Source organism: Gymnodraco acuticeps, unplaced genomic scaffold (assembly GCF_902827175.1).
Source record: "Gymnodraco acuticeps unplaced genomic scaffold, fGymAcu1.1, whole genome shotgun sequence".
NCBI classification, from domain to species: domain Eukaryota; kingdom Metazoa; phylum Chordata; class Actinopteri; order Perciformes; family Bathydraconidae; genus Gymnodraco; species Gymnodraco acuticeps.
In genome coordinates, this window is record NW_022990772.1 from 184,169 (window position 1) to 472,526 (window position 288,358).

The window sequence follows — 288,358 nt, forward strand, 5'->3', positions numbered from 1 at the left end:
TCACATGACATCACTCCTGAGCTTCAGCAGCAGCAGAGGTCAAAAGTGTTCTTATTGTATGACCTGTTTTACAAGATACAAATGTGTATTCTTGTGAATAACTGATTCATCTTCAAGCAACAAAATGACTGCCCTGAGATTATGAGTTAATTGCTAGCTGTAATTGTGGTTGCAAAGTCAGTGTCAAATGTTGATTAATTTTCAAATCTAAGCGACCATCAATCGTGGTCTGACTGTTCCACCTTAATCTGTCTACAGGGAGGCTGTCTACTGCAATTGCCCTTTATGAAGGTAATGGCAATTAGACTGCAGTTCTGACCTTGAATTTTCTATCTTGAGATAACAAGATAATTAAGTCAGGATTCTTGCGATTAGAGGAGTTGAAAAGAATGTGGAACAATGGCTGCTCTGAGGACTGCAGATTTGTTTAACTTTCAGTTTACAGCATTACTAAATTGACCAAATTCGTAAATGTTTTGATCTCACCAAAAATTATTAACATAATACTGTGGTGTGAGAAAACCAATGTATTATCTACTCATATCAAGATACAGTACATACATATTGAAATAGAAATATATAGACCAAGACTAAAAGCGGTAGGCCTATAGGAAATATATAAAAATATATATTAGAAGATGTTGCACATCATCAACACGTTGGGATCAACACATCCTCACTCCCAGGTCGGCCTATGTTGACGTTATGTCAAGTCCCTGTCGGCTTTTTCCAACGCAAGGGGGGGGGCCTTAGCGGCCATTTTCAACGCAAGGGGGGGGGGGCCCTTAGCGTCCATTTTCAGCTTTCCGGGATGTCCATATGCTTCTATAGACGCTCATGGAAGCACGGCATTCATTTGTGTCGGCTGCCCTTAAAGGCAATGTGAGCGTCCATTCTCATTGGATAACGGAGAATTGTACACCCGGAAGTAAGTATTCCCCTTACTGTCGATTGATTTTACAGTGATATCTGCACTACTCATCGACTAAAAAACACCAGATTATCCTTGTTAATTACACAACATTGATTGGTTTAAATTGTGTACAATGCTTTTGTATTTTTCCCCTTCGATTCGGAGAAACAAATATGTTTTCGGAGTAAAGGATGGCAGAAGACACTACACTACCCAGAATCCCCAGCTATCGTTTGGACTACACCATGTGCTCTGTTTGACGTCACGTGATCTTCACATTTCTCCCTGCAGAAAAAAAAAAACATGGCCGAACTTCGTTTTATTCTCGATGGAAAATGCCTATTTTAAAGTTAGTTTGGCCATTAAAATGCGTTTTGATGTCATTTGATGCGAGAAATATGAGTTGTTATTTCAGATTATGTGTGCAGTGGATGTACATGATCTTTAGTTTGCTAATTATTACGAAGATTACTTCAGGAAATCGCGACGTTTTCATTGTTACCAAGGTGGTTGCTAGGGACGCTGCTATCGATATTATTTCTGTTATGTTGTGTAACTGTTTAATGGTGTTATCTTTATTGCTACCCCCTTCCCCGTCAATGTAGCCTATAGTGTTGGTCCACAGCGCAAACATATTAGTTTAACAAAATCCGCATCTAAAGATAGCCTACGTTATTTTCCCCTGTGCAATTCCAGTCTCACATCTCACAGCACATCGTCATTAACAAATAACGGAAACAGACCGAAAACATTTAAAAAAAATACAATAATACTTTATTCCGAGTGTGCTTGCTTTTCTCTTTGGAAGTCATCACATAACGGCATTGTAATACACGGTTCGGCTGCATTACATATTACATATCTGCCGTAGTTCTGTATTTATAGAGCCCTGATGAGAAGACTTCTAGACAAACATGAGGAACTGAAAACGTGACGTGGATCATAAATATATCAGCCATTAAACAACATCTTACATTTCTTTTCACACAATACGTCTCCTTGCAGTATCAACACTAATTCGGCTGACTTTTATATTTGATCCAATTGGTAGATAGGCTGTATTTACACCATAAAGGTGCACAGCTGATATAAAGGGACACCTAGTGGTTAAAGCATGTTATTGAATTTCATTATTTTTATTATTAGATATTAATAGGATCCCTATAAAGTATATTAATTACTCGTTATTCTCTACTAATAGTTCATTAAAGACTGTAGCCTATATAATGACTATTTTGCACATCCCTTTCAAGATTTCAAGATTTTCTAAGGTTTATTGACATATCATATAGGCCTACACAACTATGGTGTAGTTATGCATTGAATGAAAAACTTGGGTCGCAGGTTCCTCAATAGTGCATTACAAGACATCTATCAATATTTGTGCATACCTCCAGCAATGTTAACTATGTTGAAGCACTTATTTTAACTGATATTATACATAATGTATTATACTCTTATAAGATGTATGTAGATATTTCATCTCCGACCTTGTCAGGTATTGAACAATCAATAAAGAACACAGAATTGTTGAATATAAAAGACAGAATTTGTGTGATTATACTAAATGATTTACAAATAAACACCACTGCATATTTAACTGTTACACATGCTGATGTAACGCAAATGTTTCAACTTGAGATCAATAAAGTATATCTTATCTTAAGCTGATCGATGGCTACTGCCATATTTGCAAAATGTGCCTCTGAACCTTGACAAGTGCATGTTTCAGGCTTATCAATTAATGTAATGTAATCAATTAACAACAGGGGTCACAAACATAAGACCAGCTGTTAAATAAAGCTCTTATGACCTTAGCTGGCATGTGTATATATATATATATTAATGCTGCCCATTATGGGCACAAGCCATTTTCACCCATTTATTAATTATATGTTTTAAATGTGAGTGTTTCCTATCCCCTAAACCTCCAGGGATGTACACAGTTTAATACTGGCAACTTCTTATTATGGGAAATACGAAAACGTCTTTTAAAACTACAACTCCCAGTAGAGACGTGCCATAGATACAGAACATGTTGCGAAACAGAATAGCCAGCATTTGTAGTTCTGGGGACAGGGTGGGGGAGGGGGGGACGCGGTGGACCCGTTCAAATCCAGTTTTGGACAGTCTGCCGTGATTCCATCCCATTTCAAGTGCTGTTCGAGGCTCGGCGTAACCCTCGGAGCACACTCTCCAATCACAGAGCTTGAGGACTATCACGGGGTTTGTCAAACAGAGCACATGGTGTAGTCCAAACGATAGCTGGGGATTCTGGGTAGTGTAGTGTCTTCTGCCATCCTTTACTCCGAAAAAACATTTGTTTCTCCGAATCGAAGGGGAAAAATACAAAAGCATTGCACACAATTTAAACCAATCAATGTTGTGTAATTAACAAGGATAATCTGGTGTTTTTTAGTCGATGAGTAGTGCCGATATCACTATAAAATCAATCGACAGTAAGGGGAATACTTACTTCCGGGTGTACAATTCTCCGTTATCCAATGAGAATGGACGCTCACATTGCCTTTAAGGGCAGCCGACACAAACGAATGCCGTGCTTCCATGAGCGTCCATAGAAGCATATGGACATCCCGGAAAGCTGAAAATGGACGCTAAGGGCCCCCCCCTTGCGTTGAAAATGGCCGCTAAGGCCCCCCCCCTTGCGTTGGAAAAAGCCGACAGGGGACTTGACATAACGTCAACATAGGCCGACCTGGGAGTGAGGATGTGTTGTTGGGATACACACACTGTATACACGCCTCTGTACGTGTTTGTTAGACTCCTAAAAGTGATTTATCTTCTGACGGAAAATGTAGCCAGCATGAGTGTGAACTCAGCTCTGCAAGACTGCCAATTGTAATCAGTAATAACCAGACCTCCTGTTGTTTCTACAAAGGGAAAGGGGGGCAGGATTGTTTTGTGTAGGTTCATAAATATTGATCCAGGGAACAGGATCCCAGGGTTCTGTAATAACAAGCCTGCTTTGTGTCTGTCTGTTTAGTGTGCTGGTCTCTGACTGTTTGGACTTCTGAAGGCTATCTTTAGATTCCCAAGATAAGGATAGCCGAGTCTTTGGTGTGTGTGTTGTGGACAACGACTTACAGTAAGGGAAGAGAAATCTGGTATTGTCTCATAGCGTGGACATCAAGGATTAACTCAAAGGACACAGCTTTTATTGCTATAGTGCAGCACAATTGGATTAACCTAGAGCACACACCCACACACACAATCGTTTTTTCTTTGTAGACTCTTTTTGCACTACCAAAAACAACAGAGGTGGTCAGGAGCCTGGTGGAGAAACCCTGTGAGATTGCAGTAGCTGTGGAACAGTTGAAAAGGCCAATGACATTGACAGCCTTTCAACTTGTCCTCCCTAGTTGTTGAATGTTACTGCCCACACAACATGAGTCCGTATGGCAGGCTGTGTGTTGGGGTCGAGTTTAGTTAGGCATCAAATGTGAACTATTGGCAAATAAATAGAAAAATAGAAAAACATGACAATGATCAACGTGAGGAGAAGGGATTTGAACTAGATGTCAATGCATATCTGTTTCAAGAGAGATCAATTCATCAAAAATGTTTATGTTGCATCAAATGTGCCAACATCAAACATATCATATTAACCCTTGTGGGTTTTGACTTGTACTATCCCACTCTGAGGTCCACACATTAACAACATCAAACAAGACTTGGAATAGCAGAGCTTCAGTTTGCCTTTTAATAATGTAAACTTGTGCAACATTTCTTTCTGAAATGAGAGGGAAAAATAAATTGGCTTTTTGAACCGTGGAATTACATTATATGAAAAGAGCTGAAAATCAGCGGGTCCTTCATATTTAGTATTTCTTTTGCAGATGCCTTCCTTTACATCTAAAGTAGAAGAATATAGAAATGTGTTGGTTTTTCTTTGTCTTTTTTGGTTTTACTTCGGGGTTTGTCTTCACATTATCGGTCAGTCAGTCAATATGTCATTATGCAGTGCAGTGCAGCTGCGTGTCCAGTCAGTTCAGCCAATGGTCAGTGTGGATATTTACCGTCTTATTTCTTAATTATGTTTTCATTGCACAGCCACTCATGAAATCCAATATTCAATGAACTGCAGACGACAGGCTGTGAAACACCTGACCCCTGAAAATAATATGAAGGATGAGGCGATCGACAAGTGGGTACATCATTCTGCAGCACGAATTTGAACAATGCAGGAGATGAAGCCGTTATCTTTCAGTGTACTGTAAATATGGCGCGATACAGCATTATAAATCGCTGGGATCAAAGAGATCAAAGGGTTAATTGACTGGTAAGCCTTCATGCTGCACAGATCAAAGACTTGCAAGTCTTACGATCACAATCAGCACCTTCTCCATGCAAGCTGCAGCAAGATCCTCTCAGCAAGGTCAGCGCTGATGAAGCTTTGAGGATTTCTGCTGTGTGTCTGTGAAGACCTCTGTCTCACATCAGAGTCAGTGTTTGAATTAAAACAGAAACATTTGTCGATTATAATGCAATCCTTTTTTTAAATCCTCAGTTTTCATGGTAAATGTTAATTCATTGGATGCAAATTAAACATCCAAAGGCTTTTGTATGCTTGCTTACGAGCTGCTGTTGCTGCTCACAGACAAGGCAATGCTTTACATAAAAACTCACAGACAGCAGTGTGAATATGTTGCACATATGGAGAAAGAATCAAATAATATTGCTATTTGATAACCTGGCAAATACAATTGAAGGAATCAGTAAATAAGGAGTTAACATGTTTACGAATGACTTTACTTGAAATACTGCCTTGCACCTTTAAGCCTTAGCAAGCCTGTCAAGTTGGAGTTTCAATATCATCACTCTCTCTTTTGATCCTATTAGAGATTTGTGTGAATTTCCATAACTAACATATGAATACTTGGCAAAAAGTGTGATTTGAGTGACACAGTCGAATCAGTCCATCCTTGAGTCCCAGCGGACCATTTTGTGCAAGTTCCTGAGAACATTTCTGGAGGAAATCGGCATTGTGAAGAGATGTAATGCTTTATTCTGAAGCTCTATAATGGCTTGGGACTCATCTAGCATATAGGTCCCCTGCAGAAATAACAATGTACACTATATCAACATGTAATACTACTCCATAACTCTAAACGTTTAGCACTTCCTAAAGTCATTTTCATGTAATCATTTTGCAATAAATGATACCATGCTTTTGCAATATCAGTTCTGTTTCATATTTGTCCCAGTTTCCTGTCTCATTACCTAGTCAAATATGACAGTACCCTATGACTTTTGAAAAGCCTTTTTGTGCCTATTTAACAAGTTGCAATCCCCTTTTTCTTAACTTCTTGACTTCCTGCATTGTACCTGGATTTTGTTCAAAGCTTTTCGTTTTAAAGCCATACAGTATATACATTTAAATGATGTTGCAGATTGCAGTCTGCTCCAGACCCTTTGTGTTATCCTTCTCCTTTATGTCTGAAACGTATTTCCATCAGGTTTGCTTTGTGATTCTAGTCTGATTCAGCAAACGCTCCTTAAATGCACAAACTTGTTTCAACTTGACAAATACCACCGGTGCAATTACAAATGTGTGTTTGTGAGATTCAATAATTAGCACGATCAAAAACCTTCACAGTGGGGGCCTTGACCTGCTTTTAGAAATCAGCAGATGAAAACAAAACACATATAGCACTGTCAGTAGTGGTTTTACTCGACCTGGAATTATTACTACAGCTGTCACACCGTGTCATCGCAGAGATGTACTGTGACAGAAATAAAGAAGGACAGGTTTGACAAGAACTGATAAAAAAGCAACAGTCTCACCGAAGTAGAGTGATACCAGTCAAATCAATCTGGAGGGATGGACAACATAACGCCTTTCATTAAAGGGGATCCAAAAAGCCCTTATCTACTGTAGATTCCTATTACTTTCCTAATACCAATACACTATACTTTAAGGTGACTTAAATGTTACAATTATCTTATTATTATTATTATAAACTGAAAAAACACTGTGAAATGGTTTAAGTTTGTGAGACTGCAGAGGATCTCTGAGGCTCTCTGATCTCTGGCCTCACATACTCTTTAATGCCAAGTTTAAAGGTGGTTCCTTCTTTGATATATTTTTGTGTGGACTGTCCCATGTATGTTTCTCCCTCACCCCGCTCTCCGGAGAATCTGTACAGAAGCTGTGGCTACATGTCATGAGGGCAGGACATTTAAAGGCTTCACAGCACAGCAGATATTCTTCTTTGACAAAGGAGCCATTTTACTCTCTGTGTGACACTGCAGACAAAACTACAGTCAGTCATTTCACTGAGATATACTTTCACATTGAATCTGTTTTTATTTAACTCACGCTCAGTGTGTGGTATGTCAGCAGTGTTTTCTCTCCTGTAGCTGTACTCACTTTGACGATTTTGTACATTTGGTTTGAAAGTTAAACTTATTTTTGTATACGTTTCTCTCTTTATTGGGAGAAAATAACTAGCTCCTGGTTTGGCTCATTTAAAGGAGGTGAGGGGTGGAGCTTTGTCATTAAAAAGTATTTATCTATTATAGCTCTGGGGAAATTTGGTAAAATATAATACTGCCAAAATAACAAATACAATTTCAGTTGACAAACTTACTTGCGACTTAATACTAATGAGAAAGCCTTGAGCTTTCATTAATGGCATTTATAGGTGCAGTAAATTATACCTTGTCAGACACTTCGATTTAAATGACTGATACAGTACTCTTAATTATTGTTGGGGCTTTTAGAAAGTACGAATCCAAGGGGGGTTGCTCACAACAATATGAATTGCCATTTGTTATTTTTAAAACATTAATAAATGGTTATCAGAATCAGAAACAGGTTTATTACCAGGTACGTTTACACTTATGAGGAATTTGACTAGGTGTCATGGTGCATACATAAAAGTAAAAGTAAAACAACAATTAAAACACAGATAGAGAACTAGAACAAAATATTAAAAAGAATAACAAATATAGTAAAATATAGATATAACAGTATAACAGTATTTACATTGCAATGGAATGGAATAAAAATATGGAATACAAATAAAAATCGGCAGTAATAAGAAAAGAAAACAGATATTGTTGTAATTTATTAGTTATTAGTTAGTTAGTAATATATGTTGTTGGATTTTCCAGTTTCTCATTCAGTTGGAACAACAGTGTAGCATCGGTGCAAAATGCTCATTAAAAGTGGACTTGTGTAACTGCAGCACGCCTGTACTGTATGTATGAGAGCAGATGATAGGTGCCCGTGACTGAGTGTAGGCACAATTGTAATCCAGTGGTCTGCCAGGAGTGCAGGAGCGGGGGGGAATTACCATCTGTTAGTCCTCTGCCAACATCTATCGCAGTACTAACCGCCTTCCTCACGCATAATTACCCACACACACTCCACGAGGCTGATTCTTCTCCACCAGATTGCCTCAGTCGCTGCCTCAGCTCACTCATAAAGCCCGATTAAGCAGCAGATTACAGAGTTAGATTAACACAGCCGAGGGTCAGGAAGCACTTTGGGAAGCAGACCCCAGGTCAGCGCAGAACGGTTCCCCCCGAGGGGTCAGGTCTGGATTCAGTCGGGCTACACTAAGCTCTGCTGTAGGATGAATTACAACAGGTCCTGAATATTAAACTGTTGTTCCTTCACATCCTTGACTTCCTTTTTTTATGGTTTCAATACTTTCCATTATTTTGTATTGATATATAGGGAGGCGCGTAGTGCAGTGGTCTAGTGCGTTGGTGTTCGGATCAGGGGAGCACAGGTTCAAACCCCACTGCAGTCAGCATGTCGTTGTGTCCCTGGGCAAGACACTTTACCCCAAATTGCGCCTATGGGGATTGCCCACAGTATTGAGTATGTGAGTCGCTTTGGATAAAAGCGTCTAACAAGTAACATGTAATGTATTGTAAAGTAATATAGCAACAAAGACATCTACTATTTTTGGTTTGCATTTGTCATGCACTCAAATCTGGAGAAGACATTGTTTCTTTAAAGGTCCCCTATTATACTGTTTTTCATCAATATATTATAGGTCTCAGATATATACAAACATGTCTCTGAAGTGTTTGGCTCCAAATACTAAACATATCATATATTGTAGCATCCCATAATCCCCTCTGTTTCAGCCCTGTTTCCAAAGTGCTGATTCTCTGTCTGTTACTTTAGATGAAAATCAGGAGCCCCTCCCCACGCCCCTGTGAGAGAGATTTGGTTAAAAAGAACACAATGGTGCTCTAGGAGGAGATTCAGGTGATAAGGTGGTGGGGGGGGTTACCTTGGTTGCTGATTGGCTAATGGTTACACACAAGCCAACAAATTGTTATGACATCATAAAGTGGCCCAAATCTGATCAGCTCATTTTCAGACAGGTTTTTATATAAATGGATCAGGACAAAAAGAGAGAGAATCTTTTCTCCTGAAACTTTCAGAATCTCTTTCACAGAGGGGACACATGTTGATGTATAAAAGACATGAACAAGTGGATTTTGCATAATAGATCCCCTTTAACACAGAGGGCTGTTGATTTTAAGGAAGTCCGAAAGCTGGTGTGGAGTGGAGTTCTTTGTAGGAAAGTTAAATTCTTCAGACATTCATTTCAGTCCTGTCACATACAACTGCAACCATGGCTGTCTTGTCGGCCTGAAGATCCTGCAAGGAGAGAGTCTTTCCACTGCTTAGAAACATTCTGTCTGGCTTCACATTCTCAGTTTGCAGGGATACTGGGAGATTGTCTTTTCTGTCAGGTTGACAGGGGTAACCACTGTGTTTCTCAGCTGTTTCAACATGAATCCTGGTTTCAAGCAGAACAGAGGAATTTCTTCATTCGAAGCCAGACACATGAAGAGGAGTTAAGAGATTCTGATGAAGACACAAAGGGGATGCACTGATAAGGAAATACTTATCAAAGACAACAATGAAGTATACAAAAAAGATGAAAAGGTTGTTTTGTATAATCCTCCACTGCTTTGTAAATGTCCCTGCTTTTCCCCCTTCCTTTTATCAGATGTGAACATGTCTTGGTGCTTTCAATCCTCTCCCTCTATTTCTTCCTCTGTCAATTTCAAAAGCCTTTCTTCCTATCTCCAGATCTTAATTCTTCTCCATTCTGTCCCTTCTGCCTCTCTCTTTGATTCTTGAGGCGGTCTAAGCAGAACCGACAGCGTGCTCAGATAACAAAACAGAGCGCACTGTCGGTGAAACTGATCCTCCACATTTCACCTGCTGTCCTTCTCATTTTATTTCCTTCCCCATCCGGTTCTCTAATCAAATTGCTTGTTTTTGTTTTGGAGAAGGATCTCACCACAGGGGCTTTTAAATGTATTCTTCCTTTCCTCTCCTCTCCTCTCCTCTCCTCTCCTCTCCTCTCCTCTCCTCTCCTCTCCTCTCCTCTCCTCTCCTCTCCTCTCCTCTCCTCTCCTCTCCTCTCCTCTCCTCTCCTCTCCTCTCCTCTCAAGTGTCAAGGTGTGATATATCATTCCCCTGGGCATTCAGGGAGCCAGGTATCGTGTTAAGGCTGGAGGGTCTCAGGGTTGAAATACTAATAGCCTGAGGAGATCTGAGGTGCTCCTTTCCTCCGTGTGTGTTTGGCTGAGCCCATCAAAGCCGTGCATGTGTACATTGCAGGCTATACAGGCAGGCTCAGATGTCACTCTAACACGTGCTCATTAGCATTCAAACGACTGAAGATTTACATACATCTCTGTTTTTTGCGTGTCACACACACACACACACACACACACACACACACACACACACACACACACACACACACACACACACACACACACACACACACAGATAAGCGTATGGGTATGGATGACTCATTAACTCAGCGATGGCCAAGCATCCCTGATTAAATTGATACCGATAGATGGAGCAGAAGGGAAAACAACCTTTCCTATACGCTCCCTTTCCATTCTGCCTCCCCCGCTCCAACACACACACACACCTCTCCCTTCTCTATCTCTCCCTCTCTGCCTCAGCATCTCAGAGCCACCGGCAGCAGGGAAAGAGACTCATTTCTCACACTGCACGCAGAGTGGAGTCAGCACTGACTCGCAAACACACAGAAACGCACACACCATCACACGCATGCACAGGGAGAAAACGGGAGGTGGACCGAGGCTCCCGCTGTAGCATGTCCACTGGCTGCAGTCAGACATGTAGGAGGAGGAGGAGGTGCTCTGTTCGCCGCTCCATGTCCGCCTCAGTCCTCTAAGCACCTACCCCCCGCCCCCCCTGAACGCTCGGGCTCTGCGGCTGCTGAGGGGCTGGCTGGAATGACCCGGGAGAGCGGGAGACACAAGGAGATGCGCTAGAAGGGGCTGCCGGCCGGGAGGACTCTCTGCTCCTTGATCCCTCCTCTTCTTCTCCATGCTGACAGACACAAGGCAGACCTCTGATCTGCCCCGCAGAAGCTTGCCCATATAGGAGGGCATGGCTGTGTAGACCGAGGGTCTTCTTCAGGCACAGTCACAGAGCGGAGGACCAACACAGAGACACACAGGTAAGACAGAGCACAGCTGGGGCTTTTTTTTTGGCAGGATTTTCATTCATATTGATCTGTGCAGATGTGAGGGGATCAGCTATGTGTCGTCTGAGATATAGATGACTTCGCTCCTTTGATTCTCATCCGTGGTCATCCATTAGTTTGATTATTTACGAAGGCTTTGCTGTGTGTTTGTTGGTGCCTGCTGTGCTGCATGGCCATTGATTAGAAGGGAGATGGGTCTGAGGATGTGGCAGCATGATAATGAAATATGTCTCCTGGAGGACATGGTCCGACATCCATCAGGCGTCTGGGGGGTGTCAGCGGGAATGAAGAGTGTAAAATAGGGGGGTAGCATGAGAGAGAGAAAAAAGTAAAGACGCAGACAGGGTAAAAGTCCATGGCATTTCAAATTATGTGAGTGACATATCCTCTGGGCTTCTGCTGTTTTTTTGGGGGGGGCTTTGCTTTGCCTCAGTCCTTCATTTGTGATTCATATATTCATCTCACACTTTATATTGTAAAAAGTCTAAAAGCTGTATTCCACTGTGTGCCAGGGTAGCTGAGGGTGCTCATGTTGAAGAAATGTTGAAAATAAATTGTGATTTGCTGCGTAATAAGATATCTGTACACGGAGAAAACATGTCGTGGACATACAGTAGTTGACGGACATGACAATTAACATTAACAATCATATTACTGAAGCTGTAATGTTGCTGCTACAGCCTTGATTTCCCTTGGCTGCCTGTGCAGAAAAAAGAAAAGGTCAGAATACAACTGCTGCCAACAGGAAATGTCACCCCTCAATTCTCCACTAATACTCTCAAGCCTCATTACAGGACTCTAAAATGTTTATAGTACTTTTTTTTGCTCGAATGTCAGTGACAGGGGAAGCAAAAGCCCCAAAGTACATTTCAGAGATTGGCCTAGGGTGGATATGCTTATTCAGAATTGCCTGTGGCTGAAAGAGATGAGCTGTCCAGTGCCGTTGCGTGGAGCATACATCACTGGGCTGTGGACCCAGGAGGAATCAACAGAAGGAGAGCCATTACTTAGATGACCAGGCGTTTTCCAAACTCATCATGTGGATGTCCAAGTTATAGAAACGCAGCACAGGGGCAAATGGAGGGAATGAGACAGGTAGAGCGTTGCGGGCCAGCAGGCAGACAAGGAGAAAGCTATCTCTTCAATGCCATGATTAATTCCAGAGGTGGTACATTAAGCATATGCCAAAAAATGTCTATATTTCCCATTATATAGTCAGTGGATGCTTGCTGATTTCAAAAGCCATTCTGAAATATCTATCTTGACACTGGTTAGGCCGGCGTTTGATGGAGTATAAGCCCAAGGTTGATTTTAGGAGTTGTTATGGCAGTAAATATACAGACAGGCATCATTGGAAATGTTATTGGACAACTTTTGCAGAAGCGACACTTATTGATGATCGAGTTTACATCATGTATAAAAACATGATCAAACGCACATTCCAGCCCGGAAATGATTTCCTTGGTACATTGTACTTTCCGCTGCTATTTTATCTTCTCTGTCAACTTTCTGCTTAGTCATGATAGGAAGCAGAACAGGCCAAGGGTGTGGGGTAGAACAAATTAATTGAACTTGTGATGCAACTTTTGCACACACACCAAACCCTCTAGTCCTGAATTACATGACTGTCATTGAGGACTACCAAGCCTAGACATGCTTACAGAACCCATCAGTATCAAAGGCCTGATGCACATGTTAGGCAGCTGGTGACTGTGGACGCACATGAAAGCACATTATGAAGACAGACTAGTTGGCACTGGGTAAACCTTCAGATCAAAAACAATTACAGTGGTGGGCATTTAAATGAGGGGGAAAAAACACACATTATTTCAGTCTAGCAAACACTTTATGCTGAAGTTAAGAGTGAATAGCTCTGTAGCCGGGCACGTGAACAGAGATATGCATGGAGGCACTCACTCACACCAAATGCTTTCCCCTGCTGGAGGTGACTTTAAATCTAAGCACAGATCTTCATTTTTTCTTCATTTTCACTCTTGCTAAATGATTTCTGCCCAGCGTATAAAGCTCAACAGGAAGTAAAACATGTGGAGTCTAAGTGGGGAACGTTTTTTCCATATTTTATCAACAAATCTCATTCAAAGACCAAACAATTAATTGATTCTATAAATTAGTACAGTCTGGTGTAGCTACTGTGCTGATGATCTCTTCTTTGCATTTTGGCGACAATGAAGTGTTGTTTATTCCTTTCAGCAGTGTAACATGGGAACACATTATTATGTATGATAAATGACGTCTGCCAAGTAGAGAGCTGTGCTTCAGTCTTTTCTTTTTTTTAATGCAGCCGTGGAGTCATGTCTGGATAAACAACAGTGGCTCATCATAATGAAGGAAAATGTCAGGACTGCAACATTATCGTCTGTGTCTCTGATGGAGCTCAGTACATTCAGCTACAGGCTGTTGCTATGCAGAAAGTACTTGTTGGAATAATTTACTTTTTAGTTAATGTATTGGCTTTGGTCTTAGATGATTTTGATGGTGTCTTTCTACAATACATTCAATAATATATATGTCAAATACTTTAATCATGAGAGTTTGCGTACACTCTTTAATCCTTGCAATCTCTTTAAAGGGCCCTATTATGCTCTTTCTGGGTGTTCCATTTCCTGTAGTGTGTTATTTAGGTTTTTGTGCATGTAAATGGTCTGCAAAGGCTACAATCCCAAAGTTCCCTCCAGACGGAGTTTCTCTCCCACACACCCCTGCCTGAAAGGCCTACAATGTAGTCCTTTGCTCACATCTGTAACATAGTCAAATCAATATGGGACATTAAAACTTGTATTGGCTAGCGCTCCAACACATTGTACGTGATAAGCTAAGAGGCGGGACATCTGTAAGCGGTTGACAAATCACAGCAGAGTCGGCCAGCTAACCAATCAGAGCAGACTGGGCTCTGGTTTCAGACAGAGGGTGAAAAGAGGTGCTGCAGCACAGGCAGAATGAGAAAAATAAAGAGTTTTTTAACATTAAAACGTGGAGACATGTCACAGTAGAGGCACGAAATACAAATATGAACGTGAAAATGAGCATAACAGGGCCCCTTTAATATGTCTTCCTGACAGCCTTCTAGTGTAATTATTGTAATGCTTTACATTACATTACATGTTACTTGTTAGACGCTTTTATCCAAAGCGACTTACATACTCAATACTGTGGACAATCCCCACAGGAGCAATTTGGGGTGAAGTGTCTCAGGGACACAACGACATGCTGACTGCAGTGGGGTTTGAACCTGTGAACCCCTGATCCGAACACCAACACACAACCCACTGCGCCACACAATCCCATGCTTTACTGTTGAATGATCCCAAACCATGACTTTAGGATTCCAATACTCCTACATGACGTGTGAAACTATTTTTGTCTGTGATGCTGAAATCAGAGAGGATCACTTTTCGTCAACTATGACAACCAAACACTGATCCAACAATTCCATTTAGTTCCCATGGAAACCTTTTTGTATGTCTAAAGAATATACAGAAACTGCCATTAGATAGAGATTGATAGATGAGATGCCGGCATATTATAAGCAAAAGGAGGTGCCACTCATCAAAACTGTAGAGAAAATCTCTATTTCTCTCCAACTTGCTCCCTCGCTTGCTCTTGTGGTCACCCCTGACAACCAGCTGTTTCGGCTGCTGTATCCAAGGACCAATCTGGCCTGGCCTCAGACGCACATGAGAAACAAAAAAAACAACCACAGAATTAAACCGGCAGTGTTACTGGGGCGATAAATATCTGAGTAACAACATGCATATTAATTGGTCTTTTGTGCCAGCACATATCTGAAAATCACGCCAGTGCGCCGCAGAAGAGAAATGCAGTGTGAAGTCATTACTTAACTTGGCCAGGATCCCATCCTATCAGCTGGGGGAAATAAAACCACGCTCTGAAGTCTGAATAGTAAGATATGTGAGTGCTAGGACCAGCTAATGATAAATTGTAATCATACTTTTTAATACGTGAAGTAGTTATCGTGACGTCACCCATTAGCTTATAGACTACAGCTTTTCACCCTAAAGTTTGGCATTTTGGCCGTCCCTGTCTTCGTATTTGGCCGTCCATGCACAATTGAAATGCTTATGAGACGTTTTTAAACAAACAAATATTATAATTACCAGTTAAGAACGAAAAAACAAACTGTGAAAGGGTTAAAGTTCTAAGAGGAAAACATTGAACACACTGTACTGTACAACACTGTGGTTGCAAACTGACAATCCTAAGGCTACCACACATCCTCTATTTTCATCTAAATGGTAATACAATTTACGCAATGAACCTCATGCCTAGGCTACAAAAAACACGTTAAATTCTGTTCCTTACAATTTACCTTTCATTAATGGTTGAAGGGAATGGTTAAATGAATTGACATAAACAACAACAGATCCAAATGTCTGCTCTGAAGCCAAAAATCAAGCCTGCATGTCCATGGTCGAACAACAGCTGTAGTTCAAATTGCCCGGGGTCATGCAGCAGTTAGCAGATGGGTGCAGTTTTTGTGGAGGAAGAAAATATAAGTCTCTCCCTCAAATACACATCATTATAATTGTGCACATACATACATACATATGTATGATTCACACACAAACACACACTAGCTCAAAGTACAATCATTACTGCTGGGATCATGTTGATGATACACACAGAGCCAAAGGACATAAAGCTCATTTCAACATTAGATTACATAACCGTGGTTTCATGTTCCCTTTTCTGTCACCATGCCACTCTGTAGATACCCAGAGCATCCGAAGGCATTACAACACTCTCATCTAGTCTACCTGAGTGTGGAAGTCTTTCAGCAGCCAAGTAGAAAACAGATGACTGCAGTGCTACCTGCAGGTTCAGCAAGCAAATAAATATCTCTTTGGTCTTTCTTTCTTCTCCCATTAGGTTTGCTTTTAAGCACTTTTCATTTGTCAACAGGGAAAATACAAGGATTTTCACTGTGCTATAGGTTTGTGTGGCGTACAAAAACTCCATCTTGCCAGTGAGGACAGTTTAAGAAAAACAGCCAGAGGGGGGGAGCTGTTCACAGAGAGAGAAGTGGTGGGCAGAGACAGAGGAGATCAGTGAGGGAAACTAAACTGAAGAGCCATCAGGTGTCTCTCTTGTGTCCACACGTGTGGAAATCCAGAATGAACTCAATCTTTCAGCACAGTAGGTCTTTACCTAGGTTTTTTACAAGGAATAGGAAACAAATTTGAAAACAGATGGACGTGTACTTACTTAATATTTCAAGAAGAATGTAATGGATTTCTCTTACTCTCCTCCTTCACCTCCCATCAGACCTTTCTCCTATCTCTCCATCTCTGCTCCTGTGCTGTGGTTTATTCACTTTTGTCGTCCTATTCAAATCCAGTTCACATGAAATATTAATAGTGTTGAAATAGCTTGGCACACAAATATTTATATTAGCAACTTGAATGGTAACTACATGTTAGCTTTATGTGTATGTGTATCACTGTTGTGTTAACCCTCCTGTTGTCTTCGGGTCAAATCTGACCGATTTACTACTTTCAATCATAACTTTTTAGTTTTACACTCGATTGCATTAAGGCTTTGTCCTTCACATTAGACATTAGAACATATACAATTGCTGATCACCACTTTCATTGAATTTTGGATGATTTAGTCAACTTTGTAACACCCATGGTGTTCCCGGTCAAAAATGACCACCATAAAGAAAAATAATTAGTAACCACCCGGATCAGATAAAACACACACACAAACACCCCCACCCCCCCCCCCCCCACACACACACACACACACACACACACACACACACACACACACACACACACACACACACACACACACACACCATGTATACATCACTTCAGGGGACATTACATTGACTTACATGCATTTCCTGGAGACTTATCCTAACCTTAACCATAACCAACACATGCCTAACCCTAACCTTAACCTTAACCTTACCCTAACCGTAATCCTAAACCAAGTCTTCACCCTAAAATTAATGATTCCCCTCATGGGGACCTCCAATTTGTACTCATAAGGGAGGCGAGTCCCCACACGTGACTGTGTAAACAGATTTAGGTCCCCACAAGTATAGTAATGCTAGGCCACACACACACACACACACACTCTAGATGTATCCCCCCCTTATGTGCCCAATCCCCCCATGTGAATCACACCTGGCACTCACAAACACACGCACGCACACACACAGAACAATTTGACACATTTCCCGCTCTTATGTGCCCATCCCCCCACATGGATCACACCTGGCACAGGCAATACATGTTCAGTGTCTATTCTTTGTATAATACTGCAGTTTTTCATGTATACCAGTCGTCTGATACAATATGTACAGTTTGAACTGGTGTTAAATGAAATTTGGTGATGATGAATGGTTTTTGTGTTAATGTGATAGCAGTTAAAACAGGACCGATCAAATTTGACCACGAACACCAAAGTAAGGGGGGGGAACGAAGACAATAGGAGGGTTAAGGGAACAATCTAGTGATTTTTAGTTTTTAATTAGTTGTTTTTATTGAGAAAATAGTGTCTTAGGCATTGTCACAATTAACATGGATAAAAAAATCTGTGAATATTGGGACAAGCTTATTAAAAAATGCAAATTCTGCAAATTCAGTCGAAAACGCCTTTCTGAGGCGGAATGAATGCATGGATAGGACGGGCCAAATGTCAAGAGCTTTCTATTGAGTTTGTAGTCACTGAGTTTGCATCACTGTACCCTGTATACCAAGGCGGTTATGCCATCACTTACTGTACGGAGGCTCAGTCACTGGTACTTTTTCATTTACAAAGCCATGTTGGATAAACTACCATCTTATATCTGCTCCCTGATCTCTCTGCGAATTGAAAGTACTTATTGCCTGAGATCGCATGCTGTGGTTTTATTAAATGTGCCAAGTGCTAGGACTGTCTTAGGGAAGAAAGCTTTTAGATGTGCAGCTCCACTAACATGGAACAGTCGGCAAAAAGAATGGAAAATTACCAAGCTAGTGTCACTACATGTTTTTAAAGCTCGGTTGGATGCTACAAAATCAGATGCTGTTGGTACCTGTACATGTGGTTAAATATGTAAATTGTAATCCCTGTACATTTTGCTGTATGATGTCCTTTTGTTGTTCTGTTGTTTATGTCTTCTTGTGGAACCTACTGCTGCAGGTCTCCCTTGAAAAAGAGATCATTGATCTCAATGGGATTTTACCTGGATAAATAAAGGTTTTGAATTGAATTGAATTGAATTGTAGTACATTTCTGCATACATTTAGTTTGATTGCGAATAATGTCTTCACTCTTCAACCCTTGAAATCCAGTGACTTGATTGTTTATCTAAGGATTAGATTTTGGAGACACAATGTACCAACGTTTTACCCAAAAGGCACAGCGCCAGCCGAGATCTTATCGGAGCCTTAAGATTAACTTCAGAAGCTGCTATGTTTACCACTTTGGTCTTTGTTTCTCCCAACAGCTTCTCCATTATCGAGTACAATTTGGGTGGAGAGGTGAACCATCTGTCCTCAGATAAAGTGCACAAAAAGGAGCCTGATCAAGATTTTTTTTAAAAGGAAGCAATATATTCCCACGGTCTGATGCAAGTCTGAGAAACAGACAGGGGAAGGAAAAGAGTCGCCCATAAGAATTGTGGATTTGAAAATGATGGATGATGTTTATTTTGTCCCTCTGCAGAGGCGAAAACAATCTCCTCGAAGTTTAAAAGAGGAGATTGACAGCGTATTTCAAGTACTTTGAGATTGGGTTTAAAAAAGAATATGATAGCAGCATGAATAGCTTTTCCCTGTCGTGCATATTGAACATTGCTCCAGATCTAAGAAGCCTCTTTTGATAATATTTTAATTATCTCACAGGTGGAAGCTCTGAGGACAGAATCCCTAATAATAATCACCAGCGAATGTTGGGCGTTCGCTAACAAGCTGTCAGGAACTGAATAGCCTTGCTCTTAAACCAGATATAGCTCTGTGAAGTGGAACCACCACATCAGCAGAGAGTGCAGCTCTTTTAGATTTTTCTACATCACAGCCTCCAGCTGCTCAACTCTAAACACATTACTTTGAGTACAGTTTCATAAAGTCTTGAATAAAACAATATATTCCGTCTGGTCTTATTGATCAAAACTGTGAATCTTCATAAAATAGAGATATGTGCTCAAAAGATCAAACAGATAAAGCGTCTGTTATATAAACAAGCAGAGGAGTTTCATCAGATATTGTTTCTAAATGTATCGATACAGCCCTTTGTGTGTACACTCAACTGAACCACTTATCTTCAGGAGGACCTGATACAAGCAGGACTAAGGCTGGTTTTAATTTATCAACATCATTTTCACCTTGTGGTAACTTTATATTGATTTAAGTTTATAGTAAAATATCACGCATTGCTATTTTCAAAACGATAACCAGTTCAAAAATGATTACATGAACGACACTTGGAGAGTTCAACCCCCGCTAAGGCCAGCCGTGCATTCACATCCTTGTTCTTTAAAGTGGACCTATCATGCTATATTTGAAACATATATTGTAGGGCCATACTGTACCTATATAAAACATGTCTGTGAAGTTTTTTTTTCAAAATACCAAACAGATCCTGCATTTTAGCCATGCCTCATTTTGCTCTATTTGGTCTATTCTAGCCCTGTTTTTGCAAGGGCTGAGTCTGTGGCAAATGAGCTGCAGCTGACCACGCCCCCTGCAAAGGAGGGGGGCGAGGCACGAGCGTCATGTTACCATGCTGTTACCATGCTGTTACCATGCCACGCAACCTCTCATTCCCCTGATAGGTGGAGAGTTGCCCATATAGGCGGAGCTCCTTGTTTCTGACGTCAGAGAATTTTCAAATCTGTATCAGATCCGTTGCAGCCCCGTTTTTAGAGATTTGGGTATGGAGGAAAAGAGAGAGGGTTGTGTTTTCTGACACTTGGTGAGTTCCCTGACACACCGGGGACACATATTCAAAAAGACCTACAAAAGTGCATTTTGCATGATGGGTCCCCTTTAAGTCATTGTTTAGACTTTCAAAGTGTCCATGAGCTTTTAGTCTAAACGTGAATATGTCTTGGATTCCTTCTGCTCAAAGTAAGCATGCAAGTGTTGATGACTTAAGGGGGCTTACATGGGATTTTTCCCATTATTCCAAAACCGCTTTAATGCAGCACAAATCCCCTATCTCACATTGTTAAGGATATAGAAAGATAATTGATGTCCCGTGATTCGGATCTGCTCCAAAATCTAATTGGTTCTTCCTCAGCCCATATACCATCATTCCCCCAAGTTGCATTAGAATCTGGACAGTAGTTTTTCTAGAATCCTGCTGACAGACAAACCAAGGCAGAGGTAATAACTGTAGTGTCACAAAATGGAGGTAACTACATAGAGCAGAGGACCTATACGCTTAGCCTCTTCTGGCAGAGTCATTTATTCTGTAGAGATGCACATTTTCCACAATGATTACCCGTGGTGATCAATAAAGCCAAGAAGCAGGAAGAGAAGAAAGAGAAAGAAACAAAGCACACACCTCAGGCTTTCAGTATTCAGGCGAGATGCCCACAGGGGGAAATAATAAAAAAAGAAAGAAGCAAAATCAATATCCTAAATGGCTTAAAAAGAAGTTATGATCTTGCATTATATTGCAAAACTGCGCTTGATTAATGGGAGCTTAAGCTTACTGCATTGCTGCTCCAGGTATTACTCAATGACACTGCAAATAGATCTGCAGAGTAGGAGCTTTAAGATGAATGCTTTGTTTTTTACAGTAATCGTTTTACACCGAAAACCACAATGTTTTATCCCAACAGTGAACGTTAATCATATACAGAAACCAGACTGGCTCTCCGTGTTTGTTTCATTATGGGATGCATTATTAGATATGATATACAGTAAGTAAGGCTTGATTTAAAAAGGTGGGAGATGTAGAAGAAAAACATCAACATTGACATCTGTGTGTCAACACTTCGATATTACCAATAAAACAATTGCAACAGCATCTCCAATAATGAGCTTGCCTCTACTATCACTATGTGGCATACAATAAGACAAGCAAGACACATTTAAAAGTAAGATCTTAGCATTTTAAGTGCAATATCACAAAATACTCATTTCAAACTTAAATAAATAAAACATAAACCCAAGAATGATAACTGCAAAAGAACAGTCCTTTAAAATATGATGTTTTCAATGGCAGTGAACGTTTGTGCCTCAAAGGGAAGCAGCTACAGAGAGAGACAACTGAATTTGTTCTGTTACATATGAAAGAACCAGGAAGCTGTGGCGCAGTGGACTAGTGCGTTGGTGTTCGGATCAGGGGAGCGCAGGTTAAAACCCCACTGCAGTCAGCATGTCGTTGTGTCCCTGAGACACTTCACCCCAAATTGCTCCTGTGGGGATTGCCCACAGTATTGAGTATGTAAGTCGCTTTGGATAAAAGCGTCTAACAAGTAACATGTAATGTAATGTGATTTGTTAGAGCAAATAAATCTGGGGATTCATCTCAATCATCTACATTGTTGTCTTTCTGAGGAGTTGTAGGAAGAGATGTGATGATCTGATGTGTGTGCTGCTCCCTCCCTGAAGCGGTGAAAACCTGTCTTTATAAGGCAGAGTTTGACTTCAAAGGTGTAAGAAGAATGAAACACTTTGACATATTGTCAGTGTTTACAGAGACGTGCGTGTGTAACATCATTGCTAAAAATTGTGTAAATTGACTTTGGCTTCACGCAACTTAAATCGTTTTTAAATCGGGGAAGGCTTGCACCATGTCAGGTCTGAGGCTGGTCCTAACCACAGCACAAGAACATTGGAAAAATGATGTTCATAAAATAATATAGCAGCACTGAGGCAATAGGCAGTATCCTATAAGAAAGTAGTTTCTTTTCATTGGTGATTTCAACATGGGTCTAATCTTGTTATGTCGTCAATATGTCCCATGTACTAGCAATTTAATGTAATTGATGTAGAGCATGAACAGTCATTTAACATATTATAGTGTATCCCATGGGCCTATCAGTCTTAACCATATATTATGGATTGCTAAGGTTGCTATTTGACTACGGCAGGTGCTTAATTAATTAGTCTCTGCCAGCTGTTGAATGAAAGGAAAATGCAACAAGCTTTCAAATATCAACCGTATATGCATATACAGTATGTTACATTACAAGTGATGATTTAATATTCTGCTAACTTAGTCAAGACAGACGGTGGAATACCCCTGCAGATCAAGATGCTTTCTTTCATAAAGCCCTGCTAGATTCTGCTGTCAACACAACACAACACATCTATGTACAAACAGGAGCTAAGACTTCAACAATAAGCTCAGACTTTCAGCCAAACGCAAATACATTCTGTTTGAATCACAGGGAGGTCTGGTGTAGCCGAATTGTTTTTGAAAAACACCACGCAGACAGGGATATATTCATCTGCAGACTGTTTTGGGGGTTGTATCTTTCAGCCCACAGGTCTGTTAGCATGCACACTACATGCTGAGCGTGCGAGTGTGTGCACTCATGCATTAGTGCGCACAGCCAGAGCAGCCCACGAGGAGTTATCACTCTACGACTGTTACGCTGTGCAGGAAGCAGGACCCAACGTATCACTAGGCCACCAGGGTGGGTGGAGGGGGACTGGAGGAGGGACACAAAACTAGGGCCAACAGGGTGGGTGGAGGAGGTCTGGAGGATGGGCTTGGGCTGACAGCCCAGGGGCAAGGCAGAGCTTGAAAAGGGGGTTATGGAGGGGCGAAGGCAGTGGCAGGAAGTGTCAGGGGGCCGGGCCCGAGGGCGAGGACCGCGGCACTCAGGGGGCCGGGCTCGAGGGCGAAGACCGCGGCTCTCAGGGGGCCGGGCTCGAGGGCGAAGACCGCGGCTCTCAGGGGGCCGGGCTCGAGGGCGAAGACCGCGGCTCTCAGGGGGCCGGGCTCGAGGGCGAAGACCGCGGCTCTCAGGAGGCCGGGCAGAACCCGGTGTCGGCCGGACAGGAACCGGCGCTAGTGGGACAGGCCTCGGCAGGATCCCCCACGGAAGAGGACCAGGAGTTGGCAGGACCCCCACCAGGAGGGCAGTCGGCGGGACCCCCAACGGGACAGGACACAGGATTGGCAGGACCCCCGGCAGGAGAGCAGCCGGCGAAACCTCCAACAGGACAGGACACGGGGTTGACGGAACCCCCGGCAGAAGGGCAATCGGCGGGACCCCCAACGGGACAGCACACAGGGCTGGCAGGACCCCCGGCAGGAGAGTAGTTCGCGGGACCTCCAACGGGACTGGACATGGAGCCGGAAGGACCCCCAGCGGAACCTCCATCGGCATAGGACATGGGATTGGCAGGACCCCCGGCAGGAGAGTAGACGGCGGGACCTCCAACGAGACAGACATGGAGTTGGCAGGACCCCCAGCGGAACCTCCAACGGACCAGGACATTGGGTAGGGACTTGAGACGTGACTCAAGTAGGGACTCGAGAGGAGACTCGAGAGGGGAACCAACGGGGGAACTCGAGAGGGGAACCAAGGGGGAACTCGAGAGGGGACTCGAGAGGAGACTCGAGAGGGGAACTAGAGAGGGGACTCCAGAGGGGACTAGAGGAGAGACTAGAGGAGGAACTAGAGGAGGAACTAGAGAAGGAACTCGAGAGGGGACTTGAGAGGGGACTCGAGGAGGGACTAGAGGAGGGACTAGAGGAGGGAACTGGAGAGGGGACTCCAGAGGGGACTAGAGGAGAGAGGAGGGACTAGAGGAGAGACTAGAGGAGGGACTAGAGGAGGGACTAGAGGAGGGAACTCAAGAGGGGACTCGAGAGGGGAACTAGAGAGGGGACTCGAGGAGGGACTAGAGGAGGGACTAAAGGAGGGGACTCCAGAGGGGACTAGAGGAGAGAGGAGGGGCTAGAGGAGGGACTCGAGGGGGAACTGGAGAGGGGACTGTGGCAGCTGGGGCCGGGACCATGGCTGCTCGGGCCAGAACTGGGGCTGAAACCATGGCCGCTGGGGACTGTACTAGGTCTGGAACCATGGCCGGAAATATGGCTGTATGATCCAGTTCTGAAGCCGGAAACATGGCTGTATGGGCCGGCTCTGGAGCCGGAATTGAAGCCAGAATCATGGCTGTAAGGTCCGGTTCTGAAGCCGGAAACATGGCTGTAAGGTCCGGTTCTGAAGCCGGAAACATGGCTGTAAGGTCCGGTTCTGAAGCCGGAAACATGGCTGTATGGGCCGGCTCTGGAGCCGGAACCATGGCTGCTAGGACCGGTACCTGAGTACGAGCTGGCTTCCTGACCTTGCGTCTTTTAGAAGTCTTTTGGAGGCTCCGTGGACCTCCAAAAGCCAGGCGGGATCCCAAGAAAGGGTCAGAGAATGGAGACTGGCACTCAGGGCTGCGTGAGAAAACTCTGAGAAACTCAGGCAATGAGCCTCTCAACCATGGCATGTTGTCCACCTCCATTTGTGCCTTTTTGAGGACAGCCTCTTTGTCCCTTTTAGCCAAGGTTCTACTCCATTCAGCATAATGACACTGAAGAGTGTACTCTAGGGATAACAAGTCCAAATCAAAATTAAAATCCGCTGGGTCCATTGTTGGTCGGTTCGTAATGTTACGGTGTGCAGGAAGCAGGACCCAAATGCAGATTTAAGTGACAAAATAATTCCTTTATTTCAAGGCTACAATATTCAGAGACAGAACAGAACACTCACCGCAGTTTACTCACAACACAAGACGAACCGACACTGAACACAGGAAGAGACAAGACTAAATACAGGAAGGGGTAATAACAAGACAAGAAACAGCCGGGTAGGGGAGGAGAAACACAAGGGCCACAGGTGAAAGCAATCAGACAACTAGACACACCAGGGAAACTAACGACGGGAGGAAAAACACAGGAAGAAGGACCAGACAATATACAAGGATGAAAATACCCATAACCAGACATACAAAACTACAACACAGACAGATCCTAACAACGACACCTTCTTCCCAGACCCCCTCCTGTCAGAGTCCTGCACGGGTCTGATTTTCAAGACCCGCTCCCGCCCCGCACCCGCGACGTGCAATACCGAACCCGCCCCGCTACCCGCACATATTGCCAATTAGTTCCGCAACCCGACCCGACCCGTCGGCACAAGATCCGCAACCCGACCCGAACCCGCATATATGAGCAGTGAAAACGTGCAATTATTAACACACGCAGTTGCATATTTGTCTCAAAAAGCGTGGGATGTTGGTTATTTTCTCCATCTAGGAATCAAAAGCCTCCCAGACGTTGCATTTCGCTCTTGAGGAAGTGTTATTGTAAATGCTGTATTCTCCGCTAGAGAGCTTCACCTCAGCCATTTCGAATGTGGCGCGCACAGCAGCAAATTGATGCGCTGCAGAGGTTATGATTGTGCGCGGTCCCGCGGGGGAGAGGTCTGAGGATTTAAACATTAAACTAAATTATTATTATTTTAATATATTTATTATGCAATACCCACGACCCGACCCGCATCATCTTTGTTTTACCCAGAACCGAACCCGGAAAAAAGCGTTTGAAAAAATACCACCCGCGAATCACCTTTTTTGCGGGTCACCCGATGCAGGACTCTGCCTCCTGTACATACACACGCAGACTTCCACACAGATTGATTGAGTGGGGGTACATACATTCTCTTCAGAGAAGCCTAATTTACATGTTTAATGGATTCAGACTCTTTTAGGGAAATAGAGAAGCAGCTTCACTGAATGTGTATAACCCTCAACCCCTCCCACCACTACGTGTATACAACCCTTAGGGAAAGATGCAGCCCAATATGAACATGTTGTGTAATTGAACACGCTAAATGTAGTATTATGCCAAACATGTCTTCATGTAAATTGCACTCTGCATGAATGAATGATTTATTTTGAAACCCCCAGTGTTCTTTTCTTTTCATCTCTCAAAACTTTATCCAGGTTCATGCCAGAATTTCTAAGTTATCGTCATGTATATAAAAATATATTTCATAAAATATTAATATTAAGACTTTGACTTGTTTTGTGTACCGGGAAATTGTAATGGGATACGCCCAATTATTGATCAAAAGAGGTATGCTACTGTACTCAACAATTTGATGCAGTTATGTTAATGTCAACAGATTAGGCTCACTTACTCTACCTGTTTGTGGTAGAGATTATTAAATAGAAAGCTGTAGGAAGATCAATATGAACCATAATACAAAACAAATAGGAGCAGGTCTGTGTTTGAATGATAGCCTGGAAGGAAAGCATTATACCAAGAGAATCATACAAAGTCACAAGGATTTACTACGTATGGAACCACTCGATTAACATTGCAAATCTGAATTTGTGTTGAAATGTAATACTTTAGGACTAGAGTGTAAAATATCTCCAAATTATGAACATACATCCCCAAAATCTAATTTCACATGGTCCCAGTGTATTTTATTGAATCTCCTGGTAGCCCCGTTTCTTTCTTTTATATTTATGAGGACGGATAAATGTATTTAAAATTCAGTTTCCTCACATCCCTTTCGAGTAATTCGACACCTACATTGTTAAAGGATGAGGTCATCATTTGTCAAGTCTTACAGCAATGGCCAGGTGCCCGTATGACTGTTGAAGACGTTTTTGATTGAGGATATCATTACTTCAATTCATACTGGCATTCAGAGATCCCTTTCTTGGCCACTTCTAAAAATAAACAGTACATAGCTCTAAACCTTAAAATGGTTTTTTTCAGGAAAGAGAGGATTGTGGTTTTGTCTCCAAGCTACGGTGGCTGAGAGGTGCAATCGACAATTACAAAGTGTGAAACACTTGAACAAAGCTTGAGACAAATTTACATTTTATAAAACAAATTTACATTTAATAATTTTATAACGATTTAACAAGATGCAAAACACTTTTACAAAGCTAAAGACACATTTACAAGTGTCTAAACACTTTAACATTTCCCGAAACACTTTAACAAACTAGAGAATCAAACCGGAAAGGGAATGCCCATCATACCAGAAGTGACGTGCAAGTGATTGACACAAACTTAAGTTTGTTTTGGCTGATAGACCGCTGGTACCTATGGACGGTACGAGTGTGTTGTGTGTGTGTAGAGGTGTGTGTGGCTATAACGAAGCAGCCTGCAGTTGCTCTTTAGCTGTCTGTCTAATGAAGGTAAATACAGCTGTGTGTAAAAGGCACAGCTCCACTTCCTACTTGGCGAACCTGTAACTTTCTCGTGTGCACGAGAACGTATCTATTGTGCAAGAGAAAGTATATCGTGATGAGCAAAACCATGTCACTTGGCCCAGGTGGTTTCTACAGAACGGACAAAACAGGTTTAACGACCATGAACACACTCGTACCGTCCATAGGTACCGGCGGTCTATCAGCCAAAACAAACTTAAGTTTGTTTCAATCACTTGCACGTCACTTCTGGTATGATGGGCATTCCCTTTCCGGTTTGATTCTCTAGTTTGTTAAAGTGTTTCGGGAAATGTTAAAGTGTTTCAACACTTGTAAATGTATCTCTAGCTTTGTAAAAGTGTTTCGCATCTTGTTAATTTGTTTTTGTTAATGTTAAATCGTTTTTCTTTGGTAAAAGTGTTTTGCTAATGTAATTTTGTTTTATAAAATGTAAATTTGTTTTATAAAATGTAAACGTGTCTCAAGCTTTGTTAAAGTGTTTCACACTTTGTAATTGTCGATTGCACCTCTCAGGCACCGTACAAATCACTTACATTGAAAGCAAAGTTGTTTTTTAATGGATGTCTATTGTTTAAGCACAGTCTTGAAATCCTGAGCCAGGATTTCAAGAGGAGAGTCAGCCCATATTCTGGAGAAAGAGATTCTCTCTCTCCTAGAAAAGAGGGCTATATCTATTGTACCCGCCGAGCAGAGTCAGGGCGGCTTCTATTCCAAGTACTTCCTCGTTCCCAAACGGGGAGGGAACGGAATTCGGCCAATACTTGATTTGAGGGCTCTGAACAAATATCTAAGAAGATATAAGTTCAGAATGCTCACTCACACATCTCTGCTGCGGCTCGTGCGACAAGACGACTGGTTCACATCAGTCGACCTGAAAGATGCGTATTTTCACATCCCAGTATATTACCCACACAGGAAATATCTGAGATTCGCATTTCAGGGGATCTGTTATGATTACAGAGTACTCCCCTTCGGTCTGTCTCTCAGTCCAAGGGTGTTTGTACGATGTACGGAAGCCGCGATAGCCCCGTTAAGACAACAGGGTATTCGCCTGGCGACCTACCTGGACGACTGGCTGCTTCTCGCACAGTCGGAGCAGGAGGCTGTTACGCAGACAAATGTCCTCGTAAAGCACCTGCTCAACCTGGGTTTCATAATAAACACAGAGAAGAGCATGTTGTGCCCCGCGCAGACTATACTCTTCCTGGGTTTACACCTGAACTCGGTGCCCTTTTCAGCTCGCTTGTCAGCGGATAGAGTGAAAGCTTTCAGAGCTTGTCTCGCTCTTTTCCAGCTGCGCAAACATGTTCTCTTCAGATCATGCCTGCGATTGCTGGGGCTCATGGCGTCAGCCATCCTGGTCGTACGACTGGGACGCTTACACATGAGGGAGTTTCAGCGCTGGGTGGCCGCCCTAAAAACTAAACCCTGCGCGCCATGGCGCGCGGAGAGTGATGGTTACTGTGAAATGCGTAATGGCACTGCGCCACTGGCTGCACCCGACTTTTCTAGTACGAGGTGTGCCTATGGGTGCTGTCCTTTCACGGAAAGTGGTCACCACGGACGCATGTCTGACAGGTTGGGGAGGTATTTATGAAGGTCGCCCGGTGAGGGGTCTCTGGAGCAGAGACCTCCAGCGGGCGCACATAAATTACCTGGAGCTTTTAGCGGTGTTTCTCACCCTAAAACGCTTTCTGCCTTTCCTCAGGGGACATCACGTCCTCGTGAGGACAGACAATACGACCACAATATTGTATATTAACCGCCAAGGGGGTTTGCGTTCTCTCCAGTTACACACACTGGCGCGCAAACTTATCCTATGGAGCGGTAGGCGTCTCCTCTCTCTGAGAGCGACGCACGTACCGGGAGTGAGGAACCTCGGGGCAGATCTACTGTCCAGAGGTATACCACTTTATGCAGACTGGACTCTACATCCAAGGATTGTGAGCCAGCTGTGGGTGCGTTACGGCAGAGCCGCGGTGGATCTGTTCGCATCGAAAGACAACGCTCAGTGTCAGCTGTTCTTTTCGATGCACGATCTAAATGCACCGTTAGGCGTGGATGCACTCGCGCACAATTGGCTCCCGGGCCTTCTGTACGCGTTCCCACCCCTGGCTCTGATACCCCCAACTCTGGCCAGAGTGAGAGAGCAACGCCACACACTTATCCTGATAGCTCCGCACTGGCCAGCTATGTACTGGCTAGCGGAGATATATCAGCTGCTGTGCGGGCAGCCATGGCAGCTCCCACTACGCAGGGACATACTGTCCCAAGCGGGGGGGGCGATCTTTCACCCACACCCAGAGCGCTTGGCTCTATGGGCCTGGCCCGTGAGTGGTACAATCTGAATACAGTGTGACATGACGCTGACCCTGGCAGCTGCCAAGCGAGCCAGTGGCACTCATGCACTATCTGTACAGTTTTCATGCACTCAGTTTGCCCCAGGGCAAACAGAGTGTGGTTGAAGCCTGACCCTGCCTTTATCTTAAGGCGGTTGGTTCAGGTACCACATTTGACATTAAGGCATCCTCCCCGCCACTGTATTCCTCCGGGGAACAGCGGCCGGATTTGCCGTGTCCAGCCCGTGCTTTACGCACGTACAGGGACAGATCAAGGGTGCTTTGTCATAATGACCAACCCCTTGTGTCCTGGGCTAACCCTTATAAGGGCAAGCCTGTTACTAAGCAACGGCTCTCCCACTGGTCTGTGGAAGCAATTGCTTTGGGGCTCATACGAGTCAGAGTTCGCAGGCACCCTCGGGTCCGCGAGCTCTTTCGACTCAGAGTCTGGCTGCATTCTGGACTCTGTCCAGGATGTCTCCCATCAAAGACATTGGTGCAGCGGCGAGCTGGTCCTCGCCGCTCACTTTTGTCTGCCTCCTAACAGGCTGGACGTTCTGCTCCCAGTGTGACTCAAGCAGTGCTGGGCACCTGGTTGAGTCAGAGCTCTACCTGTTAAGTTCTGGTTGGTTTGGTGATTTTCGAGATAAGCTCGTCTGGCAATACGGGAGCTACAATTTCCCATAGTGAGACATCGAACGGAGTGTTATGAATGAGAACTATAGGTTACTTGCGTAACCCCAGTTCTCAGAGTAACATGAAGTGAGATGTCTCACCAGACGGCCCTCCTTGCTATGGTGAAGCGAGAAGAGGTGCTTATTTTGAATGGCGCATGCGTTGTGGCGCAAGCTACTTATAGGGGGTGATTTCCCTGACGCTGACGTCAAGATCTCCAGCCAATCAGGATTGGCGTAATGAGATTGATGCTTCTGTTTGCTCCGCGATGAGGCGCATCCCATAGTGAGACATCTCACTTCATGTTACTCTGAGAACTGGGGTTACGCAAGTAACCTATAGTTTTCCTTATCTCACAATTGTATAAAAGCTATTGGCCTCACATACTGTGCAGTGCATGGACCTGCAACACACACACACACACACACACACACACACACACACACACACACACACACACACACACACACACACACACACACACACACACACTGAGACACACAGTAAGTCATGCAGGAATTAGGGTCATTATCCTCTGAGATCTTCTACCTCCTGACATTAGCTGAAGATTACTGCCTAGCTGGATGTCTTTTATGTTGATATAACAAAACAGGACAACCATTGATGTTGTCCGGAAATGTAACGGCCTCTAACGGTTGGTGGGGTGCACAGGCGGGGGGGGGGGGGGGGGGGGGGGGGGGGGGGGGGGCACTGCTGAGACGAAGCTCTTGTCTTGTTAATTAATGGTCTGCAGGTAATGTGGGCGACCCTGTCTCCAGCAGCAGTGCAGTACATTCTCTGGAGAAGGATCGGCCTGTAATGGCGGGCACTTAGACCGCCTGCCAGGAGGCCGCGGCAATGATTAAAAGTCACCATGAGTTTCCTCTAAAACAGACTGCAGCACAGATATGTTACTGAAACATTGTGCGGATGTAAACCCGCAGCTCTAAATCTGTATTCAAAGGGATCGAGCAGAGGAAACAGCAAGAAAGCAGCAAAGGACGTGTTTGTTCATAATCTCCGTGTTGATAATGAAGTATCTTTTTGTGACGAGCAACCGTGATAAATTATGCTTTGGCCAGCAGATTCTCATTCGCCGACTGTCTTTAAGGTAAAAAGTCTGGATTCAGACAAATCCTCAGCGAATGGCCTGTCATTCCTCTTGGGAATCCAGAAAACACTGGCTCTTTAAATTATATTTTAGTGTGAACGTCTCCCAGACAAATATGCTGACAACACACAGCACAACAAATATAGAACATGAATAATGCACTTCCTAATGAAAGGAAAAACTCAAAACAAGACCATATTCGTGTAAAAGCCTGTTGGGATATGGGCATCTCAAGGTTGATTTGAATGAGTAAACTGTAATCAGTTTTCAGAGTGTGCAGCAACGACACACAGAGAGATACTCTGTCTAATTTTGGCTGAAGCAGTTTCCTCCAGCAGCAGCCGATCTGCAGGACTTTTTGTTTTTCAGGAAATACAATCGGATCAATTATTTATTTTGTCAGGGAGTAAAGCCCAAAAGAAAGTCTATGCGAGTGTCAGTAGCATACCATACTGTGCAGCTATAGAAGCCCTTCTTTTAAAGGATTACGAATGGAAATTATTTATGAATATGCCCTCAATCCAAACTACTGAAGGTGAAAAATGCCTTTGGCTGAGCATTTGTAACGTTAAGCTTCTTCAACATGCTGCAGCCTGATAAAAATAGTAAGGCTTCCTTACATTTAATGTTCCGCGTCAGCTTTAGTGTGTCATCTCTTTCACAGTCTGCGTTTCAGTCAACATCTCTGAATATATCGTTATTATGTGTTTATTGCATCCGTCAGCTAATTTGAAAAGAGAATATGTCAATTTGACCACCGTTTGTCAGTTAGTTAAACATTACTTAAAATGGGTGCATTCCTTTCTCGGCTACCTTCTCCAAAGGATGAGCTGATGATTCACTTTTTTCATTTATTTCTCGAAGTAGGATCTGTATCGAGATTATTCCAACTGTCTGGTGAATGTGCATTCAACTTTTGTGGAGCCTTTACAATAGAAAGATTATCACAGAGTCCTCACGTCTCCCATGCCATCAACATGGTAAATGCTCAAAATGAGTCAGCTGATAAGGTCTTACATAAAGTAAGAGGAGAGGTGGGTGATATCTGTGTAACTATTGATGACTGGGCTGGATGATGATGGCTTTGGAATATTTATTTTTAAGGTTTTGGTGTCATAAGTTGTTTTATGTGAGCATGGGAATGTTGATTATTTTAGCTACATGCCAAAAGTCTCCTTACAGGTGATCCCATGGTTGGCGAGTGGCACTAGGGGAGCTTTGGAATTGGAGCATCATTTCTCATTTCCTCTGTTCTCTCAACACTTGACTTAATGATGAAAAGGCAGCTTATCTACTGATGTGATAATGGGTATTATGTCAAATGGCAAACAGGCACATTTAATGTCTCAGTTCAGAAGTTGTAATGAACCAAGTGTATGTTTGTCTGCATTTCACATAAGTGGAAAAAAACAACTGTGGAGCGTGACAGAATATAATAAATTCATTACCTGGCATATCTCGTCATTGCATAATTTGGGCATTTTCTGTATGGAAAGTAATGTGTGCCGATATGCTTCATTATCATAATTGACTTCATGTATTCACATTATCCTTTCAGAGAACTGGGATGTAAACACACGCCTCTCTATCCGAGAGGGGTCTGCCTGCAGACCTCCACTCTCAGGACAGGAAGTGCACGCTAAGAATTCCAAAATAAAATCACCACTATCAGTACAGTGCCACTTTCCAAACAGGAAATGCACGCAAATACAAAATGGGGGCTGGACACAGGCCGTGGGCGGACACCCGAGACCGGGCAATGTCCCCGGTAGAAACCGGGTGAAATAGCCTTAAAAAATTAAAAATAATAAAACCCGGGGAAAAGTGAAAAGAAGTGTCCGAAAATAGGCACTCGTGAGGCGGGCAGAGTCCCCTGTCAACTCCCGTTACATTCCTCCATGGTGTCATTTGAGCAAAAAACTTTTACGAGAACCAGGCTGGGGGGGTCAAAAGGGCTTGACCAAGGCCGACCCAAAGTGCACGGTGGGCGGACTCATCACCTCCGTGATGAGTCTCCATTGTGATTTGAAAACTTCCATCAAACGAGTCCTTCGGTGGGCGGGAAAAAAAACGTGTCAGAATCGTCACTTCCTGTACTGACAGTGGAGGTGTCCTGAGAGTGGAGGTCTGCACCGGAACTGTCCTGAGAGTGGAGGTCTGCAGGCAGACTCCCATGCTTTATCCTAGCTGCTTGGCGGCTGTTGATGACTTCATATATCTTTATGGCACTTGAACATGTGGGCACTCTCTCTTTTGCCAAATGTCTCACTGGGCAGAGGTGCTGCTCCCAGCTAAAGGCTGTAATCTCTCTCTCACCTGGCTCGTGTGGCCGGGATAGCCTCTCAGGCTCATCAGTCAGGCTTACTGCTTACTGCTGTGTCGGAGATTTGCATGTTTTGTGCACATAAGTATGTGGAGAATAATTTAGGGATATTCCGAAAAAAAAGAAAAGCTTCCAAAAGGTCCCAAGCGTCATTTTGATCATTTATGATGAAGGTGGAGATAACAAGCACACCTTCCAACAGCAGGGGACACTGAGCTTTTCTGAAAAGGCAGCCTGAATACTTAGAATGCAGCTCGCTGTCATACGTCCCTGTGTTTCTGCTGCTGCTGGAATCTGATGGGTATTTGTTATTAGTGTATGCCAATGTGTGTATATGTCTGTATGTGCTTTCTGAGTTGGATGCAGGAGCCTGGTAAGATAAAAGTTACGGCTTCAGACAGACCGACAGATGTTCCTCTTCAGATATTGATCGCAGCCTAGAACATGGCTGAGAGAACAAAGGCGTCTCCTGTGATTTTGCTCCCCCTGCAGCCCGATACGGGAACACTTTGCGTGTGGTACACTTGAGACCCAGCTGATTGGAGTCACACAGAGATAAATTATTAATGCATGTCTGACAGTTTCTATTTTTACATCTCTCACCGTGGCTGTTTGATGTTGGTGAGAGAGAGAAAAAATCGTAGCTGACTAATCAAGTTATTTGCCTTGTTTTTGCTGTGAGTTTCAAAGCCCACTAAGATAAGAGAGCGGGGGATATGGCAGCTGGCAGAGTAAAGGCTGTTTTTGAAAAGCAAAAACATCAGAGGCATGTTTAATCTCCACCTTCCTACCTAAATCACCCAAAGCAGCTGGCACAGTAGGACCCGAGCAGGTGATTACCAAAAGCTAGGGACAAGCATGTGACTGCATCCCGAAAAGGGATCTAACCAAAGTGACACCCGTTTCAAAAATATAAAACACATTCTCACACTCTCACAAACACACACAGGGTTCGGCATTCATCATTTCCATGACTGACAGCTTCAGGGCTTCTGTGAGTGAGAGCTCTTTTTCTGATAACTTGAGGGGAAAAGGTGAGGGCTTCAACATTTTTCAGACTTCAGCTGGCTGCCATGCACACGGTGATGAATGGAGGAGGAAGAGGTAGCCCTAACGTGACAAAGCACCTCAGGATTTGGCTCTAGAAGGAGGACTAAGCTAAGCTGTGACGGAAATGCAATGAGAACAGAACATCTCATTGTAGGGGACACACACCGATGTATCCTCAGTGTTTCTCAAACTTTTTCATACCAAGGACCACCTAACCAATAAAAAAACACTCGCGGACCACCTAACTCCACAAATATCCAAAAACACATCGTTTTTTACAAATCGCCTGAAAATGGTACAAACAAGTGGCAAAATGTGTGATGAAGGTGTTTATCTGGGCTATTTCATGCAATCAAAAGTGAAACTTAAGCTCATTCCATTGCGGAGATATTCCCGCGAGAGTGCGAAAAACTTAAATAAATGTATTTCTTTTAAATGTGAAATTTTACCAATATACTCACGGACCACTAGGGGGCACTCACGGACCACCAGTGGTCCGCGGACCACACTTTGAGAAGCACTGAGTCCCTTAAACTAAGCCAATATCTAACTCTTCTCTAGAAACTACAGTACACAGTGTTCCTGGAGACTATAAGCAGTGCTTTAATGACAAACAGTAATGATTGTCAAAATATTTCAAATTTAAATCTGAAAACACATTGAAAGTGGAGATTAGTTTACAAGATAATACTTAATAGTAAATGTAATTTTAATGTATGAGTTTTACATCCAGTCTATTACTGTAAATCCTAATGGCATGTTGAGGTGGCCTGGGTCACGAGAACACATTTTCTAGGGCTATCTTACATTTCTAGTTATATATATTTTTGTTTTATTATAATAACAATATTGTTTTTTTATGGTTGGGTGCCCAGAAGTTCAGGTTGTCATTAGTAACGTTTACAGCACACGGTTTAACTACAAACCCTTATGACTTGTATTGTAAATGATTATTATGTACAGTATATGATGGAAGTCTAACATTCTTTTATTTAGCTTTTCTTTGTGGTATAGCAGCTTACTTAAAGTGGACCTATAATGCTATATTTGAAACATATATTGTAGGGCCATACCTATATAAAACATGTCTGTGAAGTTTTTTTTTCAAATACCAAACAGATCATGCATTTTAGCCATGCCTTATTTCGCTCTATTTCCTCTTTTCCAGCCCTGTTTTTGCAAGGGCTGAATCTGATTTTGTGGCAGACTACAGCGCCACTTACAGGCCTGGCATATGTACTACAGCGTCTCCAGCGCTTTTGAGCAGCAATGGCCGTGGCCGTGGCCCAACCCCCCATTCCCCTGATAGGTGGAGAGTTGCCCATATAGGCGGAGCACCCCTTTTCTGACGTCAGAACAATTCAAATCTGTATCAGATCCGTTGCAGCCCCGTTTTTAGAGATTTGTGTATGGAGGAAAAGAGAGAGGGTTGTGTTTTCTGACACTTGGTGAGTTCCCTGACACACCGGGGACACATATTCATGTATAAAAGATGTATAAAAGTGCATTTTGCATGATAGGTCCCCTTTAAATATACATTTGCAAGGCTATATACAATATATACGACATAAGAATACTTTCCATCAATACTATTCATCTATGAGCTATTTTTCCCTTATATGAAACAAAGGTAAATCAGGAAGCCTTGAAATGTAGATAGTGGCCAGTTTTTAACGTCACGCATTTCAAAGACATTTGTGGACACATCTGAGACTGTACGGAGGAAAAGGGCAACTGACGTATCGATGCAGAGTGGGGGCATGCCCTGTTGTGCTTTTGTTACAGCCGCTGCTTGTGAGTGGATATTGCGTAGAGCCAGGTGATTAGCACCTGTAGACCCGCACCAGCTGTGTGTTTCCACAGTCCCGTTTTGTTTATTGTTTGTTTCCACTTTAGTAGTGAGATTTGTTTTTCTTTGTGTAGCGGGGCAATTCTCTTTTGGAGACCCTTTGTGTTGTGTTATAGTGACAGATTGACCCGTGTTGTGGGGCCAATCTGTGTGACCATCATTTTACTTAGTTTCAGTAACAATAAAACCACCGGTAACGAATATACCAAATCCAATCCAATCTGGTCGTGTCGTTTCCCGTTTGTACCCTAGCCAAGTGGGAACGTAACACGTGGGGGCTCGTCCGGGATAAATTTAAAGCAATTCCTGGGGTTATAGGTGGGTTTATTGTGGCAGTAAACTTTGTAAACGTGTTGGCGGTACACCCAGGTATGGCGTCGTTTGACATAGAGGCGTTCTTAGTCTGGCCGTGTTACGAGCAGCTGGACCGATGTAAAAAAGATGAGTTAATAGAGATAGCGCGGCACTTCAGTCTGGTGGTGAATCGGCAAATGGTAAAGAAAGAGTTGAGGGCATTGGTAGTGGATGAGATGGTGAGAAAGGGCTTATTAGTACTGGCTGTATCTGCTGAGCTCCCAGTGTCCAAAGGTCTAGTTGAAGACCCGTTAAGTCAGGGGCAGGCGGCGGAGTTTATCGCTACGGAAGAAAAGAGTGGTGACAGCGAGGGGGGCGAGTCGTGTGAGGCACCGCTCACGCCGCCTCGCAGAGGTCCACCCTCTTCTGTGGGCAGCACAGATTCCCGGGTAGGGAATAAACTGAAAATCCGTCTCGCCCGGCTTCAGCTAGAGGCTAAGGACAGGGAGCAAGACAGGCAGTTTCAGTTGGAAATAAGGAAAATCGAGGTAGATAAAGAAGTCCGGATCCGGATACGGCAGATGGAGCTAGACTCCGAACTGCGCGCATCTGGTGTTGTTGGCAACCACGAAGGGACCCGAACCCTCAATCTTCTGATTGACCCTATCAACCCTATCCTTGTGATAAGCCTTCCTTCTGTGAATTCTGAGAGTATTTAGCCGTGTGTCTTTTGTATTAGCTCCACTGATTAGCAGTGTCTGTAGTAGGGTTCTAGGCGAGCACACTGAGTAGCAGTGTGTCGTCGGGTTCTGTGTTAGCATAGGGATTTTGTGTGTGGTTATACTGCTTAGATCCAGGTTGATTAGCACCTGTAGACCAGCGTTCCTGTGAGTGGATATTGCGTAGAGCCAGGTGATTAGCACCTGTAGACCCGCACCAGCTGTGTGTTTCCACAGTCCCGTTTTGTTTATTGTTTCTTTCCACTTTAGTAGTGAGATTTGTTTTTCTTTGTGTAGCGGGGCAACTCTCTTTTGGAGACCCTTTGTGTTGTGTTATAGTGACAGATTGACCCGTGTTGTGGGGCCAATCTGTGTGACCATCATTTTACTTAGTTTCAGTAACAATAAAACCACCGGTAACGAATATACCAAATCCAATCTGATCGTGTCGTTTCCCGTTTGTACCCTAGCCAAGTGGGAACGTAACAGCTTTCAATAATCAATGTTCACCTCAACCAGAAACGAATCCTGTGTGTCCCAAAGCAATCTGACTGCTTCCAGACTGTGTGCGTCGAGGTCTGAAATGTGTGGCTGTACTCCCTTCATTCAAACGAGGGGTGAGCTTGTCCAATGCAGGCTTTTTTAATGATCTTGTTTTTATGGTGCTACGTAAAGCATGACGTTAGAGATGCGTGACAAGACTGCTGAGGAGGCAAATGGATATGGTGCACACTGCACAGCCACCTCCTCCATGTAACACAACCATTGTGAGCTTATGTGTTTTGCTGACTGCAGCCATAGCTGTTTTGCATATTACCCATCAACCCCTGGGGACAGCGCTATAAATCATTGATTTGTTCATTGGTTTGCAACTGGATTACCTATACAGTTAAAAACAAGAAAACAGAGCTAATACAGGCTTTATTTAATGAAGAAACTAATGGAAAAGGGTAAATGGATTCAACAGTAACTTCACATATTATCCAGGATTACATTTTAGTTTTTGATAATACAAATCCTGAGCAAAGTACATCAATATGTTGTGTTCTGACTATGTTGTACCGATATGCAAGTGTTCCTTGTTCCTCATGTATGAACAGCTCTTAAACTTAATATTTTCTGTATTCAAGAGAGGATACATCCTCCAATTAAACTGCTGCTACTTCCTGTCACTTAACACCACGGCTACAGCTAAGCAAAGATTACAAGTTATCCAATAGCTTTATCGACAGGCTTCTTTCTTCACTTATCCTCGTTACTGGGCTCTCTCAGTACAAACCATGTCATTTCAGATGAAGATTAACACTCTTCGAGCCATTAAGTCCTCTCAGTGCGTCAGCATATGAAGATCTCTTCAGAGTTATCAGTGAGGATATATCATCTCGTTGAGTCGAGAACAGTTTCCTGAAATAGAAAGAAAAGGCTTTTCCTTCTCATTGCAGCGTTGTGACTGTCCTTCTATCATACCTCATTTACATAACTCTCTATAGATATCTCTCGAAGTGTTTTGCCTCCAAATAAAGGTGACCAGGGATTGGTTAATGTTATAAAGAGAGAGACAGTGTCTTTACCATTTTATAATTTTGTTGTAAATTTGTTTAATTCTAGCTCTGGCTTTTTACATTTCTTTGAATCATCCGCCTGAAAACAATATATATTTAAGCAAAATCTGCATCATTTTCAGAAGATAAGCCATAAAGAGATCTATTTTATAAATGACAATATATTTGTATTTGTATTTACTTTTAGTTAGAAGGGAAGAAGATCAAAAAGGTTAGCTGATTCTGGGGTAATAGGGACTGTAACAAGAGAATGCATCTTGTGCTTCATAAACTCACTGCATACAGTATGGCAATTTAAATAAATCAATTAAGTCCATTATAACAATGAATCTTTGTGGTGAGAACAAATAAAAGACCCTGCCTGCTAACTTTCACTCAGCAAAAATCAACATACAGATGCTTCCTAATTGTAGGGCCGTCCTCTCCCGTCTATGAAAATCATTTTCGTAAAGTATTTTATGACAATGACTGAGGACATCAAAAACAATGAACCCTTTCACAGTGCCTCAGTAAATGTCCATTATGTCAGACAAACATATGTTTGTGTAGAGACTTTGTTCTGCTGCAGGAGCACTATCCTTTTTGAAGCTTAGATCAAGATCCAGAAGATCAAAGGTACGGTAAGTGTTCGCTTCCTCCTGTGACGTAAAGAGCACGTTGTAAATGCTGCCCCTTGATATATAACATCATCAAATCTATTTAACCAGGATTTCTTCTTTTCTGTAGGTTTTCAGTGTGCTCAACATTTAAAAAGATCCTCAGTGATATTGTGACCCTCTCTGTGTAATAGCTTTCTCTGGATGACTAGTCGTGTAGATGGCCTCCAGCTCTTCAGTGGGCCAGATCTGCATGATGCAATGCTTTTACCACTTTCCCTTGAGACTTGACTTTTAAATAGTTCAAGGCAGTGCCCTTTGAAGTATAAAGTATTAATTCCAGTTTATGTGACAGGGCTACTCAAGTTTACACTGTGGTTCTCTACGGTGTGTCAGCTGACTCGTGTGCCACCCAATGGTTTCTGGATTTCAAATACATCATTTATGAATACAATGGAGTGCATTCGGGTACGATAGATGGCTAAACTTACATGGGTTGACTAGACATCATAGTAGGGTTCAGAAGGACAATTCACATGCTCCAGCTGATCCATTAGAGGAAGTAAACATGTTGTTGTTGCTTGTGTTCAACTAAAATTCAACGAGGTCCAGTTAGAGAAAATCTCCCCATGCAAAGGTCCGGAACATCAAAATGTTTAACTTGCTTTATGAATTAGTGTGATATATATTGTAGTAGCCTGTAGCTTTATCAACGTCTGCATGTAATCAACAACTGACTGCCAATCAAATAAATAAAGTACAATTAAAAAACAACAATATTTATTCGATTTTTAATCTATTGATTCGTGTTCACCAACACGATTTCCCCCTTTTTTTCGTGTTGCACAGCACGATTTTAAAAGCAATGTATTTCTACTGGTAATGTGTTTCGTGCCTGCAGCACGTATTTTTCTCCGGTTGGGTCGAGGAAGACCGGAAGCTGTGTGGTTCATAAAAACATCTTACTCAATATCAAGCCACAATTATTGCTTTTCTTTTAAATCGTATAATTTCTGACTTTTGTTGCCGTCTGTGAGGAAAATAAATGGGGCTCAGAGCATCAAGATACTGAAATCTGTATTTTTAAATCTTTTTTCCTTCTAATTTGTTATTCTTTTCAAAATAACACACTGTTGTTTACTCACCAATAACACACCTTAATAACATCCTTGCTTTTATTTATTGGTTTAATTCCATAATCTCGGGCTTTGTTGGCGTCCGTCAGGAACTGAATTTCAAAATAAAAATAACCGGAAACAGACGTAGGCATTTCGAGCAATTACCCAAGATCCTCAGCTATGGTTTAAGCTCGCTGATTGGATGTTTTAGCCGCAATGCATGCTGGGATTTGGTGTTTATATTATATGAAATCCGGAAAACATTTTAAAAGAATAAAATAATACTTAATTCCGAGTGCTCTTGCTTTTCTCTTTGAAAGTCATCACATAACGCCATTGTAATACATGGTTCGGCTGCATTACATATTACAGATCTGCCGTAGTTCTTTATTTATAGAGCCCTGATGAGAAGAGCTTTGGAAAAACTGAAGAAATGCCGCCGAAACTGAATACTTGATGTGGATCATAAATATATCAACAATTAAACAACATCTTCAATTTCTCTTCACACAATACGTCTCCTTGCAGTATCACACTAATTCGGCTGACTTTTACATTTGATCTAATTCACAGATAGGTTATATTTAAACCATAACGGTGCACAGCTGATATAAAAGGACTTGTAGTTTTTAAAGATATTACTGATTTTCTTTGAATATAAGAATGTAAATACTGAGTCTGAAATAGTATAGCAATATGCTGTAAAATTATGTGAAAACATGAATAAAACTACACATCTTCAGATGTTGTACATACATAAGTGTCCTACACTAATAATACAAAGTTATTATGGCTGTGTGTACCTTGTGTGCACCGCCTAGTGGTTAAAGCACGTTATTGAATTATTGTTTTTATGTGTTATATTTGATTAAAAAAATATTAAGAGTACATACTTTCATAAGGGGAAAGTAGAAGGTCTGTGATAGAAATATAGAATATAAAAAATCAAGAAGATACTATAAAGTGATCTCAACAATAAAACAGTTTAGTGCAGGATGTACAAAGGTATTAATAGGAGGAGGTGCAAAACAGAAAAACAAATTAACCTTTATTTAAACATTAAATAACAGATTAAGGTCTTCTTTTAAATAAGAAAAAAACTTTGGGGGTATCTATCTATAGATACATATTAAGCCTGACAAAGTACCTAACGTCTAATATATTGCTTTCCTGCAATGTTAACTATGTTGAAGCACTTATTTTAACTGATATTATACATATTAATTATACTCTTATGTATGTAGATAGAATAGGAAATGTGCAGAATATGACAGTTTAATGGTGGAGGTACACACATATTGATAGATGTCTTGTAATGCACTGTTGAGGAACCTGTGACCCAAGTTTTTCATTCATTGCATAACTACACCGTAGTTGTGTATATGATATGTCAATAAACCTTAGAAAATCTTGAAATCTTGAAAGGGATGTGCAAAATAGCCATAATATACAGTCTTTAATTAACTATTAGTAGAGAATAACGAGTAATGAATATACTTTATTACTCGTTTCCATTCATGTCAATTGCAGATACATGTTTAGTCTTCTCAAGCACTATCAAATATCTCTCCTGATTGTTGGCACTTGACAATCACCTTACCTGAATTTTACTCAGGTGTAACTAAAGTCTGATTTAAGGGTTGTTTATATTTCACATCATTAATCAGAATCTGCAAAGTAACTCAAATAAGTGTAGTGGAGTAAAAATACCAGGTTAACCTCTGAATTTTAGTGGAGTATAATTACAAAGTAACAATGAGCTGTCATGTGGGTATTAATGCTGCGCATTATGGACACAAGCGATTTTCACCCATTTATTAATTATATGTTTTACATTTGATAACACCAATGTGTTTAATACTGGCAACTTCTAATTGTGGGAAAAACGAAAACGTTCAGTAGAGACGTCCCATAGAACATTTTGCGCCACACAATAGCCAGCATGTGTAGTTCTGGGGGGGCGTTCGATTCCAGTTTTGGATAGTCTGGCGTGGTTTCATTCCATTTCAAACAGCTGTTTGATGCTCTGCGTAACCTTACGGGGACTGTAGTCCTAAACGATAGCTGGGGATTATGGGTAGTGTAGTGTCTTCGGCCATCCTAAACTCAGAAATGTTGACAATCGCAATGATGCTCGAAATGTCCCTTATAGGCCTACGTCTGTTTCCAGTTATTTTATTTTGAAATTCAGTTCCTGACGGACGCCAAAAAAGCCAGAGATTATGGAATTAAACCAATAAATAAAAGCAAGGATAATTGTGTGTTATTGGTGAGTAAATAACAGTGTGTTATTTTGAAAAGAATAAAGAATTAGAAGGAAAAAATATTTAAAAATACAGATTTCAGTATTCTGAGGCTCTGAGCCCCATTTATTTTCCTCACAGACGGCAACAAAAGTCCGAAATTATACGATTTAAAATAAAAGCAATAATTGTGGCTTGATATTGAGTAAGAACATGTTTTTATGAACCACACAGCTTTCGGTCATCCACGACCCGACCGGAGAAAAAGACGTGCTGCAGGCAGTAGAAATACATTGCTTTTAAAATCGTGCTGTGCAACACGAAAAAAAGGGGGAAATCGTGTTGGTGAACACGAATCAATAGATAAAAAATCGTGTTGGTGAACACAAAATGCCATGAGACTGGGTTGAATTATTTGTCTCTCCCTGTCTGCCGCTAACACGCCTGTTCACACTCCTCTCCCTGTATCGCTAATTATTCTCTTCACACTTTCCTCTCCGTTTCTCTCTGCCGCGCTCTCATCTCTTCTTCTATGTTTCTCTCCCTGTATCGCTCACTCGTCTCTTTCGCCTTTCGGCGGCGGTTAAAATATAATCGCCCCGTCAAAATCCCCTATTAATGTATTGATTATAGGTCCGGGTCCGTATAGGTCGGCGTCTGGGTCCGGATCCGGACCGCGGTCCGCTTGTTGCTGACCCCTGATACGATATTTGCCAATATCACAGTCTGCCAAAATCCCTTCTGATTCAATTGAGGGGCCTCCAATCAATATAAGACATTGTGTCTTTTCACAATTGGTTTCATTTATATAAACTCTCAAAAGACAGTAAACGATGATTTGACAATTTCAACACTTGACTCGGTAGTAAGGAGATAAGCTTGAATGGAATAAGTGGCATGGAGAAGTCATGGGGGTTTCAAAATAAGGTGTATCTTAAAGGGGACCTATCATGCAAAATGCACTTTGTGATGTCTTTTCTACATACATATGTGTCCCCGGTGCGTCGGGGAACTCACGCAGCGTCAGAAAATAAAACCCTCTCTCTTTTCCTCCGTACCCAAATCTTTTAAAAACGGGTGTACAACGAGCGGATACAGATTCCATCCGATTGACGTCAAATCGGCAGCGGACCCACAGAAAGTTGCTATCAGAAACAATGCATGACGTGTTTTGGACGTAATCTGGTCTTTGTTTACATTAGCAAGCCTCGCTAACACTCAGAGCTAACCTGTATGTGTTTAAAAAGCAGGAAATAAAAAAAGGAACTCACCTTGTGATAAACCTGCAAGAGAAAAAGCATTTGAGCTCCATACTATTTCAGAAATAATCCTTGACGTGGTTGGTTGGGAATGGCGTTTTATCACAGCAGAATTTAACTTTATCTCCGGTAGAATTCTGATCAGGCATTAATTCTGCCTCCTCTTCTTTCTTTTTTTCAAGCTAAGGACCCAAGATCCGCGTTTTTCTAACAGGGCTTCAAAAGAGGGGTTTGAGCAGTAAGAGGCATGGCTACAATGGGTTTGGTATTTTGAAAAGAAAACTTCACAGACATGTTTTGTATATAGGTATGGCCCTACATTATATTTTTCAAATATAGCATGATAGGTCCACTTTAAATAAATGTAGGTTTTGAAGTTGATGATATAAGTTAATGGGTCATAGAATCAATACATGAATCCAGTTATATGGATCTGTACACACCTAGTGAAAACGTGCTTAAGTCAAAGTCAAAAGTCAAAATCAACTTTATTGTCAATCTCAAAATATGTTTGTACACACAGAAAGATTGAAATACTGTTTCCCACAGTCCAGAGGTATACAATAAAAATAAAATCAAGGATATACAATATATATATAAAATATGTATTATACATACCTATACCCCAACTTATTTACATAACTATATATACATACACATTAAGGGTTCCTCATCAATGTTTTCTGACTGACTTTTAATTTTCTTTGAGCCCAACTGTCCTGCTCACCCCAAGACACATAAACGTTCTAGTTTACAAACACGTTGTCAAATTGGGATATTACTAACGCCATAAAAGTGAGTCTGGGACGCTATTGGCTACCAGACTGGTCATTATGACAAATGTCTGTTCAGCTGGGGTGCATTTAATTAAACTGGGTTTAGCTTGCACAGCGGAATGGCAAAAACGGAAATGGACCCAACTAATTTCCCCCAAATATAATTGCAAATCACCAGCAGCCAGATGTTGCCGTCTTCTATACTGCTGTGCTTTTTTGTAAGCCAGAGAAAGTATGGTATGAATAATAGTCATTTTCTCAGCACAGAGTATCTAAGTGGTGGAGGTGCGGGGTGTGTTTTGGGCACTGTTTGACATTATAAGAGAAAAGGCGAGAGTGCAGTGAAAGACATGATTAGTCACAGGTGTTCAGGCTGCTGCTGACGTTCACTCCTTATGCTGGTCACAGAGTGCGTTCATGTGATAAAGGACAGATTCCAGCAGATGAGGGGGCGAGAAAGATACTATTTTGTATGCACTTACAAAACATTACTGTTATGTTAAGATTGAATATTTCGTAGAAATTGCCATTGGCTTTGTCATTGATGTTCAATGATGACGCTCTCTCTCTTTTGTACTATTGACAAGTGTAATACAAGAATCATTACAGATAAATGTTAACAAAACCAATAGCTGTAAGATAAAGAAGACGAAAATAAAGCCAGAGACTTGTTTCTAAATCAATACCTTTACGATTGCTTTTATTGGACCATGATTGACTAAAAATAAACCCATCTGATAATGTTGGCTTTCCTAAGAGCACTAAACAATCAGCTAACAACCTCACTGTGAAGAAGTCATTGGAGACAACACAGCACACATTACAACAATAGTGGTTATTCATATTATTTCAGACATAATGTTTTAGGAATTAATTCATTTTGTTGCTAGTTTATTTGTGCTAAACAGGGCCAGCATTTAAAAATTAGTGGCCGTTCATTAGAGGTATACTTTAGCAATTTCTTTAACACAAGGGTGCTCTTATTATGTCGTTGAAAGCTTGGAGATTTCCATTTCCACAAGTATTTTCCCTGATTAGGGTGAAATGACCAAAAGCTTTGCTTTGTCATTAATAAATACGAGGACCTTAGTGTGCAAAGTCTCTTTTAAAGGGGTACTCAAGGAATTTAGCATATTACTTCAAAAAAGGAGGACATACATACATGCATTAAAAGAAAAGTGTTCAAACTGAGGCTCCAGATGCTGAGATATCCTGACTTTGAATGCCCATTAGGTCAAGCCAAAATGGATGTGAGATCGTATATTTTCCTCGGATCTACAATGTAAAAGCCAGAGCCTAACCTTTGTGCCGTGTTGTGTTTGGAAACAAAAAAGAAAAAGCTCTGAGACCGAAGGCCTGCAGGGGACAACGCTTAATCAAATATTAATGAATGTGACTCCCACCGAGCCTTGGTTGTATTTCTTAAAATCAAATAACCAAGAATTAACAAGTTGTTTGTCTTTTGATTTGATCAAAGAACATCTTGCTGATAAGCCTGTAAACAACAAGCAGATGTATAACAAGTCATTTGCTTCCCTGTGTGAAATACTTTATTTGAATTCCTAAAAACGGTATGCCTGAAAAAGATAGAATTAGATATACTGAAGGCTCAGCCGCAGCTTAAACATGAGGTGGGTAATTTGTTGGATTCTAAAGACAGGCAAATATCAGATGTACCAACACTGCATCCAATGTTACCTTATCTCTGAGATGTGCAAGGAATAGAAATAAGTAATCATCTCAGCACCATCACAAACTCTCTCAAAAACAAAAGACTGGATCATTATTCGGAGCAAAGACCACATTATTACTTGCCCACCTTCCTTTAGGCCCTATTTTTCCCCGTTTAATTATTGGGTGATGACGTACGATTGCCATGAGGTGTAAACATCAAGCAGTCAAGTAAATCATCCCAATGAGCTAATAAAGTGTTTCAAACCCTGAGGTTAAAATAATCCGTATAGCTTCTGTGACTGATAAGCAATATATAAGTTATTCCTGAGTACAAGGTATTTAAAAGGCTAATGGAGTGCATGGTATGAGGGGATTATACTTCAAGGGTCATTTTGCAGTGTGTAAAAGAGGCTGCTGTGAGCATCATCTTCATCAATACATGGGATATACAGTAGTTTGCTTATAATAAGGGGGGAAATTAAGGGTATATTTCAAGCTTGTTAGGTAAATAAGTTATTGGGCCTTTTCTCTCCAGTACAGGTTAGCTCTGAGTGTTAGCGATGCTAATGTAAACACCGACCATATTACGTCCAAAACAGTCGGGCATTGTTTCTGATAGCAACTTTCTGATAGTGCCGTGGGTCCACACATTTCCGATATTACGTCATATCGGACGCAAATCTGGATCAGCTCTGTTGTGCCCCTGTTTTTAGAGATTTGGGTACGGAGGAAATGAGAGAGGGTTTTATTTTCTGACGCTGCGTGAGTTCCCCGACACACCGGCGACACATATTCAAAAAGTGCATTTTGCATGATAGGTCCCCTTTAAGTGTTTACCGCTAGAACAGTGCCATTATATGTATTACACTGAACAAAAATATAAATGCAACACTTTTGTTTTTGCTCCCATTTGTCATGAGATGAACTCAAAGATCTAAAACATTTTCTATATACACAAAATAACCATTTCTCTCAAATATTGTTCACAAATCTGAAAAAATCTGTGATAGTGAGCACTTCTCCTTTGCCGAGATAATCCATCCCACCTCACAGGTGTGGCATATCAAGATGCTGATTAGACAGCATGATTATTGCACATGTGTGCCTTAGGCTGGCCACAATAAAAGGCCACTCTGAAACGTGCAGTTTTGCTTTATTGGGGGGGGTCTGGGGGGCTCCGAAAACCAGTCAGTATCTGGTGTGACCACCATTTGCCTCACGCAGTGCAACACATCTCTGGCTGTGCGAAGTTGCTGGATATTGGCAGGAACTGGAACACGCTGTCGTATACGCCGATCCAGAGCATCCCAAACATGCTCAATGGGTGACATGTCCGGTGAGTATGCTGGCCATGCAAGAACTGGGATGTTTTCAGCCTCCAGGAATTGTGTACAGATCCTTGCAACGTGGGGCCGTGCATTATCATGCTGCAACATGAGGTGATGGTCGTGGATGAATGACACAACAATGGGCCTGAGGATCTCGTCACGGTATCTCTGTGCATTCACAATGCCATCAATAAAATGCACCTGTGTTCGTCGTCCATAACATACGCCTGCCCATACCATAACCCCACCACCACCATGGGCCACTCGATTCACAACATTGACATCAGAAAACCGCTCACCCACACGACGCCACACACGCTGTCTGCCATCTGCCCTGCACAGTGAAAACCGGGATTCATCCGTGAAGAGAACACCTCTCCAACGTGCCAGACGCCATCGAATGTGAGCATTTGCCCACTCAAGTCGGTTACGACGACGAACCGGAGTCAGGTCGAGACCCCGATGAGGACGACGAGCATGCAGATGAGCTTCCCTGAGACGGTTTCTGACAGTTTGTGCAGAAATTCTTTGGTTAGGCAAAACGATTGTTGCAGCAGCTGTCCGAGTGGCTGGTCTCAGACGATCTTGGAGGTGAACATGCTGGATGTGGAGGTCCTGGGCTGGTGTGGTGTGGTTACACGTGGTCTGCGGTTGTGAGGCCGGTTGGATGTACTGCCAAATTCTCTGAAACGCCTTTGGAGACGGCTTATGGCAGAGAAATGAACATTCAATTCACGGGCAACAGCTCTGGTGGACATTCCTGCTGTCAGCATGCCAATTGCAGGCTCCCTCAAAACTTGCGACATCTGTGGCATTGTGCTGTGTGATAAAACTGAACATTTTAGAGTGGCCTTTTATTGTGGCCAGCCTAAGGCACACCTGTGCAATAATCATGCTGTCTAATCAGCATCTTGATATGCCACACCTGTGAGGTGGGATGGATTATCTCGGCAAAGGAGAAGTGCTCACTATCACAGATTTTTTCAGATTTGTGAACAATATTTGAGAGAAATGGTTATTTTGTGTATATAGAAAATGTTTTAGATCTTTGAGTTCATCTCATGAAAAATGGGAGCAAAAACAAAAGTGTTGCGTTTATATTTTTGTTCAGTGTATATATAACAACTTTACTCTACATGTAAGTGCCTCCTGCAGACATCCTGCTGAATACACAGACACACAGCTGCGAGAGGGGATTCAGCTAGACGACTGTATACGGAGACGATAGGTTGTCACGTCTGCCACATGTTGCCAATGACGTCATAGGAGCCAAATCCTCGATCTACTCGTTTGCACCCACGTTTTTTGTTTTTTTAGAGATGTGGGTAAGGAGGAAAAGAGAGAGGGTAGTATTTTCTGGAACTTTGTGAATCTCCTTACACACCTTGGACACATATTATGTATAAAAGACATCAAAAAGTGAATTTTGCATAATAGGTCCCCTTTAAAAAGTACAATATAAGACAAGCACAAGTTTTATTTGTGGGGCGTAATACATTATACTTTTAGAATTTGCTGAGGGCCGATTCAAAATTGTCCGCGGGCCGTAGTTTGGACACCCCTGGTATAGAGCATTGGTGGTCCCCCAGGTGTAACATGAGCACAGTATGGAGCCGTAGAGAAGGGTGTCAAGGACAACCTGTGTTTGACTTTATCTTGTTTTTTTGTTAATTAGCAAGATCTCTAAAAGTACATTTACAGATTTCAAAGAAGGAACATGAGCATGACCATAACTCATTTTTTTCAAGACAACTCTAGGAATATTAATTAAGATATTTTTGTGAATCACTTTTATGAACAATCTTCCAAAAATGATTTTCCAGGATCAGCATAATCATTTTCTGTGGGTTGATCACTTTACATTACACATAATAACAATTTAGCGATGGTCACACAACATGCCACTTACCATATGTATCACAGCGCTGAATAAGAAGGAAAACAAGATGCTTTGATTGTGTATAATAATACACTCTTTAAAGATAGCTGCAGATTGTATTGTTCCACCTCTCACTACTCTTATTAACCTCTCCCTCAGCACTAACACAATTCCAAAAATATGGAAGTCAGCTTATGTCTTGCCTTTGCTAAAAGGAGGGGAGGCAACTATTTTAAATAACTATAGGCCCATCTCTAAATTGTCAGTTCTGGCTAAGGTTCTTGAACGCTTAGTGAGTGAACAGGTAAAGGTGTTTTTATGTACAAATGATATCCTGTCTAAACATCAGTCAGGCTTCAGAAAGCAACACAGCACCATCACTGCCACAATGAAAGTGGTGAATGATGTGGCGAGTATTTTAGACAATAAGCAGAGTTGTGCAGCTCTATTTATTGACCTTTCCAAAGCATTTGATACCGTCGATCATCACATTTTAAAGCAGAGGCTAGTCAGTATAGGCATATCCAGCCATGCAGTGGGTTGGTTTGTGAACTACCTCTCTGAAAGGTCCCAATGTGTTCACTTTGATGGGCTGTCTTCTGAGTGGTTAAACATTGCTAATGGTGTTCCTCAAGGTTCTGTTTTAGGTCCACTTTTATTCTCCATCTACATCAACAGTTTAGGTGAAAATGTGAATGAAGCTACTTTACATTTTTATGCGGATGATACCGTGATGTATTGTGCAGGTCCCTCCATTAAGGAGGCTGGTGTTAAATTACAGGCTGTTTTTAACATTAGTCAGACTCAGCTCTCTGAACTAAAGCTTCTTTTAAATGTGAATAAAACCAAGGTAATGCTATTTTCAAAAGCTAAAAAGACACCAGAGACCGCTTTGGATATTGTTACTGCGCAAGGAATAATACTTGAAGTGGTTGCCTGTTATAAATACCTAGGTATCTGGCTTGATGATTGTTTCACTTTAAAACTTCCATGTCAATAACCTGCTTAAAAAGCTGAGGGTTAGACTAGGTTTCTTTTTCAGAAACAAGTCCTGTTTCTCATTTGAAGCCAGGAAAAGGCTAGTCACTGTGACCTTTTTACCTGTGCTGGACTATGGCGACTATGAACTATGGCCTGAACAAGTCAGATGCCGCCTATCACAGCGCACTGAGATTTCTCACTAATTGTAAAGCACTTAAACATCACTGTACACTGTATACTAAGGCAGGTTTGCCATCACGTACTGTACGGAGGCTCAGTCATTGGTACACCTTTATTTATAAAGCCATGTTGGGTAAACTCCCGTTTTACATCTGTTCACTGATAACACAGAGAGTTGCAGGTAGCTATTGTCTGAGATTGCATGATGTAGTCTTGTTAGATGTGCCAAGAGCAAGGACTGTCTTAGGTAAGACAGCTTTTATGTGCGCAGCTCCACTTGCTTGGAACAGTCTACAGCTAGAATTGAAACTGAGCAATTTCATTCCTCTGCATGTTTTTAAAGCTAGGCTAAATGAAATGCTCTTTGAAACTATGGCTACTTGTAAATGTCGATAAGTATGTAAATGTAGCTTGTAAATATGATGTATGATGTCCTTTATTTATTTATATATTTATTTGGCAGGGACAGTGCACATTGATTGACATTTCTGTAAATGTGCCAGAGTTAGCCAACAGGCTATTTTTCGTCTGTAGTCCCTGGACAGATGTTAAAAGTCATCCTAAAAACAAAAATTCACTTCAAATAACAGGTAAATACAATCAGTAAAACAACATTCAACAGAGATACTTATATTATATTTACTGTTTATGTTGTTTTATGTTTCATGTGGAACCTATTTGCTGCAGGTCTCCCTTGAAAAAGAGATGTATGATCTCAATGGGACCAATCTGGTTAAATAAAGGTTTGAAATTAAATGAATACATTTAGAAGGATTAAATATCAGGGCTCGACATTAACGACTGCCCGATGGCCCGAGGCAATCTAGTATTTAGCTCGGGCAATGAAGCCTCACCTGCTGGTTGCCCTGATCGGGCAATCTATTATGGCAATTGTGGAGACGTGCCAGTGCCTGACAGCGGTCCAATCGGTTGGAAAACGATGAAAAAGTTGCCAAAAGTCGGTCAACCCGTCTTTCTTCATGGACGTCGCCATTTTGTGTGCTTCGCGAATGCGCTCGGCTCCTCTCGACTGCTGCTCGGGTCTGCTCGGTCAGCGTCCGGATGAGGAGGCATTCGTTCGACCAACTTCGCGATGTTCGGGCTGGCCTGGTCAATACGATTTCTATACAATGAATACTACGCGGACAATGAATCGAATGCAACCACATTTTCGCGGGAATTTCAATTTCTTACGGATTCTGATGCTGATTACCTAACGATCAAATCATTTAAAGTCAGTATATTACAATGTTTCTTAGTCATAGATCTTATAATTCAGTCTAGAGAATGCACCAGACAGCATCTAAGATCTGCAAAAATCTAAATGTTCTAGGGGGAGGCCCCCCCAAACCCTTCGTGCGTAATTTCGTCCGCGCGCAATCTCTAATGGGCTCAGGGCCATCTGTAAATTAGCTTAGATGGCCCACAATCCTTAATGTCATGCACTGAATATGTACTCCGAGAGCGCTAAAATATGTTTGCCATGTTTGTATTCACGACTATGTCTTTGTTAAGATATGCTTCATGGTAATTAGCAAAGGTAATCAGCATTGTATGTGTTGCCAATATAAAAATGGGATATGCAAATAATTTGTCATGCATTGCCGTTAAAAATAGAACGGTTAGTTTTGTAAGGAGCAGTGTGGACACTGTCCCGTACAAATAAAATAAATGTCAGTGATATGAGCTTCTTTATGGTCTCCTCATTACACCTATTAGTTTACAGTATATTACAGACGCTCAACAGAGTAGTTTCCCACTCCTCATACAGCATGTATATTAACACTTGAGGACCACTCTCTTTGTGTCCTTCAATTTCCACAGACAATTGTGGCGCCTGCAGATCTGTCAACCTCTCTCACACCCACAGTGAGCACACACTGCCTGCAGAGAACAACCCCTGGGGACTAACTATCTTAATTAGCAAGTATTCCTTTTTCCAAAGTGAAGCATGGCACAGCAGAGGGCACAGTGAGAGAAGGCCGACCCGCAGCTTTCCATTAAAAGCTTAACCGAGTTGGGAGCAAGCAAGTACATCTAACAGCGGGGCGATCAAAGACATAACACACAGATCAATGTGTACTCTACTGTACATGTCTGAACCCACACATACTGTAAACGTGTGTGTGTTGGAGTGCACAGGCAAACACACATACAGTGCAAACTCAGGGTTTTATTCTATTTAAACCATTTTACGCTTAAAAAGCAGCTGGACCACTGAGATATCACCGAGTCTGGACGCTTCAGCAGGTTTTTTTATGGATATCTAAAAATTCAAATAGCTTTCATTCTCCCCCGTCCCCCACGTCCCTACATGCATCCAACTGTTTCTTTGGCCGAAGCCATGCGTTGGCAAAAGAAAATGAAAAACACCTTCTCTTATAACCACACAGCCTTTGAAGGCATTAGGATGAATATTGACAATACAGGACCCTGGGCAATTACAGGCCTTATCTTCCTACCTCACAAACAGTCCGCTTTATTACGGGCTTTTAGCTGACACCTCACCACGGCCTTCCCCATTGAATCATCACTGCTAATGCAGAATACAAAATGGCTAAGAGGTCCGTTGAATACATCAGAATTGTTTAACTCTAATTTCCCTCATTGCAAGTCCTTTTATAGCTTCCATTAGTGAGCAGTTGCATTGAGTGATAATTGAAGAAAGGACATAGGGGGAGTGAAAAGAGGAGGAATATGTACAGTAATGCACTCACGTCTGAAGTAAAGCAGGGACTATGGTGGTTTATAGTTATTTAAAGTACATTTAATTTCATTTAATTTCATACATGAAAGTAGCTACAGATAAAGTGAACTCAATTGAAAGCAGAACTGTGTGAAAAGATATCAGTAATAGACATTACAGTGTTGTTTATGTGTTGATTGACTGATATATCTCTTTGTGTCAGGACGTGCATACGGAGCACATTGTCGAACATTCCCGAGAGGGTAGTTTCAGCAGCAGGTCGTACTTGTTGACAACTAATGTATTATATGTTTTAATTGTAGAAACACTTAAATTGTATATTCGATTTTTGGCTCTAAATGTTAAGGTTAAATGGGCAATACTTTTACATCAGGGTGCTTGTTTTCATCCTCAGAGTTCCCCTTATTGCACTTACTTTCAAAGAAGGACCATTTGAGTGCAACTTAAAGGTGAAATTAAATGAAATCACGTTCTATAATCACATCCCAAGTCATATTGTGCACTAAAAAACAAACTATAAACCGAAAAGAAAGAAAAATACTCAATTTCATGGAGTCTCACCTGGAAGAACAGAGACTTGGGTAATAAGGCTAAGCCCATAATCCAAATATATTGTCAAAATCCTTCTGGTAACTTTACACTGCTGAAATATTCAGTTTCACAAGTAAATACGTCATGAATAAGTTCACTTACACTGGGACTTTATGGACTCATCCACACAAAGGAAAATATATTCATAAAGGTTTTGAAACTTAGATGAATTGCGCACAGAGCACATACATCTCTAAATGTAATTTATTTGTAAGAAAAAATTGCTCAGATTTGCTTTGCATGGTGCTGAAACATCTCCACCAGGCACTTTGCTGTCCATGGTGCTGAAACATCTCCACCAGGCGTCTGCTGTCCATGGTGCTGAAATATCTCCACCAGACAGTCTGCTGTCCATGGTGCTGAAACATCTCCACCAGACAGTCTGCTGTCCATGGTGCTGAAACATCTCCACCAGACAGTCTGCTGTCCATGGTGCTGAAACATCTCCTACAGGCAGTTTGCTGTCCATGGTGCTGAAACATCTCCACCAGGCAGTCTGCTGTCCATGGTGCTGAAACATCTCCACCAGACAGTCTGCTGTCCATGGTGCTGAAACATCTCCTACAGGCAGTTTGCTGTCCATGGTGCTGAAACATCTCCACCAGACAGTCTGCTGTCCATGGTGCTGAAACATCTCCACCAGGCAGTCTGCTGTCCATGGTGCTGAAACATCTCCACCAGACACTTTGCTGTCCATGGTGCTGAAACATCTCCACCAGACAGTCTGCTGTCCATGGTGCTGAAACATCTCCTACAGGCAGTTTGCTGTCCATGGTGCTGAAACATCTCCACCAGGCAGTTTGTGTGCTATCAATAGTGCTAAAACATTCTAGATTTAAAGGTTATTATTATCATATTCACAACAGTAACAGCATCGTTTTTGGCAATGAAAGTCTTAAACCCCTACGATAACATCCTGAAATTCTAAACCAGTATCTGCTGACCATAATAATATCAATTTATATATTTTGTTGATGCGGCTTCCATAAAGTCAATCTTCTAACAATGACATGCTAAGGTTGATTTTGTATGCGCCTATACTGTGTCTGTTTAATGATAAACAATGACAGTGACTTATCCAATGACAGCCTTGTCTTATCCTTCTAAGGACTCAAGAAAGAATTTTCATTTAGTAATTATTTTCCTTGTCTTGGGAAAAAAAGCCTTCGTTCAGCCAAACGGGCTAATGAGCTCTAATTACTGAAGGTGGCTAATTCTATTCGCCATGAGACACATGATGGTTGCCACGGTAACACATTGGGTGCCAGCATTGTGGTTGTAGTGCCGATATGAATGAATGTTGTGTAGAATATGCTACCAAGTGCAGAGACCAGGTGGTGTTTGCCAGGTGGTGTTTGCCCTGGCCACAAAAATAACCTCAGTGGAGATGTGTGAAGGAGAAGGCGATGGAGAAAATAAGGTGCAGACAGACACTGTTTGCACACAACAAATAAGAAGTGTTACAATGTGTCGAGGGAGAGGGGGGAGCTGACAGGGTAAATAAAGCAGAGAGGCTTCTGCAAGAGAATAGTCTGGATGAAACGGACAAAAGGTCAGGCTCTGTTTACCGAATGAACAGGTTGGGTGATGGATGAATGGCAGGAGGAAATGAGGTTTCAAGTCTGGGGACATGAATAGGTACAGAATATGTGATAAATAAACATCGTATTCTTGAATTGGGGTAAAAGATGATTGAGATGAAGAAGTCTTTTAAATGTAACAACACACAACAGGTAGCAAAGGCCTGACTTTCTTACACATTCAGAATGTAATATAGGCAAAGCACAAGCTAGCATGATAAGACATTTAACAATCTGTTGGAGTGTCAATCAAATCATTTTAACCTGCGTTTAGGAACTCCCAATCATCCAACCCATCCGCAGAACACCTTTTGAATATAAAAGCATTCGGGTAGAAAGGAAATTATAGTTTTGTTAGGATTGTGTATCATAGGGAACTCAAACCACATACTAATTATAATCTAATTATAGTAAGCAAAACAGTGGGTGCTCAAACTAGAGTTAGATACAGGAAAACAACCAAACCTCCAGAATGAAAATGATTATTGTAAATTAGAATGAATTGGTTCAAGTATCAGTTTTGGATCATCTGGATATATATCTAAAATAAGTATTCATTTGTCTTTCATGCTATCATCCAACAAGAAACGTCCAACCATCTGGGACAAAGTACTGCTTTGTAGCAAAGATAAAAGCAATACAAAAAGGGTTGAATGGCTGAACATCTGTGGGTCTGGAGATTGGGTGGAGTTTGCAATCATACTAATAAAACATAATGACTTGACTGCACTTTCTGTCATTCATTTCTTTAAGCTGAACTCTAACCAGGTCATACAGCCACTATAAAAGCTGTTGTCTGGCTCTGCATTTGCTTTCAAAAGTTGATTTCTTCCCAAAAAATATATAATTGGGTAAAAGTCAAGACGGTCTATGCAGGAGATACAGTTCCTAATCCTCACTGAGACCTAGATTATTTACTAAACGGATCGAATCTATGCACCGACTTCACACCCGTCAGCTAGAGGCGTGTTCTCATAGATGGCACCGTCAGAAGAGAGACATACCTTCCAGATCTTGACACTTAACTTAAATATATTTAGGTTACCAAAACAAGTCAAAAAACTATTTTTAATCTTATGATTCATCTTTTTGTTGACATGTATAAATGAATAAGTAGGCCTTAACCTACTGCAAAGTGATTCATTTGGTAATTAGCTGTCATAAGTGAGTGGCTGTATGCTTGAGCGATGGTGGTCTGATGTGTTCTATATAACTACACTGTACAGTATACTACACTGTGTACTCTACAACTGTACTACTCTGTATAACCTCAGCAATGTTTCACTTTCCAATGCAACACAAATGTCTCCTGAATGCAAAACAGAAGGCAAAAGTCATTATGACATTATTAAGGGCTGCAAACTCAGAAATACAAGTATCAGAATTTCTCTATACATTCAAATGTCAATATATATGGCCATACAAACTTTTAACCTAATTTTAAGACTTTAAAACTATTCTTAAACGGAAATCTTATTTTTAACTAATGTTCTTATATTATCACATTGTAATAAATACACTAACACAAGTTTTAGTAATTATCTTCTGCCTTATCAGTTGATGTCTGCAGGGTGAAACTGATTTGTCAATGTAAATGGCAAGAGGACAACAATGTCTTAACTTTCACAAATCTTTGAGCTGTTAACCAGAGTTAGGAAAAGGGACCACATTACTCCTGTTCTGGCTGCCTTACACTGGCTCCCTATAGAACACAGGATAGAATTTAAAATTCTTCTTCTCGCCTACAAAGCCCTTAATGGGAAGGCGCCATCTTACCTTAAAGAACTCATTATACCCTACTGTCCTACTAAGGCATTGCGTTCCAAGAATGCAGGGTTGTTGGTTGTTCCTAGAGTCTCTAAAAGTACAATGGGAGCCAGAGCCTTTTCTTATCAAGCTCCACATTTGTGGAATCAGCTTCCAGTTTGTGTTCGGGCGGCAGACACCCTATCCGTTTTTAAGAGTGCGCTTAAGACCTTCCTTTTTGATAAAGCTTATAGTTAGGGCTGATTAGATTCAGCCCCTAGTTTTGCTGATATAGGCTTAGTTTGTCGGGGGACATCTTACTTCTTCCTTCTCTCTGTCTATACCTGTGTACTCTCATGTTCCGATTAACCCAGCTTCCCCAAATGTCTTTCTTTTTGGTGTCTATATACGCCGGGATCCGGAGTCATGGGTGATCCTGCGCTCCTCTGTCCTGGATCGCGAGCCCTGGATCTTGAGTCGTGGCTGTGGTCCTGGATCATAGGTCCTGGATGGATATCCTCGTGGATTCATCTTCCTATTATACACACATGCATTTCCAAACATTTGGACTACCTATGTTGCAAATGTATTATCTTTTCAATTTACACACGGCATCTATTGCACGTCTGTCCGTCCTGGGAGAGGGATCCCTCCTCTCTTGCTCTCCCTGAGGTTTCTCCCATGTTTCCCTTTAAACTGTGGGTTTTCTCTGGAAGTTTCTCCTTGTACGATGTGAGGGTCTAAGGACAGAGGGTGTCGTATTGTCATACTGATATTCTGTACAAACTGTGAAGTCCACTGAGACAAATGTAACATTTGTGATATTGGGCTATATAAATAAACATTGATTGATTGATTGATTGATTAATGCTCTTGTGTCTATTGTGTCTGTCCAGCTTTGTGTTGTGCAAGTGCTCTTTTGACAGTTAAACACTTAAAAGACCCTTGGCCTCTTTAGTGCATGTTGCTGTTGGAGGGTATCATTTTGTACTGTGGCACAAGAAGCCGGTCATTGTGCAAGCTAATGAAACATCTACAGGAAGCACCACTGGGCCTGGTTGGTGTTAATTAATATTAAGTCAGATCTGAATCTTATCTGGGATTCTACATTGGACATGTGAAAACACACTGCGCGCAACAAGAGCAGAGGAATTCAGTCTGTCTCTATTAAAAAATGTGTGATAAAATAAAATGTCAGGGCATGTTTCAGTAGTAGGGATAGTTAGTTAATTATCATATCAAGGGACTTGACACTCTAGCAGTTCATATTGAGTTCACTTGTATGCCCAAAACGACACATGAATGAGAACAAAACATCATAATTACAATAATAAAAGGCATCATCGAAAGGGACTCGTGCAAAGAGTGCTGAGAATCAGTAGACACAAGTTACAGACATATACACAACAACATTGTCTGGATGAGGACGGATATTTAACATGTTTCAATTAGTCTCCATCATGTTCTATCTTTACTGTCATAGCAGAAATACGACCAGTGCAGAAGAAATAGTTTCAGTCGCTACGGAAACGAGCTATTGAGCCTGAGAGGACTGTTGTTGTTGTAGTTACTGTCCAGCTGTGTGAGATGTGACTCCTCCTACAAACAGACACGCAGCATCATGAAACCGGCTCACACTGACCTCAACAAACAGGATACAGAAAGTAGACCCTGGAGCTGAAAGGATGGTAACATAGATGATGATGCCTTTTATTATTGTAATTATGATGTTTTGTTCTCATTCATGTGTCGTTTTGGGCATACAAGTGAACTCAATATGATCTGCTAGAGTGTCAAGTCCCTTGATATGTTAATTTCACTCAAACACATAATTATAAATAGTCAATCCAGAGAAACTGATAATTCTGCAGTGGTCTCTGTTGTGGAATATTTTCCAAGGCCCATAACTTTGACCCAGTGTATCAGTTCAAACTGTCCTGACTGAGCACAGGCACCTGTAACCTTGGCTGCTGTGCTCTCAGTGTTTTGTCTCCCTGTTCCTGCCTGTTGGCGTCAGCTGATAGAGGTGTTATCATTCTATCTTGTTATGCAGCATGTTGATGATGCTCTCGGAACTAGCTAAATACACGGGTCTGGGGTAGAGTTCTTCAGAATTGACGTGGCAACTCTACCGTGAAGTCAGAACCTCTGACTCTTGGACTTGTGATGTGAATCCTCCGGCCGTTAACTCCAAATAAACCATCATGTGTTTGACATCAAAGCTACTGCTCTTCCCGTGTCTCCTTCCTGAGTCGGTGACTCCCACTGCATAGCTACACAGAAGTTTCCTCTACAGTCTCTTCACTTTTTCCAGAGCTATATATATATATAGATATATTGTTGTCCATGTCTATGGTCTGCAAAGGCTAAAATCCCAAAGGTCATTCCAGAGGGAGTTTCCCTCCCACACACTCCCCCCCATACCATTTTTAACATGGTATGCTTGATTAGAAGAAATGAACGAGTGAAGTTTCAGAAGATACTCTAACACAACAAATGAAACATTGAAAACGTGTTGCATTGATGTCTCTAACACCAGTCTGTGCCCCGGGTGTAAACATCATTATAAACATTTAAGGGGTTAAGCACATAGATTTATTTATTTCATTTTCTGGAATAATGTAGCAGAGGGTTTGAAAAATGACTTTGAACCATGGAAGTGCAAACAGCCTGATAAACATCAAGTGAGAGTCTATCTGAAAGCGTGCTTGTGATCTCATTTCTAATTAGAGCAATCTTATACGTTAAGAACAATACGTTGTTAGTAGAGAGGGGCCGTTACGGTCCATAGCAACATGAAGTGTGAAACCCTCAGTTTTGACTGCTCACGGTTAGAATGCTCATATATATTTTGTTGATGAGTTTATCACCCGCTGCAGAACAGACTTCATTTCTAGTCGTTCACACTCGAGTAATAAAAGGCAATGGAATTAAAAGAGCGTGAAACAAGGTGGTATTTCAACTGATGATACGACATTATCAAGTGTGCCGCAGTGTAAACAGACGCAGCAAAAACACCAACCTGTGAATCTGAATTTTAGAAAAGGAACTTCTGTCTTATGTAGATTAGCTGACTTGTACTAATATAATGTATTCTGTTCCATTTGTAAACCATCTCTGCAGGGCAACACATTACACCTGTGTTAAGCCTTACAGTACGTGTGTGCAGTGAACTAGAATACCACTGAAAACACTGAACTTCTGCAGCTGATGCATTTTAAAATGAGTCTTATGAATGAATGAATATGTAAGCCAAATAACGGCTGTGAGCTAGTGTTACTAACCCACACATTACTTTGATCAGTAGTGATTAAATGTGTTTTACCGTATTAACTAATGTATCTATGTAACACTTTCAAATTGTGCCAGTTTTTAATGTTTTATAACAGTTTCTTATATTTGCATATTGACTGGGTAATGTGCCGTTTCATTTGTGTTTTACGACAGCTGTATTCCTCTGCCTGTATTGTTTAGTGTTCATTTGTTGTACCATTGTTCATGCTGCCCTCTTGGACAGGTCGCTCTTGAAAAAAAGATTTTAATCTCAATGACACTTTTACTTGGTTAAATAAAATAAAGGATATCTATCATTCGAAGCACGTTCTACATATTATTTGACATTTGTGCTTACTTCCGTCTTCTACCAAACACTGTGGGTTATCCAGCATCGACATTTCAAGCCTTTTGTGCTTCTGTTCCTCTCAACAGGTACACACACCAGCGACCAGACGATTGTGTGTGTGTGTGTGTGTGTGTGTGAGTGAGTGTTTGTGACCCCTGCAGGACAGAAGCACCTCCTGTCCACGAGTCAGCATTCAGAGATCGTAAGTACACTTTTTGCCTTCCCTTTTCTGAGAGGTTTGTATGAGCCAAGGCTGTACACCACTCCTTCTGGATCCCTGTGGTAACATCACTCTGTGAGATCATTTACATAGCAGCAATAAAGCCAGAACCAAGCGAAGAGGGCTATTAGACAGAACATACATCATGGGATTCCTTCATACTCAGCTTGATTCAACAGAAGAATATAACACCTAATCTTATAAGGATTGTGTGCTAAGTCCTTTATCAATGTGAGCTATAGGCGAAAGCTACTGTATAGAGTTAAATTGTATAACCTCATTCTTGCTGACTGATCATTCTGCTGTAATGGACCATTTAAATGAAGTCACACCTAATTATTCCCAGTGTGTTACCCTATGACCTTCTCATTCTCTCCAAAACACTAGTTATATCCTGTTAGGGCTCAGGCACGCTCTCCTGGTGGGAAGCTTTTGTTGTCACGATTGCAGCGGGTTGTGTGTGTGTGTGTGTGTGTGTGTGTGTGTGTGTGTGTGTGTGTGTGTGTGTGTGTGTGTGTGTGTGTGTGTGTGTGTGTGTGTGTGTGTGTGTGTGTGTGTGTGTGTGTGTGTGTGTGTGTGTGTGTGCGTGTGTGTGTGTGTCCTCTGCAGCTTTTGCTCACATCTGCAATTCCGCATTGATTCCATGCCAGTGAGCTGATGCAGAGTGGTGGGTTCTCCGTTATAGCCAGGTACATCAGCCAATGGCTTTTCCCATCACAGGGTGTGTGTGAGGCAGGATGTGTGTGAGGCAGTTTAACGGTGCGGTAGAGTAAATGACTGCAGGCCATAGAGTGATCAAATTTGCCGCAGTCAAAATGATATGTATGGAAAATGTACTGTACACACCATTATAAGTATTACAGATAAATATAGAATGTCCAAGCATTGTCCCTTGTGTTAAAGCAGCACATTGTATTCCGCAAAAAGAAAAACACAGTTGGAGGCTTTACTTAATTAGCATATGAAAAACAATGGTAACAAACATCAAAAACATGTTGTTTATCCCCACAGCGCTTTGGGATTATAATCAACTCAGAGGCCCCCTTTTGTCTCACAGAGGTGGCCACTCATGCTTGTTAGGACCCTCTATTCTCACTGCCGCGTATTTCATCACCTTGCTTTTGAATAAATTATTAAAAACGGATTATCAGGGGGAAACTACAATTAAAAAGCCCGCTGTGCATCTTTTATATCCGCCGAGTGGGTAGCACGCTGAGCTGTTATTTACAACATCTGAAGGAGAGGAAAAGACTGCAAACGTACGAGGTCATTGATCAGGAATTGTAAAGAGAAAAAACGAATTCTATAAGTGGCTGATTAGGTAAAGTGTAAATCCGTCTCTGCTGCACAATCAATTATACAGCCCATGTATACTTAACTAAATCGTTGTAACGCATATATGTCATGAGGAGCTAGCCTAAACAGCTAACGCTAAGGAATGATCTTACAAAAGGAGTCTACATTGTTGCCGCTAAGTGAGGCTGAACAGCAGTGCATTAAGCTAAATGCTAGATGCTCACCACGTACAACATCTTAGTTTATTATGCCAGGTTTTTATATGAGCACTTAACATGAAGTAACATCAAGGCTTATGTGAATTATGGCAATTTATCTCAAAGTTGTTCAGACATTTCAGTCTGGACGGAGTTACTGTTCGAGATGCTACTGGGAAAGTTTGAAGGAGAAAGAAACACAAAACAACCTGTTCCTCTAGCTCCACATGTGAATATGGTTGCATCTCACAAAGAAAGTGCCACTCTTAAATGTCTATGAGGTCAGCGTTGTTCACTGCTTCACAGAGATTGGAGCAGACTGTGCAGAGTGGAGGAGGCCACGGAGGAGCTGGTGTGCAGGGGATAGAGATTCAGCAAAAAGAAAAAAAGCCTGTGTGATCTGCTAGAGGGAATATAAACAGCCACTCAAGCATATTGAAGATGTTGCTATCAGAAGGGGGTTTGTTTTCACCTTCATATGATGCTTTTGCTGGGAAATTCCTATGTGATCTGCTGTCTGTTGCATGCTGGTACAAAATAATAGCTTACAGTCCCGGCTGCGGTACACATAAACCACTGTTCCAGCATCAGAAACACTACAGACATCCTACAAATGCAAAGGTGGCTCAGTAGGAATGCATTGGACTCTTCCAATCTACCTTTTTCTACCTTAATGATGTATAAGCCGTCACTGATTATGGGATGAATGTGGGATTTTCTTGCAAAAAAGACTAAGCTAACAGATATGAACCGAGACCCCATCTGAACCACCCAGAAGAAGTCCCATCCCTGCTTAGAGCTTGTACAATTTTAACAAAGAGATGTATTTTAATTCAGTGAAGTTGCACTTTCACAAAGTCTAAATCAGCAATCCCCTCCAGTTTAGAATCCTCTGCGTTTCCACTGCAGCGGGTAGCTCGCTTTAAGCGTGCCGAGCCGTGCGGGGCCCGTTTTTGGTTGCGTTTCCACTTGGCCTAGTTTTGGCCCGGGGCTACTTTTTCACCTTTTTTCTGGCCTGACTAAATCGTGGTTCTAGGGCCAGGAACAACCAGGCTGAGTCGGGCTGAGTATGCTAAACTAGAGAGATAATCGCTGGCAAGGGGGCTACAACTACAACAAGATGAACATATTTGACCGTGATTTAATTGTAATACACGTTTCAAAATGATGCCGAAGTAACAACATACTGATACCGGTTAGTAAAAACCATGAATTAATGCTTTGACAAGTCTGCAGACAGACGGCAGGCGAAAAACCCTTTTAAAATGCGTGTTTTCTAAATGGAGCTTGGCTAAGCTAACGTTATATATGCTCCGACCGTCCACACTCACAACAACGGCCGATACAGACATAAATAAACCAGCGACTGTATTCGCCATGACACAGGCAGTCTGTGGTTTGTACTTGTTTAACTTTTGTCTAGTTTCTGAACAGATATGAGGAGCTGTGAGCTCTGAGTGCTAAGAGCTAACGGCTGTGTTGTTTTTCTGGGGCGCTCATTGAAGATGACGTCACGGCTCCGCCTACACTGCGTTACTATAGTAACTGCCCCAGTTCCTAAACTGTAATGGAAGCGCAGCATTAAAGTGAGCCGGGCCTAATAAGGCCTAACCAAACCGAGCGAGGCCGAGTGAGGCCGAGCGAGGCCCATTACCAGGGTTGCCAACTTTGGGTACCTGGGTGGAGTGAGATTTTGATATAATGGGTTTAATTACACATGCGCACTAAATGACTGCTATCGTGTCAGTAGCGGGACCTTAGCATATATATAGGATATATATACGAATACAGAATATTGGACACAGACTATAAAGGGCACAAAGTTTCATTCACTAATGAAAGTCAAACACATGTTTGTTTCCACTGTTTTATTGTGTGCATAGGCCTGTCGCGATAAGCAATTAATTGACTTATCGTAGGATAAATAAAAATGAACTCGATCGTTTGAAAGGATGTACTTGAATTATTATTATATATTATCATTATGTCAGTGGTCTAAAATGGTCATACAACGGTGCCGACAATATTATCGTTTATCGCAATAATTTCCTGGAAAATGTATCCAACAAAATTAATTATCGTGAGAGGCTTATACATGAAACACACACACACAAATCTATAGGTTACTTGCGTAACCCCAGTTCTCAGAGTAACATGAAGTGAGATGTCTCACTATGGGATGCGCCTCATCGCGGAGCAAACAGAAGCATCAATCTCATTACGCCAATCCTGATTGGCTGGAGATCTTGACGTCAGCGTCAGGGAAATCACCCCCTATAAGTAGCTTGCACCACGACGCATGCGTCATTAAAAATAAGCACCTCTTCTCGCTTCACCATAGCAAGGAGGGCCGTCTGGTGAGACATCTCACTTCATGTTACTCTGAGAACTGGGGTTACGTAAGTAACCTATAGTTCTCATTCATAACACTCCGTTCGATGTCTCACTATGGGAAATTGTAGCTCCCGTATTGCCAGACGAGCTTATCTCGAAAATCACCAAACCAACCAGAACTTAACAGGTAGAGCTCTGACTCAACCAGGTGCCCAGCACTGCTTGAGTCACACTGGGAGCAGAACGTCCAGCCTGTTAGGAGGCAGACAAAAGTGAGCGGCGAGGACCAGCTCGCCGCTGCACCAATGTCTTTGATGGGAGACATCCTGGACAGAGTCCAGAATGCAGCCAGACTCTGAGTCGAAAGAGCTCGCGGACCCGAGGGTGCCTGCGAACTCTGACTCGTATGAGCCCCAAAGCAATTGCTTCCACAGACCAGTGGGAGAGCCGTTGCTTAGTAACAGGCTTGCCCTTATAAGGGTTAGCCCAGGACACAAGGGGTTGGTCATTATGACAAAGCACCCTTGATCTGTCCCTGTACGTGCGTGAAGCACGGGCTGGACACGGCAAATCCGGCCGCTGTTCCCCGGAGGAATACAGTGGCGGGGGGGATGCCTTAATGTCAAATGTGGTACCCGAACCGACCGCCTTAAGATAAAGGCAGGGTCAGGCTTTAACCACACTCTGTTTGCCCTGGGGCAAACTGAGTGCATGAAAACTGTACAGATAGTGCATGAGTGCCACTGGCTCGCTTGGCAGCTGCCAGGGTCAGCGTCATGTCACACTGTATTTAGATTGTACCACTCACGGGCCAGGCCCATAGAGCCAAGCGCTCTGGGTGTGGGTGAAAGATCGCCCCCCCCGCTTGGGACAGTATGTCCCTGCGTAGTGGGAGCTGCCATGGCTGCCCGCACAGCAGCTGATATATCTCCGCTAGCCAGTACATAGCTGGCCAGTGCGGAGCTATCAGGATAAGTGTGTGGCGTTGCTCTCTCACTCTGGCCAGAGTTGGGGGTATCAGAGCCAGGGGTGGGAACGCGTACAGAAGGCCCGGGGGCCAATTGTGCGCGAGTGCATCCACGCCTAACGGTGCATTTAGATCGCGCATTGAAAAGAACAGCTGACACTGAGCGTTGTCTTTCGATGCGAACAGATCCACCGCGGCTCTGCCGTAACGCACCCACAGCTGGCTCACAATCCTTGGATGTAGAGTCCAGTCTGCATAAAGTGGTATACCTCTGGACAGTAGATCTGCCCCGAGGTTCCTCACTCCCGGTACGTGCGTCGCTCTCAGAGAGAGGAGACTCCTACCACTCCATAGGATAAGTTTGCGCGCCAGTGTGTGTAACTGGAGAGAACGCAAACCCCCTTGGCGGTTAATATACGATATTGTGGTCGTATTGTCTGTCCTCACGAGGACGTGATGTCCCCTGAGGAAAGGCAGAAAGCGTTTTAGGGTGAGAAATACCGCTAAAAGCTCCAGGTAATTTATGTGCGCCCGCTGGAGGTCTCTGCTCCAGAGACCCCTCACCGGGCGACCTTCATAAATACCTCCCCAACCTGTCAGATATGCGTCCGTGGTGACCACTTTCCGTGAAAGGACAGCACCCATAGGCACACCTCGTACTAGAAAAGTCGGGTGCAGCCAGTGGCGCAGTGCCATTACGCATTTCACAGTAACCATCACTCTCCGCGCGCCATGGCGTGCAGGGTTTAGTTTTAGGGCGGCCACCCAGCGCTGAAACTCCCTCATGTGTAAGCGTCCCAGTCGTACGACCAGGATGGCTGACGCCATGAGCCCCAGCAATCGCAGGCATGATCTGAAGAGAACATGTTTGCGCAGCTGGAAAAGAGCGAGACAAGCTCTGAAAGCTTTCACTCTATCCGCTGACAAGCGAGCTGAAAAGGGCACCGAGTTCAGGTGTAAACCCAGGAAGAGTATAGTCTGTGCGGGGCACAACATGCTCTTCTCTGTGTTTATTATGAAACCCAGGTTGAGCAGGTGCTTTACGAGGACATTTGTCTGCGTAACAGCCTCCTGCTCCGACTGTGCGAGAAGCAGCCAGTCGTCCAGGTAGGTCGCCAGGCGAATACCCTGTTGTCTTAACGGGGCTATCGCCAGGGTCGGCGTCATGGGGGGTCATTCGCGGGCCATGCCCCCCCAAATGAGTCACTGTGCCCCCCCAACGCAGGGTTGGCAAGCCTTGCCACTTTGCCGTTTTTTTCTTTTTGTAATCATATAAGTGAAAACGTTTCCACTAAAGGTTTTTTGTGTGAAATACATCAGAAATAAAGAATACAAATATAAAACACAGCCTGAGGTGTGCTCACTGCTGCTCTCTGATTGGTGTGTTGCTTGACCAATGACCCCCGACCTTTTTTTTGTTATCATTACGTGGCTGTGTGTTTAGATGAAAGCCCAGTGGCGATCTGTTCATCTGTTATACTGATTATACAGAGTAAAGCCATCGAAAATAATATGATATACAGTACAGTACAAGTACATGGGTCTCTGTGTTTCATTCAAGCTCGGCTCTGTGTGTGTGTGGCACGAGCGCATTTTGTGAGTTCGCGAGCGGTAACGTGGAATGTTGTTAGCATCTGGTTAGCTAGCTATGCTAACGGATATAAAGGGCTGTTTCTACACCAAGGTGGAGGAGAGTCCTCTCCTGTCAGACTGTGAGGATCTTATAACGTCAGCTCAGTGAGGTAAGGACTCTCTCAGTGTTTAGATAGTTCACTTTAGTGTAAGTTATCTCAGTGGGTCTCAAACGGTTTGGTCACCATTTATGTAAGTATTTTCGAGGAATACCTTTATATGATCATTATAGTTATTAAAGAGAGAATAAATGAAAAACGGGTATGAAATACTATAGGACAGTAACACAAGAATACAGTTTAAAAGGGGAATGATTAGTAAAATATCCATAAAGAAAAAGTAAATCTGTGTACAGTTCTGTTTCATATGGATGCTGAGTGTAGGCTATCCATAGATCTCTTCATTTTGCTCTCAAAGTGCACCAGATTGATGCATTTAACTTCAATATTTTAAAAATAATCTTCCCGGGGCAGCATGCCCCCAGACCCTCCTAGAGGAGGTTAGGTCCACCCCCACCTAAAACATGTTCACATGGATAGGATACTAAATACATTTGCACACTTGTTATATGGTGGCCTATGTCCATATCAAATCAAATCAAGTTTGATTTATATAGCACATTTTTCAACGATTTTTGGTCGAGCCAAAGTGCTGTACATATAATAAAAAAATAACCTACAGTAAAGACACTTTACAACAAATACAACAGCACAGTTTGTGCAGAATATCAGTATGAGAAAACGACACCCTCTGTCCTTATATGTTTCTGTTTTGGTGGTCGTGCCAGCCACAACCGTGCATGTATGCACAAGTCATAGGTGCGCTATACAATAGCACTACACCCCTGCAATGTGTGTGAAAGACAATAGACTTTACAGCATGTTTTTTTAAATTGAAGTTGCGTTGGTGTGTTGGTTGTTGACGGCAGTGTGTGCCCCCCCTTGGTAAATGATTGCCCCCCCATTCGATTTGTTCTAGAGCCGACCCTGGCTATCGCGGCTTCCGTACATCGTACAAACACCCTTGGACTGAGAGACAGACAGACTCTGTATTCATAACAGATCCCCTGAAATGCGAATCTCAGATATTTCCTGTGTGGGTAATATACTGGGATGTGAAAATACGCATCTTTCAGGTCGACTGATGTGAACCAGTCGTCTTGTCGCACGAGCCGCAGCAGAGATGTGTGAGTGAGCATTCTGAACTTATATCTTCTTAGATATTTGTTCAGAGCCCTCAAATCAAGTATTGGCCGAATTCCGTTCCCTCCCCGTTTGGGAACGAGGAAGTACTTGGAATAGAAGCCGCCCTGACTCTGCTCGGCGGGTACAATAGATATAGCCCTCTTTTCTAGGAGAGAGAGAATCTCTTTCTCCAGAATATGGGCTGACTCTCCTCGGGCCTGCGAATGCAGAATGCCCGAGAAGCGAGGGGGGGTGACAGCGAATTGGAGTCTGTAGCCCCGTGTTACTGTCTTGAAAACCCAAGCAGATGATGTGAGCATCTTCCACTGCATGCTCCTTAGAGCCAGTGGAGATGTCACATCTCTTCCCCTCTGAGTCTCTATTTGTTGTGTTATGGGGCCCTCTAGTGTCTGAACACAGTGGTGCCCCTTTTCGACAATCCCCACCGACACTGCGCATGCGCATGACGGTGGTGCCTTCACAACCCCAGCCGGCACTGCGCATGCGCGTGGCGGTGGTGCTTTTAAAACCCCAGCCGGCACTGCGCATGCGCGTGACGGTGGTGCCTTCACAGACCCGCCTGTAATCCGCCTTTTGAGAGATGCCGAAGCTGCTCTCAGAAGGGGAACAGTTGGCGGGCTGTTTATTGGTTTTATTGTTTTTCTTATCATTTTTTTGAGCTGCGCCCTCGGCCCTCGGCCTGGATGCGTCAGCGGCAAATGTTTAATGACAGAGGAACAAACAGATTTGTGACATGTGTTTTTGCGGACTTGAGGATGGTGTTGAGGCATCTCTCGAGGCGGCGGGAACACATTTAGAGCTGGGGAACCGTGGACTTCCAGCTCTGTCACGGAGGGGAGAAGGAGGGGCTGTCACGCCGCTCGCTTCTTCTTCCTCGCCTGCTGGCCGAAATTCTGGGTTGGCTGCGCCTGAGCTGCAGCCGGAACCGGAGATTTTCTGGGCCAGCTCGCCCTCGTCTCCAGCCTGGGCTGGGGACTCGGGGCGGGCTGCGACCTCTGCGTTTTCTGTGTTTTAAACCGAGCAGGGTTCAAGGCAGCTTGGGCGAAGGACTGCTGCTGCGAAGGACTGCTGCTGCGAAGGACTGCTGCTGCGAAGGCAGCGGCTGGACCCTTCGAGGGAGGCAGAGGTGGAGTGCCTCGTCCTCCCTCTTTTTCGACTCACACCTCCTTTGCATGGAAGCAAGAGCGGAGCCGAAAATTTCCTCGGGAACGATGGGCATATCCAGCACATCCTCCTTTTCCCGGTCTGGGAGGTTGGTGAGGTTGAGCCATCTCGCTCTTTCCTGCACCACCATGATCCCCATTGCCTTACCCGTGGCCTGGACGGCGCAGCGTTGGACACGGAGACAGATGTCTGTGACCGCTGCCATCTCGTCCAGAGTGGCTGCCCCCGGGTTACCCGACAGGTCCTCGCAGAGCTCCGCTTGGTAAGCGGTTAGCAGCGAGGCCACATTCAGGGCCCTGGCGGACAACGCTGCGGCTTTGTAGGACCGTTCAGTCATTGTCGACTGAAATCGTTCCGACTTTGCCGGCAGCGTGGGGTTCCTGCTTGGTGACGGGCCCATCCTCGGTAGGAGGTGGGCTGCTACCAGCGGTTCCATGGGCGGTATGCGGAGCAGGCCGAGCTTCTCCATTCCGTCACAGTCTACGGAGGAGGCACCCTGGATTGGGACCTTGTTGCTGAAGGGCCGGTCTCTCCACGAGACTGACACCTCATCCAACATCTCCGGGAAGACCGGAAGGAGTTGTCTCTTTGTCCGCGCTGCTTGGGGAAAATGTTTCCCTTCGTAGCGGGACCTGGAGGTCTCCTTGGCCATTTCAGGCCACGGGATGTCGAGTCTGGCCGCAGCGCGTTTGCACACGGCCTGCAGGTCCATACTCAGACAGGGCGAAGCTGGTATGCTATCGTCTGGGAGAGCAGCCCTCGCTCCAGGCTTTACAGCCTGAGCCGATGACATGAAGATGTCCTCTTCATGTTCATCCGACTCGGACAGGAGGAACACCGAGGCGTCCTCTTCGTCCTCGTCGTAATCCAGCTCGAGGACATCCTCCGCGGGTGAGACCATGGTGAGGTCTAACTGGGAGCCCCAGCTCGGTAAAGCGTGGGGTCCCGTTCCCGCGTGTCTTGCCGCCACCGAGTCCCGGCCTGCCAGGGCGCGGGAATCCGGTTCTGCGGCCATCGCAGATACTGAGCCCCAGACCGACATGGAGAGGGGTTCACTCTCTGTGGCAGATGCCCCCGCGTCTTGACTGCCGGCCGGCAGGTCAGAGGACATGGGGGGTTCCTGCTCCGACAGGCTAGCTTGGCATGCTAGCCGTCGGCGGAGGCTATTTACGATGAAGCGGACACAATGTCCGCACGAGCCGGGGTTGTCGATAGCGCCTCGGGCGTGTTCCAGCCCGAGGCAGGACGAGCAGACCTGGTGTGTGTCTGTGCCCGAGATCTTCAACCCGCAGCCGCAGAATCGAGCCACCGAGTCCCTGACTCCTCTGGTGTGAGGGAGAGGGGCGTCCATCTTGTTCGCCTCGTGGCGAGGAGAGGACCCGCTCTCAACAGGTAGGTTGGGAGAAAAAGAGGTAACCACCCTGTCCTTAATCCGGAGAAAAGGACGGTGTGGGTCTGTTATTCCCAGAGAATACTGACTGGTGTGGCAGTATGCTCCTTTTAATCATTTCCTCCTCCGTGGGGAAGAGAAAAGAAAAGACTTCCTCGCTACCGTGGTGTCGGTAGTGAGGGAGCAAGCTAACGCTAGCTTGAAAAAATCAGACCTAGCTTACTTTCCGGGGAAAGAGAGCGGCGAGGTCGATTTCAACAATAACTAGCGTTAGTAATGACCGTCTTCCTGCGAAGCAGAAGGAGTAGCCGGCAAGCGCCCGTCGACCGAAATGGATATTTGGGTTCAGTCTGTGGACCGTGAAGCTTGTCCGGCTACCATAGAGATGTGCTCTGAAGCGAGAAGAGGTGTTTGAATGGCGCATGCGTTGTGGCGCAAGCTACTTATAGAGGGTGATTTCCCTGACGCTGACGTCAAGATCTCCAGCCAATCAGGATTGGCGTAATGAGATTGATGCTTCTGTTTGCTCCGCGATGAGGCGCATCCCATAGTGAGACATCGAACGGAGTGTTATGAATGAGAACTACAGACTTACTCCAAACTGTCAAATATATTAATTAACACAGTCTCACTCTCATATACTCTTTGACTCTATGTTTGGCCTAGTAGAACAATAAGCAGCAGACTTTTACTTGTTATCATTTCTACTGGATCTTAGATCTGCGCATGCGCAATACGGGTCGGGGATTGACCAACCGGCTCCCACTGCTCTGCTGTCTGTTAACGTTGTTAAGAGTGGTGGGGGCGGGTAGGGAGCGGATCGACAGCTTGAGCAGCTGTCAACTCAACATTGTAAATAACCAACCAAAAACGATCGCTGGTTCATCTTGTTTTTGGCATGAGAATAGTTTGGGCAGCGTGAGAGCGTGAGATTGAGAGTGAAAGCGTGTGTCACACGCCAGATGCGTGAGAGTTGGCAACCCTGCCATTACACTCTTATGCTCTGTTACTGATATGGGAGCTGACCCGCTCCAATGGCTGTATTGAACAAATTGGTTAAATTACTGTCTGCCGTTCGACTTCAAACCTTCAGACCAGACCAGAGCTTCTCCCTGTTGTACTAACCTCAGACGCCCTGTTCAAAGTAGTTTGAGCCGACATCAGTCAGATAAACCCATCAAAGGCCAGGCTGGAAATCGTGGTGTGGAGCGTTTGCCAGTTCAAAACCTGATCCTCAGCCTCTGGTAGATTGCTCTTATCTTTACAACGCGACCCATGTCTCGCTTCATCCCTGACCTCTCTGTGCATCTCCCATACTTGACAAACTTCCTTCAACTATTACACCTTTACTTCTTCCACCCTCAGTTTCTTGAGTGAAGTCAATACAACTTGTTTTTCTTACCGCTGGTCCTCGTGAGCTTACAGCAGCCATCAAACACGGTGGATTTTCTTATCTCTGGACCCTTGAGCTAAGAGGCTGTGAGGCGCCTTATATGTATTTCTTCTCCTGTTCAGATAGAGCGGCCATGTTCTTCTTTAGGGTGCTAACACAGCTGTCAACACGTTTATATCACGAACGGAGGAAAATGTTGAAACAGAGATTGCTGTTGCTTATCACTGCGGGCAAAACTGTGACATTGCAATCATGCGATTACAGGTAGAGTTCTGAATTTAGGCAAGGTCGCATTCTGAAATCTACTTCTATCTCAGGGGGGTCTCCATGTTTAGATATTGCAAGATGTGTGTGAGGATGCTGATTCGTCTGGTGTGTCTTACAACTGTACATCAGTGTGTGATCATCTCCAGACTCATCAACATGGTGCTCGGCTCCTGTCACAACACTGTCTGGCAATGAGCGGCTCTGTCACACTGGGCGACACAGCACTCCAATTAATCACAGAGAAGGACCGCTAATGAAGTCATTATGTATTCTGAGAGTTTCATCTTGACAACCACTTTTCATACAAAAGAAATGACTGATACAGAAATACACATAAAAGGCTTACGGGCAAATTGATATTGGATTTGCAAAAAATGTAGTTTGACAAGTGAAGTAAAGCTCTGTACTGTACGTGGTTGATGCAAAGTATTACTCCGTCTGTGAAAGTATTTAATTTCACTCCTTTTGAGACCAGGGCTGTCAAATGTAGTCTCACCTCTTAAATGGTAAAATGTGTCTTTTATTTGAATGGCTCCAAGAACAAAGGACTGAGTGCTACTCTTCTCATTAAGCAAGCATTGTCAGAGTTGAACTTGTATCAAACTTTCTTTTTCCCACTTCTTCTTAAAGAAGAGATTAAAATATGTTGATGATATATTATATAACAACCTGAATACAAATATATAAAGTGGTACTGAGGTTAAAGGGCCCATGTCATGCTTTTCCGGTTATTACCCATCCCCTTGTGTGTTATGTAGCTTTTTATGCATGTAAACGGTCTGCAGAGTCACAAACCCTCAAAGTACACCCTGTAGGTAGTAAAACTCTAACACAGAAAAGACCTGACTATGCTGCCCCAGAACGCCTCGTTGGAGATTTCTCTTTTTCCATTTGTTTCTTCCGGGAATTGCATGACGTCATGCGATTCCCGGAACCAAAATGGACCAATCCGCGGAGCTCCTCTACACTCAGCCACTACGCTACACACACTACACTCAGCTGCTACACACACTACACACACTACACTGTTGTTCTGATACACAGTTCCCATGGCGCTTGGTCCTGCCAAACGCTATTGTGGGCTACATTTGATCTAACTCCTCTGAAATCCGCCGACAGGGACACCCACACACACACATTCATATGCATTCAGACATAAAAAGAAAGGCGTCAAAAAAGAGACAGAGTAAAGAGAAGTGGACAATCGAATCTCAGACAGACGTATGATTCAGATTACAAAGATAAAGAATAGATTTAGAGCTGCACATGTCAAACTGACACACACATATCGATACCTTCTGCCTTCTAAATCAATCCTATTATTTCTTGGGTGAGGTGACGTGTATTTAGCTAAGACAGAGAGATAGAGGAACAGAGAGAGGATGATAGAGCTGCATGTAGCTGCAGTCTCAGAGGTTAGTGCAGTGTATCCTCTTACTCATACCCTCTCCTCCTTCCTAAACCCTCAGGCTTACAGTTGCTGCGTTTTAGAGATGATATTTGATGTTGCTATGGCAATAACTGACCTGAGGAATATGTAAATCATAGCTTACTGAGTCCACAGGTATTTCAAAAAATAATATGAAGGCCATTATGTTTGAAAATAAGCAGGGATCAGAGAAACTGCCTCACAGTCGTATAAATCAGTCTGTAACAACTAGAGTCCACAATATGAAAATGTCATGATTATTACAGAACAGATCATTTGAATTAAATAAATTATACCAGTAATCGTATAAATAGACTTAAAACCATTGAAATATTGCACTGAAATATACTGGAATCATTTTACTTCCAGTTAGTTTGTTATTCTTTATTGAATGACATATGTCTTGCAAACAACAAACTAACAGTCAAAAATGTGGTAATCATAAATCATAGACGCTCTCCTGCATACAGGAAGGATGAAAATACAAAGTCTGTTATTTTTATAAAAAACGTCATTAAGAGATTCACAGTTATCCTGAAAACTCCTCAGTCATTATTGGGAGTTTGTTTCTCCTGGCCAGCGTTACTGTAACGCCGTTATTTTTGGCAGTAACTAGTACTCTAACGCATTACTTTTTAAATGCAGTAACTCAGTTACCGTTACTACACGGTGCGTTACTCCGTTCGTTTTTTTTATATAGTCAACAGCCAGGCGAACAGAGATGAGAACTGTACTTAAGTACAGTACTTGAGTAAATGTACTTTGATACTTCCTGTGTCACATGCGGAGACGGGCTGTGGGCGTGTTTGTGTTGTTTACTAACAAGACTATCATGACGGCGGCGGAGCTCAAGTCTAGTTTCTCCACCTGGAGATATTCTCACTATTTCACTTTTGTCGAGCACAAAGAAAAGAAAGTTTCTGTTAAATGTAAGTTGTGTCTTGGCGGGTCAAAGATCCTATCTACTGCCCAAACCAGTCATTCAAATCTCTTTTAAAAAATGCAAAAACAACATGCTGGGACGAAGCTAGTAGCTAAGACCACAGAGACTGAGCCGACGCCACTCCACCTCCACCTAAGCAACAGCGGCTGGATTTTAACCAAGGGACTGCTAGCCAGGGAAAAGTCGATAAAGCCATTGCACGGTATGTTGTAGAACACATGCAGGCTATTGCTACAGTGGAGTCACCCGCTTTCAGCGAGCTAGTTAGCATGATACCATGTCCGGGCGGCACACGGCATATGGGACGGAACACTTTTTCCAACTACCTGGAGAAAGAATATACAAAAATGGAAAGCCAGCTAATATCGATGCAATCCAGATTGCATATAATGCATGTCAAGTTGATCAACAGATTGTATTATTCTCCAATGCAATAACAGTACTGAAATGAAGGCTATAAGGGCATTAATGGGAGCCCTTTTTTCAAGTAACCAAAACGTTACTTTTCACAGTAACGCATTACTTTTGGGTTTAAGTAACTAGTAAAGTAACTGAGTTACTTTTGAAATGAAGTAACTAGTAATGGTAACTAGTTACTGTTTTTCAGTAACTAGCACAACACTGCTCCTGAAAATCTATCTTGTAACCGTTTTAATAAGCAATTATCACCTGTTAAAGTAGAAGCACCACAGGAATCACTGTTTGCAGATTGCCAAACTTACAATTCTTGCTTTTTTTAAAAATATATATTGTCTTTGGATTTTGGATTGATGGTTGGATCAACCAAGACATTTGAAAAAGAAAATGGGGACTGAATGTTTTTGATATCTTAAGGTAAACATAACTATTAATGAGGAATACCTGCTGATTCATTGATAAGGAAAAAAGCCATTGGTCGCTAGTGTGCCACTAAAATATTAAGACCATTTCAAAGCTCTGCTTTATACCAAATAAATGTAAAAAATGTTGGCTTGCATATATCTACATTCTAAAAGACGCTGTGTCTGAGAATCATTATTATGTTTTTCTGTGTGCTTCTCACACACACACACACACACACAAGATTGTGCACGTGTGTGATGTACATGTTTTCTGGAGCATGAAATAAGCTTTCCTGGGGAACAGTGAAGACGAGAGGGGCTGATGTCCCTTGCTATTTCTTAATTAAGTACATACAAATCTCATCTTGAAATCATAAATGTCACCTCAGAGCTTCTCGCTACTGGTCCAGCCCGTCCTCTTGATAATGACTCTAGTCAAATGCTGGCATAGTCTGAGTAATGCAGCACTTGGCCATACTCTTAATAAGATACTCTGGGTGAAGGGCTCTGCAGCTACAGAGGGTCAGGAATTATTATGTAATCCCAAAGATAGACTCTGAAATGCAATGAGTGAAGAAATGCAGTGTATTAACAGGGAAAACATAGGACATGTTGGAGGAGTTTCTCCCTCTATATTACACTCAAGGTGGCGTAGTTTTGTGTGTGTGTGTGTGTGTGTGTGTGTGTGTGTGTGTGTGTGTGTGTGTGTGTGTGTGTGTGTGTGTGTGTGTGTGTGTGTGTGTGTGTGTGTGTGTGTGTGTGTGTGTGTGTGTGTGTTGGACCGTGATGAGCTGAGGAGGCAGCTCGGTGATAAGAAACATATCGGTGTTCAGCACCTGCCTGCCTCCTCCTCACTGACTGACTACACAAACATGCGGAGTCCCCTCTCGTTGTCACAGCAAAAATCCCCAAACTAAAAAGACGAAATAAGTGAGACTGTGCACGCTCGGTTTTGCCCATGAATGCATTTTCTTCCAGCATGCGGCGAAAAATATAACACATCAAGTTATGTGTTGAAATATAATTTTCATCATTTGTTGTTATGTTATTTCAACATGGGAGGGAAGATGAGAGCAGCAAAGTTGTGGCTTTGAAGATGAAAGCCCCATCCCTCAAAAACAAACAATTTTGTCTGAACCAACCTAACCTCACTGTCATTATGTAACAAAAAGCTGCAGTAATTTTGCTGACAGGTTAGCTTCTACGAGTTGTTATTTGCCTTTGAGCTGGGCTGTAATGGCCCTGCCAAGTCTGATCACGTGTTCCCAATACATGCAGCTCCTTAAATGTGGACACAATAAACATCCGTCTTCTCTGGAGCACCTACCCCATTACTGTGTGTCTGCAGCACATTGGAGAGGCAGAGAGAAGGCTATAACTGAAATTTAGTACAGTCTCACAAAGCACCGCTGTTAATTATCCTGAGGTCCCATAGGTTGATAGTGAGGGGCTAACACGTGCATGCTTCCAAACATCTCTGGATCAGACATTGTTAGCAGTGATGCTACCACAACTCCAAACACATAAGGCTGGGCGATATGGAGTAAACCAAATATCAATATGTTTTGGACCAACTACCTCGATATGGCGACGATGTTGTAGGGTTGATTATTGGTGTTTTTTAACATTACATTACATTTGATTCAGCTGATGCTTTTATCCAGAACGGCTCAACAATTGCAATAAACCATAAAGATACAAACTCAGAACGACTAGAAACATGCAGGTATATTCGCGACAAATGAGTCGAACCATTGTAAGTGCTGCATTTGTTTCAAATTGGCGAAACATTTTGCTTTCCAAAAATATTTACAGTAAGGTTTTAAAAAAATGTTTTACCAGTTATGTGAATTTAATGAGTAAGTGTGGAGATAAATAAGTAGATCATAATGCAACCTTTATAAAGAGGGAAAGACCACTCGTATGCCATATTACAATAAGACAATAAGACCACAGCAAGTCTTATATCAGGATTTCAATATATCATCAATATTTTGCCCAGCCATAAAAACTGGTGTCTCAACGTATTCATTTTAAATTGCATTCGAATTAAGCCAATTTCTTGACTTCCTCTCCGCTCATTTATTTCCCCTCGCCTCCAAATGCTTAACGCTGTATTGTAACCTCTGAGTGCCCCTGTCGGAGCGCCTCCTCTTTTCAATCAACTTTGCTTTTTCCAAACTTCATACACATGGCTGAGCACATGCTATCACGCAGCGCTGAAGAGGAGAGGAGATGAGCTGTGACAGGGCCTCGAGGAGCCGAGGTGCAGCCAGGGAACACCACTGACACAATCAACACCTTGGGGACATTCACAAGTCCGATTTGAAATGGAACAATAGATCGTATGCAGGGTTCATTCACCTTATAACAGCCTTTGCATAAAACCATGAAAGGATGTATGCATTTTAGTGCATCGTCAAAAAAGCTTAGGAAAGAAAAGTAATATTCCTGAAATTACAAAACATTACTAGATCACACATATGGTTTGTAATCTGGGACTAAATTAGACTCATTTAAAATGTTTTTTTCACCTTTACCATCATGACATAAAAGTTCCTCAGTACCCTATATTGCAGACCACCCTGAGCATTACCTGCAATCTTGTTGATTAATTCCACAAATCAATCATCATATGGTTTCCTCCCCCTTCATTCTCAGTTATCACTCTGTGGTTGCCGATAAGGAGCCATGGTATTGATCGCAGCCATTAACATGGAGCAGTGGCGGTTCTAGACTAATTTGACTGGGGGGCCAGTTATTTTCTGAGGGGGGCACAATAAATGCAGGACGAAAAAGAGAACTAGACAGTATGAAGTAATTGCGCATAAGAAAACAATACAATACAGTTATTGGTATTTGTTTCAGTACACTTATTTATTTCAGATATATCTTATAGTTATTACTGTTAGCTTCAGCTTAAGTTATAGTACAATTTTTGCACTAACACCATATCATATTTATATAAAAATTAAGGCAATGAACAGTTACATCTCTACTTTACATCTACAATTACACGGATACAATAGTTTAAATCACCTTCAATTATCGTGGTAGTCTCTCGAAACGTAGGTTTCAATCAGTCTTTCTTGGATGCAACAGCCTCTGATGATCCGAGATGAAAAGTGTTTGTTTTTCGCGCGCTTCAGCCGGACAGTGAAAGTGAGTGCACCGCTCTAATGGGTCCTGAGTGCACCGCTCTAATGGGTCCGACTAGAATGACGAATAACGTTAGTTCCGTCATTCAATAAATCGTGTAATAAATCATACATTTTTAATTTTTTTCACTTTTAATTTTTAGGGGGGCCACAGGGGGGTCAGAGGTCAGTGTTAGGGGGGCACTGGGGATAGACAACATCATTGATTGGAAGCAGTGGCTCAGTGCAAAGAGAAATTTGTTGAGCATGCTTATTTATTTATCTAGGATATCAAGGGAACTTTATTTCAAAATGTGAACACCCTGACAAATGCGAGAAAACGAATTATACATGACAAAGACATCCACAGCAGGAATGTCAGCGGTTCTGCTTCAAAGTAGCAGTCAAACTCTTTTAGACATGTGCATCACAGCTGTCTACATATCCCTCTCTTCTCTCCTTTGCCCAGGGTGCATTAAATGGATTAAAGCACCAAGAGCAGCCAAGCATTTATTAATTTCCTCCACATTGAGAGTGAGAGCAGCAGACAGCATATTATGGAGTGTCACAAAGTCCCTGAACCATCTCACCACATCAAAGACGAAAGATTACGATCTTCAGAGAAGATACGATCTTCATCATCAAGCAGCTTTGAAGCACCACTGTTTGTTTGTTTGTTGTTCTGCGCAACATAAACAGAGTTACCGCACTCATCCGGGAGAACAGATATGAACGACAATGCATCCAAATTTAAGGGCCAGGAAACTCTTTGCACAGCTTTTGATTTTGGATATGTGGCATTTAATAAAGTCAAACACGAGTTAGAAAACAAAGAGTGGTACAATGTTGGTTCAATCTATAAACCTGACGACTGTAAGGCTCTAGATAAAATGGGCAATATTTCTGGGGTTTCATTCCTTAATCATTACCCTAACCCTAATATTCAAAGAAAGACTTCTTCTCCATTATGTTAATCGATTGTTAACAGCTCGATAAGGAAGTTAAGACTGGAGTTTGGAGAAGATGTATACAACCGCATTGAGTCACAGGTAGCCAGTTTAAAGCCAGTTTATCATGCATAATGCACTTTTGTACGTCTTTTATACATGAATATGTGTCCCCGGTGTGTCAGGGAACTCACCAAGTGTCAGAAAACACAACCCTCTCTCTTTTCCTCCATACCCAAATCTCTAAAAATGGGGCTGCAATGGATCTGATACAGACTGATACAGATTTGAAATTGTTTTGACTTCAGAAACGGGGTGCTCCGCCTATATGGGCAACTCTCCACCTATCAGGAGAATGAGAGGTTGCGTGGCATGGTAACAGCATGGTAACAGCATGGTAACAGCATGGTAACAGCATGGTAACAGCATGGTAACAGCATGGTAACATGACGCTCGTGCCTCGCCCCCCTCCTTTGCAGGGGGGTGTGGTCAGCTGCAGCTCATTTGCCACAGAATCAGCCCTTGTGAAGACAGGGCTGGGATAGAGCAAATAGAGCGAAATGAGGCATGGCTAAAATGCAGGATCTGTTTGGTATTTTGAAAAAAAAACTTCACAGACATGTTTTATATAGGTATGGCCCTACCATATATTATTCAAATATAGCATGATAGGTCCACTTTAAGTGCTAAAAAGCGAATTCATCATCAGATATTAGCGATGGGATGGCATAATCTCCAATGCGTTTTGACTATTCGCTCCCCACACAAACTGTTTATCTGCATACAACCAACTCAACAACAAGCGCTCAAACGTGTCCAATAGACAACAAATGGAAACTCTTCAGAATCTGGATATGAATGCAGAATTCATGCATACAGTATGCCCGACTGAGGATTTGTTCACGCAATTGATCACAATACATTTTCAAAACTAAAGGATCTCTGTATCAGCAGTACAGATATTGTAATATCTTTATATATAGACACGCCATGTGTGGTGGTTAGGGTTAGGGAAGCTTCAGAACAAGCAAATAAAACAGTACACATACAAATGATATGAATGAAAAACTTAAAAACGCACAATATTGCTTAAACATTATTTAATCAGTACTCCATTATAAGGTTTTCTACTTATATCTCTTCAGGTTTCGACTGAAGTCTCTGAAGGTAAAATTACATAACACAGATATTTGTTTCAGTATTCTCCTCTAAGTTAAGTGTTTGCATTGGTAACCTCTGCCGCCTGTCAATGCCAAGATCCGGTTGGATGGATGTTTGATGTAAGAGGCAGCTCGGCGTTTTGGAGTCAATGTTACTTTTAGTAAAAACCTGTTCGGAAACGAATAAGCTGCAAGCTACTACTCACATAGCAGCCCAAAGGAGAGCAGCCGATCTTTTTAATGGTTTGGCAAATATTTTCTGCTTTTACTGTGAAATTCACTATAAGTTCAGGGATCTTTGGTAAATATTGAAAAAAACTGACACATCCCATCTCTAAATCTTTACAGACTGCAATATTTTCACTGACACTACTTCAGTGCCTTGAGCATCCATACAAATGTTTATGTTTCATTGACCAGAAGGTTATATAGTAAAAAATATACATGTATATATGAATATTTAGTTAAATAACTAGGAATAATGCTACCGTACAGATAATGCAGCACTGTTCTTATATTCCTAAAAGAAAGCCCTGCAGCAACAAAGGATGCTGAATAATACATCTAAAAAAGGCAGCCATTCAGTTGATGGACCAGTTAATACAAATTAGGTTAATCTCAGTTATATAGCCCTAATTTCCATTGGATAAATAGATGGAGAGACGAGGTATTGTGGCAACAGAAAACAGAGAGAACAAAAGCAACACAATGCTGCTCAGTGACAGGTTTTGATCAAGCTGAGGAGGAGTGTTGCCTGGCTGAACCCAGGCAGGCGGGCCGAGGCAGCTCAGCAGGCCTCATAATTACAGCCCTGATGGAGCGGCCACTTGGTATTCTCTGCACACTCCCTAAAACATGCCAGCACTAGATAAGTCAGCGGTCAGAGAGTGAGAGGGAGGGAGAGTGGCTTCAGAGGCTCCTAGAGCTGCACGGCAGGGGGGCTGGGGCACAAATGAGCCTTCTGACAGATGAAATCAACACGTATGAGGAATCACATCAACATTTCAATAAGCACAAACAAACTCCTGTTTAAAAAGCTGTAGTGTATAATACATTACTGACACAAAGAAAAGGTGCACATCAGTAAGTTGTGTAATTGTTGTGGAGAGCAGGGTGTAGTAGTAGTTAATAAAGTCTTAAATACACATCTTTTCATTAGGATAAAATAAATTATTGATATGGGAAGAACTGTGGTACTAAATGTTGTTACAGCTTATTCAAATGTTCTCCTTATGTTGCTCTGTGGAAATGCACAAAGGAACTAAAATAGACTTGGTTAACATCACTTTTCGTTTGGTTAAGCAGAATCCAGTAATTAATATTACAGAGAGAGGGAGAGAGTTTGTGGAAATGTGCCTGTGTCAGAATAATTGTTTACGCTGCCTATATGCATAGCTGAATGTGAGTCAGAATCACGATTATAGAAGGTGGGGACGGTTATGGAAATGAGCTGCAAGCTGCGGGCTGGGAGCACTTTATGGGTAGTAACAAAAGGGCGGAGTTGGGAGGGGCGTGCGGGTTATATCTCTTGGGTGGCAGCAGAAGGGGGAGGAGAGGGAGGCAGCCACACTGTATTTCGTAGAGAAAGGGTGTCACTGTGTCGTTCCGCTGTCAGACGAGCTGCAGAGAGCTGTGTGCTCCACTGAAGGGTGACAGCAGAGAGACAGAGCCGCACTGCTTCTGTCAAACTCTCTGTTTCCTGCTCTGGGCGGCGGCGGCTGTAGCTGGCTGCAGGCTGCCGGACCTGAGCAGCTCATCATGTCGTTTTCACTATGAAGGTGAAACATAAAGCCGTGAGCTAATGGTGTCATTTATACAACCTTTTGCGGTGAAATTATGGAGGAGGCAGGGATTTATTTGGTAAAGGTCAAGTGTATTAGCCTTTGGTGGTAGCTTGGCGACACTGCCAACACTTAAAACTTTTTGAAACATCTTTTTTTGTGCAGTATTTATGCAACTTGAAAGGTTAAGTAAGGTAAATAACAAGAAATAGATAAGGAATGAAGGTTGAACTAGGGACGCAATCTCTAGAGGTGGACTCCCGTCAGAGCGCAGGCTGGTTGGTAGACTTTGGGGAGAGAATATAGAGCTCTGCAGGCCAGACATCTCCTTCCAGCTCCTGACTGATGAATCAGATGCAGTCACGTGGAAACTCCCCAGCCTGAGAACATACATTCAAGATAAGTAGTCCGGGAAACTTTCTATCAAAGAAGATTTGTTAAACTATGACTGTTTGATTTCTTTTTTCCTGCACTGCTGTTTCACTTAGAAAATATTCATCATCGCTTTTATCTATACACCATGTTTCTGTTTAAATATTCCACTTTTACTACCTGTGGCTTTATTTTATTGCATCATCACCACACCCTTATATAAAAGACCAACACACTTAATGTATGAACACAGGCGTGTGAAGTTCAGATATAATATAAATTAAGAGTTGAAAAAATGTAGGCATATCATTAAATTGGGTTTTATTCAACATTTCAGCATTAGTTGTCACTTTTTCCTTAAGTTTCATAGTCATTGGACTAATAAGCAACCACTTTACGCAGAAAAGCCCACCGGGCGATAAGGAAAGGGTTCTGAGTCTGCCTCTTATTTATGCTGCATGCATTTTACCTTCAGAAGACCACCGAGTGTGCTGTGTTATGAATGGGTAAAGTGGACCCAAATGGACGGTTAAGAAGATCTCGGTGTTACCGCCAAGCTTCAGTGCAATGGAGTTGTATCTCCACACATGGCTGCTTCCACCTCTCAGTTTGAAAGCCTATTCTCCGAGCTACATTTTAGATGCAGCTCATATCATAGTGAACGAGTCCATAGTGAACGGGGATTACGGCATTATGTAATGTACCATAGTTATGCAAAACGTTTTTCGATTTGATGTCAAATTGTGACCTCTGAAAAAACCTGAATTCTCTGCAATAAAGTGCAAAGTCTATTGCACAGCATCAGATCTTTTTATAGAGGCTCTGGTTTAAATGGTGTATCAGGAGCTGTGACGGTGACTCTGAATATTGTATATATATATTATATATATATCGTAAAGTTATGAGGGCAATGCAGAGGAATAAAAACATAAGAATGCTGACACCGCGTTGGATTTCATCAGACAGCACCGCCATGTTTGCCTTGACCTCTACACAGTACCGCAGTGTCTGGACAGCATTAAATTGTGCTCCTTGCCCTCTATAAATATTTTCTTTATGGCTTTGGAAGTGAGTGGAAGTCGTAACAAGCTATTTCATGGATGAGCTGCATTTCTTAACCTCATCTGCCTTTTATCAACCAAGATGCTGCTCAGTGACCTGCAGAGAGCGTCAGGGCTGAACATCTGTTTGGCTAACCTCGTCAACCAATCGTTGCTCAGTGACAGGCTCTTAACCGCCGCGTTGATCCATCACAGCTCCCCGTCAATGCTCTCCATACATGTCGGTCTTATCGTGTGTATGCCAGAGAGAAGGCCTGACTATTGATCCCAACCCAATGAAGCAGGCTCAAGGTCTTTACAGAAAAGCTTTGTTGTAACTGACTCCGGCTAAAAGAGAAACCCACTGTCAGATAAAGTTTGTCACAGTGCGACAAATGAGGCCCCCCAGATGCTCAACGTTAAAAGTAGTGCAGTGCGTAACAACTGAGTGATGAATGTAAAGCATATCATTGGGCTGGACTCAGGACTAGCTGTCTATTTGTGTAAAACACACACACACACACACACACACACACTCAAAACACTCCCAATAGCTTTGCTCAGGGACTGCCTGTGATCCACAACAACTGGGACTGATGTGTGCCTGCGAAATCAACAGCTGACAATGCTGCAATTATTTTCATTGTCAATGAATCAGTCCATTTTTTGCTTGAGTTTTGCATTAATCATTTGGTCTGTAAAGATAAAGAAAGTGATCAGGGGCCTCATTTATAACGCCGTGCGTAGGATTCACGTGGGAAGGTTGCTTACGTAGTAGAAATCCAAAAAATAGGTACAGAAATGTTCCGACATTTTCCGATTCACCAAACATTGCGTACCGGCGAGGAAAGTGCGTACGGCACATCCTACGCCGGTTTCCCTTTATAAATCACAATCAACTCGAAATGCGGTGCAGCTTTTGCGGGCTTCACGTAACGCCCATGTTTGCCCATTCATTCATTCATTCTGACTGACTTTATGAAGAAGATCGCAGGAAATGACGACAGAACAGCTAAAAAAGACATCTCACACCGTGTCAGATTTTGGTTATTTTGGGGAGGTCGAGATAAATCATATTGTTTGGTGGATGCAGTTTGAACCATGTAGCAGCATGGAGGTCGGATCGTCACCAAAATAAATAAATAAGTGGTCCGAAAAAGGTTAATGACAAAAAAAATACACATAGCCTTCCTCAGGCAGTGTGTTTGTACCGGGGACAGGAGACACGCCCTTGATGAGAAACTAAGAAATGATCGGGGAATCCCTCCGGAGTGGAGTCATGATGACTGGATCTGAATTATTTGTTTGTATTTGGTGGTTTGTGTCCCAGCTGTCGATCAGCTGTGCGCAGCGTCTCCACTGCAGCCCCCCCCTCCCGGCAGCAACTCTATATCCACCAGTTAAAGGAAATACAACTAATGTGTTGTGTTATATTAGCTGTACAATTTACCACACATGGTGTTCTTAGTTTCCATACCTCCTGTGTTTTACGAGCGATTTATCAAGTCTTAGCAAACGGCATAAAACATGATTAAACGTTATAGTATATAAAACCATGCTCGTATCTACAACCTATAGAAATGCAAAACGGCGTCAGTTTAGACGTAATTCTGTCCTCCTGCTTACCGCATCATTTATGAGAAAACATTTCATAACATTAACACAACATATTCGAGGTGGTTTTAAATAACATATCTGTATTTATTTATTTCTCCAAGTTATGTTTTTGTGTGCATTGAGGAGTCTCAAACAGGCGTTTGTTTAATCATTTTAAGATTGGCTTTAATCAATGTTTGAAAATGAATTCTTCATATATGATAAATGAGAGGTAACATTTTATTTATGGTATTATTTCCACATATTTCTCTCCATTCTTCCTTCTGCCAACGGTGTCGCAGTTTCTCGTCTCTCCCGTTTTTGTGCTTAGTGCGTACGCATAGGTTAGAGTTTGCGTGGAGGACCGCACGTTTTCCCGCCAAATTAGTATTTTATAAATCGCAAACATTGCCTAGAAACCGGCGTACGCCATTTTTTTAGCGTATATTCCTTTATAAATGAGGCCCCTGGGCCGTGCTATTAACTGAGCAACAACCAAATATGTTGGATTAACAATATTATAAAACAAAAAAAGCATATACCCAGATTTGAAAAGCAAGAAAAATATATGTTGTTGGTGTTTTACTTACAACATGACTTAAAATATTCAACCAACAAAATGATGAATCAGCTCATACTTTGAGCTCTATTTACACTGTTTACCTATTATAAATCCTAAGAGCCAAACAGTCCAAAACATGTTTACATGTCAATGAATCATTGATGTGTAACACCGACACCTGTTTATACATTAGAATGATTACACTGCAGGACATAGCATGAAGAGCCTGTCTTCAATCGTTAGTCTTCATTTGTCATGGTGGAGGCGCTATAGCAAAAACAGAGTAACTCAGAGAGGGAGAGATGATGAGGGAGGTCATTTCAGGTAAGGATGCTCAGCCTGTTAAAGCTACAACTCCCAACCAAATCCATTTGTTTGTTTTTTTCATGTCTGCATATATTGCTTAATAGAATTTGGAGAGGAAAGTGAATTTGTGGGACATATCCTCCTTAAGGTTGTGAACTCCATTGTGAGGAAGTCACATCCACTCCAAACCCCATTCACTTTTATCTTAACATTTTAACATCTCAGAGAAAAGGTACACAAAACTAAGACACACCATTCCTGTATTTTCATTTTCCATTTGTTTTTCACCGTGTTAGGCCCGCTTGCTTTAAGAGGGTCTGGATCCGGGTTTCATCCAAAGGAATCATCACAGTTAATGTTTGGTGTCTTACTTTGTTTCATTAAGTTTCATTAAGTTTGTTGCTACTAATTACATGGCATGTCAAAGGCATTGGCAATGCAATGAGTATAACTGATCCAAAGTGAAAGATAACCCGCCTTCAGTGAGCCTGAGCTGTTGTAGCTGCTAGCATCAGTGCCAACCAACTTGACTTTAAACAGCAGTTTGCAAGCAAGAGAGAACAGGAACATGGTTTAGGTCTTGAGGTGTTGGAGAAATTGTGTTGTAGACAAATAGACCTACTGAACACATCCTGCATTGCTACGTTTACAGCTTTAGCGTTCGATGGGGCTACACACACTAAACACAAACCTAGTTATTCCTTGAAGGAGTTTGCTATTCATGTTACACTATAAATCAAGAAAGATCTTGGAAATACAGTTTCCTATTTTAATCCGCAATGCTTAGGCCCAGCGGGGAGTCACCATGTAACTGCAGTGCAAATAACTGCCGGGAATCTTGAACACATAAGCAGATGATATAAGAAAGCTCATGCTTACATGCCTATGAAACAAACACACATTTTTGTGAGACTTAACAACATCAGGTACACACACAACTAACAACTTTTCTCCACTGAGTCACAATCTAATGAACTATTCCAACTCTTGCCGTCCAACATTAGACAGCCAGATAAAGAAATTGGCTAATTGACAAGCAGGAAAGGTGAAAAGATCAGCAACTCAGCCAACTGTCTGTAAACATTCATTAGACATTTTCCACACATATTAAGAGCTGATGCTCTGTCTCTCCTTGCTGCATCAATCACCATGCCAGGGCTTCCTTTTAACCAAAATCCATTTTCAATTGGCAGTCAGCTTTGGCTGTTAGAGGAGAGAGACTAGGTGGTGACAGACAGACAGGCAGAGTGACAGAGAGGGGGGGCAGGGAGATTAACAGAGAAAAACAGTATAGATGGGCAGCAAGCTCAGAAAATGAAAGTGAGAAACCAAGCAGAGTTCTTTAAATGGCTGCCATCTGGCCCTACCAGGGATGTCATTGGTGTAAAGAGAGGGAAGGGTGCAGCCATGTTAGCAGGCAGGCCAGCGGGTGATCACAGCCAGAGACTGACAGAGTGATGGATCCTGCAGCTGCACAAGTCTTTTAGTCTGTACCTGTATTTCATATGACAGAACTGACAACTGTGTGGAGCAAACAAGCTGCTAGCATGTCAAGTAAGGTTTACAGAGATTGAGTTTTTAGTGTTTACCTGGAAGCAGGGATCAGAGGGGTTGGCTGGAGAGTCTTCCTACAAAAGTGAGAAACATTGGACACGTATCTGGGTGTCACAGGGTGCAGTGCACATATGTTCAGAAGAATGAATACAACTGCATAGTAATGGTGAAGGACAAAAGAGAAAGGATTCGCAAAAGATAACAGAAAACAAATGTCAGCTGCTTCAATTTTTTGTCAAATGGGTCTGCCTAAGGTTTAAAGATCCCTGTAGATAGGAGAAGTTCAGGACTAACTTTGATACATCAGTATTCAATTTCCCCACAGAATTAATTTGTTGCGTTGTCCTGCAGTATTTCTGCGGGACTGGCCGGGGCAGCCTGCAGTGACAGAGGGGATTAGGCCCAGTGCCGATGGCTTCATCTGATTGGCTCTCTCAGTGCAAAGGCTGTCACCACAGGTCACAACCACTAATCCTATCAAAAAACAGCTCAAACATTTAGATTTTATCACAGGCATTGAAAACATATTGAAGACAGTGCTGCCTGGATTACTGTTTTAATGTTTGCAGTTTCCTAAAGGCCATACACGATACAGAGAGTATTTGTCCAGGAAGGCTCATTTCACAGGCGAGATTATTGTGTCGCCTCTTTCACAATCCTAACGGGATTTTGGCGGATTCAAGGATTTGCTGCATTTGATATGAAATGCAGGCAGCCTGCACATAGGCTGACGGAGGATTTATCAGTGATCGAATGAGAAGTACATAAATATGTATGTAAAATGAGATAAAGCAGTGATTCTAAATATTTAAAAAACCCAATATTTGATGCTGCATTATCCTTTCCTAAATATGTTCAGCTATGGTTTGGATGCATCTTCTTAAGGAGCAGATAAAAAGCACAAAAAAGTGAATTACGTTGCATTTTTCTCCCACAACCCCTACTGCTAGAAAGAAGTCTTAAACACAGGCAAACACTACACTTAAACATCAGCCATTCAACACCGACTTTGTTTGTGTAAATTAGCAGCTAAATACAAACAGTATTTATGTTGGTAGTTAATCAGAAGGAATAACAGTTTGTTTTGGAAAAATATGTCTGCATTGCAATATTGTGAATTCTCCCAGATATACATGTCCCTGTTTAACTGTCTGGCTTTACGCCAGCCTGAGTTATTTATTACCAAGCCCTTGACCCTGTTTAAGCATCACATAAATAACCATCGCTCCTATTTATTATAGTACCTTATCACACTCAAATAAATTAATTTACAGTAAGGAAGCAGCTAGGAAGGAAGGAGGCACATTTAAGAAACTTTGTCCAGATATAACAAACAGGGGTTTAATTTATTAAAAAAAGGCAACCAAAGTAACTCACTGTCCTCCGGTCTGTGTGTGCGCACTGTGAGCTGGGGCTGTTGTTGTGATGTTCTGATCTGCCTCTCTGTGTGCTGCCAAGGTCCTGTTGTCGGGGACAATGCTATCAGTACGTTTTATTTTTTCACTTTGTGAGGAATGTATACGGGCCAACGTTGGCCCACGAGGAACAATATATAAGCCTTGAAGCTAGAGCCTGCTTTTCAATTGTAGAGTTTTTTCATTTTCTTTGGGAAGAGCTTTTGGCTGATAGTTCCTTCATGGCAGCCTATTTCCATCCTCTCCTTGTAGCAACAGAGTTCTGAGAGTTACATCGAGAAGCATCGTTAAGCCTGGTGCTATCCTCCATTAGCAAACTTGTTGATGTCCTCAGCCTCAGTGTAACAGACAACCATTAACTAACTCCTTGTAACTGAGTGAACATTTCAAGCCGAAAAACAAAGTATAACTAAAACTGATTTCCAAGACATCTGCACACTGACATCCAACATCATTTAACAGGCCAACGTGCAGCTGCTTATAGTGGGGTAGGTCATTTTGGAGAAACCAGGGTTGCCGTCCGATAATCCAAAATCAGCTCTAAATTCTAACCCTATCTCCTATTCCTTGACCTCTGAGTGAAACGTCACGGGGTTAAGGGATAGTGGATAGGAGAATTCAAAAGGACTTAGGAGAAGAGACCGCGGTACTTTAGAGAATCCGAATGCACTTTCACTATCCGACGTGTTTATGATGCGCCAGCGGACGTCATGAATGTGCGTCTGCTGCTGTGGGAAACTATGGAAACTACAGTTTTCTATACAGCGGACTACAACATGGATGTTTAATAAGAACGAGGGACTACTGTAAACTCATCTAGAGACTCTGCACCGTGCTCTGATGCTGTTGTTTTAATGCTTTATGAACGTGGACAACAGAGAAACATATTCTTCATGACCAAAAGTTGGAATTGAAATAAAAAAAGGAAAGTGAAACTTATGCTCGTCACCCTCTCCCTCCGGTCCACATTAATACAAATGATCCCAATACGTATGATTGTATGAAAATATCTTAAAATCATAAATGTATTTATTATAAACGTTAGTCCTTACCAGAGTTGTTTGTAACGCGTTACTTTGTAACGCTTTGTAACGCGTTACTGTAATAACATTACCCCGCCGGTAACGGAGTAGTGTAACGCGTTACTTTATAAGTTGGTAATCACACTACAGTTACTAACATTGCCCCGGCACGCGTTACTCCGTTACTTTTATAAAATAATCACACTCACTGACAGACTAGAGGGGTTTCCGCCGCAGGTTTATATACATGTAGGCCTATGTAATCTGCGCGACTTGCGAGACCACATCTCCACGTGCAGTGCTGCATAAACATGGATGAGTCTTTTCATCTGTAAACTCCCTCAAACGCGCCGCTCGCTCTCTTTTGTTGATCGCCCTCTCACGGGTGAACAGTTCAATGTCCCGCTTCATTGTAGGAATTCTGTCTCTACCACTTTAGTTTGACCATCTCTATTACTAAGTTATGGAATACTAAATACATAAGTAATTAGATACCTTACCGTTATGCGCTCATAAAGAATGATAAGAATAATGCGTCTTGAACTGGTTTCATTAATTAACGTCTTGACGTTTCACAGACTGTTAGCTTGTTGTGGTAGGCTGGTAGCCTATTTTAGAGCATATAAAAAGAAAGACTTGTGTTGTCTTCCTTAATGCAATAGTAATTGGGGGTGCAAGTGGAGTCTCGCAGAGGCAAAACTGTGGCGCGCTTACACTGTAGGTGCGCCGCAGTCTGCGTGATCTGCCTATAGGGGCGGGCCGGCCCTGCGAGTAAAGTAACGAGTAAAGTAACGAGTTACTTTATGTAGAGAGTAACGAAGTAGTGTAATATATTACTTTTTTTTTTAAGTAATATGTAATATATTACTTTTTTTTAGTAACGACCCCATCTCTGGTCCTTACCATCTATCACTGTGTATATCACCATTCAAACATATTTAAAAGTTGAACAAACCCCACACAGCTCAGTAAAGACTGTGAGATGTTGACTTTATTTGATCATTTCAGTAAAAACTAACGTTCATATTTCTCTTTTTGATTATAATACTGATGAACGTTCAGAAAAAAGCACTTTGGCAATTTACCACATACGTTTTAAAATGCTTAATAAGCACCGTAACTTTCATGATATCATTTATCGGTCATAATCGGTTGTTTCCGTGAACGGCCGACTGTTGTGATGGCAAATGCTGCGGCTGCAATGCATTGTGGGGCAGCATTTTCTCCTCTCCTTTTGGTTAGGGAGCATACAATACAATACTAGAATTTGAAAATACACAGCCGGAGAAAACCTGCCACTTCCTTACAGAGCCTCTCCTCCAACACACACAAACGCGCACATGACCAATGAGGGCACGAGATAAATGTGTGCACAGATGGAAGGCTGACAGGCAGGCAGGCAGGCCATCCAGTTATTTTAGCCGGGCCGGCAAAAATGATTGGTCGTGCTTTTTACAGTACTACGGCTTCCCACTAATTACATTTTCTTATGGATTTTTTGTCAAAGCACTTAAGGTGGGGTAGGTAAGTTTCAGAAACTGGCTCGAGTGCACTAAAATTTGAAAGTACACAGCCGAAAATAATCCGCCCCTTCCTTCAGACTTCCTTACAGAGCACCTCCTCCAACACACATGAACGCGCACATGACGTCAGCAGACTGGTGAAAGTGGCCGCCTGTTGCTGCGAGTCATTGAAGTACTCCAATCCGTTTAGCCGGGATGTACTTTTTAACAGTACTACTGCTTCCCACAGATGACATTTTTTAATGGATTTTTTGTCAAAGCACTTCAGATATTCATTGCTATCGGGATGTTAAGAGCATTCCATGGAATATAACAAAAAGTGTATCTCAAGCCGGTTTCTGAAACTTACCTACCACACCTTTAAGATATTCATTGCTATCGGAATGTTAAGAGCATTCCATGGAATCAGGGGGGGTGAAAAGTTAGGACGATTCTAAGGGCCCGTGACTGACAGGGGCCCCAACATTTTTTAGAACATTAAGAAAAAATGTTTAAGTAACCTTTCATCAATCATCAATAATTAACATTAATATAACGTCATATTGATAATGTACTCACTAAACTTACGATTCATTTAACTTATTTTCTTCCAAAAGTTAATTATCCAAAGCATCGAACACCCCCCTCTATTTACATGTAATGGTTTGGTCCTGCATTCAAACGCTGTGCAGCACCGGCCCTTTCTAGCAGAGTGAGAGCATGTGAGCAGGGATGCTAGTACTTACGTGTGTACGATGTCTCAACGACTAACAAAGTCAGGCTTTCAAGAAAAAAAAGAAAGGAGAGAAAGACAAGAAAGAGGGACTAAAGAGCGACAGTATGTCACCCAGTTTTTCAAAAGAAAAGGTGGGTGTGGTCCATGAGTTGGTGGAAATTAGTCTGTTAGCTAAGCGTAGTCCATTGTAACATAATAATTGTAATGTTTTGCTGTTAATATCTTCACAGAAATTTCAGAGGTTTTTCATTTCACTCCTCTTTTAGCTGACATTTAATAAATGCAGGTACATTTTTAGCAGCTATTCATACTAAAATCAGTTGTCCCTCCCCCTGGTGCCAGGACCAACAGATCCATCTTTAGGCTCCGCAGCCCTGTCCCACATAAGGCTTTGCAGTCTTGCCATGCTGTCCATTGAAAAGCCAGTTTGGCTAGAAAAGCTGGACTTCAAGGACTTGATCAGTGACTTTGCCTGTAAGAAGGCTAGGCGCTGCGCTCTTGGTGAGTAAGGCTGAGCCAGGGCTCGTAATAACTGTTAAAGGCAAGGCTATGGGTAACGGTATTGGAATCACTACACACAGATAGCATGATGAGAAAAAGACTGAGGAACAGGTGATAGGCTCTGATTTAGCACCACCATCAGGCCTTTTCATTTCCGTTTTGTTGTCCGTTTACACTTTAATACCTGCTTATTTTGTAGTTGGGTATATTTAAAGGGATAGTGGAAATGGAACCTCAAATAGTTTCGTTTAACTTATATACAAGCATAATTACGTACCAAAACAATCACACACTGTTAAAAAATATAATAATTGCCTTACGCATGTTAGAAGCACTTTATTGCAGCTTCCCCGAAGTTTTTTAGAAACGAAATGTTCGACTCAGCCAAACCGGAAGTGACGAAAAACTTAGGAAGACGATACGATAACAAACCATGGCGTCTATGCAGAATGAACGTGGAAGGGCAAATATACCAGACAAAGAAGAAGGATTGTACGAGGTATCCAGTGATGATAGCGAGTCAGAAAACATCCTCTCGGCTTTCCTACGAAAATGTCGTTTTAGGAACTGAATCTGAATCCGGTTCAGTAAGCGACGATGGTGACAATATTGAGCCAGACGATGGCACAAGAGTAATACCAAGCCTTTGAATTAGCATTGAGCGAAACAATGCTAACTAATGCTAACCGCTTTTTTAACACACAACACACGGTAGAAATGCCCTTATTACTATCTTAACTGCACAAACAAGATATACGATTTAAAGCTGAGACTCCACAGATTCCACACAGTAATGTCATCACTGTAAGACCTCTAATTCCTGGAGCTATCAGCCAGAAAAGAGAAAGTAAACAACATCCGGTTCCAAAAATATTACAATAATTACGTCTTACCTTTTTTGATTTGTGATCAAAGTTGTGTTCAACGGAATAAAACGCATCTCAAGGTTAATCCAATGTCGTTGTGTCACGTAGAATTTTTCACTGATAATCATCATCATATTTATGGCAATATACTCGGTATAAAAGTATTGACACATCTATTCACCTAATAAAGGTCGGCTATTCACATGCAAATGCTATTGAATGTCCGCCATTGTTTGTGCCCGTCTTCCTATGCTCTCGTCATCACCCGAAGATTCCCGACGATTCCCCGAAGTTTTCGTTTCAATTGAGAGGGGCGCAGTAAAATTGAAAATAAAATGAAAACTAGGGCGCATGACATTTTAAAAATTGTTTATTATGCTTATTTTTAATAAAAATACATAAGTTTAAACCCAAAATTCGCGGATTTTCCACTATCCCTTTAATTAAAAAATCTGCTGCTTGTTATTTTTTTTGTTATAGGCATTTTATAAATGATAATATTGGTGTTAATGTTCACTTTATTTTAATTTAAGAGGTCATGTATATGTAAGTTATATTTATTTTGATTTATGAATGTCCATTAACATTTTTTATTAAAAAGGCGTGCCATCCCAGCTGCCATAAATAGCTTCAGCTTACAAAGCAGCAATCAAGACTGAAGGTCTGCTCAGATCAGTTTTCTACACAACAAACTGAGCTATATACAACTATGGTGGCACTAACTCCTCACATGGAACACCGATATTAAATTGTATTGACAAAATGCCTGCGCTGATGCGTTCTAAAGTTCATGAATTATTTAGCCAGCTAGAGAATCTAAGCTCTGTCTGTTTTCCATCATAAATAATCGGCGATAGCTCTCACCTTTTGTCTGGCTTCTCAAGGCGATGATCCAATAACATACCGTAGTCAATTTCCAATTAGTGCATCACAACTCCCAAGTTTCTCTGCTGTTGATTTCCATCTCTGATTCAAATTAAAATATATAATTCAGGCATTTACCAGACACAGTTAATCGGAAAGATTAACAATTAGTGCAACAGTAAAATAAGTGAAAATTCCTCAAGCATCAACAGGGTAATAGGCCAGATAATTCAGTGCCGTGTGGAAGTGCCATGCTAATTGTCAGTGGAATGGAGTCTTTAATTCCTATTAAGCCATGATTAAGAATCTACATTCAAGATGCAATCATCCAAAAGGCTAAGACCGCAACATTTGCATGTGGGAATAAGCTAAACTAATTAAGTATGAGTTATGTAGCATGAGGACAAATGTTGCATTAATTTACCCTAAATGCATAAATCAATGTTGGTCAAGCTCTCGATAATCTCCGATATAGCTAGTTGCAGTACAAACATTATACCATTCCTTATATTTCGCACAATATTTCCTGTAAATGCATTTAATAAAATGTATAGATGTTTTACAAAGCATGTTTTTGTACTTGCTTAGAAAAGTGAGACATAAATTAGGACTAACATGTAAACCTACTCCACCCCCTATAAGCATAACGTCTAAGTTCCTCAGCAAGATGAAGTTATTAAAATACTTTTACAATTTTGAATAGATAATATTTAATTTGGGTGATATAGTCTGAGACAAATGCTTAATGCTTGCAGCAGGGACGTAGAGTGTAGTAAAATGTGAGAAGGCTACAGGAGAGGCAACTTCTGCACCCTCTCCTCAGGGTTTCTAAGTGGTATGTCTCATTTCCCGGAACAGGGCCCCAGCTTTGCTATTTGCATTCACAATGGCAAAGATGTCCTTCCTTTTTGCTCTCAGACTAGATTAATTTGCCGTCTTTCACAGCAAATGTCCTGTAGAGCCCATCACAAGCCAAGCACAACTTTAATGGTGTTGAGGTGTTTCTGTAGTTTACTGGCAATTCATACCAAAGAAACAAGATTACTGCAATTGCATGTACAGAGAACATTTGGCAATTAGTTATTGTTTTCATTTGGAGCCTTAAGAATTGGAAGATATTCCTATTGGTTTATAAAACATACATTGTTGCTGACCTGAAGTGCATGTCTGATAGTGAATAAAAAAATCTGGAATGCTGCACTGGGTTAAGAAATATTGTGTTGTTGTTTATTAAAGTCCATAATATGGGTTTAAAAGAAACACCGATTGTAAATCAAATGTATTTAATTGTGCATGAATAACCAACACAAGTCTCAGATGCATCAAACCAATATACCAAAGACTTTTCCAAAAGTAATCTGCACAGTTATGTCATTTATTCAAAAAAATTCAAATGATTTTCCTATCTGTAGCACAGATACTTCAGCCACTCAGTTTCTCAATGGTTTTAGATTCTAAGAAACACTGGTTTCAATCCAAACTACTACTGCCTCAAGCATGACCAAAGAGTTGAACCAACAAGGTTAACGTGATAAACCTTATATTTATTAAGAGCAGGTAAAACAGACTGACTGGTTAATGATGGATCAACATCGACATCGTCAGCTGATCCTGGAACGAAATGATTTAGGAATGCTGCTGTATGAAATGCATTGTCCCTCCATTATAATGATAGCCATGTTAGAATGCAGGCCTGGGAGGTTTATACGTAAAAGGTCATTCTTCCTTGACCCTGTGGCCTGGTGAGCCGCTACAGACTGGGACTCTGGAGCGGAGCAGGTATGTGACACCCTGACCTCTTGTGCCCGACTAAATATTGGCATCTTGCCATAGTGGCTGCAGGGTGATGGAATAGCGTCTGGCTAGCCCTCTCTCTCTCTCATAGCAGCCACATCACTATTCTAATCCACCCACTATCCCTCCATGAACCCGAGCTTCAACAAGCTACCGAGAGCTGTAGCCATAGCAACGTGCAGGCCTGCCGATGCCCTTGGGGTTCATTTCTTGACAGAATTCCTCGGTGTCCTCTCCCGACCAAAGGTCTGCCCCTCTGTGGAATGGCTGTTTATCTTTGCAGACATGAAAACCCCACCAGCACCCCACGGCTATCTTCGTTTATCTCCCGTGTTCACTTCCTCCTCATCTCTTATTCTGAACGCCAAAACTCGTCTGTAAATTAAGTGAAGAATTCAAAGCTGCAAATCCTGTGTGGCATCCTCAGAGGATGTGGACAGAAACAGACCGAGGAGGACATATTCCTCTGATTCAATAACTGTTACGTAGGCTTGAATAAAGACGATTTTGGTGGCTATATTTCAGTTTTCCCATTTAGCTTTGACACGTACAAAAAAGACCAGGGAACTATGGAAATACAATGATGGCTTTGTAATGAATAGACAAGGTGGGAGTAGAGGATATTCATAACAAGGTCATGTATTGTCTCCTTTGAATTTGGGAAGAGATGCTGAGGAGTTAGTCACATTCATAATGACAGACACCTGATAAACGGCTAGTCACTGGCACCTCCTTGTAAATCCAACAGAATGCCCTTCCAGAATATGGAGAGGCAGACAGATGGTAGGAAAGAGGAAGACATTAGAAGGACAGAACGGAGGAGAATAAATGGGGAGAGAAATGCTCTGTCAGAATCCATTGGAAGAGTCAAAGGAGAAAATAATCATTCTCAATCAAAAACATCTTATCTTTTTCATAGGCAAAACCAACTGGTGCAGCGTCATTTGTCAACACTGTGCACCTTGGATCCTTAGTAAGTCAGCTGAATATTGAATAGAGACATTTTTACTCAATTCTAATCTTTTGAAATGATTATCACAATTGTAATTCAAAGCACACGTAATGTAATGGCTTTTTAGTCATGGACTGAGCTCAATATGAAGCCTATCTGGGATGCATCAACCCTCATCTGATACCATGATACAAGGTAGAGATCAGTAATGCCTCACTGGAATTGTAAATGAGCCATGCTTCCCCATAAGCCACTCTTATCAGAAACAAGTGACAGGAATATGAATCTAAGCTATTGACTAATGTGCCTCAGCCTCCTGTTCCTGGCAGTTTGTTCTCTGCCCGTGCCACTTAGCGTGGTGTTTGCTCTCAACAGTGTACCCCTGCATAACAATAGCACCGCAATATGTGTCTTTCTGTTTTAGCCCATCTGCACCATTAACATCACAATCGGTGTCTCATCTTTAGTCAGTAATCATCAGAGTCCTAGATCACAGTTATGAGCATAAATATCTGGCTCTCACACAATCATTGTCAATCTTTTTTCCAGTGATTTTTCTGCCACAAACACAGAAACCCACGTGTCACATACACACTCACTCAGTCTTTCAGTAATCTTGCTTTCACTGCCTCCCACACAGGCATCTGTAAAAGAGCATGTGTGGTTCACAGCAGTAGCTTGGTCCACACTTAGAGAGGCTGGCAGACTCAAACACGTCTCCATTAGACATGCTCTATGTGCATTTTGTCATAGCTCCTTCATAATTGCACCTCTTCTAAAGGCAGGCCTCTAATGTCAGATGCTTTTAGCAATACAAATAACTACATTTGCACTTATGCTCTGTGAGATTCTTCACGGAATTGCAGGATCTTGTGAGGAGCCGACGTGTTGACATTGGAGAGTTATAATCCTAAAAGATTTGTTTTGTGCGACAGTGTGCTTCTGCGATTGTAACTTTGAAAATGCTACAAAGGGAATTTTCGCATGCTGTGAAGAAAGCAGGGTCACTTATTTATGTCCTTGCATCCCTTGTCTTCTCCTTTCTTTTGTCCAGGTGAATGATTGCAAAGCAGAAAGAGACCATTGCAGTGCGACCCTGTCCCATGCTGATCCCTCCTCTCAGGGGATGGCCAAGGTCCAGGATGGACACACGAACGCATGTGACAGGTAGTGTGCTACACATGACCCTGACACTTGTCACAGCAAATTCCTTTGGGATTTCCAAGAATATGTTTTACTCTTTTATTTCAAAATCTGTGTTTTGTATACTCTGCAGCTCTGCAATGTTAGAGGAGAGCCAACATGGTACGGACAGTGGTACCCTGAGTCCTGCCTCAGCTCGACAGGTCACCATACAGCGCCACCCGACCCAAGGCTTCGGCTTCGTTGCAGGCAGCCAGAGGCCTGTCATTGTACGCTCCGTCTCTGCTGGTTAGTGTGTGTGTGTGTGTGTGTGTGTGTGTGTGTGTGTGTGTGTGTGTGTGTGTGTGTGAGAAAGGGATCACATGAAGACTCCAATTAACTCCAATTTCCTTTGAACTGCATGTATGTGACTTTGCATGCTGTCCCTTTTCATATGCAGACGGCCCTTCCTTTGGCAAGCTTCTCCCTGGAGACCAGATCTTGGCCATTAACGAAGAGACGGTGAGCGACGCGCCCCGAGAGAGAGTCATAGACCTTGTAAGGTAACATCCTTTACTGTCCCAGGAGGGCGGGAGGGGGAGGGGAGCAGCAACACGGGAAAGTAATAGTGAAGAGGATATGGGTTAAGGGGGTGAATCAAAAGGAACAAGCTGTTTCCTATTGCTGGTGATGTGTTACATCAACACAAATATGTGGATCAGACAGTCCTTCCCCAGCTGAAGGGCAGCAAAGAAAGGGCAGATATAAACCTGGAGGAGCTCTCCAAAACAATGCTCTCCGTGGTGTTATCTAACACACTCCACTCTCTTTTCTCTTTCCACAGACGCTGCAAAGACACTATACTTCTCGCTGTGCTGCAGCCCCATCAGGTAGTATACTGGGACACTCACTCTCTTTCATGTTCCTCTCCCTTGAGATTTCTCGTACTCTTCATCAGTCTTAATACTTTCCCTGTCGCTCTGAATCACACAAACACTATTGGTGTTATGTTCCAACTGTAAGAAACCCTAAGAAGCACATTACAGTAACTTCTTTTCTAGGAAACCCTTTCAGAATAGCTCCATAACACCTACACAAGGTGTATGTGCAGCCAGCCATGTTAAGGAAACAGAAATAGAGTATTTATTTACTAACTGCAATGGATATTTGTAGAAGATGATAAAACAATATTAATATCCAAATAAAGTCAAATACAATTTTGTATTTAGTTACCTATATTTATTTTGTATTCATATGAGTTTTGCAGCAGTTCCTATCTTCCTGTTGTCAATGACATCTTAATTGTGCTCGGACCAACAAGCACTGCAATGAAAAAGTACTCAAACTTTTAGAGGTTGAGTTTCATGTAGTAGGTTGTCGCTTTGCAGCAGCATTAGCCGACACACGTCTCTTTAGCGCTGTCAGTCACAGGGGCTTTTCTCTCATTTATGTCTCTTCTTTCAAGCTGTTTCAATAGTTCCTCTCTCTCTGTTTATCCTCAGTCACCTAAGTCTGCCTTCATAAGTGCAGCCAAAAAGGCCCGCCTGCGAACCAACCCGCCTAAAGTGCGCTTTTCAGAGCAAGTGTCCATCAGCGACCCAGACTCAGTAAGTTCAGCTACTCATGTCTCCCTGTGACATGTGCATGCAATCTCATGCTGTTGCCCTGTCCCTCTACTGTATATCCCACTGTGCATTGCTTTTGTTTGATCAGCAAAAGCCTCCAGTATCCTCTCTCCATCCTCTCCTGTGTGTGTCTGTGTGAGCCTTTGGTCCAGTGGTTTGGTTTCGAATAAATTGCTCCGCTGACTGATTTGAATTCTCACAGGAGGACCTTGTTCCTCTTTTTTAAAGGCATTTGAAATGTTTTACAGTTGGTGTCCACTCTTACCTAAACGCACAGGGCAGAGCTATAAGGATCCCAATTTACTTAAATGACGTATCAACAAGCTGAATACATCTCTTTTGTTACTTGGGTTTCACTTTATCCCAATGTGTGATGAAGACATAAAGGAATAAATATGTATGAAGCAAGACACTGTACACATCGATTACTGGAGGGCGAGGGAATAGGCTACTGTAATTTACATGTTGGCATAGGGGAAACTTTTGTACTTTTTTCTTACCACATATTTCTTTTCAGTTCCTCTAATAACATCAAAAAAGATGTTCAAATGCATTTTGCCAAAAGCAGAAAAATATTGAGTGGTATGAAAATACTGAAGTGCCAACCCCTTCAGCACAGAGCTGTCACCTGTTCCCTGGTTCTTTTATTTGGTTGTTTTAATGACCATTTATTGGGCAGCTCTTTATAAAATTATTTGAGAGTGGCAATATTTTCATCACTGTGTTATGTTTGCCTCAAATACAAAAAAATGCAGGCAGTAGGGGGACAAAGAGTGTTTGTCCTAAGTGAGACAACAATAATTACACAGTCTATGATGACTGTGTTAAGCATGGGGGGAGAGGAGGTACTAATGTAAATAAAATGGGAGCAACAAGATGAAAAGAACGACAATCAATAAAGAATAAGAACTTGAAAGGCAGGTTATTTCATCATTTTATTTTCCATTTACCTGAACTTAATGGAGGAAGGGGAAAAAACGGATTGCTCATGACATGGACCAGCAGGTTCCTGATAACCTTTAGATAGGTAGACAGTTCTAGATTGCTATTCATTACAGCTGTGTTTGCCATCCACTCTAGCCTGGCAGCACCAGTAGTCAACACCACGTGAAACCCAGAGATTGCTTAATCACACCTAAATGAAGACTTTAGTTAAAGCATGAGGTGTTCCCACAAACCAGCAAAGGCCAACAGCTGTATTAAGTGGTATAGCAACACTGTAGGAGAGCTGCCTGGTGCCTGTTTGCCTCTTATAATTGTCAAATCTGATTGGTTGTAGCTTGAGAACAGACCACAGGGAACTGTTGATGAAGCGATAGGAGGAAGCTGCTTGGATTGGCAAAAGTGATCAGGTGTTTTAACCACCACGGCTCAACGCATGGGAAGACATTTAGAGGCTGCTATTGATCACTTAAAGACTTATCAGTGTTCAACAGCTAGCGTGGTGTTTATTGGGAAAAGGAAAGAGGGGAAGAGATGAGGCCATGGCATTGAGCTGGGATTTGATTCTCTTAACACGTATCCCTGTATGTTACAAATTGGCTGCAGCTCACCCCCACAATAAGAACATAGGTAGAGGCCTGTCAAAGAAAGTGATAGACCTGTGTGTGCCGTGTCGTCATTAGTTCACCCTCGCTTTAATTCTGTAGTATAGAGAAAGATCTGTTCACTTCCAATCTGCACAAAAGAACAGCTTGTGTAGCCTTCTGAATACTTAAGTTCTCCAAAAACAGACTGCCGGGCATCTGCTGTGGACACAGCTCTCCATTTCAACACAGTGCATTTTCTGAGATATATTGTTGCAATGAATCCACATCCCTTTACTTTCATAAGTAATGTCTTCCCTTCTGTTCTTACAAATCCAACCATCACATAAAAAAAACTAAAACAAAAAAATATAGGGAGTGATTTTATTTGGGCTTTATCCTTGCTTTGTCACATTACAACCCTTAGGCCGATCGTATTACATTAGGATACCTTCCTTCCCTCTGATCACAACTGTGTTCCTTTCAAACTTCATAATAGGAACTGAGTAATGTTCTTAAAAAGCCCTCAGCAAAATAAAAAAATCGGGAGAGAATGACCGCCACATCCCATTTTAGCGAGAATGAACTGAACTCCATATCATAACTTTTCTTCCAACAATTTGAGTAAAAGCAATCAATCAATCAACAACTTTATATGCAGTAACCTTGAATCGAGCCTCTCCTCTTATGCCTCCCCTCACAAAACTCTGTTATGCGTGCTTTCAATCGCAGCATTCAATTTGCCCTGCGAATTGATAGACTGGAGAAATTGAATAAGCTCTTCTTTGATCCTGATACAATAAATGGGGGTGGGCATCCACAGTTTTGCTCTTTCTCACATGTTCAAAAGATCAGTTGAAGTATGTCCCCTCATCTCTTCTTTGTTCCTTCACAATCAAGAAAAAAAAAGTATTTATTTTTAGTATCTATTTGTTATCTTGTTGTTGCCTCAATAGCGAAAGGCCTATTGTGTTTGTATTGTAAGTAATATTCCTTGTCCTCACTTGTACCATCTATTTTTTAACTACAAAAGCTGATTTCTTCCTCCATCTTTTCCAGACAATGCTCAAGGACGACTCCTTGCTACTCATACCAAATGTGTTGAAGGTGTTCTTGGAGAATGGACAGATTAAGTCCTTTACATTTGATAGCCGGACCACTGTTAGGGTATGTATTCACTACAGATTTGCACACATGGGAAATACATACTACTTCAACTGCCCAGCACCAAATGGCCAAGTTAGAGTCAAGCTGGTGAACCGGTGGAGCATTTAGAAGCAGCTACATTTCTCAGGACCAAATCAGAGCTAGAAGTAAAGTGTTTTTTCTGACAATCAAATAAAAAGGTGATAATATGTTAAGGTCACAGCCTAACTTGCTGCGCCCAGATGGCAAAAACAATTACTGTATGTTTAAAATGAAGCCTCATATTATAAATAAACAAAAATGAGCATACTGGTGTACATTTTTGGTTTCTTTTCCATGATATATTATGGAATTGCTTTTGAAATAATATAATCATTAATTAAAAACATCACTTGGAGTAATTATCATTAAAAACCAAAGCCCATGTGATTTCTCCATATCACCAACGTCTGGGACACGATAATGATAAATAGCTCAAGACAAATATCAAAATTATATTTTGAATTGTTCTGACAAGAAAAGAAAAAAAAGAGCTTTCATTTTGAGAAACTTCACCGTAATGAATTCAGTCAGACGGAGGTCATTTATATCTCTATGCCTCTTATGCCTCTAAGATGAGTGTGACAGACTCATTATACAGACTCTATTAGATTTCAGAAATCTCTCCAGTGCTCATGGGGGCAAAGTCACGGGAAAAACAGGAGAAATAAAGCAGCACTTTAAAGTAGAGATGGAGGAAGCTAAGTGGGGGCCTAATTAAATGGAATTTCAGCATAATAAGAAGACTGAGTGTCAACTAAAGAAGCTTTCATGCACTATTTTCAGGCTACAATCTATAGCATTCTGTGAACTTCCCAGGCGTCTTTTAATGCAAACCACACAGGTCAATACTGTTAAAACTGCATATTCAGAGACAGCTGTAGTTTAGCTCACATAAAAAAAGGCCAATTCAATTGATTGGGAGCAAACCAAATGATTACATATTTTTTCAGCTCTTAATGAGCATCCACACTGAGACTCAAACCCAAACTACAAAACATATCCCTACATTAGAGTCTTATTTTATATCCATCCCTCTAATGGCAAATAAATGATGAAACGTCAGGCCTGGATAAGAATGTGACGAACTGTGAATTTCCCTTCAGACAATGTTCTCTGCCTGCACAAGAGCAAACGTTTGCCCGTAACACTCCCGTTGTGCAGACATGATTTTCTTAAATAGGATGCAGAGTAAATTATAACTCTGGAAACTCTCCATAGCATAACATGACTGTTACGTCCCCACTAAGGTCTAGGGGACCTGGAGACAATAACATACAACCAATAATTAATGAGGGAGTCAGCGTAACAGTTTACAAAAGGTTTATTTTCTTAACCCAGAACCGAACAGACATGTAACTGAAACCTTAGTTGGTGAGGAGGAGGAGGAGTCAAAGGATTGCGCCAAACAAAAGAAACAAGCATAACAAAACCAGGCCTATCTCTACATCTATCCTTTGAAACCAAAACTCAAACAAAAACCCTCACTAACTAAACTACAAAGACTTTGACAAAACAATATACAGGGGTGGCAACAATCCGCTAACCTAGTGTGTCTAAACATTAGTTAGCTACGTGGTGAGAAATGTACAGGGTACCCCAGACTTACCTAACTCCTCCACCTCTCAACACACTTTCAATAAGGTCAGACAATACAAAGAAATTTAGTGGCTAAACACTGCAGGCTCCTTCGTCAGCAACAGGCCCAGAGTGAGAGAGCGAGAAGACTTCCTGGGTGCCTCCTTTATGGTCGGCCCTGGCTGCTGATAGGCCAGCTGAGGGTGAGAGGATCCAATCAGCCATCAGACTCAGGTGCACAGGCAGATACCGATCAGCTGCTGATTAGCTGTGCAGAAGACAGGGAGAAGAGAGAAACACAGGAGGGAAGGAAAACCACACCAGTACAGCCTGCCTGGCACGTAACACCCCCACACATATAAATCCAAACAGTATGTTTGGACCTTACAATGAACATGTTCTATTTACATAGCACGAGATAGTGCATCGGCAAGAACATTATCGGAGCCCTTTTTATGGCTTATGTCAAGGTTGTAGTTCTGGACAATCAATGACCAACGCATAAGGCGTTGATTGTGGTTGTACATCCTTGAAAGAAAAACCAGCGGATTGTGATCAGTGTATACCTTAATAGGTTTTACACTGGAGCCAAGATACACCTCAAAGTGCTGCAAGGCAAACAATAGAGCTAAAGCTTCTTTTTCAATAGTAGAGTACTTCAACTGATGTTTGTTGAACTTTCGGGAGAAGTAGCTCACGGGGTGATCGATAGCCTGTGCATCTTCTTGTAGAAGAACAGCCCCTGTCCCAACTCCACTGGCATCGACCTCGAGCTTGAATGGCTTCGAAAAGTCTGGTGCAGAAAGAACAGGAGTACAACACAGAATACCTTTTAGGCTCTCAAATGACTGTTGACACTCACCGGACCAAACGAAAGGCTTTGAGGGACTGGTCAACGTAGTGAGTGGGTCCGCCACCGATGAGAAGTTTCTGCAGAAACGGCGATAGTACCCTGCCATTCCTAGGAAGCGGCGAAGTTCCCTCCTGGTGGTTGGCACTGGGAGGGAGGCAATTGCCCTGATTTTTGCATCAGCAGGGCACACCTGCCCTCGACCAACCTGCTGACCAAGGTAGAGAACGGTACCTTTTCCAAACTCACATTTGGCAAGGTTAAGCGTTAGGGAAGCGGCCGACAAGCATTTTAAAACTTCTCTTAAGGTAGACATGTGGCTAGACCAGTCATTAGAATAGACAACAATGTCGTCCAGATATGCCTTACAGTTTGGAACATGTCCTAATACAAGATTTACAAGCCTCTGAAAGGTGGCAGGTGCATTACACATACCGAAAGGCATCACAGTATACTGAAGGAAACTGTCAGGTGTCACAAAGGCCGAGATGTCAGAAGCACGCTGTGTTAAAGGAACTTGCCAGTATCCCTTTAACATGTCCAGCTTACTGACAAATTGTGCAGGACCAATTTCATCGATACAGTCATCAATGAGCGGTAATGGGTGTGCATCGGGGACAGTGACAGCATTAACTTTGCGAAAGTCAGTGCAGAATCTGGGACTTCCATCTGACTTTGTGTCTAGCACACAAGGGGAACTCCAGGGACTGGAACTAGGCATTGCAAATTTGTTTTTAAGTAGATACTCAACTTCCCTTTTCATAACCTCTCTCTTAACTGGGTTAACCCTGTACGCACGCTGTTTGATGGGCGAGGGGTTGGTCAAAACCACATCATGAGCTAGGACAGAAGTTTGTGAGGGAGTGTCATTAAAAAGACATGCAAAGTCAAATATCAGTTTCCGTATCTCACTTCCTTGGATATAAGGAAGGTGAGACAAGTAATTGGGCAAATCAGCCAATACCTCAGTATTGCTTAGTCTGGCCCCCTGTGGTGTTGCACTGTGCATCACCAACTCATCCTCATCCTCATTTGAGCTCACTTTTGAAACTGAAGCCATAGGAGAGACTGTTGTCTCCACCTGGTGAGCTTTTGGAGACTCACTTTGGTCTTCCCTGGTGCAGTACTTCTTTAGCATGTTGATATGACACACTCTGGTAGGACGTCTGCGGTCAGGTGTTTGAATGACGTAGTTTGTTTCACCGAGCTTCTTATCTACAACATAAGGACCAGCAAATTTAGTAGACAGAGCAGACCCAGGTACAGGCAATAGAACCAACACCTTGTCACCTGGCTGAAACAAGCGCGCTACCGCCTTTTGGTCGTAGCGTTTTTTCATGTTCCCCTGGGTAGAAGTCAGAGCTTCCCTAGCCAAGGAGCAAGCACGATGTAGACGATCCTTAAGTTTGGCGACATACTCCGGGATACTACAAACTTTTTTCGTTGGCATGATCAAATGCTCTTTAAGAACTCTTAAAGGACCTCTGACCTCATGTCCAAACACTAGCTCAGCAGGACTAAAACCTAGAGACTCCTGAACAGCTTCACGGGCAGCAAATAACACCAAAGGAACACCGTCATCCCAATCTTTATGAGACTCGTGGCAATGTTTTCTTAACATGCTTTTCATAGTCTGGTGAAACCTCTCTAATGCCCCCTGACTTTCAGGATGATATGGGCTGGATGTCACATGCTTGATACCTAAGGTGTCAAGTACCCGGGCAAACACTTTAGACATGAAGTTGGTACCTTGGTCTGTTTGAACTACCTTCGGTAGACCAAACATGGAGAAAAACTTCAGAAGTGCCTTGGTGATGACTGGAGCAGTGATTTTCCGTAGTGGGATGGCTTCTGGGAACCTAGTGGAAGCACACATGACAGTTAAGAGAAACTGGTTTCCAGTTTTAGTTTTAGGCAAGGGTCCCACACAATCCACAATCACCCTTTCAAATGGCTCTCCCATTACTGGAATAGGAATGAGAGGAGCAGGGTGAATCACCTGATTCGGTTTACCAACAACTTGGCACACATGACATGTTCGACAATAAAGAACTACATCAGACTTAAGTCCTGGCCAAAAGAAGTGTTTTAAAACTCTTTCATACGTTTTTGTTACCCCCCATGTGACCCGACCACGGATGATCATGAGCCAAGGACATCACCTGAGAACGATAGGCTGTTGGCACAACAACCTGATAAATTGCCAAGGAGTCCAACTCCTCACAGGCATCACTAATCCAGCGACGCATTAATAGGTCATCTTCCATAATGTATGCCATCTTCTTTGACTTGGCCTCTTCCTGACTGATAACAGAAGAGAGACATTTAGAAAGTGTTTCATCACTTAATTGGGCTGCCATGAATTCTTCCCGAGTGGCAGGCAGTTGTACAAGCTCTGAGCTGTTACTGGGTGATCCAGCACCAGCAGACCGGGCCTCCTCTGGCAGTCGGTCCGACTCAGTCACGTCCTCAAGAAACTGCCCTGTAGCAAGAAAAGAATCAGACAAATCCTCTCCATATTTCTTTGACTGGGCCCTTGTAACAACACAAGCAGGAAAGATTTCGGGAGATACTTCAGCTGATTTCTCAGCGTCTAAACTTAGATCCAGAGAATCAATGACAAATCTGATATAACAGGAAAGAGCCTAAACAGATCTCAATTTGACCCACGACTGTACACAAACACTGGTGAATTCACGGCAAAACTAACCCCCATATTTACAACAAAAAAAACGTTGTTGTCATAGAATGTAATCTTACCATGGAAATGTTTTTGAATCATTCTCCATTTCTCTTTTTGCAGGATGTGATCTCCTCCCTGCAGGACCGCCTCTCTCTGCGCTACATCGAGCACTTTGCCTTGGTGCTGGAGGCCGGTGGTCTTGACCAGAATCAGAGGTTGCATCTGCTGCAGGACAACCAGCCTCTGACACATGTAAGACACACAACACAGGGAAATTAGAGTAAAATATGTGTGAATCAAATCAAATCTGTGATTGTCAAATGAACCTTTTGAAAGCAGTAACCACAAACCGATGCTATTATAAATACAAAAATATATATGTTTATAAAAATGTTGTAAGGGCTCAATTCTGCGTGTGGTATGGCTCTACTGATTGGTCGGATTAACAAGCGGTCATATTGTCATGAGTTTGCCTGCTGAAAGTGTGATTCTGGATGCAAATCACATTTCATGTTGTATCGTTTGTTGTAGCTCATTCGTTTTTTGTAGTTATATTTTAATATTAATAAATGCAGGCTGCCCTGTTCACCTATACTCATTCATATTCCTTCAGGTGGTGCATAGAACATACTTCCAAGGGATGAAGTGTCTGTTCCGCATCTGCTTCTTCCCCAAGGACCCTGCAGACCTCCTGAGAAGAGATCCCACTGCATTTGAGTACCTCTATATACAGGTAAATCACTGGATTAAGTGTGGATTTTAAAGGTTGTCATTCAATCTTATGACACTGTGTGAGAGCTGTCTTTTTGAAGCGCAACGGCTCTGCCTGATTTTACAGATACAAAATGTAGGGCAATAGACACAATGCCCTTTTGTAAAGCTATACAAGAAATGCTTTCACAATATCTTAAAAATCCTACAATCTTTGAACTCATGAGCTTTACCAGTCATTACAAAATAATGCTTTGAATTAGATAACTGTTCCATTTTGCGATCAACTGTGTACAAAACAGCATTTCAACCTGCCCTAACAGAGTCGAAATGACGTCATCAAGGAGCGCTTCGGCATGGACTGGAAATCTGACATCACGTTACGATTGGCTGCCCTCCATATCTACATCACTGTGTCCTCCGCGCGGCCCAATCAGAAGATCTCTCTCAAGCATGTCGAGTAAGTCCACAAAATCAATTAGGCATCAAATTAATTTATGAGGAATCACAGACAAAAAGGTGATATATAGCATTTATATCATTATGTGAACCATATATTGTCCACAATGAAGTTTGTTCATTCAATAATGTCTCAATGATGAATAATTAATCCCAATAGAGAAAAAAAAACTCAAATAGCTCAAGGATTGTTTTCCCCGGGTCGTTGTGAGAGCAATAAATCCATTGCTTTGTGAAATTACAAATCTCCATCTATTTGCTCATTTATTCTTCAAAACCTCAACCTGGCTGGTAATTAGTTCCTGCCATCACAGCAACTGAAGCAGAACAGATCCACTGTGTCTATAATATATTGAAGGTGGCTATGTCAAGCAAGGAGCCGAAGAGGATGTAAGCTTGGCTCACTGTGTCTTCCCACGGGACGATTAAACCCTTTGTCTCCTGAGTTGCGACATGTTCCCCGGACTATGACTAACTACTCCGGTGTTGTTTTTCTCTTGTGAGTATACTCATCCCTCTTTCCCTTTGCTCATGACAGGAAAGAGTGGGGACTAGAGCCTTTCCTGCCCCTTACTTTGCTTCCAACGGTCAAAGAGAAAAATGTGTGCAAGAGCCTGTCTCAGTTGCTAAAGACCTATCAACATCCTCCACCATCAGGCAACAAGGTTTGTTCATAACAAGTTCCATATTTGAAATATTTAGGCAATGTTTTTGTGGAGTCTTTACTGCCTTTGGTCATAATGCCTTTTTACAAGCATTGCACATTTGTACCCTTTAAATACCATTAAGATTTTAATGAAAACGATTTGTAATGTATTTAATTGCATGCTTGATAAGTAGTAATGTTTATTAGGGTAGCAAGGCACTCATCGTTATAGAGGAAACTGTTGCATAAGACTTTTGATCCACATGTGTGGCTCAACAGTGCCCCCAGGAGGACTTTGGAAGAGCTGGAGGATCATTTATATTTCAAAGATGAGCATTTCTTGTTTATCATTCTGTTGACAGGTCCCTCCTCTCCAAGGAAAGCTGCAGTACATCCGTGTGCTCAACGACCTCCCGCCTTTTGGTGGAATACTGTTCAACACTGTTGGACTGGTAATACATGCCTTTGTGCACAGGAATACACATGTATCTCTTCTACTAAATTCTCTGCATCACTAATTATCCTTGTGCCTTTGAAACTGTACATGTTGTTCAACAAAGAGCTTGTTTAATAAATGCACTTGTGTAACACTTTAGGAATTGTCCTAACATTACATGTATAAAGCATTATGTGATATTTCCAATATACTGCAATAAATAAAGGCAATTAATAGTAAACCCCTTGTATTCTTCTACAGGATGAGAAACAATCAGCAACATCACTACTGGTGGGTCCTCGACATGGCATTAGTCATGTTATTGACCTGAAAAACAACCTAACGACAGTTCTGACTGAGTTTAGTAGGGTTGCCAAGGTCCAGCTCTACCGAGAGAACCAGGGAGTGGCTCGTGTGGAGGTGACAATCCATGAGGCCAAGGTATTACAACACAGTCTCTAAATATTCACACTCCATTACATCTGACAATGACAAGACACAACACTTTGTAGCATTGAAAATGTGTAATTGGCTTACCTTAAAATGCTAAAATGATTGCTAAAAAGAGTTGAATACATTCAATTTGTATCAAGTTATTACAAAATGAACAGGCAATGCTCATTGCCTGTTCCCTAAATAGTCTCCTAATTCCCCTCCCTACCACCCCCTGCAGCCCCTGGTCCTACTCATGGAATGGCCTGAAGCCAGTAACTTTGCATGCCTGATCTCTGGCTACTTCAAGCTGTTTGTAGACCCTAAACGGACCATCTACTTCAGGACTCCTGGTCAGTCTCAGCTGACCAAAGCAGGTATGTCTGAAAGCTTTTTTGACTAGTAGGGGGTCATTTTGATCACAGACTCTGATTGGGCAATATTCATCGCATGTGAAAGAATTTACAAAAAAAATACATGAAAATGTTTTAATGAAACAATCATCACCCATTTAGAGTTGTATACGTGACTATCTGTCAGCCTCATACTGCATGTATGGCAATATTTGGTATCTTAATTTTATGTTCAGTCTACATGGACATTGAACTGCTTTGTCACTGGCTGAGATCATTAGTAACCAGGTTATCCTGGAACTACCATCCCATGGTGCCCTCTGATGCCTCTCATCTCATCTCAGTCTTGATTCATTGGAATGGGAAACTTCATATAATTGTTTCCCAAGTTATAAACACATTATACATTTTATGTTATTTCGTTTTTTTAACTGCATTCTTACATTTTTCAAGGATATTTTTTTCTCATCGTACAATCAGAGTTGTGCAACAAAGTGCAACTATAATCCCATTGTGCTAGTATACCATTTCTTTTTTAGTAGTGTCAACATAAACATATCTTCTGCCATCTGCTGTCTCAACGTGTAGTACACATAAGGAAGGATCATCATACCATCACATTCCACCAGAACCCTCCAACCTCAAAAAACGTCAACTTTCAACATCCATCTCTGCGATATCACCATGTGACCACCAGCTGTCGCATCTGCTTTCCCATCTGGATCTTCTCTATCCCCACTACTTTTTAACACCTCAAACTTTCCACTGCTCTGACAATTCTATCCTCAGATTACAGAAGCTCCCACCATGCTCACCCACGTTCTGTGGCTACCAGCCTGCCAAGTGGAGGGCGGCGAGGGGATGAGAGGGAAAGCTCACACAGGGAGCCTGGGTCTTCAAGGGCCCTACTTCCGGCCGAGCCTCAGCATCTAGGCCTGTGTCACGTCCACCTTCGAGAACATCAACAATTTCAAGAGCTCCAAATACACGCCGAAGCTGAACTGGACATAAATGAAAACTTTATTTCCCATGAGCCCCCTGGGCGGCCTCGCACCAAGTCAGACCCAACCCTGCAGAGTACAGAGGAAATATCAGGGGTTTTAGAGAGCCCAGTAGGGGAGAATGCAGGATTCAGAATACGATCCCTAACAATGAGTCAATCCCAGAAAGCCTCACGATACTTCTGTGACTCCTGCAAAGCCAGGCATAAGGCAGAGGGTCTGTCGCCAGCAGTGAACAGCAGCGGGAGCTCGGGGAAACACTGCTCCAGTGCGTGTGCCTCCAGAGATGGAGGTGCTGTTGACCTTATCCACTTACCACCTCCAGGGAATGAAGAGGAGGATGAGGCTGAATGCATTGGAGAGAAACTTCAACAACCACCACCTGCTATTGCTGCCCCACCACCTGGCTTCAGGGACAACAGTTCAGATGAGGATGACCAAAAGAGAGGGAGGAGGGCTCGAGCCAGTGCCGGCCCAGGGGTCGCCTCTGGAAAGCCCGCACAAACCAAGGAAGATGTGCCTGTGACATTAATTGATAATGTGGCCACAAGAACAGTCCGAGATCATGCCCAGGAGCTTGATGATGCTCTAGTGTCCACCTTACAGGCCCTAGAGGCTTTGGCAGCCTCTGAGGACTTCCCCCATCATCCTCAACAGCCCACACAGACTGCAGGTCAACAGCCTCAGTCATGCCTTGTTTTTTTATTATATTATGGAGAAATATTGCAGTACTTCATCTTTTATTATCTTGTGAAATGGCAGGAACATACTGTAGTCTGGTTACAATGCAATACAAGTAGTACAACTAGAAGAGGTAAAAGGTTCAAGACAACTTCCTACTGTACAGGATATTACATTTGACCAAACTAAAATAATATTAAAATGATGATGAAAATATTACAACAATATATGAGTGTTACAGAATTGTGAGCGTCTTAAAGACATTGCAAGTCCATGTTTGCAAAAACTAACCCCTTTTGTCAATCCAAAAAATGATTATTCATTCTGCCAATTTGCTAGTCTTATTACTCAAGCACCCACACACATATGCATGAAAGAACTGCAGTTCTTTTAGGTTGGGTGAGGCAAGCCCACTGGTGCATAGTTCAGTCTGGAAGGGCATAATAAAGCTGACCCTGAATGATTCATTTTCAGAATGAGTTTTGGTCTCTTGTGATTAGGATGAATCCATTCAACTGCACATTTCTGGTTTGATAACTAATTGACTACAGTGAAATAATATTAAAGCATATTACTATTTTTGAGTTATTATTAGTCATTTGTTGTTTCTTGATTATCCTAACTTTATACTGTGATGCCTTCCTCTACAGGGCTGATTGTCTTAGCTGCCATCACACCTGAGTCATCATTGGACTCGGGACATGAGACCAACTCATCTGAATTGACAGATGTTTCTGAGATGATGACGGCTATGAAGCAGAACCAGAACCAGGCCTACCTGCTCGCTCACCATATCAACAAAGAACGTATCCTCTGCCGCCGTGACTTTCCCCTGGCTATCCCTGGCTGCACTGCAAAGACCATAGGAACTGGGGCCTTCTCTGTGGGTCAGATCCGTGCTGGCTGTCCACCCAAGCAAGTAATCCTCAGCAAGACAGTTCCCTTTAAAGTCAGTACCAGTAAAGACTCTGCCGCACTCAATGTAATGACAGAGCAGGGAGGCAACCAAGAGACTCAGACTGAACAGAAAGCAGAAAAGAAAGAAAGCTCTGAGTCCACCAAAGCAAACACCCCTGATTGCTCTTCTAAGTCGCCTGAAGAACTTAAAGTCTCAAGTTCTTCCCTGACAGCTCAAGTCAGTAAAGATCAGAAGTTATCAAATTCTTCTGGGGAGGCACTGAGCCAAAAGCTTTCTGAGGGTATAAGGGTGAAGACGACAGCATCTCTTAGTACAGACCCTAGAAACAAAGCCTTACCTACCCTCCTACCCGTGGACAGAACTGCCTCTGTAAAGATTTCTCCCACTAATATGTGCCAAGATGCCAAGACTGCCTCTATTGAGACCATGAAGCCTTCAAGCTCTACAGAACTTTTGACAGTTGACGACCTTTTCTGCACATGCCCAATGCAACAAGAGCCTGGGCCTCAACTAAGACTAAAAGACCCACAGGTTCAGAAGATTGTGGTGTTTCAATCCTCCTCCCCCACAGATGATGAGCGTCTTCGGGCCAAAGGCCTTCAGCTTGCTAACAGCAAAGAAAATTCAGTGAGAGTAGGAACAGATGCTAGTTTGGCAAAACCAAGTCCTCAAATTCAAACCAAGTACTCCCCTCGTTTGCCTGTTAAGACAGAGAAAAAAGAGGTGATTGAAAGTAAGACTGAGGGTGCCCAGGGCAAATCCCACCCTGAGTCACAGAAATGCCCCATCAAATCCTTACCTATTTTAGATGATCTAACAACACCTAGCCCATTTGTGGATAAGGTCTCTACTCTCCCAGCCAGAGAGTCAAAGAAGCATAGCAGTGGTAAGGGAAAGTCCCAACGCAGTGCCCCTTTCTTGAGCTTCAAGAACCTTCTTTCAGCTACGTTCCCAGCAAGAATGCGGCGAGAAACAGATGAGCGAAGGGCTCAGTTGCAGAAAGTCCGCCAGTATGAGCTAGAGTTCTTAGAAGAGCTGCTGAAACCCAAGTCATCCCAGGGAGAGTTTTTTCCCCAGGGATCCTCGCCTGTGCCCTCAGGCACTCCTTGTGCCTGCCAGCTCCGCACCAGCCCTGTCCTAAAAGCACCAGGAATCTCCAGGGAGCAGCGACGCAGCTGTGACTGTAAGAGAATGTGTAGGGGCATGCGACTACCTGATACACCAGTTGGATCCACGACTGAGACGCAACACAGAGGCAGAGAAAGACCTATTTCGAGAACCCCTCCGGCCGTCTCCAAAGTACCTCATACCCAAGGTGCTCCAAGGAGACCTCAGACCTTAGAGATAAAGACCACACGAATACGCTCTACCAGCCTTGAGTCAAGAGAGCCAAGAGGAGAGCAGGGTTCCTGCTTGCCCACTTGTACATCTCAAACAGATTGCATAGGAGCTCCACAATATAAGAAGCTCCAGAGGCGATATAGCATTGGAGAGCTGGATAACAGCACTAACACACCTGTGTATGCTGAGGTGAGGCCAAAAGCCAAGAGTCTAGAGAAGGAGATGGAAAGAGTGAGAGCCACAGGACTCAGGCTCCCTACCCCAGTAGAGCCAGTCCACACTCAGTCTCACCAGTCAGAGGGGAAGGGGACAAAGGGTGTGTTTTTCATTCAGGGCGAAGAGCTACTGCGTGAAAGTAAAGAAGGGACTAGCGAGGTGCTGCTGACCATGCCCAGTGAAGACAGTGATGACAAGGATAAATGCTGCTCATTTTGTTTCTGCTACAGAAAGTGTGAAGCAGCAGATGAAAGCAGTGAGAAGGATGAGCTCTCATACTCCATACCCCTTCAGGTCCTTCCCGGCATGGAGCTGGACTCTCGTACCTTTCCTGTAGTAAGCAAAACGCTCCAAGTTCTTAATGCAGAGGACTGCAGTGCGGAAGAAGAAGAGGTGGAGGAGGAGGAGGAAGAAGAGGAAGAGCTACATAACCAAGAGATTGACCTGAGAGCCTGTGTTACACTGGAAGGGAGCCTGGCACGGGTACAGGCTCTACAAGGGGAGAGTTTCAGCTTGCCTGATGGTTTCCTTAATGCCCAGTTGGATGCTAATGAATTGCTTGCTATTCTGCGTCAGTGTGGTAACAGCCCACAAGCTGAGGGAGAGGCTCGTCTTCAGCCCTCACAGATTGCAGAGTACAAACAGGAGCTGGCCGTGCGCTTCAAAGAGTTCAGAGCATCTTGTCGACGAGTGGCGAGTGTTGAAAAAAGTCCAACACGTATGCTTGCTGTTGTCACCACCAGCTTTCAAGTGTTATGTGAACTTACTCAGACCTTCATCAAATTGGTCAGAGGAGTTCGTTCAGAAACCCAAAGGCTACAGCTGTTAAGAAAAGTTGAGGAAGTAGCTATCAACTACACTTTACTTTTGCGTGCAGCAGAAGAATCAATGGGACACTCAAGCAGCTTGCCAACAAAGACAGTGAGCACTCCAGTTTCCTCCAACACCAATAACATGAGCTCACTCGCTCGACCCATCAAAACTCTACCTGCCCAGTAGGAATACACCTGGCAGGGATGTCATCAAAACAGTCCAGAATGTGGGTGGCTACTCTATCCAAATTCATTATTTGTTTATTGTTTACATTTTTTACAAGACATGCAATGACTCATCCTCAGTAAAAAATTGCAATGCAGCTGTTCCATCCCATGTTTACAGGCCCTGAGGTAGCCTCATGGATCTTTTTTTGAGATATAAAAAAACACAAAAACTAATGCACAACGGAATAAGAACCCTATAACAGACTGGGTGATACAGGGCTAATCACCTCATATCAATATTCACAAAAAAAGATATGTCATTATAGTATAATATTTTATATGTAATGTATATTTGAGTTGTGTCTTCTTAGCAAATAATATAAAGTTTTGTGAAGAAAAAAGTGAAGAATATATTTGCAATGTATTGAATTAAGAGAACTATACAAATTATATTCAATCATCAAAAAAATATATGTATCCTCTGGACAGAAAATACTTCAGAGATCTCGTCAAGTAGCGACTTCTGTTAATGTCATAGTCCAAAGCGTTGGTTGGTTAGATGGTGATGTGTTTGTTTGTTAAATTCTCTAACTGTTGTAATGCAAAATGGAGATCTCTGTTGGCTATGTTGACAATGTCTGGCGTAGTGATACAAGAGTCCAAATGTAAGTGACAGTGCTGGAAAATGCAAAAAGCTGAAAGACAAGTATGACATTTAAAACTACATTGACTGGCAGAGGCCCATTCTCTCACTATGACAGTGCAGGTATCAAACACACCTGCTCAGGGCAGACAATGTAGCAGAGACCCGAGTCACAGTCTTATCCACCATACAGAAATGAGTGCTGTTACCTCACTCTGCTTTAGAGAAGGAATACCCACACTGTATTTAATAACGCACAGTGTATTTTACACCATCACTGATCCATAGCTCACTTGCATTTCACTTGTCCTGAATCACAGATTAATCTACAACCATCCACTTGCAAGTGAGTAAGCTTATCACTAGAATTTTGCACAACCTCTGAAATTAGCTATGAGTGAAAATGTATCTTTTAATGTTGGATTAAGTGTTTTTTATTCACTCTGCTGCAGAAAATCTCAGTCAGTTTTACATAATTCACCTCACCTCAAAGCTTGTTTGAAAAAATCCTTTGTTTTTATTCAGGTTTTCAGATACAGTATAAACAAATTTGCTTTCTATGTGCTGTTATACATTGTGCAATCTAGCAAATATATAAGAAACACACAAAGTAGTTTTCTATGTATTTTAATAAAACTAACACATCTGTTTGAAATCTTCTTTGTGTCTCATCCTCTTGTTATTCCTGGAAATTAACCAGAGAGGCTTTATAGTTGTACTGGCATACCTTGTATTCTGGACTTACTGTTCAAAGAAAGTGCTGAGAAACCACATTTATAGTGACAACTGACCTGCCACAATACCAAAAATAAAAAAAGCGATTTAGTTTATTGCATAGATGTACTGGTCGGTCCTCTGGGATGTAACTTGGATCTCCAATGAACCTCAAACTAAATGTCAAAGGTTTAAAGAAAATATAGTTTAAGATGTAAACATTCAGCCTTAGTCAATTGGTGGTAGGAAACAAATGTTACTCACAATGCATACTTTCAAATGTTCATTATTTGAGAAACTCTAAAAATCAATGGGATTTGGGGGTCGTTTCAATGCAAAAATATATACTTTTTGCATAGTTCTGCTGTAAATGTGAGGCACTTACATATTTTTGTTGGTGTTAATAATATTTTTGTATTATTATATAATAGGTCTGTGTGTGACAATGTGCTTATTCAACAATTGAGCAAAAATTCCCCTCCCCCATATGATACTTTTCATTTCACACTGAGAGTTTGAACTTCAATAATTACCAGAAGTCAGTATATCATCATTGTTGTACTTCTTTTCTTGGTTTCAGAACACATTAGTGTGTACAAGCACCCTCTTTTAACGGTTTGTCCTTCACTGTTAATGTTGCATTTTTCATAACCATATGCAGTGTTTTTCTCTTTCACTGAACTGCATGTTTTCCTTCACGTATTAAGACTTTCAGGGGCAGATACTTTGGCCATTGAAGGTGATAAAACTGTTTGTACAGAAAATGTTCAAGTTCTTAAGTGGAGAAACCGGCAAAAGGGAATGCCGTGGCGGCAATATGTTAATGTTTTGCAAATGATATTCATGGTAATGTATCGTTCTACACTGTAAATGTAAATAGTAGGCTAACATATTTGGAGGGAATAAGAAATACTTTTAAAACCTTAAAGGAGGGGTAGGTAAATTTGAGAAACGGGCTCGAGATCGCTAGAATTTGAAAATACACAACCGGAGAAAATCTGCCACTTCCTTATAGAGCCCCTCCTCCAACACACACGAACGCGCACATGACCAATGAGGGCACAGATAAGTGTGTGCCCCGATTGAGGCTGACAAGCAGGTAGGCCATCCAATCCGTTTAGCCGGGCCGGCTAAACGGATTGGTTGTACTTTTTACAGTATTACGGCTTCCACAGATGACATTTTTTCATGGATTTTTTGTCAAAGCACTTCAGATATTCATTGCTATCGGGATGTTAAGAGCATTCCATGGAATATAACAAAAAGTGTATCTCAAGCCGGTTTCTCAAACTTACCTACTGCTCCTTTAACTGTTACATTAAGATTCATCCAAATTCTTCACTATTTTGTAAAAAGGAAAAGATAAGTAATAGTAATAGGTTATTTATTTATAGTAGTAATGTAACATAGAGACTAATAGCAAAACATATATTTTAATGAGTATATTACAAGTATAAAGCATGGGACATGTTTATTTTTTTAAACAAAATTATTGGACAATGTTCTCTCATCAACACTTAAATATTTTAATATTCTGAGAAACAGTTTGTGTGGTTTTCATTGTTCAGTTGCTTTGCCAAACTGTGTGGATTGTGTCTGTGTTTCATTCACACAATGAGCCCGCCCTGGCTTAATCCATTGGTTTTTTTATGTGTGCCTTTTCATTCCTGTCTTTATTTACTGTCAATATTCTTGTCATCACTGTGGTCTTCTGTCTGTGTATAAAGTTAACTCCTGTTTTACAAGCAATAAAGTATATTATATAAACTCTTTCGGAGGATTTGGAAATGACATTGCATGCCGGTAACGTGCTGTAGTTAGAATGAATCCAAACCAATATGAAATATGAACATTGTATTGTACTTACCACCTCTGCATGTTGGTGAAGCATGCTTGTCCAACAGTTTGCTATGTTCTCTTTGAGGTCCTAAGGGGGTTATCAGGCACATTATAAGGGTCTCTGCAAAAATGAAAACGTTGTATTAGCTTTGATATTAACACATGGGAAATGTGCAGTTGTGTTACCATTGAAGTAGAGTATGAATCATTGTACAAATCATATCTAAAAACCAAAGAACTACGATAGAGCTTATATGGACAGTGTCTCTGTGTAGCCTGTACTGCATGCCAGAAAAGGTGGTGAATATCTTACAATACAGATTTGCAGCAGTGCCACAATTAATATTTAGGCCTGGAGGACACATGTCCACCTTGTCAGCAATATTCATGTTTTTATTAAACTATTCAAAAAAATACCGGTAGCATATTTATCTGAAGCAAAAGCATGTGCAGCTCAAACTGTCCATTTGTAAAACGTTGTATCAGCTTTAATTAACATTGGTATTTTTTGTTGCATTTATTGATATAAATAAGCCCACAGTAGTCACTTTGTATAGATGTACCTTGCTTGACAGGTGGTCCATTATACTAACAAGGTAGACAATCACAAGACCACACCATGCCATACTGTTTTATACATTTGTTTCAAGTGTACAAAATGTGTCTAGTATCTATGTCATAATGCACTGTGCTTAAAGGTGGGGTATGTAAGTTTGAGAAACCGGCTCGAGATACACTTTTTGTTATATTCCATGGAATGCTCTTAACATCCCGATAGCAATGAATATCTGAAGTGCTTTGACAAAAAATCCATAAAAAAATGTCATCTGTGGAAGCCGTAGTACTGTAAAAAGTACAACCAATCCGTTTAGCCGGGCCGGCTAAACGGATTGGATTGCCGCCCTGTCTGTCAGCCTTCCATCTCGTGCACGCACAAATGTATCTCGTGCCCTCATTGGGCGTGCATTGCAGCAGTACTTCAATGACTCGCCAGGCGGCCACTTTCACCAGTCTGCACTGCAGACGTCATGTGCGCGTTCATGTGTGTTGGAGGAGGTGCTCTGCTCTGTAAGGAAGTCTGAAGGAAGGGGCGGATTCTTTTCGGCTGTGTATTTTCAAATGTTAGTGCACTCGAGCCGGTTTCTGAACCACCTTTAAGTAACTTTGTACAAAATAACAGCAACACCAGATAAAATATATAGCTGCTGCATAAATACTGTGAGTGTGTTGTATACCCGGACCAATATTGATGAACAGTTATTAATATGCGTCTGGTTTAAAATACATGTAGCCTATAGTCCAAATCAGGTGTTTGCAAAATAATAGAATCAAAAACTATGATTTGTGTTTGTATTACAATGGAACCCCATTTCGTGTTACATTGGGAAGAAATAACCTACAACATGTTTAAACAATGCAGCTATATTCAAGAGGTACTCACACTAATGTCTAACAGACCTGCATCTGACAGGAGCAGCAATCATCTTTGACAATATGCGTTTCTTACGGTAACCATAGCAGTGATATTATTGTTTGATTTTCCACACGTTCCAGAAATTGACGAAACTGATGTTTGTTTTTAAATAGTTATTAACCTGTAAGGACACAGACAGTTGGTCTGCTGGCATAACCTGTTGTGGTTTTGATGAACTAACCCAGAAACTGTATTGGCTTGAACGGGCTTTCACGAAACATCTTCAAGTGGACTACTGAGTTACCGCAGCGAAGACGACCTTTGTCTGTGGTAAGTGCCCTTAACCACTTAGCACGTAATGTTGATAGCATAGTTGTGTACGTTAACTTAGCATAGTCACATATCAGTGTAAGTTTAACTTCCAACCTCTCAGCGGCGCCGGATTCATTCCAGAAGTGGGGGGGGGGGGCAAAAAGTGCGTGTGTATGTGACATAGCCTACTTGCCAACCCTCACGATTTTCGCGGGAGACTCCCGTTTTCCTCCCGGGGTCATATTTATCCCGCATTTCTCCCGATTTCTGACTAAATCTGATTTGTTTCATTCTAACATAACGCACCAAATGTTACTGTTTCCACTCGGACTTCAATACAGCTACACCATTGTTTGGTTTCCATGGTAACGTGTCATTTTAGTAGCGCGAGCAAATGAAAGTCTGAGAGGGTCTTCAGGAGGAAGATAGTCAGAGAAAACAGAACAAGAATGGACAACTCGACCCTCTGCTCACTCCTTTCCTGTACATTAAACTATACAGGTCCAGCCCACATATGACAGCGCAGTTGCTCATTCCATCTCTTCTTTTTTCCTGCTACGCTCTTGTTTGACAAGCTGAATGTTGACTGGTGTTTGACTGAAGTAAGCTCTGTGAAAAGTTCCAGTTATTAACTCGGTATTTACAAAGCTGTCATCTCCACATTTGGAGAAAGTTACAAGCCGTTTGACAGCATCACATCTGCATATTTCACAGAAGGCTCGTTTAGTGGTTTTGCAAATAATTAACCACTCTCTGTTTTTGTACCATTCTGCATTGAAGTACCTTCTCTTTGCCCAAATAAGCTTTTATTGTCCCGTCACAATGTCCCGACAACAAACCTCCATGCAGTCGGAACCAGCCTGTTTCGGTTCAACGATGCCGGCGGCGGCGGTTTTGACAGCCTCTGCGGCCGCAGAGCTGCTGCTGGTTCATCTGGCTGCGCTGGTTCTATGGTTGAAGGACCAGGCTCCGGAGTTGTGGATGTCAGGGATGTGACATTCAAGTTGTTGAATTTCAGCTTAGTTTGACTGTATTTTGTTTTCTTATGCGCCGGTTCTTCTGACATGTTTGCAAGTTTATCTATCTAGGTTAACGGCTGACACACACTGAACAACGTAACACATAACGTAAACAACGTAACAAATAAACACATCTAAGCTTTGTTATTGGTTGTAATGTACATGGATACATTTGAATGGTGTGACAATGTCCTATTTGATTGGATTAAAATGTACATATTCTTCCTGTTATGTCTGCCTGCTGTATTTTACCTAATGCAAAGTGACCTGCTCCATCGAAATCAGTCATATTGATCCGAAGACACATTTTGAGTTGTATACACTGTTGGAAAGAGGAGATTCCTAGCTTTCTAATGATATCAGGGTTGTTTTTGTACTATATTAAGCAAAATATGTCACATTATATAATGACTGTCACCGAGTCATCATTTTGAGAAAAAGGCCTTAAAGTTTCCTCTTCTCTGGATCGATCTGATTGATTATTAGCGGAGCAAATGATCAAAGTAGTACGGAGGGAAGATATTTTCGTTTGGATTACTGGTCTGGGGGGAGCTCGCGAGTGTGTGCGTGTATACCACGTGTGTGTGTTTGTGTATTTTTGCGTTTGTTTCCCGGGGAAAACTTTCAGGAGAAACACCGGCTGTTGTTATGCTCGCTGTGACGTCAAATTACTCCGTTCTCCGCTTGTAATTATGCCGTTAAAAGCTTCAAAACTGTATTTATCATCTGAATTTGCCGAAACAAGTTTAATATTCTGAAAGCCAAGACTTTGTTTATTTGAAATCAGATGAAAACAAACTGTAACGGACCCTGCGGTGTTATCTATGATTACTATCAGGGCCGCCCCTGGCCAACTTGGGGCCCCAAGCGACATTGTGAGATGAGCCCCCCCCCCCCCAACCGACAGGAGTGAACTTTTTTTTTTTTGAAACAAAGTAGGCTACTTTGCAAATATAATTCCTGTTTATTATTATTATCAACGGTTACTTTTTTATACAGTGAGGTAAATGGTAAATGTGCATGTATGTCGTTCAGTATGGGTTTACAGGTGCATTTTGCATTTCCTGCCAAATACTAGCCTCAAAAAGATAACAACATAATTAATGCAAATAAACTACTTCTACTGATAATAATAATCATAATCAATTCAATAATAAAAATACTATATTGTTTTATTATAATATAGTTGTAATATAGTCAAGACAAAACATGCTTATGACATGCTCAAAAAATGATATTTCTTCTGTATTCTAGTTCCCTCTGTCAGCAATGTATCAACAACTACACACATTTCTATCAGTATTTCTCTGTGTTGTGGTTGACATGATGATGACTGTTAGGAGTTAAGGGGAGAGGCTGAGCATCACCATGAAATGTGCAAATTGACATAAAAATGAATAAAAGGGGAAAAAATGCTCCATGTTTTTTAGGCTGTAAACTTTAACTGTTATGTAAGCCAACTAGACAGACAGTGTATCTCTCTTCCTCCTGTATATTAGCAGATCAAAGGCATCACATACTTGAATGAATGGTAAATAAAGAATGCTGGAAATAACTGCATCTCCATTAGCCTATATGCTATGCAGAGACTGCCTTCTTCATGTCGTGAATTGCAGCTGATGTTTTAATATGGCAATTGGCAATTTGACTTATACAACATTCGTAAGTTGTACATTTGACTCATACAATAACCCACCTTCGAGTGATGCTCTAGTTTCTTCATGTTTTGTTTTTTGTGCTGGACTGAAACTGTCTTTTCACCGACATCTCTTCACCTGCACTAGTGGCCGTATCAAAGCCGTGATTGGTCAGATGTCGATTCATTGCAACGGTGTCGGGTTACAAACGTGCTCCTCTTGTCACCTCTCACGGCCCGTCCACACAGCGGCGTGCGCCGCACTCTCACTCTCGCGGGGGGTGCGCGGAGAACTGCGCACAGCAGTTGAGGCCCTCTGGGCGGGGCCCCCTGCGCAAGGCGGGGCCCCATGCAGCCTGCGTGATTGGCCTGTAGGGAGGGGCGGCCCTGATTACTATGCCTTACATTCATAATATCAGCGGAGGGAGGGGAAGCGGCGCTGTAGAAGAGCAGAGTGGCGAGTGAGAGGCGAGCTGTGTTCTTCCCTTTACAAGCTTCAAAAATGCCTGTAGCTAATGAGATTGAATATAACAATCAACAATAACAAAAATATACACAGCTAGATCAGATGGCGTTCTTTTTAGATGCGACTTTAGAGTAGAGGGGAATTATTGAAACGGGATGTGTACAGGGTTCCGCGGCATCCGCTGCTGCGAAAATGTGGGGCAGGGCCGTAAAGTGGGGGGGCCAATGGCCCCCTGGCCCCCCCGCTTCCGGCGCCCTTGCTGGCAGGTCCTTATAGTGAACCATGAATTAATAAATACCTAACTTTAGCAGGCTATGAATAACAGGAAATAATGAACTTGTTTGAATAAATAACCACTTTTTTACCATTATAAAAACATCACCCTCCAATGCAACGGTTTACAAACATGTTGTGACCGCAGTGCTAGCACTGAGCTAGCGTTAGCTTACGTTAATAGAAGTTGCACATGACCAGTTAAAGTTAGAAGACTCACCTGAAAGTAACCTGGATAAAATGTCAAAAATAGGAAAAATACTTGAGCCGAGCTTCGGTTTTTCTAGTGCAGTCTAGTATTCTTGTGTATAAGTCAGAGATGTTGTGTAGTAGGCAACATACAACAAATTAAACGCGCATCTTAGATAGCTTACTGTTGTCATACAACCACCTTCCTTGTATGTTTAAGTAGGCTACTTTCAAAGTTAAAGGTTTTATTTTAATATGCACATTTACAGTGTAGTTATAACATAACTATAAGACATAAAACAATAAAACTAATTGTAAAAAAAACTATTACAAAATAATTCAAGAAGAAACTTAGTAAAAATAGAATAGTGCAAGAGAATGTTGCAAGACTAATGTGCAAGTAATGCAGGAGAAGTACACTTTATTCAAGTCAAATAGAAGGTAGTATGCCCAATTAAATACTGTATAAATAAATAAAATACTGCTTATTGTAATAATTGATAAATATGTGAGATGCACACAGATGAATAGTACGAAGTTAAGTAGCCTATGCATAATATTTTAACTTAAACTTTGTTGCCTTTTTGAGGCCTTTTTGTGCTTTTTGACATTTTAGTTGTTGAATCATTTGGGCTGTGTTTATGCATGGGGCATACATTTTGCCATGCCTGTAAGGGTTTTTTTTATTTGTATGTTCAACTTCAGCTATACTATCATTGACACATACCTGATTAGGAAAACGTCATTTAATATAACGTTCAGAAAAATGATTTGGTGTTTGTGTTGGGGGGACTGGTGATATGTAGTTTAAAAACATTCACCAAGTGAAAGTGTAAAATTATATGAATGTGTAGTATTTTTGTAGCAGTTTTATGAGGGTGATTCATTTTGTAAGGTATACACAAGTAGATAATATATTTTTTAAACTGACTAAACAAAAAAATGCATTTAAATCAATATTGTTGCTAAGCATATATAAGAATGTGAAACAAGTCCCCCTAGAATTATTTTGATTTGTCTATTTTGTTCATGGGGAAACAAAAGTAACAATGTGTAAACAAACTGGCTTTAGAATTCAGAAAAAAATGAATATTTGATAGTGATCAGGATTTCTGTTTTATTACATATTATTCAATGAAAGTGAAAAATAATATTAAGAAATAATGTTAAGGATTTTTTTGGACGATTACGTTATTTCCTCTGAGGACATCAAACAAACTTTGTTTTGCATTACAGTGTCTTCTTGTTAAAGACATTAAGTGTTAAGTCAACCTTTACTTCTGCATCAAGTTCAAGCATGTTCCTCAATGTTGTTATATTTACTCGACTACATTTATATAACAATTTAAATGATATGTACCTTAAATTGAGATCTGATTCAAAACACCTAATGGGCTTGTAAGATATGATGAATGCCCTGTTATGATTATACAACACAGAGGTTCGCATAATTGCTTTAATTACCCTATAAGCTCCACCTTCACCAGTAAACCTTTTACATTAATGCATGAGTAATGAGTTATTATAATCAAAATGTATAATGTTTATCTATGTAGATATATATATATATATTTATAAATACAGATAGATACATTTATAAATATGTATTTATAAGATGTTTTTATAAATATATCTATAAACATACATTTAGACTGTAACACTGGTCTTTTTTTCCTGCATTATGAGAAATATTCAGGACTTTAACTTAAAAAGTACTTTTATATTGCCGTATTATTTGTACCCATGTTAAGGTTTTGAAAGCAGCCGCCAGAGGTCAATATATATATACCAATATATTTTCCCATTGGTGTCAATCCACTCTGATAACAACGCTTCCTCTGTTCACCTCTTACCTTTTGACCTCCCTCTAGAGTGAGCATGACTGACAGACAGATGAGGGAGAGGCGGGAGGTGGCGCTCACAATACAAGAAAACAGAGTTTCCACTGAGGAGGAGCAGCTGCCCTACCCGAACCTGGCCCCTGTAGTTTTCCGCAGCTTAACACAGACCACAAGACCCCGTAACTGGTGTTTGCAAATCGCCTGTGGCCCATATCCTTTTCTTACTGCTGGAAGTTTAACCTAACCTAACATAACTCTCTGACACCTGGTAAAACCAATTATGTGAAATTAGAATAAATATCATATAATTTATGTCTGACTGTCGCATATTACAACATTTTATACATTTGGCCATTATTATTATCATTAATTGCCTCTTTTACATAATCCTCTCATCTCATCCTTTGTGTTTTGACCTTAATATTTTCCTCCACTTGGATGGAGTATATGTCCATACTGATGATCCTGCTCAACTGTGTAAGTTTGGGCATGTACAAGCCCGGTGAAGGGAAGAGCCACAAACTAGAGGTACGTGTAACCGCTGTATTCTTCTGAGTAGGCCTGGGCAGGGAAATGTACTGTGTCATTTACATCTACTTCCAATATAATGAATGCCTAATTGCGAGAGTAGCTTAATTATGACATAACTGGTTAATAATAACTTCTTGTATATTATTTTTTGTAAATATATGCAATACATTTAAAATGTTCCTCCGTGTTTCTGGCCAGGTATTCGATTTTTTTGTCTTTGCATTCTTTCTGGTGGAAATGACCGTCAAGATGGTGGCCTTTGGAGTCTATGGCTACAAAAACAGCTACCTTCGAAACAAATGGAACAAGTTGGACTTCTTTATCAACATTGCAGAGTAAGTGACTCACAATGCAAAGCAGCCAACATATGATCCATAGTGTACACACTGTACAATGTACATATGCTTATCAATCAAATCTATTGTTGATAGGCTTGTTTATGAACAGATTGCTTTAATATTTAGTATTACATTTTGTGATGGTTTTTGTTTTGTTCATGAAAGAAGGCAAATTCAAACTCTTCTCATTGTTTTAACTGTCCCTTCAGGGCGTTTGGATATTTTTTCAATATCCTTGGCATCGACTTTCTACTCTCTCAAGTCTTTGGACCGTTGCGACTGATCAGCAGAGTACCAAGTAAGTTGATATTTAAACACATTTCAGTGTTCCTTAAAACATTTTGTTTTGCAGTGTTTTGTCTTTGAAATATACCTACAATAACTGCTATGTATTTGTGAGTGATACTTCCTCTTTTTACTTATGGTCTCTTACATTTGAGAAATAACAGGTCATTAGCCATGTAAAAATGTAGAACTACATTTAACAACAATTGTAAACATCTTACATTTGTGTTTTAGTATTATAATTATCCCCTTTAATGAATCGTAAGTGCAAAGTGAAAACATCTGATATTCCTATTTCATTCCTATTGAAAAAAACAATTTGTTCTTTAGTGAATCTTTTAGTATTCATACCATTCTTACTAGATATGATGAAAAAGGTATCACAATATTTTTGGGTATGATGAAAATCAAGAATGTATACATCATGATACATACACAGAAATAAAGAAAGATAGTAATACCTCTGCCATCTATTGCAATTCCATACACTGTTCCTGTATCCCATAACAACTGCTGACGGCATCTTTTTGTCTTTATTCCTGTAGGTATGCGGGACGTAGTTACAGTTCTCATAGGCGTCGTGCCCATGCTTGCAATTGTTCTCGTCATCTTCTTGTTTGTCATCCACATCTTTGCCGTGGCCGGAGTCCAGCTGTGGGCGGGCCAGCTGCGCAACCGCTGCTTCCTGGGAGACGACATTCCCACGTAAGGTTTTAGTCTGTTTTTCCATTATTTGCATGTTTTTCCCTCTCCGTCCTGCTTTAACAATGACCAATTCCCAAATAATTCTCCAAGTATTTCTTGATTTTTTTATTATAATTGGTCTATAAATTGTCAAATAATTGTATAGTAAAATAAAATGGCTCATCCCAATTTTCCAGGACCTAAGGAGATTTATTCAGATTCGTTTTATTTAACTAACTTGCATTCAATAGGTATGTATAATACTATATATAGAGAGAAATATAGTGAAAACAATATAATGGTATTAAATTAAATGCATTTCCTCCTTTGATGTGTGAAAATGCTAAGAAAAACACAAACTCACATTTTCTGTATATAAGAACATCAAATAATAATTGTTATTTACCTTGATGACACATGTCACGGCACACATTACATCCTGTTGTATGACTTGGTTTATATTCACATTTATCAATTATTTAACTGAACTGAGTTGTATAACTATGTATCATTAACATGATACACTGCATGTCAATTCTCTATCTCCCAATCACAAAAAACGCATCATGTGAATTCTTAAACATTTGTAATGGTTCACTATTTCTAGTTCATTTCATCTGTCTTTCTTTTTCTGTACAGAAATAACAGCATGTCCCTTAGCCCATACTTCGAGACCGAGTTTGATGAAAACGTTCCGTTTGTCTGTACGGGGGAAGGCAAGAGCGGGATGCAACACTGCCGAGATATACCCCCTTACCAAGAGAATGGGGGAAACTGCTCATTGGCTGCCCCCCACAATGCCTCAGCTGTGAATTGGGGAATCCCTACAGTGGCTTCACACACCTGTGTAAACTGGCACTCTTTCTACAATGTCTGTCGTGCTAGTGAGAAAAACCCCTTACCGGGGAGTGATCAACTTCGACAACATCTTCTATGCCTGGATAACCATATTCCAGGTAATAAGGTCTTTCTTTATAAAGTTTTCTATCTGTGTATGCACCTCAACACCAAGTCAAATTCCCTGTGTGTGTTAATCTACCTGGTAATAAACCTGTTTCTGATTCTGATGCAGGGATACATTTGTATGTGAACATGTGGTAGCATAAAACATGGTGAGCGTAGAGTTCTATGTAATTCACTCTATAAATGTTATTTATATCACTCTATCTCTCTGTCCCCCAAAGGTTGTCACACTAGAAGGATGGGCTGAGATCATGTTTTTCGTAATGGATGCTCATTCCTTCTTGAGTTTTTTATTCTTCATGCTGGTCACCATTGTGAGTAGCCTTTTGTCTTTTTGCAGTTAACAACCTTAGTATTTGACTGTGTTTCTAGGTCTCTAACAACCTCTGAATGATGGTTTGGTATTATTCCATGTGGTTTATTTGAGATCTGGTAGACAAAAGGGTCTGTAAAGTTGGTTAAATAACTTCAGTAACAATCATGAAAACCCAACAGCAGCAGTCAAATACATTGAAAGTGAGTCTTTATTGAATCCAAAATAGTTGTCCCAATGCTGAAACCCTGTTGCATAATAATGAGACTCAATGAATACTTACATTTCACTTTACTCCTGGCTTGCTGCAGTTCTTTTTCAAATGACCTGGAGACAGAGAGCCATCTGATAACTGTAGATTTGTGTTTTTCACTTGGGTTAACAGCAAATGGGAGCTATGTCCTCACAATTTGTTTTACATGTGATCATGTTGAAGAAATATTAAAAGACATATAAGCTACAACTTATTTATTTTGGTTTTGTTATTTAATTTCAGACTGAGAACAAATGATTTGGACACTTGAATTGCACTTTTGCAAAACTTGCAACCCTTTTATTTTCAAATTAAACACTAGAGTTATAGAAAATGGGTAAGAGCATGCAAAAGAAAAGAATAACCAGAAAGAAACTGAAAGAAAATGAGAATGAAGAGGAAAGACAAACGAGGCTTGCTTTAGATTTTTTTCCCAGTTTTTGAGCAGTTGCACTAAATACCCTTTCTTTACTTCCCCAACCAGATGGGCTCCTTCATCATAGTCAACGTCTGCGCAGTCGTCATCGCCACCCAGTTCTTGGAGAATATGAAACTGAAGTCAGAAGAGCCGAGTCCCGGTGCTGCGCGTAACACTCTGCCTCTGCTCTGTCGAAGGTTTGCCTGTTGGCTACGGAGGTTCAACAGGTAAGTCACTCTTTAAGCTCTGTATACTGTACAACCAGGATGTCAGTACCACTTACTGTAAAATGCATTGTGTTTTTGCCGTCAAAATAGTACTTTTCAGTGCTGTTGTGTGTACAACGGTGTAAGATTATGCAAGATGCATTATTCGATTACTTCCAGAAGATAATCCTACAGTATATGCAAATGCCGTAGTCATAATATAGCTTTTTTTGTTTCAGGTTGGGAATGTCTAGGTAGAGAAAAATAAATGTCCTTTGCACCCAGAGACAAATGTTAAAATGAATCTTGAATATGATCTTAGTTCAACGTGCCTACTGCTCTCCATGTGAAACTGAATGTGTTGGCATGGAATAATTGCATTAGTCAATATGTGTTTTCTCAGAATGGGACCCCAAAAATGTTTAGAGGCAATTCCAGAAAGAGATTCATTCAAAAGCAAACAAAGATGAAAATACACAGAACAAAACATGAAATCATTATTTAACATGGAACTAACTCTCTCTTGGTCTTTTTTAGTTACTTACTGTTGTTCATGTGCTTCAACCCATAGAAGTAACAAGGTGCAACCCAATGCCGGCCAAAAGGGAACTTTGGGATCGGTGAGGCTCGTCAGCAGCTTTCTGCAGTACCAATGTTACAACACTGCTGCCCCATCTAACTGACTCCCTTATCTTTTAGATTTTGACACCCTTCAACAAGCACATTCAGACGTTGGTTGAGAGCTCACAATTCGACCATGTGATCATGTTTGCTGTTTTCCTCAGTATTATCACCATTGCAGTTGAACATCATAATCAGGTGAGGAGCAAAGTGTTTCTTTGTCTAGGCTTCTATGGATTCCTGTGGTTTGATTAGAGTATTTTGTTATGCTGGGGGTGAAAAGAGGAATACTATAATGAGATATTAACAATTTCTTCTTTTCCTTCTTTATTTTCCTTTTTGGCTCTTCCAACAGCCTCCTGAGATGACATACGTGTTAAACATCTGTAACATCGTTTTCACATTTGTATTTTTTGTGGAGATGACGTTAAAACTGGTCGCACTCCGCTTCAAATACTTTTTTGATCTGAACAACATCTTCGACTTTGCCATTGTTATTGTCAGGTAATGTAATCCCATCCAGTCCCACATGAGAACTACACTCAGAGTTATATCCTGTAAAATCTTTGAAATGTATATTACGTTCAACCAATTTCATTATTTGGGGTCTGACAATTCTACACAAAAATGGAGGTTTATGACACTGACTCCATGTATATATTTATACAAGTTATCAATGTCGGAAAGTAACTTAGTGCATAATTCAAGTATTGTACTCTAATACTTAATTTATTAACCCTCATAGTGAGTTACAAATAAACACACATGATACGCTGATATTATATGATTGACCAACCACGTCATTAAAATGATATGACGTGTATTTGTTGACGATAAAAAGCAGAATAATATTATGCTATGCCTATGATACCATAATCAGTACTGGAGATAAGTTAAGTTCATGCACTCAATAATTGTATTAAAGTTCATTGATAAGTACCTGTTACGGTGGCCCTGAAGTGCAAGACACCACAGCATTTCACAAAACACAACAGCATTTCAGAAAACACAACAGCATTTCAGAAAACACAACAGCATTTCAGAAAACACAACAGCATTTCAGAAAACACAACAGCATTTCAGAAAACACAACAGCATTTCAGAAAACACAACAGCATTTCAGAAAACACAACAGCATTTCAGAAAACACAACAGCATTTCACAAAACACAACAGCATTTCAGAAAACACAACAGCATTTCAGAAAACACAACAGCATTTCACAAAACACAACAGCATTTCACAAAACGCCACAGCATTTCACAAAACACCACAGCATTTCACAAAACACAACAGCATTTCACAAAACGCCACAGCATTTCAGAAAACACCACAGCATTTCAGAAAACGCCACAGTATTTCACATTGGACGGAAAGGGTATTCCTTAGGGAGAACGTCTTCTTGTTTGTGATTGGACAGAGCCAGCCATAGAAGCACTGCTGTGATTGGTTGTTTTTGCTGCCAGTCACGAAATTACGCTTCGTGATTGGCCCAACACATCAGCCGTTAGCTGTTAGCACACACTCAGAGCTCACAGCTCCTCATATCTGTTCAGAAACTGGACAAAAGTTCAACATATACAAAACACAGACTGTCTATGTCATGGTGAATACAGTCGCTGCTTTATTTATGTCTGTATGACGTTGTTGTGAGTGTGGACGGAGCAGCTACAGGTTCGTTTAGCCTGAGGGTTCGATTCAACCGGACTATACAAGGCAGGTGTGAACGCACCCTAATTGCTTACTGTAAATCTTATATGGTTCTATGCCAATAATGTCCATATCTCACCTAATTTTTAGGTTAAAGGGAAAGTACTTCAATTTACATTTTGCTGCTAATACCTTTACTTAAGTTAGTGTTTCTTCTTGTTTGTGGTGTTCAGTGTGTGGGAGCTAATTGCCAAATCAGATGGCAGGTTGTCAGTGCTGCGCGCTTTTCGTCTGCTGCGGTTTGTGAGGCTTCTTCACTTCCTTCCATACCTGCTGAGACAGCTGCTGGTGCTGAAGAGGACCATCGCCGAGGCAGGCCCGCTCTGCATGCTGCTGCTGTTCTTCACTTTCGTTTGCAGGCATGTACACACACAGATCCAACCTCCCTCTCTATCATTCGTTCGAGACATTTGTAGTATGGCAGAAAATCCCATATTATATGTTCTATACAATAATGATCACCCATGAGATACACACATTTGAACAGTGGTAATTGTAGACGTATACTCAAGTACTTTACGTAGTTATAATTTGGAATACATTAATATTATCTGGCACTCAGAGGTAAACATTTTACTTTTCTGCAGTTAATTTATCTGACACTCGGTTACTTTTTATATAAATAACATGGTGTGTTGATAAGATATATACACTACTATTCTACTCAGCAGTACACAAACTATACAACATGTTCTCGACATCTCGTACTTTTACTTTTGATACTTTAGATACATTTAGCTGATAATACTTCTCTACTTTTACATAAGGAACATTTTGATCTCAGGATCTTTACTTGTAATGGAGTATTTTTAGAGTGGTATTACATAATAAGTAAAGGGTCTGAGTATTTCTTTCACCCCTGGATTTCAATGATGTTGTGGTTTCTCTGCAGTGTACTGGGTATGCATCTGTTTGGTGGTCAATTCATATTCAAGGACCCTCAAGGAGATATAATCATTGAGCGAAAAAACTTTGACACCCTGCTCTGGTCCATGGTCACTGTGTTCCAGGTACGTTTTTGTATTTCTTAATTTGAGCTCTCATGATTGTAATCCACCCTTATTGTACCATTGTTTGCCTTAATATCTATCAGTGATATACTCTTTGAATCTATTAATCCAGATTCTGACTCAGGAGGACTGGAACATGGTGCTGTACAACGCCATGACGGCTACCACGCCATGGACTTTCCTGTACTTTGTCACCGTCATTATGTTAGGAAAACATGTACTTCTCAATATTCTCGTGGGCATAGTGGTTCAGAGCTTCCAGGAAAAGGTAAAGACCTCTGTCTTCTCCAAGAGCTCAATGTTTTACACACAAAAGCTAAGCACACTCAAACACTCACATTCACACCAATGCCGTACTCTACTTCCTGTTGTTCCAGGAGTCCTCAGAATGCGTTCAAGACTCTTCTCACGTTGACGAGGATTTCAACGACTCTGTAACCAGCTTCACCTCAGAGACAGTAAGTCCCTAAGAGTCATGAATCTTTGAGATGTTGGTGAGAAACTTTTTTGCTTCTCCCTTGTTGAGATAATAGTTACGGTTTGTAAGACATGGGGTGATGTACCTGCTCAGTCATAGACACTGTCCCACACACACCTTGCTATTTCATTTTGTTCCAGGACCCCTCGAGACCCAGCCAATCTCCCTTAACCTCTGAGAAAGACACTGAACCAGCAAATACCCAAGAAGACAATGTAAGTTCCTATGAGTAAAAGTTATAGTATAGAATATAATAGATAGTTCTTAAGTCTGGTTTTGAACTCAACCGAGAGTTAATCCTGGGGTGAAAATGTTAGGTTATTTGCATAAATATGGTCATGTGTCTTTGCCGGAAATCTCTAAGCAACATGTATGCTAGTGTACTGCTTTAATGTTCATGGGGGTTCTTTTAAATATTTATTTCATGCTTTGGCTAAAGAGAGGCAGCGGATGTGTAACTTCTACCCTCCCTCTTCAGAAACCTTTGACCTGTATCCAGCAAATGCTCCACTGGTGCAAGGAACATGAAGAGTGGGCATTCTACGTCTTTTCTCCACAGAACAGGTACGATTAATAGGTAACGATATTTCTATCATCATCATCTGTACTCAAAACATTTAATAAATAATAATTAACATGTCAGGGCCAAATAATCCGTTTGTCCATCATACACGAATACTTTTTGATTGTGAAACAGGTTTTTAAATGCATTGCATGTGGTGTTAAAAAGTCTTATGCTTATTTATTTTTAAACTGCAGAATCTGCGACCAGTTTGAGCCAGTCACATCGCATTTGATTGATACATCTATGTGTAGATTTCCGATTTCAAAATGTATATTTCAATGTTTTACAGGAAGTGAAAAAGAGAGATTTTGATAAACAAACTTGATGTATTTTTTGCATATCCCAAGGGAATCAAAAATATTTAACATCTCACTTTCTCTTGTAATTGCTTCCTCTTATGTTTAACGGACTTTGTTAACTAAGGTATGTGTGTATGTCTTTAGGTTCCGAATATTTTGCCAACGTTTGATCTATCACAAGTTGTTTGACAGCACGGTTCTCCTATTCATCCTGCTAAGCTGTGTCACCATTGCTATGGAGAGGCCTGCAATACACAATGAAAGCACGGTGAGAAACCTGCAATTACTGTTAGTCTGGAGACATAAATTAAACCCTCAAACACAACCCTATCTAATCAGACACACACAAGCATCGTACAATCAATGTAGAACACACACAGTAATCATATTACATGTACTGTGGGATGAGAGGAGGCATCAATGCAGAATAAGAGACACACAAAGTCAAGATGAATGTTTTGCATCTTATGGAACAAATAATATGTAATATGAGTTTTGATTAAATGTAATACAAATACAGGCAGGATATAATTGAATCTCACCCTGCCCTTTAGGAGCGATGGATCCTGAATATGTCGCGTTACGTGTTCTCCGGTGTCTTCCTGGTAGAGATGCTCTTTAAGGTAAGATCTGTTTTGTTTTTTAACATTTTTACCTTTATGACCCCTAATTTGTTAAATTAACTGTCCAATACCTGCTGGGTGGAGATCAGAAATGAGAATTAAAGGAAAATATATAAACAATATATTGCAAATCAAACAAAAAGATAAAGTTACATTTTTGCATTCATAATTTTCTAGCTTTAAATACATTTTGTAGCTCAGATTTTCAGGAGTATTTGAAAAAGGCCCATATTATTGTATTAAGACGTCTTAATTGATCCATTGTTGCTGTAACAACAGGTTGTAGCTCTCGGTGTGTTCTTTGGGAAGGACAGCTACTGCAGCTCTTCCTGGAACGTCATGGATGGTTCGCTGGTGATTCTGTCGGTAATTCATATCATCATCTCTCTGGCCAGTTCGGGCGAAAACAACATGCTGGGCATTCTCAAAGTTTTGCGCCTGCTACGGACACTTCGCCCACTGAGGTACAACAGAGCATAGATGTGTGTTTTCTTTTTGTGTGGATTCATGCACATGTTTATGTAATATGGCTGCGCTGGCATCACACCTCATGTCATAGTTGGGTAATTTGGCAGTGTGTGTGTGTGCTGGTTCTAAGAAAAGTTTGTTTATGTCTGTTATCCAGGGTGATCAAGCGGGCCCCCAAATTGAAGCTGGCTGTGGATGCTTTGATCACATCCATCAAACCCATCGGTAACATTGTTTTCATCTGCTGCACCTTCTTCTTTTTCTACAGCATCCTTGGGGTACAGGTACTGTGGAAATGCACGCACACACACACACTTATCCTATGCATCGAAAGTTAAGGCTTTGTAATGACATGGCAATGGTGGATTAACACTCTGTCTCTGTTTCTCTCTCACACTGTACACTGTAGCTGTTCAAAGGGAAGTTCTTCCACTGCTTGGGTCAATACACAAAGAACATCACCAACAAGTCTGACTGTCTCTCAGCCAACTATCTCTGGGTGCAAAAGCCGTACAACTTTGACAGCCTGCCTCAGGTAAGGACTGACGCTCTGTGAATGAGACAGGGAAAGGCATGGAGGCCGCAAGCATTCATGACAGCATCTACAAACACAAAACTAACAAAATAGACACTAGAAATGAAATTGGTTAATCATGCTTAACATTCATATATTTAAAAAAATGTCATCTTATCTTCACCCAATGTGGTCCATTATATACTTAAATTACCCTCAAAAAGGTTTTACTTTATTGTTGTTTACACAGAGTTATTTGTAGTGTCTTTGATGTTTAAGCAAATAAGATGAACACTTAATAGAAATAGCAGTGTGATAACTTCACAGTTCTTTCTTTGTTTCCAATTTAGGCTCTGATGTCCCTTTTTGTGATGTACTCAAAGGACGGATGGGTGAACCTAATGTATGATGGACTGGATGCTGTGGGAATAGACCAACAGGTATTTTTGTTGGCAATATGCAACATGTACACATGGTATCAGAAGAAATAAATTCTTATGTTTATTTTCTTCTCTTCTAAGCCCGTGAGAAACCATAACCAGTGGATGCTTGTTTTTTTCATCACGTTCATGGTTATGAGCTTCTTCCTCCTCGATATGTTTATCGGTGTAATGGTGGAGACCTTCGCCCGGTGTCAGCAGCAGCAAAAAAAAGAAAATGAAGAGGAAGCATCACATGACCCGAGCAGGAGTAAGGAGCCTTTTAAAGTCTAAAAACCACAACACTGAAAACAATGTACAAAATGTATTCAGAACAGATAGTGTACTGGGTTTACAAGATTATTTTTGTTGAAAACTAAAAATGTGATGTGACCGTATGTGTGTAAGTCTTCCAATACACACTTCATTACACCCATTGTCGATATAGAAATATCAATAAATGCAGTTCTAAATACTTTGGGCGTTTGTAACTAATATGTCTCCCATCTCTGTTCACATTCATCTGAATATCTCCATCTTTGTGTGTCTACATTTCAGACAAGCCTAAGAAGATACCTACGCAGCCTCCATATTACACATACTACTCCCCGATGCGTCGCTCCATACACACTCTGTGTACCAGCGACTTCCTTGACGTCTTCATGACTGCCGTCATTTTGATCAGTGTCCTCATCATGGCCTTGCAACATTACAAACAACCTCTGGTAATTGCACACACCGTCCCTGTCTACAGCTTAGAAATGCCACAAAAAAGGAATGTGCATTGACTCTAGGAGGGGATGGAAATAAACCGTTTGCTGTCTTTGTGTTCAGTATATAGAATTGCTCACAGAGTATTCGTACTATGCCTTCACTCTCCTCCTGATCATTGAAATCCTCTTGAAGATTCTGGCGTTTGGCATACGGAGGTTCCTCCGAAACAGGTAACACGCTACAATAATGGAGAATTCAATTTCCTTATTTGCATGTTAGGAAACGTCAGTACTCATAGTGTTGTGTGCATAATGTTTGTGTTTGTTTAGTTGGAATCATCTGGATGTGGCGGTTGTCTTGGTTTCCGTCGTCAGCATTGTTTTCATTGGGATGGAAATGGCCGACTGGATTCCCATTAATCCCAGCATCCTGAGAGTCTGTAGAGTTCTCAGGCTAGCAAAAGGTACACACACACACACACACACACACACACACACACACACACACACACACACACACACACACACACACACACACACACACACACACACACACACACACACACACACACAATCTCAGACACACACTTGAAAAAGGGAAACGTTTCTTAAGGATAGCTTTTGGTGCGAAAATGTCTAATTAAGTGTATGTGTTTTGCATGCATATACACAAAGTCATTCCTAACATCTCCTGTGTCTCTCCTCAGTGCTGAAGCACAAGAAAATAAGAGTCCTCCTGAAAACAATTATCAAGACGCTGTCACAGGTAAAAACTTGATTTTGTTTCTGCTAGATTCATTATAGATGCAAAATGAGAAATAATTATTTTAATTTCCATGGAGATGTTCCTGCTACATTTGTGCTAGAGTTGATAAATATTTGAATGTTTAAAGTATGCAGATTGTGATCCTGATGTATCTCTGTTTGGACCCTAGAGAGCCTATAACGCTAGTCAGTTTTATTATTGAATTCGCAAACCAATAAAGATCTTATTATATTGCTTTTACAGTAGTCGTAGATCTCTGGTCATTTAAAAGTTCTCTATCATTTTACAGATGTCTCTGTAAATGGAGCAGAACATAAAATGCTACTAAAAAAAGGTGCCATGCTTAAAAAACATTGGTAATCAGAAATAAAGGCTTGTCATTTCTTCTAGCTAAGGCACATAAGGTCCTGGTCCCTATTTGAAGATCTACAGATTGTAGTGTTTGTTGTTGTTTGTGGGAGATCTAACATGCATTTTAATTTTGTTTAGGTTGGGAGCATTTGTCTTCTGTTCGCTTTTTTTTTCTTTATATACGCTGCGCTGGGAGTGGAGCTCTTCGGCAACCTAGGTCAGTCACACTACTAGCAGAGTACACACATCAATATGAGAAAGAGACACATTTTCTTGATACATTTTTTTTTTTGTGGATGAATACACTTGATTTTTGTTTGAAAACAGTATCTGTATGTTTGAATTGTGTGCTTCTGTTTCCATCAGAATGTACCGAAGAGAATCCCTGCCTTGGCTTACATCGGCATGCTAACTTTGAGCATTTTGGCATGGCCCTGCTCACGCTGTACCAAGTGTGCACCGGAGACAACTGGAGCGCAATAATGAAGGTAGGTCACTGCTGAGAGAGCAATCTGTGAGTCAGTCTATCAGCCTGTCTGAATCCTGCCCTTTGTTTCTCAAGGACACTTTGAGGGAGTGTCGTCCCACCGACATCGATTGTGTGACCTACCTCTCCCACGTCTCCCCCATGTTCTTCTCCTCCTTCGTGGTCATGGCCCAGTTTGTACTGGTCAACCTGGTGGTGGCAGCCATAATGCAGGCTCTGGAGGACAGCAACGAGGTACAGTTGCTACAACAATCACAGACCAAGAAAGCACAGAAACACATAGCCAGTATTTATAAACAACAGCTGTAAATCTTTAACAGGTTTGTAATTTCTTATATTTTATAATAAAAGAATCCTATTACGTTTTTTTTTTGGGGTCACATTATATTAAAAGTACAGTTTTGCAAATCATATATTTTTAGAGACCCGAAAATTATAAATTAAATACCGAACAAAATTAGTCAAATAAAAACGAAAAAATACACAGGGGTTGTTTGAAATGACAAATATCTACACATGTACATTAAGTTTCATGGAAAGAGCAATATAACAGCTACTTATTTTTTGGTATTTAAATCTTAGTTTGAAAGCTAAAAATACTATTAGATAATACAAACAAATATTAATAATTATAAGACAAATCAACTTTTATTTCTTATTTTAAGATTTAAATACCAAAGTAACAGAGGAATATTTTAATATTTCAGAGCAACCCCACTAATTTCTGTCTCCCCCTGGAGGAGGAGGACGAGGAGGATGAGGAGGAGGAGGAGCCGTCGGACAATGCAGGCACGAGTCTCCGGGGCAGTGTTGGTGTTTTAAGTAATGAGTGAATATTTGTAAATGTGATTACTTGAAGTTTGATTCTTTGTTTCTGTACCTTTTTTTCATAACATGAATAAATAGAACTTGATTTCCACATGGATCACTTTTTACTTTTCTATTCATTCATTTCTTGTTTTGGTTGTTATATAAAAATACTTCAGATCTAGTATGAAGAATCAATGTGAAACACCTCGACAAAGTCCCTTGGCCATTATGACAATACGACAGCAATTGGATGGAAAGAAAACACACGAGGCAGTCCTGAACACATACATGCTTAAATTATTAAGAGCAAAGTCTACTTCTTTAAAGGGTAAGGAGATGTCAGAGGGTGGTATGGGAACATGTAACAAAAACAGAGCATGAAACATGGAGGCTTTTAGATTTTCAGCATCTCAAGTTTTGACCTCTTTACAGGGAGAAAGGCTATTGCAAATAGACTTGTAGTTTTTGAATGTATATTTTCCTGTTCCAAAAGAGTAAGCATACAACAGGACATTACAGGAAGACGAAGAAAAGTCAATCTCACCTTTACTCCTTTATTTCATTGATTTCATGGTACACACAATATAAGGTAATTTGCTCAAACCATAGCTTGGCTTCCATAGTTAATCCTAGTAAGGCCAGTCACAAAAATATACTATAATGACACAACATATTTGCAGGCAGAACAATGTGTATGAAAGGTAACTGTTTTTCAGAGCATAAATAACAATGAAATTGTATTAAAAACCACACCATTGAACACATTTTATGAAAATAAATGGTAGAAATCAAGGTCCTCATCCATCTTCGTATGGGGACATGATAACATCTGCAGTGAAGAAGGTTTTTTCTCTTCTATTACAGACAGAAATGTAGGTTTTTGTTTACCACAGAGGGGCTCTGCTCAGCACCCCCTTCCAGCTGCGAGAGTCTGCAACCTGCGACAAAACAGGGAAGTGTGTGCAAACACAAAACAGAAAAATGTGCAGTAAGAAACACATCGTATGCAAAAACAACGGAGAGACTTAAAGAATATTGAAACCTTTGTGTATGTTTCTGAGATGTTTGCAGCTAAATGAAAAATTACAATAAGATGAAGTATTTATTTTTGTTTGATCAGAATGACTTGCCTGCATTCTCTTATGAAGAAAGCTCAACTTCTGGTTGAGACATTCAATCTCCTGAGGAAAGACAGAGGCCATGGTCACGTGGATGTAGGGATAACTCTTAACAGTATAACCGTAAAACAAACTATCCCCGTAATATTGTCATATTTTCACAATATTATCAAATAATTGTTCATGACTAAATGGTCAGGGTTACGCTCATAGGCATGGCTGTGTTATGGTTAACATTGTGTTCCCTGTTAAAACCAGAGGAAAATACCTGGCTTAGTTTTTCGTCGCGTCTGAGTTGGATCTCAGGCAGAAGCTCCTCCAGTCTCTGAATCTACAATAAAACATGGAACTTAATTCAAAACATGATAATGTTAATTCTTAAACAAAACTTAATTCATGTTATGCTTTAAAATTCAGACAAAATAAAAATTGCATGAAGAAACAGTCAATTCGCACATAATAATATATTTACAGTAAAACAGGTAAACAGACTTTACCAAACACTATGTATTTTAGTATAGTTCTCAGCTGTGTTTTCCTGCACTTAATAATCTCCTCATTGACACATAAAACATAATGAAGGCTATTTCAAAGGAAACACAAGAAAGCAATGTTATGTTAGAGCAGCCCTGCTGATTAAACCATGAATCATCTGCGATAACCAAACCTCAGTTATAGTAATATGACTGTGTCTGTCTTACCCTCCTGTCAATAGTCTGTAGCCTGGTCTTCATGCTCTTGTTCATCACGGTCATGGGAATGGTTCTGGGTGCCGGACGCACTGGGAACAGAAACATCACAACCTGTCCAGATCTGGATCCACAGCTTAAGAAAACATTATCAAAGGGAACAAAACGTGACTCCACTCTTACCATGCTGAAAGATCTTGGATACTTCAAGCACATAAGGCCTGTAGTAAAAAAAAACACATGTCACCAGATGATATGAGTAAGTGCTTGCACTGAAAAGACCGACTACAGTCAAAGACTCCTTACACATGCTTGCTGTTAGCAGGGATCAAGCTGTTCAGAGGGATCAGACAGCCACGATGATTCCTTACCTGCAACCATAGCAAAGTTAAATGAATCTTTCAACCATTTCAGCAACAACCAAACGCTTGTTTTCAAATCAGTATTTTTCAGTATTCAGTTTTGTTTTCACCTTGTGTGTCTGTGTTTGCATTAGTTTGTCATTGTGGCAAAATGTGCTGGAGGCCATTGGCTCTCCCACGGTTTGTCCTTGTGACATCACTACTTTTTTTTCTTTTCAACAATATCATGCAGACATATAAATATCATTCAGACAAATCTCTCACATGAGGACAACATAGTTGTTTTACCTTGAATATGACATCAGAAGAGTTCAGCCTAAAGGTAGTGCTGAGAATCTGAAAGAAAAAAAAAATTAAACCACCAGAGCATTTCAGTTATTTAGGTATTTTCATAAATGATCTCTAATAATATTGTAATGTTTATATATTTATATCTGATAGGTGAGCAAGAACATATTTACAGGTGTGATTATAATGAGGTTGAAATGCACACCTGTATGACCGTGGGGACCTCAGCTGCTGGAGGAATGGACACTTCTCGAAGAGCCACCACTCTGTCATCTGCAACAGATACAACATTAGATACTGTCTCTCTCTCTCTAAAGGCTTTATTAATGAAGAATATGTTTTCTAATTCTGTATAGTTTAGTGATAAGCTGTTTATCTATGCCCACTTATATATTTTGGTTTTATGTATAAACATACAAACAAGATGTCTTGAAATAACAACTATTGTAAGCCGATCACGATCCAGTGCAACGTACACAAGTGTGATATTGACCCTTAAACCCTCTAATAATGTTTTTTTTTTATTTACTTTATAAGCATATTTAAATGATGTGTTAACCAAAAGAGCACTATTGCAACCACAAACACACACAAATACCCGGGATCATTTAGTTACTTTAACATTACTCCCATATTCACAGGACATAGGATTTGTATTCACTCTTTGAATAACTAAATCAGAGATCAGGGGCCTCATTTATAACGCTGTGCGTAGGATTCACGTGGGAAGGTTGCTTACGTAGTAGAAATCCAAAAAATAGGTACAGACATTTTCCGACATTTTCCGATTCACCAAACATTGCGCACCGGCGAGGAAAGTGCGTACAGTACTTCCTACGCCGGTTTCCCTTTATAAATCACAACCGACTCGAAATGCGGTGCAGCTTTTGCGGGCTTCACGTAACGCCCATATTTGCCTATAAATAGTCAAAGAAACGCCCATTCATTCATTCATTCTGACTGACTTTATGAAGAAGATCGCAGGAAATGACGACAGAACAGCTAAAAAAGACATCTCACACCGTGTCAGATTTTGGTTATTTTGGGGAGGTCGAGATAAATCATATTGTTTGGTGGATGCAGTTTGAACCAGAGTAGCAGCATGGAGGTCGGATCGTCACCAAAATAAATAAATAAATGGCCCGAAAAAGGTTCATGACAAAAACAATACACATAGCCTTCCTCAGGCAGTGTGTTTGTACCGGGGACAGGAGACACCCCCTTGATGAGAAACTGTAAGAAGTGAACGGGGAATCCCCCCGGTGTGGAGTCATGACGACCAGTGCTTGAATTGGAATGAAAAAGGTGCCAGTACTCTACAATCAGCAACTTTTTCAAGTCAATTTTATATATACAGCCCACAAACAAGAATTTGGCTACTATAATGCTGGTGGGTTTGTCTCTTTACTACTGTATATTTTAGAAAGGTTCACTGTACTTAACATTTTTTATGATAGGCAGCGGATATGGCTAAAGCTCAGTAAGGTCAATATTAACTGAAAATATAGCAATCAAAGTCTAGATCTTCTGCTGAAGACACATGAAGCAGAGACCTTTCAGGTGAGAGCCCCTCTGGTGGTGTTCAACATTACTGACAAGGAAACAAAGCTCTGGTCAGAAGCATTTTTTATAAAAAGCTTTAACAAAATTAAGTATTTCTGTACATTTTGAATGCAATCTAACTTTCCAACTCAGAAAACGAAAAACGAAAAAGTGCCAAAAGTCTTCTCACATGGCTGAGCTGCTTTGCAATATACTTCACCACTGAAGAATACAAATATGTATAAAGTAAACTATGATGCAATCTAACTTTCCAACTCAGAAAAATGATAAAGAGCATGAACAAAGAACATGTAAAAACAAATGCAAAATGTGCACAATCTAAAATGAGAAACTGTAACTGCAAGTAACAAAGTCTGAGCCATGGTAAAGAGTTACATTGAACACCAAGCTGATCAGATAACTCCCTGGTTGGTCTGAAGTCCTTCTATCTCCAGGATCTGTACAAATCGGCACATTATGCCAAAAGTCTTCTCACTGGGTGAACTGCTTTGCAATATACTTCACATTGTTAGAAAAGGCTCCAGAAGGCCTTGGGGACATCAGTATCAGGGGCTGGAGCTGGACAGGCTCTTTCATCAGCACTTCTCCTTCCCTTTGCCAGCCAGGACCTCACATACTGTTCCGGATTGAACTGTCCTAGTGATGGTCCATTACATTTAATGAAAACCAGGCTGGACAGTCGGCTGACAGAGAGAGCATTCCTTTTTGCAGTAAGGATATCGTTCATGCAGCTGAATGCCCGCTCACACTCACTAGTGGAGACAGCGATGTTTCGGACTGCTTTCAGTAGAGGTTCCATGGCAGCAGGTGTACGGGATGCCCTGGTTTCCTTGTATTCGCGAAAGCCCTGAACAGTCTCTCTTCTGTCCACTTTCAGCACTTCGCACAAACGTAGCACCTCTACGTCCCCATACTGTACGTCTAACTCCTCTTCAGGCCAACTTCCAGGATGGATAACTTTCATGTCCTGGATTAGCTGATTGTCCCGGGCCTCCCGGCCATGTAATGGGATTTCTCTTGTGCTGACATGAGAGGAGGTTGTGGAAGTCATTCTGTGTCTCAGATTCTCTACCATACTGCGGAAAAACTGACCTGCATGAATCTGTACAAGCCTGCCATTCTCACGCAAGGCAACACCCTTGAAGGACTTCTCAGCTAGAGCTGTATGAACTGTAGTCATGTGTGGGCCAGGCATGGTGACCATGGATTCAAAAACTCGTATTTCTCGAGTTAAGAGCCTATCTGCTGTAGGCAGTGTCATCTCTCTTTTTTGGAGTTGCCGAGAGAGGTCGCTGAGCTCTGTGAGCGCATCGTACATCAGTCCCAGATTGCTGACAAACGTTGCAGATGTGAGCACATCATCCAGGCCCTTGTACTTTGCTCTGTCTCTGGAATCCCTGCTCGTGTCGTTTGCAGCATTTGTGAAGTGATCATGAAGCACTCGGTAGTTTTTCCCAGACTGCTCTGACGCTCCTTTCACTTGAAGCCACCCAGCGGATGGACAAAACACGCCCTATCACCAGGAGACGCTGTCCGACTGCTTGCGCACACTGCGCTAACTGCCTCTGATTTTTGGGGGAGGCATGGAACAAGGAATAGAGTTTGTCAAAAAAGATCTGGAAATGATTGAGCCCTGAGACCTCCTTGACCACATCCCCAACTGCCAGCTCTAGACGATGATTGGAGCAGTGCCACACAAACAGGCTTGGGAATTTACTACACAACTGGGTAGCAACGCCTGTTCTCTTCCCTAGCATGACTGAAGCCCCATCACATGCAAAGAAACGAAACACTGACCTAAAAAGTCCTCGTTAAAATCTCTTCCAAGACACTCCATTAACGCCTTTGTGATGTCATCAGCCGTTGTTCCATCCAACTCGATCAGCTCCCAAAAAAACGTTTCGGGCTCAGCATCAGCTAATGCTGAGCGTAGACACACAACAAGCACCGTTTTACCACTAATAGTGGTAGATTCATCGACCAAAACACAGAGTTTTCTTTGGTTTTCTGTAATGTCTTTTGCCATTTTTTTCTTCAGCTCATGAGCTATGTGGTCGATGATTTCGCCACAGGTTTTATTGGAGTGCAAAACCCTGCCCACGTTCAGCCCATTCAGTTTCTGTACATTCAAATCAATTGGCATGTCTGTGAATGGCCGGCTATGTTTGCCAATTTTATATGCCGTTCGAAAAACTCTGATAGTGGTGTCTAATTCAGATTTATGCATAGACTGCACTTGATGTTGAATAGTTTCACGTGAAGCAGATGTAAGGATGTCAGCAGCTTTTACATGGGCTTGTGATTCTTTATGTTCTTTGATTTTTTTTCCTCAGGCTAGCTTGTTGTTTGCCCTTGTCAACACCGAAATGAGACACTGCACACTCACCCCATTCAGTTGACAGTTTCAGTCCTTGTCCAGTGTGTATTCCCAAAGATTTGACATCTCTGCATATCCGACATCCTAGCTTCTATCTTTAAGAAGGAGCCATGCATTGGTCTTGCAAAAATATTGCACCTGGTCCGTTGTCCAGCAGTCAGGTGCATCGCTTTGCCCGGTGTTGGTGGTGGCAGTTGCGCCAGCAGCAGCTAACGTTAGAGGCTCTGGAGGAGGCGGCGGAGCTAGTGCTAATGATAATGCACTAGAACTTGGAGCAGGAGGATCAACCAAAGAAAGCTCCCCATCAGACACAATTTCCAACACAGGCACAGCATTCTCTGTATTTGAAGTTTCTTCCGGCGACAACCGCTGTCTTTTTGCACTTTTATTAATCCACGCTAACATTTTAGAAATGCTAATTTGTGACGTGACTTGCTTTCCTTCTCTCGGGGGCGTGCCTGCTCTGTTCTATCACGCTACATAGCCACCCACTGGGTGGGAGTTGCACTGCATAAACACAACACACGTGCATCTAGGTATGTAAATTGTAAAGCATTAAAACATGGTTTTACTAACAGTTTTCAGTATGTTGTTACTTCGGCATTATTATTATTATTATTTTGAAACGTGTATTACTATTAAATCACGGTCAAATAGGTTAATTTTGACATAGTCGTTTCCACCACAGTATTTACATGGAGAAGATAAGCCCCGCCCCCTCTCCAGCACGTTCTGTTTGAATGACAGGAGTAAACAGCTGACAGCCGCTGTGAAACTCCAGCGGTTAAAGCGATGAGAATGTCCGTTCGGCACCTCATGACGCATCTACTGAGTACCGGGCGGCTGTATATATATATATGGATGTATAATAAGAACGGCGGGAGAGTTTTGAGTACTGGCACGGTGCATGAGTACCGGAGTACCGCCAGCATGCCGGTACTGAGCAAGAAGTGCCGGTACTCCATGGGTCAGAACCAGAAGTGCCGGTACTGCGTACCGGTGCGTACCGGCCCAATTCCAGCACTGATGACGACTGGATCTGAATGATGTTTTTGTATTTGGTGGTTTGTGTTCCAGCTGTCGATCAGCTGTGCGCAGCGTCTCCACTGCAGCCTGTGCGTCTCAACCCCCCCGCAGCAACCCTATATCCACCAGTTAAAGGAAATACAACTAATGTGTTGTGTTATAGGCTATTAGCTGTACAATTTACCACATATGGTGTTCTTAGCTTCCATACCTCCTGTGTTTTACGAGCGACTTATCAAGTCTTGGCAAACGGCATAAAACACGATTAAACATGATAGTAGGCCAATATAAAACCATGCTCGTATCTATAGAAATGCAAAACGGCGTCAGTTTAGACGTAATTCTGTCCTCCTGCTTACCGCATCATTTATGAGAAAACATTTCATAACATTAACACAACATATTCGAGGTGGTTTTCAATAACATATCCGTATTTATTTATTTCTCCAAGTTATGTTTTTGTGTGCATTGAGGAGTCTGTTTGTTTAATCATTTTAAGATTGGCTTTAATCAATGTTTGAAAATGAATTATTCATATATGATAAATGAGAGGTAACATTTTATTTATGGTATTATTTCCACATATTTCTCTCCATTCTTCCTTCTGCCAACGGTGTCGCAGTTTCTCGTCTCTTCCGTTGTTGTGCTTAGTGCGTACGCATGGGTTAGTTTGCGTGGAGGACCGCACGTTTTCCCGTCAAGTTAGTATTTTATAAATCGCAAACATTGCGTAGAAACTGGCGTACGCCATCTTTTGAGCGTATATCCCTTTATAAATGAGGCCCCAGGGCCGCAGCCAATCACTCAACAGTCAGATACAGTTGCTGTTGTTGTTTTCCTCTTTGACCATTTATAGAAGTAGGTTTTAAAACAACTGACATTTGCAGAAGTTAAAGAAAACAACTTTCGAAAGGATGAATGACATTAGTATGCTGGATCCTGGATGTATGTATATCATTTCCATGAGCCTTACATGAGCCCAAATGTAGTCTTCAATGGGTTAAGGAGGCTGGTTGCCATGGACACAGACGCACACACAGAGTTCATCTTTAGCTCAAAAAATTATATATCGCTGATCGCAAAGTAAAAACAAAAACAGAAGGCTACGAACCTTTATTGTCCAGCCGTTTCACAGTGAACCAGACCTTTGATACTCGTGGTGATTTATCAAAACTGACGTGAGACATTTTGATAATCCGAACAACAGCAGCACGAGACATGAGAAGAAGCCTTCCTACGACATCCGGTCAGGGACTTTCAAAATAAGACCCTGGCCGAAATAAATCCATCGATTCTGCACTGTTGCAATTTGTTTTTGTCAATTATTTAAGATACACGTAATGTGTTTGGTCTGTTTTAAGTGAACAAATTGAACAGGGGCTCTCGGGGATTTATCTTTTAAAAAATGGGCTATGATATTCGAAGATAGCAGCATGAATTGTATTTTTTGCACCATACCACACGTATTGAAGAAAACACTTTATTACACTTAACCAATTAATGATGTATTGTTTCAAAAACAGTATATCTCAATGCAAATGTACTTGTCAAATATAGTGGAGTAATATAACACTATTTACCTCTGAATTGTAGTGGGGTGGAAGTACAAAGTAGCAAACAATTTAAATACTCAAGTAGACTACTAGTATCTCACCAGTACGCATGTGGCAGCGCCATATAGATAGACCTCTCTATATGGCGCTGGCATGTGGCAAACGAGACAACACGCGCCCGCGCCCGCGGATGACGTCATCACGGCAAAACGTCTGTGAAAGCGTGCGCGCCGCCCCGAGAGGAAGAGCCACACGCGTGATGTGTGGGACATAATGGTGGATAGGTAAGGACGATACGAGTTGTTTATCAGCTGTTGCCATATTTTCCAGTTGTTGTCTTGGACCCATCGGCTCGAGAGCCGCCCGCTGCCACTTCCCGCTCGGACAGAACGACGCTCAGGACTGCATCAAAATGCCAAACATCAAAATATTTAGCGGTAGCTCACATCCGGACCTATCTCAGAAAATAGCAGACCGCCTGGGTCTGGAGCTGGGGAAGGTTGTTACGAAGAAATTTAGCAACCAAGAAACATGGTGAGTTGTTGTAGCTGTTAAAAACAAGCCTAGAACCAGAGGTATACCTGATACGCAAATGTCGTAGCCCAGCGACATTTAACGTTATTAAATAGAAACGTGGTGTCATGGTGAAATTGCCGCGCAGTGTTGTTAGGAACTTGTAGTCCACCACGCATGGCTAGGAACTCATGCTAACTCACAAGCTGTCTGGTGGTTCTTCTGGGCCACAAAGCCATCTTACTGGCCTCAAAACTGAAATAATAATGTCCTCTCACAATGATAATATTTGGCTCATATATGCAGCTCAACTCCACGAAGTTAACCTCTATTAAGAAAAAAAAGCCAGTGTTTACTGTGTCATGTATCTCCTGCTTGACATGGTGTGTTAACTCCTTCGCACTAACTGCCGTTTGTTTTGTCACCTCTCTCCTGGCAGTGTGGAAATAGGGGAGAGCGTCCGTGGGGAAGATGTATATATAGTGCAGAGTGGCTGTGGGGAGATCAATGACAATTTGATGGAGCTGCTGATCATGATCAACGCCTGCAAGATCGCCTCTGCCTCCAGGGTCACGGCTGTCATCCCCTGCTTTCCGTATGCCCGGCAAGACAAGAAGGACAAGGTGGGGGTGAGGGATATCTGTCTAATTACTTCAGTCATGCCATTTGCCATCCAGAATCATGACGAGAAGCCTGCAGCCCTGTCCATCAGTAACTGCTTGACAAGCCGTATTCCCTTTTTGTATTGGTTTGTTTTCCTTTTCTCGTTTTCCCTATGCTTTGCTGAAACAGCTCCATCGCTTTTTGTTGTTTTCCTGTATCTATCCTGCTCATTGTCTGTTATATTGCAACATTTGAATGATATTTGCATATATGGGATTGTTTTAACTATAACATCTAATCTGTTAAGCATTACTATGATGCAAGAAAAAAAATGATTTTGTCATATGTGTATTATATTGCAATCTAGGTTTTATTCCTTCTATTTTATAGGCAAAATTGCAGTTGGGCCAAACATTTATTTTGAATTTATGTTACTGATCCAAATGAAAGAGGAATGTCTGTTCAGCCATCCTATGTACATCCTAGTGATATTTGCATATTACCTATCAATGCTCAAACTATTTTTAAATTACAAATTTTAAGGTCTAGAGTCGGCTCTCATTGGAATTCTATTTTTAGAAGTGAGCCATGCTTGCCTGTTTGGTTATTTCATATGGCTGAGTAGATCTATTTGTGTTGCAGAGCCGTGCTCCTATCTCTGCCAAGTTGGTTGCCAACATGCTGTCGGTGTCAGGCGCTGACCATATCATCACTATGGACTTGCATGCCTCACAGATACAGGTGAGCAGCACAAAAGCAAGACCTAAACAGCAGTATCCTGCCATTAATCTGTCATATGGCTTCAAATGACCTACATTAGAAACGTGACTTTCACAGTCTTGACTTCACATAGATGTCAACAGAGGGAGATATGAGCCTTTTATCGGTCCTTCCAACACATGTTCAGCTCCTGTGAACCAAGCTCATGTACCTCTCTTGTCTTTTTACAGGGGTTCTTTGATATTCCTGTGGATAACTTGTATGCAGAGCCAGCCGTGCTGAAATGGATCAAGGAGAACATCCCTGAATGGAAAAACTGTACTATTGTGTCACCTGACGCCGGAGGAGCCAAGAGGTAGTTGTTGTACCCTTGAGCATCTCCTCTGAAATGTATTTTGGATTAAGCTTTTGTATGCTTTGCTTATCACTGACAAGGCTCTGAATTGACTGCGTTATACACTTTGGCACTTACACTTTGGACATTATACTTTCCTTCTGCAGGGTCACCTCAATAGCAGACAGACTGAATGTGGATTTTGCCCTTATTCACAAGGAGAGGAAAAAGGCAAATGAGGTGGACCGCATGGTTCTCGTTGGAGACGTGACAGATCGGGTCGCCATTCTAGTAGATGACATGGCCGACACGTGTGGCACCATCTGTCACGCTGCTGACAAGTAAGCCCCATACAAATAGTCTTGAAGACCGGCATTGGGATGCTGCGATTCTGTCCTGATGTCAAACTGACTTGGAAACAGATCATGACTGGATTCAATTCAGAGATCTCTATTCAGAATATATCCAAGTCATGTGGAGTTTTGTCATTCATTATGCTGTTTCTATCCCTTAGGCTGATTTCGGCTGGTGCCACCAAGGTGTATGCCATCCTAACCCATGGCATCTTCTCCGGCCCAGCTATCTCACGCATCAACAATGCATGCTTTGAAGCTGTGGTGGTCACCAATACAATCCCTCAGGAAGAGAAGATGAAGCATTGTCCCAAAATACAGGTCAGGGTACAGCATGTTCCAGGGTTTGAGTAAAGGTTGCATTTTTAATCTGAAAAAGAAGCAATATCCCGAGCCAAAAAGAATGTAACGAAAAATAATGATATCAAATGTAGCCGTATTTAAAGTAATATTATTCAGAGGTGCAACTCCTCTGTTTGAGCAATGATATTTTGAAATTGTAACTTTTTAGTTCATAAATTACTTTTTTGCCATTATACAAATCATCCAGTCTAGCTATATTCACAACCTCTTCTCCTCTCTCCCTCCAGGTTATTGACATCTCCATGATTCTCGCTGAGTCCATCCGTAGAACTCACAACGGCGAGTCTGTGTCGTACCTGTTCAGCCACGTCCCCTTGTAACAAATGATGGCTCCCATCTAACTGTGTGTTGTTCCACCAAATAAGAGAAGAGGGAATTCCCTAACCCAAACATAGCAACGTTTTCTGCTAACTTACCATGAAAGAAAACTGATATCATGTCTGTTACTAACGCTGACCCCGTCACCCCCTTGAGCTGTTTATCTTCATGTCTGGCACCAAATCAATCGCAAGCAGCTAGGCCAGAATATTTATTGTACTTGGATGATTAAGTGTTTATCCACTGTGAACTTTGTCCCCTCTTTCATACAACTGAGGAACAGAGTTTCTTCTGACCAATTCACTTCTCCAGAAGTCATTTCAATCTAGTCTAAAGAGCTTGTGGTTGTCAGGAGAAGCATCTGCTATATAAAACTGTTACAGTGCTTTCTGTTACAATGACTTGAGTGTAGTTTTTAATGTTGCTCCTGTGTCCTCTGCCGTTTGGACGATGATAATTCATGAAGTGAATGTGTAGTGAAGTAGTTAACAGTGAAGCTCCACTCAACCAAGAGTGCCTCAACAGTCTGAAATTGAATGCATTTTTCCTCCAGCCTTCTCCTTTCCCCACCCTTTTTTAGCTGTGCTTATTTTTCTCCCCCAACGACTCATTTTGACATCTCATCGGGCTGTAAAGATGTTCTGGGATGTTTTGTTTTTTACTCTTGAGGTGCACTCCATTGAGTGGGGTTTGTCCAGGGTTTACCCGTCGAGGTTCGGCGTTGAAGGTCTTTCTATAAAGAAGCTCTCTGGTTTTTAGTTTAGGGTCTCTGCAGGCTGGAGCTCAGAAATGTTTACCTGCTTTTATTTTTTTTATGTCTGGAGGAAGGATTTGTCGATGTGCATATTCAAAACCTTAGCGTTTACTTTTTCAATAAGGTGAATTCTTGGTTGGCATCTAAGGATGAGTTCTTAATAAAATGATTTGTAACCTTAAATGTGGCACTATTTCTGATAACAATATGTCATACATAAATGCATATTCCCTTGCATAATTGCTAATAAAACTTATATGCAACCAGTATCATACAGAGCAATAACTGTTTATTTAACAGACAATTCACAATACATTTTTGCAGGGGCTAAAAGCTAATATCAATATGTCTGTGAATCAAATCAATGACATTTATATTTGAATAACGGGTAACTTGGAGAAGGCTTCTAAACAGCATTCAGTTGATAGCAATAACATTTAAAATGGAAAAGTATGTATAAAATAAGTAGGATAGGATTTTTCCTTGGGAACACGCCCTAGTACGGTAGAAGACAACAAGTTGATCGACAGACGAAACAACCAATCGCCCGCCGCGCAACGTATAGCATATTGGCCAATGGTATTAAGAGGCGGGCCCTCACGTACACCGGCAGATGCTCAGTGCGCCCGTTTACGACCGTCATACATGGACCTGATTGAGGGATGCTTCACAGTTTTCTCTGTATTAAGGTCAACACATGTAGAAAATGTGTTGCCATCGTAACTTCATTAATAACGAGAGATAAGCTCCATCCAAGTGCAGTCCAAGGAAACAAAGACGCCTTTGCTTCTCCATCACTGAACAGAGGGAAATGTAAAGGAACTACGTTATATAATCTTTATCGTTTTGCTTTTTCGCTGTTTACTAACGGCTTGCTGGGTAAGTACATTTCATCTCTGATATAATTTCTTTATATTTGATTTATTATGTAGGTGTATTTTATTCTGCAGTGGAGTTCCAACTTATGGTAACCTATGTTTTCTGTTTCAGTTTTGGTTTCAGTCTACATATTTCCTGTGTTTTTTCATTTTTATATATTATTTATATAAACATGTTAATATGTGCTGATTACTGACAGTTTACTGCGTGTAACTTATTTCTCTGTGGTTTCCTGCTCTAGTTCCTGTTTCATCCTCGGTTGTCAGCATCAGTCCAGCTATCCTGCATTGAGGCGACACTGAAGTGTTTGTGGTCAATTTGTACTCAGCTCAGGAATGGCAGGAAGCCTTAAACCTAAACAAGATGAAGAGGGCTGCCGGGATCAGATGGTGCGTTCCAACACCTTCTTTCACGGGGGGACCTCAAGTTTACTCTCCACCCTCATCACTTTTCCTGTCTACAAAACGGTTTTCCGTCAACAAATCCACAACGCTGGTGTTTCTGAGGTAGTGAGGCAGCTTTACAGTGAGGGACATGTAAAGCTCTACAGGGGCGTGGTCTCACCACTTCTGATGAAGACCCTGGGTAATACTCTGCTCTTTGGCCTCCAGGACACCATCCTCCATCAGTTCACCCCATCATCCCAGAATCTCATCTCCCACTCAGCCTTGCCTGCTCTGGCTGGGTTTGGTGCAGGCATGGTAGAAGCTGTTGTTTGTACCCCCCTTGAGCGTGTCCAGAGTGTGTTGCAAAATGGCAAAAACTACCGCAATTTACCCACCCACAAAAGTATCCTTGTCAGGCTGAATGCACAGAAGTGGTCCTCAGGGTACTACAGAGGCCTTCTGCCCATCACAGCCCGCAATGCTCTTGGCAGCTTTATCTACTTTGGCCTGAAGGAACCGTTAAATGCTGCTGTGGAGGGACAGGGGCTGTCTCCAGTGGTTTCCTCCTTCGTCTCAGGGGTGCTGAGCTCCATGGTTATCAGCTTGCCTCTCTATCCACTGACTGTGCTGGCTGCAAACATGCAGAAACAGGTGGGAGGGGAGAATAAAGGGGTCATGGCTTCGTGGAAGACGCTGTGGGAATCTCGGCAGCGGAGTGTGGCTCTGCTGTACAGAGGAGGTTCTCTGGTTGTTTTGAGATCAGGCATTTCATGGGGAATCACCACTGCTATCTATGACATGCAGCAGAAATATTCAGGCTGAAGGGCAGTTCAAACCCTACTTTCATGAGGTGCTGTAATCATTGTCTTTTCACTGTAGACATTTTGGCCTGTCATAGTAGAAAAAGCATATTGATTTTAACATGATTGGTTGTGATCAATTCATGTGTCACCCTAAACTGTGCCATGTATCTCACATGAAAAGATCCTGAAGCTGAACCATCTAAAAGGAATTCATTTTTATTATTTACACCTCTGCTTTTCCTTCTGCGACATGTCAACAAGGTTTTGGTGGAAAAGTTCAATGGAAATTGCAAGTTTAGCCATGATGCATTAACTAGTTCAAATCAACACAGCATACTGCCAATCTTTGTCAGAATGCCAAAGCCAGGGGAAATCACCACTGCCAGGACTTGAACCAAGGTCTCTATAGTGGTTGCTGAATATTAATCATCAACCAATTTGAATACAGTAATAATAGACTTCTATATTGTGGGCATGGAGAGGGTTGCAACAGTTTGAAAGATTTTCACATTTTGATAACCATCTCAGAAAATATCCCAATTTTACAGTATAGAATTATAATAATAAACTTGAAAACAAAATAAAAAGAATAATAAATTGCATTTAACTTTAACATGTCATGTAACTAAAGTGTGTTAAATGACAATGTAGCAACATTATATTATCTCCGTCTTTTTTCATCAATACTGTAGAACAGCAAATGATATGTCAACCGTCATTCAGGTAAACCTTGAACAGGTACGCTCCAATCTTACTCGTGAATCCCAGGTGCCTTGTATTTTTTATGTCTTGTAGAGACATTTCATCAACTAACCTCCTCAAAGTTAGTTTACTCATCAGGGGGAGTACAGCTCAGGCGAAAAAGTGTTTTTATTTTCCTCTAGGCCTCTTGAGGAACTATTATTTTTACCTAATGGTAGCTTGTAGATACAGTAGCAGTAACCCACATTATGAATTTGGGTGTGGATTTTGTAAAATATGGATTCCAGCAAGGCAGGATCTAAAGAAAATTGGCTTCAGTATGAAAAAGTAGCATTCCTAACTTTAGGGCTGGACCCAAAAGGAAGTGAAGGTCAGAATATTGACCCCTGTTGCCTTGAACTCGTCTTTTAAAGTGCTTAATCATTTGACCATTAACTGCATAAAGGGAGATCAAAACATTTGTATTGTGTAATGTCAAAAGATTTGTGAATGTTATGTATGATAAAGATGATACATGTGAGTTGAAGCACAGGAACAAATAAGACAAAGTTGTACAACCCTGTTGCCTCTCAGCAAGAAGATACTGAGCTATAATGCCGTTGGTGCTGTCCTGTGTGAGTATGCATGTTCTCCCCTTGTCTGCATAAAGGATACATAGACATGCAGGTTACATTAGTCAGAAACTAAATGTAAATATGTTATCATGTGTTGTCTTTGCTTAAAATAATCTTTGATTTATCAAATCTAGCAGATTAAATAGCAGCAACATTAAAGTGAAGAACTCTCAGAATTATAATCCATTATACAATATACATTAAGAAATGGGTCATACTGCTCATACTTTTAACGGAGTACATTTTGAATGCAGGACTTTTGCTTGTAAAACGTTTATACTTTGTGGTATTACTATTCTTTGAGTATACCTGAGTACCGTGTGTACCCCTCTGAACCTTTACTTTCTTCTAATTTACCAGAACAACCTCATATTATATTTTTTCAGAATACAAACTGTTTCATCAAAGTGCATTAAAAAAATCAATCTTATTGGCCAAATAGTTTTGTGTTTTTGTGATGTAGCCTACATCTTACTATTGTCCTATTGAAAATTACTTTTGTCAAACCATGTTATGCCTCAACCAGTCCAGTAGATGGTATGTGTGTGTTAAAAATGAAAAAGCATCCAGATCCATGACAATGGGAGCCCAGTGTTCGTGCATTTTTCCACCCAGGTACGGGGCGGAGGAACAAATGATTGAACAGATAACAGCATTCCTCGGCAAGAACAGGCAGCTGTGCCCAGGCAGCAGCCTGTCATATTTCAGGGAAGTCAAGTAGCAAGCGTGTCCAATCAAATGTATTCCTGGTTTGGGAGCCAATCAGAGCCAGCATATCGGTGTCCATGTTGGCGTACAGAAGGGTGTGTTGACTCTACTTAAACCGTTGTCTTTTCCCAAATTACGCAGAAGCATTTTACCCGTAAAGAATCTACGCACATCTGCACCAGGTAAAGTTTTTCGGAATGTTCTCTGTTTTTCAGCTCGACCACTAAAAAAAGATACCTAACTATTGTTATGCGAAGATCATTTTTTACAAGGAAATGCGTTTTAGGCTTCAAAGGCGTGTTGGAGTTTTTCTCCTGCGCCACAGATTTTTCATACAGTTAGTTTCCTGTTTTATTTCCTCTGTTAACTGTGCTGTGTGTAGTTCACCTGGAAGCGCTGAATTCCTCAGCAGGCAGGCTGTTTTACTGCATGAGTTTGTTTGTTCTGCAGGTTATAAAGTTTGTTTCTTGCGACTGGCTCGCATTACTCCAGAGTTAAGCCAAGTTCTGTTTTTTTCTTAACTGAGGTGGGGCTTTCTTTGTAAACCCGCATGGGAATGCCCTGCAGACAAAATACATTTTGTGTGATTAAATGTCAAAGGGCTCATGTTTTGATGCTTTCTTCTGCGTTATTTTAACAGTTTTTAATGCCCTTTTTATTTTTTTTAGCATGTTTTGCTTTTGATCCTCATGTTAGCTCTCTTTCTCTCCCACTTCCTCCCATTAGACATCTTCCAAAATGAGCGCCAAATGTCCAATCAAGCAGGAAGTGGTGGATTTTAATAAGGGAAAACTGAAGAGGACTGAAACTGCCGAAAAATGCTGTCTTCCAACGTTGGAGGGTAGGTGTTCAAAACAAGTCTGCTCCCATTTAAAAAAATAAAACTATCATCCGCCCTTCACCAAGGTTTTCGACTTCCTATGGTCTGTGTTAGTCATACATAAACTCCTCCCTGCTTATCTTTATCAAGGCAACGGCAAACATTGCATTACTGATAAATTGCATGTACACACCCAACCACCTGAGAGCTCTCCTTGTTCTGTTTAAGGCCAACCTGTTCAGTGGAAAAACATAACCCCACCCTCATCTGTGTATTATATTACTTCTGTCTCTTTTGAAATGTTTATTATATGAAGCTTCATGCCAATGGCACTGGGGTTTGAAAAAGAAAATTGCAGCCACTTCGTGCAAATAGTCCAAAAGAGGCACAGATGTACTGTGCAGTAGAAAAGCCTGATTTTTAGATCTGGTGTGACCTGACTCGGCAGGAAGAGGGGAGTTTAAGTTAAAGCGTGGCAAAATGCTCATGTCGGCTTTACCCTGAGTCGTTAATGACAATTTTACCTGTAGAGCTATTCTATGTTGCTCTGAAATTATTGTGCCGGTGTTTAATATTGCTTTAGCACAATGTGGACCTTTTACTTTCCAGTATTACCTTAGTTTCAAGCATTACATTGAGAATATGTTGCTTAAAATAGATATTGTAGACTTTTCCATGTAAATAGACTGACTTTTCTAAGTTACAATTAAACTATGCTTGAGCCATAACATTTGACCATAACTATTTAACGAAAAAAAGTTGCATTCTTCACAGTTTTGAGTGAATCATATTATATAACTGTAATCATATATTTGTTTATTTCCCTGAGTCTTCAGACTTCTAAGTTCATAGCTTCATGTTGCTGATGAGATCATAGGCATAAAATACATTAAAAGGGGCCACTCCATACTTAGTTAAATTGTCTTTAGGATAACTGTACAGTATACGAAAAGTCTTCTGTGTGACTTTATGGAGCTGTGTAAAACTGGTTGAGGTGTGGGGGCTGAAAAGGCACTGACATTGTGCATGCATTCACCTCATAAAGAGGCTTATAATTTGCATTATGGGAAATGTAAAGATATCTCTGCAGATTTTTTTAAATAATTTGTTTGTCTATTGCAAAAGAGTCCCCCTTCAAATTCCCTAACATATATATATATATATATATATATATACAATTCAGAAAGAAACCAAGGGGGACTGACCCTGTCACTGGTCACTGACCAGTGACAGGCAGTTATGTATTCTTAATCGTAACAGAGCCAAACTCATGACTGGATCCATGTGTCGCCCCAGCTGCTTCACTGTCAAATCTCACCCACCATGCAGAGTCTTTGACACTGCTGCTTTAGATTACTATTCTGTGGTGGTACATAGACTTTTTTTTAATTTTTTATTAAATGAATGCTTCAGGAGGATGTTTAAACAGTGCTACATCAGTTCTCTCTTTTGATCACACAGCAATTCGTGATGAGAAGTTAGCCATTGAAGAGGTAAGTTCCAGAAACGTACCTGCCGCAGTCTTTCTCTTTCAGTCCTGCTCTTCTTCCATTTAGGAATCTTATCCTTCACCTCGATCTCTGCTTGTACATTTCTCTGACACTCTAGTGCTTAAAGTAGATCCTGCGCAGAATACATGGTCTTCTTGCTTTGGTCTTTTATCTTCTGGAAAAAACCGTATGTCCTCAAACTTTTTTCCCCACTCGGCCACACCTTTCCTTCACTTTCATATCTTCTCTGAGGTTTATTGGGGTATGGGATTGTAGTGCAGACTACATCTTGAATGATGAAATGCACATGGGATCATGTCTTAATTCTTTCATCTGCATTCTCTTATCATTTGTACAGGCTGTCCAGATTAAGATCTGTGTTTTGATTTTTGCTCTCCCACTTTTTTCCATTAGAAATGTGCCAAAGAGCCACTCAATAAAGAGTTGGAAGGGTTTCAAAAAGACATCCTCAAGAAGGCGGAAACGAAAGAAAAAAACCCTCTTCCAACAACTGAGGGTAGGTTTTAAGCAATTTGAACCCAAACCACAATGTTTTCCTTAATGTGAACAAGTAGTTCTGTTGCCTAGACTTTGTGTGGTTTGGTTTGTGTTCAAAAGATTACATCCCTGTTACATTGATCATCTTGTATATGTCTCTGTCTCTCTTGTGATCACACAGTAATTGATGCAGAGAAGGTAGCCATCGAAGAGGTAAGTTCCAGAACGTACCTGCTGTGACTCCTCTCTTTCAGTCCTGCTCTTTCTCTAATGACAAATCAAGTCAATCATCCCCGCCGCTATTTTTCTGTGATCTAACACTGTATTACTACAAGCTGACAATGTTTAGCTGCAGTTTGGTTATTGGCCATTTTTCCTAATCTCTTTCTTAACCACAACACAAAAACGTAGCTTTCTGTTCAAGTAGGGCGTTCGAATCCCCATACACACTCTTGTGGAACTGAACACCTGTAAATAACAGAGTGTAACATGACGCAGCAATAGAGCTGTTTGTTCATTGTGAGGGGGCTGCTACGTGTTGTGACCGGTTACATAACTCCAGAGTTCAGCCCAGTACTGTCTTTCTAAATGGAGCTGGGGCAGGATTTGTGTACCTGTGTTGGACTGGAAAATCCTTTTGATGAAATGATAATGGGATTATGTGTTTATTCTTTGTTTGTTTAATGTTTTCTCTCTTTATCACACACTTTTCTCCATTAGCAATTGGTCAAAGAGCCACTCAATGAGGAGGTTGGGTCATTTAACAAGCAACAGCTCAAGAAGACAACCACAAAAGAAAAAAACAGACGTCCAACTGCCGCGGGTAGGTGTTTAAAAAGTGTCTCTCGGCACTGCCCAGTATTCTGGTTTCTTTAGCTCCTCCCAGCAAACAATTTTGAAAGGCAACAGCAGACATTCCTGCACTGATTAACTGCAGATACACACCAAACAAGCTCTTTCTCAATCGGACGCCAGGCTGCTTCCGTATTGAAGAAGGTGACCCTGCTGGTGCATGTCGGCTTACTCTAAATCTTTAACTTCAATCCTTCTCAGGAGAGCTTTGCTCTTTGGCAGTGAAAGGAAGAACCTGTGCTCTTTATAAATGAGAAGTTCATTCGATTAGCAATGACTCATACCTTTGATCAATACAAGTGGTGGTTTAAATATAGATATTGCTGTGTAACGGATATTTCTGAGAGTTTACTGACTTAATGGCTCTGTTTTTCTTGAGCTACTGTTGAACTACATTTTGGCATTTTCCCTAATCCTGCAAATCCTTTATATTTTACACATGAAGTCATGAGGAGTATTATACAGACTATGAAACTGTTGTATAATGTATTTTGTGGCTCTGAAGGAGCTGTGTACACTTGAAGAATACCGATTTATCATGGATGGCCTATCGCTAACTGGGAGACTGGAGTTGAATAGACATGGCTTATTACCTAATAGAATCTGCCACTCGGTTGCATTGTGGGAAATGTGGGATCCTTTCTTTTTTTTATGCGGGCCCCATACTAAACTGTAAAATACTTTTTAAAAAGGGCCGTGGTAATTGCTCAAACTTTGATTTTGACTTCCGTCACTTCTTCAGGCCGCACACCTATACAGTAGATTTGGCTAAATAAATCAGTGGTTTTTTTTTTACATTTTATTTTTAATACAGGATGATATTGTTTAAACGGCATATTATATCAGTCGAATCACCATGTTTGTCTTTCTTGTGATCACACAGAAGTTGAAGCGGAGAAGAAAGCCCTGAAAGAGGGGAAGTAACTGAACCGTGCCTGTCATGATTCCTCTTTCAGTCCTGCTCTGTTACCGACTCTTCTTCTGATAAAGAATACTGTCCAGTATCACGCCGCCTGCCTGTTTGAAGAAGTGTTTGGGCTGATGCATTGGAAAGGATGTTCTGTACTCCTTGTAAATGAATGCAAGAGATGTATTTTTTTGTTTTTTGTCTGTGCTGATTATATGGGGCATGGAAAAAGATAACAATTAAAAGGATTTTTTTTTTTTCAAAAACATGAATTGCTGTATTAATGGAAATCCACCAAAAATATATTGCACCATAAGTATGACTGTAAATGTTGTCCTTCAGAAATATTCTAAGAAATGACACTCAAACATAACACTTTTTTTTTTTTTTATTAAATAAAAATGGATATGTTAAACATTTGATTTGTAATTATTTTTGTCAAACAGTCTTTCCAAGCCATCTTGCATTCAAAGCTCAGTTATCACAACAACTTTCCAATTTGTTATCTATAGACCTCGGGCATTGCCGCTTTAGAAAGTAATCTGGATGGTTTATGTATTTTCAGTCTAGGCTAGGCTAGAAATGAGTAAATGCACCCCAAAATATATCTGAAAAGATAGATTTAATGTATTTAACTAAACACATGTGTAGTGTTTTGAGTCATAAGATCTACCTAAAACACCCGTGTCCATTATTGTTATTGCACAATAAGTAACCAACAAGTAGGAAAATGGTTCATCAGTTTTGTGGGTTTATCAATCCTACGCGAAAGCTACCATGTTGATAATGGTAACAATAAATGATACTGCTGGACACACTTTAGGGGCTTAAATCCAAGCCTGTTGTTGAAATGTCCAAGATTTTTGAATAATAAAACTAATCCATGCTTGTGATCATTCAAATTATATTTGACTTGGCTGTACATGAGATACATTTAGTTAATTTGAATTCATTTGTGAATGGTTGAGTGAATACATCTAATCCAGTTAAATGCTCTTTATGAATTACAACAGGTCCAATCCTGCCAAAGAAAAAAGGTGGATCTGCTTCCGGTGTTACACATTCCACACTGCCTTCATGGCTTGCCTTGGAAATGTCAGTTTGAATTTAGTTGCCACATGCAATAATGTCACATTTACCTCAAATGCATATAAAATACAGCCAAATATTCAAGTTAATATTGTATCTTTGCAGTATAAAAATGCTTTGGGAAGCTCAAGGATCAGTGGCTGAATAGTTTTTTTTCTCGAACTATGTATGGGGATTGCTTAAGATAATACAAGCTGTGTTTTTCCACAACAGGCCTGTTCGAACATGCTGACACTATAGCATGCTGGCACTTGATGCAAAGACATAGCGTGTAATTATCTTACATTGGAGTTAAGGCACCAAAATTACAGCTTGTGCACATGTTCCTTCTGTTGTAAGGAAGCCTGTCAAAGTTCATAACAAAATAATACTTCCCATGGGAATGATAGTTTTTATGAAATTGGAAAGTAATGGAATGCATGTTGTTTTCGTTTCTGGATATCTTTGTGGCTCAGACGAGTCTGTGGACCATGACACAAACTAAACAAGGCAGCACAAGAAGAGAAAGACCAAGTAAGGACACAACTCTGATAAGAGGATGACACAGACTTAAGATCTGATGTAATGTATTTTTTAATCATTCTAAAGCCATAAAGTAAAAATATGTTTTTCTTGTATGTGAGTGCTGTAGCATTTCATTGTCATGACGAAACTGCTTATTAACAGATCCACCTGATTGTTTTTACTGCCTGTTGTGTTCAATCCATTTATAATCCCTGCGTCAACTTTATGACAAGTGCACACGATCTCTCAGTGAACCAGTTGTACAGGTACTTTAGAGCGGCATCACTTCCTTTGGTTCCCATTAACCCACACAATTAGACAGGAACAAACTACCAGACATTGTCTACCTAATGTAGAGCAAAAAGAAAAAAAATGAAGACTATGTCATTAAACTACCCCTGCAAAACAACCAATATATCAACTACCGTGTGCTTAACAGTTTTCATGTATGCATTCATAACACCATTTATTTGTTTATTTTCTTTAACAGTTTCACTGGCCTGCATTTCTGTATGCACAAATAAAGAAGTCCCACATTTTTAAGTAAACTTTTTTTGTGGGATTCCTGCACCACAAAGTATATTGTCCTGCAGTGAACTTCTAGAGTGATCATCGTCCTCCTATAGCTGATAGACATTTGAATATAAACGTGCAAAAACTCTAGTAAGAGTTGCCCGTTGTGAGATACATGCTGTACAGTCATTTGAGTGCAGTAACATGTCAATAGTAGAACCTCCAAGCATGGGAACAAATCAATTACACTGTCATACGTCATAGAAGCAGGTCAAATGTTAATAAGGTGTCTTTTAATTCAGAGATTTGTAGCACTTTTATGTAAACAGCGACACCCAATGGCCTCAATATAGATGACGCAAAGATATTATCGCAGTACCAAATCTCTCCAATAGGATGCGCCAAATGACAGAGACAGCCCAGAGGGGGAGGGCCGAGGCTGCTGCAGGTCTGTTCACTAAAGTCCATCAACAAGCTAGTTAGCAGAGAGCGATACCATATCCGTGAGGCTCAAGCAGAAAGAAAACATGGACTAGCCTAACTAAGAGATATATTCCGGTGTCTTGACAGTCACTCTCTAACGTCGGTGGAGGATCAATCCAGGTGTGTGTAAATCTCTTCTTCATTCATGCGGTCGTTGCTGCAGCGGAGAGTCTGAGCTGCGAGTGGCGGGCAAGCTCAATCATCAGCTCCGCAGGGACAACTGGGACAACACGGCTCACTCACCGGTACGGTTGTTTTCCTGTTAGCACGCTAGCTCAGCTAACATTACCTATAAACATGAACGACTAGATATAGTACAATGTACCTGCTGGAGATTCACTGCTTATTCTTCTTATGTTCTAGTCTAGTGGCTAGCTTGTTGCAAAGGTTATTGGAGTTGCATAGTTAGCCACGTAACGAGAAAAAAGTGGTCGGCGTCATGTAAATACTGGTGATTATTAGCTGAAATTAGCTAACGTTAACGTTAGAAGTGGCGCATTGATACCAAAGCTACTTCATTGTATCCCAGACCAAAAGCTTTCCATGTGAATGTGTGAGCTAGAGAATATATTTGTACTGCTTTCTTTAATTTACTGGACCATGTGCTGAGTTGTTGTTGTTTTGTTGGGAAGATGGTGCCCATTCAATAATGGTGTAGGCAGAAACATGTAGTACTATCAAGCTTGGGCTAATATTTTATACAGCCTATGATGTCGCCCTGTCGTTTATTGTCCTCGTGCAACATGTAATGTTACTCTTCCTCCCCAATAGAGCAGGAGCATGGTGGTCCCGGACAGTGCCAGCGTGCTCCTCCAGGCCGACAATGGCAGTCCCACTGGCCTCATGGAGAGCTCCAAGACCGGGTGCGAGGAGGAAGAAGAGGGGGATCAGGACCTGCCAGGGGAGGAGCTGGAGGAGGTCCGAAAGCTTCAGGAGCTTGTTCGCAGGTTGGAGGTCCAGAACGAGACCCTGCGCAACAGAGGGAGCAAATCTCTCAGCCACACAGCCTCTGTCAATATCAACGAGAGGCTGAATTGTGAAGAAGTGAACAACTCCCACCTCAGATTGGAGCACTGTGGTGAGTTGGGCAGCTCAGACTTTGAGCTGTCTCCACCTCAGGACAGCAGCAGTGGTGAAGACATGTCCCCTCTGCCCATGGCCAACAGGCTGGAGGAAGACGATGAACAGGGTCCACCGGGGGGATTTCTCACCTTGACCTGCAGCAACGGAGCGGGACAGTGCCAGACGCCAGAGAGCCCCTCTCAGGAAAGCTATGACTCAGAGACAATTGCAGAGAACGACTCCGGGGTGGACCAAACTGCACTGGATGAAGTGGATGTCCTAGATTTGGAGGATGAGTGTGCGGAAGAAGACAACGAGGATAGTTGGTAGGTTTTAATATCCACACTTTGTCTTGATAATGCTTTGATAACCTTCTTTTAGCCCTCTTCTTTGGGTTATCCAATATATATTTCTGTCAATACTAACATCTGAACATTTGCACATATGAGATAGATATCAAGTAAAATACATCATCATATGGGACAGTAAATATGAGTTACCCTCAATGGAATTTAATTTCTTGCAACCCAGGCAAGAGCACATTTAAAGTTGCGTGTAACATTCGGCTGTGTATAAGTAGAGAGGAGCCCCTTTAGCCATATGACTCACTGTTCTTTTTCATTTTAACCTCTAACTTAAAAGTGTGTTTCTCCCCCACAGGAAGTGACTATGCACTGTTCTGCACAAGTTATTTGGATTCAAAATTAGACTACGTTTCTGACAAGACAGAAATTGCATTTTTTCCTCTCATTTACAGGATCAATAATTATTTTCCTTTGCTTAACTGTGACCACTAGCTCAGAATATTTACTGTGATTAGGAGGTCATGAGGAAGTGTTATGGTTGGAGAACAGAGAGTAAGAGGGACACGGAAATAAGGAGGAGGCGGTAAAAAAACAAGTGTGAATATAGTCAAAATACAGAGGTGAGAGACAGTCTATTGTTTCGTTAACTTGACTCTGAGCTCCCTGACTGACCAAGGTGAACAACAGATGTAACCTATCTACAACCTGTTTGACAGGTTATAATGGAAAACACATATTTTTTTAAATACCAAGCGTGAATGAAAACAATGCGGTCACAATAAGTGCTCTCTTAAGCTTTTTCAAGAAAATAAGTTATTTGAAAATTGTAATAATAATAGTTATCATTGTTGATAGATCTACATTCACTAAGCCGTGTAACACAATGCACTAAAGATCAACTAAGCCATATCTGCATTCGTTAATTCCGAAATATGGGACAGGTTGACCCTTATAAAAACCCAGTTTGTTTTTTTCAATAAGAGGACCTTTGCTCATTACCTCCAGTTTAAATGGCAGACTATAATCACCTGATTACCTAATTACCATTCTAATTACACAATAGGACCAGTAATATAAGGTTAATATCTAATCCATGTGTATTTCATGCCAGAGTTCAGTCTAGACATATCGTTAAATGCTGTGCACATTGCCTTAAACAGCTACCATATTGTGTTCCTGATGGTCACTCTAGCAGCTTAACAGCCTGACCATTCGCAGCTTATTTTCAGTTTCACATAATTAGCCATACCATATGTGCTTTGGGAGGTTATCATAGCCAAAACGTCCAGTAATCCCAACGCCGACATAATCTCCTCTGCTCTGAGCTGGATGCAGCCGCATGGCTAAACTGCTTTGGGTGGGATTGCGCAGCATGTGATCCGAGGGCCCCCTGTGGGACCAGAACGCAGCACGGAGATACGCCCCCGAGCTGACGGCCGCTGCAGGGCCTCTTGATGTGCGTCTATCATTAAAAGTCCAAGAGTACAAGGGAAAAAACAGGTTGCCAATGGCACAGTATCTGCACTCCAAATAAAAGTTTCACGCTTGATTGGACAAGGTCAACACAAATCGGGCATGTCAATTCCAAATTGCCATGTGAATGTCCATCTTGTTCTTAAATCACCATAGTTTTCCTCTTCAAGTTTATTTTGAGAATTACTTTATTAACTCTTAGCCTAGTAAAGTGGTGCTTATTACACTTCCCACACAGGCTTACATTTAAAACATCCTAATTTACGCACCTCACACTGGCAGTCGAGTAGAATGAACCTACCATTACATAACTATGAGGTCCATTTGAAATGATTGTAGAACCACTGTAAAAGTATAGAAATGTAAAGAGTTCTATGTTGACTGTTCAAAAAATGCTGTTCCCTACATCTCAGCTAAACTTCAATATTTTAAGAAAATGTAGGCTGTGATCATTCCGGTCCGGTGTTGTTGATGGCACTACATTTGCAGACCTGTGTCTTGCATGAAAGGCAGCTGCAGCCAGGTGATTACCTGTGACCGAAACTCTTGATCAAACACAAGAAGAACTTGAATCATTATTCCACATCAAACACAAGTATCGTGAGTGAAAGAAGTAGCTCCTGCCCCCCCTCCCCCTGCACTCACTCTGGCAGTGTGTGTGACCTGAATATTGCCCTCGGTATTGGTGCTCATTCCAGTGGGAAATGGGTCCTTTTGTGTTTGCCCAATGGGAAGAGGATTTCTCTTTTATTGGTCCAGAACCAGTCGGTCCGGGCCTTTTGTGTATCTAACTCAAAGAATTAACCATGTGACCGGCAGTTCAAAGCTTGTGGTGAACTAATGGCTGTTTGCTCTCAGTATGGCAACACAGGATGCATCTCAGAGGATGCTTTGGAAAGTCAAGTGTTGCTTTCAGATGGGGACTTTGTGTCACTGCATAAAAAGCACCATGGCTGCTAAAACATGTCCGTCTGTCATTACAGGATGAGCATGATATGTAAGGCAGATTAAGATGAGGCAAATGTGTATTTAGCAGTCATGTTTGAGAACCAGGTTTAGGCTGTGATAAGGATTTTCAAGGATGCATTACCAACTTAAAGTATTTACCCACTCACTGTTTGATCTAAGTACATAATTCACTTTAAACACACTATGTGGGATCTTTTCTGCTTCACAGAGTTTTATTCAGTGGTTCAACGTTAAAGCTGCCTGTGTTGAACATTGTGAAAAACATTCTTACTATGCATGGCATACTCAATACTCTTAAGTGCATAACTAGGCCAGGAGTGTACCCTAATCTCCAGCTTGTGTTTATGAAATCTTTTTTTCGGTTGTCGCTGGCACTTTTGACAAACATGTGTAATAAAAAGTAGATTAGGCTTACTTCTGGGCATTTCCCTACCTCAGCTTTCCCCACTCTCCCCATCCCCTTTACTCTGTGTCAATCCTCTCCGTTCTCTCGTTCATAGTTTGTTTTTCTTTTGTCCATCTCTTCTCTACAGGCTGTATGTGTCTCCAAAGAAGCAAGTAGCAGGGTCAGAGTCTACACTGAAATGGTGTCGGCAGGCTCTTGACCATCGCAGCCCAGAAACAGAAATAGCTTGTCGGACCCTGATTAACCGCCTGGACCAGAGTATGTAAACACACACATACATTTTCAAATCAAACCCTTTGAAATGTCTTAACCAACGTATTATTAAATCTGCATTTGTATTCATTCAAGAGATTACTAATCTTCCAGTCCATCACAAGTCTAAGATAAGAAAACATTGAAAATAAGAAACTGTATCTAAAGGACATTGAAACAAGTGTTGCTCCCTTAGAGCTGCATTAAGTGTTACCTCCCTGTGTGAATGGGCTGCTTTCTTATTTACTGCTCGCCACTATTGTGTGGGCCCACCGATCTGTGGGTGTTTGAGCTGTGTGACAAAGCCCGAGCTCTCACAGCGAATATGTACATGGCGTGTACGTCTCTACGTGAGTGAGGACAGAAGTTGGTGTCTGATCCAACAGGCCTCATATATTATTTACCCTGCCAACGGCGGCTCCTACTTCCTGCACACCGCACAACCTGAACAACAGAGCCATTCACACCAGGGCTGAATGACCACATGAAGTCATGGGCTGGGTTGGATTACCCCCCAGAAAAAACCCACCCCTCCCTGTCAGCTTTCCTTTTTAAACGGCAGCAGCAGGCCATGAAACTGCCTGTTTGCATAAAGACTATAGGGTTAGCAGAAAAGGTGAATAAAAAATAAAAGACATTTTTATAAAGACGATTTCTAAAGTGAACTGTATATGTATGCAATATTGCGACAGCTTGATCTTAAAGCTATTGTGTCAAATAGTTTACACTTGCTATTACTAGTGCATTACTGTGGTCAAAGCAGGAACCCTGCAAAGAGGTCTACATTTATCCATACAAAAATATGGTTGACTCTTATTGCATACATTGACCGCTGCAGCTTTATACACTGCTTTTATTTAATCCCTACAGCCCTCGGATGGAAGCAGGACACATGTTGATCAATCTGCTTCTGATTGGTCACGTGCAGCACCAGGGTGCAGAGCCATTACACACAGACATGCATTGTGCTTGCCTTCAATAAGTCAGATGCAAATGACACCTAGTTACAAAAAAACACACATCTGTCTGGTTGGTTATAACTCTGTCTACTGTCCATTTCTGCGGAAGACATCGGGTAACTGGAGCTTATTAATTCTGTGTGTCACAGCCTCGGTTCCCAAAACATTTTTAATTTAAAAAAAAAAATGCATTATGAACTATAGCTGCTGTCACATTTAGATCTAATGTAAATATTTAGCCATTATAACTTAAATAGAGATGCATTCATACATTCTCCTTCACCAAACGATTATTATATTATTTGTTTAAATCCAATTAAGTCTAAAGTACCCCTCACCATCTGCCTCTGGCGGCAGATACTGTGTGTGTTCACATCGTGTCGCTCTGCACCATCCAGGCAACAACAGGATTTCCTGGGGATCCGATCCTTCATTTGTTCAGCTGTCGTCATGGGTCAATGTTATTTATGCATCACCACACCCTCTTATCTTTCTTCGCCTTCAACTCACTCTTTTGCGCTGCTGCACCTACACAAGTTTGCGCTAAGACCTACACTCAATCAATCCCATCCATATTTTTTGCTTCATGACTCTCTTTTATGTCATCCTTTTTGAAGTGTGTGTATTCTTCTGGGAGAATCTCTAACCTCTCCTCTCCTGTTCCCCGCAGCGACTCGATGGAGGAACATGTACAGTAGCCCAGCAGAGGCAGGCTCGGCTGGCTCAGGCCTGATCTCTCCTGGGTACCACAAATCAACTAACAAATCCCTACTAACCTGTGGCAGCTCAGGTATGGCATGACATTAACACACTCTGCTCCTCATGTTCTGCTCAACACTACAGTGGGATTTACGTCAGTTATTGTACGGATGTAGGTCAGTTGAGTTGTGTGTGCACTAATGCATCAACACTGTGTCTCCTCTGGGATCCCAATGGTTATTTTCAAAGACAATTCGAGCATGTTTTACACAGCTGTGTGTCGCATATACTGCACATTACTTTATAACCATTTTTCAAAACATAACTTAAGTTTTAATTGAATTGAATATCTACTTGCACCAGGTAGTCAATGTTTACCATTCGTTATGACTACAAATAAAAGTTGAATAGCTTCTTAAATGACAAAGGTTTTTCTTCGTCATCCCGCCCAACACACATGAATGCATCACAAACAGATTCTGCCCATCCCTTCACTTCATAACAACCACAGAATTATTATTATTTTTATGATGAAAAGGTTATTGTTATTCCTAAATAAAAAGAACAGATACTATTCTCTACAGCTAATAGTTTAAACACCCTTGAGTTGTTGAAGTTGACTGTAAACAGTGTGCACCTGGCAGACAAACAGATCTGTAACTCCCGTGTGTATTGAAAGATGGTCAGTGATTATGTAAAGTATATGTGGTTTGTACTAATGGGATAAAAACACAGGTTTCTGAAGGTGTTTGGCAATGCTAACCAGTGTGAAATGTATAATGCTGGTGATCTTGACTTAGTCGGGATTTTTACTTTGCATTTGTGTTGCTCCTCACTTTGTCTCGCAGCACCTGGCACTTCACTGTGCTGAGACCAGCCATGCTGATGTTGTTACGAATACCCTGAAAATAACAAATCTTTGCATGATGGTGTAAATGCCTGGCTTGTCAGTGGTGATGCTATCTAATCCCAGACTTTTTACATAACCAAATGCCCCTGGATGCTGATGTCATTTCCTGTTTACCTCAGTCTGAGTGTTGGGCCTGTGTCAGACAGAAACGCCCATGGCAGGAGAATTTTGCATACTGATTTCCTGGGCTTTATCACAATACCAAACTTTCTAGTAGTGATTCCATTGTTGGCTTTCTATAATTCAATGAAGAGGATAGACTGCAACATTTCAAAATGTGTGCTCAAGAAAACGTTGCGGCTTCAGTCAAAAAAGTATAAGAATAATTCAAAGCTTAGAACAGATGAGCAAAACTAAACTGCACTGTATTCATGTGAAGAGAAACTCTTATTTGTTGTGAATATATGCATAAGTAGGAATGTAGCACAACAGGGAAGTGAAATAATTGTTATTATACTATGATTTCAACCACCAAACCAAATGTAATGGTCAAATAAAGATTGATTAAATATCAATAAAGATAGTCTGCATTCCCATCATACATTCTTGGAAATGTTGCCAAGCCAGTCTGATAAATTACGTTAAGTTAGAGTCCACCTGGTGAATTATAAACTTAAATCTAAAGTTGTCCTGGTGCAGGCAGTTATAACTCACTCGCCTCCAGCTGATTGGGACCAATACATCTTCTATTTTCCAAAATGTAATCTATTTATTTCAGCAACAGTGTGATTTAATACTCTGCTTGTTAACCTTGAGGCGATTATATGTTAAATGGTAAATATTGATAATACAACTATATAAACCTGATTAACCAGTCTCTGAGCAGAGTCTGACAGATCCCACAGGCAGCAAATCAATTCAGTCACCACATAGTTGAAGGTCGGCCATTTGTCATACTCATCTTTTGGTTCAATGGGGGGATAGTGCCTTGAATGAAATGTGTTATTTTGTGAGTTAAATGTCTTATTTTCTGCTCGGTTTAAAATATATTTATCATCCAGTGATACGATTGTCATCTGGCTGTGCTGTGCATATTTTAACCTGGCACCATTGTCAGCACAATAAAGGTATAACCTGTCACTGCTTGGGTTTATTTAAGACACATTTAAATGCATACTAGTCGGATAGGTGTTTTGAACCATGAGGAAGGTATAGCCATTGTTTCGTTCCTATCTGGAGAGCTTTTCTTTGAACACTTAGTATTTCCCCTTGAACAGAAGTGGAAATAACTGCTTATTGTTACCATGTATGTGTCAGAAGCAGCTTGTTGTAACAGGTACCCCACTGTGTTTCTACAGGTGTCCCAACAACCATGCATTCAGCTATGAGCTCGCAGTCGTCCATAGACAGTGAGCTCAGCACATCAGATGACTCCATCTCTATGGGCTACAAGCTGCAGGATCTCACGGATGTCCAGATCATGGCTCGCCTGCAGGAAGAAAGTGAGTCATGGTGTGCTGTTCCGCTAGGATTTTTTCTTGCCGGTCAAATGTCCGGAAATAATTAATTTTACGGGACAAATTCGAAACTTATCAGTCATGTTTCAATAATAATAATAATAATTGTGTAGCAGAGTTTCCATCAGCAGGTAATTACAGGACTATGACCGGTAATATAATGCTGATGTTTAAAACTCAGTTAATGGGGCTCATTTTTATATTGCTTCAGTTTATAATCGTAACAGATCGAAAAGTTCAGATTCATTTTTCAATAAATGATGCGCTTCCACAAACAATAAAAAAACATAATTGTTACATTCAAACAAACTCCTTATAGTAGATGAAGTACATTATTCAAAAGTTTACATTAACTTTGGATAATAACACGGGAGAAATGAACGGAACCCTTCCCCCTCTCCTGACAGCCCGTCAGTTAAGTCTAACTTGAAGTGTGTGTTTTGCTTCGCTCACCGGTCCGTCACAGCAGACAGAGCTGCAGGTGATCATGCAGAGCTGCGTGTCTCCGTCAGCAGCAGCTGATCCTGATCTCTGATCTCTTTCTGCTTCACACACGTTGCATATCGCTATTTTATTGTCTTTTACGGACACCTTAAAAAACTGCCAGACTGGTGAAGCCATTTGGGCGAGCTTCTTTTTCCGCGCACAGAGGAAAGTCTCGTGTTTTGTTGTCATCTGATCGGCTTTCCTGATCGGCCTTTATAGAGAGCACCGATCACTATTAAGAGTGCATATCGGCCGATGGTGATCCGCGGCCGATCGATCGGAGCATCCCTAATTATTACCGGACATTTTGACCGGCAGGTTTTGAATTTACCGGGTTTTTATACATTTTACCAGCTAAAAAAAAAAAACGGTAATTACCGGCTAACGGAAACCCTGACATTTGATTGTGTTTTCATATTTTAAACAGTACACTGCTGTTGGTGAAAGCTGATAAAGAAATGTAGAAGCACAGTAACACTTATTGCAATCATCTTTGTACACCTCTGTAGATATGTAGATGGTATGACTCCATGTATATGCAGTTTCCTTTTTTAACTGCATGTTTTTGGTGTTAGGTCTGAGACAGGATTATGCCTCGTGCTCAGCGACTGCATCCCGACGCAGCTCCACCACCTCTCTGCATTCCCTGCGGCGGGGCGGCACCTACAGCGATCAAGAATTTGACAGTTACAGCCTGGAGGACGAAGAGGACGAGTTCTGCTCCATGCCCCAGCGCCGCCATCGCTTCACGCCCTCTCCATTAGGCTCACCACGGTGCCTGTCCCCCTCCACCTCCAACCACGGTCAGGAATACAGCAGCCGACTCGGGGCCCCACGCACAAGAACACCCAGACGGTCACTTCAGGGCCCCAGTGCAGAGCTGCTGAAATTTGCAAAGAGCGAAGGTAGGCTAACAACACAGATAGAATAGCATTAATACTATATGTCGAGAAGATCAGCGTGGCCATCACCGAGATTCTTGTTGAACCCAAAGCTGTGATTACAAACACTGAAGCTGAATGTGTCTTGTATGTGTGGTTCCAGAAGAGTTGAGGCACAGCATGCCTAACCTGGCCCCCCGCACCAGCCTACGATCCCTGGAAGCAGTCAGGAACAGCCGCAGCATGGAGGCTAACCTCCAAAGCTCTGGCAACCGCATGTCCCATCTGACCCAATCCCCCTCCACAGGTAACCCTTCCCTCTTCACCTGATCCGCACCACCCCATCTGTGTCTGCCTTGCATATACCTAATGTCACTCTAATCCTAACACTTTATTTCCTAAAACCTCTGCATGACCTGAGCTAAAAAACACAACAAACACTCACACATTTACTCCTCTTATATATTTTTCACGTGTAAATACTTTCCTAAACATGTGAAAACTCAAAAAGAAATCCAATTTGTGTGTCTTTGAAGGAAATGTATATAAATGTATGTGTTTCCCTTTGATCGCCCTTTTTATATATAAAAAAAACAGTTATATATTTAATCTAATACTCACTCATACATAGGGATGGGTATCGTTTGAAATTTATCGATTCCGATTTCGATTCCGGTTCTGCTTATCGATTCCGGTTCTTATCGATTCCCCGTTTCGATTCCAAAATTGTAAAATAAAGAGGTCAAACGTTTAGATAACAAAAATATATTTATTCTTAAAAGCTTTAACTGAAATTGTTACTAAAAAATATACATGCAATACAAATGTATTGCACAATAGCTGTGCTTTATTTTAACTGTGCCTGTGGCAAGCTATTAACAGGCATTACACTTTGCCTTTTCTTTTTCTTTTTTAGTGTAGTGGAGCCTCACTTCAGAGTGTTTACCGCGACCCATCTTTGGTGTTATGAAGTGACTGAGCTCGTGAAATGTCTACGGGAGGGCGGGGGGGCATCGCTGCGGGGCAACTGTGGACCTCTGTCGCCTGTCAGCGCAATTTATATGATGCCGTTTAAAAAAATGAAGGGCGGTGCCGGCCGTCAGCGTACCGAGCCGGCCGTCAACGGCCCGCTGACGACCGGCCGTTCTGTGATTCTCCAGGTCCGCCCTGTATTCCACCGGGTCACCGCGGTGCAGACGGACCCGCTGGAATACAGGGTCTACCGCGTTTAGGAACCGTTAAGCAGAACCGAAATTGTGTATTTTGTATGGGTACCCGGTACCCGGCATTTTCTTATCGGTTCTCATCTGGAACCGAGTTTCGGTTCCCAACCCTACTCATACAACATGTGGGTCACAGACATGTAAGAGTTCCGCAAACCATCACAAATGTTGCCACTACTCCTTCCTTGACATACCCGAAATGTAGAGGTAACCCTCCTATCACTTACCTGCTACATGATTATTTAATTACTGTCCTTTAACCTCAACCTTGATAATCCAGTACTGCTCTTGCCACACTTTCCTGCAACTCCCACAGGCCACAAATGTAGTTTGAATTTCAGTTACAGCTTATTTATCCTTTGTAAATTAAATATAAGTTGTCAGAAAGTAATAGAAGTTTGAGATTCTATTATACCACTTAGCCTCTCTTCCACTCAAGGTATGGCTAGTGGTCGGCTGCATGGCAACGGCCAGTCACCTCTCTCCCTGCGGACTCCGGTTAAAGCTGTCCCTCAAATGGCAGCTGGTCGTTCTTCAAGAGGTCTTCCTGTTGTCCAAGCAGCGCCTGCAGGAGGGGGCCGCAGGGTCCAGCCCGTCGGCTCGGCTAATGGAGGAGCCTACACCCCCGGGAGAGCCTCCACCGGCGCAGGGAGGGCTGCCGCGGGCCGAGGACAGGCCCCTACCAGAAGTAAACTTTCTCAGCCCCCCATGAGGTGAGTGCTTACAAACTATTAGAGAATTTTAACAAACTGAGGATTTTTTACTTTAATTATGGCAATATTGTATTTATGTTTTCTATGATACTTTGTCTCTTTTGTGAATGAATGCTAACTTTCTATTCTTTGGCAGGTCTTTTGGCATGACTAAAATGTCAGATGAATCCTGGAAAGATGGCTGTTACTGAGCATTGCCGGTGATGGAAGGATGATAACTGTTGCAACCCTCCCCTGACCTCTCCCCGTTATCTCTCCTTGTACAAAGAACACAGCCACTGTGTCCACAAATGTGTTTTACAACCTTTGGGTCCCCCAATGTTAGACTGGAGTGCTGGGCTGCACTGGATTCGTAGTCAAGACTCATCTCTTTCCCTAGCATGAAACATTGTCAACCCACACAGAGAGGCACAGTGTGTGTAGACAGACAATAATGCACACATGCACACTATACTTGTGATATGGACCAACTCTGAGCTTCCAGAAGATTTGTTTGTGTCAATTTTACTTATTTTTATATGGTAATTGCGAGAAACTGCTGGAATATTAAAGGTCCCTGTTCTGTTGATGTAATTGATATGAAGACGGTCTAAATGAAGATATTGGTGGTTTGTTGGTTTTCTGTGGAAATTCCTACTAGATGAAGGTGCTGAGTGTTGCATGCTTGGTTTTTTTCCCTTATCATTGTGTAACTGCAATATGACAAATCTTTTATGTGTCCCACAATGATGTGTGCATTTGATTGTTCATTGTGAAATTATCTATAGTTTGGTGTTGTATTTGAGTTATGGTCTTTGCTTACACAGCAAGGCAACTCATGTAAACCACACTGCCCTTATAAATAATACAAACATGGAAATATATGGTTTGTGCCAAGGTGCATTTCCGCTGCAACACTTCAGAAGAATCTTGACATCAAAGGTACTGTTATAATACTGCATTTTTACTGCATATCTATAGGTGGTTTTAAATGTGCTTTTGGATACCACTGTAATGAAGAAGATGTGTATGCACGAAGGCCTTGTGCCTTAGACAGCTATGCACCCTCTGAGTGCCTCTGACAATTAGGAGCTGTAATAAAAATAAAAATAAAGGCTACCCTGAAACTTTAATTTCTGCATTTGTTTTTATGTTTGTATTATATAAACCATGCAACTAAATTGCAGCAATTAGGCACACTATTTAATCCCTCCGCAGCACAAGCAGAAGCGGCAGCATCTCCCGGATATTTCCTGCCTGTGTGCATCACCAAACCCCTCACAAATGAGTGCTCGACGCTACCCACCCCTTGTGACAAAATGGCCCACAGGCCTCATCTGCGCAAGCAAAATGTGAACGAAGTCGGCACCCATGTTAAAAAAAAAAGTGATAACATTTGAATGTTGTGTCTCAAATCCGGGCACAGATATGTTCCCATTAGGATAAAGTGTTTTAACGTTACTCTGCTCTCTTATGCATGACGCAAATAGTAAGGGATCAGCGGTAAACGAGGCCACGCATTGTCTGCCCCCCGCCCTCCCTCTGCTTGTCAGGAAGAAAGCTGATTGGCCGAGGCCTAGCAAAGGGTGCCCGGGGATCCAAAACTGCAGGCCGCACTTAGCTTACCGTCAAAAATAAACCAAAACAATAACAGACAAAACTGAGAAGGGGGAGAAACACCGATAGAGTCAGAAGAGGACGCTATCAGGTAATTTTATTTTGAATCTGTTAGAAAGGCATGTGGAATAAGACGCAAGGGCCCAGTCGGCCGTAGCGGGCCTCTTTCAGCCTTTTGGAAAACAACATGGAAGATAATGCGGCACAAGCTGCTTCACTTAGCTTAGCAAGCTAGCTAGCCTACAGGAAGATCGTCGTCGCGCGGATTAGAGCGACTTGCATAATAATTATCATATATGGCATGTTGGTTTGTTGGTAATGCGGGTGCCTTTATTCAGAGTGTATAGTTGAATGCATTTGAGTTTAAAATGGTCAAATAAGAGCGGTTGTCGCATTCCTTGGAGTAGCAGTTATGCTAGAACAAAATGGCGCCTCGGAGGATCAGTCCTAGCTCGCTTGCTAGTTAGCTCTGGTGGGTGGAGGGCGGTAGCCGCCCTGGTATGGCATTGCATAACGTCTGCGGTACTTTCATTGGCGGCCATACACTCAAAGCTAGTGTTGATTTTTTGAAAGTCCAGAAATAAATACTTTTTTAATAAGACCAATGCATAAGCTCCTTGCTTATTTTATCCTTAAGTTATATATCCGCGGGACCTTAACGTCACCACAGATCCTTGCAGACATTACCCACTTGGCTTATTTTTAACCGTCATGCGACGGCAATACATAAACAAGCAGGACTCATCTTTCAATAGCTATCAGAGCTGCTGACTGTGGGCTCGTCCTCCTGCACACTGAGCGGGACAGCCCTTTGTCTCAGCTGGGCTGCAGCCATCAGGCTCAACCAGCTCCAGGTGTATTGCTATATCAGGTTGAAGCCGCCTGTAGTACTACTTATAAGCAATGGATGGAGCCAGTGGTCAACAACAAAACTGCCCTACTCCTCAGTGAAAGTTTTCGGCCCTGTGTTTTAACGTTACGCATACACATTCCATTAATTATGGTCTTAACACTGTTCTTATTATAAAGCTGAACCTATGTATACAAGTTGTGTTGTAACGTCTTTACATACTTTCTGTTCCCTTCTATTATGTGCGCAATGCCTATGAGTACCAATTGTTTATGTTTGTTTTTTTCTTTTACCAAGGGATTGATTAACTTGATGGAAGGAAGCACATCAATAACCCTGTTGGTTGTATTCTAAGGGGTTTGTCATCAAATGTGAAGGTATGTATTGGTTACTAGTCCGTGTTGCATTTTGCTTTCATTTTCACGTTAGTAAAGCACACTAACACAGTACAAGAAAACTGCTAACAGTGTACACTGTAATTTTAAGGCTTTTCCCCAAGTAAAGACATGGATCAAGGAGGAGGAGTGTTGGAGCTACACACTCAGGAGCTTAAGATGCCCCACGCTATGATCATGCAAGACTTTGGTAAGTGGTCAAATAGGACAAGCTGAAAACCAATCATTTCAAAATGTAATCAAATTCACACCATCCGACAAATTTAAAGTATAGCTAAAACCTAAATATCTTTAAGATTGAATCAGTAATTTCTTAAAATAATGTAATCACTTTTAACTATGTAAGAGAGCTGCTCTATACACACTTTATAAACTATACTATACTTCTATACAATCAGGTTGATTTGGTCTCCTCCGTCACGTTGACAGGGCCAATGTCATTTGGTTTTATTGCCTACATAAATAAAAAAAGTCACTGTTACAAACATTGTCATTCTGACGTTTTCCCAACAAACCACCATAGAGCAGGTGATACCTGTCACCAATATTATACAATATTACGATCTGTTGAGATATCTCTGCTGTAGCTACAATGTTAAACACACTCTGCAGCTTATATGCTCATTTTGTTTTAGGAAACTCTTTGTCATGCAGCCCTCTCTGTGTGTCTTGTGTTTACAGTTGCAGGCATGGGGGGTCTGGCTCACATCGACGGGGAGCATATTGTGGTGTCTGTGCCTGAAGGTATGCTTCTTTCTGATGTGATGACGGACGAGGGCATCCTCCTGGAGCATGAGCTTGAGGTTCACTGCCTGGAGACTGAGGTGGTGGAAGAACTCGAGACGGAAGTGGTGGAGAGCTTACATGCAGACGTTGACTGCTTGGAGGCAGAAGAGGTCGAAGGGATAGAGACACATGTGGTAGAGCTGGAGGCTCATGTTGTCGATGGCGAGGTGGAAGTGGAGGGTCTGGAGTCGCATGTGGTTGAGGGCCTGGAAACTGAGGTTGATGTCGAAGACCTGGGAGTTCACATCGTCGAGGGCCTTGAGGAAGAAGTGGAAGTGGAGGGTTTGGAAGCGGAGGTTGTTGAAGGCCTGGAGGTAGATGAGGAGAGTCTGCAGTCGCAAGGAGTAGAAGCCCATGAAATTAGCTCTGAAGACATGGTGACCTCAGAACACAGTGTGATCATGCCTGAGAATATTATGGGCACAGAGGTTGCAATAGAGGAAGATCTGGACCCCCATCATCACCATCACCACCACCATCACCACCATCATCATGTCCTCACTGCAGACCTCATCCAGGACTCAAACCACCATCATGATGACATGCCAGACCAGGTGTTTGTGGCGGAGCTGCTGTCTGAGCACCAGGACAACACGCTGGACCACCAGCTCGTGTCAGAAGGCTTGATGGTGACCGAATCCAACTCGGAGACCATCATCCACCAACAGATGCCAGCAGAGGCTGTCTCCCTGCAGACGGACGAGGACGATGATGCGAGAAGCAGCTCTGAGGATTACCTCATGATCTCCTGTAAGACAGAATTTCATCATTTATACGTTAATTAACTTTGTTCATATGTAATACCATGTTTTATTATTGATATGTTTTATGAACTATGACTACTTGTGTTACTGTAGTGGATGAGGTGGGAGAGAAGCTGGACATAGGAGACACTCCCCTGGAGATCAGCACTGAGGTAATGGAAGACAAGGAGTGTAAAGAGGAGGACGGCTCCGAGGTCATCAAAGTCTACATTTTCAAAGCTGAAGCAGATGATGACTTGGGTAAGTGACTTTTTAGAATAATCAAATCATTTCAACAATACAACACAATTCTTCCCTGTTAAACGTAATGTTATCTCTTTCCAGGTGGAACAGAGGTGATAACAGAGGATGATTACCAGAATGGCCATCCTGACCTGGAAGCTGCATCGTCAGGCAGACTGGGAGTTGGCCGTGACAAGATGGTCTACATGGCGGTCAAGAACCATCCGAAAGAAGAAGAGGATGATGAGGATGACAGTGACGAGGATGACGATGATGACATCAGTATGTCCCTTTGTGAAACCACTTTAATTGTATTGTGTCAGCCGGGTCGTGTGGCTGTAAACGAGCAAAAGGTGTCAATTAGAGTTGCATGACATGAGGGATGTGTGCAATAACGTTATTTAATATCGCCATAGCAATACAACATGTTCATCACTGTTAAATACAACTGTTAATGTGTATTCACTTTAGCCTTCCCACTGCTTTTTGAATACTGCTAAAATACAACAAGTTGCTTGTCTGTCTGCGATACAAATCAAAAGGAAAAACACACCGATAATAGATCTCTAGTTAAACATAGGCACAAAACAAACAATTGTTAGTTAATTAGTTATCTAATTATGGCTACTAGCTGAAACAATCTTCTTTTGCGCCCATAATAAACAAGCAGTTTCTTTTGCGATGAGCTCACATTGAAATGATTATGATTTATATACAACACATTGAGTGTTTGAAGGAGATCAGTAAGAGGGGGCTGCTGTATGTCAGCAGTCTTTTTAAATGAGTAATCAACTAAATGTTTCTACCTTTGGACAGTTTGCACAGCATGTGTCACAGCTCAGATATATGCCATATTAATACATTTTGAAAGTGCATTGGAGCATATTTTCAAATAACCAATTTTAGCAAAACTTACAATTAAAAGTTAATTCTATTTTTTCCGTGCAGGTAATACCATCGATCAGGTGAAGAATGGAGCGGCTTCACCGTTTCTGCAAATCCGAGAGGGACTCGGGGACAACCGTGTCCTTAAACCCAAAACTAAGAAAAAGAAGAAAGGAGATATTCGACAGTCTCAGACTGGTATGGACAGATTTAGAATTTAAGATAATTTGCTAGTGAGAATGTAATATTTTTGGATGGATAACAGTATTTCCACCGCTCTCTTCCAGCTGTTATCATCGGACCAGATGGGTTGCCCTTGACTGTCTACCCCTGTCACCTATGTGGAAAGAAGTTTCGCTCAAGAGGCTTCCTCAAATGCCACATGAAGAACCACCCGGACCACCTACTGAAGAAGAAATACCAATGTACAGACTGCGACTTCACCACCAACAAGAAAATCAGTTTCCACAACCACCTCGAGAGTCACAAGCTGCTGAGTCACAACGAGCGCTCTCCAGAATACAGCGAGTACGCGCGGCGCTACCACGAGTCCAGCCCTCTGGGCTCCGACAAGCTCATCGTCAAGGACCGGGAGAACAAACTGCATCACTGCAAGTACTGCGATTATGAGACCGCTGAACAGGGTCTGCTCAACCGTCACCTGCTGGCTGTGCACAGTAAGAACTTTGCACACGTGTGCGTCGAGTGCGCCAAGGGCTTCCGCCACCCGTCAGAGCTGAAGAAACACATGCGGACCCACACGGGCGAGAAGCCCTACCACTGCCCGCACTGCGAGTTCCGCTGCGCAGATCAGTCCAACCTAAAGACTCACATCAAGAGCAAGCATGGCGCCGATCTGCCTTTCAAGTGCAGCCACTGTCCGCAAGCATACGCCGACGCACGGGAACTCCAGCGGCACATAGAGATGGTGCAAGGCCACAAGACCCACCAGTGCCCACACTGTGAGCACAAGAGCACCAACTCCAGCGACCTGAAACGACACATTATCTCTGTACACACCAAGGACTTCCCCCATCAGTGTGACGTGTGCGAGAAAGGCTTTCACAGGCCCTCGGAGCTGAAGAAGCACGCAGAGACACATAAGGGCAACAAGGTGCACCAGTGCCGACATTGTAACTTCAACGCCCCGGACACCTTCACTTTGAGTCGCCACATCCTGTCCTTGCACACGAAGGACCTTCCCTTCAAGTGCAAGCGCTGCCGGCGAGGGTTCCGGCAGCCGGCGGAGCTGAAGAAACACATGAAGACACACAGCGGTAGAAAGGTTTATCAGTGCCAGTATTGTGAGTATAACAGTACGGACGCTTCTGGCTTCAAACGCCACGTTATCTCCATTCACACCAAGGACTACCCACACCGCTGCGACTACTGCACCAAGGGCTTTAGGAGGCCTTCGGAGAAGAGCCAGCACATAGCCAGGCACCACAAAGACATGTTGATGTAATGTCATCGCTCACACACACACACACACACACACACACACACACACACACACACACACACACACACACACACACACACACACACACACACTCCTCTTCCCCAGTAAATCTGTGTCACACACCCAGAGGTAATTTTAGTGTATTAACAAAGAAATGACAGATGTATGCTGTTGATAAAGACGACAACATCATAATTGCCGTTCTGTGTTCTGTGTTGTAATGGGTGTAACCCTCCTCCCCCAGGGGTAATGCAAGAACACATTTTAGATGGGGTGAAGTGTAACAAAAAAAAAGACAATGTGTACACTGAGTGGGACAGCTGTAAATTGTGTTTCGTTTCGTTGCAGAAAATCACATATGAACTTATATTCAGGGTCTCAAATGTCTATATTTTTATACCCCACTCAGCGGAAGTGCTGCAAGATGATGACTGTGTCCTGTAAATCAGAAAGTGGTGCTTAGTGAACGTCATGCCAGTTCTTCAGATGATGTGGAATGTGCACCGGAGAAGTTTACCTCCATAGTACACACTAGCATCTCTGTCCCTATTAACCAGCTTTGCCCTGACATTTCTGTTCAATGCCATCATGTCTTTTAGAGGCAGGGCCATTCATGAGATGGTTTTGAGTGATGTTGACACACATTACGCACCTTGAGAAGATAGTCAAATCATCAAAGTCAAGTCATCAAATCTAACATTTCAACTTCCATCATTTGGGATTTTCCTCCCAAGCTTGAACACTTGGAGTTCCACTAAATTAATCATGTATGATATAGGCTGTATTCTATTAAATATGTCTTAAAGTTGAATCAGAGATGTTCTGGTCTGATCAGCAGTGTCTAACAAGGAGGAGAAATGGTGTCGCTGGTATATTAGTAGAATATCCCTTTAGTGTACACAATAGTTCACAGGTGTATTTATATGAACTTGGCAGATGGTTGGCTTCACGTTCGGTAACCTTTGACCTGATTACATCTGGCGCCCATAGTAAGCTGCATAGTGCGATGTTACCTAAAGCTAAATGTGCTCTCGGCTAACATCGACTGCAATCATGCCTTACATCTGTCGCTCTCTTTCCCTTAAGCACTGAGGAACACAGCTAATCAGAAAGGAAGTGATTTTTAACTCTCAAACATACTGCATCAAAACCATTCTCTCAGAGATTGTGTGTTTGAGTCAGTAGAAAGCACTTTAATAACTTTTATTTTATTTTTTATTTTAATTACGTGTGTGTGCATATATAGATATTTAAATATATCTATATATGAAACCTAGATAATAAACAATTACAGAGCTTTGTGAGTTGGTAAAAGAAAAGTTTGTTTTGAGTGTTATCTCTAAGTGGGCACGATCCATTACTGTATGCAGACGGAATTGTATTGAAAGTGGTGGGTTTACCATTTATTGTTTTGTTCTATGGATAAGTGATCTGGTTTTGTGTTTTGTTTGTGCTCGCTAACAATTTTCCCCGACCCTCGTTATTATACAACCCAAATCCCAACCATGGGAGTATTCCCTTCAGTCAGTTGTCATATTGGCATTAGTCTTTAAAGTATGCACACATGCTGTCTCCATGAAATTAAATGTGGTATATATTAAAGATCCCCACATTTCCTGTACCTTAGTCTATATTTTCTTTCAGTCTGATTGTGGGTAAACTACTGGTGGGGAAGAACCAAAATAAACAATTATCTTTTTACGCTCTTTGTGCTTTCTGTCCTGCAAACAGAAATGATCTTTACATGACATCTTAGAAGAATACTTGACCAAAAAACGAACCATTTGTATATCAGGTACCCTACCTGTATTCTATTGAAGAAGGGTTTCCTGCATCGCTCCACAAAGAATCAGAAAACAAATAAGGTTTTAATTAAAGTCAACGGACAAGCACTTCTAACTGTCACAACAAGTGTGTTTAACAAGCAAGTGACTAACAATCAGGAAGTGTGAAGGTAAGGTTTTAGTGGTTGGGAAGTAGCATGCATTGGATAATAATTCTCAAAGTAACAAATATGTAATCAAAAAAAAAGTATCACTTTGGATTCTACGTTTACCATGGAGGCATGCTAGGAAAACAGAAATTCAAGCTAACACTAGATTTGTTTTCGGGCAAAGTATAACATTTAATACCCTGTCAGCAGATATTCACCGTCAACACAGGTTATGCTCCACACATGATGAGAGACATTAAGGCAAAACAAATATTCATTTCGATTAAACACAGTCAACTGTTTGAAAGGATCACTTCTTGAATTTACATGAGAGACTAACATAAAACAGATTACATTGTTCCATGCATCCTTTTTTCATCCCCTGATTTGCAGCTCTTATTCAACGAGGACAGACAGCAGGATTTTTGTTTTGACATATTGCTACCTTGACTGACAATAATGTTTGGGGGCAGATGAAAGCAAGGCAAGCATCACTCTATCATCCTGTTTTGGAACTTGAAACCTGCTTTAATCCAAACTCTGTCTGTTTATATTTTAAAACCTCTAATGAGTGTCCGTGGTTTCAGTTGCAGCTCTCAGTTCAACAGCTTTGTTGTTTCAAAGCTTAAAATAAAATAATTTATTTGCAGAAATAAATCCTGTTTCTCTTTTCAGACAAGGAAACATTTGATATCTGCAACGTTTTTACCTGTATTAGATTATGGTGACCTGCTATACATGAATGCCTCTGACCAATGCCTAAAGAGCTTGGATACTGTGTGCCGTTGTGCCTTACGATTTATCACTGGATCTGGATATCGAGTACACCATTGCACTTTATATGCTGCTGCTAATTGGCCATCTTTGTCTGCTCACAGACTTTCCCATTGGTTGAGTTTTATTTATAAATCTCTTCTTGGGTTGGTTCCCTCCTACATTTGCACATATATGTGTCAAAGAGAAAGTCTATATGGCCTGCGCTCCCAAGATTGTATTCAGATGCTGGTTCCTACAGTGAGAACAAAACTGGGTGAAACAGCTTTTTAATATGCTGCCCCCCCCCCCCCCCCCCCCCCCCCACAGCTTGGAACAGAAGGAGCTGAAACTCTCAGATGAATCACTATGGGGGAATTCAGGTCCATCCTAAAGGACAGAGAACACGACACCATTGGTAGATGTGAGAGTTCGTATATCCAAAAATCGTTTTAGATTTTGCCAGTTTTTAATGATTTTTAATAGTTTGTTTTATTTCGCATATTGACTGCTATAATGTGCCATTGTATTTGTGTTTTACAGCTGTATTTGTCTGCCTGTCTTGTCTGTGTTTTATCTGTTGTAACTTTGTTCATGCTGCCCTTCTTGGCCAGGTCACTCTTGGAAAAGAGATTTTAATCTCAATGAGTCTTTTACCTGGTTAAATAAAGGATTTATATACAGCACCACACATTTATTTGATTTAAAAAATGTAGTCAACTATTGAGAAGTGATGACATAAGCCAGTAAGCCTCAGTAACTGCGGTGCCTGAGGCCAACAAGCAATTTACTGGTTAGTAAAAAGGGAATTTGAAATTTCACTGGATCACCAGCTCATCCTCTGACGAAATCAAGTTGATACAAAATGTGAAAGCTGCCGACCTGAAGTTTTACCCTTTGATTTCAACTATTTTCCCGAATTGCAGTGATGCAATTCTACAGTGTTAAGAGGGTCTCCAACCTCAAGAAGTAGATAGAAAACATACAGTACAAGTTGAAGGCATTCAGCTGTGTTGAAGAGTAAACAGATCTTTGCAAATAGCTAAAACAGCAGTCAAAAACTTCTGATAGCTGAAAATGTATCCCATTATCAAGGCTGCATCATAAGTAAATCCCAGCCTGCTGTCGGACTATACTGTTACAGATCCACTTGTGAATCTGTGTGTTGATGTCATGTGTGTGTAAGAAAAGCCCAGTTGTTACTAACAAATAGGAAAAACAATACCAGCACGCAGAAACTTAAGCAGGTAAATGTAATTCAGTTTACCTTAATTGTGTCATTTACACCTGAGCCTTTTTAGTGTCAAATGTTATAATGTCTTCCGTGAAAAAAAGATAATGTTGTCTTCAAATGAATGTGTGGTCTGTAATCAGATCACTTCTGATTATAACTAACTTCAGAAATGGTTGTAGCAAAGAAGGCAAGTAAGAGGGATGTCGAACAATAGTTGTGAAAGTTGTACAGATTTTATAATGCAGAGGGACAACATGATGAGTTTGCGAGTGGCCTTGGCGAAGGAGGAAACAGACAGATTGATGAAATGATGTGGGATTGGAGTGACCATGAGAGAGAGGAAGAGCAGTGACTGAATCAGGAAGAAAGTGCAGTAAAGTGATTAAAAAAGTTTGTGCAGGTGTCTCCATTTCATCTTTCTATCAACTGTGAGTCATTATAATATAAACAACTTCCTCTCTTCCCTCCACACAGAGACTCCCAGGAGATGTGACTCTTTCTACGCACCAAGACGTGTGTTGCAGTCGTGTTTCGCTCCCATGTCACCCGTCTTGAAAGATGTACGATGCTTCATGCTGAGGGAAATGAGGCTGTGCAGATAGGTTCACATACACCTGAAAGATGCACCAGCCTGTTCATTTTCTGTTGACCCCACAAAACATCTCATAAATCACTTAATGGTGCAGCTGTCAACAGAAACTGCTGAGAACGCAGAGATCAATATGCAGACATATCCATAAAATGGTCCCTAAGTAACCGTTTCTTTCTCACTGCATCATCCAGGAGTTTAGCGTTAGTATGTGTTGGGGGTGTTTCGCTCTGAACACACATAATTAAGCAACGGCAGTAAGTACATTATGCCCATTTCCCATTTGACCGTGCTGAACTACTCTCTCTCCCAAGCCTCTACTTTGCCTTTTTTAATCAGAAGAGCACAAAACACACACACACACACACACACACACACACACACACACACACACACACACACACACACACACACACACACACACACACACACACACACCACACACACACACACACACACACACACACACACACTCACCTATCTGCTTCCTAAGGCCATGACGGTGATTATAATTGACAGGCGTACACAGATAATCCAGCCGTTACAGAAGGTCAAACTTCATTTTGACAATTTTTCTGAGGAGCAATGGGCTATTGTGAGGATGTGTTTAGAATGAAACAGCCAGTAAACACCCAGGGTTATTGCTGATGTGCATGGATTTTAGAGTCAAGGTGTGAAAACGTGATAATTCATTCACAAATAGTCCAGTCACTTAATTTTTCAATCACTGGCATTAGTAAATAGTCGGCAATAATTCAAAAAAAATCTAGTAACAGTTTTGCCTCAGATCATATTTTGGGTATTTTGTTTTGGACTTTGGTGTTAAACAGCATATTGCTCTGCATATTTCAGCAGAGGGAGCAGCAAATGGAGCTGGAGACTGTATTGAACTTTGAACTCATCCCATTGGCAGACAGCACTGCCATAATTCACCTCCAAATCCTGCGGTGGCCCACATAACCAGAGTGGACCGAGCCAGATTGTCGCAGACAAGGCTGAAAGTGCTGCAAGCCAGCTGGAGACTGCGAGGCCTTCAGGGAAATCAGTGCCAGAGTGCTCGGAGATGGGTAGAAATTGGCCTGCTGATTAGTCGCAGAAAGGACTGAATGGTGGACTTACAAGAGAGAGACAGAGAGTAGAGATGGTAGGCAGCCTGTTGAGTATGCAGGTCTCTCTGACTCAGTAATGCTCTCTATTGGTGTGTCATCTGATGTGCCTCTATCTGAAAAACATATTTCTAAAAGACAGTTAGTGGACCTTGGGTTTGAATTTTTTTTTTTCAAACTGCTTTTTCAAAGGTGAAGCATTAACTTTCTCATGTTTAAATCAGATTGTTTTTTCTCTCTCCAGGAATCATAACAGCTACTGACGTCAACAGGACAATCTCCTTGACAACAGGGCCAATATATCATCCACTCATGTAGGATGTGTGGCATATAAGTGGACCTGCATTGGGATTGTTTTGTCAAGTAACTTCTTCAGTTTGACCACAGGTAAATTAAAGGTAAATTATTTAAACTCTTTACTTTTTGAAAAAGAAATTGTTAAAAGCAAGATGAAAATATATTATGGTAACAATTTGAACTCCTTTGCCATAAAAACCTTCTGAATAATATGTACATTTTACTACTGCTGAACACACAATATCTTCAATTTACTGAAGGTCCATTCGGTTTCATGTCTGGAACCCAGTTGTAATGCCATAAGAAATGCTCTATATACATCTAATACTGATTGAAAGGTGAGCCCAGAGAAATGTTTCCCCTTCACTGATAGGCCCACAGATGCTCAGCAGTGAATTATATCTCGATAGTTATCCATGTTCTGAAAGGGGAAACATTTCCTCCTGAGTATTCACTAGATGTCACTGTTATCCCATCCTTCCTTAAGAGACACTGGCTTCCCTGATAACTGAGATTGTTTAAAAAAATAAGTGCATCAAAAATAAATGCATACTCATTTCTAAGTCAGTGGCTGGGTTTCAATGAGACTCCCAGAATAGAATTAGATTAATATTTAAAAATGTAAATATTTTATATACATGTTTATTTAGCCGAAATACCTAGTGAGCACAATGACATAACAAATGCATGAATGGATGTTAGGATGTCATTGGTATACTCCAATTTATGGTTTTATTTAATAATTGAATGTATTAATTACAGGGAGAAAAAATCGAAAAAATGAGGGTTCTTTTAAATAGATTTCTGTATATGTTTATTCAAGGCAGCTATTTCAATTAATCTTTAGGGGCGTATTTCCAGACTTTTTCGCCAACTCACCCCATAAGAAGAATTTGTAAAGTACCATGTCTGGTAGGACAGGAGGATATATACATATATATGTACATCAAACATTATATACACACAACATATTGACATCAGAGGTACAAAGGTACAAAATATCAAAAAAATATAAAGAAATAAAGAAATAAATATAAAGAAAATAGTGATAAAAAAAGGTAACATTTCAAGTAAAAATATTTATCAAATACACATTGGTATTTGGTATTGGTTTTAATTGTCTTCTAATTTTTAACGTTTTTAACAGTGGTGTCATATTGTTGTAATTCTAAGTAAAAAAATGGGCATTCTATTTCTTATTGTGAATGTGAAATGTTCCCAAATTTAAATGAGTAGGATATTTTGTGTCACAGCCATAGGTCACAGCAGAGGCGCGTCACCGCATGTGGGCGTGGCTACCGGAGTGAATAACGCTGTATCCTCCTTTACGTTGCAGCAGAGTACCGTCTGACACGAGAGAGGAGCAGAGGTCCTGAACAGCTGACCACCTCGCGCATATTTCAACAGCAAGACATGGGAGAATCTGAGATATTTTTATGAGTGTTCCTCACCTCACACTACTTTGGCACCATCCTCTTCATGGCGTGGCTCTTCATCTGCGGGACACCCACAGAAATCACCAATTATGGAATCTTGCCTAATTGAAGTTGGGCCACCTGATCCTGTTTGCGCCAGGACAACCGAGCGAAATTAGAGCAAAAGAGATCGTTATGGACAATTGTGCAACTCATGCATTTCCTGCTCGCAAAACGGGTGTCAAAAGCGGAATTTCAATCTCTGTTTACCACATCTATTTGCGCGTAAAGGACAACACGGCTCCATTCAACGCTACCTGAAATACGCTGCACTATGTTTTAGGAATAGTGGTAGAAAGCTGTAGTTAGAATAGAGCGTGTGCTTGTGATACTGCTTTGTTTCTTCCAGCTCTTATGCGAGAGTAGCCACCAGCTTTTATTGCGCACATTCCCATTGTGCGCTGCAGATTAGCCGCTCCGTTGGTGGATCCACCGCAGCAGGACCTGAAGCTTTGACAGGCATCAGCAGACACTGTGAAGGGTCCCACTGAAAACCCTTTTTCATCTCCTGTCATTTGAACTTTCACCACAACTGAAACAGTTTTTTAAAGCTGCACCCGTGAGACAGGAGTAAGCCATGGCTCTACCAGATGGAGGTATATCTGGGGAGGAGGTCCCCTTCCCAGAGATTATAGAGCTAAATGTTGGCGGCCAGGTGTACATAACCCGCTATTCTACCCTCACAAGTGTGCCAGACTCTCTGCTATGGGAGATGTTCAGTCGAAAGTCGGTCAAAGGACTGGCCAGAGACACCAAGGGCCGCTTCTTTGTGGACCGTGATGGTTTCCTGTTCCGGTACATCCTGGACTTCATGCGGGACCAGCAGCTGGTTCTTCCGGATCACTTCCCGGAGCGGGGGCGTCTGCAGAGGGAGGCCGAGTTCTTCAACCTGCCAGAGCTCGTCAAGCTGCTGGCGCCCAAAATCAGCAAGCAGAACTCCCTTGGTGAAGAGGGGTGTCAGAGCGACCCAGAGGACTCCTCACCTGGGATTGAAACGACCCGTAACCTGGGCTCCCTGGGGGGGGCTGGTGCTGCCTGTGCCAGCCTGGTGCCCAGCGCCCTGGATGGAAAACGGTCCGGGTTCATCACTATTGGCTACCGAGGCTCATACACACTGGGCCGCGACAGCCACACCGATGCCAAATTCCGACGGGTGGCAAGGATCATGGTGTGTGGAAAGACCTCTCTGGCCAAAGAGGTGTTTGGGGAGACCCTGAACGAGAGCCGTGACCCTGACCGCCCCCCAGAGCGATACACATCCCGCTACTATCTCAAGTTCACCTTCCTGGAGCAGGCCTTCGACAAGCTGGCCGACGTAGGCTTCCACATGGTGGCCTGTAACTCCACAGGAACCTGCGCCTTCGCCCATGAGCAGACGGACGACAAGATCTGGACCAGCTACACTGAATATGTGTTCTTCCGTGAGTGAGACTACCGGCATTGTTCCCCTGGTCCCCCCCATCCTGTCTCCAAGTGCCCCCCCCTCCTCCAGCCTCCAGGCATCCTGTCTTTCTCTCTCTGATGGATCCTGCATCACTAGATGTACTGTAGATGTTGTGCCCCTCCATCTCTCTCTGCAGCCTCCTCCTATGAACACTTCCCAGCTGCTGCTCTGACTCTTCATACCTTCTCTGCAGGTTGAATCTCAACCCCCCAAAAAGTCATTCCCCTCATCCTCAGGTCCAGCTTTTGCCCTGGCTTAAACCGCGTAGTCCCCGGTCCTCAACCACAGCAACCCCCAAGCCTTTCCTGCAGAGACTGATACCTTCTATGTACTTTTACCCTTTTCTATATATTGCATCTGCCTTGGTGAAGCACAATATGGTATCCAAGAGCTAATTTTGTTAAATAAGCGCCCCTGGTGTGTCTATATGACTATTAAAGCAGTCATAAGGGCAAATGGTAGGCAAAGGGCTTCAAAGAGTGGCCGTGATGTACAGTGCTACTTTTCCTGCTTACTCGAGCAGATCGGACTCGCTCCTGCTCCTCTGAACTAAATTACCAAATAATTGGACATCTTATCAGCCTTGTGGGACGAGAGCAGCCCAAGCACAAGAAATGAGTGTAACAAAAATCTAATTTCGCTCAGTTTTTATTAAATGTGTCCACCATGTGGTTGGGAACGTGCCATATAGTAGTTGAACTGTTCTGTTGTTGTTATGAATGAATGAGCTTATGATAATATCGCCACAAGGACAGATAGGAGACAAGAAAGCTTTGAACCTTTTATTTTTAAAGGAAGAAGTGGGTGTGTGGAGTTTCCTTCTCAAAAATATGATTGTTCTGGCAAGTGATCAAGCACAAGGCTTTGATAAACAACGATGAAAGCCGTATCTCATAGATAGGAAGAAAAAGATTGCCAGATGAGGTGTGTGTTGTGAAATGGAGCATTCAGTATTTTAATCATCCACAATGGGAGGGCCGATGAGATGAAAGTGTTACATCACTCACAGCCCACTGCTCATGTTGTCGCTCATTGTTCTTCTTTGACCTCTCTTTGCTCAATAACATAATTTAAGAGCATTTATAAAGTGAAGCAATTCTTTGGACAGGCTTATACCAGGACTACATGTTGTTTAAAAAATAAATAAATGTGGTAGTCACCTTAGCGGATCAAGTTTTGAGTGTTCTGTCAACAATCATGTTATTCTTAACACTCAGTTTGGTATTAGTTTAAGAGGTTGCATATTTGATGAGAGTTTTACTGAAATTGAATACACTCAACAAAGGGCAGGATTACTGTAGCCAGCCAAGCCCCAATGTTTCACTTCTGTAGCAAGGGCATTGTGAGGGCAGATTAGAGCCAGCTTAGTTATGATAGAGTGAAGAAATACGATTGTTTCCAGATACAGCCTCAGGACAGGTCTGCACATCATATACCTCAGACTAAACACACAAACTGAAGGCACTTAAGATTCGGCTGATGACAAAGTTAGGAAAATATAACAAATGTAGTTGCTGTAACCAGATCATGAAATATAGGTTGAAAATAAATAGAATTTTGAGTTGACAAGCAGCCATTGATCAGTGATACGCAGGATTTCTCCTGAGCTATGTTGTAGTATTGGCAGTACGTCTGACAGTGACTATAAATGTATTCTAAAATGTCTAGAAACCGCCATGTTGTGTTTCAGTGTGATGAAGTGCTGTTGACAACTGAGTCAATATGTTAGACTTGCTGCAGTGTGTCGCTGCTGGAATAGACAACACTGAAATTAAAAGTGTTCAGCCAAAAGGAACATTTATCTGTCAAATAAAAGTTGTTTTCTTTCTAGTTGGGTTGTACTTTCCATTCATGATTGAATGCTTTCTCAGCACTGAGTGACATTTAGTACAGAACTTCCCCACATTACTGCAGTTCAAATTTGTAATTTTCAGCAACAATACAACCAAGTTAATCAATTGAAATGTTCATCTTACCATTTCGCAGTCAAGGAAATGTCCATGGATAGAAACTGTTTATTACATGTTCAACACTCTCCCCTCAGGCACCATCTCCCTTCCACCATCTGTTTTCCAATTTCCCCCCCTATTTGTTTTCTCAGCCGGGTCTTTCAATGAGCAGTTGACCAGAAAACAGAGCCAGGATAGAAATTAGGACATGCATAGATACCAGCCTCTTTGAAAACAGCTCACAAAATCCATATTTTGTTTCAAGTAATTGACCCAATTACAGTACAAATCCAGAAAAGTGAAATACCATAGCTGCACAAAGACTACACATGTATATGATCTGTTAATTAAAAAGCTTCATTTCTTTATGGAGCACAGACAGAGAAGAGGCACTCAAACAACAACCAGGGTCATGTTTGTGTAGGTGAGGCTGTCCTATGAGTCCGTTGTTTACCAAGAGCTTATCACATGCTGATTACCTTAGTATAAGACCTCTAAACCTGACCTCAGTCTGGTCTAGATAAAAGCATAGCTGATGAGCTTCACAAAAACTTTTGAAACATTTATGTTGCAGCCTTCCCGGAATGATGTCTTTTTTGTTGCGATCGAGAATGAGAGTCGATACGTGCCTGCAGTGTGTCTTCAACTAACAGAAACCTTCCCTTAGTCTCTGTCCTGCAACACACACATGCAACACGAGAGCGCCAAGGTCAGTCATTAGCACAAGCATGGAGACACATGCTTCATGTGTGAAATGTCAGGCATCAGTGTCATTCTCTACCTCCATGAGTAGCCTTGAGACTCGACATTCAACAGTAAATGTGTGAGAAGTGTTGACACTGACATTGAGCAGCAGCAGCGTCCACAAGCCGAGCTGGGATGAAATGCTGTTTTTTATTTCTTATTGTTTTAGAGCTCGGTTGTGAAACTTGTGACTCAAAAGTTAAGTCCACCAAACAAAAAGCAAGTTCTAGTTGTGTCACTATAGTAGTATGCCTGTTCTATGCAGCGTTACACAATAAAGATATTTTAACATGAAATATTCTCTGTCTTTTGGAAAAACGATTTAGCAAATTGCATTATTTGCTCACCACACATCAACTTAATGAAATTATGTATTTAGTTGTATTTATATCCTTGTGTTCCTACCACACAGTTTGACTTTAATACAATTTCTAAGTGAGCGAGCATCATTCATTATTTAACTCTTGCCATACCAGGCAAAAAGACAATTAGCCCTGAGAGAACAAGACTCTGTACTTCGAGGCAGTGATTTGACCCATGCTGTATTCCTGTGGTGTCACTGCAGCCTTGGCCCGATCCGCTTTCCTCTCTTAGAATGATCCACTTGTCTTGTTGCCAGCTGGGTCATCACTTCCCCTATTCGGAGAAAGAAAATAAGAGAGAGGAGAAGGAACGGATGTACGTTAGGAATAAAGGGATTGGAAAAATGGGGCAAGGAAGCAGAGAGACAGTAAGACAGATAACCTGGAAGGAGCTAGATGAGAATCTGATGGTATTTAACCGGGGAAGGATTTGGTGTTCCCATCTTATCTCTGTTCCTGAGCAGCATGAAATATCCTGTTATTGGAAGAGGTGCTAGACCGCCCCTGACAAACAAAGCCCTCACTGGGCCGTGCTGTAATGGGTTCCTCTGCCGCCTGTCCTCTCTGTCAACACTCACAGGGAGATTCAGTTACACCGCACAGATATAGATCCACAGAATCACTCAGTACGGTCGGGGTTAATATTGATTCATAGTGAGATTACATAAAAGAAACAAGATTTCCTTTCACATATTTACATGAAACACGAGCTGTGACTATTAACAGCCCTGCTTCCCAGACCGCATCTTCTTTTATGAATACAAAACAAGTGACAGAGGTGACAACAGCACCACAATGAGTCATTTTCTCAACATCTGAGCGTGTGCTATCGTGCTGCTGTTTCTGCTCATTCAGCTGCAACCATCTGCTGTGGATCTGCGCTAATGTACGTCTTCTCAGCCTTGATGCCTTGTTCACTTTTAGATCTGTGTGCCAGTATGATTTGGCTCTGTTTTCTTTTTTGTCCTGGTGTTTGTGCTTACGTGGATGTTTTGGCGGACAGGCTGGATGAGTGTTTTGGCGTCTGTGTTGGGTTGGTATGAGAGCCACGTGGGGGCAATGAACTAGGTGCACTCCCTGTGTCACACATTTGCTGAGCAGGCAGTTGTCCACACACACACACACACACACACACACACACACACACACACACACACACACACACACACACACACACACACACACACACACACACACACACACACACACACACACACACACACACACACAGGGTGGGGAAGTTGGAGAAGATGTGCAACAATCCTCTAATGACTCGGAGCTGTGAGGTTTGTGGCTCTAATTGGCTGGCTGCTTTTCACTCTTCTTTGTGATCAGTTAAAAAGGCATTAGCAAACAAACAAGCCATTTTGCCTCCCTAGCGCTCTCCTGACAGCAATAAACAGGAGAAGTCCACGCTTGTATGGAAAAGCACCATTGCTGCTAATTACCTGGAGTAGCGGGGCCAATAGGAGCATGTAATGGGCGACCGGAGAGAGAGAGAGAGCCGCAGCCTGAGGCCTACCACCGCTTTCTCCATTAAGACGTTACATATTTGTGTGTGCGCATGGTACGTGAATACGCCAGCCAAGAGCTTTGCATGCTTTTTGTTAATTTGCACATGTACAAGTACGTGAGCTTCGAGCCCTGTTGTGTTTTTGTTTATCCTTGACGACACCGCGGCTCGCGTACGCTGCGCCCACGTGCTCACAGTACAGTAGCACTGGCTCGGGGCATCTTTATCTCATTGTGTGATGGGTTATTTATAGTGAGCAAGGCACGGAGTCAGATGTGTACTGTCACTGCACTGCTCTATCCTCCAGCATGGGTACACTCCTCCTCCTCCTCCTTCTCACACACCTCTGCTGCAGAGAAGCTATCACAAAGCATATTGGCCCACAAACTCTATCATGCAAGGTCAGGTAGATGCCATACCCAAGGGGGGAGACAGGCGGAGGAGGGAGTTAACAAGGGACACGATCTAGCAGCTGAGAAGGAGCAGATTAGGTCACTATGGTGCAAAGCACTGCAGCTTTTTAACTGTGACTATATCTCTCAAGCAAGTGGTAGGATAAAAAACAAAAGCAACAAAAAGGAGAATCCAAGAAGTAAAGTTCATCATAGACAGAACCACAGCGACTGTTAGAAATGTGAGGAAGAGGAGCAGTTCAAATAGGGTACAAATACCAGATTTGGGGAAGCGAGGTGGAAGTGGTGCAATAACCGAAAAAAACAGTTGGAGGACAGTTGGACTTCCTGTTGCTAGACTAAGCTGCAACGGACATTTTCAATTATGTAAATGGTTAGATCAAATGTTTTAAGGTTGAAAAATCATACATTTATAATAGATTTTGGTTCTTTGTGAGCCAAATTATTTATTATTTACAATCCAGGATTTTTAAACCTGGTGTGTTTTTCTGCTGTTGTTTGAAGGGTTGTTATTTTACCCCCTCCATCTTTATAATGTTTTTTAATATATTTTAAAGCTGTTTTTATCTCTGTTTTTATTTGATGAGGGACATTCCCTACGATTTGGTAATTAGCGTTGGTACATTGATGGGTTTACTTTATGTTTTTTTGTATTAAAATATTGAACCTTATAACTCGTTGCTTTTATGTATTTGTGCCCAGGGACATATTGTCTCTTAATCTGTTTCTAACTGATACAAAACCTGTTCTCTTTGCAAATGAATGTCTCATGAAGGCAAATTACTTCAATATGACAACTTTTAATTGCATGCCATCAATCACTATCAGAAGGAAAACAATATTTTTTTGCATCTTAAACTTTTTATCCATAATTTCGGAATAACAAGGTTTTTATGGATTAGTTATAAATGATAGTAACATTGTAACCGGTACACTCAATCTTCTGTGGTGTTAACAGCTTGAAAGAGCGGTAAGCAGTAAGTGTGTCTGCTGACCAGACGAGTGTTGTTCTAAGCAGTGAGTTGTAAATGTGTCTGTCAGCGCTGTTGCTTGGACGGGATTCACCTCAGCTATGATGAATTGGAAATGGGGGACCCTGATGTAAACAAGACGAAAGTCTTTCTCTGGTCTGCATCCCCTTAACAATTGTATGTTTTGAGCTGTACTGTACTGTACCCAATATACAAGCTGTTAATAAACTTTTCAATCAATCAATCAATCAGCCATCTGGACACTTGGGCTCTAATCTGCCTCTCTAATTATCAGTAATCTGGACAGGCAGGCTGTCCTTGGTCCTGCAGTCCTGTAGAGGGACGGACCCTGGCTGAAACCCGGCAGGAGAAGAGAGGCATGTGTCAGGGGGGCTGCAGCTCTGCAGGGGCTGAGGAGTGCCAGGAGGGACTCTCGGCTTTAGGGTGCATAGGAAGGCAGCAGCTCAGGGTGTTTAAAGCAGGGGAAGATAAAGAGGAGGCGCGTGGAACCGGCGAATCAGCAGGACACTTGCTAGTTGGCACATCATAGACTTTTCAACACCCCAAAGAATTAAAAACCCCTTTTCAGCTGGTTATTTATTAATGACTTAGTTTCTTACTTCTCTTTCCCATTTTCTATCCTCAAACCTCCTTCTTTGGATTTTCTTACTCGACAGCATCTCCCCGGTCTCCGGCTGTTTATGTCACTCATTTCCTCTACATTATGTAGATTGACAGATTTATAATTGCTTAGAGACTTGCGAGTACTCCGGTGATTTTGTTATGGACGACCGTGCCTGCAGAAGAATACAGTGTTGCCACGTCTGATTACGCCAGCGTTTTATCTGATGGCAATCAGAGAGAAAAGACAATGAATGAGAAGACAGTAGGTGGTGAGGCCGACTCTATCATTAGGCTCCTTACTGATCATTTCACACAGCAGATGTTGGATCTCTTGGCTGTATGTGAGGTCATTAGAGATATAAAACATGCAGTAATTGCTATGTAGCATGATCTCCCTTTAGAACAGCAGGAGAGAGCCATATGTAACACTTCACACTCATAAAAGGGTCCTCTAAGCCAGAGAGAAATTACTATGCATTTGTGTCGCTCCGGCTCCTGCACATCATTGTGGTGTTACCATGGAGATGAGGATGTCCTCTTGTTTGCCAGTCTCCCCATCCCCAGGTCGCAACACCTGTGAGTGACCACAGTGAATTTTAAAAAGTACCCATGCTGAATGACCTGCTCCTAGAAAAGAAGTAGATAAAACTGTTTCTTTAACAGGTTTATCCTACATTACTATAGATTGTCAAACTGATTTATTTTAACTTACACTATTTATGTAAAAAAAGCAAGACACATGTTGGTTTACAACACTGATCCTTTGAAGGGGCCCATCATTTGTAAAATAAAGACTTCAATATCTCAGGAAATACATACATTTGCTTTCTTTCTGAGAGTTTTCTGGGAGAAAATGTACACAACTCTCTTGCTTGTGCATCTAATATTCAGCACAACGACTGTAAACAGCTAGCTCTATGGTCGCACTCACCAGGCGACCGACATTAACTACAGGAAGTTCATATGACCTGAGCTGAGTAAAAGGCTGTGTTCAGAAAGACCTACTGACACACTTTGTATACTAAATATGATGTCAAATTGAGTTCATGGTGCGTTCCCACTGCATATGTGTATTTTGTGGATGTGAGAAGTACGCTCCAATGTGTGATCAGTATCCAAATAAAGCCTGTTTTTTATAGCTTCGCTGTTGCGTTTTAGGAGACATAGGGGGGAGCTGATGGCTGGATGATGCTGGCTGTTTTTCTCGAGTATACTTAAGTGTGAACAGTCTGTTGATAATGGCAAACTTTACAGTAGTAAATTATATGAATATGCAATTTTGAACACAGCCCTGAGCATCACAACATTTAGAATTACACTAAAAAGTGATGCACATGGGTGACATGTCATGGTTGTCCTCCCACATGATCTAAACAGAGTAACATTGGAAGTGTCCGACCACTCAAGCTGTTTTAGTGTTCTTTCACACAGATACAATCTAATTACGGGTACAAACATTGTCATTTTGGACCAAATTAGGACATGGGACACAATCACCCATTGTGCCATTTTGCATATCTTATTTGGTAGTGGCAATTTTCACAGAAAAGGACACAAGATAAAGCAAACACCAAGATATATCAGCAAAACATTTTTTTATTCCAGTTCGACTTAAATATGAATGAACTGCTGCTTGTTTACATCAGGTTTTGATGATTATTCTATCTTCCATCTTTAATGTGGTGTCTATTCCAAATCTCGTCATGATTTCATTTAGTCACGCTGTACAAACATACGGTGTGCTTGGTGTAAAGCATTAAGATTCAGGTGGGGTGAACTAACAACATTATGCACCGTAGAGGAGACAATTTGTGACGGAGAGGTGCTAAACCCTGGCAACAGTGACACATTAGAGTTGCTATTAGCAGTAATGATGGCAACGCAGGGATGTGTCACACTGAACAGATGGGAGAGACTGGGAGAGAGAGGCAGAGCGGCAGAGAGAGAGGGGAGAGGATGTGTGAGAAAGTGCTTTGGCTTTTTGCATATATCCCTGGAGAAGTGGCCCGGGGAAAGGGGTTGAGTGCTCTCTTTCGCTGTTCTCCTCCATAAGGCTTAGTGTTGGAGAAAAGCATGGAGCCCATCCCCCAGTGGATTATTCCTTCAACAGTGCTAAGCCCCCGTACTCCCACGTCCGGGCGGCCCTCAAACATGTATTCATTATGAGAGACATTGAATGCACCGAACACAAACACACAGTGGTGAACATGTTCCCTCCTTCCCCCACATCTTCTTTCTTTCACTCATCTTTATTTGTCCTTCTTTTCAAATGCCAGTACATGCCTTGAATATAACACACAAACACAACCACACACATCTGCCCGCACACACACAAACAAATATGTAAACCCCCTCACCTACATCCACAGTACGCACACATGGGCTAACGCATGCACGCACAAACACACAAAACCTTCACTCGTTTGCTCTCACGCACAGGCTTGTGCCTCTTCTGTCGCACACACACACACACACACACACACACACACACACACACACACACACACACACACACACACACACACACACACACACACACACACACACCACACACACACACACACACACACACTCTAGTATTCAGGTATTCAAGCAGCTAAGGCAGTGGGAGAATATGCTGTGCCGCCTCCGTTTGACACAAGCAGCTTTTTCTGTTATATAAGGCGAGTTACCGTGACGATGAGCCTTGTTAAAGGAGAGTGCGCAGGGCCTTTTGCGTCTTTGTATGTCTGTACATTTGTGTGCGTATGTTTGGGTTGTGGGTGGCATATTGTGCCAGCATATCTCTGCATGAGCATGTATGTGAGGCTGGGGGAGAGATTAGCAGTTCTTATGTATTTGCATAAATGTACTGCATGTGGCCACTTCACAGTGACAGTGAGAATGTGTGACTGTAAGACGATGTAGTGCATGAGCAGTGCACATCTAGGATTGTCATTACAGTAACTTGGTGTAAGACTATGTCCAAACTCAAGTGGGTAAATTCAAAAACGTTTAAGGTTTTTTTCTGTCCACAGGGCATGTTCTGGTTGTATTCTGAAAGTTTAGCATCCTTGAAATACCAAAACAACAAAAAAAGGCTCTGATCTCTTCTTTTTGGCTTTTGCAGAACTGAAGCTTTGCAGTATTTCCTCCAGAGGTTTTTTTAAATGTTTACTTGCTTGAAGAAATGAAAGAAGCCTACATTTCTTTAAATCAATGACATGACAAGAAAAGCATAACCACATAACCAGCACACATTACATTCAGATTTTGGATGTTTTGCCGATCAACACGAAAGGTGCAATTTTGAATGAGTAGAGAAATAGAAGGCTATTTTCGCGCATATAAGATACATTTTTCTGTGATGTATCTGCTTTAGTCTGGACATGGGCTATGTTTGCTGTGATTTCCTCATCCAATCAGTGAAAGTCAATGAAAGAGAGAGAGAAAGAGAGGAAGCCATTTTAAATGGTTGATGGGTTTTCAAATACCAAGAGGTGCAGAATGTGCATGTGCCACTCCAACTATTCTGAGAAGTCGCACCACAGCAACCTGCTCTGTCCTCACACAGAGATGAGATGAAAAATCAACATACCGTGAAAAATGGCTTGTCAAGCTTCAGTAAGGAGGTTTTACGCAATCCCTTCTGCCACAGTCTCCCGCTACGATAATGTAAATACAGGCAAAGGTAAAAGGAAATTCTGAAATTAAATCAAAGCATCCTTCACTCTCTTTATCTCTAATTTCCTTTCCTCTCCTGCTGAACTCCGCTTATTTGTGTTTTCATAATGCTCCTACACGCTCTTGTGCCAGCATGTGTTTACTTTTGTTCTCTAGGAGGCGAAAACTGAAAGCTCAAAGCTGAAGTGCTTGTTTCTGTGCCAGGCGCACAACACTGACACACTTTGATAAGGCAAACCAAGAAAAGTGAATTTCTGAGCGAAGTTCCATTGTTGGTTAAGACCGTAGTTCAAACAGACCAGCCACCTGAGTATATGAATATTCAATGTACCCTTCACTTAGCTTTGCACCAAGATAGGAAAGGAGGAAAACAGATCTGACTGTAGTAATAATTACCAGCAACTTTAAAGTTTACAAACTAAAATATATATTATATAACCAAGAAAACATTTCTTTTTGAGCAGAGTAACATGCTAGCACCATTTTTAGCAACTGTGCAGTGTCTATTGATTGTCGTCACAGTGACAACAACACTGCAGGCAGTTACTGTGACCGGCTGTTCAGTGAGGAAATAGTTTAATTGTTAACACAACCAGGCTTCCTGTTTCCTACTCCTTCCAGTTTTATGCTAAGCTAACTGCTAATTTGCTGTACAGAATGGTATTGATATTCCAACCCAGTCTCACGGAATTTCGTGTTATAGTCACAACATGTAATCTATTGATTCGTGTTCACCAACACGATTTTCCCCTTTTTTTCGTGTCACACAGAACAATTTTAAAAGCAATGTGTTTCAATTGGTAGTATGTTTCGTGCCTGCACCACGTATTTTTGTCCGTTCGGGTCTTGGAAGACCGGAAGCTGTGTGGTTCATAAAAACATTTTCTTACTCAATATCAAGCCATGATTATTGTTTTTATTTTAAATCGTATAATGTCGGACTTTTTTTGCCATCCGTGAGGAGAGGAAATGAGGCTCAGAATACTGAAATATGTATTTTTTTAAATCTTTTTTTCCTTCTAAGTTGTTATTATTTTCTAAATAACACACTGTTATTTACTCAACAATAACACACAATCATCCTTGCTTTTATTTATTTGTTTAACTCTATAATGTCGGGCTTTTTTGCCGTCCGTCAGGAACTGAATTTCAAAATAAAGTCACCGGAAACAGACGTTCGATACACACCCACTGAACTGATTACCCAAGATCCTCAGCTATGGTTGAAGCTCGGTGATTGGATGTTTTAGCCGCAATGCACGTTGGGATATGGTGTTTATGCGATGTGAAATCTGAAAACATAAAACAAAAAAATAAATAATACTTTATTCCGAGTGTGCTTGCTTTTCTCTTTCAAAGTCATCACATAGCGCCATTGTAATACACGGTTCGGCTGCATTAAATATTACACATCTGCCGTAGTTCTTTATTTATAGAGCCCTGATGAGAAGACTTCTGGACAAACTGGAAGAACTGCCACCAAAACTGAATACGTGACGTGGATCATAAATATATCAGCAATTAAACAACATCTTCAATTTCTCTTCTCACAATACGTCTCCTTGCAGTATCAATACTAATTCGGGTGACTTTTATATTTGATCCAATTGGTAGATAGGTTATATTTACACCATAACAGTGCACAGCTGATAGACAGGGACTAGTTTTTAAAGATATTATTGATTTTCTTTGAATTAAAGAATGTAAATACTGAGTTCTGAGAATAGTCAGGGGATTTGGGTGATGGGAGACACATCTATGGATTCAGAATTTCAATAGCTTACCATTAAATGATGTATATACCTTTCTGTCTGTGATGTTTTACAAATCAGATATTAATGTGTAGAAGTTAAACATGTCAAATAATATAGCAATATCCTGTACAATTATGTGAAATCATGAATAAAACTACACATCTTCAGATGTTATACATACATAAGTGTCCTACACTAATAATACAAAGTGTAATTTGTTGTGTTAACACTTTAAACTTGACAGTTTTTGAACCTGCACCGCCTAGTTGTTAAAGCACGTTATTTAATCCTTTTTTTAACATGTTATATTTGATGAAAAAAATATTAAGAGAACATACAAAATAGGGGGAAAGTAGAAGGTCAATGATAGAAATATAGAATATAAAATATCAAGAATATACTGTAAGTGATCTCTACAATAAAACAGTTTAGTGCCGGATGTACAAAGATATTAATAGGAGGAGGTGCAAAACAGAAAAACGAATCAATCTTTATTTAAACATTAAAGAATACTTTAGGTTAAGGTCTTCTTTTAAATAAGAAAAAAGCTTTGGGGGTATTTACAGATAAATATTAAGCCTGACAAAGTACTTAACGTCTAATATATTGCTTTCCTGCAATGTTAACTATGTTGAAGCACTTATTTTAACTGATATTATACATATTAATTATCCTCTTATAAGATGTATGTAGATAGTATAAGACATTTGCAGAATATGACAGTTTAATGGTGGAGGTACACACACATATTGATAGATGTCTTGTAATGCACTGTTGAGGAACCTGCAACCCAAGTTTTTCATCATTGCATAACTTCAACGTAGTTGTGTATATGTTATGTCAATAAACCTTAGAACATCTTGTGTATCGGTATTTAAAGAACACTGTTACACAAAAATGTTTCAAACAGTGAATCAAGCCAAAATAGTGTGGGATCCTCGGTGCAAGCCGAAGGGACTATTCAGTGGACATTTACATTTCCGCAGCATTTGCAATAAACATGAACAGTTAGAACATCTCCTCCTTGAGTCCAATATTGACTGTTTGGGAATATCGGCTAAAACAGTCTTCACCATGCACTATTGTATCTATGTCAGGATATAATGTGTTTAGGAAGGACAGACTGAAGGGAAAAGGCGGGGGTGTGTTGCTTTATGTGAGGAATACCATTATTTGTAGGGAGGTTGCTCTTCCAGCTAATGTTGAGTTTGATTGTGTTGGTGTGGAAATCACCCTTTCTGAGGAAATGTCCCTCACCATGATTTGCCTATATCGACAACCCACCGCTAAGGTGGATTTCTATGATCAGGTAAAACTCTTGCTGAATTCCTGTGACTCCAACAAAGAACTAATCATTTTAGGAGACTTTAACATAAACTGGAATGACAAACAAAATAGAAAGAACTTAAAACAGATCACGGATAAACACAACTTAATACAACTAATGGATCAATCGACTAGAATAACTAAAACCTCCAAGACTAGATAGATTGAGTATTTACTAACAAAGCTGACAGAATAGTTAAAACCTACAACTTCCTGACTGGTCTTTCTGACCATAATCTCATTCTTTTTACCAGGAAACTCACAAAAAAAGCTTCATGGCCACACCTAAAACCCCTGCCTTTGGTTCTCGCTTCATCCCCAAAAATCTGCAACAACATTTTATGGATGCAGTGAAAATGATTGATTGGGGGGACACTGAAGATATTGGTGAAAACAGTAATCTGCTAATATCTAAAAGTAATGATACAATCTTCCTTCTCAAGGAGAGGGTGCCTTAGGGACAGGAAGCAACATCATCTTCCCTGGCTGAATCTACAATGCAGGAATCTCATGAAATCTAGAGACCAACTATTAAAGCAGAGCTTGAAATCCGGACTATACACTGACAGACAGAAATTCACTCATGCTCGTAACAAGGTAACACAAACAATAAGACAGGCCAAAGCGAACTTCTTCATCAATATAATTGAAGGTGCGAAAGGTAACGGTAAAAAAGTTTGGCAAATCTTAAATAAACTATTAGGTAAACATACAAAACAGGAAAATAATGTTCTAGAATTAAAAATCAATGATGCCCTGATAAAAGACCCTGCAGTGTTGGCCAGGTCTCTAAATTAGTATTGCATAAATAGTGCTCTGGATATTACAAAGCTCTTCCCGCCATCTGAGGTTCCATTCTTGGACCATTACTGTTTTCACTGTACATTAATGACTTGTCTAATGTATGTCCTGAGTTGAATGTGCAAATGTATGCCGATGATGCAGTCATCATTGTACATGGCAAACCCACTGAAATGATCTCATCTTGTCTCTCTAATGCTTTGGACAAGGTTCAACACTGGCTGAACAACATTTGCTTACAGTTAAATGTAAAAAAAAACAGTATGCATGATGTTCAGTAAACGACCAGTCAAAATCGAAGCATCCAATGTGTTTTTAAACGGAGCAGAATTAGAACTAGTACCCCACTTTAAGTATCTTGGAGTCATATTGGACTCAAACTTGACTTTTAAGAAACATAATTAAGAAAGTATCCAACACCATTAAATTCAACCTTTCTTAACTGTCAATGCTGCAAAGTCATACCTCCACTGTATGATTCTATCCCACATTGAATACTGTTTGACAAACTGGTCGTTTGCTTGTGCCACAAACCTGAAACCAATAGAACAATTCAGGGTTTCCCACACATAGACTATACTTGGGCGGGCCGCCCAGGAATATTAACGGCCGCCCAAGTATATTTCGCGACCCATTTAGGTTTTTTGTGTTGTTGTTGTTTTTTTGTTTTTTTTTCGTCTGTGACCACGATGCCATCTGTGATCGATTAACTTGTGGACAATGATCCCTTGCTCTCCTCCTGTACCCAGTCCCGGACTGGCCATCGGGAGGACTGGGGGGTTTCCCGATGGCCTGGCCTGTTAAGTGGCCTGCCTCACACAGGGTGACTGGCTGTCTACATGATGTGGCCTGCCGACATGGCCACTGTCATACAGATCATAAATCAAAGCCCTTGATTGGTCTCTGTGTGTCATTCAAGCTCGGGATAACCTCAGCTCAGGTGAGGTAAAGGTCTCTCTGAGTGTTTAGATAGTTAACTTAGTCTAAGTTCTCAGTGGGTCTCAAACGGTTTGGTCACCATTTATGTAAACACATATTTCCATTTGAAGGGAGAGTGATTGGTAAAATATGCATGAATACAAAATAAAAAGTTAACTAGGTGAAAAAAGGTAAGATACACTTTTAAAACTTGTTAAAACTTGCTAAAAACTAGTCTTTGCTGCTGCCTCAAAGAGGAGCAGGGGGGAGAGGAGGGAGACAGGAGAGGCTGGTTCAGGAGCCCAGACACACTCATAACTATAAATGAACCAAAAATAAATAAATAAACAAGTTTCAGTGGTTTTTTTATATTGGAAATGGGATGTTATTGGTTATGGCCATGATTTTATGATTATTGAAATGTATCCAGTTCTGTTTCATATAGGTGTTTATAGTCTCTTTATTTGCCCCTCAAAATGCACCAGATTGATGCATTTAACTCCAAAATAAACCCCCTAGAGGATTTGAGGTCCACCCCCACTTAAAATCACATTGATAGGTTCCTAAATACATTTACCATTTTTTTTAAATAGTAACCCATGTCCATATGTTTATTTGTGGGTAGTAGATTTAAACTACAGGGCTATCACTATGGGCCCTGCCTGTACCTGTTCGCTCTGCCATCGCGGTTAATGTCAATGTTGTTGCACGTCACCTCAACCCCCACACCCCCCGCGACCACCACCCCTCCAAGTATATTTCAGATCTGTGGGAAACACCGGAACAGCTGTACAAGAGAGCTATCAAGGTGTTTGACAGAAAGCCATATTCATACCACCACTCTACCATCCTTGAAAAACACAATTTCTTGAGTTTTGACAATTTTAAGTCTTTTAAAATGTTTACATGGACTGCCCCCCCCCTTAGGGGAATTCATCCACAAAAAACACACTGGATGCTGCACTAGGTCAGAAACCAGAGGAGACTGTGAAGTCCACCATGTAGACGGACCACTTTCAGTCAAAATGTACTATCAATTAAGGGCAGCTCATTCTGGAATAGCCTCCCAACTGAGTTACGGGATTGTCCCACTTTGAACAGTTTTAAAGGTCAACTAAAAGAATGGTTGAGAAACAAACAGACGTGTAATCACCGCTAACTAACTAATCTCCTTTTGCACTTTATGTAGCTCTTTTATCTTCTCTTGCACTTTATATGTCGTAGCTGCTACATTGTACTGCCATGTGGTTAATGCTTGTATATGCTGCTCATGCTTATTTTTGCTTTGTATATAAATGTCATGTTCTTAAATGTTGTATGTGAGGGACTACGGATGGAAATTAGCTAAAAGCTCAAATCCGGCATATTTACATTTTGAAGCATTAATTGTTCAAAATGTTCATCAATGTGCATTGTCCCTCTTCAAATAAACAATGAAATAAAAATTATATACAGTCTTTAATGAACTATTAGTAGAGAATAACGAGTAATGAATATGCTTTATAGGGATCTGCAGATAAATGTTTGTCTTCTCAAGCACCAACTAATATCTCTCCTGATTGTTGGCACTTGACAATCACCTTCCCTGAATTTTACTCAGGTGTAACTAAAGTCTGATTTTAGCGTTGTTTATATTTCACATCATTAATCAGAATCTGCAAAGTAACTAAAATAAATGTAGTGGAGTAAATACCAGGTTAACCTCTGAATTATAGTGGAGTAGAATTACAAAGTAACAATGTGGGATATTAATGCTGCCCATTATGGACACAAGCAATTTTCACCCATTTATTAATTATATGTTTTAAATTTGATAACACCAATATGTTTCTTATCCCGTAAACCTCCAGGGGTGTACACAGTTTAATACTGGCAACTTCTAATCGTGGGAAAACGAAAACGTCTTTTAAAACTACAATTCCCAGTAGAGACGTGCCATAGAGAACATGTTGCGAAACACCCAGCATGTGTAGTTCTGGAGGGGGGGGACTGGACCCGTTCAAATCCAGTTTTGGATAGTCTGCCGTGGTTTCATTCCATTTCATAGAGCTGTTTGAAGCTCGGCGTAACCTTGGCACACTGCCACTCCAACATCCAATCACAGAGCTTGAAGATTAATCACAAGGTTTGTCAAGAAAAGGGACTGTAGTCCCAAACGATAGCTGAGGATTATGGGTAGTGTAGTGTCTTCCGCCATCCTAAACTCTGAAAAACTATTTGTTTCTCCGAATCGAAGGGGGAAAACACAAAAGCATCGTACACAATTTAAACCAATCAATGTTGTGTAATTAACAAGTATAAACTGATGTGTTTAGTTGATGAGTACTGCAGATTACTATGCAAACTTCGAGACCGGAAATACTGTTTTCACCCCAAGCTGTTGCCTGGCAACGCAATTATGTTGATAGTTATTTCATATCGCATTAACACCATATCCCAACGTGCATTGCGGCTAAAACATCCAATCACCGAGCTTCAATCATAGCTGAGGATCTTGGGTAATCAGTTCAGTGGGTGACTGGGTGTGTATCGAAATGTCCCGGAAATGTCTGTTTCAGGTGATTTTATTTTGAAATTCAGTTGGTGCAGGCACGAAACATACTACCAATAGAAATACATTGCTTTTAAAAATCGTTCTGTGTGACACGAAAAAAGGGGAAAATCGTGTTGGTCAACGAATCAATAGATTAAATGTCGTGATTTTTTTTTCTTCAAAAAGACGTGTCATTGTTACTTGAAAATGAAAAATTCATACAAATTAATCTGTTATTCTCTCTTCCTGCTGCAGGTGGTTCATCAGTTAGTTCCAAGAAGACGACCTTTGACACCTCAGCTCTCTCCGAAGCGGCGACCTCTAAACCTGATCCCACCCAATCTGCCATAGCGGAGCCCAGCAGCACTGCTCGGACCACAAGCCTTCCAGAAAAAAGGGGCATCCTAACTCTGGACTTACGAAACCCTCAGCCCCCGGGCCCAGCCCCTCCTCTGACCCCTCCTCTTCCTCCTCTAGACAGCCCCGACCTTTCACCTCTGCCACCTCCCTTCCTGTCTCCACCTCTGCTCTCATCCAAACCTTTTTCTACCTCCCGTCCCTCAACACTGCCTCCAGCTGAGAGCCCCCCCCCATCCCGTCAACCTTAACCTAAAGACCCTGCCACGGCTCTCCATCAGGGAGAACGGTGGCCCCCCGCCGGCGATGAATGAAGAGGAGGATGAGAGGAAGATGCTGGAGGACGATCTGAAGAGATGCATTGATGACTTCAAGAAGATCCGCTTGCCCAGACAGTTTCCAGATCGCAAGAGGCACTGGCAGAGTGACTTGCTCAAGAAGTACAACGCATAGAGCGCTGTGCTGCAGCAACAACAAACTTGACGAAGATTTTATAACAATGTTGTGAGCGGTGGACTCAAGATTTACATTCCTTTTGCTCCGAAAGTTTACTCAAACCTTTATTATTATTATTATTAGCTTTTGCATGACAACAGAAGTTAATTGTCTGATTAACTTTAGTGCTTAGACTGAGCTTGAACACATACACCATTAAACAGTGACATTTGTCTTTTCCCATCATAGAAAGCAACATCCCTATAGAAATGTGTAGTCACACATCTTTGTTTCACACAGCCATTTGGAGAAAGATTTATCCTCACTCAAAGAATGGTATGTAATGTCTGTAATTAGAGATGTCTGCCCTGCTCTCTCTACTGTATCCACTAATCAAGCAGCTGGAGCTAAGTGTGAAATGCATTTTAGGCTTTTGACCTTGCTGATGCAAAATAAAAGAAAGAAGTGAAACCCCTTCTAAAATATCTCACCTCATCAATATTAACCGTACAGCTTCAAAGCCGTTCTTCTCCTCTCTGCCTGCAATTCAAAAGCTGAGCAGTTTGGTTCATTTTGTGATTACATTATCTTCAAACCAGCACGGAAAGATTGTAGAGGGAATGTGATGTGCCGGAGTGTGTAATTACAGACGACCAGCATGTGGAATAATAATGACTACATGAGCCAGCGCACATGTAGTCATTTGTTCCTCGATCTACTCTGCACAAAATGCAGTTCATGCAGCATCAATAATGGAACACCAGGTGTGTGTATGTGTGTTGGTTCTAGTCCTCATTAGGGTATAATATAGAATAAGTCACAATTAAATAAAAATATTGCCGTTTCCCTCCAGAGAGCAACACAGATGATACAGACCTTTTGACTTATTGAATGCAGCCTTAAATACTATTATATTGTGTGGATTATGTTTTTGGTTATGTTTCATTTAACCTGAGCTACCAAAGTCAAATCTGCTGCTCTGCCTGCTGAACGCCCACAGCGTCTCTGGTTGGACGTCCTAATGATGTTGTCTTTTCTTTTTAGAGCTTTCCATCAGCACTCTGCCTTCGGCTTGATGCAGCTCCCCTCTGTGTCAATGAGGTTAACATTGAGGTTAAGACATATAATCCCAAAGTGGTGGCTGACAGCGAACTGTCATCTCATTAAACATCAGGCAAATATAATAGTTTTATCAAGTACTCTAACCACTAAGAAGCAATATAGATATCCCCGTGCCCTGGGAAGAGGATTAACAACAGATTAGGGTTTGTCACAGTCCCAAAGAGTGTCTTAACAGCAGGCGTCTCCTCTTACAAACGACACTATAGCAACAATTTAATACCATCCAGTCAGGCTTTGCGGAAACATTTCACACCGTCATCTCTCCATCGTCTCCAACTGGCTGGCGATTGCGGAGAAATCCATAGAAAAGATTCTTCTTCACAGCTCATTAGAGAGTATTGTCTCATCAGCTACTTTTCTCGTATTTCTCATCTTTCAGCATGGGCTTAGACAGAGACGGAGCGCTGGCCGGGCTCCCGAGCTCGGAGGAGTTTCGTTAGAGCGTCTGAGTCAGGCTGCATGCAGAGGATTGGAACAACAAGTCTTCCCGACTTAAAATTCCTGTTTATGCAGAGACTGCGCCGTCTGCTGTGATGGAGTCGTGTCAGACAAAACACTCACCTCTGTCCAAAACCAGTCCTTGAGTTGCATTGTGGCCACTCCATAGGCATCCTTACACTTCTCAATTCTCTTTCACCCTTTGTCTTTTTTGGTACAACCCCCTGAAGCTGGCCTTTTCACTTATTATGGATGCACTGTGAGGATTTTATCTCTGAAGTTGATAGGCTGAGCCGTTCAACAAAGGGAATACTTGTGCTTTGAAATGAAGAGGTAGAGCAGTCTGGAGCAGGACTGACAGAGAAAACATTATTTGACAGAATATTTAAACCTGAAAGATCAAACCTACCAATTGTAGCAGTGGTGATTATCACCGGACAGATGTGAAGCTAACCGTGAGGTCGGTCTTTAAAGTCATTTCCTAAAGTTTTCACTTGATTGGCACCCAGGGCAAAGACGATAAAACCTAAATCAATCCCTTCCCCCTATGAACGATCCAAGGCCAGGACTTTGAACAAATCATTTTCAGTGTCACTCATTGAAACAGCATCTGATTAAATACATAACTCCTAGAAGAAAAATGTCAGGCTGTCAGTGTGAAACCTCTCCTTTGTTTCCAGGTATTGACCAGAGTAGCCTTTGGCAAGCATCGGATGTCAAACGAAACCCTTCCACAAACTTCCTGGGCACGGTTTTCCATCTTCTCTCCTTGACTGTATCTGATTTCGCTTTTTTGCTGACACATTTCTTGACACTTTCATTTGCATGAAGGAGCTCCTTGCAGATTCATTTCGAATGGCCAGCAATACATTAGCATCTAATTTCTCGGGGCCACGAGTTATCTCCAGTACTGACGGGCCTCCTGACAATTAAAGCTCAGCTGAAATTGATCCTTGTGAAATACATTGCTGCAGTGAGGGTCTTGGGATATTTCAGGGTTTCAGCAGTCGGAAAGAGTTTCACACTTGAAGATAAACTTTGTATGCAGGCGGTACGTATGTGCTAATGGAATATTGCTTAGGGGAGATAAAAGAACTGAGACCTAATTATTACACCCAAAATAAATGCAGAGCGGGCAGTCAAGCTGTCTAACACACTTGCAGGTTCACACACACTGGTGTAAAAACGTATTGGGGTTGTTTGATGAAAAAGTGCATTTACATCTGTTATTTTCTCTGTCAAAACCGATTAATGTAATAATGTATGTAATGCAACAATCCAAGAAAGAACAATTCCCACACCTGAAATATATCAGAATGCACAGTCCGATTTATCTTCTTTTGAAAATGGTTGACTGACAACAAAACACCTTTTACTTGACATCTAGCCACATACATCATGTGAAGGTGCAATGATGATTAAAATGTTAAAGTTCAACAATTCCTTTGTAATCTAATTCTACATGTTCCTAGTAACTACCAATGCTTCTAAGTCAAACGGATTATTTAAATTTAGAGTGCTTTTTTCAAATTATTTCTCTATTAAGCGTCTTTGAGCATTAGGAAAGGTATTCTAATAAGATACTATACAAATCTTATGTATAATTATTATTATTATATACATTGTTTGAGTTGAAATGTCTAAGTGTGTGTAAGGCCCTAAATGTGTGCATGGGAAATTGCATTGTCAAAAGCTTTGAAAATGCAACTCGCACCTGCAATATGTGAAAGCCAATCCTCATTTTAATAGTTTTCCAGGCTGGTTGTGTAGCTTTAGGAAACATGTGCTTGCACACAATTTGTCTATAAACAAATGTATGATTTTTACAGTAATACAGAGCATTGCTCTCTGTCCCCGAGGCCGTACATGCATCAGCAGGAGACACATGCTCTGAAGAGAGGCAGTGAGGAAGAGAGGAGGGCCTGAGAGAATGTGTTCACAGCTTTTTCATTTCCATCATTAAAACCTGGGGCCTAATCCTGCAGCTTCTTTAATCTCCTAATTCTGCAGCCTTTTCTCTCTGCAAACACCTCGATTCCATTCTCTCTCTATCTTTCCCCCCTTCACTGATGTACAATCATGTGTTTCCATAGATTCAGAGTGTAGAGCCCCTTCACCACACACTCAGTCACACTTTTGGTATTCCAGTAGGGTCACTCTTCTTGCTGTTAAATCCTGTTATATCCGTTACATGAATTTGCCTCTGTGTGATGAATGAGCATGGAGAGGTTGTGATGCTCATTTCTGCCGTGATCCTTGTCAACCCCAGAACGTGGTTAATGGTATGTAAGAGGATATACAGCGGCATCATGGGTAGTGCTGTATAATGGCAGGGAAGTAGGCATGTGGAGATAAGCACTAGCGTCAAGTAAATGGAAACATTGGATGACTTGCTTCCCAAGCATCACATGAAAGAGGGAATATGTGGAATGGCACGGCAGATGGCCTGGCAGTCCGAGCTGCGAGCCAAGTGCCTGGCCCGCTACTTTTATCTGTGGAAAATATGACATGGCTTGTCTGAGTGTCAGGCACATTTCCTTGTTTCTGTTTTGCAGACACGGCTGCGTGATTGGGACAGCCCCCCTCGCTCTACATAGGAATTATAATGACCAAATATAGAAACAAATATATAACCGACTAAGCCTCCTGCAGGAGAGTGGTATATAAATAAGAACTTTTAATATAACCATGCAACCTCATGCATCCTCAAAGCATATCATTTGAATTGATTAAATTCAGCCACATTATTATGACAGTCAATCCAAGTTTACTTGCTGTGAATCACTGCACTGTGTTGAAAATTATTGTCTGCCTTTTGCAGATAATTACATTTTCTCACAGCAGTGGGTGCCCTGCTGACACGTTACCCTGCAGGCCATCTGCTGTCAGCGTGGAGAGGAGTGGGCCAGAGAATGCAGCTTGACGTGAGTTTAATCTACAGCATCAGAGCCGTCTGGTTCGTGCTGTCCTCTGACTGCCTCTGTCGCTCATGTGTTTTATGAACTGCAGGATGGCAGAGGAATCCTGGTGAGCTGTAGAGATCACCGCGCTGTGTGCGCACAAATGAGGCGAGGCATCCTGCTACTGGAGTGCTGCATGATGTTTTTTTCGGGGTGTAAAATAAAGCAGCGTTAATAATATTCAGTATAGCTGACGGTAGGAGACTCAAAGGCATGCCTCACTGATGTTGTTGTGAGCAGCAGGAACTCTGCTGATGATAATGATGGAGATGATGCACAAATGTATTTGTAGAAATATCTGTAATAAGATGCACAATATTCCCCTCTATTTGCCAAAGTGTATTTCTTCATTCACAAAATTAACAGTGACTGTTAACCCAATTAGGATGTGATCTGACACTTGGACTTGACCACTTTAAAGGTGTTAATTGTGCTTAAATGACCTAGCAGCCACTACTAGCAAGGGAAAAGACTGTTGACATCTAGAAAGAAAGCTGCCTTTTAAAAACCAATTAGCTCGTAATCCTACTTGACATTATTTTACCTTTAAAGGCATTTTTAAGACATTACATTACATTACATTACATTGCATTTAGCTGACGCTTTTATCCAAAGCGACTTACAATAAGTACATTCGACCAGGAAGACACAACCTTGAAGAAAACAGAATCATATAAGTACATAAGGTTTCATAGAGCCAAACATTTCAAGTGCTACTCAACTGGCTTTAGGTAAGCCAGTCCTTTATTAGTATAAAAGTGCTTCGTTAATAGTTCTAACGCTCGAAGTGGAGTCGAAAGAGATGAGTTTTCAGTTTGCGCCGGAAGATGTGCAAGCTATCTGCCGTCCTGATGTCAATGGGGAGCTCATTCCACCATCTTGGAGCCAGGACAGCAAACCCACGTGTTTTCGCCGATGGGAACTTGGGTCCCCCTCGCAGCGAGGGCGCAACGAGTCGTTTGGCTGATGCAGAGCGTAGTGCACGCGCTGGGGTGTACGGTTTAACCATGTCCTGGATGTAGGAAGGGCCAGATCCATTCGCAGCATGGTAAGCAAGTACCAGTGTCTTGAAGTGGATTCTAGCAGTTACCGGAAGCCAGTGAAGGGAGCGGAGGAGCGGAGTGGTGTGGGAGAATTTAGGAAGGTTGAAGACCAGACGAGCCGCTGCATTCTGGATGAGCTGCAGAGGTCGGATGGCACATGCAGGTAGACCAGCCAGGAGGGAGTTGCAGTAGTCTAGGCGTGAGATGACGAGAGCCTGGACCAGAACCTGAGTCGCTTTCTGAGTCAGCTGGGGACGTATCTTCCTGATGTTGTAAAGCGTGTATCTGCAGCAACGGGTTGTAGCAGCGATGTTTGCAGTGAAGGACAGGTTGTTATCTAGGGTCACACCCAGATTCCTTGCAGTCTGAGTCGGGGAAACAACTGAGGTGCCGATGTTGATTAGACGGTTAAACCTCACCTGCAGCAGGTCCCTCGTTAACTGCCTACTAATGTCATTCAGCAACAAGACAAACAATCCTGGTTCACACGAGTCCATGGTGACTATAGCCTCATCCCAATACCCCTCCTCGACTCCTCCTTTCCCTCACTCACTTCCCTTCCTTGCGTCTTAGCTCCACCTCCGTAAGATGCGAGCGAGAGACACGAGGAGGTGACGCGAGAACAGAGGAGTCCTCAGGTATTAATTGGGATGTCCTTGTTCACTCAAACGTCACTCTTAAACGACTTCTGTTAATGATGACATGTGCACAGCTGTATCCCCTCTCATCGGGCTTAACTGAATAACCCCTTAGAACCCGCCCATTTGTTGTTACATATTTATTTAAATGAATGAATCTTTCTCTTGTTAGTCAAGGAATTCAATGTATGATGGTTGGTCCTGCTTTTGTGTTCTGTTTTGGTGTAAAATAATGTAGCCTACATTTAAATAAAAATATAATTATAGTAATGTGAAAGCCTTTTAGAAATGAATTGCACATAGTAATTCCCACGGAGCTGTGAGCACTTATTTATGTGACGCTTTTCCACTCATCTTCCAGTTGTTGGTTTTCCTCTGTTGAAATCGACCAGCTGTGAAGGTGGGGGCTGGGCTTTTATACGCGAGTAGTGAGTCTGCTCACGTGTATCCTCCCTTTCGTCTCCTCCCGCAACCCTCCTCCCTCACCCCTCTTCGACTCCTCCGTGTGCATTTCAGTTATTGGGACGTCCTTCAACATAGCGTGTCTTGATCGATTTCCGGGTCAAGTCCCGGAGGAGGGGAAGAGAGGAGTCGAGGAGGGGTATTGGGAAGAGGCTTATGTGTCCTTACCATATATACAGTCTATGGTCCTACCAAGCGGCAAACTCTGGGCCACTTCCGGGATGCGAATCAGGAAATGCCTCAAACTGCAGTTCATCTAGTGGCCAGTAGGAGCAGTCTGCAGAAGGGAGCAATTTCCATAGACCCCAATGTTAAAATGCCCAACTTTACAGCATAAATAAACATGTTTACATCGTGGTTTCAAAACATTTTATTCTCAGTATAGTTAGATTCCCCCTTCCTGTCTATGGATCCTGGAGTGCATTTTTTTTCAACTCATCTGTTTAATTAATATTCAGTCTTAAAGTTATGCATACATTAAGGCGTGGTCACTTTGAGTGACAGCTACGAGCCTCACTGTCGGCTAACAGCAATTTGTCAGCTCTGTAGGCTCATAGGCTAGGCTTTGCTAGTTGTATTTACCGAACTTGACCCAACGGACGTGTCCGTGGATTTCGTGTCTTTTGTTATGTATAAGACAATTCAAATGTCTTGTTGTGCGGTTGATTGTACTAACCGACATTCCAAGAAGTCTCTTTTGCACTTTTTTCGGTGAGTATAATTGTAATATTTTATATATATATAAATATGTCCAACCCGTTAGCATTGATTAGCAGGTGTATTTGTCTAGCTTAGCTCGTTAAACAGCAAATTAGCCACGGTTGGTAGAGCTATGGCTTCAGCAGTCAGTAGAGCTTTGGCTCCGGCGGCCGTTATAGCTCCGGTCGGTAGGTCTACCGACTGCCGGAGCCATAGCTCTACCAACCGCGCTAATTCGCTGTTTAACGAGCTAAGCTAAAACATACACCTGCTAATCATGTTAACGGGTTGGACAGAGCTCCGGCCGGGAGAGCTATAGGTTTTCAGAGCTATAACTGCGGCGGGCTGTTCGCAGGGAGGTAACGTGGTAGTGGCAGCCAAAGGAATTATGTACGCCACAATTGTTCTCATATGTTTGTGTACTAATTAGATATTATTTACGGGTGCAAACCATAGACTGTATAACCTGTTAATATGTTAAGTAGGGGATAGTGTGCAGCAAGTCATTATTGAAGAAAGCCTGACGCTGGCTTCAGAATATGCCTGGAACGAGTAGCAGTGACCGCAAGCTGGGTTGTTAGCTTAATACTGTCTGGGAGCATATTAGCTTAGCTTCTTAGCTTGAGCTAGGTCTGGAATTTCACGTCCGTTGTCAGCAGGTCCCGCCCTGTCCCGCCTCGGCTCCGTCTCTTTGCCCTTATTTGGAGCAGGCTGGAACAGGCGGGAGTTAAAATCGACGTCACTGTCGAGCCATTAGTGGCCGACTCCGTTTACTAAGGGCTTCTCGGCAACTCTGCAGAATCCTATGGGTGACGTCACGGACCCTACGTCCATTTATATATACAGTCTATGGTCCTTACGCATACGCGGTTTCACCTACCAGCCTAACATAACATATAATACAGAAAAAAGGGAGATTTTGAACATTTGAATGATGTTGGAAACAAAATTATATTAAAATAGTTTCATTTGCCGCCTCAAACCAACTTTATATGGGGTGTTTGATTCTGATCTCAACCAACAACTTCCATCTGCAACAAACATGAAATACTGTCACCAGAGGCCTGTACGACGAAGCCGGATTTTCGCTTAGCGGGTTAACTTCAGGGAAAACTCTGGGTTTCCGGTCCTACAACGCTGGTTCTCTTTTTAGCGGGCTAGATCTCCATGGTAATTTATGCTGAGCGGCTAACCTGGGGCCTGTACTACGAATCAGGATTTTCGTTTAGCAAGCTAACTTCAGGGATTTCCGGTCCTACGAAGCTGGTTCACTTTTTAGCGGGCTAGATAACTTATTCTGAACGGCTAGTCTGCTCCGGAGCAGGATAGGTTCCAGGATAAGTGATCAACTCAGTGAAAGCACCGCCTGCTGACCAATCAGAGCTCAGTGTGCGGAGGAAATACAGTTTAAACTGCCGTTGCAGGAAAGACGGCCGGTGTTGTGTCAAATGTTGCTAACCCCGCCCATTTTATGTGAACGCGCACCTAACTAGATAGGACACGGCTGGTTTGAGCGATCCACTTGATAACCCGTGTCGTAGGACCGTTTAGCGAGAGCGTATGTTTTGGATTAGGCCAACCGGCTAACTCAAACATATCCAGGTTATGTTGAACCGGCTTTGTCGTACAGGTCAGGGGCGGACTGGGACTAAAAATCAGCCCGGGAAACCGGCCCAACTCGGTACCGCTAGTCAATTGTCAAAGGGGGGAAGGGGGGGGGGGGGGGTTAGCTAGTGAATTGTCCGACCGGCCCACTTCGGTACCGGTCCACCGGGAAAACTCCCAGTATTCCCAATGGCCAGTCCGCCCCTGGTACAGGCCTCTGGAAGCACACTGCAGCATTCCACATCAATCCATAATCCTTCATTAACTGCTCATTCCTGCAACGAAACAATTCTTGATCATGAAATATAAATGAGAGAAACATTTAAATATAGAAGTGCTGTACATTTCAATTGTTAGTGTTTAAAGAGAACATGCCGGCTACACAGTGGCAGAACTCATGCATTCTTTATGTGGCCTTGCACAGTTCCACACAAATATACACAAACAAGAAAAAAGTTAGGAATGGAAAACATTTCCTGTAGCTGCAGTCGACTCCGTGGATACTGACCTTCATCTTCGATGGCATTACTAAAACTGTCTATATCTGTCTGTCTGTTGAACCGTGAAATATGCAGTCCACTCTACAGATGCGTAACCCTTTACGCCCTTGGCCTGATTTTCTGATTTTCTCAAAGGGGGAAAAAGAATATTTTCTGGTTATTATTATTTATTGCATCATTATTTCACGGGGAACTTCTGCAAGACTAAAATGTTCTTTTTGACTTATTACGCACAGCTTGGAAAAATTAGGAGATTCCTCTTAGGGGAAAAAGGGGAAGATGAAATAAAAAACAAATGCAAATGTTCCACATTCAGGGACTCAGGCAGCAGACAGACAACAAACAACATTACCATTAACAAAGGGGCCAGGGAGTCTTTGAGTACCGGGCTCCAAGGCTGCAAAGCTGCACTATTTCTGGCTGAGGAGGAGTAGTGGAGCTCTGGAAGCAGATAGTTTCCTTAGCACTACACTCCCGCTGTGTCAGCCTGAGTCACCCTCTCCTGGCATTGTGTACTGCTGAGGAGGCTCCAACACACCGAGGATGTGCATCATCATCAGTCCCTACGTACTTTGTGTGTCTATGTGAGTGTGTCATTTCAGGTAGTCTCTCTTGAGATCCAAAAACTCCAGAGCAACAAACAATCACTGCAGAAACAACAGCGCTCGCTCCAGTCCCCTGCTGCTCCCAAATAAACCAGCAACGTCTTTGGTTTCGTTCTTCTCTGCATCAAAACGGGCTGTATTAGTGGTGCTGCTTTCTATAAAACTGCAAGTCACACTCTACACTACACCACCAGTTCACCTACAAACGTCCTCGAAACCACAACTCCAAACTTTACTTAGTGCTTTGTTGAGATGTTGTGGTGGCTGTAATCAATATACTTCTATCAATAAATTATCAAATTACTTAACAAAAAAACACAGTTATTTTTACCGGAACCCTAACTGAGGATGTCTGTACTTGTCAATTGCCACAGATACGTTTTGTATGTTTTCCGCTATTTTTTAAATCTGGGCCTGGTAAAATCTTGGCTTGTTTGTGCAGGATGTTTCATGATGGCCGACTGACAATTTTAACATATATGCTCTCTAACTGTCAGCAGTGATTAATTCTACGTCTTGGTTTCAGCACAGCTCGTTATTAATCTGAGGTTATACCAACTAAAGTAAAAAGTAGGATCCAAATCTCTTGCCGATGGAAAGTCAAAAAGGAAGGGTTCCAATCGAGTGGATTCAAGCCAAGTCGATTTGGCAATAGTTACAAACCCCATTGGAATTAGCACCCATAGGTTTCCCTCAACTCTACAGGGAATTATAGCGTCTTTTAGCTAGTCGTTTTGGTTTCTCTGGCACCACTTTACTGTGCTTTGGTTCACCATTGTTTCCGGGTATTTTTCAATTTTTTGTAAAAAAAAAGATCAGTAATGTCCCTTAAAAATCCCAGAGTGGATGCAAACATACATTTTCCCTTATGGAAAAGTCCTTGACTGTGAAAAGCATTACTGAAGACACTCCTTCTCATTTTTGTATTTTTTACCCTGAGAGTTCTGCCAAATATGTATGTGCATGGTTAATAGAGGACAATTGACAGCGCAGAGCATGCCACAGTGACTGGCATGTGATCACCGTTTTGCTTTGTCCTTTCTAATTCCAGCAGTAGCAACAGCCTCTCTAGATGGCCTCTCATCTTATTAAGGTGCCTAAGGAATAATTACCTCTAAATTAATTGGAAGGGAAGAACACTGCACATCAGAGCGGACTGCTCTTGTGTCATCCATTATGTATAGGTCCTCTGACGGCTTTGAAGTGATCATCAAACTGCTGTATTCTTCTCCCAGAGTTTTGTGAAGTCTCTATTATGGCCTGTGGCGGTTTCTCTGTCTCCAGCACATCAAGGTGAGCAGAGAGAGAGAGCTCTCCCTAGCAGCCACAGCTATTACATTCTGCAGACAGAATTCAATTAAAAACCCCACTAACAGAACACGTTGGAGTTATTGAGATTTAATCATCCGGCCAAACTGAAACACTAGCAGAATGCAACCAATTAATGGTAAGCAGAATTAATGGATTAATCGAGGCTGAAAGAGCAAAATGCTAATCAGAACCGCATTTAGAGCTTTTGTATGGTTGTAAACCTTTAAATGGGAAAGCGTTTAGGATTCAGACTGTCAGCTGTTTTAGAACACTTTCAAGCACACATTTATATCCTAAGGTTACTTGAGATAATGAACAGAATAACAATCTACATATGAAGATGTATGCCAGATTGTGTAAACAAGCGTACTACCTGACTGTTTTATTTGTCTCTAAGACTCCAGGGAGCCCCAAAAACTCTATGTGTATTTATTTTTCAGATTTTAATTTTTCAAAAAGCCTCGAGATAATCCAGCCATGTTTACACGTTTTTTTATGTGGAACAATGTGTTGTTTCACACAAAAGAGTCAGCTGTTGGAACCAACATGAAACAAAGAGGAAAAAAGCTGAATATTGAAAGCTCATAGAGAGTTGTATTTATTTTTACTTTATTCATCAGTCCTTCGTCCCAGATACTAAAATCCAAAATGTATTCTTAGTGTACTATTGTAACCAGGCATACCCCAACTGACTTCAGTCAAAATGATGGTACTGGAACATTACAATTTCAAATTAAAAACACTTTGTCAAGACTTGATTTATTTGTTGCTGAGCAGGAAGAACACTTGCACATTCAGTATTTCTCATGCAGATGCATCAGAGACGAGTTATTGAGCCATCACAGCCTGTCCAATGCCATTTCACTTTCATCAGCTTTAAACAGCTCCTTTACAATATCTAGTCCAGTGGTTCCCAAACTTTTTGTGCCCAAGGCACACCAAAGGACAAGTACAAATCTCAAGGCACACCTATTGTGCAGAATAGCCCTTATAACACGTGTTATCACTCATATTATGTAAAATATCTGTAAATGTGCATAATTATTTACTAATGCCAATAAAATGTGACAAAGACAACTATATTACTCATGAAATATTTATTAACGAAGTATTTCAGAAATGAATTTGAAACTTTATCAAATTAGGCTTCATCAAAGCAGCAACACACTCATTTAAACCAGACAGGTCACACAATTAAAAATGAGGCAAAGGAAACGCAGCACAAATTCAGCACAGAGAACTGTCAATGCAAGGAAGCTGCATTGTCCATGGTCCTGAACTACAAATTATAAATGTAACATTTCAGCAATCAGCATTGAAACATGTGCTATTGTAAATATTTTTGCCGACTTACAAATTAGTGAGATACATGTGCCTGTCGGGGCGCGCAGAATGTCGGGCCACTCGCAAGTCCTGTTCAACAGAGAGCTGTGACCTCCTGTTGTTCTTCATGTAAATCAGAGTAGAGAACGCCAACTCCAGAGATGGGGTCGTTACTAAAAAAATGTAATATATTACTTTAAAAAAAGTAATATAGTACACTACTTCGTTACTATCTACATAAAGTAACTCGTTACTTTACTCGTTACTTTACTCGCCGAGCACGTACGAACTGCGCATGCGTGAGTGGCAATAACTTTCCTTACCAGCAGGCGGCGGTAGTGTGTATTTGTCATTCAAAACAGGCAACAACCGGAAGACAGAGAAGAAGAACAGACTACGTGATATCAACAAACAACAAATAGCTGTGCGGTAGCTTCACCTTAGCATGTGTTCTTTGCAGGTGTTTGTTGAGGTTTGACGTGGTGTTTACAGCAGTGGATAACAGCTTCTGGCCTGGACACAGTTTGCACCTCACCGTCACATTCCTGTCTATTCTTCGGACGAACTCAAAATAATGGGCATACCTCCACCCCTCGAAAGTTATCGCTGACTCAGCCATGTTTATGCAGCACTGCACGTGGAGATGTGGACGCGCAAGTCGCGCAGATTACGTACATATAAACCTACAAAGTACTGATATAGTAAATTAAATAATTATTTTTGTGTAGTTGTATATTGCAATAATAACATATGGTTGTCACAAAATCCCACGGCACACCCGGACTTGTCTCACGGCACACCAGTGTGCCGCGGAACACCGTTTGGGAACCACTGATCTAGTCTACATTGGGTTGTAGAAAAACAGAGTCCATCAACACTACAGCAAAAACAGAGTGATTTTATTATGCATGCTTGCATTTTCAATCACTTTTGAGTCATCAAAATAACAAAAGAATGCTTGAAATCACAGTCTGGTATTGCACTGCTGCAACGCCGGATGCTTCAGCTCAGCTTATTAAAGCATGTTAAAGCTTTTCACGCCACATATTTCCTGGGACAAAGTCTTCTACAGAGGACACAAACCTTTCTGAACCAGTTTATTATCTCAGTGAGTGCGACCTTGATCTGTGGATCCTTATCTTGAGTCACTCAACATTTGTAAAGGCCCATTGAACCATGTCAGTCATTTCAATATCATGCCTCTCCTGCGGTTTTAGTTGAGTTTTAGGACGAGCCCAGATAATTGGATTTTCTAACCTCAGACAGTTGGCACTGGCATAGGTTTAGGGGGGAAATTAAAAAATCTTTCCTGTAGTGACTCAATATAAAAACAACCCCCCCCTCACTCTTGAAGTGTGCTGGACATGCATAGAAAAGCAATTAACCCACTGCAGGAATTGATTTGGTCCCTTTTACATGCCCGATGGGAAGATCAAAAGTTTTTCTTGTCTCAAAGCCTGACAACATCCTCGGATTAGCACTGATTTGAATCTTCACCGAGCAATTACCTGCTATGGTAATCAATGCAGGGCTGCTGTCGTTAATAGTCTGTGGTATCGCCTCCTCTGCAGCCTGTGCACATTGTAGTGATTCATCACCGCGCCGCACTGCCAGCAATGCAGAATCCACTCAAACTGTACTGTACTCACACTGTTGCTACTGCTCACTACCTCTCAGAGCGCCGGTGGAGAGGTGTCACAGAGACCTTGAAGTCTTTTAAAGGTCACCTATTATGCAAAATCCACTTTTTCATGTATTTTATGCATAAACCTGTGTTGTAAAGAGATTCTGAAATGTTCAGGAAAAAAGATTCTCTCTCTTTTTGTCCTGATCCATTTCTATAAAAACCTGTCTGAAAATGAGCTGATCAGATTTTGGCCACTTTATGATGTGGCCATGTGTTTTTTTTGGCTTGTGTAACCATTAGCCAATCACCAACCACGATAACTCCCCCCCCACCACCTTATCACCTGAATCTCCTCCTAGAGCACCATTGTGTTCTTTATAACCAAATATCTCTCAGAGGGGCGTGGGGAGGGGCTCCTTATTTTCATCTGAAGTAACAGACAGAGAATCAGCACTTTTGAAACAGGGCTGAAACAGAGGGTATTATGGAATGCTACAATGATCTGTTTGGTATTTCGAGACATGTTTTGTATATATCTGAGACATAGATGATGAAAAACAGTATAATAGGGGACCTTTAAAAGAAAGCATTTCCTCAATACGATTTAAGCCAGGAATGAACACATTGGACACACTATTGGAGGACATTGACAAGTTTTGTATCTCACACAAACATACAGACCGCACAAGATGCTAACAGTAGTAAGGCATCTTGGTGAAGCGTCTGTCCAATAATGAATTTTACGATACTAACGAGTGTGTTATATAACATATTTTGGCTGCCCTTTATTCAGTCTTTGCAAACAAACATAACCTCAATTAAACTTTAATCATGGGGATTGGTTAAAAAATGAATTAGAAAAAAACTGTTTTATATTTGCTGCAATTAGCCAAATTCAAAAGACAACCAAAGAGAGTTAAAGGTCCCCTATTATACTGTTTTTCATCAATATATTATAGTTCTCATTTATATACAAAACATGTCTCTGAAGTGTTTAGCTCCAAACGCCAAACAGATCATGCATTGTAGCATCCCATAATCAAAAGTGCTGAGTCACTTCAGATGAAAATAAGGAGCCACTCCCCACGCCCCTCTGAGAGATATTTGGTTAAAAAGAACAAAATGGTGCTCTAGGAGGAGATTCAGGTGATAATTTTGGTTGCTGATTGGCTAATGGTTACACAAGCCAAAACATCGTTATGACATCATAAAGTGGCCAAAATCTGATCAGCTCATTTTCAGCAGGTTTTTATAGAAATGGATCAGGACAAAAAGAGAGAGAATCTTTTTTCCTGAAACTTTCAGAGTCTCTTTACACAAAGGGGACACATGTTTATGTATAAAAGACATGAAAAAGTGGATTTTGCATAATAGGTGACCTTTAAACGAGACGACCCCTGTCTGGGTGGAGGGGGTTGGTGGTGATAAAGCTGCAGCCTCGGAGGAGAACTGATGAACTCCAGGACGGGAGCTCCTGCTCCAATGAGCTGCAATGTACACGTCTGGCCACACTGCCTTTTCAGTCTCCCCACAACCCTTTATGCACATGCACCAGCTCATGGAGAAAATCTATAGCAATCCCACCTTGTTTCTATCTCCAGACGCCCCCTGCCAACTCCCGCAAACGCAACATCTCACATCCAGACGTTCTAAACAAACACACAGCCGCTGAGCAGCACTCAACAGGAAAGAGCGGAGACAGGAAAAGTCAAAACAGGAAAAGATGTGTGCTTCCACGTCTGACAGGCGGGATACATTCTGGGAAATGAGAGGGGGGTGCAGAGGAGATATGTTTCCCACAATGCTTTGAGACGATACAGGCCTTGCCTCTGTTACAGAACAGTGGAGACTTTGCACTGCTCTTTAAAATAGTGTGGTGGTTTAGGATTAGATTGTCTTTCCTGCAGAATGAGCCACTGACCTTTTTAATATGGGTAATGTTGGAATTTCTTTCTTAACTTTAATCTGGAATGTGATCTTTAGAGCCCCATTACCAACAGAGAGATTATCAATAATTATAATTAGTGAAAAACCCAGTCATTACTTCACTGTATGTATTTATACTGTAAATCAATAGTGGGTCAATATTATACATCAACTGTGTCTTCAGCTGTTTGCTCTTTGGACTCAAGCCAGATAAAGTAAGATTATTGCATATTACATTATGACTTAAAATGAAATGATATTTATCATATCATATAACACATCATTCCAGTCTCACTTTTTCACAGGAAGTGAATCCTCTTCCTCACCAAAGATTAGACATTACCTTTTGATGAGATCAGTTCAACTGAATGTTGGCAATGTAATTCAAAAAGTTTGTTTTGCTTGAATTCAATTTATTTATTTGTTAATAATCCGTTTTAGAGAATCTTTAATATTGATTGTGTTGATCAACACAAATAATCATATGTTTTTCTTTCTTGTTTGTTTGGGCTACAGTCCCAAGTAACAATGTGGGTACAAATGAAATGAAAATAAAATAATTCAAGTTAAATTAATTAAAACAAATACAATTAAAATGTCTAAATTCTAATCTAACTATACTTTGCCAAATTATTCTTTTTGGGTGATATTTAATTGTTAACATAAATTCTGCAAAGCCAAATCATTTTTTTGTTTTTGTTTCAGATGCCAATGCCAACATTGAATTTCAAGACCGCTTAAAATATTTAATTTCAACTGTTCTCACCCCACTGTTACTACTGCCACTTCCATGGTGAGTCCAATATGAAAGTGCTTCCTGTGTGAGGAGACTGGCTTCCTGTCCTGCTCTGCATGGCTGACTCGGGCTGAGCGTGGCGACAGACTCATCTTATTCTGAGCTCTGTTCTACACAACAGGGAACCGTATCTGAACAGTATCCTTACTTGGTAATCCAAACAGATTGGGGGATAAACACTACCCAGACTAAATCCATGGCTCTGCAAAAAATGTTTTGGATCAAACCCCCAATGTTGAGGGATCAGCTGAGTGTGCATCTGCATATTCTTTATGAGGCAGATGCTGCTGATAAGAAGCATTTCAGATGCTGACAGGTCTATTTTTCTCACTATCTCAGTCCACAATTAATAGAGAAGTTGGTTTATTTAAACAAGGGACTTTTAGTGTAAAAACACCTTTAACTCTTTTGTTTGGACATAAGAGGAGAATCGGCTGCTGTTGAGGTGAACATGAAGTCCTTAAGATCAAGTGCATTTACGAGCAGAGCGTATCATCAGTTCCTGGAAAAAAGATTCCAGATCAGATTAATCAGATTAATGGCGCAGGAACATCAACCCACACTGGAAATTAATGACAACATAGATAGCAACTTCGTAATAAGCTTTAAAAAATGTCACTTAACCAAAGTACTAATATCATGATGTCCTGCATTTATATGTGTACTTTAGTACAGCTGATTATAAAAAATAGTGAATACAATCCTCACTTAGCAGCTTTTCCTGCTCTTCCAATCATATGATGATATTGCCCTTGAGATTAAGTTTGCATTGTTGAGTTATAGAAGATTTTTGAGCACAAGGATTTATCATCCACGTTGGTAACTTGACAAACTCAATCTACTTATGAAGATCATGCAATATGATGAAAAGCACCAGATCAGCTATTATGCAATACACAATATGGTGACTGTTTTCTCCGTTTCTTTATCCAAGGTTTATGAAAACTGTAAACCTTATACAGTGCTAGTTATAATAGTAGAGTATTAGTTTGTTATTACTGAAGCAGAAACATAAAATCTGCTTTTTTGTTGCAACTGGCTGAGCTGAGCGTAATACATACTGCTGGAAAATGGTATTTATAACTATGGATTAATATATATGTATTAATGTAGCATAATGAGGTTCAAATACCATTTAAAATTCGACATTTCTGTGTGTGTTGCTATCTGCGGGTCAGGGGTCACTCACAATAATGTTAATATGTATGCATAGACATGCACGTTATTATATGGGGATACACACAGTAGAGTGGCCAAAGGTAAATCCCCCAGAGCCCATGTTCAACCCCTCTTAACTCCAAATCATAGCTGGAGGATTAGAGAGTGTCGTAAAGCCACAATGTCACTGTGCGTGCAGACCTCGCAGTGAAAAGTCGACTAATTCTTGTTTTACTTTCAGGCTTGAAGAGTTTACACTGCCTGTCAAGCTGGAGACAAACAGAAGGTGAAAGCAGCTCTCAAATATAACCACAGGCTGAAACACCTATACCCTCTGTTTACAGAGACTCTGAGGGCCTTTTCACTGTTTAGCTGTGGATTTCCGCTCCGGAGCTATCCTCCGTATGAACATGCATGCCAGCCCATTTTCTACAATGATAACATTTACTCTGCTGAAGGTGGGGTGAAAGCAAAACAATGTGTGATGAAAACACGCTGCAATACATTTCTCATACAGAAGGACAGAAACTGTATTCCCTCATGCAGCTTGAGTTGTGAAATCTCACAGCCTGTGTCTATCCCAGAGACCATTAGACTTAATGGAACAATTTGTAATCACATCACATCACATCCGACCCATGACAGGTGGCTTTGTGGGACTTTGTTTTCAAGCGCTCTGCAGTCTGATGTTTTGGAGCTTGCAAGAGCCAGTGGGGATGTGTTGAGTGCTCAGATAGGAACTGCGAATATGTCAGATCCTGTGTTGGATCAAAGCAGCCATCACTCTCGCTCTGTCAGGAAAGACAAAATGCAGACTGTCACATCTGGCTCGCTGCTTGCTGCCGCTTCTGCAAAAGCTCAAAGCGCGCTCTGACATCTTAGTTATCTCTGTCATCACATTAATTCCTTTTAAGCTTCTCTGCTGCGCTACCAGCACGCCTCTCTCACTTTTACAGGGTGAACCTTGAATCAGAGAACATTAGTGCTTGTAAGACCCAATGGCGAGAGAAGGTGAGTTGAAAAGAGGATGTCAGGGCCTTGTGCTTGTGAGTGTTTACATACTCGGGGATGTGAATAGAGTCTGAATTGCCTTGGCCTTGCCAAACAGAATCAGGCCAGAGGTTGCATGGGATAGAACATAATGGCTTTGGAAGGAGTAAAAGCTTCTATATGTAAACACAAGTGCTCTGTTTATTGAATTAAAGGAATGTCAGCTTCCTAGACCTGGCACTGTGTGGGAGTGTGGTTGTCTGCGCGTGTGTGTGTGTGTGTGTGTGTGTGTGTGTGTGTGTGTGTGTGTGTGTGTGTGTGTGTGTGTGTGTGTGTGTGTGTGTGTGTGTGTGTGTGTGTGTGTGTGTGTGTGTGTGTGTGTGTGTGTGTGTGTGTGTGCAGGGAGTTTGTTCCCTGTAATACTAATGGGATCTGATTGCTCCTGATCTCACTGAGGTGGCAGAGTCTCTCCCTTCAGGCCATGTTAACGTTTCTTTATGGAGTGGATAGTGCATGTGGATGAACAGCTGACAACTGTCCTTCCCTTCCTTTTTTCTTTCCCAAAGCCACGCTCGATGACACCAAGGGACACGTTGTTTTTTAGAGCAGTAGAAACATATACCAGCACTTTGGCAGCAACAAACATCCCTCTAGTCAGTTTTTGCATAAAATGTAAAACAGAGCAAAGACAGATAGAAATATATTTCCTGGCTGAAACATGTCCAAAAAAATGTTAGATAATAGGAAGGTGACACGAGGACTGACTGCATCCGTCTCCTTTTAGGATGGGAGTATAAAACGTGTAAATAAGTGATTCAAAATACATTAGCGGAAACAGTCCCAGGGGCTTTGGAGGCCGATGCATGAAACAAGCTCGTATTTGTTTTTGTTCGACACAGGTAGCTTCAGTTCCCACGGGAGGATTGCTGTTAATGACTTAGCCGAGAGAGAGCATATAGGTGTTAGGGTGGGTTGGGATAAAAGAGAAGGGAATAAAAGCAAGAGCAGGAGTTAATCAGCAATAGCTAGTCTTTCAAATGTATGCAGACGTGTTGAGGTTTGTACTTTGAAAGGTTTTCATGCAATCTGTGCGATTTCAAGGTAACTCAGGCAATGGCAGCGGTGTTTATTACTGTCAAATTATTGTTGAATCTGACTCCTCGAGACCAGATGATGAATTCTAATGTGTGAAATAGTGCTTAGGGTAAGGTTTAATTAATTAAAGGCATTTTGGGATATTAACTTTTGATTTACATGGATTAGTTTGACACAATCTTAGACAGCATGGACTATCATGAGGCACATGTCAACTCAAAATCTAAAAGTTCCCAATTCAATCCCCAATTACTCCAGAGTGTCAGTGTATACGAGTTCATGTGAGAGTGTGAGTGTTGGCATGTCTTGTAAAGAGCTTTGAGTGGAAACAAAAGTGCAAAATGCAGTCCGTTTTTATAGTAGGTTGTGTACCAGACTATTTGATGACAGGGACCGGTAACTTGCGATAGTATACACTAGGCAATAGTCTGGCGAATAATTTTTTCATATCTCTTACATAAAAACCAATAAATGTGAATGTATTCCTTTTTATATCAACTTCATCATGAGCTGTGTATTGATTTTGTAATGTTTGCAAATTTAAACCTGCTCTGGGCCTCGTATCCAATCCCTGTTCTCTGTGACTGCGCTGTTTCTTAAGACCCAGGCCATGTATTACTGGTCTCCAATTGTGAGCCATTGTCAAACCTGAAGCCTTAAACACGGCCTGTTTCCCACAGATTGAATCCCTGTCTTGTTGGTCACCTTGCCCGCCAGCCATTTGTGCCCCAGTCAATCCTCAGCGGCTTTAAGTGTGTCAGGGCTGGGACAGTGGGACAGCAGCGTCCACCATAGCCCGGGGCTTTATTATCTCCATCTGTTTCCTGCGAGCAAACCCCAGCTGTGACGAAAAACAGTGGGGCTTTTGGGAAAAGCAGCAGCCTGATTTAGGAGTCCCAGCACTTCCTCCTTCCATTCTCCTTCGTGCTGAGACTCCCACTGCAGCATTTCAGACAGGCACAGTCCTAAATGCTTGTACACATTTCGCCACAATTTTCTTACTTTTACTTCATTTTCATTCATTTCCTGCTTCCATTCAGAATCCATGTCTGACCCTTTAACCTCACTCATCATGCTCCTGTTGCTTTCCTTCCCCATCCTCTTCCCTTCCGCCACCTTTAACCCTCCCTGAAGAAAGCATGTAATGTATGGATGCTGCTCTCCCTGAAGGCCAGAGAGACGCTCACCCTTGGGTTTATTCTCCTCTAACCCTCCCTTTATGTTAAACTTCCTGTCAGCTCATTTGCTTGCATACATGCAAACCCACACACACACGCTCATGCTATAGAGGCATCCTGATCCGTCCCCTCAGTTTTCTCCTACTTCTCCTCTCAGTCTTATCAATAATTCAAGTCTCACTCATGGCAGCGCAGCCAGGCAGCTCTGGGCTTTGAACAGAAGGTCAGGCCTCACCAGGGCCTCGGGATGGCATTAATTAGATACTTCCTGGTGCCCCCAAACAAACATCTCCACACTGAAACTGCTCTCATTAGCCTTCTCCTCACAGCAGGTCCTGAAGACTCTGACATCTTTACAATAACACCAAACGCTTTCGTCTTTAACTGCTCGCCCGGGAGGGGTCTCTGCCTGTTGCCCACCTCCCCACACACACAGATACACACTCACATAATCAGACGTTACGAGGAAGAGCATAAACAAGCTATTCTGGTCTCTGTTCTCACTAATACCAGTGTTTATGCTCTTACTCATCCCGTTACACTCTGCTTTGACCTACAGGCTGACCTGGGATGGGCTGATCCCCCCCCATTCCCCTCCTCGTCTTTACGTCCCACTTACCCTAGTTTGTGTCCCAACACCTCTTACAAGAGTGATGGCTCACTCACGCTCCCCATCAGGCCGTCCGAGGCAGCCACCTCCATCCTGATCTGTGGCCATCCGTCTCTCTGGCAAAGGGAGTAGAAGGAGGAGGACGATAAAGCAAAAGTGGTTAAGGCAGACAGATATATAAAAGGAGAGCTAAAGTGTTAGCTTTGAAAGTCTTGTTAAGTCAGTCTTGTTGAATGGATGGTTGAATAGACCAGTGATTCTCAAATGGGGGTACACGGACCCCTCGGGGTAAGGGGTACAGCAGGGGGTACGTGAGATAAAAAAAAATAAAAAGGTTAATTAAAAAAAATACCATGCATCATTACAAAAATAATCTTAGACAATAAGTTAAATAGAAAACACAATTTTATATAAAATATTCCTAGAACCACTAAGGGGGTCCTCGTATAAACATGTTAAATGTGTGTATTGTATTTATAGTTTTTCATAATATATCATTTTGTTCATTGGTTTGTTAAACATATATTACTTCAATTGAAAAACTCCTTGGAAAAATCTTTTTTTTCCTGCATAAAGATGAAAATATCCTTTGTTTGTTGTAATTCGTGCATGAAGGAGTTAATAAATCAAACACTGATGGAACATCACTATATTGTAATTATTTATATGGCTTTTTCTGTCAAAAAATATCCGGGGTCGGTCAGGGGGTACTTGGCTGAGAAAATGTTTCAAAGGGGGTACATTACTGAAAAAAGTTTGAGAAGCGCTGGAATAGACCATCCAGACTTTTTCTTACACAAACTATGTATGGGATGCCTATAGGATTATTATCTCTGGTGGGGACGAGTCTGCCTACAGGTGGGAGATGGACCATCTGGTGACCTGGTGTAGGGTCAACCACCTGGAGCTCAACGCCCTAAAAACTGTGGAGATGGTCGTGGACTTCAGGAAGAATGCAGCCCCGCCCGTCCCCATCACTCTGTGTGACTCCCCAGTAACTGCTGTGGAGTCTTTCCGCTTCCTGGGCACCATCATCGCCCAGGACCTCAAATGGGAGCAGAACATCTGCTCCCTCATCAAAAAAGCACAGCAGAGGATGTTCTTCCTGAGGCAGCTGAAGAAATTCAACCTGTTAAAGACAATGATGGTGAACTTCTACACCTCCATCATGGAGTCCATCCTCACCTCCTCCATCACCATCTGGTACGCTGCAGCCACAGCCAAGGATAAGGGCAGGCTGCAACGTGTCATCCGCTCTGAAGAGAAGGTGATCGGCTGCAGTCTGCCATCCCTCCATATGCCTCCAGAACCCTGAGGCGGCCAGGGAAGATAGTGGTCGACCCTTGCCACCCTGGAGACAAACTGTTCACCCCCCTCCCCTCTGGCAGGAGGCTGCACTCCATCAGGACCAAAACCTCTCGCCACCTGAACAGTTTCTTCCCCTCCGCTACCGGCCCCTTAAATAAGGCACAATGTAGAATCTATATGCATTACATTAATCAACACAATGTTCAAATACTGCACATATTTCATATTTTATATTCTATAATTCACTGCACTCTATTTCTCTATTTCACTGTAAATTACTGCTTTATTTTATTGCTATCTAACTATATTTTATTACATTGTTTTGAGTTGTATTAGATTTTGTTTTAGATTTTATGTATGCACCTTGACATCAAGTCAAATTCCTCGTATGTGTGAACCTACCTTGCAATAAACCCCGTTTCACAACAGATTAAAAAAATAAAAAAATAAATAACAAATGTGAAAAAACAGAATACCGTATTGTTAAAATACAGTATTTATCCACATTCATGATACAAAAAAGTCTTCATATTAATAATAATAATAAAAAATCATATGTGTCCGAAAGGGAGTAGGAGGAAGCAAATGCTTATTAATTCTCACCCCTTACTTGATCAATGATTGTCCTTTAAATCATTATGCAAGTTATTCCTACTTACATTTACATTTATACATACAATAATTTCTCATCTTCAATCATATCTCTTCATTCTCATAGTTTTCCAAAAAAGTGTTTCTGTACATCCTTTTAAACTGAATTATGCTTGTGCTTTGTTTTAACTCCTGCTCCCAACCATTCCATAAAATCACCCCACAGATTGTTAAACTCATACTTCTCAGAGTTGTTCTGACCTTGAGTTGTTTCAAATGTAGATTTCCTCTCAAATTATACCCACCCTCTCTGTCTACGAACAATGTTTTTAATTTCCTAGGAAGTAGATTATGTCTTGCTCTGTACATGATTTGTGCCGTTTTAAATTTAACCAGATCAGTGAACTTCAATATGTGTGACTTCAAAAATAATACATTAGTGTGTTCAAGATATCCTACATTATTGATAACTCTTATAGCCCTTTTTTGTAATGTGCATAACGGCTGTAGGTTGGTTTTGTACGTGTTTCCCCAAATCTCCACACAGTAAATCAGATATGGCAATATTACATTACATTACATTACATTGCATTTAGCTGACGCTTTTATCCAAAGCGACTTACAATAAGTACATTCGACCAGGAAGATACAACCTTGAAGAAAACAGAATCATATAAGTACATCAGGTTTCATAGAGCCAAACATTTCAAGTGCTACTCAACTGGCTATAGATAAGCCAGTCCTTTATTAGTATATAAGTGCTCTGTTAGCAATTATTTGTTAGTAATTCTACCCCTGGGGCTGAAGTCGAAAGAGATGAGTTTTCAGTCTGCTGTCCTGATGTCAATGGGGAGCTCATTCCACCATTTTGGAGCCAGGATAGCAAACCCACATGTTTTTGCTGATGGGAACTTGGGTCCCCCTCGTAGCGAGGGTGCAGCGAGTCGTTTGGCTGATGCAGAGCGTAGTGCACGCGCTGGGGTGTACAGTTTAACCATGTCCTGGATGTAGGAAGGGCCAGATCCATTCGCAGCATTGGTATGCAAGTACCAGTGTCTTGAAGTGGATTCTAGCAGTTACCGGAAGCCAGTGAAGTGAGCGGAGGAGCGGAGTGGTGTGGGAAAATTTAGGAAGGTTGAAGACCAGACGAGCCGCTGCATTCTGGATGAGCTGCAGAGGTCGGATGGCACATGCAGGTAGACCAGCCAGGAGGGAGTTGCAGTAGTCTAGGCGTGAGGTGACGAGAGCCTGGACCAGAACCTGCGTGGCTTTCTGGGTCAGCTGGGGACGTATCCTCCTGATGTTGTAAAGCGTGTATCTGCAGCAACGTGTTGTAGCAGCGATGTTTGCAGTGAAGGACAGTTTGTTATCTAGGATCACACCCAGATTCCTTGCAGTCTGAGTCGGGGAAACAATAGAGGTGCCGATGTTGATTGTCAGGTCAAGAGTGGGACAATCTTTTCCTGGAAGGAAAAGCAGTTCAGTCTTGTCAAGGTTGAGCTTGAGGTGATGAGCAGACATCCACTGAGAGATGTCTGCTAGACAAGCAGAGATGCGTGCGACGACCTGGGTCTCTGAGCGGGGAAAGGACAGAATTAATTGGGTGTCGTCAGCGTAGCAGTGGTAGGAAAAACCATGCGGGATAATGACTGATCCGAGCGAGTTTGTGTACAGGGAGAAGAGGAGGGGACCAAGAACAGAGCCCTGAGGGACCCCTGTAGTTAATTGACAAGGGTCAGACTCTGACCCTCTCCAAGTCACCCTGTAGGTACGGTCTTTGAGGTATGACGTGAGGAGGGAAAGTGCAGAGCCTGAAACTCCAAGTTCTTGGAGAGTGCGAAGGAGGATCTGATGGTTCACCGTGTCGAATGCAGCAGACAGGTCCAAAAGGATGATGACAGAGGAGAGGGAGGCTGCTTTAGCCGTGTGCAGTTCCTCAGTGACAGCAAGGAGGGCAGTTTCTGTGGAGTGACCTCCCTTGAAACCAGACTGGTGCGAATCCAGAAGGTTGTTCTGATGGAGATAACAGGAGAGTTGTTTAAAGACAGCGCGTTCAAGTGTTTTAGACAGGAACGGTAGGAGAGAGACAGGCCTGTAGTTTATAACATCAGACGGGTTGAGAGTGGGTTTCTTTAGGAGAGGGTTTACTCTTGCCTCCTTAAGACTGTTTGGAAAGTGACCAGAAGTTAGAGAAGTGTTGATGAAATGGGTGAGAAACGGTAGAATATCAGGAGCGATAGTCTGAAGGAGGTTTGAAGGGATAGGGTCCAGAGGACAGGTGGTAGGGCGGGCAGAGGTAATGAGGGTAAGAACCTCACTTGGAGAGAGAGGGGAAAAGGGTCTTTGGGTTCAAGAAAAGCGCTATAGAAATAAAATGTATTATTATTATTGTTATGTTTATGTTGTCTAGTATTAATTCCACCTGTGGATTTGTTTTATGTTTTCCAAATAACATAATCTTTGTTTTGCTTATATTTAATGATAATTTGTTTGTGTCAAACCAATGTTTTACTTTAATCATTTCTGCTGTTATCACTTCCATTAGCTCTTTCAAATTGTCACCGGAACAAAAAATATTAGTATCATCTGCAAATAAAATACATTTAAATATATTTGATACTCTGCAAATGTCGTTGATGTATATTATGAACAGCTTTGGACCCAACACGGACCCCTGATGTACTCCACAAGTTATGTTCATGTATTCTGATTTATGTTCACCAATTTCAACAAATTGTTGTCTGTTGCTTAAATAATCTCTCACCCAGTCTAATCCCACCCCTCTGATGCCATACCGTAGTTTCTGATTTTGAAAATGTTGGGTACAGAAACACAAACACTTTCACCCTGCCTGCAAGCTGCGAGAGGTTTTGTTTCACCACTACTATTCCAAAATAGGCATCTGCTTTAGAATACACAATATTAAAATGTCTATATCTATTTGCAAGTTGGATAAAATGAATAGTCTTCAGCCATGCTAGTGTCTCTGTGAAGTTGTTCTTCAGTAGGCCTACATGCTAACATGAAGCATGTGCAATAACCATGTTCTTAATTTTAGCTATGTGAGCATGCTAACACTTGCTACTTAGCATTAATCTGAAAGTGTGGCTACATTTGAAATATCATTTGTGTTGCCAGTGTTAGACTGTAGTTGAAACACATTGCACAGGAACATCTGAACAATTATCAATACATTTCACTCAAAACCTCACATGTGAACCTCACGGCAGAGTCCTGCGGGTGGTATTTTTTCAAACGCTTTTTTCCGGGTTCGGTTCTGGGTAAAACAGATGATGCGGGTCGGGTCGCGGGTGTTGCATAATAAATATATTAAAATAATAATAATTTTGTTTAAATCCTCAGACCTCTCCCTGCGGGACCGCACATAATCATGGCTGCTGTGCGCGCCACATTCAAAATGGCTGAGGTGAAGCTCTCTAGCGGAGAATACAGCATTTTCAATAACACGTCCTCAAGAGCGAAATCCAACGTCTGGGAAGATTTTGGTGTCATCCTAGAGATGGAGAAAAGAACCAACATCCCACGCTTTTTGAGACAAATATGCAACTGCGTGTGTTAATAATTGCACATTTTTACTGCTCATATATGCGGGTTCGGGTCGGGTTGCGGATCTTGTGCCGACGGGTCGGGTTGCGGAACTAATTAGCAATATGTGCGGGTAGCGGGGCGGGTTCGGTATTGCACGTCGCGGGTGCGGGGCGGGAGCGGGTCTTGAAAATCAGACCCGTGCAGGACTCTGCCTCACAGCGGTGGTGGATACAGAAGCTCAAGGAATCACTAGACGCTGTATAATTGACCATGAATGGCTATTTAAAAATGAATGGCATCCATCCAATAGCTGTTGAGATATAGGCTACCAGTCTGTAACTAACCTGTGGACCGACTAACTAACACTGCCATCAAGAGCCATTCAGTTACAACTATGACACTCATTTTTGATTCATTTTCTTCAAGAAGCATGACAGTAAAGTTACACAATAAACCTCTGTCCAACTGACAGAGGACCATCAAGGTCAACCCAACTGGTTTATGGGCATGACTTCAACAGGGCCTTTAAAACCTCTCCTATGTTGCCGTCCTTCACTGTCAAACTAATCCATCTAAACGTCGTAGCACAGTTGCCATATACTATATACTGAAACACACACATAACTCCACTGTAGGCTAACAAGACACTGGTTATCACTGAGACATGCAGGGGAATACAGAGCACACAGTTTGCCTTGAGGCATTCACATGGGCTTGTCTTTCGATCAAGATAAAGGATGAAGGGGTTGTCTTCCTCTCCTGCATAGTAAGTCTGATTTAAAGCTAGAAACAGGAAGAAGCCAAGATCCTTCTCCCTCCCCTGCTACTTTCGTTATTGATTGAAGACCAGCAGGGAGAATAAATCACCTGGCTATGCATTGGTGTGTCATTGAGAGACAGACGGGAAGCTTAAGATTTGAATCTTCTGTGTCTCCCAACACCTGAAGCCTCCAGCATACTAAAGATCACTCACATCCTTATAGAATCCACCGAGGGTATTTTTTGCCGTTTCTTATACTCTTCATTTTTCCTCATTGTCAATGTTGTTCCCTCACAAAGACAATTCAGACCTGAGCTCTCTTCGTTATCCCTGACCTCCAGGATACAATGTCACCAGTCTAAATATTGGTTTTCATGAGCTCCTCATTTCTTTTTAAATCCACTGCCTGAAAACAATGGCTGGTGGAATTGGAAATTAATTGTGTTCCATCAGAGTTGATTACTAGGGAGGTGTGCTCATGTTTGTTTGTGAGAGTGTCTGTGCATGTGTGGACACTGCGTGGGCTGGTGAATCATAAATCTATTTTGGTATCGGAGAGAAGCAACACTGAGCGTATAATTACAGTCATCTCTGTCAGTGACGGGAAGTCTGATGGAGATCAGGATATGATGGGCCCTTCAGGTTGATTGAAACACACTCATGGAAAAAAAAAAAACACTAAGCAATTACCTACAGATGCACCTAGGCCTACAAGTACATTGATATACAGAGTACAAGTATGTGTTATGGAAATAATTGTCATAGACGCCAAGATGTGACATACAGGACAAACATTGACGTCTGTTTACCTCCTTTAAGGACACAGGCTGCTTAGCCAATAATGTTATTGTTCCCATTCTGTGACCGGTCAATACTGGGTCACAGATGGTCTGTGTTGTGGGTACACTGGGACACTTCCTTCTCTGTATTTGTGGACTCCAAGGTGAAATCTTCGAGGTCATAAGTGTCCGACGCAAGTAGCTCAGTGTTCCCACACTGTTTAGGCTATCTTCTCAAATATGTTGTTTACTCTCTGCGAAACCAGTTAGATGGGCTGGCAAGAGAGAGGCTCTCCAGAATTGACGTGGCAACTCTACCGTGAAGTCAGAACCTCTGACTCTTGGACTTGTGATGTGAATCCTCCGGCCGTAACTCCAAATAAACCATCATGTGTTTGACATCAAAGCTACTGCTCCTACCGTGTCTCCTTCCTGAGTCGGTGACTCCCACTGCATAGCTACACAGAAGTTTCCTCTACAGTATGGAAGAGCAAAAATATCTCTTCATTATTGAATATCATGGCTTCCCCTTCGAGGTTTCCCCTCCAAGAAACGACACTTTGCTCAACACGCCAGGAGCTCGTCATACACTTCCTCATCAGAGACTACAGGCTATTTTAGGTGGGAATGAAAGGTTGCTTTTGAAGGTGTGGATACTTTCTCTAGATTATTCCCCTTAAAAAACAAGCTTCTCAGTGTCAGTGCTTCTTCAAGGAAAGAAACCTTCTCATAAAACTAGCACCAGGCACGATATAATACATAATGCATGATTTCAGTTCTAAACCTGTTTGTTAAAAACTGTTTTCACCAAGTGTAGGACATAAGGAAAGGAGCTTTCTTGTTTTTAGCAATGCAAGCAGCTTTCCGTTTCTCAGTCAGTTAAAAAATTAAAGGTCAAACTGAATTTAGAATGTATTTTTTATCTGGCGCTGGAAGCTACACCTTTTTGGCATTTGTCCATGTAAGTCAAAACAAATATTTTCCTATTAACTTTTCTTTGACCTTGATAGAAGACGTTATAAATTGTAGGAAAGCTGGGGAACAGAATTCATAAAGACTTATGAAAATACAATGTTCACACTATCCAACTACAGAATTTGATTACCTCTTTAGTTCCAGGTCATTTCATGCAGTTTAAGAACCTCCCTCAGCAGAAAAGACAATCACAGTCACAGTCCAAGGCTTAATGTGCACCTATCTTGCTATTTCTAGGCATATATTATGGGTCTCAGATATATTAAAATATATAAAAAACATGTCTATGATGTGTTTTGTTCAAAATAACAAACAGATCATGCATTTTAGACATCCCTCATATCCCTCTATTTCAGCCCTGTTAGGGAACTGCTGATTCAGGGTCCTGAGCTTGAAAAAAATAAAAGAGGAGGTGGAGCTAATGCCTGCTCAGAATTACACGGCAGATTCAGCTCAATGCTCCCGTGACTAAATGCCGTCATGTTCCAAACCACATCAAGGATTATTTCTGAAACTGTATGGAGCTCAAATTATTTTTCTGCGGGTTTACCACAAGGTGAGTTCCTTTTTTTATTTCCTGCTTTTTTACACATACTCTCTCCAGTACAGGTTAGCTCTGAGTGTTAGCGATGCTTGCTAATGTAAACAAAGACCATATTATGTCCAAAACAGTGGGGCATTGTTTCTGATAGCAACTTTCTGATAGTGCCGTGGGTCCACATTTCCGATATTACGTCATATCGGACGTAAATCTGGATCAGCTCCATTGTACCACCGTTTTTAGAGATTTGGGCATGGAGGAAAATACATAAAAAAGTGTATTTTGCATAATAAGTGACTTTTAAGTCAAGTGAGGTCATCATGTGTCTGCCAAGCAAGTCGAGTCTGAAGTCATCATTTCCATAACTCCAGCCCAACTCAAGTCCCGTGGTCCACCTCTACTGACTGTAACATCTCTTTAATAGGCAAATGTGAGCCTAACAACAATCAATTCATATGTTCAAATTATACTCAAACATCACTGTGTAGGCACTATTTTTGCGACAGTCTCACAGAGCCACTCGATTGGTTATGCACTGTGACAACATGATGTCCTGACACAGTATTAGTAGTTGTTGCTAAATTATGTATTTTTAATATGAAAATAAATAAATAATCTTTTAATTAAAAATGGAAGGTTAGAACCATGGCGCTTTCAGAGGCTGTCAGTGTCATGGCAACAACCTTGTTCCAATCAGCTGGGGACTTTGGCTGCATGCCTTCAGAAATACAATAACGTCAATAGAATATCGATTAAATATATATGTAAAAGAAGGATGCTCATATACACTCTGATAATGCCTTTAAATCACTGGGAGCAGGGGTCACAGGGCCTTAAAGCTACTTAAACAGTCTTAATAGATTTCTTCAATGATCCTCCTTTTGCCTTCTGAGGCTTAGGTTCAGCTCAGTACTCTGGACTTTAGGGATTCTCACTGGATGTGTTATTCAGGACAAATAGTTCATTTGCCAATGTGCTGTGTGCCAAATACACAGTGGTGTCGCTTCTCTTCAGCTGTGAAATTAAAACTGTTGGGGAATACAAAATAAAACCCTGGTGGGCGTCGAAGAAACGCTGTGAGGGGAAACGTATGGCTGACCTTAAGTGTGCATGCACATCTGTGTGCAGCGATGCACGCACAAACAGCACGTCTGTGTCTGGGAAAATGTTTAATGCATGATGATTCTAATTATAGTCTACAGTCTGTACAGTCTATAGTCTGTGTTTGCACTAGATTTGGTTAGGCCCCTTGCTGTCCTAGTGAACGCTGTGTGTGATTCAGTGTATGGAGTAATCCTGACCTTCATTATTGGATCACGCAGTGAAGGCAGGCGGGGGTCAAACACTCTCTGCTGGGCGGTGGTGGCAGTAGTAGTGAGGAGGAGGTAGACTTTATTAGCGATTAGCACAGAGCCCCAAGGGGAGCCAGCTTCAATTACTGCACACAGCTTGCTTCCCAAGCGAGAGAGCCTAACCGCACACTGCTAATCTGCAGATACAACATCTGGAGGAGACATCTCTCTCACAAGCCAACCAGATCTCTATAGAGTTCAGAGGAGAGGAGGAAGAGCTTGATCAGGAATGGAGCTGTGATTGAACCAAGAAGAGCATCAAGGGTACACCAAAATGTCAGCATCTCTTCTCTTATTTTCTCCTCCCTTCTCCTTTCCCCTCTCAGTTACGCTCTTCAGGATTCACGTGTCTAAGTGTCAGTCTGAAAATTACCAAAGCCTGCGAACGAGCTAATTTCCCGTTTCCATGGTCACAGAAGAAGCTGTCTCAGTATGTCAGATGTTAAAAAAGCAAACCAGCTATTAGAGCACTCAAACATGCACTGTCTGCACATGGCTTCACACACACACACATCAACACAAAAAGAACATGAAGACACACTTTCAGGCAATTTTGTGCAAACATTATAACGCTGTGAATTTGGGGCCTTTGATATTTCCTGTTGATGAGTCTTCAGTCACTGTTTCCACAGATGTTCATTTTATGAAATGATGTACATGGATTTGAGCTTCTGTTGTACGTGTTCAATATGTTGTGCATTATTAATGAAATGGTTTTTTCTTACAAATAAAACAAATACACGGAGGATTTGAGTCAGAATTGGTACTGAAACTGAAATGCTTTGGTATGAATATCAGTAGAATAGGACAAGGACAAAAGCAATATTTAAATAAAATGTTCCCAATTTGTTGTACAATGTGGTTGTGTGCATCAAATACAGTGAATGTCCAAACATTATAACACAATGTGACAAAGTTCACAAAGACCAAAAGAAAGTTTTGTTTTTGTGAGTTTGGTTTGGTGGAAATTGACAGAGAGCTTCAATAACTGACCTCGCTAATGCTCTTGTGGCAGAGTGGGACCTAATGATTGCAGCCAGTGTGTGATTGTTAAATATGATTGATTGTTTGACACGAGGCACTCACTGTTCTGTACTGCCCTTTTACAAGTCAAAGCTGTTTGTATGTTAGTGTGGTCTGAATCTTCCCATGCCAATTTATTGCCACTTTAAAAGTGGATAATTAGAAAGCATCCGGACTAAAAACGTCACAAACTGGCATGAGGTGATTTACGTGGAAAGACTAACATAGTTCTGTTTCGATTTTTCTTGGGTATCATGAATGGACATCAATGTGTACAACTCTGTGTTGTTGAATGGCAATAAAGGAACCTTGAATCTGTTTCATTATATAGACTCTATGCATTACATTAATGCACACAATGTTGACAATATTCCAGTTACTGCACGTTTTACAATCTATAATTTATTGCATTCTGTTTCAATGTAAATTACTGCTTTATTTTATTGCTATCTTAAAATATTTGTTATTACAGTGTTCTTAATATAGTTCGCTATCTGTGTTCTTTTTTTACATTTGTGTTTTTTATTACTTTTATGTATGCACCACGACACCTAGTCAAATTCCTCGTACGTGTGAACATGGTAATAAACCCGTTTCTGATTCTGATATCACAGGATCTTCAATAGCAGATGGATTTTGCCCAGTTGAATTGAAGATGTTTATTCCTTTAAGCTGTACAGTACACATTTTTGGCACATCAATTTTTGTATCCCTGAAACTTCTTGAAGCCTTTACCAAGGAGGATAAAAATACCCATCCATTCATGTCTGGATCCTTTGGGTTTCCAAGTTAAAACCAGGACAAGAGACAAACACTAGAAAGAGAGCCAGCGGTAAAAGCACACATTTCTCTGCGTATCCATCTGAGACAGCAACAGAGAGATGAGGACAGAGGAGACGGAATAAAGGAGTGGAGGAACTAAACAGTTCTCATAGCTGACTTTAAGAGATGATGATGACCCTGGGAAAGAAGTGTTTTTCTTTCATGTGAATTAGTCCACACAAGCTACCTAATTAGAGCTTAAGCTGACATTAATAAAAGTCACAGTTACTTACTGCTGTTTCTTAATACAATGAGAACGACGCCAGATATTACGCCCCAAGGGTCAACAGTTATTGTTTTGTAATTTTTTTATCTCAGCAGATCATATTTAATTGTCTTTTTGGCGAAATGCAGAGTAGGTTTATGTGTTAAGGCCCTGACACACCAAGCAGTCACCAGAGGACTCGCCGACGCCGACTGTTGCGTCGCGGTGTTCTCCTGCGTCTTGGCCATGTGTCGCACGGGAACACACCGCAAAGACTTCAGTGCGTGAGTGGCAATAACTCTCCTTACCAGCAGGCGGCGGTAGTGTGTATTCGTCATTAAAAATAGGCAACAACCGGAAGACAGAGAAGAAGAACAGACTGCGTGATATAAACAACAACAAATAGCGTGTGCAAACTGCAGCCTGGTTATGATCCACTGCTGTCTGCCCGTCTTTGGTGCTCCACAACTACCCGAAGGGGCAAGTCTCCTGTACCGGGTGTACTGGGTTCGCAGAGAATCCCACTTCTTCCTCAGCTCTTTCTCTGAAGCACACAAATAAACGATGTAACCATTGTGGCTAGTTAGCATGTCCAATTCATATCTATATGCAGTGCCAAACTGCACAGCTAGCAACAGCTAGCAACAAGATAACAACAAAACACAAGGTTGAAATAACAAATTACATTTCACGTTAACGTCACTGTACGCTGGCAAACAATAAAAAGCCAACAATATCTGCTAAAGAGCTCAATTGATGAAAAAGATAATCTTACCCGAGAAACCAAGTTGCGTTTCAATCTCTCGCTAGAGTCCGGTTTTCACTACTCGGTTCGAGTACCTTTTCTCTGTGATGTCGTACAGAGCTGGCCTCTCCTGGATCAAGGTGATGAGCAGGTCTTCGTTTGCGTCATTCCAGATCGCCATGATGAGATGAAAATGAATATCAGTCTGTGTGTGCCTTCTTAAATCGTTTGTTTACGTCCCTCACTTCCGTTTCGCTTCTCATGCACTGATTCGCTAGCTGAACAGCCAATCAGAGTGATTGTTTGGTCCAACTGCCAGACCCGATGCATGGCCGATTCAACATGTTGAATCGGCCATGCATCGGGACAGGCAGTCCAAATAAGGCGTGTCACGGTCGACGGTGCGGGACACACCAAATTGAGTTTGGGCGACAGGACACGCTTCGTCTCCCGATTTACGAAAACAGCCGAAATCGGCCTGGTGTGTCAGGGCCAAGGACAACAGTCTCAATGGCAATGACGTGTGCCCTGTCTAGATGCTGACCTCTAATCCACACACACACACACACACACACACACACACACACACCACACACACACACACACACACACACACACACACACACACACACACACACACACACACACACACACACACACACACACACACACACACACACACACACACACACACACACACACACACACACACACACACACACACACACCACACACACACACACACACACACACACACACACACACACCACACACACACACACACACACACACACACACACACACACACACACAGACAGAGAGACAGACAGACAGACAGACAGAAATCCCCTTTGCCCTACATGAGGTGTGAATGCGCCAATTGGATTACCTCTTGGACTGTGAGGATCTTTCCTTTGCAGATTATAGCACCTGATAGTGGCAGAACAGTGTGATCCTCTATAACAGGGGTCTGCAACCTTTTTGACCAAAAGAGCCATTTTGCTCCTTTTTCCAAAACATTTTTTTGTCTGGAGCCGCAAAACATATTTCATCGTTTTTTATTGTTATATCAGACAAAAACTACAGTTTTGTTTGCATTTATTAGGCTATTTATTACATGATATAAAACTGTTAACCTCTAATAAGAAACAAAGAACTCTTGGGAGGCTGTGGCTCAGTGGATAGTGTGCTGGACTTCGAATCACAGGGTAGCAAGTTTGAGTCCCACTGCGTCAGCATGTCGTTGGGCAAGACACTTCACCCCAAATTGCTCCTGTGGGGATTGTCCACAGAACTGAATGTATGTAAGTCGCTTTGGATAAAAGCGTCTAACAAATGACATGTAATAATGTAATAAGGGGAATTAAAAATAATACACAGGCCTACTTTAAAATAAATTAAACACAGCACTTGGAGAGTCCTCTGCACATTTGAAGGGAAAACAAATATTATTAAAATGGGCCCACTTTGAAATAAATAAAACATATAGCTGCACCCTAAAAAGAGTTAAAGGTAGGGTAGGTAAGAATGGAGAAACCAGCTCGAGTGCGCTAGAATTTGAAAGTACACAACCGGAAAAAATATGCCTCTTCCTTCAGACTTTCTTACAGAGTCCCTCCTCCAACACACACGAACGCGCACATGACCAATGAGGGCACGAGATAAGTTTGTGCACAGATGGAAGGCTGACAGGCAGGTAGGCCATCCAGTTACTTTAGCCGGGCCGGCTCAAATGATTGGTCGTGCTTTTTACAGCGCTACGGCTTCCAGAGATTAATTTGTGTATGTATTTATTGTCAAAGCATTTAATATATTCATTGCTATCGGGACGTTCCATGGAATATAACAAAAAGTGTTTTCTGAAATAAATTACATACCCGATTGAATTATGACTGAAGATCGTCAGCTGTCTTTCTCTCCCTCGTTGTTCCTCGATACGTAAAGGCTGCAGTATGAAGGTAGATATGGTGCAAAATGCCAGTGTGTAAAACCCTATGGTAAAACCTGATGTGAGCACTTGCAGAAAAAAAATCTGAGCTTGTGTGCATACATTTACACTTGTGTAAAATATCCACGTAACTGTGAACCAAAATTGAAGTCACAGAAGAAAAAAAAAGTTTTGTAGCTTGTAGAAAAAAAATGAACTTAGTGATGAAATGTTCACTTGCAGAAAAATACATATTTTTTAAATATATTTTCCATTACAACTGCAACTTTATTTATTACAACCTCTCAAATCAGTCATTACAACTTGACGAATCTGCTCTCTGGCAGTATAAATCGACGAATCTGCGGTCTTGACTTTTGCTACACTTCTTGCGATAAATGTGTCGCACAAGTAATTTTCACCTGTAGATGTGGGGGGAGGGAGGGGGGTTGGAGCGAAGGGGCGGAGCTATCAGAACAACGAGGCTCGGGTCAGTCACACAAGAGGCTTCTCAATACTCAAATTTCCCCTCCTCGACTCCCCTCCTCGGTTCCCCTCCTCGAGACTTAGACCCGCCCACAGGAGATGCGAGCGGAGGACCGAGGAGGGGAACCGAGGAGAGAGGAGGGGAAGCAGCAGACGTTTAAAGAAATGAGAACTCCTCTCCTCTGAGCGGTCATTTTAAAGAGCCGTCCGTTCATTATTACGTGGCAAGAGCTGCATCAGCTGTCCAGTGTTTTGTCATAGCGCTGTATCTCTGTTAGATCAGCTGAACATTGTTCCCCCACATATTTACTTTGAATTCATTGAGAGTGCGGTATAATGAGACAATAACAGGCTACAGATGCGGACACACACACACACACAAATATATTTATATAAATATATACAATTTAAAGTATGAGAGCACTCTCATAATAACGTAACACAATCAGAGACTGGATATATCCCCCCCCCCTCTCTGGTCGCTGAAATGGGGAATTGAAATTATGGGCCAAAAGTTGTATTTACAAGTAGGCCTATTAAAAGTAAGCAGAGGACACCAAACCAACTGAGACCCGTCTGTCCGCCGCATTTACGCACTGTACAACACACACCTACACACTCCTACCACACACACCTACAGCTCCTAAAGCATAAGCCGTTGTGTATTTTATGATATGAAGCAATGGTCTTAGAAAAATATCGACTCTTTGTTTGTATATATCTACTAAACTAAAGCAAATAAAGAGAGTAGGCCTGTTATACTGAGTGATATATATTATACACACTGCTCTGCTTTCTGCATGGACCTCACAGCTGTTCTCTCTGGAAACATCGTGACGCGATGAAAGCAGTTTCTAAAATAATATCCAGGGGATGCATGCATAGCTGTCATTGGCTGAGATAAGTCCGGCCGTACGTCACGCCTCCACCGTTCCCGGAAATGCATCCGTGGAGGAGCCGTGGAGGAACCATCAGTGTATCCTCGGTTAGAGCTCCTCCAGAGAGCCTCCTCGACGCTCGATCCTCGGTGTGCATTTAGAGAAATGAGATGTCCTTCAAAATGGCGCGCTGCAATTCATTTCCGGGTCACTACCGGAGGACCAAGGACCGAGGAGTCGAGGAGGGGAAATTTGAGTATTGAGAAGCCTCTACAGTCACAGCCATAGACATATAAACAGTAGACGCCGCATTGGCTGCTGGGGCGCAAGAAATACGGCCGCCATCTTGGACCGGTCATCCTACCCATATTGTACAGACATTCTACCCATAGACAGCAGAGGTTTCAAGATGCCAGAGCACTGTGCGGTGTATTGCTAGTGATGGCGAGATGAAGCCTTATGAAGCTTTCCAGCCAATTGGTTCGCAAAAGGGTTCATCTCATGAGGCTTCATCATGGGCTTCATTTGAACACAAACCCCCTGTTGGTCAAAGTGTGTATAACAGGCAGATTGGACATCTCAACAGTGTGCTCCATCTCATACCGAGTTCCCAATGAGTAAAGCCTTAGAATAACTCTAAACAACGAACATAAAATCATATTTTCATGCTAACAATATTGTTTTTATTCCAGTTGAATGATTGTGATTGAAAAGCCTAAGGAGGCTGGTAAACATTGCAAAGAGGGATTTGTATTCCTTACTAATATTCATAAACTTAACCATGTTGTAGCCTGAGAAAGGCTAAACCATATCAAAGAATACATTTATTAACTACATTATCTCATTTAGCTGTAGCTTTTATAAACAACAAAAAAGACGTATTGACGAGTCATTGAACCAGGAACCCTGCGATCGTGAGTCAACTGCTTTCCAGCTGAGCCACAGCACACACGCTAAATCTCCCTGAAAACACTGTAACATATTTATTCCTGTATTTATTCATTCATGTTTTTTTTCCTACATTTATTTATGCTTGTATCTATTTATACTTATGACATGTTCCGACCTCTATATAGGTGAGGTTTTGAGCTGTTTTAATTCCATCGTGTCACCGGGCCCGGGTACAGGAGGGGTAATATCGTTCTTATTATACATCCATGGGTATTATGAGCGTTGTGGTTCAACGGTTCAACCGATCTGAATCGCTTCCTGAAGCAGTCACTTGGTATCGACAGGCAGCGAGGCTTCGTTTGTCATCGATGACGTCACTGGCCCAAAACGATACAAGCCTCGATACATGCTTCACAAAAAGCTTCGGGGATTACTCGATACACGCTCCGAAGCCTCGGCGCAATACGTAACATCACTACGTATTGCTGTACAAATCGGCGGACGATTGCGAACAGGGGTCGGGGGATTACTTTTCACAAGTAAGATTCAACATTACTATTGGTTGTATTTTGTAAATAGAATATTATTGTACTGTATTGATGTCCGCCAGCGAAATCGTAGCCAGCAAACATTATGTTTATGGCCAACTGAGACTTTATAAATCATATGCTGCTGTAACAAGTGAATTTCCCCGTTGTGGGATGAATAAAGTAAAATCTAATCTAATCTATCTAGGAAGAAGAAGGAAGAAAATAAGCTTGACCTCCTTCTTAAAAATGTTTTGTGTTGACTCTCTCAAATCTCCCATTTTTATTTTGAAGGTTTCCCAAAGACAAAGATATGAGGAAGAAGTGGGAAGTTGCTTTGAGGAGGGAAGGGTTCACTGCAAGCGAGTCATCCGTGATTTGCAGTGAGCATTTTAAGCAGGACGAGTTTGACAGGACAGGACAGATTGTCCGACTCAGAGATGGTGTTATTCCCTCCATCTTCAGCTTCCCGGTTCACCTATGTTGCAAATGTATTATCTTTTCAATTTACACACGGCATCTATTGCACGTCTGTCTGTCCTGGGAGAGGGATCCCTCCTCTGTTGCTCTCCCTGAGGTTTCTCCCATTTTTCCCTTTAAACTGTGGGTTTTCTTCGGAAGTTTTTCCTTGTACGATGTGAGGGTCTAAGGACAGAGGGTGTCGTATTGTCATACTGATATTTTGTACAAACTGTAAAGTCCACTGAGACAAATGTAACATTTGTGATATTGGGCTATATAAATAAACATTGATTGATTGATTGACCTCCAAAGAGTAGGTGTATCATCATAAGGCTATTAGCATTCATACATGTAAATATTCTATTATCAATAACAGGGCAGGGTGAAATACCTATCTCTGTGTGTGTATATATATATATTATTTTCAAGTATTATGCTTCTTCATTTTAGCCGGAAAAGGGCAGGACTACGTCTACTTCCAGAAAAGCTGAAGAGAGCCTGTCTGTGGCCCCTCAGGACGACCCAGAAGCTTCAACCTCACACTCACAACTTCAGCCTAATTATGTGAGTATTTCTATTTTCAACATCATATCATAATGGTCCTAGACAAAGTAAAATCTCTCTTGTTTGCTGCCACTCATATTAAACACACTCACAAATAAACCCATACACACACAATTGAAGACATGTTGAACATGCATTCCTGGCACACACACACACACACACACACACACACACACGCATGATGCTGGCAGTGGCTTTGACAGGTGATGACTATAAGAAAGAATGTGGGCCATACTCTAGTTGTGTCAAAGTGATGTGTGTGAAGTGAAACATCACTCAAACCATGTTCATCCCTCTTTCTACTAGGATCATAGTTATGTCTTGCCTGCTTCTCCTACTGCTCTTAAGGCCAGACTCAATGAAGCTTTAGCAAGAGTGGAGAGTCTCGAGCGAGAGAGGAAGAGGGCAAAGACCACAGTGAGGAGTCTTTCGGGGGATTTGAGGGAAAAGAACCTCATTAATGAAGAACTCAAAGAGAGGCTTGATTTCTACTCAGGTAAGATGAAATTAGCACTTTGAAATTCATGTACATCTTACTCTTACACTCTTTATTAAACTCCTTTGTTATTATATGAAGGGGACTTATTAATTTTTTCTCATACAATTTCAGATCTTCAAATAGACTTCAAAGCAAAGCAGGGCCATGAGTACTCAAAGGACCACAGAGAGTTTGCCCTCACACTCCATCTACATGGTCCAAAGGCATACAAATACCTCAGAGAGACTACAAATCTTCCCCTCCCTCATCCACATACATTACAAAGGTAGTCTTAATGTTGTTCAATTTCATTTTTGGAAATTACGGTTGCAAATACGTTAAATAGCTACTTCTCAATTTTTTTACAGGTGGCTGTGTTCGGTGGATGGCAAGCCTGGCCTGAACAAGATGATGCTGGATATGCTGGAGAGAAGATGCCAGGAAGACCAGGCTAAATATGGATGTGTTGCACTCATGCTGGATGCCATGGCCATCAGAAAACATGTGCAATATAATCCACATAATCAGTCAATGTCTGGTTTTGTAGACATGGGTGATGGAAACAATGAGACCGATGTTACTACTGAGGCTCTTGTGTTCATGGTGGTTGGCCTACAAGGACATTGGAAGGCTCCCATTACATATTACCTGACGAAGTCTCTGTCACCTGAAACACAAAGGGTCCTTCTCAGTCATGCTTTGGAGGAGCTGCATGCACGGGGCATTCGGGTGGTATCTGTCACGATGGATGGGCATGCCTCCAACGTCAGCATGTGCAACCAACTTGGGTGTGAGCTGAAGGGAAACCCACAGGAGCCACTTAAAACCAATTTCCCGCATCCCTCGACTGGTGACAAAGTATTTGTAATGATGGATGCATGCCACATGCTGAAGTTGGCACGTAATATGTTGCAGGTAAATGATGATTGTTGTAGACCTATTTGTACAAGTTATGTCTCTGCTGCTAAAAGTTGTATCTAAATATTGTTGTCTGTTCATTTGCACAGTTATGGCTGGACGTGATGATCAACAATTTGCTGTTTGTACTTGTTTGAGCAGTGACTGAATCTTTCTCTGCAGGCATACAGTCCAATTGCAACGACCACCGGACAGATCAAGTGGAGGTTCATCAATCATCTCAATGATGTGCAAAAAAAGAACCACAAGATGAGGGTGTCCCTGGCTGCACAAACACTGAGTCGCTCCGTGTCAGTTGCTCTCCGCACAATGAGGGATCTTAGGTACTCTCAGTTTAAAGACTGTGAGGCAACGGCAGAATTCATTGAGGTAAACCGTTAGTGATTATAGAACCAAGTACGTGTTGTTTTTTTTTAAATAATTGATCAAAATGTGATTTGAGCATCAGGAACAATTTGTTGATAATTCTCTAAGTTCAACATGCAAATATTTTCATGAACCGTGATATTGCATATTCATAAATACAAAAGTTTGTATATAACCTTACACATACCTTCACACATTTTAGAGTGGTAAAGCTCTGTGTGCTGTAGCACAAAGCAGGCCTATGGAGAGAAGGAAGTCAAGCAAATACTAAGTTTGCATGTTGAACATACAGTTTAGAAATAAGTACTCTGTTCTCTTTATATCTTGAATAGATGGGTATTGATTACAACTATCTGATACCTAATGAAACACTGTAATGCTAGTGATTTAGATGCCAATATTTCTTTATAGATTATTGACAGGCTGTTTGACACAATGAATGGACGCAATCCTCGTGCCAAAGGATTCAAATCTCCCTTGGGTGCTTTGAATTGGATAGAGAGGAAAGCATTTTTGTCAAGATCCAGGGAGTACTTGCTCACTTTGGTGACAAAAGATGGAACACCACTTCACCGATCTAAGAGGTCTATTCAAATAGTGCTTGTTATTCATGCATGAAAAGTTCACGACATGAGTTCAACGATACTCTGTTCCGTTATGCATCGAGTTCATAAGATGCTCTGTTCTCTACATCAGGTTCATATGATGCTACTGTTACAATGTTTTTTCCTTTCGTTTTGTCTGCTAACATGATGCTCTTTTATTTCAATGTTTTTCTGTGTTCAGTTTTGTTTGTTGGAATGATCTTGTATTCATTGTTTTTGAGGTCCCAGATGCTTCTAAATAGTATGTATTACACAACATCAAGTTTTGCAGGTGTCAGAAGGAGGGTATGTATGTTGAAATGATGTTCTCTTGTTTCAATGTTTTTCAATCTGCAGTTTTGTTTCTATTTGAATGATCTTGTATTCAGTGTTTTTGAGGTCCCAGATGCTTCTAATGGTACGTATTACACAACATCAAGCACATGTAGGTGTCAAAATGGTATGTATTGCATGTGTTCTAGCATGTGTTCTTGTTCTCAAGTTATCCCAGTTCTGCAATTACATTGTTCCTAGTTAGCTAAGTGTCCTACAAGTATACTGTATATGTTTTGCCATGATCAGAGTAATAAAATGTTTTTCTTTTGCAGGTACTTGTCAGTCATCGGATTTGTCATTAACATCGACACGTTGATGCTGATGATTCCTGAACTGCTCCAAGTTCAGCAGTATGTCCTCACCTACAGGTTCAGCCAGGATCACTTGGAGCTCCTATTTAATTCCATCAGAGCGTCAGATAGGGTTGATGTTCTTTTAATTGCAATACATTCTGAAAATGACTTATGAGTAATGTATGTATTGTGTGCCTGTTTGCCATACAAGGTGGCTGGAATAACAATCCATCTGCACGCCAGTTCCAGGCCATCTTCCGCCGTCTGATGGTTCGGTGTGGTGTTTCACCTAGTGAGACAGGCAATGTGGCAGCCCAAGATCACACTGTGTCCCTGTCTGCGGTAGAGATGTCCTCTGCTGAAACTGCTGAAGAGCACCCATCTCCATTCGCCAACATTTCGGCTGTTGTGAGTGACCACAGCTATCTTCCCACTCGGTTTGGTGGTCTGGTGGAAAATGCGCTGGTCTACATCGCAGGATTTGTAGTCCGGCAGATTCTGCGAAAGCTGTCCTGTGATGTGTGCCGTGCAAGCTTGGTCAGAGATGCTGTACCTTCATCATTTGATGAGAGCTACCACCTTCTAGCCCTGAAAAACAACGGTGGCCTAGTGATTCCATCACAAGGCACAGTGAAGGTGCTGAGAGCTGCAGAGAGGGTGATTCGCCAAGCTTCAACAAGACAAGCTCCAAAGGTGTCGACAGTCACCTACATCGTCCGGGAGGAGATTGGAACGGAGGATGTTTTTCAGCTTGGGGAACACATTGAGGAGACGCAGTTTGGCATTGACAACCATTATTCCAACTTGTTGTCATTGGTTGTGTCTGTGTTTCTGAAATTAAGACTACACCACATTGCCAAACTCACCTCTCTTGACCTGCAGAAAGGGAGCACGAGAAAGAAGCTCTGCAAAACAGTCCTCTTTCAGGGCTTTTAGCTCATTTAAACTTTCATGAGCAACTTTGTGTAAATATGGTTTGGGGCGGGGTGGTGTCATGTTCTTGTGTTTAACTTGAACATTTACATTTTGTATATAGATGTAGATTTTCATTTTTTCTGACATAGATATAGATATTCATTTTTACTGATATATTGACTGACTATGTATAATGTATTATTGTTTCTTCATTTTTCAATTTATTAAAATAGCTGAGTAGTAGGCCTACACAATCTGCTTCTGCTTCTCTATCATATATAGACCATTAGTGTTTTTTTATATGTGTGTGTGTGTGTGTGTGTGTGTGTGTGTGTGTGTGTGTGTGTGTGTGTGTGTGTGTGTGTGTGTGTGTGTGTGTGTATATATTAGCCTATATTACAGTATATATCGTGTGTCTTTTGCAAAATACCTATCATACATAACATATAGGCTATCAAATACCAGAATATTCTATTGCTGTTAAGCCTACTATGAATATTAAAATACGCCGAATTATGTGTCCGGTATCATGCCTACATATATGACGTTTGCAGAAAAAAACCCCCGTGAAAATCAGTTTTGTATTCAGCGAGTTGTGATTGATTAAATGCGCTGACACTTAATTGCGCCTGCCAGACAGATTACACTGAGTGGAGCGGGTGACCGGTCCAAGATGGCGGCCCCACGGCTCGTCAGCGCCATGGATGTATAATAAGGTCAGCGCCAATAGGCAGTAGCGGTCGATGCGGCGCCTACTGTTTATATGTCTGGTCACAGCCACAGTCAGTCACGTCGAACCGGATGACTGCGGGGCTAACGGTTCGTATCGCTACCAGTCCGCTGACATGGCGCATCAATCAACGGTAAATGTTGCCCATTACTTGCCCAGTATTACTTTGAATATTATTATTGTGATTGAGGATTAAATCCGCTTTGAAGACCACCGTTTTATATCGTGCAGTTTAGCGGCAAAATAACGTCAGTCAGCCAGCTAACGCTAGCTTTGTTGAGTTTATGCTAGCTAAACAAGTAGTGGTTGTAGTCTACAGCAGTAATTAATATATTATAGCCTACTGCTTTGGCACTAACGGTTGCTAACCGTTTATGAAAATAAAACCAATTGAACTACTGAAATAATGACAAGTTTTATAATTGTCTTGGGCTCCTGCTGTGTTTTCAAAGCCTTTGTAAATTATCCATGCTATTTTCTATTTAGAAGAAGACTTCAGAATCTTAAAATCCCTTAACGTTTGTATGCAATTGTGCTAAATTCAACTCTAGAATCAAGCAAATATTAATATGTTTGCATGACATTAGTTATTTATATTTTGCCATCACTGAACTATACATTTAATACATTTAAGTCAAGCTAAGGTACATGTGATGGTAGCTAGTTAGTGCTCTTACCTGTGAGGCCTCCTCCAAACAGCATAATAATCTTTGCCTTCAATACATTAAATTAGAAAGCTGACAGTCATATTGCTTGTTAACATCTAAATGTAACCTTTTGCATGGAAAAAAACCTCAACTTCACTGATGTGTAGGTGATCTAGTATTTAGTATTGTTTAATGGAATGTATATCAGTGTATTCAAGTCAATACTTCATTCATTTAAACCAATATCTTTCTTGATTCTTTGTACAGTATGAAAAAAGAGTCTTTGTACCTGAGCTGAAGTTCACTGCTGTGAGGAGTCCAGTTCTGTCTCTCACTCTCTGGTCCAGCCTGTCTGCATCACCTGGACACCTTAAACAAACAGATATATATATATATATATATATATATATATATATATATATATATATATGTAAAGAACCATGTGTACAAACAATATAACTGATTCTCTTCTGTTGAACATGTTGGATTGTGTATTGTCCGAGTCAGGGTCCTTTTTATTTTACTGTAACTTTGGAAATTGTGTTACCAATGCTTACTGTTTATTTTATATCAATTTGGTAATACAATTAATAAAAACAACAAGGTTTGGGTTCGTTCTTCAGATGACTGTGACGTTAACGTGTAAGCTCAATAATGAACTCCAGCTCAACCAACCATATTGTAATATCTAAGTAATCATCTTGAAATATGATATTAATAATTGTAATATACACACATCTTATTGTGAGGCTGATTTCACATACACTAAATAGAAAATAGCATGGATAATTTACAAAGGCTTTAAAAACACAGCAGGAGCCCAAGACAATTATAAAACTTGTCATTATTTCAGTACAGTTCAATTGGTTTTATTTTCATAAACGGTTATCAACCGTTAGTGCCAAAGCAGTAGGCTATAATATATTAATTACTGATGTAGACTACAACCACTACTTGTTTAGCTAGCATAAACTCAACAAAGCTAGCGTTAGCTGGCTGACTGACGTTATTTTGCCGCTAAACTGCACGATATAAAACGGTGGTCTTCAAAGCGGATTTAATCCTCAATCACAATAATAATATTCAAAGTAATACTGGGCAAGTAATGGGCAAAATGTACCGTTGATTGATGCGCCATGTCAGCGGACTGGTAGCGACACGAACCGTGAGCCCCGCAGTCTCCAGTCACCCGAGCCTCGTCCTTCTGATAGCTCCGCCCCTTCGCTCCAACCCCCCTCCCTCCCCCCACATCTACAGGTGAAAATTACTTGTGCGACACATTTATCGCAAGAAGTGTAGCAAAAGTCAAGACCGCAGATTCGTCGATTTATACTGCCACAGAGCAGATTCGTCAAGTTGTAATGACTGATTTGAGAGGTTGTAATAAATGAAGTTGCAGTTGTAATGGAAAATATATTTTAAAAATATGTATCTTTCTGCAAGTGAACATTTCATAACTAAGTTAATTTGTTTTATACAAGCTACAAAACTTTTTTTTTTCTTCTGTGACTTCAAATTTGGTTCAGTTACGTGGATATTTTTTACAAGTGTAAATTTGGTTCACAGTTACGTGGATATTTTATACAAGTGTACATTTGGTTCACAGTTACGTGGATATGTTATACAAGTGTAAATGTATGCACACAAACTCAGATTTTTTTTCTGCAAGTGCTCACATCAGGTTTTCACGCTCTCGCATTTTGCACCATATCTACCTTCATACTGCAGCACCTTTGACAACTTCTCTCTACATATCAAACATACCGGTAAACCAGCATCGTTTGCTGTGAAACATATAACTCTGTCCACGCAGAATTAAATCCTGTGTTCCTCCGGTACTTTTCTTTGATGTATCCATAGTTCGCTCATCGAGCCGGGGGTCAGGTTATTTGCCTCCAAGAAAAGGCGCTCGCGCGGGACCGTAGCAGGATGTGACGCATATTTTAGTTGACCTAATTAAAACCGTTTTGTTTTTTATTTATGTGTCACAGTATCACCTCAAAATACAAGATACGAAACATTTTCAACCATGCAACAAAATATAAATATAAAATATTTCCTTCTTATTTTTGTCTAAGCTCAAGGGAGCCAGAGCAGAGGGCTTAAAGGGCCGCGGGTTGCCAACCCCTGCTCTATAACAACAAAACCCTTACAAATGAAACCGAGCCAATGAGAGACACCAACGTGCATTTCAAAGAGCAGAGATCTGTAGTGAAAAGAGATTGCCTGTGACCACAGAAAAACCCAAGCCCAGATGAAAAATAGCTCCCTTCTTCCCATGAAAGCTTTTTTCCACCTGGTTAAACCCCACAATCTACGATGTGAGCAGAACGGTGAAATCTGCTCCTCAAAGAAGAGACAGGTGAGTTCAAAGCAGGCCTGGCACTGCAGGAGAGCGGTAATCACGGCAGCACAGGATGTTCTGCCTTGACAAATGGAGGCCACAGTCCCACAAACACCAGCTCTCTCTCGGCTGGAATACAGTATGTGTTGTTACAATGAGGCATCAAGACTGCAACGTGTCTGATTGCTCCATCCTTCCATTTGGGTTGCTCACCTGGCAGAGAGTTTGCAGATGTACTCAGAGTTGGCAAGTGCTCGATGTTGGCAGCCTATATTGCTGAGCGACCTATTGGCTGGCCGGTTGAATTGACAAGTTTGTGAAAAGGTTCTGCTCTCTTGCTGACAGATCCTGGGGATAGCTGACACTAACGCACACCAGGGGGCGGTTCTAGGGGGGGCCAGGGGGGCCAGTGCCTATAATTGCACTATAACTTAAGCTGAAGCTAACAGTAATAACTATAAGATCTATCTGAAATAAATAAGTGTACTGAAACAAATACCAATAACTGTATTGCATTGTTTTCTTATGCGCAATTACTTCATACTGTCTAGTTCTCTTTTTCGTCCTGCATTTATTGTGCCCACCTCAGAAAATAACTGGCCCCCCAGTGAACCCCCCAGTCAAATTGGTCTAGAACCTCCACTGCGCACACCAGAAAGCAAAACAAAGACAGAGAGAGGACGAAAGGATGAGAGGCTTGCTTGATCTTAATAGTGTTTGGTTTCATGCTGTCTTGTTGTTTAAAAGTTATGACAGCTCAGACGGAGCATAACACCAAAGTTATAGCTGGTAATTGGTAAGGGCAGAAGGTTCCCTGTGTGTGACCAGTGATATGTCCTATCCAATCTTAATGAAGAACCGCTAAACTCAAACTCAGATCATCGATTGCTTTCACTTAAAGATAACCACGGCTTGTTCCACAACAATCTCCCCTGTTTTTTCTCTTCACACTTCATCACTCCAACCCTGCGGCGGTGTGAGCGTGCTTCTCAAAAGTGTCAGAGTTGACTTGCTCTGGCACCCCTTGCCATCTGGCCTCTCCCCACTGTGGTGATACAGACATCAGTGAATGACAGCGTGTGAATAGCCTCGTGTGGATTTAGACGGATTGCGCATCAACAATAGCTCATAACACGGGATATCTAATCAGCCTGGCTCCATTCTGCATTGGTTTTTCCCAGTGGAGGGGTTAGAGCAGCAAGAATGTGAAGAGGGCATTCGAGGACTTTCTGTTCCCAAGGCTGTTACTTCAGTGATTCGCAGGCAGCAGTGTCCCACCTCCAAGCTGCAAACCAACAAAATGTGTACTTTAGCAGAGTTCCTTTCTTCTCTCTGTTCTTCTGTCTGTTAGTGTCTCTCTTTACACTCTCATTATAGTTAATCAGCGCATACAGATCTTCATTTCAGCAACCTCCCCAGAGCTGTGGGCAATACTGATGCTAACATGAAATAAACTGCTCAATGAAAGAAATGTATTGACATTTTAGTGAACAGGCTAATCTGATTTCTGGGTGGGATTTAGATGAGAGGATTCATACTTGGTGTTATGGCATTGTGTGTTCAATGTGGAGCTTCCAGCAAGCAGCTTGGTATCTTAGCATTTTTGGAAACAGCCAGTCTGTCTCTGTCAAATAAACAAGTATTTTAAGTGCCTCTAAACCTCACTCAATAACACGCCATGTCTTGATTGTTAAATCCGAATAAAAAACAGTTTGAGGAGTAAAACAAGAAATTTGAATCGGGGGGTTTTAAGGCAGTTTCAAGTCTTTAGGCAAAGCGAACAGGTTGCTGCCAGATACAGCCAGTAAGAGTTTCACAAACACGTGTATTGACCAAACTTTCAAACTACACCATTGTAAGGACAGTTTCGGAGTTAGCAGCACCGTTGCGGTAACAAGCTGCAGAATGCTTAACCATGCTAACGCTCACACTCAGAGGCCATCATTATGAAAAAATAACTTTAAAAGTAATACTGTTTAGTCGCTGTTTGCCTTTACAGCAGCGACTGAACAGAGTTTTATAAATATGACAGATATCTATGGTGGCCGTAAGATAAGATAGAGCCAGAGTTAGCTCTGTCTGTTCTGAGCTACTTTAGCAACCGCACATAGCAACATTGCGGACTCCGTGGAAGAGGACCCACTCCTTGTTCAGGTATATTAGTAAGCTCATCCTAAGCTTATGAAAACCCAACAATTCTCAATCAATTTAATTAAATTCTACTAATAGATTATCCCAAATCTTACAAACTGAGCATTTTAACCAAATACTTAGTTCTTGTGACTGAAGGGTCAAGTCCCATTTGTCCTTTTTCCTATCCATTCATTTTGCCATCTCTCCCAAACTGTCATTCCTTCTGAAGACCAAAGCATTCTCTCCATAATTAGTATCTATGCTTATTGCTTTCCATTACAGTCTCAGCAGTAAGTCTCTCTTTCTCCCACGCTCCGACTCCTATTTTGTTGCGAACACAGCTAACGGCCTTCACCCCCCCTGTTTTACAATCACATGTTCCCTCTCTGCTGCTGGAACAGTTTGATTTGAATGCAGAACTGCAGCTTTCTCAGTCTCGGTGTAGCTGCGGGCCTTCTCTTAGATTATTTTGCTTTCGTTCTTTAAAAAAGGAGAAGAAGAGGAATCTCCACAGTGACTTGACTGAGTAGTGCCGAGAGCTGCCTGGCCTTTCGGCTTCACCCAGCACATCATCACACGGACAGTGAGGGCGAGGAAAGATAAAGGGAGATTGAGTAGCGATAGACAGAGCTGAGATCAAGGTCCCGGCGGACGCCATGCAGCACTGCACTCTCTTCATGCTGATGACTCACAGAAAGCATATCCGCTGGTGTTCTTACCATCAGCTTTACATTTCTATCAACCAGGCAAAGATGGAGCACAGAGAAATTCTCCCCTTCTAATACGTTCAAAAGAAAGGTTTGCTTTGTGACTTGAGGAAAAAACATCTACATTTCCATCGGATAAAGCATACCGTAAACAAAACGCACATTCGTTTTGATGCCACAAACAGATGAATGAAAATGTGGAGTACTGGATGACGTTATCTTGAACAATGTGGTCCTTTTAATATAAAATAAGAAATAAAAATAAGAGTAGAAACTCAAACGCACAATCAGCATTTTGTTAAAGGTTTGGAGTGTAGGGAAGACTCCTATGAAGCACAAGGGCATAACACTCATGGACTTGAGTCTAATTATGTGTATTCCGTTAATTTGCACAATTTCATGATGTTTCTCTACTGTTAATCCTGCTCACCACAGTTATTCATTATGAGCTAACTTTGTCAGACTTTGAGTGATAATGAGGCTGGATTGGTGAGGTTCTCAATGTAATAATTTAGCATAATTATTTATTATAATGCCAGTTTAGCTAAACAACATTCTGTATTAGATGACATGTCCTTGGTCTTAGAGAAACCTCCATGTTTAGTGTTTCGTAGGTTAACTAAAGTTTAATATCATAATTAAAAACCTGCAAATTAATGTTTATATCTTAGTATTCAAATGACTCATTCTTAACAAAATGCCATTGTTACATGCCACCTGCCTTTCAATAGTACGTTTCTTGACTCATTTAATTGCTTAAAGACTTGATCTTGATCGTGATCAAACTAACTGTGGTGGGCTTTTGGCATTGTTGCTATGACTACAGCCTCAAATCAGACAGTTTTGAAGAACTGGAAAATTCTGATTTGGGCCAAATTATCAAAAATCTAATCAAGCCCCCTACAAATATCCTTGTGCAAAGAATGAGGCTCTTTAATTAGCGAAAGGGAAGGAGAACTGAAATGTGTCCAGTGCACTGACTTACAAATGGATCACCTCAACCGACCCAGCTCTCATCGTCCACCTGCCTTAACCATCACACTTCTCAGTTGTGGCTCCTGAAAGCATCTGCAATTCATATTTGGCAGAGTAACAATATATCAAGCCCTGACATAAGCAGTGACAACTTTTACAGGCTGTAAAATATCACTCAGCGTCGCCTTGATTGTAAAACATAGACAAACCGCAAAGGAAACGGCTCTAAATGTTGCTGCAGTGACGTTATAATGAGCCTTTGGAGGAGTTCAACACATCTGTCAAATGTCAAGAGCCACCGCCCATAAAGGTCAAGGGAATTTTTCAGAGCGAGAGCACGTCAGCTTTTTAAGCTCCAGCAACTGATTGAACTTGTGGGTGTCTGCTCAATTGAATGATGGCGCTGAAAACTGGATGGGTATAGACCATTAACTCCAAATGTATAGAAATGAAAAAACAGGCCATGAAGAATGGCACTCATTCTGGATTCTATGGAGCTGAGCAAGAGGGCTGTGTCCATCTAGTGTCCAGACATGGTAATTAAAATGACATTTACATGAAAATGAAGTATGTTACAGGAAAGTGGTGTGGTTTCCTGAGCTGAAAATACAAGCAGCTGTGAGAAAATGTGTGACTCAGCATGACTTCACTCTTTCATTATTACCATAGGGCTATGTGCTAATAATGTGTAATACAAGAAGCACTTATGTAAAGTCACAAATCAATAAGGGGAAATAATAAGTAGTTGTCTGGTTTTAACCACCATTTTATTTGGCATAATTTAAAAATCATTTCACTGTTAGTTCATTTATACAAATATGCTTTTGTTATATATAAAACAATTACAAACAGATTTCTACAAATCAAGTTCCCAGTGTAAAAGCGTAGTACCACGCACACGGTAGCATACAGCTCACAGAAGGGAGCCCACAGGTGTACGTTCCACTTCAACAGCATCATCCGAGTGAAATCAGGACAAAGAAACAAGCTCACCACAATCGACAGGTTGACATATTGTGCACTTACGTTCAACCCTCCACAAACAGATCTGGGACATTCTCAAACATCCTTTGGCAGATCTCAAACCGCATCACCGTTGTTAAACATATCTACTGCTCGTGTCGCTTCTTCTGTTAATTTAGACTTTACAGGCCACAATAAATGTTTACTTATTATTCACCCAGCTCGAGTGAGAAAAGGAAAATAACTTCAGTAAAAGGGTTGCTGTTATTACTGGCAGCTGAAAGCACAAAGGAGCAACCAGTCATTACTAAAAAAATAGATTATAAAATGTATACAAATCTTCAGATGTGGCAAGGCACGTTCCACCAACGCAGCTCTTGCTAACCGAATGTGCAGGTTGTGCTTGTGCCTTGCCCTCACTTGCGGTACGCCATGCAGGGATGTAAACCACATTCTGTAAGAGCTGCGGGCCTCCAGCTCTGTTTCACAAATGCATACATGCAGAGTGAAATGTCAGTTTAGCACCTGTGTCTTACAAAGAGGGCTGCAGGAAGAATGTGTTTACTGGCAGAAAGCTTTTTTAAATTACAAAAATGAAACCCAGAGGTGGTTCAACCTGGATTTGAAAGGTTGTGTGGCAATTGCGTCACCATGGAACTTTAAGCTTTGGGTTGAAAAGGAGCAAGACTATGGTCTTTGGTTTGGATAAGGCACCTGACCAAATAAAAGGCTCCATAAGTATTGTGGATAAACTTCTGGTAAATGGTAGAAGAATCAACAAGGCAGCTACAATGCGTTGCTTCTTCCCAGATGAAGTCATTATTGACCAACCAAAACAATATAGTGAAAAAGGCTGGTGTATAAAGCCTAGCTAAGCCAGTTAAAACATATCCAGTTATTATATGCTGTACTGAATTAATTAGGAAGTGGTTATAAGTCTGTTGACCTTAAATGTAAGGCTATAATGTAATTGACAAAGGGAGCATTATGGAGATGTGGTTTATCAAATATGAGTATTAACTACACACAAACATCATACTGATCAAATAAACATAAGCTATTACAAAAAATATATATTCAACTTTGGCCATAACCGCACTCATGGGTTAAAAACACTTGAGAAAAAAAATCATTTACAAAGTAAATTCAACATAATTAGACAAAATACAGTCTCTTTGACCCACTCGGTCAAAAAGGAATTCTTAGGCATGTTTTAATGGCACTCCGTGTGAGGCTCAAGAGTTGGGATGGAGACAGAGAAGCTGTACTACAACCTGACTCCCTGATATGCCAGGTTGAAAAATCCTGTACCAATGTGGGTTAATTTGGCAGATGCCTTATGACACCTGCTCCTCTATTACTGAAGAGGGCAAATGGTTGGCTGCTTTCAATGGGTAAGCTTATCTTCAAAGGCCTACTGACTCTTCCATGCATGGCAGTGAGAGAGCAGTGCAAGAGGGTGGAAGGGCAGCCTGCCAAAACAGCTCTAACATGCCAGACTGAGCACAAGAGGGAACTGCAGCTCCAGAATTTAACCTCTAATCTGTGCATATTGGTCAAGGGGTACTGGCAATTGTCCAGGAGTCATCACACTATTTCTGGACTCAAGCTGCTTGAAATTAAAACGTGTTCACCCTCTACTCATTACATCTAAATATGCAAGCATTTTGTTGGTGACATTGCTTGAGACTCGTGAGATGCAACCTAGGTGAGAGTATGAGGTAGTCATTATTTCTCCACCTAAAACAAAAGGCAGATCTCTTCTCTCCAGTCAAACAGGGTAGCTTGGTTGGTTGTTATTATGGCTTGAAACAACCATGATCAGTATTTTACAAGGCAAAGCAGAGAAGCTATAAATCTAGAACAGATGTAAAATTGGAGAAAAGTGTAAATATCAAAAGTTAAAATTGTAAGAAAAATAGGAGATTCGGTCTGTTGCCCCCATTCTGGCATAGTCACTTTGGTGATGATGACAACGGAGTGAAACCCTCCAGGAGATGAATAAGGAAGAGAAGAATAACAGAGGAGTTGAAAACAAAGTCTAAACTGCCAGGCGTGGTATGGAGGCAGACAGGTGACGACGTTCATTTCCTCATCCTTCCTTTGCTCCTGTGGATCTTCATCATCCCTCTCTACAGTCCAAATCTGGGAACCATTTATTACAACAGCACACACTTTTTCGGGTTCTTTTTCGTGACTGGATACAACACTGCCCTCACAGCTTCAGCAAACACCTCCCTGACACCATCCTGCAGCAGAGCAGAACACTCCATGTATTTAACAGCCCCAATCTGCTTGGCCAGGGCGTTTCCCTGCTGCTGGGTGGTAGGAGCCAGGCCCTGCTCCTTCAGCTTCTTCACCGTTTCGGCATCGCCCCTCAGATCCCTCTTGGTGCCCACCAGCATGATGGGTACGTTAGGGCAGTGGTGGGACACCTCAGGGTGCCACTTGTGCCTGACATTGGCATGGGAAGAGGGGCTGCCAATTGAAAAGCAGATGATAAAAACATTGGTCTGGGGATAAGAGAGTGTGCGCAGGCGGTCATACTCCTCCTGGCCCGCTGTGTCCCACAAGTTGAGGCTGACAGTGCGGCCGTCTACGCTCATCTGAGCGCTGTAGTTGTCAAACACGGTGGGAATGTACTCTTCGGGGAAGGCATTGGTGGTATAAGAGATGAGCAGGCAGGTTTTACCGACTGCCCCGTCACCCACCACCACACACTTTATGGTCTGCATCCTGCCTACGACCACTGGGGCTGCAGCACCTGACAACAGAAAAAGCGCACCTGGGTGACTATTTATTACAATATTTATGACTTGAGAGGCCAATACAGGCTTTTTAATAGCAGTGATAAGAGGGGTGATCATTACTCATGAAATGACAAAGGGTAAAAGGACCGGGGAGTAACTTTAAGGCAGCAGTTTTACAGGAATACAGTTTACACTATTAGCAGAGGAGCTAACCACCGCGAACGTTAGCTCATCGACGTAATTAACGTAACATGGGATAGCTACCATTTCAGACGTCCGCTAATAAACAAAGTTTGGAAAGTTTACATAGCTTCGTTAACTACACTCCTCGAACAAGGGACAACGAGTTTATCTCAGTAAGGAGCTTATTTAACGTGTTTATTACTTTACACTGCTCGCCTATGATACTAGGCGTTCCCCCGGTGGCTAGCATCAAGCTAAGGAACTAGCACATTTAGCCGCTAACAAGCTAGCTAGTTAGCAAACAAGTTGGAAGTTTATTTGCAAGCTACTTCTTCAAAAGGTCTTCGCCTGGCCCGATAACTTCCCACAAGTTTCTCTAAAAATTGTTTTCTGTTCTAATATATATCTGAGGCGTAGTAACTTTCTGTAACAGCGAAATTTAAAGGATTTTGTGACTTACCGCCACTTGGCTTTCGATCTCTTTTTGCCTGGTATAGTAATCACAGCCGCATCCGGGGAGCTGTCCATTACGTAAAAATCGACGTACGGAAGCAATGCAGTTTGGTAGTTGCAGTTTTACTGGTGACAGTTGTTTCCGTGACACTAGATGGCGTTGTAGAGCCGTTATGCTCTCTTGTGATTTTCCTTTTACATAACACATGGATGCATAGAGCCCAGCACTGTTTTTAGTACCTAACTCGAATTTAAAATCGGGCTGTAATTGCAAGTGTGGTGAGTGGTGACTGAAAATAGAGTCAGAACAGGATAGCTTTTTATACATCCTGATCTAATTAGAAACAAAAGAAAAAGGAGGACTGACACAGAATGGCCCCTTTTATTTGCTGTTACATTAATGGGTAGAAGCATGTTAATGTTAAACGTTTGATATAGCTGTAGCAGTGCTTAATATTTTCTATGATTTTATATTTTCTGTAGAAAATCTTAACCAGCAAATATATAAAATATTTATGATTGTTTCTATTCTATCCTATATAATATAGAACTGTAAAAAAAAAAATGTGTGTGTTTCTGCTCTATGCTTAAGACCAAAGCAAATTCTTTGTAAACCTACAAGTAAACTTGAGTTGCTAAAAATGGAAATACTCAACAATTGTATTTCAAAACTGTAGTAGAGCACTTGAGTAAATGTACTTTGAAAAAAGTGACCCACAAATCTATTCCTCTCTTCAAAGTCATCTAACTGCCAGATTTATAAAAAAAGGATATTTTTTCCTTCAACAAATGGCAATTATTTCCTTTGCTAATGGCTTCAAAGATATTATCAGAAAACTTTATTTTCAATTAGTTTGAGACCTACAATTTGACTGCAAGTGAGGGATACTGCTCCTTAACTTTACCTGTCTGTTAACATATTAAATTAGTCTAAATGTATTGATTCTTAAAGACTTTAACCTTTCTCTTGAACTTTCCCCATTCTCGCCAGTGGGTCACTGTTTAAGCTTACATACCTCACTTACAAAGGCTGTAAAACAATCCTGTGACCTGGACCATATCCTCTATTTTGGTCAACACTGGTCTAAAAGCCCATATATTACTTTCAGACAAGTCATTATTCTCACTCAGCCCGTGCTTTCAAATCAATGCAGAATACACGAAGGTAGCTAAAAGAGAGACCACTTTAGACTGCTCTGTCCTGCACCCCTGGAGACCCGTTGATGATGTCACCCCTATACACTGAGGTAGGTTAAGAGGCAAGCGCTGGCCGACAACCGGACACTCAAGAAAACAAAGAGGCACCGGTTTATTGCCTTTCCCAAGAGGTTCTGGCGTCACTGCAGCCCTATAAAGGGAGCATTCCCACTGGGACCCTACACCCACAGTCACCCTCCACCCCAACACCCCACTATTCTGCCAGCAGATTCCCTGGGACGTCTGTAGCATTTCCATGACAACAGCCACTGACAGAGATGGGGGTGACCGTGTCAAGAGATGCAGCAAGTGGGAGTTCAGACGAGAGAAGAAGAAGTGTGACTAGAAGACGATGAGAAGACGCAAGAGCAGAAGTTAAGGAGTGTATACCTTGAGAGTGAAAGCTCTCATTTGAATCAAAACCTAAGGAACAGATGTTACATTATATCAACAACACAAGTACGGTTTAATTCAACTGATGAGTGCCTTTGCAATTGATTAGAAACTACTATTCAGTACAGTCTTTATTCGTGTTTTCGTTTTTTATAAATCCAAATAATACAGTGAATAACAACAAATGCTATTCAATAAAGTTATAGAATCTTTTGATACATAATAAAAAAAGGACAAATATTACAGTAACCATCCCCCCATGGCCTCTTCTTTAGGTTTGTAAAGTGCATCAGAACAATGTGGCCTCGACAAGAGGATAAACAGTTCAATATTGTTCCCGAGTTCAGCTGCACTGTAAGACAGCCAAGTGGGAATTAACAACAATCACTTAAAGGAGGGGTCACAGTATTCAAAACTTTAAGACAAAACTACTTGTTTCTAACAGTTTTCAAAGTAACTATAGGCACAGAGTGATGTCACTTGGCTGTGTTTTTCTGCTTTTCTATATATTTAAGATAGGGGTCTTGTGGTGTCCTATCGCCTGCAAAGGACACAAATAGGTTACATAAGAGGTAGGATTTATTCTGCTATAAGGTGAAGCACATTAGATTCATGTTCCCCAAAGCAACCAGTGCAGCTCCCTCTCATCTACATACACATTTAATAAAAATTGAATATAGAAAACTCAGAGATGCTTAAGACCAGAAAGCTGATGATGCCCACTTGAATAACATCACACTGTTTATATCAGACTGACATCCATAAAGGCATGATAGTGTATTCACTCCCATCACCTCCACTGTGGCGAGGCTGCAGTAGCTCGGGGCATTTTGGGTCCAGGTATCCGTGAAGTTGCAGGGGCTTTAGGGCTCACAGGGGAGGGGCTTGTGCTCGTCGTCTTGGCGGTTTTGTTTTGGGCGGCAGATATGACAGCTGTGCGTATGGTCTTTGCCGTGGCAGAGGAAGGGCTGTGGGCAGTGCGAGTCTGGGAGGGCGTCTGAGCCTCAGAGTTTGGAGCGACTCGTTTTGACACACGGAGAGGGGTTCCTCTGACAAATTCTGGCTGCGTGCTATCTGAGCCCTTCTCGGGTACAGATCTGTCTGAAGTCCTGCGGGTTAAGGTTGGCTTATCTGGAGTCTGTGTCTCACTTACAGTTCTCTCCCGTGTGCTTTTACTGCGTTTCACTTCTGTCTGAACAGCGGCAGGCCGAGTGATAGGAGAAGCGCGCATTGATAAGCTGCGAGGACTGGACAGCCGGCTGGGTGTGGGTGTGTTAGGGGGGGTTGGGGCCCCATTTGAAGGCTCAGTTTTGGAGCGCACCCTGGGAATGCCTGTGCCATTGGTAGGTCCTGCACGTGACACAAGTCCTCTTTTGGCCCCTATTCCACTACGCACAGGGACCTTCACGGTGCGAGCCTCCTCCTTTAATGTAGGAGACCCTGGAATTGTCCCCGCTCGGAGGTCGCCCTCCCTCTCTTTCCTCCACTTCGAGCACAGGCTCGGCGCGGGTCGTGGGAGTGGGGAGGTCGGGGGTGACAAGGCATCATAGGATCGGAGGCCTTTCACCAGTGTGTGGCACTCCAGTGTTTCACCAACACAGGAGTAAGGCTTTGCCGTCTCCCTCTCAGGACTTGGCAAGTTGGAGATCACCTCTCGCTGTGATTGGTTGAACTCTGGTAGACCTGATGGAAACCAGTTCTCCTCTACAGGTGTTGATGCCACTTCTGAGTTAATGTTTTGTGTTAAACCTACCTCAGGCAAAGGTGTCACAGCACTCGTTGTCACAGTTGGTGTCTCTCCCGCCTGTGGTTTTGACTGCACCCTCTCTGGAGCATTTACAGATGATTGTGATTGGCTCTCAGTTCTCTGGTACTTGAATGACCTCCTCCTGTTGTCACTGTGAGAAAGTATTCTATTTTGAAGAAGAGAGTGTTGTACAGAGTCAACAAAAGAGTCATTAGGTTTACTCTGAACTGGGCGAGTATTCTCTGTTGCTGGCAGGCCAAACCTATGCCCATGAGTGGGGGACTGGTATTTAACACAAGGGGCAGGTTTATCAGCGGGTATAGCAGCAGAGTTTGAGAAGGAGGTCGGTGAAGATTCAGTGGTCATTGAAACAACATGTTCATGTGAAATCTCAGCTTCTTTTTCAAGTACCGTTGTCTTCGATTGGCCTTGCCGCACATAAGAACTGCTTTCAGGCCTGTGCTGCTTGACTGTGAAGCCAGGTCCATGCTGAGAGTGGCTAAAAATGGCAATGTGCGAGTCCTGAACTGCTTCCACGCTTCGGGTTGTTGCTCGGCTGTGCTGGGACCTGCTTCCTCTCCCCAGAACAGGTTCTTGGTCGATTGGAGAACACAATCCGTCAGTCTCCGGGGAGCTACAAAGCACAGTGGTGGTCTCGTGGTCAGAGGAACTGTTGGAGTGATAACTGGTCGACGTAGGACTGCTGCCCAGCTCAGGGAAGCCCTTGAGTGTGGCAATATTATGTTGATGGTTATTGTTGTGGAAGTGATGGGAGTGTTTACGGGACTCAGAGCTTCTCAGGCTACGTCGACTCCAACTGTAGCTCAAGTTCTTCTCCAGCAGCTTCTCCAGCTCATCTTGGTTCTCCTGACTCTGAGGCTCTTTGGCGAGGCTGAGGCTCAGGTCCAGCCCCGTACAAACAGCCACAGAGCGACGCTTTTCCCCAATCTCACGTTGACGATCCAAACGTTTCTGCTCCTTCAGCTCCCGTTCGGAATTCTCCTATTGAAAATGAAAAGAAACATTCATTTTTCAGTGACCACTAGAGTTAAATCAATACTATTTTTGAGAATATATATGTTTTAAAAAATATCTAACCTGGACAGATCTTTGGAAGCGGAGGCAAAACGAATTGAAGACCCTGCAGGCCTCCTCCAGTTTGAAAGTGCTGTCATCTTCACAGAAGAACTCCACCAGAGCCTGACTAGACATCCTCATGCCCTCTACCTCATCCTCGGCCTCCTTCAAACGCTCCTCAGCTACCTGCACACAAAGTTTACACAGTCATGGCAAGAAACAAGCCATCAGAAAAACTTTTAAAAGATGATGTCATTATGTCATACCTCTAGGAAATGTTGTGTATGCAGCTGGATCTCCGCCTCAGTCTGGATGTTTGCCTTGAGGGCCACCACTCTGCTTTTTAACTTAGTTAACTCCTCAAGCACAGACCCCTCACTTAACCTGCAGAGAAGTAGATGGCATAAAATATAAAGTTATTATTATAAGATCTGTATAGAGATAGCTGTGTGCATTTTATAGTAGGAAAGGCTTTTATAACTAATAATATGCAATAGCAGAAATTGATAAAAAAAATACCCCAAAATTGGTTATAAATGAATATAATTGGTCCAAAGTGTCCAGGAATACTTTAAAATGTTTAAATGATTGCAATAGCATGTGTGTTATCTTTACTTTTAAAGTAGAATAATGATGCTCATTCCTTAACACCATGGAGATAAACTCTACTGCAGAGCTTATAAATTGGGTTTGAGTATCAATGTTGTCGTGACCCACTTTCTCTCAATGCAGCTAGCTATCGCTAAGAGCTGGGTGCCTTGTTCTGATACTAGAATGAAACAGATTTTTCATTATGTTTGTTTTATCAGTCTCCCAGGTTGTTAGTAAGCTTGTATAGACAGCGACAGTCCTTGTAAGATCTGAGTTTTGGGAAGAGACTGACCTGGAGGCGGAGCCAACATGGCCTATTTGGCTAGGAAATGACAGTAAACTCTGGTCCTTTTTCACAGCTTCCTGCGGAGACAAACACAAATAATTATCCAGCTATTGTTTCAAAAGATTCAACACGTCATTTGCTATGTTGACAAAATCATATGCTAGGCGGAGCAGCCTGGCTTGAGAAGCTACTGTTCTCTATACATTTTAGGGTCAGAGAAGATTAGTAATATTTACACATTCTTACTGTCCACCATTTCACAAATACCCTTACACACAATATAAAGACTAATGTTTAAGTTTTGACAAAAGGATGTCCTTTTACTGTTCTTACCATTGCTACAAAATGCAGCAGATTCATGCCCGGCTTGTTAGCTTTGGTGTCGGCCAGTTTGAGCAGCGATGAAATCCGGAAACCAGCGGCGTTCCCTGCATATCCACCCTGAGAGGCCACATACAAGGTCAGAATAACACACACAACATGTGACAACTTAAAACAAACAAGGATACAAAAACCAGGTGCGCAGTCAGAGTGACGCCCCTGAACACACACCCAGACCCCAGCGACTGGTGTATTATACACAGATAAAAGAACCGATCCTCTTTGTCGGGCTAAAGAAAAGGAAAGAAACTAAATAAAGAAGCACTCACAGCGTTCATGTAGTTCCCCGCCTTCAGCACCAAACGAAGGATGGAGTGTAATTCAGGACAGCTCAGCAGTTCTAGACAAGAAGACAGGGATTCAATATTTTTGCCTCAAGGTTGGGGAATAATGAGGATGAATGTGTATGCAACGGCGTCAAGGCCTTACAAGTAGTCAGCAACTTTGTTTGGAATACACTCAAGCAGACAAGTGTACTAAACTTCTATACAAAGATATCACTGATAGCAGGTTTCTCCTTAATTATGAAACTATTCTTAATTACAATTGAACTCAGGGTATAAAACTTTACTTTCATCTAAATAAGAGTATTTGAAAAAGGGAGCTGTAAATAGGAGCTGTTAAAGAGTCTTTATGGTAGTGTACACAACTCCCTGCTGTTAACTTTACCTCTGGCCGCCTCCCTCAGACATCTGGCTGCCACACACAGAGAGGTCACAGCAGGGTCAAACTCTTGTTGCAGGATCATAGCATCCAGACGCAGCCGAAAACTAATGGAAGAGAAAGGAGGGGGACGGATTGACGGAAGAAAGGACAGGGGTGAGTGATGATGGAAACAAAAAGGCACTCCTGATCAATCATCAGTTAAACAAGCAAACGTCATCACAAAGTGAAGCACGTCAGCAGGATAAGTGTCACAAAAATAAATAAACAGGTTTTTAATGCTAAAGAAAAGATGGAAGTATTGATGGTATGTGTGGTCATTTTATCCAATCTAGGACAAGGGGTGTACCTGGGAACTTCCACTAACAGCAGCAGAAAAAGATCAGTCTCTCCAAGCCAGCTCCGCTCCCCACTGAACCTCCTCAGGCGGGACTCCTGAGAGAGAAAGAACAGATGCAGTCAGATCAGGGAGGCAGCTTCGATTGAAATAACCAACATGCCGTTAACAGTCAATTCTAATATCTTTCAGCGCGATCCTTCTCCGGAAACAGACATCATACGACATTGTGTAATGGCTAACTTTTGATCATTCTAACCAGAGCCAGATGATGTGTAAGAGAAGAGGGAGGGGAGGGGAGTCACTGTTACATTTGTATGCCTAAAGAGGCACTTTACCTCCTCATTGTCAGGAAGCAATTTGCAGAGCTCTGCGAGCTTCTCTGCTCCGTAGCGATCCCCCACACCATGCCTAATATCCTCAACTATCTCCTTCGCAGGCCTGTGGAAAAATTACAAAAGACATGTTTTTGGAATGACATCATTGATACTCGTGGTTTTCTCAGGACACCTCCCCAGAAAACTAATGTTGCCAGCCCTTTGTTTTTCCTTGACCACACAGTGTTGTGGCTTATCCCATTCTTATCAGTCAGTATTGGGGAGAGACGGTTGGTTGACGCCACACTGGCGACAAAGTGGCAAATCCACTGGGCAAATAAAAAGCAGACATGCAGGAAAACGTTTGAAAGGCCTTGGGATGTGGCTAGAAACTGAACTAACTGACTGATTGACCTTGGACTTACTTTTTCTGACTGAGCGACACATCTGTCCAGAGGTTTTTCATTACCCCCTCCCCCTCATTTTCAGCCCATCACACATGCCTATACTCCATTATGTGCAAACTGTGTTTGGCTTTCTCTCCTCATTTATAGCTCAATATTCACTTCCATTTGAAAATATTTTGACACCAACAGGTGTACACACGAAGACATTATTTATTGTACAAGAGCCCTACACTATTATTGTACGTAATCTGTCCCAACTAGTTGAAAACTATTGAAAGCAAAATTCTGAGTGAAACAGCAAATAAAAATAGGATAAAAAAAAGGTATCACAGTGAATACCCAGACACTGAAAATACAAAACCATACTTTGTTTAAACTACACCCACAACTCAACAGTAGCTCTTGTCTGCCTAAAACAGCAGGCAAATAAGCTCCCGACAAGACAAATGTTTGTGTACACAAGAGCTTCTTTACACATAATGGCTTTCCCTACAAGTCTTGACAGATCTGGTCTAGAAAAGAGCCGCTCTGAAGTTGAGTCTGTTAACAATTTACGCACACGTCGAGGCGGGACAATATAGCAACTCAGCTCTTCTTCTCCAAGTCATTGTAATTAAGTATTAAACTGCATGTAAGTATTAGTGAAAAATGTAAAAGCCATATTAATTTCCAGAAGGGCATCTATTGTTTGAGTCAGACAGGCATGTTAAACAGGCTTTAGAGGTATGGTGAATAGGACAAGCCACTAGTGGTGTCGCGCTGTAGGGCGTAGTTTTAACACAAGACACTCTTTAAGGGCATCAGCAGGTGTCAACACTAACTCCACAAGGCTTTACCCAGTCACTTAACCCCCACCCTATACAGACGGTCCTGCTGCTCAGTTGTACCCTCCCCTGCACCTGTCCCCTGCAGTATACCCGTGTCCTCTCCCTGACAGCAGACATCCTCTCTGAGGAGACTTCACACTTCTGACAAACACTGACTGACACTCATCATTGATATATGGCCACCCACTTCAGTTCAGCTCAAGAGAAGTACTGCTCCCCAGGGTGCTGTTGTACACACTTCTGTTTCCTGCCTCTACAACTTTGACTTATGTGACCCTCAGCAAATGTAGACATAAAAAACCGAAACTGTTCAAGTGCAGCACGTTGTAAGGATTAGGGCTGGTGTTTACAATAATGCAACAATCAATTATTCTTGTGATTGTCTTAATGTATCAATCCAATTAGAAAGGTTGAACAAAAATGTATGTTTTTCAGCAAATGACATCTTCAAATGTCTTAGTTGGTCTGATCAAGAGCCCAGAACTAACGAGGTTCACATTGACAATGATACAAAACAGTGAAGAGCACCAAACCTTCACATTTGAGAAGCACATGTTGGCATTTTTGCTTTAAAACTTTGGGTTTCAGCTCTAGTTTAGAATAAAGAAGCTTACGTCTTGAACTGGCGTAGAAATATTCCAATGTTCATACTGCGTTTGGAGTCAAGCAGGGAGATCTGAAGAGGCAAAGGGCACAAATAAATGTAAGAAAACCGCCCATAATCTCACTATCTTTCAACATGGGTGAAACATATCACTGCCATCCTATTGATCTCACCTCCTCCGTGCTGTCCTGGGGCGATCTGCAGCACAGCAGAGTGGACCGGCGCCTCAGGGTGCTCGTTCTGTCCTGAGGCTTACTCTCCTTCTGACCAAACAGCTCGTTCAGAGAGTGGAGGTCTATGGGGATCTCGTCCTCTCCCGGGGCCGCCCCGTTCCACACACTCTTCCTCCCCTCCACCTTCTCTTTGGGGATACGATCCCAGTTCAGCTTCCTCAGGCGACTCCGACGGGCACTGTCTTCCCGGCTGAAAGGCGAGGAAGATTCAGGTAGAGGTGGTGGTGGAGGAGGAGGAGGAGGAGGTGGAGGTGCCAGGGGAGGCGGTTGAGGGGTCACCAGCACCGGATGTGACTCCATGGCTGTCACTTCCACAGTGTCAGGGGCAATGGCGGGAAAGGCAGGCTGTGTTCCATGAAAGGCACGAGATTCCTTGCTAGCCACAGTTAGGTTGATGAGCATAGAGGCTGTGGGGTTTGAGAGAGGGGGGGGGTTATAGCGGATGAGCAGCCTCTGTTCAGAAAGTCAGTGACGTATTTTCCAAATTCCAGTTAGCTCCAGTTCTAAGGTCCATCAATAGTTCCAGCCTGGGAAACAAGACAACAAAACAGACATTATTGAACACTGAGAGCCACAGGATATCAGTTTTTTTAAAAGAGTTTTGTAACAGCTTCTTTAACTGAGGCTGATGACTTCATGAGCTTGTCTGACACTTGGCCTCACTTCTCCTTTCATTAGCATAACTCCAGTGAATTGACTGATCTAACAAGTAGTTTGCAACTAAAAATGTAACCCCTGGTTCAACCATCAAGTTCAAGGAGTTTTGGGGAAAGTACTAACCGAGCAAGATGAGCTCTCCCCCTCTTTGAACAGCTTGTCCCATCCTGTTCAGTTTCACCTCACTGCATGCACACACTCCTCTCCCTTCTAATTAGAAACATGGAGACACCACAGGCGAGGTAAGATGCTCAGTTTAACCACAAACATGAGAAATAGAGGGTCTGCAACATCAAAAATAAAATGTTCACTTTTAATGTCCTTTCCTCCTTATGGGATGTTAACATCTGAAAAGCTGGTTGCACACACTTGCTCCAGCAAGTTTAAAAGCGGATTAGTGATGCATGACTCAGAGGTTTCAGTGTCTGCGACAAGCAAAAGTCTTTAATCATCACATGGCGAAGCATTTGGCCAAAGCCAAAAACACATCCTGACTTCACGTCTTCTCTCGCGCTTTTAACATGAATCACAAAATCACAGCTTTTGGGAAACTTTTCAGTGATGCGCGTGATTGTAGAGCAGTTCCAACGAGCGCGCGCGCGCTGCAAATCCCCCCCCCCCGGTGATCTCACCCTCCATCATTTAATGAGATCTTTATCTTGACAAGCGATAAATCATTTGATAAATCGTGTTACTTAACAGCCAATACTACGGATAAATAGATCGGGAGAAAGCAAGATATCAATCAAACAAAAATGCAAAATTAACGTAATATATAACTTTTAATTAAATGACATTTTTTCTTGTTGACGTTTGGTTTATGCTTACAAAACCGGTTTTCCCAGTGTCTACTACCCGCGCATTTTAGGTTTACCTCACATTACAAATAATGTCTCAATTAAAAATTGTCAAATCATTGTGAGTAAATCTCATCCCTCAGTTTAAGGTAAATCCAATCAAGTTATGTCACTTACCTGCCGTTAACGGCTGCACTTCCGCGAGGTAACCCCGCACACACCAACAACAGCTCGCGTTTTTTCTTTATTGTAGCCTACAGCACACTGGTACATTTACGCTTCAATCCCAGGTTTTTGTTTCCCTTATGTCCTTTATCCCGGTGACTTGGCCGCTCCACTCGCTGCAGTCCTCTTGTCTTTCTCAACTTGCAGGGAAACTTCCACAGTCCATCGGGAACGCGCACACGCGCGCACCCGCTGACATATATCCTCCCAGTTTTCCCATGGGCGGATTTAGGGGTTTTCAGGTGGGAGAGTACACTCGATGTTAATTCCACTTTTTGACTTTCAAGATGTTGTGATGGCACTTAATGTCTAATATGTTTGACATGTTGAAAAGGAGTTATTCAATCAATAACCTTAAGATTTTAAGTCTTGTTTTTCTTTCAGAGGTAACGCAATAAATAACTATAAGATTACAATTATTTTATTTATTTGAGAGGACACACAATCATCCTAACATTCACATTGTAATATGTATTTTCTCTTTCAGAGGAATTGTTTTAATTTCCTTTGTACATTTTTATAGTGCCTTTACAATATGTTGGGCCAGATACGATTTTACATGAAAGCTTGCAGTCAGGACCTGCACTGACAACCTGATAAGTCTCTATTTCAGGCTAATCATCATAGTGGGGAAGACTCTGATGTGTAATTGGTGCAGAAGGCCTTGATCAGGCTAAGAAGAGTATGCTATTGAGAACCTGAGAGAGGGAGCAGATGGCTATCAGACATGGGAAATGATGTCTGCATCTCCTCCCTGAACCAGGAACAAGGCATAGGTGAAAGCCAAGAGACCAGAAGTCCCTCTCGGGTGCTGAAATGGCCCAGGTGCTGGGATGTAGACCCATAACAACGACCTTTCATCCAAGGTGCTGGAGCGCTCCTGGCCCATGTCACCTGGTGCTCCTGAGTCCGGCTCAGGTAGCCCCTCTCACAGGCCACGCTGACAGGCAGTCGTCATCACCTCCGGGACCTGCAGTAATTAGGGGGTTACGACCCCAAAGATCTGGCTATTGTTGTGCCTGTGCAGCAGGGCATGTTATAGTGAACTTGTGCCAGAATAAACCTCTCTCAGGAAACTTCACTTTCTATTCAGTCACTCACTTCTCAGAGTACAGTGCACTCCTCAGAATTCAAGGAAATGCCACTGGAGAGAGACGGCAGCTTTATAGTCCGTGAAGGCCCTGAACAGCCCTGCACAGTTCCACATGTTATGCCAGCATTCATGATACACGGACATTGGGACTTTGATTAATTAATAGTAAAGAGTTAACTTGGCATCCCTCACTTGTTTCACCGACATAGTGGGCCTGTAAACACCGATGTGTTTACAGGCCCACTCCCAGCCGGTCTCCCCCTTGGCATAACAGTGAGCTTCTGAGCCTGTGCACTCTGCCTATTCTTTACTGAATGAATGAATGTGCATCAGGGTGCTCATGTGTAAGATTTGTGTGTGAACCTGTGTGAGTGTAAAGGAGGATCCATGCATTCAAGTAAAATTGTGCTGCATAGACATGATGGTGAGAAATATTAGTTATCCGTATTAAGGATTAATGAAAACGCCTTGAGGAAACCTTCTGCCTTTTCCTCTCAATGGATAAATAAGGTTTTACACATCAAACTCCACCAGCAACACGTCTTTAAGAGCCCAGTTTGGTGGAGTGGTTGCAGCCATCAAGTGTTAGTCCATAATCTTGCTTTGAAGTCCAAGAGGGGTTATGTAAAGGTGAAGGCTATTAGCTCCCCCCTCCCCTAACTTACACACATAATCATAGCTGGAAACACATACCGTCAAATACACAAAAAATGACATTTGTTTGGCAAAGTTATTTTTGCCAGGCTGATCAAATTCTGTAAAGTGACCTCTACTTCAATTGGCTTTTTACACTGCAGAAAATGAACCCGGATGGAAAGAAATCAATACAATAGATTTTTTTGCCCTGATGTCCAATTTATATAGCGTGTAAAAGTGGCTGTAAAACTATTCCAAGCTAAGCTATTGATATAACTGTGTGGGGGCTTAGTGTTATTCTGCCAGTCTGGTCGCCCTGCTGGGTCTTGGCCATTTCAATGGTGGAGTAAATAGGTCAGTGTGACTGCAGCTCCGCGGGAGTATTAAACACATACTGTGCCTTATGTGTGCATGAAAAACTATGCATGCGAACACACACCTGGGACTGATCCCAGACTGGGACAGCAGGTCTGGGGAGGTATTCCTAATCAAACCCAGCTTCCTCAGATCTCTCCTGGTTTCCCAGCTGCACTAAGATCACGTGCAGTTATCCAGAACAGCCTGACAACGATCTCTGGCTTTGGTCAGACCGCCAGCCTGATAAGGAGAGACAGCTAGAGACAGACAACACAGACACACTCTCAGCGTCTTGGCCTCTTTTCTCCAAACTCTCACATTACTTATATGAAAACTTAGACTATATTTACCCCCCACATACATGTGTCACACATGATACTAAAAGACACACATGCTTCCACACACAACTGCTGCACAATGTTACTTCAGTAGTTCACAGACAGGACATCAGACAATGATTATGGAGACAGAGAGAGGAAAGGGCTGTGAATCAAATTTGTGAAGAAAGAAAACCCACGCTATTAAAAGCTTTCTGTGGAAGTTTGCGGGTTGTTATCTCTTTGTCAGAGCAGCAAGCATTTTTTCGTCTTTATTCCCTCTATCTTAAGGCTTCCTGTCCATTTATTGTTAGCTTATGTTTCACATGTGCTTTTGTATGAGTTTTTGCTACAACTCCTGCTTTATTATTTATTGAGAGAGGCATGACTAAACCATGACTCCTTGTTTTCATAGACCCTCTTTAGGCCCCATTTACACGGGAACGCAAACAAACCGAATTCGATATAAAAAGTAGTACATATGCCGGGCCTGTAAGTGGCGCTGTACTTCCGCCACAAAATACACTAAAAGCAGCGAAGAAGACCCCCGAGCATGGTTGCCTGGTTCCCCTTCTGTTTATTCTCCGCGGTGGATTTAGCAACATGTAGTTCATGTAGTTCTCCATGTCCACTTGTTGCTGATGGTTGTGGTAGAGGAGCTGTAGATTTTGCACTAACATCTGTAGCATGGTCAGTAGCAGTAGCAGTAGCTACTGACAGTAGCTACTGAGTGAGCAGCAGAGGTGGGGAGAGGCGGGGCTATGGCTTCATCGTTATCAGGAAATGATCGTATAGGACGTACACACAGAGCCGTTTGGCCCACCAGAGTGTTCCGTCCGCAGATCTATCCACCTTGGGACCCGTTATCGTTTGAGGGGTTCCGTTACGGCCTCGTGTGAACGAACGGGCTATACGAAAGAGAAAAGTAGCGGATACAACCCGTTTCGTTCCCGTGCAAACAGCGTCTTAGAGCACAGCTGACACTCTGCTTTGTTTACCAAGCTGTCTACTGCCATAACACTTTTAGTGCTGGATGCTTGTGCACACTCATGTGTGTCATTAAATGTCCCCAGGTTTGGATGGATGGGAAGCTTGAGGAGATGCTTGTTGTCATTTGTCCTTGCGTATTGTCCCTGTGTGTGCTTAAATTAAACTCAGCAGGGTGGCAGGGAAGCTGAGGTGCTTGTGGTCAGTTGTCCTTGGGGGTTGGGTCGCCTTTGTTTGTCTTCACACATCTGGCCACTAGAGCTACTTCCGACTCCAATTAGGATTTCCTGAGACTCAATAAAGGGGATTATTGGCCTGCAAAACACTATCCCAGACTCTCCCACCCTCAGTCACCTTCCTGCCTCTGCTGCTACGGTCATTACACTAGCCAGAACTACAGTCGCACTCCACTAGAGGCTCACAATGACACAGTGACATACAGCGACATAGACAAATCAGCCCTTTTCTTCCCATCCTTTTCTTGCATCTCTTTGTCTCCTTTTAGTGAAATGAAAGACTCCTCTTATATTTGATCCCTACTTTAGAATCTCCTCATATGTGAAAGGAATCAAACGCTTCATAAATGATGTCAGCAATGGAAACTACATTTCTGCCCAACTGGCTGATGAGAGACCACAAGAGTCTGTGTACCAAGCTGTGGTTGGGCACAAAGCCTCAGAGCGGAGTGCAGGGGAGCTGGGCTGCGAGGTGATAGGGGGTCCCGAGCGGCTGCTTGTGTGGCAAGAGTGATCACACAGTTAATATTCAAAGGGCCAGGTCTGTTCTAAGGAAGCCACTAAATAGAGGTTGACAAAGCGCATCGTACAAACAAAGGGTTCTCTCTAAGTAGGCTGTGTATATAGCACGGAGGGCAGAGAACGGATGGGCTTTGCTGGGTTGGTCATGTATGGAGTCTATAGTGAGTTATTAAAGCAGGGCCTCCTGTTCTTCCTCCCCCATCTCAGTTAACTCCAAACCACACATTCTTCATTTATTTATGTCTCTTGGGCTTTAATGATTTTTTTTGTCACAAAACTATACATTTTTGGGCATAAGAGGTAAAAAATGCATTGAATTATTTCTCTTCAACTTAATAATTGCTCCTTCATCTACCCTCTTCAGATGAGCGGCATTATTTCTCCAGTGTTCCCTGTGAGTATTGAAATGTCTACGTGCTTCATCACCACACACCCACAGTTACTTCAACTATCTAAACCCAATTATTCTACCCCTGCTTCACTGTGCCAACCAATGATGTCACCCACAGAGAGACAGTGGAACTGTTGACTTGCTGCCTTTGGGAGACAAGGAGAAGAAGAGGGGAGGAGAGGAGACGAGAGGAGAGGAAGTTAAGAGAAGATTAGCAGCTGAGAGGTTAGCAAAGTAGGAAAATGAGGGAGGGGGACCCCTGGAGGTTTGGCTGGCCCTTGTGTTGGGACCGCAGGGATTAACCAGCCTGCTCTGCTGCTGGACCCAGAGAACCCAGCCTACTCCTTTCTGCTCCCTCTGTGGCTCCGATAGACATTCAACCAACACATTTAAAGGCTGAAAGGAAAACACGGAGGAACTATGAGGGCCAGGCCCCAAGGGGACTCTTTCTGGGATTAACTGCCACTCTCTACCCATCACTTCCACTGACATTCACTGGGCCTATGCTGGAATCCATTCATCCTTGCTAAACTGTTGCATAACAATGCTGCATGCCTTTTGCTGCAGCATTGGAGCTGTTGGTAAAACAAGGCACCCTTGGGCCTCCAGAATCCCCAAGCCCATGGCCCTGTTGCCTGTGTTGTGGGTGACGCTTTGGAGGCTGGATCAGTTTGGGAGGGACTAGAAATGTGGGGCACACGTCATAGTGGACGCGAGTGGCGCATGAGTGGCGTGTAAGTTGGGCGATAGCTTGACAAATACTTTGGCTTCGTCATGCTGGCAGTGTTAGTGGAGTAGCATTCTCACGTGTGTTCATTTAATGTGAAATTACAGCGATCATGCGATTATCTTTTCTTTGTATAAAGACTGGAAACAGACCAAGAGATTGACTGGCACATAGTCCCCTGTAGATTCATACATGAATGTTTGTTCATATTATCTAAAAAGATCATGTATACAGAACCAGACAAACTGTTTTCCTCTGTTTCCTGACCTTATGCTAAGCTAAGATAACGTGACTGGCTATCGGCGCTGTTTACATATTCATTGGTATCTAACTTCAAATATTGATTGTCACACTTAAAGTGAGGCAAATTCCTAACATTTTCAAACTATGCTTATAAAAGTGCAGAGACAATTAAGCATTCTTTAACAGGACGGCCCACAGTCACTTTAAACATGAATAAAACAGACATTTTTAGTGGCAATGGAAGTTATTGTCACAATGAAAAAAGACCAGATGATCTCAAAGCCATTAATGCAGAGGGGCAGAAAAGGGGAGAAATGACTTAATGTGGGTCCGATAAATGGGAAGACAGCATGCGGTTCATTCCACTTTCTGGAAATGATGTGCTAACCCTCTTTCCCTCCTTTCTCTCTCTCCCCGACACATGGAGAGCTGGCATGTTTGGCAGAGGCAGAAAGGAGAGGAACAAATGGATGAGTGACCAATGCAGAGTTGCGACGGCCAGCTGAGTTATTTGGTCAAAACTCAGTAAAATGGAAGGACAGGCTGTTGCTAGGCTGTGCTGAGAGAAAGAGGGAGCACTCTGGCTGAGCTGATATACCAGGCCTCTGTTTACTCACACGGATATTCCACTTTAGAAGCCCTGCAATCACCACCAATTAGTACTATTACCCACTGTTACCTCCTATCACTCTGTTTGGGCCTTTATGAACCACTCAAACTGTTGAACAGGATCTAAAGGACTTACAAAGAGGCTGAGAGAGTTTCAATAGCAGTGAGTGATGGGTGGAAATTAACAATGCACATGGAAATGTACTATGCCACGAATACACAGCATCTAAGGCAGGGGTGGGGAACCTCCGGCCCCCGGGCCGTATACGGCCCGCGAGACCATTTGGTGTGGCCCTCGAGGTAATTTATAAACACACGCAAAAAATTAAAGAAATCTAGACCGCAAAATAATTAAACAAGTGAGTACCTGTTTTTCCTGGCCAAGGTCAGGGTCCTTGAACACAACACAAGCCTAACGTGTCATCACGTGGTATATATATCGTCTGACAGGGGTGTAGTTCTGACGGGGAGCACCAGAACGCCGCTCCGCTCCGGCACTTCCAAAAATTGCAGTACCCATAAGGAGCCGTACACATGCTGCAGTTTTTGCGTGGCTGTGTCTTAGTTGTAAGCCCAGTGGCGATCTGTCATACTGATCATACAGTCAATAACTTTGTTGTTATTAGCATCTGGTTAGCTAGCTATGCTAACGAATATCAGAAGCTTTTTCTACAACCAGTGAGGTAAAGGCACATCTTTATATGATCATTATAGTTATAAAAAAATAAGAGAATAAAGTAAACGGGTATAAAATACTATATGACAGTAAAAAAAAGTTGTTATTAATAAACAAGAATACAGTTTGAAAGGGGAGTGATTTGTAAAATATCCATAAAGAAAAAGAAAATCTGCTTACAGTTATGTTTCATATGGGTGTTGTGAGATGTATCCATAGATCTAATGTTACTCTCAAAGTGCACCAGATTGATGCTTTTAACTTCAACATTTAAAAAAAAAATCTTCCCGGGGGTGCATACCCCCGGACCCCCCAAGAGGAGGTTAGGTCCCCCCCACTTAAATCATGTTCACATGGATAGGAAACTAAATACATTTGCACACATCTTGTGTCCATATCTTTCTGTTTTGGTGGTCATGCCACAACCGTGCATGTGCATGCTTGCGCGAGTCATGGTAAAATATCTGGATTAAGAGGTTGCTTTTTCTTTGCACAGCATGAAAGAAAGGTGAAATGAGTTGGCTGTGATTTTAGTATTTTTAAGCAGAGGTCAATAATTTGTACGGCCCTCGGAGGATGTTGAAAACATTGAAATGGCCCTTGAGAGGAAAAACGTTCCCCACCCCTGATCTAAGGGTTCTGATTTTAATAATGATATATCAAAGGTCAAAGCATGGTGTCAGTATATGGTCTCTCTGTCCTTGACAACCAAAGCACAACACACCAAAACACACATAACTCATACTTAGAACAAATCACAACCCTGTTTATCCCTTGCATAATTCTGACTGCAGTGTACTGCAAACATAAATGGTCAACAAGGCCAAAATAAAAATAATCATAACCTTAAACGGCAAGACCTCAAAGACTGATTTAAGGGACAATAGCTATGGATGCATTTTCAAAACACTTTAATATTTTTGTTCTTACAAATTACTTGAATGCTATTAGATAGTTTCCATTCCGGTGCCCACATTTTTCCCAACCCATATATTTTTATTGTGATGGTTTTGCAAGAAAGAGAAAAAGCGTAAAAATGTCAGGAAAATTAACATATTTTGTGTATCAGATTTATTTTATTTTTCCTATCTGGCCATCATCTTGTAACCCACCAACTACTGTACAGCTGTTGATGGAAATAAAAGTATTAAGAAATGACTGTGTCTGACCCTTTCCGTATATTTTCCGAAACCACTGATCCAACATTCACAACCACTATGTGCATATGAAAAAGGATCAGGGTTTAAACTTCTCTCTCAAGCTCCCTTTTGTATTTGTTAGAAAACTATTTCTGTCACTTTTAACTTTGGAACAAACACATTCTTTCTGCAATAAATGACAACACGATGTATAAAGCAATTATTGTTGCTTGCTTAACGCGGCTCTAAAGCATTGTTGATTTTGGTCATTTTATGTTACTTTTTGAACCTAAGGAGAAAGATGGACAATCACCAGCCTTATTCTTTCACAGTTTTAAACATTGTGAGTTGTATTGTCAAAAATAGAGAAACATTTAACAAACGATTGGAATCAATTTTTATCAATAGTTGACTTGTTTTCTCACTCTAGCCCAAAAATATCTTCAAAAAATAGGAAAAGGGGACAATCACAAGAGTGTCAATCAGAGATGCTTAGATAAACAGATCTATGCATTTCTGTTTACTTCTCACGTGTGCACCTCTGGCTCTGTGTTATGAAAACTCAGGATGGGCTCTGAAGGAAGCCGGCTCAAAGGATTATTTTAGGCCAGCCTTAAACAGAACCCAGAGAGAGACTAGGGAACAAGAGAAGTGGAGAGAGAAGGAGAAAGCAAAACAGAGAGAGAAAAAGATTTGTGCATTAAATCCCTAGAGGCCAATGTCTTGTTTGAAGAGCCCTGAGGTTAAGGTCAGAGGTCACAGGTTAGGCTCAGGGGTTATCAGCAACTGTTTGGGGTTAACTACAATTGTCTGAATAGATGAGCACTTATACAGTTAAATGGATTAACCCAGTGAAGGTATTCAGGGGTTACAACCAGAGTGCAAGCCAATGTCCACACAAACACAGAGCATACACACTCATTTCTGTGTGCGTGGGTACTGTAAACTGGCAGACACACTGGGAAATGTATCTCTTGTTGCTCTGGGTGTGGTTGAATGTGGAGCTGGGGTGTTAGAGGAAGTCAGTGGCTAGCAGAGGTGTTGAACCCTGTCATCCTGTTGTTACTGGTCACACCTGTTGTTCCCAGAGAGCGTAAATAGTGGAAGTGTGTTGGTGAAATGAGACCAATGAAGGAACTACTTAATTATACCATCAACCAAATAGGGCATGGAAATAACTCATTTCTGACTAACCCAAG

At 41.8% G+C, this 288,358-nt stretch overlaps 13 protein-coding genes across 30 annotated transcripts; 10 read left to right on the forward strand and 3 right to left on the reverse strand.

Annotated features, from left to right (window-relative positions):
* Nucleotides 1-10,853: 10,853 nt before the first annotated feature.
* On the forward strand, nt 10,854-119,242 carry frmpd3 (FERM and PDZ domain containing 3). 7 transcript variants are annotated; one of them, XM_034232618.1, is made up of 17 exons: nt 10,854-11,418; nt 61,918-62,033; nt 100,251-100,363; nt 100,473-100,627; nt 100,779-100,881; nt 101,163-101,208; nt 101,821-101,925; nt 104,529-104,636; nt 109,886-110,017; nt 110,379-110,498; nt 110,800-110,936; nt 111,474-111,600; nt 111,944-112,033; nt 112,279-112,458; nt 112,691-112,826; nt 113,592-114,476; nt 115,135-119,242. In XM_034232618.1, the coding sequence occupies exons 3-17, from the start codon at nt 100,323-100,325 to the stop codon at nt 117,957-117,959; spliced, it is 5,190 nt and encodes a 1,729-aa protein (XP_034088509.1). In that variant the 5' UTR covers nt 10,854-11,418; nt 61,918-62,033; nt 100,251-100,322; the 3' UTR covers nt 117,960-119,242. The 7 variants fall into 7 exon arrangements, with proteins under 7 accessions (XP_034088509.1, XP_034088515.1, XP_034088510.1 ...); XM_034232624.1 differs by lacking the exon at nt 113,592-114,476; XM_034232619.1 differs by lacking the exon at nt 61,918-62,033.
* Nucleotides 119,243-130,991: 11,749 nt separating this feature from the next.
* On the forward strand, nt 130,992-142,225 carry LOC117556943 (voltage-dependent T-type calcium channel subunit alpha-1H-like). The gene is made up of 27 exons (XM_034232550.1): nt 130,992-131,080; nt 131,309-131,401; nt 132,138-132,298; nt 132,849-132,897; nt 132,977-133,096; nt 133,254-133,402; nt 134,781-134,966; nt 135,500-135,617; nt 135,730-135,885; nt 135,995-136,075; nt 136,236-136,310; nt 136,574-136,659; nt 137,104-137,227; nt 137,514-137,582; nt 137,862-138,046; nt 138,208-138,334; nt 138,460-138,585; nt 138,915-139,004; nt 139,086-139,254; nt 139,542-139,708; nt 139,818-139,927; nt 140,027-140,160; nt 140,404-140,462; nt 140,952-141,030; nt 141,180-141,301; nt 141,376-141,534; nt 142,008-142,225. Exons 1-27 carry the CDS (start codon nt 130,994-130,996, stop codon nt 142,131-142,133), a joined length of 3,207 nt encoding a protein of 1,068 aa, XP_034088441.1. The 5' UTR covers nt 130,992-130,993; the 3' UTR covers nt 142,134-142,225.
* A 422-nt stretch (nt 142,226-142,647) lies between these two features.
* Nucleotides 142,648-151,248, reverse strand: si:zfos-1056e6.1 (uncharacterized protein LOC107988029 homolog). Of its 3 annotated transcripts, none has more exons than XM_034232660.1 (9): nt 151,188-151,248; nt 144,773-144,840; nt 144,568-144,615; nt 144,224-144,288; nt 144,101-144,138; nt 143,930-144,009; nt 143,497-143,559; nt 143,241-143,291; nt 142,648-143,048 (listed from the first exon to the last, which is right to left on the reverse strand). In XM_034232660.1, the coding sequence occupies exons 1-9, from the start codon at nt 151,195-151,197 to the stop codon at nt 142,995-142,997; spliced, it is 477 nt and encodes a 158-aa protein (XP_034088551.1). In that variant the 5' UTR covers nt 151,198-151,248; the 3' UTR covers nt 142,648-142,994. The 3 variants fall into 3 exon arrangements, with proteins under 3 accessions (XP_034088551.1, XP_034088549.1, XP_034088550.1); XM_034232658.1 differs by lacking the exon at nt 151,188-151,248 and adding an exon at nt 150,645-150,798; XM_034232659.1 differs by lacking the exons at nt 143,241-143,291; nt 151,188-151,248 and adding an exon at nt 150,645-150,798.
* On the forward strand, nt 151,248-155,227 carry prps1b (phosphoribosyl pyrophosphate synthetase 1B). 4 transcript variants are annotated; one of them, XM_034232656.1, is made up of 7 exons: nt 151,248-151,370; nt 152,039-152,222; nt 152,845-152,943; nt 153,153-153,277; nt 153,424-153,597; nt 153,771-153,930; nt 154,200-155,227. In XM_034232656.1, exons 1-7 carry the CDS (start codon nt 151,360-151,362, stop codon nt 154,290-154,292), a joined length of 846 nt encoding a protein of 281 aa, XP_034088547.1. In that variant the 5' UTR covers nt 151,248-151,359; the 3' UTR covers nt 154,293-155,227. The 4 variants fall into 4 exon arrangements, with proteins under 4 accessions (XP_034088547.1, XP_034088546.1, XP_034088544.1 ...); XM_034232655.1 differs by having other exon boundaries at nt 151,252-151,370; nt 152,039-152,228; XM_034232653.1 differs by having other exon boundaries at nt 151,301-151,620; nt 152,039-152,228.
* A 299-nt stretch (nt 155,228-155,526) lies between these two features.
* Nucleotides 155,527-164,120, forward strand: LOC117556994 (solute carrier family 25 member 53-like). Its single transcript, XM_034232657.1, has 8 exons — nt 155,527-155,923; nt 156,165-159,318; nt 159,863-159,977; nt 161,418-161,449; nt 161,861-161,963; nt 162,126-162,157; nt 162,665-162,767; nt 163,680-164,120. Exon 2 carries the CDS (start codon nt 156,259-156,261, stop codon nt 157,129-157,131), a length of 873 nt encoding a protein of 290 aa, XP_034088548.1. The 5' UTR covers nt 155,527-155,923; nt 156,165-156,258; the 3' UTR covers nt 157,132-159,318; nt 159,863-159,977; nt 161,418-161,449; nt 161,861-161,963; nt 162,126-162,157; nt 162,665-162,767; nt 163,680-164,120.
* Nucleotides 164,121-166,211: 2,091 nt separating this feature from the next.
* On the forward strand, nt 166,212-179,199 carry zgc:66447 (SLAIN motif-containing protein-like). 5 transcript variants are annotated; one of them, XM_034232651.1, is made up of 9 exons: nt 166,212-166,537; nt 167,064-167,680; nt 170,635-170,765; nt 172,389-172,508; nt 174,626-174,769; nt 175,846-176,175; nt 176,315-176,458; nt 177,797-178,087; nt 178,224-179,199. In XM_034232651.1, the coding sequence occupies exons 2-8, from the start codon at nt 167,073-167,075 to the stop codon at nt 178,084-178,086; spliced, it is 1,767 nt and encodes a 588-aa protein (XP_034088542.1). In that variant the 5' UTR covers nt 166,212-166,537; nt 167,064-167,072; the 3' UTR covers nt 178,087; nt 178,224-179,199. The 5 variants fall into 5 exon arrangements, with proteins under 5 accessions (XP_034088542.1, XP_034088540.1, XP_034088538.1 ...); XM_034232649.1 differs by having other exon boundaries at nt 166,213-166,537; nt 167,069-167,680; nt 177,814-178,087; XM_034232647.1 differs by having other exon boundaries at nt 166,214-166,537; nt 177,814-178,087.
* A 420-nt stretch (nt 179,200-179,619) lies between these two features.
* On the forward strand, nt 179,620-186,748 carry znf711 (zinc finger protein 711). Of its 2 annotated transcripts, XM_034232616.1 has the most exons (8): nt 179,621-179,774; nt 180,831-180,910; nt 181,020-181,118; nt 181,610-182,464; nt 182,572-182,718; nt 182,803-182,982; nt 183,649-183,783; nt 183,873-186,748. In XM_034232616.1, exons 3-8 carry the CDS (start codon nt 181,040-181,042, stop codon nt 185,048-185,050), a joined length of 2,574 nt encoding a protein of 857 aa, XP_034088507.1. In that variant the 5' UTR covers nt 179,621-179,774; nt 180,831-180,910; nt 181,020-181,039; the 3' UTR covers nt 185,051-186,748. The 2 variants fall into 2 exon arrangements, with proteins under 2 accessions (XP_034088508.1, XP_034088507.1); XM_034232617.1 differs by lacking the exon at nt 181,020-181,118 and having other exon boundaries at nt 179,620-179,774.
* Nucleotides 186,749-192,300: 5,552 nt separating this feature from the next.
* On the forward strand, nt 192,301-195,708 carry LOC117556967 (BTB/POZ domain-containing protein KCTD12-like). The gene has a single exon (XM_034232604.1). The coding sequence runs from the start codon at nt 193,012-193,014 to the stop codon at nt 193,861-193,863; it is 852 nt and encodes a 283-aa protein (XP_034088495.1). The 5' UTR covers nt 192,301-193,011; the 3' UTR covers nt 193,864-195,708.
* Nucleotides 195,709-200,972: 5,264 nt separating this feature from the next.
* Nucleotides 200,973-212,259, forward strand: LOC117556961 (cyclin-dependent kinase 12-like). Its single transcript, XM_034232595.1, has 3 exons — nt 200,973-201,030; nt 211,705-212,020; nt 212,058-212,259. The coding sequence occupies exons 1-3, from the start codon at nt 200,973-200,975 to the stop codon at nt 212,257-212,259; spliced, it is 576 nt and encodes a 191-aa protein (XP_034088486.1).
* A 39,392-nt stretch (nt 212,260-251,651) lies between these two features.
* LOC117556962 (THAP domain-containing protein 6-like) lies at nt 251,652-253,334 on the forward strand (the record flags this gene model as incomplete). Its single annotated transcript, XM_034232596.1, has 4 exons — nt 251,652-251,698; nt 251,981-252,158; nt 253,019-253,129; nt 253,323-253,334. Coding segments are annotated over 4 exons (348 nt in total), but the record flags the coding sequence as incomplete, so codon positions are not given.
* A 1,645-nt stretch (nt 253,335-254,979) lies between these two features.
* On the forward strand, nt 254,980-256,708 carry LOC117556966. The gene is made up of 2 exons (XM_034232603.1): nt 254,980-255,812; nt 255,899-256,708. Exons 1-2 carry the CDS (start codon nt 255,623-255,625, stop codon nt 256,621-256,623), a joined length of 915 nt encoding a protein of 304 aa, XP_034088494.1. The 5' UTR covers nt 254,980-255,622; the 3' UTR covers nt 256,624-256,708.
* An 8,172-nt stretch (nt 256,709-264,880) lies between these two features.
* Nucleotides 264,881-268,577, reverse strand: LOC117556949 (rho-related GTP-binding protein RhoG-like). The gene is made up of 2 exons (XM_034232572.1): nt 268,495-268,577; nt 264,881-267,865 (listed from the first exon to the last, which is right to left on the reverse strand). The coding sequence occupies exon 2, from the start codon at nt 267,834-267,836 to the stop codon at nt 267,261-267,263; it is 576 nt and encodes a 191-aa protein (XP_034088463.1). The 5' UTR covers nt 267,837-267,865; nt 268,495-268,577; the 3' UTR covers nt 264,881-267,260.
* Nucleotides 268,578-270,195: 1,618 nt separating this feature from the next.
* Nucleotides 270,196-279,380, reverse strand: fhdc2 (FH2 domain containing 2). Of its 2 annotated transcripts, XM_034232570.1 has the most exons (13): nt 279,179-279,380; nt 278,328-278,414; nt 277,488-278,074; nt 277,325-277,386; nt 275,498-275,600; nt 275,172-275,257; nt 274,829-274,929; nt 274,429-274,499; nt 274,112-274,219; nt 273,785-273,855; nt 273,168-273,285; nt 272,923-273,087; nt 270,196-272,826 (listed from the first exon to the last, which is right to left on the reverse strand). In XM_034232570.1, exons 3-13 carry the CDS (start codon nt 277,947-277,949, stop codon nt 270,868-270,870), a joined length of 3,306 nt encoding a protein of 1,101 aa, XP_034088461.1. In that variant the 5' UTR covers nt 277,950-278,074; nt 278,328-278,414; nt 279,179-279,380; the 3' UTR covers nt 270,196-270,867. The 2 variants fall into 2 exon arrangements, with proteins under 2 accessions (XP_034088461.1, XP_034088460.1); XM_034232569.1 differs by lacking the exon at nt 278,328-278,414.
* Nucleotides 279,381-288,358: the final 8,978 nt, after the last annotated feature.

What these genes read in the sequence shown, in the direction of transcription:
- frmpd3 (XM_034232618.1), top strand. Translation starts at nt 100,323, where the DNA reads ATGGCCAAGGTCCAGGATGGACACACGAACGCATGTGACAG. An exon ending in CACACGAACGCATGTGACAG is followed by an intron (nt 100,364 to 100,472) that starts GTAGTGTGCTAC and finishes TATACTCTGCAG; the next exon opens with CTCTGCAATGTTAGAGGAGA. An exon ending in ATAGCCGGACCACTGTTAGG is followed by an intron (nt 104,637 to 109,885) that starts GTATGTATTCAC and finishes CTCTTTTTGCAG; the next exon opens with GATGTGATCTCCTCCCTGCA.
- LOC117556943 (XM_034232550.1), top strand. Translation starts at nt 130,994, where the DNA reads ATGTCTGTCGTGCTAGTGAGAAAAACCCCTTACCGGGGAGTGATCAAC. An exon ending in TTATCAAGACGCTGTCACAG is followed by an intron (nt 140,463 to 140,951) that starts GTAAAAACTTGA and finishes AATTTTGTTTAG; the next exon opens with GTTGGGAGCATTTGTCTTCT. An exon ending in CTCTGGAGGACAGCAACGAG is followed by an intron (nt 141,535 to 142,007) that starts GTACAGTTGCTA and finishes TTAATATTTCAG; the next exon opens with AGCAACCCCACTAATTTCTG.
- si:zfos-1056e6.1 (XM_034232658.1), bottom strand. Translation starts at nt 150,753, where the DNA reads ATGTCTCGTGCTGCTGTTGTTCGGATTATCAAAATGTCTCACGTCAGT. An exon ending in CCTGCTAACAGCAAGCATGT is followed by an intron (nt 144,139 to 144,223) that starts GTAAGGAGTCTT and finishes TTTTTACTACAG; the next exon opens with GCCTTATGTGCTTGAAGTAT. An exon ending in TACAGACTATTGACAGGAGG is followed by an intron (nt 143,560 to 143,929) that starts GTAAGACAGACA and finishes GTTTTATTGTAG; the next exon opens with ATTCAGAGACTGGAGGAGCT.
- prps1b (XM_034232653.1), top strand. Translation starts at nt 151,499, where the DNA reads ATGCCAAACATCAAAATATTTAGCGGTAGCTCACATCCGGACCTATCT. An exon ending in TTTAGCAACCAAGAAACATG is followed by an intron (nt 151,621 to 152,038) that starts GTGAGTTGTTGT and finishes CTCTCCTGGCAG; the next exon opens with TGTGGAAATAGGGGAGAGCG. An exon ending in ACAAGAAGGACAAGGTGGGG is followed by an intron (nt 152,229 to 152,844) that starts GTGAGGGATATC and finishes TTTGTGTTGCAG; the next exon opens with AGCCGTGCTCCTATCTCTGC.
- LOC117556994 (XM_034232657.1), top strand. Translation starts at nt 156,259, where the DNA reads ATGGCAGGAAGCCTTAAACCTAAACAAGATGAAGAGGGCTGCCGGGAT.
- zgc:66447 (XM_034232649.1), top strand. Translation starts at nt 167,073, where the DNA reads ATGGTGGTCCCGGACAGTGCCAGCGTGCTCCTCCAGGCCGACAATGGC. An exon ending in GATTAACCGCCTGGACCAGA is followed by an intron (nt 170,766 to 172,388) that starts GTATGTAAACAC and finishes TGTTCCCCGCAG; the next exon opens with CGACTCGATGGAGGAACATG. An exon ending in ACTAACCTGTGGCAGCTCAG is followed by an intron (nt 172,509 to 174,625) that starts GTATGGCATGAC and finishes GTGTTTCTACAG; the next exon opens with GTGTCCCAACAACCATGCAT.
- znf711 (XM_034232616.1), top strand. Translation starts at nt 181,040, where the DNA reads ATGGATCAAGGAGGAGGAGTGTTGGAGCTACACACTCAGGAGCTTAAG. An exon ending in GGATTACCTCATGATCTCCT is followed by an intron (nt 182,465 to 182,571) that starts GTAAGACAGAAT and finishes GTGTTACTGTAG; the next exon opens with TGGATGAGGTGGGAGAGAAG. An exon ending in TATTCGACAGTCTCAGACTG is followed by an intron (nt 183,784 to 183,872) that starts GTATGGACAGAT and finishes GCTCTCTTCCAG; the next exon opens with CTGTTATCATCGGACCAGAT.
- LOC117556967 (XM_034232604.1), top strand. Translation starts at nt 193,012, where the DNA reads ATGGCTCTACCAGATGGAGGTATATCTGGGGAGGAGGTCCCCTTCCCA.
- LOC117556961 (XM_034232595.1), top strand. Translation starts at nt 200,973, where the DNA reads ATGGAGATGAGGATGTCCTCTTGTTTGCCAGTCTCCCCATCCCCAGGT. An exon ending in ATCCCCAGGTCGCAACACCT is followed by an intron (nt 201,031 to 211,704) that starts GTGAGTGACCAC and finishes TTCCTGCTGCAG; the next exon opens with GTGGTTCATCAGTTAGTTCC. An exon ending in TCCCGTCCCTCAACACTGCC is followed by an intron (nt 212,021 to 212,057) that starts TCCAGCTGAGAG and finishes CGTCAACCTTAA; the next exon opens with CCTAAAGACCCTGCCACGGC.
- LOC117556966 (XM_034232603.1), top strand. Translation starts at nt 255,623, where the DNA reads ATGTTTTGCCATGATCAGAGTAATAAAATGTTTTTCTTTTGCAGGTAC. An exon ending in TAATTCCATCAGAGCGTCAG is followed by an intron (nt 255,813 to 255,898) that starts ATAGGGTTGATG and finishes TTGCCATACAAG; the next exon opens with GTGGCTGGAATAACAATCCA.
- LOC117556949 (XM_034232572.1), bottom strand. Translation starts at nt 267,836, where the DNA reads ATGCAGACCATAAAGTGTGTGGTGGTGGGTGACGGGGCAGTCGGTAAA.
- fhdc2 (XM_034232569.1), bottom strand. Translation starts at nt 277,949, where the DNA reads ATGCTCATCAACCTAACTGTGGCTAGCAAGGAATCTCGTGCCTTTCAT. An exon ending in TCTGAGGGAGGCGGCCAGAG is followed by an intron (nt 274,500 to 274,828) that starts GTAAAGTTAACA and finishes CTTCTTGTCTAG; the next exon opens with AACTGCTGAGCTGTCCTGAA. An exon ending in GCTTCCAAAGATCTGTCCAG is followed by an intron (nt 272,827 to 272,922) that starts GTTAGATATTTT and finishes CATTTTCAATAG; the next exon opens with GAGAATTCCGAACGGGAGCT.